Here is a 288,358-nt window from a genome sequence, read left to right on the forward strand (position 1 = left end):
AAGGCTGCGTGATTGTTTCTATGAGTAGTTCTAGTTTTTCAAAGTTTACTGAGCTTAGGAAAGAAAAAGCAGATGTTTCCAGCTGCAGTCACCCAAATTACAATTTGCCTTAATGCCTGAATTCCATGTTCTGGAAATAGCCCATCCTGCCCCAGAATGTTCTCAAAGTAGCCTATGCCTTATCCCAACTTGTTTCTTGTTCTAGAACAGGGTTCCTCAGCCTCAGCAACTTTAAGATGGGTGGACTTCAACTCCCAGAATTCCCCAGCCAGCCATGCTGGCTGGGGAATTCTGGGAGTTGAACTCCACCCATCTTAAAGATGCTGAGGTTGAGGAACCCTGTTCTACAGCATCATTCAGAAAAATTGGAACTCAGTTTTAACTGACAGGATTCTTCCTCTATTATTATCAAAACTTTGTACAGCTCCACATTCCCCAGCAGACCTAAAGAGCTTAGGTAAGTACATTTAAGAAGCCATACATGTAAACAGTCCTGCCCTCTATATAAGTCCCCAGAATTAACTCCTGGGCCTTTTCCTACTCCCTTTTTGTGTCAATGGCCATGTCCTGCTGGCCTTGTTTTTCCTTACTTCATTGCCAAATTTGATTCACACTTTGGTGTGACTATTTATTTCTTACTTTACTATTACTGTGCCACATTCTCAAATGAGTCCTGGGGGTTTACAACATAAAACAACAATATGATATGATATATGATATGATATGATATGATATGATATGATATGATATGATATGATATGATATGATAATAAAACTATAAATACATTGTTATTATTATAGGTCTCCTAAATGACAATGATCTCAAATATTAAAGATCTCTTAAACAGCTATGTTTTCGCTGCTTTCTTAAATGTGGGGAGAGAGAGCATTATGGGATCTCTGTGGGAATACTGTTTCAAGGGGTTGGAGCCATAACCGAAAAACACTTTCTTCCTCCCTCTCCACCCAAAGGCTCGCCAAAAGGACACTCAGCATCTCCACATGGGATGTACAGTACATATCAACAGGCACCTTTTACTTGAAGCAGACAGTCATGCAGTTATCTGAGCACTAAGCCATATATGGCTTTAGAGACCAAAATCAACATTTTGAATTATACCTGGAAGCCAGAGCCTGTGGTGTTATACATGTACAGTGGCTTTCACCAGCAGTGGGTGGGCTACTGCATTTTGTACCAACTATAGCTTCATAGTAGTCCTCAAGGTCAGTCCCATGTACAGTGCATTGCAGTAATGTACATGGGAGGTGACAAGGTCATGAGTTACTGTTGTCAGTTCCTTTTCCAGGAAGGGCCACAACCAGCTGAAGTTGAGCAAAGTTCCCTCTCCAGAGTCTTTACCAACCCACCTAGTAGTAGTCATAAGTCTAGGAGGATCTTAAATCACAGACCTGCTCCTTCAGCAGGAGTACTACTCCATCCAGAGTCACTATTGGAACAGAGAGCCAGTAAGTTTCTGGACAAGCAGTAACTGTTTTCCTGGGATTCAACCATCTAGATCAGTGTTTCTCAATCTCAACAACTTTAAGATATGTGGACTTCCACTCCCAGAGTTCCCCAGCCATTGCATAGGCTGGGGAATTCTGGGAGTTGAAGTCCACACATCTTAAAGTTGCTGAGGTTAAGAAACATTGATCTAGATCTTATAACCTCCAGGCACTGGGTCCAGACTTTAGCCATATCACCAACTCAGACTTCTGCACCAACTTGTTTCCTCTAAAAAGCACTTATGGAAAAGTATTCAGCATAGTACTCTCTGAAATGCCATACAAACACTGTCAAAGAAAGTGTTACCTTTAAATGGTGATTTGAATATATTCTTAGAACATATACAAAAATGTGTGAGAAACAAAACCGTGTAAGTTGTAGTTCTATTCCTACTAACTGCTGAAGTTGTTACGAAGTACAGAATCAAGTGGCTTCTTCAGAGACAATCCCAAGGCCAGAATGCAGTGAAAAGAGGCTGACCTGTGCTAGACAGCTACCCCAAGATCTGCCCATTTGTGAATACAGTACTGACAGAATAGTAGGATTTGGTTGTTTGTTGTCTCTTCTTCCTCCTCATCTTCCTTTCTTTAAGCATACTGCCAAATGCTACAAAATGGACCCTAAGTGGTCTTCGTGATGTGAATTCTGCTCACTCTGTCTGCCCACTCCACTTTATTAGCTGCTACTTATGAAAGTGGGGAGACATGCAATGTGGTAATAGAACGTAATTAATTTTTCAAATTTGGGAGCAAGCCTATAGCTCAGTGGTGAAACCGGCTTTGCATATATGAAGTTGTAGGTCAGTATCTTGCTTCTGCTTTTGAAGGACGTCATCGATCTGTCTGGGGCCTTAGAGAGTCACTGCCAGTAAGAAGGTAGGACTGGATTCATATGTTACACTAAGCTATAATGTGATTTGTGTTGGCTCCATAGGCTGTGTCAGTCTAGCTACAGTGATCTATACACCAGTTTGTATAGGTGCATAAGGTATGGCCTACAGATGTTACAGAATTAAAACTCCCAGCAGGCCCAGCCAGAATAGTCAGTAGGACTGCAGGAAAATATAGTTCAGGTATATCTGGAGGATTACATATTGTACACCTATGGTTAGTGCAATGTGGGAACTTAGCTGCTTGGAGTTTCTTCAGTAACCGTAGCTAAATTAACCAGCTCTGAATTACCTGAGCCATTTTAAGGGAAGCTATAAGAGGAAAGAAAAGGTACAACAACCTTCATTATTAATTACACATGAGGTTTGTATTAAAAAGGAAAGTCCTTCAAAGGAGATAATTTTTAGCAAGGTATCATTTCACATTTTCCAAAAATGGAAGAGTCTCATTTCTTTTCTTTGAATTGGAGCGTCTTGTCAAATCTTTCCTGCATGCAGAACCATAAAGAGCTTGAAGGGAAGGCCAGCTGTGCAGCACAGCAGTCTTTAATGTGGCAATGTGTGTGCTTTTTTGTGCTACCAGACAGAGAAAGCTGGGGTGGGGGGAGAGAACTCGGAAATTAGCAAAAGAAAAATGAGAAGAGAACAATGAAATAGCAGCTGCTTTATAGTTTTCTAACATAAAGTTCCCCAAATGTTATTATGCATATTTATACAAGTTTTACCAGCAGTGAAATTGAACACCTAGTCAAAACACATTTAGAAATATAAATGAGGTGATGTTACCCATAGATATTTAAATAATTCCTCATTTTTAAAAGATAAAGTTGTTTACTACATCCAGGTGCGGTGTAATTAATCTCCTGTCATCTGCAGAAGATGGGTCATTACACAAGTGTTATCATTCATTGTCTAAGGGTTGATTCATTTTTTTTTAACAGAACAGGAATCACTAACTAGAACATTCAGTTTTCCCAAATGCTTTTAGTAGATTCCTATACTAATCTTATTTTTTTTTAAGTCAAGCATCCTGGCAGGCACCAATAAATATGCCCATGGAATTACAGTGCCTTCCTCTCCCATAAATCATGATTTGCAGATTGCAATGGTTGTGTTCACACAACACAGTTATCCCAAAACAGGCAAACCATGGCTTACATGTATGGACTGAAAATTTGTCTCTCAGGCTGAAGCATAACTCCTATTTTTCTCTTGCTGTCAATATGAATCTGTCTCTCTCTGTCTCTTTCTGTTTTTCTGTCTCTCTCTGTCAAATTTGTATGGCCACCCATCTCACAAATGTGACTCTGGGCAGTGTACAATAAAACCAACAATTTAAAACTTTCAAAAACAATTTAAAACTATTAAACATAAATAAAAACAAGATCACAAGAGAAAATGCATCAGAATATTATACATGATACAGCCAGCATGTGGGCTCCCTGTTACCAGGGGATCTACAGGCCTGTTGGGAAAAAACATGTTTTAAGGAATTTCCACATGGTCACTAGGTTTGAGTCTAACTCACTTCAGCAGGGATGATGTCCCAAAGGGCAGGTGCCATGGCAGAAAAGGCTCGTCTCCTAGGACCTGTCCGATGCAACTCCTTAGCAGGCAGGACCCACAACATGCCTCTCCTGCCAAGCGTGATGGGACAGGTAGATGTAATCACGGAATACTCATGAAGCTCAGAGAAGAAGCCTATGTGAAAGAACAATGTTTTTCCGATGCTTAAATCCTCCTCACCAAATAGGTGCCAGTTTTGGAAAGCTGATGGATGACCCTTCTTCCTAATGGAAGCCCAGTGGTAGGATGTAAAACATCTCTTCATGCACATTAAATGCACTGAAATTTAAAAAGAAATGTTTTCCTGTGTATTCTAATGCATATTCATTTATAAATATTTCCCACTGTATTCAAATGAGCTTTACTGGAGAAAGGAGGAAAAAAATGGAGGAAAAAGCACTATGTGTGTAGCTGTATACATAGATTTATGAACTGAAGAATAACTCTGGATTAGGTCAAGGGCCATTTTTGTCAAGCATTTTGTATTTCACAGTGGCCAACCAGATAACTCTGGGATATTCAGAGGAAGGAGGTAGAAATGCTCTTCTACTTCTCTCAATCCATTAAATCTTAAGATCTTGATAGACCTGACCTCCATCAATTTATCCAATCTTCTTTCACTGCTATGCAAGTAATAGCCATCACCACATCTTGTGGTAATAAATTCCAAAGATAAATTATACAGTGTGAAAAAGTGCTTTCTTTTGCCTGTTCTAAATTTTCCTCCAGTCATCTTTACAGGATGACTTCTGATTCTTTTTTTAATATATTTTTATTAAGAATTTTGATTATAACAGAAAAATCTAATACAAACTAAAAGTAAAGAAAGAAAAGAGAATAGAAGGAAGGAGTAAAAAGTATAAGAAAAAAAGAAAGAAGAGAAAGAGCAAAGAAAGAAAAAAGTAAAAATATAATAATGAAAGAGAAAAGAAACATATAAAGAAGTGACTTCCTACCTTCATCACAACAAGTATAAACTTAAGTATAAATTTAGTTACTTCACCCCCTCTAAGTTTACAAATATTTATCTTTTCATCCCATCTTCCATTTCTTATCTATAAACAAATCCATAAAAATCATCTTTTCAGTCCTGGTGTCAGCAGAAAGTCTGTAAAGGTTGCCAGAAGTAACAACATGTCTTGTTTAACCTTGATCAAATAAACCAACTTCATATGCCTTTCTTTTACTTTTAACAGTCTTAATCTTTAGTTCATTCAAATATTGTCATAGGATTTGATTTCTCTTCATTTTTTCTTTGTCCCATCACAAAAAATTCTTCAAGACTTTAACAAGCCTGTTTTGTAAATCCAGTCGGAAAAAATTATCCAGGTCACTCTCTTAGTTTGTCATTTGTAGTTCCATTTTAAATTTTAAAGCCTCAGCCAATATCTTTTGTAGATTCCATAAAATAACCTTTTCTAAGTCATTCTCTTGGCCTGTCAGTTGTAAATCCACTTACGATGCCATCTCTATCTTGTCAGATAAAATTTGTTCTACACGTGTCACATCTTTTGGACATAGTCTATCCATAGAAGCAGACATCATTTCTGACATTGTTGATATTGTGGCTACTATTTCCTTTTTTTAATTGTAATTTTATTACAATTATAACAGTAAAAACTAATACAAACTAATACAAAGAAAAGAATAAAAAGAAAAAATAGAAGGTGCAGAAAAGAAAAAAATAGAAAAAACAGAGAAAATAGTAAAGAAAGAAAAAATAAGAATATAGTAAAGAAAAAGAAAAGAAATATATAAAGAAGTTACTTTACTAGTAACTTATCACCTTCTTTTAAAATACAACAAATGATCTCTTCTTCCCATATCCCATCTCTTATCTATAAACATATCCATAAAGCTTTGTCATTTCAGTCTGATGTCAGCAAAGGAGATAACGACATATCTATTTTAATCTTGGTCAAATAAACCAACTTTATATTCCTTCCTTTTACTTCTAAAAGGAAGTAAATTGATATCTAGTCCCTTCAAATGATGTTCTAGAATTTTTCTTCTCATTTTTTCTTTGTTCCTTCTCACAAAATTATTCAGAACTTTAACAAGCCTCTTTTGTAAATCCAGTATAGGAAAATTATCCAGGTCACTGTCTTGGTTAGTTATTTGTATATCCCTTTTAATGATTAAGACAGGTAGGTCCAGTGTAACATTTTTTTTCCATGTCATTCTTGTTTTGTTGTTGTTGTTCAGTCATTAAGTCATGTCCGACTCTTCGTGACCCCATGAACCATGTTGTGCCAGGCCTTCCTGTCCTTCACTGCCTCCCTGAGTTTGCTCAGTTTCATGCTCATTGCTTCAGTGATGCTATCTAACCATCTCATCCTCTGCCGTCCTCTCCTCCTTTTGCCTTCAATCTTTCCCAGCATCGGGGTCTTTTCCAAAGAGTCCTCTCTTCGCATTAGGTGACCAAAGTATCTGAGCTTGAGCTTCATTATCAATCCTTCCAATGAGCAATCAGGGTTGATTTCCTTTAAGATTGACTGGTTTGACCTCCTAGCAGTCCAGGGGACTCTCAAGAGTCTTCTCCAGCACCACAGTTCAAAGGCATCAATTCTTCGGCGCTCAGCCTTCTTTATGGTCCAGCTCTCACAGCCATACATTACTACTGGAAAAACCATAGCTTTGACTATGCGGATCTTTGTTGGCAAGGTGACGTCTCTGCTTTTTAATATGCTATCTAGGTTTGACATAGCTTTCCTCCCAAGGAGCAAGCGTCTTTTAATTTCATGGCTGCAGTCTCTGTCTGCGGTGATCTTGGAGCCCAAATAAATGAAGTCTGTTACTGCTTCCATTTCTACCCCTTCTATTTGCCAGGAATTGATGGGTTCAGATGCCATGATCTTAGTTTTCTTAATGTTGAGTTTCAAGCCAGCTTTCGCACTCTCCTCTTTCACCCTCATCAAGAGGCTCTTTAGTTCTTCTTCACTTTCTGCCATTAGGGCGGTATCATCTGCATATCTGAGGTTATTGATGTTTCTCCCTGCAATCTTAATTCTGGCTTGTGATTCTTCCAGCCTGGCATTTCTCATGATGTACTCTGCATATAGGTTAAATAAGCAGGGTGACAGTATACAGCCTTGTCGTACTCCTTTCCCTATTTTGAACCAATCGGTTGTTCTGTGACCGGTTCTAACTGTTGCTTCTTGGCCTGCATACAGATTTCTCAGGAGACAGGTAAGATGGTCTGGTACCCCCATCTCTTTAAGAATTTGCCACAGTTTGTTGTGATCCACACAATCAAAGGCTTTTGCATAGTCAATGAAGCAGAAGTAGATGTTTTTCTGGAACTCTCGTGCTTTCTCCATGATCCACCGAATGTTGGCAATTTGATCTCTAGTTCCTCTGCCTCTTCGAAATCCAGCTTGTACATCCGGTAGTTCTTGGTTCGCGTACTGCTGAAGCCTAGCTTGTAGGATTTTGAGCATAACCTTGCTAGCATGTGAAATGAGTGCAATTGTGCGATAGTTTGAGCATTCTTTGGCACTGCCCTTCTTTGGAATTGGAACGTAAACTGACCTTTTCCAATCCCGTGGCCACTGTTGCGTTTTCCTAACTTGCTGGCATATTGAGTGCAGCACTTTAACAGCATCATCTTTTAGTATTTTAAATAAATCAGCTGGAATACTATCATCTCCACTAGCTTTGTTGTTAGCAATGCTTCCTAAGGCCCACTTGACTTCACTCTCTAGGATGTCTGGCTCAAGGTCAGTGACCACACCAGCATGGACATCAGGGACATTAAGATCTTTCTTGTATAGTTCTTCTGTGTATTCTTGCCACCTCTTCTTAATCTCCTCTGCTTCTGTTAGGTCCCTGCCTTTTTTGTCCTTTATCATGCCCATCTTTGCACTAAACGTTCCTTTGATATCTCCAATTTTCTTGAAGAGATCTCTAGTCTTCCCCATTCTATTGTTTTCCTCGATTTCTTTGCATTGTTCATTTAAGAAGGCCTTCTTATCTCTCCTTGCTATTCTCTGGAAATCTGCATTCAGTTGCTTATATCTTTCCCTTTCACCCTTGCTTTTCACATTCCTTCTTTCCACAGCTATTTGTAAAGCCTCATCAGACAGCCATTTTGCTTTCTTGCATTTCTTTTTCCTTGGGATGGTTTTAGTTGCTGCCTCCTGTACAATGTTACAGACCTCCATCCATAGTTCTTCAGGCACTCTGTCTACCAAATCTAATCCTCTAAATCTATTCATCACCTTCACTGTGTACTCACAAGGAATATGACCTAAGTCATACCTGAGTGGTCTAGTGGTTTTCCCTACATTCTTCAATTTAAGCCTAAATTTTGCAGTAAGAAGCTCATGATCTGAGCCACAGTCAGCTCCTGGTCTTGTTTTTGCTGTCTGTATAGAGCTTCTCCATCTTTGGCTGCAAAGTATGTAATCAATCTGGTTTCGGTACTGACCATCTGGTGATGTCCATGTGTAGAGTTGTTTCTTGTGTTGTTGGAAAAGAGTGTTTGTTATGACTAGCTTGTTCTCTTGACAGAACTCTATTAACCTTTGCCCTGCTTCATTTTGTACTCCAAGGCCAAACTTGCCTGTTATTCCGATCACTCCTTGACTTCCTACTTTAGCATTCCAGGCCCCTATGATGAAAAGGACATCTTTTTTGGTGCTAGTTCTAGAAGGTGTTGTAGATCTTCATAGAACCAGTCAACTTCAGCTTCTTCAGCATCAGTGGTTGGGGCATAGACTTGGATTACTGTGATGTTGAATGGTTTGCCTTGGATACGCACTGAGATCATTCTGTCTTTTTTGAGGTTGTACCCCATTACTGCCTTTCCCACTCTCTTATTGATTATGAGTGCAACTCCATTTCTTCTAAGGGTTTCTTGGCCACAGTAGTAGATATAATGGTCACCTGAATTAAATTCACCCATTACCGTCCATTTCAATTCGCTGATTCCCAAGATGTCGATGTTCAATCTTGTCATCTCATGTTTGACCACATCCAGCTTGCCTTGATTCATAGATCTTACATTCCAGGTACCTATACAATATTGTTCTTTACAGCATCGGACCTTCTTTTCACTTCCAGATACATCCACAGCTGAACGTCCTTTTGGCTTTGGCCCAGCCACTTCACTCTTTCTGGAGCTACTTGGAATTGCCCTCCGCTCTTCCCCAGTAGCATATTGGACACCTTCCGACCTGAGGGGCTCATCTTCCGGCGTCATATCTTTTAGCCTTTTAATATTGTCCATGGGGTTTTCTTGGCAAGGATACTGGAGTGGGTTGCCATTTCCTTCTCCAGTGGACCACATTTTGTCAGAACTCTCTGTCATGACCTGTCCGTCTTGGGTGGCCCTGCACGGTATAGCTCATGGCTTCACTGAGTTACGCAAGCCCCTTCGCCACGACAAGGCAGTGATCCATGAAGAGGGTCATTCTTGTAGCCTGTCATTTTTAAATCCACTTTCAAATCAGTCTCGATCTTGTCAGATAGAACTTGTTCCTCTTCTATAACATCTTTTAAGCACAGTCTATCTATAGAGGCAGACACTATTAACTTCTGGGTCCATTGTTCAAAAATATTCTTCAATATGTCCAGTGTTAAAATATTTTGCTTCATTCTGTAATTGTAAGTTGAATATGAGTGTTTTTCATCTTTAATTGTAATCTTTAGTTCCCTCTAGTTCCCTCTAGTGTCCAATTTTTAAAGTCTTATCTTATTATGTTTTTTTAAAAAAAACTCAAAACAAAAGCATTTTCCCATGGGAAGGATTCATTATAATTAATTCCAAAATCTTATTTCAAATTTATCTGGACCCTTAGTCTGCTTGCAACTTTCTAAAATCAAAGTTTTAATCATCCTTTTGCTGTTTATTCCAATTTCTTTTTTCTTAAGTTCTTAAACTTGTAGTTAAAATTTCTTTCACTAAGGATTGAAGGAAACTCACCCAGTATTGTAAAACTGTCAATCCAAATGTTCCTAATAGCTGAAAAACAGTTAACAAGCAATGATTAGAAAAGGAAGTTTGAGAACTTAGTGTCCTTTCAAAGGTGCCGACCATGGTTTGAGCAAGATGGCTATTCCCTTGTCTCCTAGTGCTCTAAACCTACCTGATACCACTGTCTTGCAGTCTCCTTGTGAGGAGCAGCTGTTGGAGCACTTGTGGGCACCATAGTTTAATTTAGTGTATTATTACTGATTAGCCATTAGGCTATATCAGGATGCAGAGTATAACACATATAAAACATAAGACATTATTAAGACCATATATTAAACATAGGATAAGAGAAACAAATTGAAATTGAAATTGAAAAAGTAAGAAAAAATATGTAAATCATATTTCTGTATCACCCCTACAATTTACTCCGATCAGATCCACATATGCAGATCTCAACTGTACCGTTTTATTTAAATAAAGGGATGTAATATATGTAATTTTTGAATTCTGACCACACTTTAAATATGTTGTTTTAGTATAAGGATCCCAAATAGATCATTCGTCTAATGTGCAGTCCAAGATACTGATCCCTCTCTTTTTTATACAGTTGACATTCACATAGTATATGTGTTATGTCTTCTATCTCTGGAGCTCCACAAATACAAGTGCATCCATTATAAGGGACTTGGTTAAATCTTCCATATTTTGCTTGAGTAAATACCACCCTAAGATATTTGGGCATTTCTGTGTTTAAATACTTGGCAATTTGGAAGGTACACTTGTAACGGCTCATCTGTTTCAGCGAGCCAACCTTACTAAGAATGGCTTTATCTTTCTGTGCTTTTATATCCAAGATTCTTTGTGTGGCAATCTTTTTAGCCTGTTCTCCAGAAACAGTTGGACATGAAACAGGGAGACCACAGTTCCTAATATAATTTGTCAATTGTACTATCCAAGAAGTCTGTAATTGAGATTTTGTCTGTTCTAACAGACACAGTTTTGGGAGTCTGTCAGTTTCCATAGCATTGACTTTGCACCAGTAATATAAGCCCTGATTTTAGACAAAGAACAAATTGTATGGATTCCCAATTCGGCTCTAACTGCAGCAGCTGAAGTTCTTTTATCCACACCCAGGATACTTCTCAGATGCTGTGATTGCATTTGTTCTAATAGTAATATGTGTTTTAAGCCCCAAACTTCAGCGCCATATAAGAGCATAGAAGTAGCCTTTGCCTTGTATACTGTGATAATTGGGACTAAGGAGCCTGGATAGCTATGATTATTAGTTTGAGCAGTAAGTTCATATGTGCCCTTGCTCTAAGTGAGCTCCTTTTGTTGAAGAAGCCAAGACCCAGTCTCAGGGAAGACTGCTCCTAGGTAAGGGAAGGTATTAACTTGCTCTATTGTCTCACCATCTAATAGCCATCAATGGTTATGATGTCATTTTCCAAAGATCATAATTTTTGACTTTGATTTATTAATGATTAGAGGATTATTATGACAGTAGGAGCCAAGTCTTCTTAAAAACTTATGCAACCCAACTTGTGAATATGATAGTAAAATCATATCATCAGCATATAGCAAGGTGTTACAATACATGTTTAACACCTTTGGCATATGCACTTCAGGGTCACGGGTCCATTAATCCCAAACCACACTCTCAGACTAGTGTTTCTATAAAAGGCTTTGATCAATGCCAGCAGTCTGGGTTCTATTTTGTGGACAGTTTCCTCCATAATATTTCTCTATTTACTATGTTAAATGCTGCACTAAGATCTTATAAAGGCAGCAAACAGTTGTTTCCCCTTACTGTTATATTTTGTAGCTAGATGGTTCAAGACAAAGCAGTTATCAATAGTAGATCATTTCTGTCTAAAGCCGGCTTGTTCTTCCATGACAATACACTTTTTGTCTACCCAACTCTCAACTCTACTCAGAAAGAACCTAGCATATATTTTAGCCACAATATCTATTAGGCTAATGAACCTGTAATTGCTAGGGTCCTTTTTATTCTTTTTTTTTTTTTTTTGTATATAGGAACTACTATTGCCAACTTCCACCCAGCTGGGATACGGCAGGTATTATTTATATGTGTAAATAAACCTGCCAATTGAGGGCCCCACCAGTCAGGATATTTTTTGAATAGCTCAGCTGGTAGAAAGTCCTCCCCAGGGGGTTTATTTGCTCTTCAAGTCTTTTATGATAGATTTGATCTCGTTTTTTAATACTGGTAGCCAAAGAGGTGAGGCTTCAGTAAGTGATAAATTACTACTTCGAAACTGTTTCTCAGCAGGTTCTGATAGAGCAAACAGATCATGATAGTAGTTTTCCCATTCCTTGGCAGAGATTGGTATACTGAATGCAAATCTCCGTTCTTTCAGGATTCCAGCTACAGAATGCCAAAATATACCTGAGTTATGACTTTTTGCTGACAGCTCAAGTCCAGACCAAATTGAGGCAGCATAGCTTTTTTTCTTTGATTTAATGAGTTTCTTATATTTGCTTCTTAGAGACATCTTAGTTTGTATAAGTACAGAGAGATGCCTTAGTTTGTATATGTACAAACTTAGTTTGTACATGTATAGTTAGGGGAGAAGGAAAAGGAGACATACATGCTGCGTCCTTAAGTTGGAGCAGGTCCTTTATCTTTGGTTGCCTAAAAGTCATTGCTTTTAGTCTTGTTTGGGGTTTCCTCTCGGCTGGATCTCCTGTTTGTGCCTCCTTTTAATCTTTCTTTTCAAATTCTTTTTTGTTCCTGCTTTATCATTTTGCATCCTTGATTACTGTTTGAAGTTAGGATAGCAGTTTAATTACTGAAACTACTTGAAAAAAACTAAATAAAAGCACTAAAATGAGTAAAAATTCAAGAGCTCTTTACAGAGCTGTCACTCTGTCACCATCTTGGATCCACCCAAGCACCATAATTTTGATTGAGCACTTGTGGGCAGTCTCAAGTCCTGTCGTTGTCCAGAGAGGAATTATCAAAGAGCTGGTCCAGTCATTGGCTCTTCATTCCGCCACGGTCATCAGTTCCACTTTTCACAGAGCCATCTTCAGGCTGCCATTTCTTCCCCAGAAGTGGCTACTGTTTTCTGACTCCATTCTTCAAAAGTCTCCTTCAGTATTTTCATTGTTAGAACATTTTGCAACATTTTGCAGGTTTGTAAATCTTTCCTCTACCTAAAAATTTTAGTCTCCTCTAGTGTACAGTCTTTGAAATCATGAAATTGCTTATCTTTGTTTTGTCTTGTAAAAACCAAAACAGAATCTATTTCCCGCAAGAAGCTGTTTGTTCTTTATAATTAATTCCAAAACCTTACTGTAAAAGTTTCAATATTCCAATTTTATCTGGACCCTTAGCCTGTTTTTAACTTTCTAAGATCAAAATCTTATTTAGCTTTTTGCTGTTTATTTCAGATTCTTTAAATTCTTAAGCTTATGATTAAGATATTCTTTCATTCTGAAGGCAGACTCACCCAGAGTTTTCAGACTTCTCGGTCTAAAGGTCTCTAATAGCTTAGAAGTAGTTAATGAGCAATTTCCAAAAGTGATTAGAAAGTGAGGTTTGCGAACTTACTGTCCTTTAAAAGTCTCTGCTGCAGTTGTGAGCAAGATGGCTAATCCCGTCGTCTCCTGGTGCTCAAATGCGTGGAAAACTGCTGTCTTACAGTCGCCTCACAAGAAGCAGCCATCCAGAGCACATATAAACAATCTCCCTTTGTCTCCTTATCTGGAGAGGTTCTAAGGAACTGGTCTACTCACCAGTTCCATGGTCTTTGTCACAGTCATTGGCTCTGCTTTCACAGAACCATCTTCAGTTCTCCATACCTCCCCCAGAAGTCAGGATGACTTCTGATTCTAATGTTTTGTTTGTTTGTTTGTTTGTTTAGGAAATGTATATGGCTGCCCACCTTAAGTAATTAAATTTGATCAGCTATGCTAACATTTTCAAATAGGGAGATGAGTTCCCTGTCCACTTTCTCCACGCCATGCATTAGTTTATACACATTAAATATGTCCTTCCTTAGTCACTTTTTTCCTAAGCTAATGAGTTCCAAACATATCATTCTAGACTTTTCTCATAAGGAAGGCATCCAAATTTCCTGATTTACCTTCTTCTGTACTTTTTTCAGCTGTATTATATCTTTTTTCCAAATATGGTGTCAAAAATGTACACAGCATTCCAGGTGTAGTTGTACCATAGATTTTTATAAGGACATTTACAGTGTTGGTAGTTTTATTTTTCACCTTTTCTAAATAATGAAATCTAGCACTGTATTTGCTTTTACACAGTTGCCACACACTGAGTTGACATCTCTGTTGAGCTACCTGCTACAGTTCCAAGGTCTTGTTTCTGGTTAGGGTATATGTAAAGGGTTGCCACTGCCCATTGCATCACTTTATACCAGGATTTCCCAAACTGTGAGGTGTACCTCCCATGGGGAGTTGCGGACAAAATCCAAGGGAGGTGTGAAGAACTTTTTACTCACATTGTTACAATAAATCCACCTTTCCCAAAGTTTCATTGCACTGTTTTCATTGTTCATTTGTGTTCATTTTGGTGATTGGATTTTTAGGGGAGGTGTGTACATTAAGATTATTCTAAAGGGAGGTGTGATGGCAAAAAAATTAGGAACCCCTGCTTTATACTGTCTGAAATTGAACAGCGTTTGCCACTTGGTTGACCATTCATCCAGACTGAAGGATTTCTTATAAAGGTCTTCACAATAACATTTGGTTGTTAACACCCTGAATAATTTTGCAATATCTACAAACCTGGCCAATCCATTGCTTACTCCTAAGTCAAGGGCATTTATGAATATGCTAAACAGCACTGGACACAGTCCAGATCTTCAAGAACTCTACTTCTTACTTCTCTCCATTGAGAAAAATTGCCTGTTTATTCTTACTTGTTGCTTTCTGGTTTTAGCAGTCCATAAAAGGACAGACAGATCCTTTTATCTCATGATGATTGAGTTTACTCAAGAGACTTTGAGCAAATTTTTGTTAAAAGCTTTTTGAAACGTCAAGTATACAATTGTCAAAGAGTCACCTCCATCAACATACTTGTTGACACTTCCAAAAATCTCTAGAAGATTTATGAAGCAGAGCAATTTACATATTTTTTGGTAGATGTGAGGACTAGAAAGGTGGGAAAGAAGAAGCGGGGAAATAGAATGAACACTTTTGTAAAAAAAAAAAAAAAGCCAGGGCAAAGGACAGTATGACCTCTACGATCAGATGCCAAGAGCGGGAGAAAATGCAGGATTTGAACTTTGACCATGCATATAAATATAGTAATTGGATTCCTAGCTTGTTAGAAAAAAAGTTGTCTTTTCTGGTTGCTTGATTCTAAAGTATCTTGAGTCAAGTTTCCTGTGAGAGTGCCTTGTTCCAGAAAGAGGATTATTGAAAAGGACCAAAAGGCAATTACTTGATAGTAAAAAGTCAGCAGTGTTATATTTGAATTCTTTAAGAACTCTTGGAGGAGTGCCATCTGGATGTCCTCTGTGAAGAGACCTGTGTAACCTCTCAAAGATTCTGAGAATATCTTCTGAGAAAGTCAATACAGGCTCAGATATCAGTCCTTTATCTGTTATAGTAAATACAGATGCCAATAATTCATTCAGTTTCTCTGCAATCTCCAGATCTTCCTTGAATATCCTTTCCTTTTGTTGTCTGATGGCCCAAACACTTCCCTGCCTGGTTTTCTTCATCAAATATATTTAAGGAAGTAAATGTTTCCCTTCATGATTTTTGCAAATCCTGTAGTTTCTTCAGTTTTATTTTTGTTTGCATTCCAATTATCAAGTTACACTTCTGCTAAAGTTTATACTCTGTTTTGTTCTCCTTGTTAGGATTGGCATTCCATTCCTTCCATACCTCTTTAAGTTTTACAGTTTCTTGAACACTGCTAGAAAAACATGCTGGCTCCTTTCCAGACTTGGTTAACCTTTTTTTTTACACTGTGGAATACATTCCAGTTGAGAATCAGTTACTCTAGTTGTAAGTAAATTTCAGGCATTATAGAGAGATATGGCTCTTCTGACTTTTTCCTTCACTTCTCTTTTTCACCAGCTACACAAGAATCTGAATCCAAAGCCTGCTGATCAACAGTCCAAGAATCAATCTGGCAGAATTTTCATTGTATATCACCCTGTAGATAGTGACTAAAACAAATGAATACATGGATGTTGTTTTAACACAGAACTGCCCAAAATGGAGAATTTTAAACACTACAGTATTAAAGCTCTACCCAGATTTAACTAACAATCCTTAGCACTGAGCCAGACGGAAAGCTCATTCATGAGTAAGGACTTCTTGAGTAGACACTTTAATCCTGAGATGATTTTTTTCTGCAGGCAAGTTCATTGTCATTGGCTTTTGTTTTTATATAAAGCTTTGGTACTCTGGAAACTTCAGGGGCTCTTTTTCTGTAGGTTGAAGGAGGTGGGTACTTCATAGGTACTTCATAGGTGTTCCTAACCACAACAATGCCAAAAAGATGAAGTGTGCAATGTGACATCACGACACAAACTCCATCCTTCTGTAATAGCATTGTAAGATGTGGAGTTTGCACTTGCCCCCTTCCCCGCACCCCCCTCCCCCCAATGGATGTATTTGAGCTGTAGTAGAAACAATTCCTGCATCATTTCACAACGATTTGCTGTTTCTGTATCTCACCTACTTCCTGTGTGGATCCAATCTTTTTTGTCATTGCTGTGGAGGTTTTGCTCATGGGAAATTGACACACATTATGTCTTTGTTATATCCGGATACCCTGGTGACAAATATTGATTTTATGTTACATAAATTGACATTGTGTGTTCTAAATAGGATGACTTTAGAGTACTGAATAAAATAAGCAGTCACATAAGAATGCCTTCTTTTTTTAAAAAAAGAAATCTATGCCTCCTTGAGATCATAGATTTTTTTAAGGTCATGCAGAATTTGTACAGAATAGCAAATAACAAAACATAATGAGACCAAAATATCAAAAGGAAAAGTGCATATCTAATTGCCTTTTAACAAGGAGAAAATCTATCAGAACTTAATTATACTTCCAATCTCATAATCATACAGTGATTATGACTGGATAATATTTTGCTACTTTTTTTGAGGTTGATTGACAAATATGTATTTTCTTCCATAGATCAGCTGTAGTAATTGACCAGAAGGTGTGATATTAATTCAGAGTGCACAGTGGACAGCTCAGCAGAATTTGTGATGCTGATTCAATGACATCCTTCCTACGTTGTCATGATATGATTACGCTCATTTTATGTGTGTATATGTGCCTTCGAGTCAGTCTTGACTTCTGGCGACTGCCTAGAGTTGTCTGTGCAATTTTCTTGGCAAAACTTTCAGAAGCGGTTTGCCCCTGCCCTCTTCCTAGGGCTGACTGGCCCAAAGTCACCCAGCTGGCTTTGTGCTTACGGCACTAGAACTCTCAGTCTCTTGATGTCTTGTCTGGTGCCTTAACCTGTACATTAAACTGGCTCTTTAAGCTCATATAGCTGAAACCAATTGTCTTAAGGGCAGGTTTGCATGACACATCAAAACTAGACAGATGCCATCCACTGGTTCTGTGCCAGGTGTCCCCCTCCCCCTAAGAATTAAAAAAAATATCCACAGTGGCCTTTTGAATCCCCATTTCATTTTGGGGTGGTGAGATGAGGGAAGGGGGGAAAACAGAAAAGTGTGGCCAGAAAATCCTCATGTTGTGGCCACTTTGGAATCCCACCTCTGTACTAGATTAATTCAGAATATTCCAGTGCGGAGGCCTGGAATGCAGAGGCCTGGTTAAGGGGGGTAAATTTGTGTTTAACCTTGAGTCTATACTATAGATAAAATCTTCTACCTTAAACCTGTTTTGTCCTGAGATCAAGAACCATATGACACATTAGATCTATTTACAGATCTATCCCTTATGGTACGATGCCATAGAATTGTGGTCTACCAATTAGAAAATGTCTCCAGTTTACTTTTTCCCTACAATAATCAATTATTTATTATCATCTTTAACTAACCCAGCTTTTCTATAGTTGAACTTTCTTCAGAGTTAATCTAAAATATTTTTCCTCCCCATAATGATACTATATTTCCTGTCCTCAGGTGCATAGGATCCAAGAGAAGCTGTTTTATTTGGCACCTGAGGCAGAAATTCCAGCATATAACGCTTTCCTTCCCTGCATAAAACAAGTATATATAAAATAAATAGCAATTGAATGCCTCGTTATGATACAGAAAACCAGCTACCTCATACAGGGACCTTGCTTTGCCTAATTGCAGCACTAGCCCTCAATTTCTTACACTCATATATTGTTTCATTTAATGCATGTAAATATTTTATCTTTAAAATATAAGCACCCTGGTCTACAGCATCCCCTTTATTCATACCTCAGAATGGCAATTATGTTTTTGACAAAACAGGGCTTTTTTGAGCATGTCTTTTAAATTTTCAAACTCACTGTTATGATTGTAATAATCTGTTCAATATCTCCCTTCTCCTCATACATTCTTACATATCTAGCTATGTAACCTTTCTTTCTATTTAGAAGATGGCCTCTTGGGTAGTTCTTGTGGCTCAGTGAAGATTTATTTGCAAATATCCTTTTATCCCAGTGCTTTTCAAAGTTGGCAACTTTAAGAACTGTGGACTTCAACTCCCAGAATTCCCCAGCCAGCATGAAAAACAACAAAATCCATGTCATTTCCCCTATGTGAAAGAATTAAAATGTCATTTTTAGAAAATGACAATTCTCTCTTCCAATTTAGATCTATAATTCTCTGTCTGCTTAAAATCTTACTGAACTCAGCAGGGCTTACTCCCAATTAAGTGGATAGGTATAAATTTGTCCTGACAGGGATTTAGCAATTGGTGCTGGAGAATTCACTAGTCACACAATTAATGCCTGATCCTTTTCTTTCATATTAATATATTCTGGAAACAGAAGCCATGCAAATTAGCAAATGTAGCACATTTACTGAGAACACAATTTCCATACCTAAAATGAAATATATAAATTATATACAGTGGCATATTTTGTAGCTCACTTCATTGCTATATTGTTCCACTTCACAAATTACATTTAATTTATATTAAAACAGCCTTCTCTGGCAGTAATATTCTTGTATGGTTTCATATTCATTTTCATCAGACAACAAAAAATATTTTTTTTCTAGATTAGTCTGATTCAACTGACTTAGCAAAGGCGTAATAAATCTAACTCTTGGTTCTTGATATAATCTGCAATGTAATAAGTAATGAGTCAGATCTTCCACCTGTGAGGTATTACAAATACATAAATGGTGTGTAGTTGGTAACCCTCTATATCTTCCGTCTAAATAGGCTGTTGGCATTGTTTGAAAATGAAGTTCTGTAAAAGCTTGTCTCAGGGACTGGGGACTGCAAATAAACGTATGAAATTGAAAATTCTTGGATGGTTTCACTTAGCAAGTCCTAATCCAAACACCTAATATGGCTCTTAGTTCAAAGATTTAAATTAAATGATTTATCTAATCTTTTGACTGAGCCTAGTCTTTCTTCACATAATACAGACCGGGTTCATATCATGTGCTAAGTCAAAGTGTGTTGTGTTGTGTTGTGTTGTGTGAACCCAGCAAATATGTATAAAAAAGATAAGCCTCTTACATTCAAGGGTAATTTCTATTTATTCTAACAGTGTTTACTTCCTGGAAAAGTGCAAAATTCAATGCAGTTATCTCCAAATGAGGCATGACACATTTACCGGTAGTTAACAATCATGCTGTACTCAATTAACTCATTCTGATTCTCTAAACCAGTATTTGTCAGCTTTAGCAACTTTAAGATATGTGGACTTCAACTCCAGAATTCCCCAGCCAGCATGCTAGCTGGGGAATTCTGGGAGTTGAAGTCCATGCATCTTAAAGTTGCTGAGGTTGAGAAACACTGTCCTAAACTAAACAAAGAACATTGGCTGTGTTCATACAGCATACTACCCTGAAGGGTGGTAGTCTAGTCTGTGGTTCAATACATAGTTCAAACACAACCCTCTCTCTGCAGTTCTAAGCATGATTGGTGAAGAGAGTGGGAATCAAACCATAAAAAACAGCCTCAAAACAAGTGGAGAAGATAGTCTAGTTGATTAAATACAACAGTGGAATGACTCATTATGATTCTGGAGAAAGACACAAGAGCTTATGTTCACCTGAGAATAAGCCCCTGAGGAATGACTCAATGGGACTTTCTTCTAATACATGTAAAGAAAGCTGTGAGATCGTTTTCCACAATTCAGTGACCTCAGGAACCGCTGCCTGCAACCCCTTTCTCCATAGACAAGGGCTGCTGCTTGATGATAGTAGTTGTAGTTCAGCACTTCCTGAGGGTAGCACGATTACTATGACTGCTTTAACAAAACAAAATTAAGCTAGCTGGTTGAAATATCATCCCCAAAGCAAGTACCAACAAATCACTTCTTCATTTGTTAAGAAGATTGTGGGGGTGTAAGTCATCAGGATTCAATCATTAAGGGACTGAAGTGGGGTGTGCTCCAGGAAAGTACTTAGTGCTATAATAAATGTGTTGTCTTTAAAGACCCGTTTTTTTCCCCTTATTGTTGTATTGCAGTAAACCAACAGTTCCTTGTTTTGTGAGAAACATCAAAACAGATCCTCAAGGGTTTGAAAGGTTCTGTTACAGAGAATTGTCCCAGCTTTGCCTCTGAGCAAACTGGCTGCATTCAAATGACCCATTTATCCATGGTTATTTTGGCCAATATTTACTGAACAGAGTTTTCTGAGTTCACACGACAAACTGGGCCAAAAAATCAACCACCCAGTCTGGATTTGCAAAACACTCTAGGCCAATGTTTCTTAAACTTTTTTCTCTCAGGATCCCTCCCCCAAAATTTTTGAAAATTACGGAGGACCCCAAAAAAGCTTTTGTTTGTATGGACTATATTTATTGATATGTTCCATATTAAAAATTAAAAATGACACATTTGCTGTCACTACCTCTTGTAACGATTGTCTGATGGGACTGATTTTAAGGACCTCTGAGAGAGACTTGGGGGACCCTAGGACCACACTTTAAGAAACACTGCTCTAGGCTGGCATGAGGTTAGCCAGTCTAACCCTCCGCATGGCACGCAAGAGGACAATCAAATTCCAACCACAGGACTGCCAACCTAGCACCACAGACACGAAAATCTAACACAGCTGTAGGCCACGCCGTCCTTCCCGCTCCCATTGGAGCGTCTAACAGCGGAGACCAGTGTTTCTCAACTTCAGCAGCTTGGCGGACTTCAAGCCCCAGAATTCCCAGCCAGCATGCTGCTGAGGTTGAGAAACACTGGGGTAGAAGATAAATAAAGGCTGCTCTAATTCCTTTCCCCATCTTCAGAGCGGTCTCTCCTCCGCGCTTGCATTCATTGCCCGCAAGTTTAACTGGGAAGCGGAAGCGAAACTGCAACTTCGTTGAATACGTCGCTCTCCTTAACCGGCAAGCGCCGCTGTCATTCATTCCTCCTCGCCTCCTGTCCTGGACCTTCCTCTGATAGGGCAGTATTTTCGTGACGCAATCCCCCCTCGGCCAATAGAGTAAGACCACGGCGGTGAGGAGCTTTTGTTGCTTTGGCGGCTCCTCCGGCATTGGCTTGTGTTTCCAGGCAGGACGCTTTTATGGGTCGGACTCAGCAAGGCTGGCCAAAGGATCAGCGAATGGTTTGGAAACCCGGTGGAGGAAAAGGAAGTTTTGTGCCGGGGCAGCGGGCGAGCGGAGTCGGCTTCTCGCAGACCGCCGGAAAGAGGCCCATCGCTTCCCAATGCCGAGGGAAGAGAGACGTATCTTTTCGGCCCTCCGCTCCTTTTCGTGGTGAGGGAACCTGCCCACTCGGGCGGCAGAATTAGAGGGAGGCCGAACTCTTTTTCTCCGCCGCAGGGGATCAGCCGGATCGACCTGGGAGCCTCCTGTGATCTGCCGCCAGGCTAGGCTGAAGAGTCTTCTGTGGGGAGGACCACTGGTCCCCTCGCCTTCTGAAGAAAAGCAGCGCTGGATTACGTGTGTGACATGTCTCCAGCCATCTCCTGTAAGGATAATAGTCGGCATCGCCGGCCAGGCAACTACCAGAACGCCCTGGATGTGATGCAGAGTAAGCCTGCTCCCCTGGACTTCTATGAAGATGGCCCTGCTGACACGGTCGGAAAAGAGGACAGGGAGGCACTGCTTCAGGAGCCACATGTCCAGCCTCTGGAGTCTCCCCAAGACTATAGAGCAGAGTTTGGCAATATCTTGCTGCTTCTGTTCCTGTATGTGCTGCAAGGGATTCCTTTGGGGCTTGCTGGCAGCATCCCCCTCATCCTGCAAAGCAAGAATGTCAGCTACAAGGACCAGGCTTTCTTTAGTTTTGTCTTCTGGCCTTTCAGTCTGAAGTTGCTTTGGGCTCCCTTGGTGGATGCTGTGTACTTCAAGAGCTTTGGTCGCCGAAAGTCTTGGCTTGTGCCTACTCAATACATCATAGGTCTTTTTATGATGTACTTGTCTGTGCGGGTGGATTCTCTGCTTGGGGAAGTTGATGGCCAAAGCCCAGATGTGGTGGCCCTTACTGTGACCTTCTTCCTCTTTGAGTTCCTAGCAGCCACTCAGGACATAGCTGTAGATGGCTGGGCATTGACTATGTTGTCGCGTGAAAACGTGGGCTACGCGTCCACTTGTAATTCTGTGGGTCAGACGGCTGGCTACTTCTTGGGAAATGTCTTGTTCCTGGCTCTTGAATCAGCTTCCTTCTGCAACAAGTATTTACGCTTTCAGCCTCAAGCCAAAGGAATTGTTACACTTTCAGGTAAATGTTGGATACAGTGTCTTATGGTTTTTAAGGTGTCTGTGTCCATTCCTAACTGGAAGATTTCATATATACATATGGTGATAGGTTCATTCCAAGCCTATCATTTATTTATTGAACAAATTATATTGCTGCTCATCTCATAGCAGTATCTCTATGGGAGCTGGCTGTTTTGCACAAGACCTTTTTATAGGATGACTTGAACTACAAAGTAGTATTTAGTTTTCAGTGTTTCCATATCTATCCAGCTTTGAAAATAATATTCTCTTGATACAAAGTCAGTGCGCACATGTAACACATGCTCCTATATTAGCATATTCACTAAGAATATTAAGTTACTTTATGAAAGACCTGACATGTGGCACTTCATGCCAGATGGGATCTCTGTATTTGAATATTTTATCTAGATTATTCTGATCGGTTATATCATAGCTGAAGAGTTTTCAGTCATTTATGAAGCTACATCAAGCTAGTTTATCCTTGTCTAAGCTTATAAATTATATCAGTGAAAAAGGCAAAATATTTCCCATGCATACGGCCTAGAAAAACAAAGCAAACCAGCACCTGTAAAATATATTGAGTATGTTTATTCAACAGGTAAAGGCCACCCAAATTTTAGAGCTTTCTTAGAATGTTCTTCAGAAGAGGAGTCTTGTTTTCTTAAAACTAGTAAGTTCAAGTTTGTCCTGGTCAGCCTACTTGGTGTAATGGATGATTAGAAGGTTTTTAATCCAATCAGAATACATTATTTTCCCATTGATATTCTAGAATACAGAAGCATATCTTCTTATCTTTTTGATGCTGATATCTGGATTGAGGAGCAAGTTTTGTTCCTTCACTGTATGAAAGCTGGTATGCATAGAACTGTTATACACAAAGTTAAGGCACAGTTCTGTTTGACTGATCTAACCCCAGACACATAATATAGGCTAGAAAAGTCAAGCCTGTGCTGTAGGTTGTTTGAGAGGGGTACTGAAAACCCAAGCATGATGTTAGCGCAAAAACTTAGTACTACTTAATTTTATTAAAATATTTATTAGTAATAATTCTTATTGATAAATGAGTATCCAGAGAGAGAGAAAACAAGAGTTTGGCTGAAGAAGTCAGAGGAAAGCACTTTTGTTGTTTGTTGTTCATCAAAGTAATATGAAGTTGGAGGGAACTGCTCTCATGACCTGCAGGTGATGTGCCATGTTTGTTTTCCTTTCTGAAGATGACAAGAACTATGCATCCTAGAAGTCCAGGTTGATTGGCCTTAAAAAGGCAAAACTTGCCCACCTACCAGGCAAGGTAGGGAATTTTTGAATTGTACAGAGGAATGAACTGTGGCAGGACAAGGGGCCCAAGAAGCTTCCCAGAAAATAGAGGAATGCCAGGTGGAGGAGAAGGAGATAGAGGAATGTGACACAAAGGCCCAAGCCTCTTGGGAAAATCTTTTATGCTCTGGATTGTTAGAACACTTTCCAGGGCTTCCCTGTGGATGTTTCTGGACCCTTGGAGGAATGGCAGGTGCTATAAGCCTCAGAGACTGAGGAAGAAGACACTTGATTCTGCAAATCAAAGGATTCCTGTCTCTGTCCTGAAGGAAGGGTAACAACCTTTCTGCTGAGAGGGTTTGAAGGAGCAATCTGTCAACTGGGTAGTCTTTGAAGATAAGTGTGCTGCTTTCCCAGGGCACACATTTGGAATGTGATGGAACGACTTTGAAGACACTGATACTTCCAGTAAGAAATATCCCTTTCTCTGATTCATGTGGGAACAACATTGAAGACATATGAGGTATTATGAAGTGCTGGGCAGGAGGATGAAGGAGTTGGGGCACAGGTGATGTTTTCTTTCTCATTTCTGTTGGAGAGTATGGTCTAAGAAGAATAGTAAGAAAAGTAAACAACAGGCTATCCAGATGTGTCAGGTTCAGCCCAAGAAACTCCACGAGACAGTACTGGAACAGTTCAGTTACTTTATTAGCTTGCACCTGCTAGACAGAATCTCACCAGACTAACTCTAACTCCCAAAGCCTGCAACTAAACACTCCAAATTCCTTAGGGTGGTGCCAGTCTCATCCTCTTCGCTTTCCCAGGCTCAGGCTATGGGCTGAGGAAATGCTTCTGTCCTTGAACCTCCTCATCCAAGTCCTCCATCACAAGATGATGCCAATGGAAATGATTTGGATTCTTAAATAATGGGACACTTTTCCAGGTTGAGGGACTCCTGGCAAGAGAAGATTGAAAGTGAAGGTGTTTGGTAGGTTCCCATGGGCAGAAATTGTCAGGTCAAAGGAAGTACACATGGGTTGGGAACAACTTGAAAATAAGATATTGGAAGTACAATAGAGTACTCAGTTTCAATGAGGAAAAAAATAGGGGGCAGCTTAGGAAATCTATGGGTAGCATAGGTAGCTTTTGACTGAGTTAAGATGTATAGGAAAGGGAAGATGGGTGAATCACCAAGGAGTGTACCAGCAAGGAGCTATATCTATAGTTAGAGAGGGTAAAATCTATAGTTAGAGAGGGTAAAGATAGTTAGAGAGGGTAAAACACAAAAATAATTTCAGTTTGCAGGGGAAACTAAAAGCAACAAAATGGGCTTGTTTGGATCTGTCATCAGTAAAAGGAAGAAGGGGGCAGGCCAATGTTAGGATGAGTATTGGACAGTAAGAGATAATGGGGAGAGGTTAGATCTCCTTGACTGACTTGTCTTTAGTCTTCCTGCCAAAGAGGAACTATGTTCAAATTTACCTCAGCAGAACAATTGACAAAAAAAGTAACTCAAGAAAAGAGATGGTTAGTGAGCAGCTGATTACTATGAACACCTCAGTTCTCCAGGACCAGACCCATTACATCCGAGAATTTTCAAGATACTTACAGATGCCATCCCAGAGCCCTTTCATGGTTGATGGGCATAACAAAGAAGGGAAGGGTTGTTTTTGTCTTCAAAAAAGAAAAAAAAAAGAGGCTCCAGCTAACTGGTGTGAGAATTTGTGGGAAACCAGGGGACGAAGCATTTCATTTACCTGAGAAGAGGTAACACAGTTTGGATGGGAAAGATTTGGGAAGAAAGCATTTGAAATATATTTCCTTTTAATTAGCCTACTATAACGGAGGGTGGGAATTTACTCTTAACAGTTTTTAAGATTCTGTACAGTATTTATTCCAGGCTAGCATTAATGATGCCGGCCTGAAATCCATGTTGTTCTTGCTTCCTTAGTTTTGCTAGCTGGGTTTGACAACTGCAGACTGTTGTTGATACTGGGCAAAATTCTGAAACAGATTGCTAAGCAGACTGTGAGCATTTAGAAAAAAATGCATTGCTTCACAGGAGCCAGCATTGGTCTGTCATGAATAAAGCATGCCAAACTAACCCAGTCTTTTTGATAGAGTGATCAGTGATTTGACCATGGGAATACAGTAATTTAGGATTAGGGCTATACTTTTTACAAATGACCATTTTAATTACATGATCTGCCACAGTTATTACAGTGTTCAGTGGTATACAACATACTTGATAGTGGGACAAAATGTAGTGATATATAAAGAGTTCATGGTTATAGAAATAGTTACATAAATACAGAATTACATAAACCTGCATGGGTACTACTGTCAAAGCATCATACTAGATTTGCATATTTTCTTAATCTTATCAAAGCTGTCTACTTTTGATGTATCTGCATCAGTTCATATGCTTCTGCGTTATAGTTACTGTGCAGCTGGCATATGTGTTAAATTATAGCAAACAAAAAACCCATTGTAACCTCAACAGAGTGAAAATTAATCTCTTCCTTTGTAAGGAAAGAAAATATCAAGTATCAAAGAAAATCCAGACAAAGGTAGTGTTGTAATATAGGTGGATCTTGTTACTCATGAGGGTTACATTCCAACATTCAACTGCAGATAATGAAACTGCTGAAATTGGAATGTTAGATTCAAGAGGCCCAGAAAATGTTTAAAAAATCAACCAAAATTCACCATAAATACAAGTAAAAAGCAGGAAAGAGATACGTAGTGTTCTTTGGCCACTTCAGATTTTCTGCTCTCATACACCATTTTATTTTGACTAAAGAATAAGGCAGGGATAAACAAAAAATAAAGGAATGAAGAATTAACATTTCTGAATATTTTAAATACTCTATTTTATTTAAACAAAGAATTACTGTAGAATAAAGAATAAAATAAAGAATAAAAGAATAGTGTTCCTTCATTCCACTGATGAAATTGGCAGTACCCTCTCCAATCCTGTTCTACAACTACAGATATCAAAATTAGGAAGCATGGTACATTCTTCCTCTTTTTCCTTCTCAAAGTTGTGGGAAGTATTGTATTGCATTGTGAGGATGACCCAGTCACATGGTAGCTATAGCTGTGTTTGCAAAGAGGCAGATGATGGTGCTTTACTTAGTCTTCCTTTATAGAGCACAGTATGTACAAGATTGGTGATCCACTCAACTTCATCTGCTGTTGATGGAATGGATGCAGTAGGTTAAGAGGTGACTGCCCAAGCCACATCTTTTTTACACTGGATTCCATCTGTGGGTTATCATTACTGCAGAAAGTGTCGAATCTTCTCAATGCAGTTCATGATGTTGTGTCCTTCAGCAATCACAAACTGATGGAGAATGATAATTTTTCATGGGCTCTAGCATTGTTCTGAAGGTGCAACAACTGTAGTAGGACCTGAAAGTTCTTATCAGACCTTGGACAAAGAGATGGTATTGGGTGACAAAAATGTGATCTCCAGATTTAAATATGCAAACCGTAGAGCCACAGGATGGCCAGGGATGTTATCAAGCAGTAGGAGGGTTCTGAAAGCAAAATATCTCTGCACTTAATACAGAAAAACAATTGACCCACTAAGAGAAGCACTGTGGTCACCCATGTTCTTCTGTTGGGAGACTGATTTTTATTCTTTATTTTTGGGGTACATGGATTCTGCTCAGTACAGGAGCATAGGCATGATCACACAATAACCAATATTCCAAATCTCTCTGGTCTCCCAATCCGGTTAAAACTTTCTTAAATCAAAATAATAATAATCTTCTCCTCCTCCTTCGCTTTTTGCTAATTATATATTATTTTAAATTCTTAAGTCTCTGTTTAAAATTTCTTAAATCGAAAGAAGGTAAAACTTACAAGTTGTATTAATTGTTATGATGCAGTGTTATTAAGTAATTGGATTTCTTGTGGCTGAAAATAAAAATCCTTAAAATGCTGAATCTTTAAATGAAATTTTAAAATGTTCGTTCTTCATCTTTATTTTTTATTGCACATTGTGAAATCAATTCCTGCTGAAATCATTTTGACAGGGTTTTTTTTCTTTGCGAAAATTAAACTATCAGTATACAGTCTTCTTGCTTTGGTATATCAAATTAAGTATAAGTGGATTATTTATTTATTTAGTGCCTTCAAGTCAATTTGACTAGACTAATTCCTGCAGTTTTCTTGCAATGGTTTTAGAAGTGGTTTGCCATTGCTTGTTTCCTAGGGCTGAAAGAAAGTGACTGGCCCAACGTCACTCAGCTGTCTTCGTACCTAAGGCAGGACTAGAACTCTCAGTCTTTTGTTTTTAGCCTGGTGCCTTAACTGGCACATTAAACTGGCTCTCATATAATATCCTTGAATAAAAGAGTTTGTTAGACACAGGGAGCTTCTGTAAAACACATGTCCATATTTGGGTGATATATTAATTATTTTATATGGTTCAAGTCTAATCACAGTATCTGTGTAATTTAATATTTACTCGGTGCTTAGAATAAAGTGGCTTGCCCCAATCTGGTTTCTTTAGATATATTCCACTATAGTTTCATAAGTCTCAAAGAATCTGCAGGAAAGACTGGAATAAAAGGTCATTGATGAAAATTTTGGATTATGAGTGGAATGAATATCTATCGTTTCAGATTTCCTGTTTTTCTGGGGTGCTGTTTTTTTAATAACTACTACCTTGGTTGCACTTTTGAAAAAGGAAAACAAGAAAACACCATCAAAAGAAGAGACAAAAGGAATCATGGATACATACAAGCTGCTTTTCTCAATAGTCAGAATGCCAGCTGTCCTTATGTTTTGTGCTCTAATCTTAACAGCAAAGGTGAGTAAATAATTTGTAGTTTCCAGCTGGGAATTTGACCCATTTTTGCAAAGTGTTGTTTATCTACAGACTTACGTGTCAGTCTTATTAAATCACTATGTACCAGATGACCACTAGACAACAGATAGAACTCGACCTACGATGCCATTTGGGATCAGAATTTCTGTCGCCAAGTGATGCGGTTGTAAAGTGCAACCGCATCACTTACCGACAGCAATCTCTGCAGTCCCAGTTACTGTTCTTAACTGAATCCCACGGTCATTAGGTGGGGCAAATTCCTGCCAGCTTCCCACAAGCAAAGTCAGTGGGGAAGCTGGCAGGGAGTTGCAAGTCCCAGGCTGGCAGGCAGGTAAGTGGCTTCTGCTGGGTGGTAGAGGGAGTGTGGGGGAGGCACAGCGAAGGTTGGAGTGTGCATGAGGATGTGGCGCAGGTTGGACAGGGTGTGAGGGGGTGCATGGGAGGCACAGTAAGGATTGGGGAGGGTGCAAGAAGGTACATGGGAGGTGTGGGGAGGGTGTGTGAGAGGGTCGGGGAGTGTGTGAGGAGGTGTGTGAGAGGTCCTGGGAGGCTCTGTGAGGGGGTGCATGAGAGGTGCGGGGAGGGTGCGTGAAGGGGTGCAGGGGTGCAGGAGTGACTTTCTGGGGAAGCCAGCAGGGAAGGTTGCAAATGGCAGTCACATGATTGCAGAGCACTGCAACTGGTTGTAAGTGCGAACCAGTTGCCAAGTGTCCAGATTGCAATCATGTGACTGTGGGGGTGCTGGGACAGCCGGAACTTCGAGGCCCAGTCGTAATCACCATTTGTTCAGTGCCATCACATTTTTGAACGGTCGCTGAATGAATGGTCGTAGGTCAAGGAGTACCTGTACTCAAATGGCAATCTTACCACTGTGCCAGCAATCTGTGTAAAAACACAGTGTGTAAGATGTAACAGGGATGTTCTAGTGTTTAGGTCATGATTGTATGGGGAGCACTGACTTTTTACAATCCTAAAGACTATTTGGTGATGATTTTTTTTTTTAAATAAGATTTGTGATTATTAGTTTACAGAGCAAGGCATGCATGCTTAATTTTTCTGTGTTACTGCTCATCCCAGGTTTGTACGTGAATAAGAATAGTTTGTAAAGCATGTTTTATGAAAAGGACATAGGTTCAGGCGGGAAAACAAAATGACTTAAAAATCATAATGTTTGCATGCATTTCTTGTTGCATAATGGTAAACAGGATGAATAAGACTTTTTTGGGTCAAATGAATATTTTTATAACTTTCACATTATTGACTTGAACCTGGGTTCAAGTTTCATTTAAATCAAAAGTGGTTTACATCACTATCAGACCAGTAAAAAAGCAATGGCAAGTTATAAAATTAGTTATGAAGACAAATTTGAGAAAAACCTAAAACTAATAATCTTATAGAAAATTAACAAGATTTTATGTTGCAGGTTGGTTTCTCAGCAGCAGATGCTGTAACAGGTCTCAAACTGGTAGAAGAAGGTGTGCCTAAGGAACATTTAGCTCTGCTTGCTGTTCCAATGGTTCCATTGCAAATCATACTGCCCCTGATCATCAGCAAATACACAGCAGGGCCAAAGCCCTTGAATACATTTTATAAGGCTATGCCATTCAGGTAAAATGTTTTGATTGTTAAATTTGCTAATATAGCATTACCTCTTTATGTGGAACTGTATTTTTCTATTTATTAAAAGCAGTCAGGTGTGCACATCAGGAACAGGCAAATCTGGGGCAACAGGTTTCTTTCTGTCTGATTATGAGGCTTATGTTAATTCCGTAAGGGTGTATCATTTCCCTCCATCCTTTACTGACCAAGAAACAACACTATGTTCACACATAGTAGCAAACCTCAATTGTACATAAATCTGGCTTATCTAGGAATAAGCATCATGGATAACCCGGTTCTATGCCGGCTGGGGAGTTCTGGGAGTTGAAGACCACACATCTTACATTTCCCAAGTTTGAGAAACCCTAAGCTAAACAAACCAGGAGGGATCTCACCTTGTTTTTTACAGAACAAGAACCTCTACTTTATTCCTCTCTAAACAATCCAGAGTTAGACAAACCAAAGCTTTTGACTTTGTCTTGCTCTTTCTTTAACAAGCCAGAATCCTTAGTGCACATACAGTCAGGTCCAGAAATATTGGGAGATTGACACAATTCTAACATCTTTGGCTCTATACACCACCACAATGGATGTGGAATGAAACAAACACAATGTGGCGTAACTGCAGACTGTCAGCTGTAATTTGAGGGTATGTACATCCAACTCAGGTGAACGGTGTAGGAATTACAACAGTTTGCATATGTGCCTCCCACTTGTTAAGGGACCAAAAGTAATGGGACAATTGGCTTTTCAGCTGTTCCATGGCCAGGTGTGTGATATTCCCTCAGTACCCCAATTACAATGTGCAGATAAAAGGCCCAGAGTTCATTTCAAGTGCTATTTGCATTTGGAATCTGTTGCTGTCAACTCTCAAGATGAGATCCAAAGAGCTGTCCCTATCAGTGAAGCAAGCCATCATTAGGCTGAAGAAACAAAACAAACCCATCAGAGAGATAGCAAGAACATTAGGCGTGGCCAAAACAACTGTTTGGAACATTCTCAAAAAGAAGGAACGCACCGGTGAGCTCAGCAACACCAAAAGACCCGGGAGACAACGGAAAACAACTGTGGTGGATGACCGAAGAATCCTTTCCCTGGTGAAGAAAACACCCTTCACAACAGTTGGCCAGATCAAGAACACTCTCCAGGAGGTAGGTGTATGTGTGTCAAAGTCAACAATCAAAAGAAGACTTCACCAGAGTGAATACAGAGGGTTCACCACAAGATGTAAACCATTGGTGAGCCTCAAAAACAGGAAGGCCAGATTAGAGTTTGCCAAACGACATCTAAAAAAGCCTTCACAGTTCTGGAACAACATCCTATGGACAGATGAGACCAAGATCAACTTGTACCAGAGTGATGGGAAGAGAAGAGTATGGAGAAGGAAAGGAACTGCTCATGATCCTAAGCATACCACCTCATCAGTGAAGCATGGTGGTGGTGGTGTCATGGCGTGGGCATGTATGGCTGCCAATGGAACTGGTTCTCTTGTATTTATTGATGATGTGACTGCTGACAAAAGCAGCAGGATGAATTCTGCAGTGTTTCGGGCAATATTATCTGCTCACATTCAGCCAAATGCCGCAGAACTCATTGGATGGCACCTCACAGTACAGATGGGCAATGACCCAAAGCATACTGCAAAAGCAACCAAAGAGTTTTTGAAGGGACAGAAGTGGAATGTTATGCAATGGCCAAGTCAATCACCTGACCTGAATCCCATTGAGCATGCATTTCACTTGCTGAAGACAAAACTGAAGGGAAAATGCCCCAAGAACAAGCAGGAACTGAAGACAGTTGCAGTAGAGGCCTGGCAGAGCATCACCAGGGAAGAAACCCAGCGTCTGGTGATGTCTAGGCGTTCCAGGCTTCAGGCTGTGATTGACTGCAACAGATTTGCAACCAAGTATTAAAAAGGGAAAGTTTGATTTATGATTATTATTCTGTCCCATTACTTTTGGTCCCTTAACAACTGGGAGGCACATATGCAAACTGTTGTAATTCCTAGACTGTTCACCTGAGTTGGATGTACATACCCTCAAATTAAAGCTGATAGTCTGCAGTTAAAGCACATTGTGTTTGTTTCATTCCAAATCCATTGTGGTGGTGTATAGAGCCAAAGATGTTAGAATTGTGTCGATGTCCCAATATTTCTGGACCTGACTGTATAACACTCAGCAAACAATGAATAAACCTGTCAAAGCAAGACATGTAAGCAGGATTGTTTCCTGTTAAAACATATGTCATCTCTTCTAAGTGATTTGTTGAATGAACTTTTATTAAGAAATGTTTTACTTGATCTCAGCCAAGTGCATCTGGGTCTTGGTGCTTCTCAATTCACATATACTACATAGCACCCTTTTATCAGTGAATTAAAATTTACTTTACCTCTCACTCATAATGTGGATCTAAAACTTGTAAAAATCAGATCAATCATAGTGGCTTTTGTTTGTATATCACAGGAACAATTACACTATCAATTAAAAACATTCTCACCTTTTTATTGTAGGCTACTGTTTGGATTGGAATTTGCTCTCCTGTTTTGGTGGACTCCCAAAGTAAAGTATGAAGGAGGATTTCCAATCTATTACTATATTATATTATTGCTGAGTTACGCCTTACATCAGGTAAGGTTGCATGTATGTGTGGAATTATTAGTTCAGTTTATGTATGATTGCTTCAAGAGGTACATGAACTTTAATGAATGGATTACTTAAAGTGGAAGCATCTCTTTTTAGGCTCACATAGTAGCCTGAAAAATGTTGGGCTGCTTTAATAAATAGCAGAAGTGCTGCAGATTCAAAACATTTCTCAGAATCACTTTTGAAATGTGCACAGCTTATACACACAGACATATACAGTACATGCATACATACGTGTGTGTGTGTATAAATAAAATACACGGTGCAATTTCATTTTAATTGACTAATTGGGTGGAGATGTGTCCATTAATTACAATTTTTTGTTGAATTGGAGAGTATGTGACCCATAGCAATTGGAACAATCCTGGTGGAGCTTCTCATTAATAACCAGGATCATACAAGGTTGTTTTTGTTTTGTTTTTTTAAATATAGTAGGGTAGGAGTGAGATGCAATGGAATCTCAGTTATATGTACTCTTAGGGGCAAAAAAGGTTCTCATCCCAGTCCTAAAAGAAAGAGCAGGATATTAATGTTTTGAATAAAAATCAAGTATTGTCTTGATGGTTATTTTCCAGGTTACTGTGTACAGCATGTATGTTGCTATAATGGCATTCAATGCCAAAGTTAGTGACCCACTCATTGGAGGAACATACATGACATTGCTTAACACAGTGTCCAATCTGGGAGGAAACTGGCCAGCCACAGTAGCTCTTTGGCTTGTGGATCCACTTACAGTGAAGCAATGTGCTGGAATTCAAGGACACAACTGTGGGACTACAGCTGCTGCAGAAGTAAGTTTGGTACAGAAGAGATTCTCCATTGTAATGGTAGTATGGTAATACTGAATTTCCACACTGGCCAGAAATGGCTGACGCTTCAGCGGTTCGAGTCCAGCCTTTGCGTTAAACAGGGTGAGCTCCTGTTTCCTCCCCAGTTCCTGTCAACCCAACAGGTCGAAAACTCACGTGAGTAGATAAATAGGTACTCTCACTCCAGTGGGAGGAAAAATGCTGGTGGCGCCTTGGAAAAAAGGAATCGGGAGCAGTTGCCGGTAAAACGCGAAACCGCACTCGCCCGAAAAGGGCGCGAAGCAACGGAAACCCCGCCTCCTGCGCGCGCCAGCTGGGCTCTGCTCTAGGAAGGAGGCTCTGGCAAACCACTTCCGAAACACTTGCCTTGAAAACTGCAAGGACTCATCCGAGCAGTCACTGCAGAGTCAGTAATGACTGAGCACAGATAAAAAAAAAAATTAAAAAAATTAGGCCCTTTAGAGGCTTTTTTGTATAATATAAGTATTTAGATTGAATTTGATCCTGCTTACCACTGAGGTACTTTTGCTCTGTCTTACTAGACCCTGTGTTTCCTTGGTACACTTAAAATGTTTTTGCTCTGCTAAGTATCCAATTCAAAATAATAAAATTGTAGGGCTTTTCCAGGATTCTCTTGAAAGAAGTATTAATTCTTCTGCTTTGGCTGCGATCCATTTTTTAAAATTCTTCTTAACTGAGAACATAGTAGCTGCATTTGGGCAATCACAAATTTACCTGATTACATGGGTTTACATGCAAGTGAACACTATGTATAGTCAGTTTGTACGGTGCGTTGCACCTGTATGGTACTGACAAAGCAGGCACCTTGCATTGCTCATAATTCCCTGTTTAATCCAAACTAGAAGATTGTGATTAATGGCTTAAGAAGCTAACATATTAAGCCAAGATTCTGCTAGGTTGGCCTAATATCCATGCTTCTTCAGAATAATATTTTCACAGGTCAGAAAGATCATCCTGGAGAAAGTCTGTTTGTGTGGTTGCTAAGAGTCAACACTTAAGTTGATGGCACATGATCAAAAACAATATAAAAGTATTGTTTGTAGATGACTTCTGTATGACTGCTGAAAACATTCTGCTATTTAATGTGAAGGACAAAATAATAGAACCATAGTGTTGTAATGGTCTAATTTTATTGAACTAATTTGTAATTATAGTATTGTTTTGTTTTTTGCATGTTTTGTATCACACCTTGATGAAGGTTTATGATGATGATGGTCATGTAGGCCATTAAGTCCAAACTCCTGTTCAGTAAAGAAACCCAGATTAAAACATCCCTGGCTGTTCATACTTGTTTAGGTGCATCTCCGCCTTTGGTAGTGTTCTTATAACCTAAGATGGTTATTCCCTGTCCTGCACTCAGAAATGATGAATACATAGACCTTCTATTCTATACCCCTTGAGGTAATTGAAAAATAATTCCATATTCCCAGTCATTTTTTCCTCAAAGCTAAACATGCCCAGTTCCTTCAGACTCACCTTTCAAAACCTAATTTCTAGTATCTTGATCATCCTTGTTGTCCATCTTTGCACACGTTTGTTAATTTCTCTCAAGAGCTCTTAAAATATGGTGCCCTGAACTACACAGAGTACTCAAGGTGTGATCTGACCAATGCAAAATATAATACAGCTATTATTTACCATGATTTAAAAACTATGTCACTCTTTGTGACCCAATGGACAACAATTTGCCAGAAGTATCTGTCAGCAACTGCTTTTTTGAATTTTTGCAGGCTCATGGTCATGATACCAACAATACTATCTAGCCATCTAGCCTTTTGCCAGGCTCTTTTTTTATTGCCTTCAGTTTTTCCAACCATCAGGGTCTTCTCCAAATACTCTTGCATCTGCATTATATTTACACTTTATTTGGTCATCTATTTCTTTATCCCCTTTCTTCCCCATGCAGTAGGTCAAGATATATTTTTACAAATACGTTTGAAATTAGGCCAAAGATTGTGGATTACCAATGTATATTCTCAGCAGCTTAGCCCATTTTTAAAAATAATGTATAAATTTTTTACACACTTTTTAAATAATGCACTTTAAAGGAATGGAAAACCAGTCATGCAGTATTCAGAAAAATGTTTTAATGTATTATATATTTCTGTCAAAAGCAATTTGTTTATCTATAGTTGATATACTTTTCACTTGTTCCCTATACCACCCCGCTTCCCCCATTCTGGTTTCCTCTGTTGCAGCTTTGCTCAAAAGAAGGTGGATCTTGTGTTACTACTCTGGACGGTTATTATGTGGAATCCGTAATATGCATAGTACTGGGATTTGCTTGGTGGCTGTTCCTTGGGCCCAGATTGAAAAGGCTGCAGGATGAGAAACCGGCGTCATGGAAATGCAGAAGAACCAGTTAATGGAAATGAAATACCAGAAAAGACTAGCTAAAATCGCTATAGCTTTGTCATGTAACAAATATACAAGAGAACAAGTATCACATCTAAAAAATGGTCAGTTTACACATGCCAAATGACTTTACAAAAGCTAAAGTCAAGTCCTGTATGGATCAATTACAAAATTTGCCCTCCTTATCAAAAATTACCCTTAAGATTGTTGTTGTTGTTTTTAAATCACTTTAGAAAAACAGCATTTAAAAACTATGTTACTGTTCTCCTAAACTACAGTTGCTGCATTTCTTCCTTTTATTTCCTTAAAGTTACCTTTGAAGAAAAAGCTGTCTTTAAGGGACCTTATAATAATTTTGATTTATATTAAACATGGAATCTACATGGTTAAAATGCCTTAGAAAGAAAAAAATGTTTATATATATATTATTGTTTTATATTGCTTACCATAATTACAAATAGGTCAAAACAATGAGGATAACAGATTCTATCGGGTTTTTTTGTTTTGCCTTGCTTCTATGAAATTTAAAGATTTATAAAAATATTTATAGTAGTGAAAATATTTTTTCTTTTAAAGTACAGATTTTGGTTCTCCACACGTTGATTTGCTAATAGAAATAGTTTCATCATTACAGCACTAATAATTGTGGGCATAAAAAGCCCCAAGCCATAGAGACTTATTGGTACTGAAGTTTTTGAAAATATTAGGAGCAGATACAAAATTGATGAGAACAGTTTGTACATGAAAAACCAAACATGATTTATGAAGAACGGAACATACTTTTGTTTCTTTTAGTGGGGGACCCAAATAGGACCAAGCAGGATATTCAGTGCCTTCTGGAAATAAGTTAATGTAAGATGGTGATCAAATGTCTGTACTGTCAAATTTTAGAACCTAAGTGTCATTCTCGTAAAATATACCCATTTCTGCTGATGTCAGGAATCTAAGTAATTGTTGCAATGAACATTAGAGGAAATCTTTTTTTTAGCACCCTAATGATGTACAATATAATGTATATCATATGGAAAGGGGCACTGTATAGCATTTGATGTATTGTATACATCTTTCATATGAAAATTTCTTCAAAAGTTAAAAGAGTGTCATACTTTTAACACTGAGGTGAAATACTGAAATACTCATATCAGGGATATTTACTGTCTCAGTTTTATTGGTTATTTCAATAAGTCAATTCTTTCTGAAATTGACATTTTTGATTCCATGTGAATCTTTATGATTTACACTGTTCCTTTTGAAGCTCTTTTCAGAGTATAAATAAATTTTAAGCCTCTAAGATTTATGTTAGAAAATGTCTTTTTTAAAACACACAAACACACACATACACAAGGGTGTCTGTTCCAATAAAATGAATAGGAAATATGTCCAAGAAAATAAAAATAGGGTTAGTCTTTGAGTAAGTTTTAACCTTATCAACAGAGGGAAGATAACCTTTTGTGTTTGGTTGAGATTGCCCTTAGAATTTGTGATAAAAATTCTGGCATACTGGTCTGACATAGTGATGACGTATTATTTAAATATTATAATATAGGTCAGATGAACAATCAAACTTGGTAATTTGAATGAAAAATCCATAGTGCTCTCAGTTTCATTTTCATAGTGCTGTCAGAATTCATTTTCATTAATATTTTACAACCTGATTTGGAGTTCCTTAAATTTGATTTATCCTTACTGCACAGATTAGCACAACTACAGTAATTATAAGATGTTAGTTGTTTCTAGGCCTTTTGAGGGGTGGGGAGGGCTTACTTTTAGAAAAAGCTAGGATGCAGAGTATTCACAATAAATGATAAAATTAGTCTTTTTATGTTTTCCTATTCTGTATTACTGTTAATACAATGTGCCAAAATAAATAAAGGTTAGCCATTTAAACAAAACTCTGACAATGTAAAATAAATTCTATAAATGGATAATTTAAACTAGGTAAAACTCAGAATCAGTAGTAAAGTTTAAAAGTTTCTAAGAAGATGAGATCTGGAGCATTACCTGAATTACAAAAGGTGAGATTCAAACAATCATGCTCAAGGAGACTGTGGGTGATGTTTCCCAAACAGCACCCTCCCTTTCATAAGCATCAAACTCACTTTTGAAATGCAGTTTAGTCTAAAATAAACCGGTTCTGAGAAATGGCATGGGTCTCCACTATCCTGTCCTACAGCTCATATATGCTGTATGGTTGGTTTAGATTTTATTACACTAGCAGAGTATGTCCCAAATATGTACCACTGAGACACAGATTAAGCAATTATTTTGAAATACTGTTTCCAAAGCTTTGTACACACACAAAAACATGCATATATGCTTATATTCAAATTCCAAGGGAAACCTAAGATAAGCCTCTCTTTTAAGAATCACATTAAATCTACTTTTAGGAACCAATCACTGATGTGATTTATAACCATGTCCCTGAGGCCTGCAGATATTACCTGAGTAATATTTCTATTTCTATGGTATGAAAATCTCTAAAACCACTATAGACTGTCATAGGTTAAAGGCATTTTTTTCCCCATTTCTGTTTTATTAACCTGAACCAATATTAAATGAGAATTAAATATCTGTAGTCACTGTGGAAAAAAAAGTACTGTGCTAATTAATGTAATTTCTGTGCAGACTCCAAATGAAGTAAATTGGTTGAGAAATATTCTGATGGATTTACACTGAGATTTGATTAAATAAATTGCTCACTTAATTGGAATAAGTGGTAACATCCAACAACCCAGACATGTAATAGCTTCAGTTTTCAGGATGAAAAAATCCTGGTAACAGCTTTGAGAACCGAACATTCAAATACAATTACCTCACTAAAAAGAGAACATATGATATTAAAAGATTCATAAAATAATAACAACCTTGTATCAAAGGAGTAACTTGTAAGGAATGATGTTGAATTTAGATCAGAGTGTTATTTGATAATTGCAGTTTAATTTTTTATTGTTTGAAACTTAACCAGCAGTCTGCCATACTGTCTTCAGTTGCCTTTCATTATTAAGATTTATAAAGCTTGGTTTTGGTTTGTTTGTATTAGTTACCCATGTCACGGTTTTATTCTGCCTCAGTCTTATGGTGAACTATAAACTCTCTTCAAAGTTTAATCAAACATGACTTTAGAAGTAGTGGGTAATATACTATTGCCTTGTTTTGAAGAGCCTAAAGAAACTTGAGGGAAATTGTGTACAATCAAATCTATTTTCATGTAATTTTATAAGCTGTAGATGCTTGTTGAAGAAAGGCATTCTCAAAGAGATCTTTAAAAAAATATTTTAGAGATGACCAGTTTAGTGATGGGTAGTAACTCTGAAAATATATATGTCATAAAATATATGACTGTAATATAGGGTGGAAAGGCAATATAATGTATATTTCGGAATATTGCTAATTGAGCTTTTTGTTTGTTTGTTTGTTTTTTGTTTTTCCTGTGTAATGAACCAGAAAATCAGAAATTACCATTTAAAGAGCACATATTTTTTTAAAAAAAACTTTTGAAGTGACTGTTCACCTTGAAGAAACTGGCCTACTGAGATTAAAAATGGCTCACTTCTAAAATAAATTCATGATAATTTATTTTACCAAAAATGTTTGCTGTATTTTCTAAAGTATTTAAGGCTTTTCATTGCTTTAAATCTTATTAATAAGCATGAAACCACACTACAGTGTTCTTGGTGCAAGCGCTTTTATGAAAATGCTACACTACAAAGCCTGGAAAGCTCTTTTTGCTCATTTCAATACAGCTATGATCCACTTTTAATTTTTGTTTGTGTATTAATAAGCTAAACAGGAAAGCTGTGCTTTGGAACTGAAATGCAGTGTATACTTTGCCCTGTTTCTTGCATCCTGACATTTCTTTCCAAATATTGAACTTCCAAAGTAGTTTATACTTCTGAAGCTCCCACGGTTAAAGAAAAGTTAAATGTATAAAAATGTAAAAGAGAAGCAACAACTAACTGTTCTTCCTAAAACCTCAAAATAAAGAGAGAAACTTGAAAAAACCTGGGGAGAGGGAAGTTCTTGCCTTGAACTAATTTATTTAATACACATATATTGCTATAACTCCAGAGATTCCGAAAACACCATTATGAAACATATTGCAACAGTAGAAGAAACAGGGCAGCAATTGAATACTTAAAATGCCAATTAAAACCAGAAATAAAATTTTATCGGCAGATCTTCTGAAAAAGAATGGTCCATCAACTTTTAAAAGATTGCTAGAGGGAAGCATGATCAGCCTTCCTCCAGAATTTGGAACAGCCTTTGAAATGTTCAAAGTAATCCCTGAAAAGGCTGCATCTTGTCATTTACTGATCTTACCTTCAAAATGATGGAATGCAGTGGAAGATCTCTGAAAAAGAGTATGGATCAATTTCTGTAGGAGATGGTCTTTGACAGACTCAGTCTGAAAGATGACAACCATGTGTTATTTTAGTAACACAGAAAACTGCCTTACACTTGCTCTCTGATCTATATAGTCCTATTTATCTAACAAGCAGCGGTTGTCCAGGGACTCAGGAATTTTTTGTGTCACCTGTTTCCTGTCCTTTTAACTGGAGATGGCAGGGATGGGCTGGGGCTTTCTGTCTTCCTTGTGGTCCAGGGCTGAGCATTAGTTTTACATTTATTGTTCATCTGACTGCAATTCACAAGCTATTCCATGGTTGTCTCAAGCACTTTTCATGTTCCAATGTTTAATGTGTATCAGAAACACTACTGATTGCTTTATGAAATCTTCCAATGTTTCTTTGATGGTAATTTTGGGGTTAAAATCCTAGCAGCAAAGTTGGAATTGTGGCTAAAGCTTAATTTGTTCCATGAATTAAATGCAGTGTCAAGTTCCTAAGTACTCAGCCCTGAAACACCTATCACGGAGCATATGCAGACTTCCTCATCTCAGAAAAAAATATATTCAGATTGCAGAGATGCAGAAAGCCAAGCTTGGGGATAGTACATATTCCTTAAGAATCCTGTCTCTTCCAATAAGAGGATGGCAAGTCTCCACTGGATGGGTGTTGCCAACAGTAGACCGCAATGTATGTACCCAACGGTCAAAGATAGTGAATGAGTTTACATATCATATTTTCCACTTTTTTACTCACCACCCCATTTTTCAATCAAAAGGATTTCTATCAAAAGGTTATATTGAAAGAAATTCCTGCTCACAAGCTTTCAGTCCAAAAGTCATGATGCAGAAGGAATATAAGAAGAGAGGAGGAAAAAAAGTTAGATTAAATACTGGGTCTTAAATAACAAAATATTGCATACAACCATGGAAGAGAAGGAATCTCTTGAAACTGGTTCACCTCCTCTCCCTCTGCGGTTGGTCCACGGATAAAATAATGCAGTGGTTTGGTGCAGCTTTGTTTCTGTTTAAACAAGTTCAAATTGTAGGAGTATTATAATTATGCATTGAGCCTTCACAACAGTTTTCTCAGTCTTGCCTATCTTGAGACCCATGATCATTTTGTCAAGGAGCACAGATCCCATCAGAGAGAAACGAAAGGCAACCCCTCACTTTCCCAGAGGTGTCCACAGAACCAGCACATCAAGCGCTGCCCTTTATATGCCCAGGCAACATCACAATGTATATACAGAAGGGGCAGAGCTTGTGATGACACCACGCTTTCCTCATTTGTCCCCAGCAATGCCTTTTCTTCATTTACAGTCTTCTTCATTATATTTATCATTTATACAAAGTTTTAAAGATTTCATTTCTTTAATGTCTTCACCCCGTTGCCGCAAAGTACCTCCGAGTTCCACCTGCTGAGGAATTAATACATGGGAGCTTGAGAGGTTCTCCTGTATGGCTGGAAGAGGCAAGCCAGCGCCCTCCAGATGTTTTGGACTGCGACATCCACTGTATGTTCTCTCAGGCCCTTCTGGCCGAGATTCATAGGTACAAAGCGTAGCACCTTGTCCTGCTTTGGGAGATATTTAATTACCCTGAGCGTAGCCGCTGGCGCGCTTATGATCGGTGCTATGCAAAACGCAACCCGCCAGGCTTTACTAAAAGCCACAACAGCTGGGTTCAGGCCACACGCAGGACGGCTTCACCAAACGGCGGAAGAGAAGACCGACCCCCAGCTGCGACTTGGCTTCAGTGCGGAGCGTCTCCAAAATGCCTTTCGACGCTTTCGCAGAGACGCAGCTCGCTCCAGCGTCCAGAAAGCGGCGCTGCGGCTAGGCCGGAGGAAGCCGCGCCGAAAGGAAGCGACAGGCCGCGGCGGCTGCTCGGCGAGCATGGCCGGGCAGCGGGGCGGAGAGCCGGCGAATTATGTCGCGCGCCTTTCCGAGTGGGCGGACGCGCACCTCACCCTCGTCCGGGTACGCGCCGGGAATCGTTCTGGGCGAGGCGGGAGGGGGGTCGATCCGGCGTGCTTTGGGCTGTGACGCCGCTTGAGCGGGGAAGCGCGGCTGCTGGAGCCAGCTTTGCTCCGGTTCCAACAAGCGCAGGGCAAAAAGAGGCACTTAACTTATGGCAGCGCCTTTTCGTTTCCAAAGAGAAGGGCAAAGCTTGTTGTAAGGGGCGGGCCGTCTGTACGTCCAGAGTTTCGTGGCGCCCTTCCTTGGTATCAGCCTTGGCCTTAAAATTCTGTAACGTGAGACATGTTGGAATAGCGATTAGTTCTGGGTTAAATAACAGTCATTGTGGGGTCTTAACACCTGGTTAACCGCTCTGGGTCTTGTTCACACACCATATGCTCCAGAGATAGACAGAAGAAAACAGGCGTGTGTATCTTTTGTTTTGAATGAACGGTTTAATTGCATAGGAGCAAACGTCCTGGGTTCCAAAGTTGTTATTTACAAATATATCTTACTTCAATCTGGAAAATGTACCTTGAAATGGCTTCAACTGAATAATGGTTCCTTTGTTGCCTATGTACCCTTTCAAGGAAATTCAGATGATATTTGAAAAAAAAAAAGCACAAGATTTCCTAACGAGGGATCTTGTTAATTGATCAACATTGTTTTATTGTGTACAGTACCATACCAAGTTGAGCTCAATTTCTGATGACTTCAGGGGCATAGGCATGTTCAGGTAGTCCTTAACTTACGACCATTCACTCAGCGACCATTTGAAATTACAATGAAAAAAGTGACAACTGGTCCTTGATGTTATGGCTGTTGCAGTGTTCCCATGGTCACAAGATCAAAATTCGGGCACTTCAGCCAGCCCAGCCGCAGTCGCCCTTACCATCCTGCACTCAGACCCTTGCTCCCCTCTGCTCCACTGCTCCAGCTCACCTTGCCATGGTTTTGCTCCTGTTGCCAACGAGGTGTGCCCGGCCTGGCCCCTCGCGCCAAGAAACCCCTTTGCTCGAAGCCAGCAAAAGCGAGCCCATTTGCAAGCGGTTTCTCCGGCCTACAATTCCTACGCGTGGCTCCCTGAGCCAAACCCCAGCCCTTTCCCATTGGGCAAAATCACTTCCTGCCTTCTCAGGCAGAAATAGTAGTAGTAGTAGTAGTAGTAGTAGTAGTAATAATAATAATAATAATAATAATAATAATAATAATAATAGCCCCTTTGTGCAAAGCCAGCAAAAGCAAGCCCCTTTTCAAAGGCTCATGGAGCCACATGTAGGAAAAATTTTCTGGAGAAGCTGGGTCTGAAAAGAAGACAGCAAAGGCAGCAAGGCGCTTCTGCTTTGGCCGCAGGGACTGGGTGCAAAAGGTGAAAGGTCAGTGCAGGGAATTGGGAGAGAAGGCAGCTGGGTGAACGAATACTTCTTGGGGTGGCTGGGCTGGGGTGGCTGCAGCTTCCTGGGGCAACTTCGTGCAGCTTCATGCAGCTGGGCTGAGGTGGCTGCAGCTTCCTGCTATGCTGTGGCTCAGGGGCTTCTTGCAGGGTGCAGGGCAGCCAAAAGGGCAAAGATGGGTGGGGGGAGTTGGAGGCAGTCCCTTACCTTACTGAGGCACGGAGCTGGGAAGGACCATGCCCTGATGGCTTGGATTGAGGTGGCTCCTTGGCTAACGACTGGTGAAACTCACTTAACGACAGCAAGTGGAATTGCCGGGATTGTGGTCACTAGGTGATGCAGTCATGTGACATCTTGCTTTAAGACTGCATCGCTTAGCGACAGAAATTCCAGTCCCAATTGTGGTCATAAGTAAAGGACTTCCTATAGTTTCCTTTGCAGCAATATAGCAGTAGTTTGTCATCACCATTTTGGGGACTTTTTTCAACTTCCCAGTTTAGCTTATGCTGTAGAATTTCCATGCAGTTACTAAACAAATCCAACCCTAATCCAATCCAACCTTGAGGTCAGCCAAGGCCAGTTAATTAAGTTGCATTTTGGTACCATTGCTGGAAACAGTGAGTATTAATTGCACACCAAAGGAAATATGTTTCAAAGTTCAGAAGTAACACAAAAATGGCACTTTCTGCTTGCTTGAAAAGTAGGCCCTTGCAAGTGTTAGCATCTTCAAAAAGGGCCTTCCTGCAAGATACGCTATCCCTTGGGGAGCCAGGCCTTAAGCCAGAGGATCCAGTCTGAATCCCCAGAACTGCAGACAACTCTTGAAAAGTTTGCTTAAGGCCTCTGAAATCTCAAAAAGTGTTGCCAAATAGTAATTTTTAACAATGAAATATGTGACAGATGAGGAGCTATATTAATTAAATTTAACTTTTAAATAATGAAATCAAACGTTTTTGTTGTGACATCATGCACTAATTTGCAGTTTGCATGCACCTTTCAAAAGCAAGAGTGTCTCTCATCCTGCAACAATTGCATACCCCTGTCCCGGACAACTTAAGGTTTTAAAAATTTCATACTTTGAATGGACCCTGGAAAATGGAAACCAACACAACATGATGTGATGTGAACAACATACCAGTTGCATTTTGCAGAGATTGAAGCTTTTGGGTGGTCCACATATTGCAGTACTGTAATTGTGGTGTATTTTTACAGGCAGTCCCTGGGTTAAGAACGAGTTCTGTTCCTAAGCCTGTCTTTAACTCGAATTTGTATGTAAGTTGGAACTCATACAAACAGGATGCCTGTTACTAAAAATGGCAGACGGCGTTCTCCTTCCTGGAGCCAACTAACTGCTGAAGCTGGGCGATGTTTTCATGACCTGCTGAAAATAGGCTATATATTAAAAACATGCGGCTTTAGCAGTTCATGAAAATATTGCACGGCTTTAGTGGTTTGTCAGCTCCAGGAAGGAAAATGTCATCCACCATTTTTAATAACAGGCAGCCCACTCGTAAGTATGAGTTGTCCATAACTCAGACTTTCTTAACCTGAGGACTGCCTGTATTTAGGACTGTGCAGCACTTTGGATTCAATCTCCAAAATGTTTTAGAGCATGAAATAATACTAAATGTATCAGGTATCCGACACCTGAAAGCTGCTGCATCTTTTCTCAGGATTATGTGGCAGTTAAAGTGGCATTTCCGAATGCTTCGAAGCATCCTTTGGACATCACATCCTAAGTACTCCTCAGCTGTAATTTTTTATACCCAGAATTCTCTGGTTCCAAATTTGCAAAATCATTTTAATTTAATATAGGATTAAAATCATAAACCTATGAAAATTGGAGAGTTTTTGCCTTAACTTTTTAAACCTTAGATACATCTGTGACTGTGATTATATGTTTCTTTTTTTAGGAGGCAACTGATGTTAAAAATGCATTTATTGTATTTGATAGATTGTATTCATAAGGCTGTTTGAGATGAAGTATATGCCTAGGCCTCATGCTGTGAAATAAGAGATGGAGATGTATGGTTTTCTAAATCATTTTTTTTTTTTCAGAACATCAGTACTGGAATGGCAATAGCTGGAGTGATTTTACTTGCCAAGAGTATCAAACTGGTAAGTTACATTTTGAGTTTAAAAAACATATACAGTTGTTATATGCAATAAATTGAAACAATATGTTGAATAATGTGCATACTGCTCATATATAACTTTTAGCCAAATCTTGCTTTAATACAGCTTGTTTGGTTTTAAATAATTAGCAAAAGATTTTTTTATTTATTTAGATCCTGAGCTTGTCTTGGAGGATCAGAGTGGGCAAAATTTTTAAAACAATTATGAATCCATTAAACTCAGACTGAATCTTAATAGATCACCTTCCTTAAAGTATACAGGTAGTCCTTGCTTACAACCACTTGTTCAGTGACTGTTCAAAGTTACAATGGTGCCGAACGAGTGGTATTTATAACCTTGTAGTTGTGGCCGTTGCAGCATCCCTGTGATCGCGTCATCATGATCCTGGCATTTGGTTACCGGCTCACAATTATGACATTGCAGTGTCCTGCGGTCACACGATTGCCATTTGTGACCTTCACTGACATCTTCCAACAAGCAAAGTCAGTGAGGAAGCTGGCAGGAGGTCGCAAATGGCGACCATGTGACATGTGTAATGATGGAGTGCAATAAACTTAATGATGACAACCAGAATTCCCATCAATCACTAAGCGGCACAGTCATGTGATGTCGGGTTTTACAACTGCATCATTTAGCGACAGAAATTCCAGTCCCAATTTCTGTCGTTAAATGAGAAAGACCTGTTCTGTCTTTCCAAAGCTAGTGGAAAGTAGATTTCTATTGCTTTGAGGCTTGTTTGCCTTTTTTGGCAGGATTGTAAAAACTATAAACAATGTTTAGGGTCTTATAGGCTTTAGGGATTTTACTTTATCTGTATCCATATGGGCATGGAGGCCTTCTTGTGGAAGACTTTGCCACTGACTGAAATACGGCACAGAGGCTTTTCAGCAGCGGCCCTATTTGATGAATTCTCCTAAGCAAGGAGCCTGCCAAAGCCTTTCACTACTGAGTATTAGAAAAAGAAGCCATTAAATAAAATATTTGCAGGAGTTTAATTTCATATATGTATTCTACTGATTACAACATTTTAATGGCTTATCTTTATTGGTACTGTACAAATTGAACACAGAACTCAGCTTCAGTGTACTTGGGGTCTTAATTTACAATGAACACTAACAAATGTGTTGCCATAAATATTCCTAAATTTGAATATTGTTTATTTTAAAATATGCTTGTTGCTTTTAAAAAATGTTGTTTTAGACCTTGAAATGCCATACTGAGCACATTTCTTGGAATTATGTTACTTAGTTTATTTACAGACCTTCAAACATTGTTTTCAAGGGTTTTTATGTTCACAAAGAGACCTTGTAAGAGAACAAGAGAGACAGTGTGCAAATAATTTAAATCCTGGTTCTAACATTTATAGAACAGAGGGGAGATGTTATATGAACAGCATATCCCAAGGACCAGTCTGGTAGGAAACCCTACTTGCATATCTACCCCTTTCTCCTTCTTTCTACTTCTTTCAAAGTAGGGTATCAATTGAATATACACTTAGAGGCAATCAAAGTTTATTTCTGTATAAAATATGAAAAGGCTCTAAGTTAAATAAAATTGGGGGTGATAAAATGTTTTTTATTTGGGTATAAATTCTATTTCATCTCAAAGTCTTCATACCAAAATGGTATGCTGAAGGTATCATTCATGAAACCATTGATGTTCAGGCTTCATAACAGTTTATAGAGTGAGAATTAGTCAATAAATAGGCCTTTTTAATGGATAATATATGGGAAACTTTGAGCAAGATAAACTAAGGATCATTTTGCATTTATTATATATATATTCAAATGTTATATAAAATATATATTTTGTATAATTATCTATTTAATCTTATAAAGGAATAAATATATATGTACTATACACACATATATGTACACAAAAACCAAATATATTTATATGTGTGGGTGTCCATGCTTATATTCCTTCTTTCCTATGAATAGACAACCAAATTCACAAATGTTTTGGAAATACCCCCGGAATTTATAAAGAAGAATGTTAAGCTACGGGGACAATTACATCGAATATCTGAGCAAGGATTAGAAATTGAACATGTACCTATTACCCTTCCAATCATTTCATCTCTGCAGAAAAGATGTAAGTAAGATGGGTAACTTTATAGTGGCAAAGTTAAACTTGCATTCATTTTTTGTAGATTTTGAATTTAAGGAATTCTAAACATGATTGAATAACCATCTTTAGAAAATTCATATGAAAAATGAATGCAATCTATATTTGACCACGTGTGTTAAAGTTCTGCAGTATTCAGATCCAAAGTGGGCAAGAATTCTTTGGATCTGGTATGAGAATCCTTACTGTATCTGGTGGTGGCTTCATCTTTTTCCCATGCTGGCACTTTTTCCTGGCCCTGTGGTGTTTAAGTTAAGGAGGTATTAAGTAATGGGGCAGTGGAAACTCTAGTGTTGACTATAAACACAGTATAGTTGATGGAGTGTTGGGCTGGGAATGAAGTTCATGTACTCTTCAGCTGTGTGGATGACTTGAGCCATGTGAGCCAATGTCTTTCAGCCTGAAATCTCACAATGACTTTACAGGTGGTTCTCGTTTAGTGACTGCCTCATTTAGTAACCATTTCACAGTCTCAGTGGTGATGAAAAAGTAACTTTATGACCAGTGCTCGCATTTACGACCTTCCCAATTGTGGTCACTAAATGAGGACTACCTGTATGAGGATAAAATGGGGACATACTTGACTTGAGCTTCTGGAAGAAAAAAAATGAAATGAAATAGCAAGAGAAATAATGTGTTTGCTTATGTTAGAGGGTCTTTTCCCCCTCTAGAAGGAACCATTATTTAGGAGATTTCTGTCCTGCCTTTCCTCTAAGACTCAAGGTGACTTACATGGGGATCTTCTTTCATTTTATCCCCATGACAGCAGCCATGTGAGGTAAGTTGGACTGAGAGACAGCAACTGGTTCAAAATCACATAGTGAATTTCCATGGTTAAGGGCAGACTTCAACCTGGTTCAGTCCTAGTCCAAATACACTACATTACTCTGCACTGCTATACCACGCTGGCTACCCTTGAATGCCACTGAAGCACCATATTGGGCTGGGTAAGGAAAAAGTTAAATACAGACTGTGGGTGCTATTAATAAATCAAAACCTGCAGAGATTAAGGTTCAGACTGTTTTGAATGGAGTAGATTAAAGAGTAGATTTACAGTCTTTGAGTGCTCTGTGTTCCTTAGCTGTCACTGGAACCACTGGTGGTGGCTGTTGTGAGAAGTGCCTTTGTACATTTATATGTGGTATGCCAACTACATCCCCTTCCCAGGCTCATCAATTTTGACTGTGATTATTCATGCTTTGACTACATCCCACATTGACTACTGCAGTATACTTGTATAGAAAGTAAGGATGATGACCTTGATAAAGATAGGACAGATCCGCGACCAAAGCAACAAGGAGAAAAACATGATTTAAGTCCAAAACTTAGCATAGAAAGTATGCATAAGCATCTCAGACAGAATCTCCCTAATTTATCAAACTGTAAGAAGGAGGAAGAGGTACAGGTAGTCCTTGAATTATGAGTGCAGTTGGGACCAGGATTGTGGTCGCTAAGTGATGCGGTCATAAAATACGATGTGGTCATAAAACATTGCATCACTTAGCAGTGGCAATCCAGGCAATCCTAATTGTCGTAACCCAAGACATGTGAGTTATTAAGTGGGAAGTAGAGGGAGTCCCAGGTAAGGAGTGCAGGGGGACCCTGGGAGCCTGGTGTAGGCCACATGTGAGTCGAGGAAAGGGGTGCTTGGTGTGGCGCGAGCTCAGAAAGGCTGGGGAATGACAGCGCAAGGTACATGCAATCACAGGGAGGCCAAGGAAAGAGGGTGCAGGGTATGTGTGTGAGTGTGCAGGGAGGCCAAGGAAAGGGTGCAGGGTACGTGCATGTGTATGTGTGAGTGCAGGGAGGCTGTGGAAAGAGGGCATGGGGTACATGTATGCAATTGCAGGGAGGCCATAGAAAGAGGGCACGGGGTACATGCATGCATGTGTGCATTTGCAAGGAGGCCATGGAAGGAGGGCGCAGGGTATGTGCAAGTGAAGGAGGGTACAGTGCATGCAAGCGAAGAAAGGTGGGAGACTTACCCCAGGGAAGGTCGCAGATGGTGATCACGTGGGATGCTGCAACTGGTCGTAAGTAGAAGCTGGTTGCCAGGCACTGGAATTTTGTTCAGGTGACTGCGGGGATGCTGCAACAGCCAGGACTTCGAGGACCAGTCGTAAGTCCCTTCGTTCAGCACCACTGTAACTTCGAATGAATGGTGGTAACTCGAGGACTACTTGTACTGCACAGACCTGCAAGATTATGTTATTATAGCCACTCAATAAAGTACCCTTAACCTTCCTGGGGAGTGATTCATGGTCTGGTCTACCTGGACTCAAGATGGGACTACCCATGAAAATATCCCATGAGATGGGACTATCAATTAAAATGTCCAGAAGTTGCTGTTGATGTAAACTATATTAGCTAGGCTGCTAAACAGTGCATATTATGTCTGTATTAAAAAATCTCTGTGCTACTTGCCAGATGTTTGCTGGGTACAGTTTAAGATGCTGGTATTGACTTTTAAAGGCTTCAGTGGTTTAGAGTATGAGTTTCAGGACTTCCCTTTTGTTACGCTTGTCCAGTTAAGATTAGCAGGAGAGGCCCTTTTAAGAAGTCTTCACTGTCAGAGGCTCAGATTTCTGGGAAAATCTGGGGAGAGAAGGGAGAGTTGCATTTGCTTCCTGCTTTTTCAGTGTTTAGGAAATAGATAAAGATCTTTTTTTTTGCTAGACTTTTAATTATTAGACAATGTTAGTGTTTATTTTATTGTGAATGTTAAGTTCTGTTTTATGTTAAGTTTCGTTAGCTGTGTCAAGGGCTCACCAGAGCTGAAGGGCAAGTTTTGATAAATAAAATCTCCTCAATGTTTTCTTGCTTCAAGAGACAACAACATAGTACTTTTATTGAGTGATCTAACTATAGATTTGACATTATTTTTAGCCTGCATTTCTACATTAACAGGAATTGAAGCAACAATACAAAATATTTTTTTTAAATGAATAAAAACTAATGTTAAAGATGTAGAGCCTTGTTTCAGGTCTGCTTCATAGATTACCTGAATAGATTTCAGTTTACATAAGTGCACATTACTTACCACTTTCTATATTCACTCATGTAGTCTCACTTGAAGTAGATATTTATAATTATTTTCAGTCGTCATCAACACCATGCAATGAATTCAAGACCAGTAGTGAAGCAGTTCTTGGCCATTTCTGTGTCATTCCATGATTTAGAAAAATGAGAGATGTGCAAAATATTGTTGTTGTAGTTCAGTTGTTAAGTCATGTCCGACTCTTTGTGACCCCATGAACCATATTGCGCCAGGCCTTCCTGTCCTTCACTGCCTCCCTGAGTTTGCTCAGTTTCATGCTCATTGCTTCAGTGATGCTATCTAACCATCTCATCCTCTGCCGTCCTCTTCTCCTTTTGCCTTCAATCTTTCCCAGCATCAGAGTCTTTTCCAAATAAAATATTCAGTATACTAATTGTTCCACACATGGAACAGCCACTTTTGGATAGTTGATTTCTGAAGTAGTTTTTAGCTTTATTCAGCCATAGAAAACATTAACACCTTTAACAATAAGAACATTAACATTGCCTGTAGAATCTTTCAATTAAATCTTGGAGACCAAAATTCTAGTTGTTCTACTTCTCCTTTAATCGTTTAGATCAGTGACCTAAATGAAGTGTTTTTACCAATGTTGTAGTAAAACAACTGTTAATGTGTATATATCATTTTTAGGGCATTCAGATGGTTTGTTGCTTGTCAGGCTGGCTGGTGTGGAGTTAGCACCAGATGGTGTAATCTGGTTAAAAGAAGAAATAAAACCTTCACAAATGATTTGGTTCCAGCTTTTGGGCAGAAAAAATTCAGGACTTGATTGCTTTGTAATAGTAAATAAGGTGAGTAAATGTTCAGAGGAAATAGAAGAATTTCCATGAGGACAAACAGTAAGAATGTTTAGTGTGAAATAATTTATACTGAGTTCAGTGACTCTTACGCCCAAGTAAAAACTTATAGCAAGGTCCTGCATCATTTCTGGATTCAGGGATGCTATGTAATGTTATGCAATGTCCTGGACAAACATTTGGCAAAATATTTTTTATATTGGAGGGAGCGGGGGTTGGTGTGCATGGACACCAACCAACGTAGCCAAAAGTTGGGAATCTAGAAATAGCCGTCCTAGCGCATCCAGAAGTACTCACGTTGGAGAAGGATGGTGTATAGAAATTCAGCTTTAATGTTTATTCATTACTGGAGTTGGCATAATATGTCTTATGCAAAATTTTAATGTCTTTTTTGAACAGGGGAGATTTTCCAGTATTTGTCTAAATGAAGAGATCCTGCAACAAGGGCTTGGCAAGACAGTTCGTATTGAAGGACTAGCTCATGAATCCCGGATATACTGGAAACTTCACAAGAGGCTACTTCGAGCAGAACTGAAAGCTGTGAAAAAAAAGAAAGGAATCTGGGAAGAAGAAACATTTATTGAAAAACTTAAAGGGCACATAAGCAATTATAAATGTATCCAAAAATTAAAACAGTTTGCAACGTGGCTGAGAATCTGGCCATGAAAATAGCAGCCTTTTTTGCTTGGGAGGACCCTGTATGGACCAGGGAGCAGCATTACATTAGTTTCTGTGAGAATGATGTAACTAAGCTCTTAAGAGAAGAAAATGAAAACATGGGATACATATTTCTTAAGAAAATGTGCATGTACAACATGCATAATTATTGTTAAAGTTTTAATCAGCTTTTTAAAGCTGAAGAACCCACTTAAGGCTGCCTAAATATTCAAGGGGAAGAAAACACAAAATTTAATGTGAATTGAGGAAATATGGAAATACTGCTGATACGGCTTACTCGGATTAGAGCAAAAAAAAAAAAAAAAAAGCGAAGAATGTTCTCCCCTATTGTGTGCAGAAATTGAGTCAGTTTTCTCATTATAAGGCAGCCATAATGCTGATGTCTGAACTTTGTCAAGATTGTGTGTGTTGCTTATAGATGCTGAACTTGGCTTCAGTTGGTAATCTGCTTTCTGGGTTCAGTTTAGTACATGACAGCAGCATTATCATAAGCATCATCAGCCACAATAATCTGATTTAGGTTCAAACCGGCACTGGCCGAAACCCATGGCTGATAATTGTGTAAATTTGTCCCACAGACATTGTGGGTTTTGTACTCTGTTCTAGAGGTAGTATCTTAATGGACATAAAGATACTACTCACATTCTATAAATGTTGAAGTCTAGCAATTGCAATTTTTGATTTGTTGTTTCTATAATTATATCAGATCTCTTACAGAAAAGGTAGAAATAATGCCAACCAAACTGTATCTTACCTGTACATGTTCTATGCTTTCTGTGGCTTGTGCCCATGTGGTTTCAATCCTTTGTTCTGTGTGTTTCCCTTTATTTTATGATGCCTACATGGAAGAATTAAATAGAGCTACCTGTATAACAATTTGTTTATCAGATAGAATAGCTAATTTCAGAGAGACCAATGTGTTCAAGAGTCAATATTTCTGCTTATCTTGTTTTACAGACCACTTCTTAAGATTTTAAGGGAGGAAGGAGGATGTTCCATTGAAATTATAGACTTGTGCTCAAGGCAAGTTTGTGTTGGATTTGAATGTAAATTTGTTGTTGTGTAACCCACCTTGCATACACCTGCCAAGATTAATTGACCTGATCATAAGATTTGAGCACATGAATAGATTTACTTTGGTGGAACATTATGTATTGCTGTATGTTCCGAACCATTTATTTATATGCTTAACTAGAACTTGGCAACATTTTGAATAATCTTGCCAATGTAGATAATATATCTACACTGAGAATTAAATTTTACACAAATCATTTTTCTTGCTAGACTATATTATCTTCAGATCATTCCTTTACAAAGCAATATGTATTCCTTAAATGTTAATATGTGAAATACTAGTTCTTCAGTGCCCTTAAAATAGTTATTTTTCCTTGTAACTTTACTCATTTCTAGCATAATTTAGGTATTATATGGGTAAAAAGGCAACACTGCCTGCATTCACATTCCAAGTTAAATAATGTAGGGTTAGGTAGTTTTGTGTAAAACTAGACATTGTGAGTTATGAACTGTGTTTTATGGTTCAGTGCAGCATGTGAAGCTAGCTTGTGGCTTATTCAACAAACTGCTTAAGCAATCTGTGGCTTAGCATGTTATATGTAACAGGTCAGAAATTTCCCCAAAACTGGAAGAGCCCTCTCTGCAGACTTGTATATCAGGTTTGTAGCCCTTGTGTTAAAAGGGTAAATGAAGTATTAGTACTGCATTTCATCTACTCCTATAATTAGTATTTATACCTCATTATAATTAGTATTATAGGAACGAGTGTATTGAAAGAATTATGTAAAAGAAGAGGCATGGAGCAGGATCCTTTGTCAACTAAAAGGTCTAAAACTGATAAAGCCCTGGGTGAGAGGCATTGTTAATTTGCACTGAGCAGTTATTACCCCCTTGCCAGTTTTTGACTCTGTCATAATGCCAGTTTTATAGTTCTGTTTTGTTTTAGGGAAGCTACTACATTGGCATGATTCTATCCCTCCACACCTTTCAGTCAAATCAGAGCTGGGCATTTCATGCAAGTCACAGAATACCTTCATATATACAATACATCAAAACAATTCCTTTGTCATATCTCTGTAGATTCAATTGGGAAGTTAAACTGCCCATTATTAGAAATCAGGCTTACCTAAAAAGCAAAGTTTTTATACATGGATTGCTAGCCATGGCAGGGGAAGTTGGAAACACACTGGAAGCAAAAGCAGGGAGGCTGAACCAGGTATTCATTCCTTTCTTTAGGCCAGTGTTGTCCAAACTTGGCCACTTTAAGATGAGTGGACTTCAACTCCCAGAATGCTGGCTGGGGAATTCTGGGAGTTGAAGTCCACTCATCTTAAAGTGGCCAAGTTTGGACAACACTGCTTTAGGCAGTTATAGCAGACAGTCCTATTTCAAGGGAAATATAGCATTTCTCCATTAAGTCAAAATGTTATTATTTATGTCAGAAATAAAATACCTATTTTTTTCCCCTGTCCTTCAGGTTAAAGCTGTACTTTCATACAAGCTTAGACAAATGCAATTCAGGGAGATACTCTTTTCTGGAGATACTTGATTAGGATTTTAGATGTAGGAGTGATTTTTTTTTTAAACATGGAATGCTATTTTAGATACATTACCTTCTCAAACTCCAGTGAATATAGAAAGCAATCTGAAGAGATGGGCAATTCAATTTGAATGGAAAACTATTGAAAGAAAATGCTACCTATCTTAGCTTTGTTCACATCAAATACCTTTTTCTGTAGTTAGGACAAAAGGGAATTTATTTCCGTTATATTTTTGGATGACATTTTGCTGACTGGTCATTGATGCTTATATGAGGGTGCTTCCATCCTCTGGAAGCATACTAATGAACTGTGGATCTTGTATCTAAAGACTAGCTTTCTCTCTCCTGGTATTCTCCAAATGTACTGGACTATGATTTCCATCACCTGTAGCCACCATAGCCATTGTGGATGATCGGGAGTTCTGTTCTAGAACCTCCAAACAGCACTAAACATGGGTGGGCTGCGACAGTCTAAAGCTTTCCTTGAGTCCATAGTGATTACTGATATATTCAAAAATCATTCTGTCCCCTCCATGGGCTGTAGTGCATTTTAATAGTCTGATAAATGGGCTGTCACTGCTGGCCATAAATCTTTCCCTCCTCTGAACATTTTCAAATTGTATTGTATTTATATATGGTCTTATATCCAACAAATACCAAGGCAAGGACCAACAATGATATGTAATTATCAATAAAACATTTCAGTCTACAGTAACATTTTAAAAGTTGAAGATACACTTGATCTGAGCTCAAGTGTGGTGATTGCCTCCATGCTATTTTCTTGACTGCATTATGGAAATAATTTGCCATTGCCTTTTCTGGGAACAAAATAATGTGGGGCAAGAACATAGATGTACATCTGCCTAAGCTACTGCCCAACTTACAAGGCCTGTGAAATATCTTCAAGCAAAAAGGATTGTAGTGTAGATAAAGGATAAACACCATCTTCAGATCAAGCTTCATTCTTGTTGCCTACGTAGACACAAGCATGCAGTTTTCTTGGCAAAAACAGGAGTGGTTCGTTACCACTTTCTTCTGAAATGTTTTTCATCTTCACAGTCTAACTTTCAGCCCTACTATTCTTTAGTGGTCTCCTATGTTAATCAGGCCTAACCCTGATTGGGTGCTGAATTTGGACCAAGTGTTGCTACCCACTAAAACTTGTTGAAATGTAGCTAATGGATACATTTCTAGGGAGTGCTTGCTGCCTGTTGGATACACTCACCACAAACTCTTGTATGTGGATTAGTAAATTTTACATTTACTATTTTTGCGCTGACATACTTAATATGTCAAAAGCATTTCCTGTGCAATTTTTTCTAAGAAACAAATGATGGGTCTGTTTTGTCCTAAAATTAATTTGGATAAGCATATGTTTTCTTTTTTGCTTCCCTATCAACTGAAAGACAAATGAAAAACAGGGCTGGTCCATATGACACAGTGGCAGTGCCTCCTCTGCCCAACTATTCTGAAGATTGTACTATTTCAGTTGGGCACTATGAATGTATTAAGGATAGAAAGATGTAGCTACATGATGATAGTGCCAAGAATGAGCAGAATAAAGGTGGGATCTTATAGAAATGGTGATGCTAAAAGGATAGCAAGGATTACTTGACCATATGAAGATGTTTTGATCTGGTGACAAATTTTTGGGTTAGAGGATCTAATGAAATGAAGTTTAGAAAAAGAAAAATATGCGAAGCCCTATCTTTCTCATGATAATAATGAGAACCCCCCCCCCCAAAAGGCTAGCTACTTAAGAAAGGAGCCATTGCATTTATTCAATCTACAGTATATTATTTAGTTAATTAGTTTTGAGAACTTTCTATCTTCTTTGGGCAGTTTATGCCATCCATAGAAAGGCCATATCCTCTGTCAGTCTGCATAGTGCTCAAAACTGACAAATTATTTTTTCTTCTGAGACAACAATCTTTTCCTGAGGGTACAGGTAATCCCCAGGTTAAGAATGAGTTCCGTTCCTAAGCCTGTCTTTAAGCTGAATTTGTACATAAGTCGGAACTTGTACATACGAATGGGATGCCTATTATTAAAAATGGCAGATGGCATTCTCCTTTCTCAAGCCAACAAACTGCTGAAACCGTGCAATGCTTTCATGAACCACTGTAAACCACTGAAAACAAGCTGTATATTAAAAACATGCAGCTTCCTGTGGTTCACAAAAACATTGCTTGGCTTAAGTGGTTTATCGGCTTGAGGAATGAAAATGCCATCCGCCATTTTTAGTAATAGGCAGCCTCTTCGTAAGTATGAATTGTCTGTAAGTTGGACATTCTTAACCTGGGGACTGCCTGTAGCCACATAACTGTAATACTTGTCTTCACACAGTAGACTTACCTATAGTTTACTAAGCAAAACTCATTTTCTAGATTCTGACAATACATTTGAATCAAATTCACCACAGGTTAATTACACAGGCTCAACACAACACTCTAGGCTAAAATGTAGTTGAATATTTTGTTATTCAAGTTGTGTGAACACAGCCAATAGGTTAAATAATTTGCTGCTGTTTCATGGTGCCTAAATCAGCTATCTGAGGCAGTGAATTTATTCTGCCTAACAGTAGGGCTGACCTTTCACATTCACTTACAGACATCTCTGTGTATAAATAACTTTTCTGTAGGGCAAAGTTCTTATAAAACTCTTCTTCTGAAATATCAGTTACCTTCTACAAAAAGGCTTTTCTTCAGGGTTTGGAAGACAAAGGTATAGAAAGCTACTAACCATGGTTAAAAAATCACATGGAATGGGACTGAGGAGGTGGAAATACACAATCAGTCACTCTGGTTTAATATATCATTCAGACTTATTAGTATTTATGCAATTCCATCCATTTTATTTATATACCTAGATTTATGGGTTAGTGTGGTTTGTGAAGCCATCCAATTATGACTTATTCAATTGTTGTTTAGTCGTTAAGTCGTGTCCGACTCTTCGTGACCCCATGAACCATATTGCGCCAGGCCTTCCTGTCCTTCACTGCCTCCCTGAGTTTGCTCAGTTTCATGCTCATTGCTTCAGTGATGCTATCTAACCATCTCATCCTCTGCCGTCCTCTTCTCCTTTTGCCTTCAATCTTTCCCAGCATCAGGGTCTTCTCCAAAGAGATCTCTCTTCGCATTAGGTGGCCAAAATATCTGAGCTTGAGCTTCATTATCGATCCTTCCAATGAGCAATCAGGGTTGATTTCCTTTAAGATTGACTGGTTTGACCTCCTAGCAGTCCAGGGGACTCTCAAGAGTCTTCTCCAGCACCACAGTTCAAAGGCATCAATTCTTCGGCGCTCGGCCTTTATTATGGTCCAGCTCTCACAGCCATACATTACTACTGGAAAAACCATAGCTTTGACTATGCGGATCTTTGTCGGCAAGGTGACGTCTCTGCTTTTTAATATGCTATCTAGGCTTGCCATAGCTTTCCTCCCAAGGAGCAAGCGTCTTTTAATTTCATGGCTGCAGTCTCCGTCTGCGGTGATCTTGGAGCCCAAATAAATGAAGTCTGTTACTGCTTCCATTTCTACCCCTTCTATTTGCCAGGAATTGATGGGTCCAGATGCCATGATCTTAGTTTTTTTAATGTTGAGTTTCAAGCCAGCTTTTGCACTCTCCTCTTTCACCCTCATCAAGAGGCTCTTTAGTTCTTCTTCACTTTCTGCCATTAGGGTGGTATCGTCCGCATATCTGAGGTTGTTGATGATTCTCCCTGCAATCTTAATTCCGGCTTGTGATTCTTCCAGCCTGGCATTTCTCATGATGTACTCTGCATATAGGTTAAATAAGCAGGGTGACAGTATACAGCCTTGTCGTACTCCTTTCCCTATTTTGAACCAATCGGTTGTTCCATGACCGGTTCTAACTGTTGCTTCTTGGCCCGCATACAGATTTCTCAGGAGACAGGTAAGGTGGTCTGGTATTCCCATCTCTTTAAGAATTTGCCACAGTTTGTTGTGATCCACACAATCAAAGGCTTTTGCATAGTCAATGAAGCAGAAGTAGATATTTTTCTGGAACTCTCGTGCTTTCTCCATGATCCAGCGAATGTTGGCGATTTGATCTCTAGTTCCTCTGCCTCTTCGAAACCCAGCTTGTACATCCGGTAGTTCTCGGTTCATGTATTGCTGAAGCCTAGCTTGTAGGATTTTGAGCATAACCTTGCTAGCATGTGAAATGAGTGCAATTGTGCGATAGTTTGAGCATTCTTTGGCGTTGCCCTTCTTTGGAATTGGAACGTAAACTGACCTTTTCCAATCCAGTGGCCACTGTTGCGTTTTCCAAACTTGCTGGCATATTGAGTGCAGCACTTTAACACCATCATCTTTTAGTATTTTAAATAACTCAGCTGGAATCCTGTCATCTCCACTAGCTTTGTTGTTAGCAATGCTTCCTAAGGCCCACTTGACTTCACTCTCTAGGATGTCTGGCTCAAGGTCAGTGATCACACCAGCGTGGACATCAGGGACATTAAGATCTTTCTTGTATAGTTCTTCTGTGTATTCTTGCCACCTCTTCTTAATCTCTTCTGCTTCTGTTAGGTCCCTGCCTTTTTTGTCCTTTTTTTTTTGTACTTATTCAATAAACCATGTTTAAATAATGCTTTTGTGCATGTTAACCCAATCTGTGGCATATTTAGATTTGCTATCTATATCAGCTTTCTGAAATTATTAAGTTCAATTCTACTATATGGAGTGTGTTCTAGTTCTAAGAGCAACCAAAATAATAGTACTTTAGAAGAAAACATTGAAAGATCACTGTCTAGATGGCAGAATTCTGTGACTTCCATGTAAACCATTCAGAGATGTCTAAAGAAGATAAAGGTATATGCAAAATGAAATGAAAAATGCATGGTTAAATGATTTTAAAAAAGGAGAGTAAGTGCCTAAATCTATGTCCCAAAGTATAAATTCTGGACTCTCTCTTGAGCTGAAAATATCTCTCAGGTCATCCACAGCTGATGTCTTTTATCTTCAAAACTATCCATTCACAACATGTGAAAAATAGAGATGCTCAGGTCTGCCTGTACCCAAATGATAACTAATCAACATTCTGCTACTGAGTTCTATTTATGATTGAGTTGCCAGTAAATGGGGGGGGGAGGAAGCTTTAGTGATTGACATCATAATCAAATATTAGGAAAGAGTTTTTATTTGCTTTTCAGTAAGAGTAAATTCTTATTTAAAGAATTTAAATAAATCTAAACTAAGCACAGAATTTTAATAAATCTAAAATAAATGCAGGAAAAAATACTCTCTTCAAACTTTAGAGGAATCCTTTTTCCTGTGGGCTGTGCTTTCCAAAACTAATTCTAAAATCATATTGTAATAGCTGAAGAAACGGACATGGAATATAGTGAAAGAATTCCCAATCAGGATTTTCCATGCAATTTTGTAGAAAGCCTAAATCTCACATCAGTAATCTTCCTCTCCCTTCACACTGCTTTTTCTGATTGGTTTTCCCACAATAAAAAGCCCATTAAAGAAGAAAGGATGCACAAATAAATTCTAGGAGTCATCTGCAATGCCCAGCTCACAAGTAATGCTAGCATCTGTGAGTGGCTCACAATATCGTGTATGCAGGATGCATTAGTGCAATAAAAAAAGAACAGGTTGAGAAACTGCTTTCCTGCTTGAATGAGCTTTGCTGAAAGACCAGCTGGTAATGGTGGTACTGTGCACTCAGCTATCAGGCCATGAGCCCTATAGCTGTGTGATGAGCTCCTGGCCACAAGTGATCCTAGCAGCCATGGCAGAGCAAGCTTTAGCAGAAAGAACTCTGGGCTCACTGAAGCTAGTATGTGTGTAGAGAGGAGTCGCATGAGTGGTTGTGTAAATAATACGTACCTGGATAAGAAGTGGGAAGTATTGGCAGGTAGGCTCCCTGGAGTGAGAAGATGGGAGTGACCCTGTCCCCAGAGGATGTTTTCTGAAAGGAGGGGAAACAAGCAGTAGAATGGAAGCGGAGTGGAAGGGAGATTGGAGTTTGGTGAGGGTGGATTGTCGGATACTAGCCTCTAGATTCAGGTTGGCCGAGTGGAAAAGTGGTTACAGGGTGATTGATTGGGGGACTGGATTGTTCATTGGGTCTCATACCTGAGTCCAGGTGGTCAGATAATTTATAACTCTAGCCTCAAGTTTCCGAGGGTGAATACCAGGTCCACTTATAATAAGACTACATAGTGACACACTGGGGGTCTACTTGTATGCCAGCCATCCTGCTGCCTGAGTTCTTTGCCAGTCTGGAGTTCCCTTACCTATTTATGCTGTGAGATTTCAATCTCCATGTCCTAAAGAATGGTTCTATGAAAGCTCAGGAATGTATGTTTTCCATGACAACCATGGGTTTGTTCCAGGTAATATCTGGTCCAACTCACACAGATGGGCACATGCTAGACTTTGCTTTTACTTTGAACCAGGTGATGCATTACCTGGATATGGAGGACCTATGACTGAGTCCTCTGTAATAATCAGATCATTTCCTGGTTTAAATTAGACTTGTTGCTGCCTATTTCCTCTGCAGAGTGGATAGACCTATTAAAATGGTTCACTCCAGGTCCTTAATGGATCCAGGTGGATTCCAAAGGGCACTTGAGTTTCCAAGCAATCTGGCAGGCAGTTATGATAAATGCTTGACTCCCGGAATCAGAAGGTTTATTGATGAACTCTAGGAGATGAAGCAGCAAAAGAGACACCTGGAGTACCAGTAGAGGAAGAAAAGTGAATCTGATCAACCACATGCATGGGATCATATTCATGTCTACACTGTGGCACTGAGTGGTGAAGCAATTCTACTTTGCTGCTCTTATTGCATCATCAGGTTGCTATCCAACAGCCTTGGTTAAGGTTATCCACTCCTGATCAGGAAGGACTGCCATTGTTTGCTTAGTGAGAATTGTTACCAGAATAGTTGGCTGATAATTGCTTAGTTTTGTTTTAATTTTGACTCTGGATGGACAGAATCCAATGTGCCTGGAATGATGTCTTGCAATATTATTTGGAGTTTCATTTGGCCTGTGAACTCTGATAAAGTGGAGAGGGAGGTCCCTAGTATGCCCTCTGCCACCTGTGAGCTTCACCTATGCCTTCTTGGCTTCTTTGAGTTGCCAAAGGAAGTGTGAAGGATTGAAAGGAAAGCCTCTTTGGAAGGAGGTGTTTCTGCTGGCTTAGAAGGAAGTGGTAACATGCCTCCTCAAAAGACACTCCCTGGACCTGGCAATTTTAGATGATTATTGCCCAATCTCCATTCCTCCTTTTTTAGATAAGGGTGTTGAGAAGAAGGTAGAGAGTCAGCAACAGAATGTCCTTGACAAATCAGATTATCTGGACTCCTTTCAGTCTGGATTCAGATGCATTCATGGGACAGAAATAGGATTGGTCACTCTGGTTTATGACTGGGGAATTCTGGGAGTTGAAGTCCACATATGTTCAAGCTGCCAAGGTTGAAAAACTGCGGTCTAAGTAAATGAATGCTAGAATAATACACAGTTGCTCATTCTGCTTGACTCAAGAGTTGGACTACATTTCCATAGTTGTATGGAGAAGTATGGAACTGTAACCCAACACTTCCAATAGATATTATGTTGGGAAGACTGTAATACTATAGCTGTGAAGGCTTCTGCCGTTTAATAGTACCAGGGACCTAGTTTTGTTGGTGAAGAAGAAATGCCTGAAAGCTAGTCAGCTGAGGATTTTGAAACCTAGAGGGGAACATTTGGAAGGGGTTATGGTGTAAAAGCTAATTCTGGCTAGAAAAGAAAAGGGGGCAGTAATACACAGAATTGCATGCCAAAGGAACAGGAAAAGCAAAGCCTTAAAGTAACTCTTCCTTTGGCTGAGAGAGACTGACTGGCCCAAGGTCACCCAGCTGGCTTGGTGCCTAAGGCAGGACTAGAAACTCCCAGTCTCCAGCCTGATGCCTTAACCACTACACCAAGCTAGCTCTCTTGGCTATAATATGTCCAATGCATTTTGCATTGTCTTCAGGGATAAGGTGATCTCCCTCTTCTTGTAATATGCTGTTTAAAGTGTGTTACTTCAATTAAAAAAATATATTCAGATCTAAATGATAACTTAAAGAGATCTTATGAGTATTAAAATCCTTTCTTAAGAATGGGATTGGGTAATAGGATCTGCAGATTTATTTTCCAGACCCACAGTTCCATGAATTGCCAGAGTAACTTCCACCATAAATAAATTGTAGTAAACCTTCCTAATCGTCTTAAATGCAATCCTATTGTTCAACCTGGGTTAAAGCATAGCTTTAAGAAGTGCAGTATATATTACTGAATGACATTAAATCCTGACCTCGGTGTTCAAGATTTTAACCTGGTCACTTCCTCCACCCCTCACAATTCGTTCAGTATGATGCCACTGGTTGGTATCATAGGCTGAAAAATAGTAGCCAAGTTTTTTTCTGGGGAATATAGGAAATTCATCTGGGCATGTTTGCTGTTATATTACAAATCTTTAGTAGAACAATAATGCTGTAACATTCAGTGAGAAATTGCTTTTTTCTCTCTCCCCATTTATGAGGGGTTTGGCTCCCCAACCATGTCACTTCTAATTACCTTTGGATAAAGTTTCTTCAGCTGGAGCCCGTGATGCTTTGCTCTGAAACAGCCGTCTCTTCAGCCGAATTGAATAACATCAATGGGGTGTTTCTATGGTTTCAGCCAGGCCAATACTGGACAGTGATGAAAAGGTGAAACTTAAGCTGGCTGCTCCTAGAGGTCACAGTTCCCCCATTTCAGCCTCCCTTCCTCCAAGCTGTCTCCAAAGCCAATGCATCAGACCGACAATAATTCCTTTTTGAAACCTCTAGGATAAAGAAAAGAGTGCCACTTCCAAAACTTACACTGTTTCTTAGATGCAAGACTGTTTGCATATATTAAACAGAAGAGTTGATGTGATCTGCTGGTAAGAGCTGTTCAAATCTCACTGCAACTGTGAGCTTCCTATGGCTGTAGCCTTAGGCACACATAATGACTGAGTGTACTCATTGTACTAAGACTTAACTGGTTTGTTTAGCTTTGGCTTGGTTTATGTGTCATATGAACCAGCCATTGTGACTGATAAATCATAATCTATGACTTAGCAGTATTGCATTCCAAGCTAAAGGTAGTTCATTTAGTAACCATTGTTAAATCATGGTTTAGGGTGATATGGGAACCCAGCCAATAGAGTAGAGGTAGGCAGTCTTTTTAGCCAGGAGCCACATCTAAAATACAAACAAATACACAATTTTCCAAGGAATACAAAGAGTGACATGGCGATACCCCATTGGAGACATGGCTAATAATGTTGTCCAATACTTTCTGTGATTTAGGATGTGGGAATATTAAGGCAAATCAATGTGTTAGCCTTGTTGGGAAAAAAATGCAAAATACTGCATCTGTGATTTGCCACTAAATTTCATTATGTAATTTTGGGGAACTCCAAGGATCACAAAAATGGGACTGGGACCTTGTGGTTTGTAGGTTTCTCTCCTGAATTACAAACTAAAGCCTACTGTGGGACATCTTCCTGAGAAAATATGTCTAGCTTTGCCCTCCCTGTGGATTTAGGTAAACCAGTTAAGATTACCTTATGGCAGTGCTTCTCAATCTTAGCAACTAGTTGGGGAATTCTGGGAGTTGAAGTCCACACATCTTAAAGTGGCTAAGGTTGAGAAACACCACCTTAGGGCACTGCAAATTAGAATCACTATTAATGTATTTTAAAAGTTTGTTAGAAGGATAAAGCAACATGATATAGGGGAAAATGCTTTGAATGCTAGGTAATACACTCAATGTAAACCAAGAAGACACAGGTATTTTTTCTTAATTTGTCATGCGAAGTAAATTAATAGAGCAGTTGACAAGGGCAGGATGAAGGTAAGTCGCTCTTTTCTAGTGGCAGTTTTGTTTTCTTTTAAAAGAGAGCACTTTCACTCTCCACTAGAGAGATCCCATGCATGTAAAGCAGCAGTTGCATAAACAATACACCCCAAACTTTCTTGCCTCTTTCTCATTGGAGGAGAATTTGAAATAGGTGAATGAAAGCGGATTAGCTCTCCCAGCAGACTTTGAACCAGCAAACAATAGAGGCAGGTTGAATTGAACAGAGGCGAGAATATTCTGGAATTCCTGGTGCTGGATTATACCAATCCTGGACTTCTTAACATGAAAGTACAGAGTGGTGGCTCAGCAGCATTTAAAAAATGCATATGGAAATAGGAATTTGTAGCAAGTGATGTAGGACTAATATCCTAGTGGAACTACACTAAAAAAAAAAAAAAAATAGTGCTGTGCTGTTTATTTCTTCTCCTTTTTAAAATTTTTACCATTGTTTTTCAAACTGATGGGTCAGGAATTGTTTGTTTTCCCAAATGTATATAAAACTTCAGTGACATTTTCATAAGCGGGGTCCAGAGGTTTTGCACTTACTTTAAGGATGAGGTAGCCCAAGAGTGCACACAAAGGGTCCCATCGTCCACTTTACAGTCTTCTCCCCGACTTCCTGCACTTTAATTAAATACTTATTTAAAAGAATGATAAAGCCTTCCCTCTCACCTTTTGGACTGTGGGTGGTCAACAACAACAATAAAAAATGCAGTACAAAAACCCTAATCCAACAAAACCAAAGAAATAACACAACTTCAAGGCAGTAAAGACACACCCCATACCACAGAATGGGCTCGTCTGCTGTCACGGCCCAGAGTGCTGGAGAAAAGCCAGTGGGTGGTTTTTGTGGTTCTGCAGAGGACCAACGGGGTCCAAGGGAATTAGAAGGACTTCATTTAGATTGGGAAGGAGGGCAGCCAGAGAGCCTGCAAAGGGATGAAGAGCTGTATAGCAGTAATATCAGCACCTTTATCCGTTTTTCACTATGACAGGAGATTCAGAAGCACCAGCAAAAGCACTCTGAGAGGGAATGAAGTCGGAAAACAGAAGATTTCTTGGAGAAGACAGCTTGCCAGAAAGTGGAAGATAAATTTTGACACAGCATTACCTTTTAAAGTTGCAGTGTAATAGCAAAGAAGACAGGAACCAAGAGAAAGAAAGATACTGTTTGTGCACTGAGCAGATGGTGCTTGCTTTTTCTTTTGGTTTATTTTCATCCAATTTTTCTCCTGCTTTGTTCAACATGACATTCATGGTCCCTGCACATCTTACGCTTACAACTGAACAAGGCAAATTAAATGGAGGAATTGGCTTGGATTGCACAACGGTGTAAATTATGCATTGTTTGTCAAATAAGCCACAGTTGCTGGCTTCATAGAATTCATTAAGCTGTAAGTTAAAATGTTCAAACCACAATGGATGGATTCATAGAACACGTTCAGCCAAACAAAACAATCCTCAGGATGACTTAGTGAGCTGAATGAATGCAATCCTCCATTGGCTCAAAGTCACCAATAAGCTGTATCCCTAAATAAAGATTTGAAGCTGTCTAATGAGACCCATTTCCTATCTAATATTGAGCCATTATATCAAATTGCTTGGTTTTCAGAATACTGATTTCTGTCTGCATGTTCCCTTGGTCTTCCAAGTATTTGATTGCTTTCTTGCACCTTCAAAACTCTCCACTGTTCTCCTTTCATAGTTCCATATATTCTACTTAATGCTTTTTTCCAGAACAGCTTCATGATGACACTTCTCCTATATCTTTCAAACTGTTACTTAAAATTTTGCACTGTGAAATTCAGATCAACCAGTTTCTCCCAGTATAAACAAATATTTATTTCTGAATGTATAATGTACTTCAGCCTTCAGCATCTGTTCTTCCTTTTAAAGTATTTTATAAGTGAAAATGTGTCCATGTATGTGTGAGAGGGGTGTGTGTGCATGTGAATAAGATGAGACTTCTTGGCCCCTCACTTAAAAATAAGCCCTATTGAGCAGAGGAACATTCTAGTAAAAAACATAGGATTGAAAGTGAATCTCTCCCCTACGTCCCCCCCCCCCCCAGCAAGTAATCCAAAGTTGCCTCTCCTGGTATTTTCAATACAAATGCAAAAAATGCATGTATAAAATAAAGCAGAAACCACAAAGCCCTAAGATAAATTCAGGTGAATTCCAGAATTTTCACATTTAATCAGATGTTCTAGAAGCCTTATGAAGAATTTTGAAATGTTAAACTGTATCACTTATATCCAAGGTCAATGTGATTCTGATAGTATTATTGGCTTATACATTCATGTCAAATAACTTCTAGGAATCTGTGTTAACATTGCTGCAACATACTCATTAACAGAAAGCAGAAGTAGAATTGTTGAAGTCACATAGCCTTTTATGTCTCATTTCTCCCATATGCTTTTTTTTGTTGAAGTCAGTGGCCCAGATAACTGGATGGCTAGTATAGTGTAGTGTATTGGTTAAGGTGTTGGACTAGCAGTGGGGAAATCTAGGCTCTAGTTCCCACTTAGGCATGATAGCCAGCTGGGTGATCCTGGGTCAGTTACTTCCTCTGAGCTCAAATAAGCATCAGACTGTGCAACAAGCTGGCTTGAAAAATTAAAAAAATATGTTAGTGCATCATGTACTGCTACCTTTGCTGTGTGAATTAAGCAAGCACAGTGCAAAACAAGTGAACTTTGCAATCATGTGGGACAGACCTTAAGAAAAGCAACAATAAGAGCCTCCCAATAAACAAGAGTAATTGGGGAAACCCAAAATAGAGAAATAATTACTGGGATTATAGTTTAACCCAGTGTTTCTCAACCTTGACAACTTTAAAATGTGTGGACTTCAAGTCCCAGAATTCCCCAGCCAGCATGGCTGGCTGGGGAATTCTGGGAGTTGAAGTCCACACATCTTTAAGTTGCTAAGGTTGAGAAACACTGGGTTAACCAATTGGTTACATTGCCTTCAATTAAATATATTGATCCATTGGTTCATTTTAAATACTGAATCAACTTGGATGTTGCCCCTTCCTATGTGAGATTTGTGGCAATTGTCTCCACTGCCCACAACAAAGACCTTGGATCAGTATGTTTATTAGATGCAACCTTTCAGGATTTCCAGATATTTTCATTATGCAGTCTGTTATAAAAAAAAGTTGGGAAGGGAGAAAAAAGATTTAATAATGAAGTCATATAGGCATGTTTTCTTCTCCACCTGCGCATATCTTTTATAATGTTTTACCTGATGAAAAGACTAGAGATCTCAAAAACTTGTGTATTTTTGGTGACTTGGTATAACAAGGATGTTCATTTGGGGAATTTTTCTTATGGCCATCACAACCTCGGCTATTCCATTAGAAAGTTATTTATTCATTTTATTTTACTGATGTGCTGCCCATTTCTAAAGGCTTGGGCAGCTAAGAGTTTAATTATAGAATAAAAAATCATGTCCCCAAGGCCCTCCCCCATAAACATGCATAAAGATAATGAACTCCCAAAATATATTGAGCAAAAAATACAGAAGTCATGTGCTTCCAAAACCCATGTTCAGTCATAACACCCCGTCCTCTGGTGGTAGATAGAACAGGTAAGTCTTCTTAGGTCCTAAAGCCTAGGATGGATGGAGCTGACTGAGTCTCCACAGGGAGGGAATTCCAAAGTGTGGGGACAGCTGTCAGAAAAGCCCACTTCTAGTGTCTCATCAGATGGGACATGAAGGAAGTTGGCCCTGTTTGATCTGATTGGATGGCTAGATGAATACAGGAGGTAGTGGTCCTCAATCAACAGAGCTATCCAGTTTACATTCAGATGAGATTTACACATCTTGTTAAGCCATTTTAAGCATGGTTGCATGACACTTAGCCATGATTAAAAATCATGGAATTTATGGAATTCTACTTTTTGTGTTTTCACAACTTACTGAACCATGACTACATGCACTGGGTTTGTGAGAAACAGCTGGCTAAAATCAGGTTTATAGGCCTGTAACTCAAGTGTGTTGTGCAAATAAAGCTAGTCTGGCTTTGAGTTAGTTTGGCTGATTGTGTGAGCCCAGACCTAAAACAGTAATGTACAACTGAATTTCCTGAGTGCATATCTTTTGTGGTTCGCTATGCCACGCGAAAGCAGCTATGGAACATCCGTGACATTTCCAGGTTTTGCGGGGCGGACTGGGGTTTTAATCAGATCCGAGCCCAAACCCGAATCCAAACACCGTGCGCTACTAAGCGATTTAATCCCCAGCAGTTTGCAGGAGCCATTCCCATCTCCAAAAGTGCACTCCGGGTTTTTCTGCCCGCCTCCGCGCCGTTGGGGGTGGCTTGCTGTGTGTTTGAATGAGAAAGCAGGTTGTGGCGGCAGCTGAAGGAGCTGGCTGGGGGCGGCCGGAGTCTCTTCTGCCTAGTGCGCGAAGGGCTTCAAAGTCGTTTCAGGTCCGGCAGGAGGAGGCGAGAGAGAAAAGAAGAAGAAGAAGAAGAAGAAGAAGAAGAAGAAGCGGGGGAAAGCGCAAGCAAGAAACCTGGAAAGGTGGGTGTGAAAAGAGCGGGGGCTGCTGGAGTTATCGGATAACCCGGAAGGGCGCAAGGGAACTTTTAGAAAAGCTTTCCCCAACCGGGCGCCCTCCAGATATGTTTGGCCTTCCAGTCTCCTAATCCCCCAATGCTTGGAAAGTACGAGAGCGGGACTCCAACGCGCTTGGAAGGCGCCCGCTTGGGGAAAGCTGTTTCGGAGGGGGCCGGGTGGGTCGCGGCATCTAGGAAGAAGTCGGACATCCTTTGTGCTCCTGGAAACCTTGGAGGCAAAACCCTCCGAACGGCTTGAAGGCTGTGGCGCGAGTCCCCTCTTCCTTCGCAGCCCCGAGGCTGCTGCCTTGCAAAAGGGGCCGGGCGCGGGGCCCCGGGCGGCTCACCTGCGCGCGTCCCATCGGGATGGCGAGGAAGCCCGCGGAACTTCTGGAGCGCCGCCTGCCTGCGGCGTTGCGCTCCCAATCCCGAGATGCGGTTGCGGAGAAAATCCTTTGCTTCCGTGGGAGACTCGGTTCAAGCTTTCTCCGGCGTCGCATCCTTAAATAAATAAGCCTTCCTTTTATTCCATAGGGTCGCTCTTTCCTTACTCTCCGGCCCTATGCGCGGTCCCTCGGAAATACTGTAAGATCTTTGAGGCCGCTGAGACTGGCTCTCGAGGAAGGGTGCCTCGGATTGCAGTCTGCAAAGCCGTGGAAGTCGGTGGAGGCTTGCATTGCCAGCCGGGAGGTGGACCGTGGGACTGCTATTCTTTTCATCTCATCCTTTCGGAAGACCCGAGAAGAGGCATAAAGCCGGGGGGGGGGAGTGCGGAGGCGTCTTATTATCTTCCATCTGTTTACTGAGATCTCCTCTCTCTTCCTACAATCACTAAAGTGGCCACATGTGAATTCACTCCCCCCCCAAAAAAACCAGCCTCTTTGGCCAACCATTTCCTTCCCTGTCCCCCCCAAACTTGTAGCTGGGAGTAGAAGAAAGGTGACTGAAAGCTCCCTTTGTTCTGTTAAGTAGAGCAGCCTGTGGGGGCATTTATCAAGCAACAAGCAAAAGTAACTGGTGTGTTTAGCTATATTAAAAATTAGGGCACAAAATTCCCTAAAGATGCCTCTTTCTCACTGACTTGATTTTAGCATTCGTTTTAAGTTTTGGATCTTACTGTATTTTTAAATTTTGTTAGCCCCCTTTAGTGCTTGTTTGAGCTGAAGGGAGGGGTGTACATTGAATAAAATAGTGTGCAGGTTTTTGAGTGCTCAGGAATTAATCAGGCAGGATGAACACCTTATCAAGTGGAAGTCAGTTGCTTCCAGCAGTTGATGATGATTTATATCAGTTTGATCCAGTTCTTGAAAGCTAATCTTTGGAATAGTGGACCTTGAGTTGAACTCTGATGGGAGAGACTGAATTCAAATACCCATTTCTGTCACTGTATCATGAATGATTGGAAGAACAGAGCTTTTAGCCTTGGTTGTTCGGTAAAATAGAAATAAAAAGCTGTCTCATAAGGTAGCTGAGAAAGTTTCATATTGTAAAGCATCAAGGACATTTAAAAAAAAAGTTGATATTTAATGTAATACTAAGCTTACTTACTTGGAAATCAAGTCCATTGATCTTTAAGGGAATTAGTTGTAAGTAAGTGGTAATAGATAATATATTCAGAACTCTGATCAGCTGAAAGCTTTGTATAACTGTTAAGTTAGTGTTGGAAATACTTTAAAAAACCATTTTATTTAAGGTGATGTCATGAGCTTAAAGACAGCTTTGATGTAATGAAAAACTTTATGGAATGAATATAAACTATAGATCTCTGCAGCAGTTACATAATTGCTCATGTGCAAGTCCACATTAACTTTACTAGGATTTAAGAATATAATGATCACTTTGCATGTCTTAGATTTCCTAGATAGTAAGTTGGTGTCTGGCCCAGGTTAAATCAGTCTGAAGGTGCAGAAGTTTCAGTGTCCATATTTTTTTTCATCCTGGCATTTTTCCTTTGAAGGAAGGGTCTGCTTTCATGCTATTCCTCTAATAATGCGTTATTGCTAAGATGTGGCATGTCCTAGCAACAGTGATTCATGTCCTTTTCTCCTCATGGTTGGACTACTGCAATGCACTTTATATAGGACTGCCCTTGAGGAAGACTCAGAAGCTTCAAATGCAGTGGCCTGCCTGCTGACAGAAGAAAGTAGATTCAGCAGCATTACACTTACCTTAAGGTAGCTGCATTGATTACATCTAGGCTCCCAACTCCAGGTCAAGATGCTGGTTTTAATTTTTAAAGCCATACATGGCTTGGTACCTCTGTACTTGCAGGATTATCTCTCCCAACCCAGAACCATCCTGCCTTGTACGTTCATCCTGAGACAGGCTGCTCTGGGTCACCACCCAATGTAAGGTTAAAGGTGTGGGAACCTGGAGACAGCTCCCATGACATGGAATGCCTTGTCACCTGAGATGAGGGAAGCCCTCACTTGGCTTGCATTTTGCAGAGCAGCAAAAGCCTTCTTATTCCAATGGGCTTTTGGTACAGGCATTGGACGTGAGCTACACATGCAAGTTTTATTATGTGAATTTTATTTATGTAAACTGCCTTGAGTTGTAGTAGTGCAACTGATTGATTATATGCTATCAAGACGTTTTGGACTCCTAGTGACCACATAGATAGATGCTGCAGTAGATAGTAGACCACACAGATAGTATTGCAATAAATAGACACATAAATACAGCTTCTGGATAGAAAAAAGTTACGTACACCATGTATATTGTGGCTTTTAAAGTGTGTGAGTACAAAAATAGGAATGCATATATTTATGTGGTGTGTTTGCTTCCTGTATAGGAAGCTGATCATAGGCAAAATAGGTGAGCACAACTCTATACAAGCTTATTTCCTAGGAAGTAAACCTGTCTCAGTTCAGTGGGGTTGCTTTTTAGATACGGTATGTGCACATAAGATTATAACTTTTTTTTTTTCCTACTGGCAAGCGTTAATTTTTTACAGTATTGAATATTAAAAAATAAACCCTTACATTTCAGGAATGCTTTTTGCAATGACAGCTCAATCCTAAATGGGCGTAAGAAGTGCTGCTGAATGAAATGGGAGTTGGGGGTAAACATAGTGCAGAAGTAATAGATTGTTACTAGAAGCTCTTTCTTTTCTTGTTATCTTATCACTGACATTGCATGGCAAAAGATGGTGTTTAAGTGGGCCTAACACTTTCTAGTCTGTTCTGTTTTGATATTAGATGAAGTTATATCCAAACAATGCCAGCAGCAATGGGCTTGATTGAGTGCTCTTGTTCCTAAAGGCACCTCAGAGTCTTCTTGGATATTTAGATGTCACTTCCAAGTTCTTATCTCCTGCAACGTGCTTTATATGTGTTAAATAGATGGATTATTGTACAGGGCAGGCAGAGCAAAGGGTTAACCTCTTATGGGTGGCTTGATTGCTTTGCCTCTTCACCTTCTATCCTACTGCTTTACCCTCTTAAAGTGCTGGCAAGCTGACAAAGGCTCTGGGAATCTGCTGGAAAGCCCCGTTTCCTTGTCTTTTCAGAACAGCCTCCTTGCTCCCTGCTAGCCGTCCTTGTTGATTAACAGCATTACATTTGGTGCCTGCCAATACGCTTAACATCCAGGGTCAATCATTTTTACAGTTCTGGGGAGCTTAGCCTGGCTTTGTCTTTCAAGCAGCCAGGCGTGCGGTTATCAAACTAGAGAACGTTTGTTGGTCTCTGCCTCTTCTTCTTGCACCAATTTTCACTAATAAACATAGCAGCCTCCTCATGGGCATTTGGTGCTGGTAAGTGATTTCTTGGCTGTGAAAACGGACAGCACTTTTGATTGTTTGAGCAACTGTGGACACCATAAGGCAATTTTGGCCTGAACACATGCCATTCCAGTTAACTCATTGTCGTCTTTCCACTGTGTCATGTCACTTCATCAGCAACACCTTATGAAGTTATGGGATAAAATTCTATAAGGTTTGTTCCATGCAGTTGCTAACTCTGCTAAGGACTGTTTTTGTATTTTACATCAGTTTTCTTTTTGAAATGGATTTTGTGCCTTGGTCCTGGTTTGATTCTAGTCATAATCCCCTAATTTCCCAAAACGATAGGATTTTGTAGGTTACTAGAAATAAACTGGTTAGGATTGGAGCCAACAGGTGGGTTTACTTTCTAGCCATGTTTGTTTAGGGTTACAGAGTTAAGAATGCAACTCTATGCTTGCCTATTTAGAAATGAATTCATTGAGACTTACTTCCAAGTAAGGTTTTCATCCTTAAAATCCTTTGATCTTAAAAAAAGAAAAAGAAAACAGCTGTGCTTATGGAAACAAAATCCCAAATCCATTGCTGCCTAGTACTTTTATTATAAGGGACCAAAATGCTAGAAAAGAATGCATACATTTTTGAGTTCTGCAGAGTTTTTCATCAGGTTAGCTGAGGACAGATTTTATTTTAATCAAATTGGCTTAAATCACTAGTCTGTACAGGTCACTTTAACTATTTAAATCATAATTTATTCATTGTCCAGAAGATTTTGTAATTTTTAACATACTTGTTTTTGATATAATCTGAACATATGTTCTTCAGTTTTCAGCAAATGGTGTAGATTTCATTTTCAGAACCTGCCCATAATATAAAGCAATTATTTAGCAAGATTTTTTCCCCAGTGCAGTTCTCATAAAAGCTGTGATAAAATGGGGATCCTAGAACCAAGCAAGGAATTGAATACATTGAAATCATTAGTAGCTGTACTAATTAGTTTTCTCTGTTAATATTTGGATGATATTTTTGCCATGATGTGGAAATAATCATCACCAGCTTTAAATTGTCCTCCATTACTTCAGTATTTCTGTTCATTTAACTTCTATGTCTGTATACTTTTAGAGTCATCTTAGCTAGCACAGATGTTAACTGATTTATCATTTGATATCATTGGCAAGTAAAACAGCATGTAGTTAGAAGTTACATTCATGATCTTTCAACCATACATTTTGTAAAACCTTTTAAATAAAAGAATGTATAAACTGATATGATTAAAAGAATTAAAATTGAATTTTATCCATTCTGGGCTAAATGATAAAAAGAAAAACAAGAGTTTGGTGAAGAAGCTTTTTTTAAAAGGCCAGGTGTTGTGGTCATGAGGTCACTGACCTTTAAAAAGCTTTCTGTTTCTTCCCCATTCCCTCCTGTCCATGTCCCATCTTGTGTGATGGGCATGATAATGTGAAAACTTTCACACACTTTGGTGGCATTTGGGTTGGTCCTGATGAAGATTCAACAGTGAATTGGGGACCATTTGCTTTAAATTATGTACAGTAATATAATCATGACCAATATCAACCAGAAAGAACTAATTTTAAATTGCTATAAGTCTTGAAGTAGAAACCTTCTTTATAATATTTATAGGATTTACTTTTCAGGGATGGTAAGGAATCATGCTCATTGTCAAAATAAGGCTTGGTAGGAGAAGAAATATGAACATATTGAAAGTGCTGACTAATACAAAAAACATGGCAATAATACACACAGACACACATTATATTAATTAGTACAATATACAGTTTCTTTGTGAATTAATTGAGAATATCTCAGGACCTCCCCCCCCGCTTTTAATGCAAAAGTTTACTTTCCCATGCAAGCAAGAAACATGCAAGAATTGCAGAAATATGCTTAGAAACTCCAGCTTATCCTAGCAGTTGAGTCTGAATCTGAAATGTTAAAAGTGATCTCTCTGGTTTCAAAGAACAATACATGTTTATGACTTGCTAGGTTCAAATTCCAATGCTTTTAGTTAGAAATTATTCCTATATCTGCTGAATATTAGAATAATTATTTCTGAGATTGAAGGGCATTTCTATTCCCCCCCCCCCATTTTTTGTAGAACTGGCATCAAAACTGGTGATTCTGGGATGTGCAAGATTTACTATATTAAGAATAGTAACTTGGTTTGTGAGGTAGCGTAAGAACTAGGGTAAATGTCTCTGTCCTTTTACCCTGTGAGGCTTGTGAACCAAGCTGATAGCAGTTTGCAAACATCAGGTTTGGAAGTGTGCGTGAGATGGGAAGTGCATCACCTCTTTTGAATTGTACTGTATGTAACCATGCTATTTCACTACATGAATGGGCTTCTGGGAACCCCACCTCTAAAAACTGTAGAATCTTAACAATCTAATGAAATGTAGATTTCAACAAGAGTAAGATGTTTTAACCCTAGTTACATATAAGCCTTCATTAGCTTTATGAAATTCTAATCAGTAGGTGATGCAGTAGTTTCTTTCTTCTATGGAGTAGCCTCATTTTTTATGGTGCTGAGTATTTTGTCTTTTTAATTTACTCATTGCTCAATTGTATATAATTGTATATAAGAGGCAGTGATCTGCCCTTATTAGATATCTGCATTAGTCCTACCAAACTCCCAACTGGGAATTTCATGTTGAACCAACTGGTAGTTTTTACCATAATCATGGTAAAAGAATGTGAATCTCTGCAATTTTTGTCCAGCTCAACTCAAGGGAAATGTTACTTTTACTTTCCTCCAAGAATTGCTCAGAGTGGTTTACATAAAATGGGGAAGGAGGATCTTAAAACTATCATAACAAAACCAACAAAGGTTAAAAAGTACATTGAATATTTTAAAAATTCATAACAACAACAAAAACAGAAAAGGCAAACTTAAAAGCAGCTTGATTTTGGAGTAATTGATTATCTCATGAATGAATGAATGACTCTAACTGGTCCCAACATTGTCTTTCAAAAAACAATTGACCATTTCTCAGAGAGAGGTCCATTGCTAGAACACTGTCATCAGGAAGGCCCTACTCCTGGATCCCTCGCTGTGAACCAACCATAATGGTGAGGCCACAAGCAAGGGTTCTCCAGCTGATCTTAAAATACAAGTTGAATGGTATTGGGAAGGGTAGTTTGTTAACTGGTGAGAACTGCTGTAGCAAAATAACATATAATGGTATGTGGAAAAGACCTTGGGAGACTGGGCCAAGAGATGCTGCCAAGGGAATGGTCAGATAAGAGACAGTATAGCCTGCAGCTGGATAGTGGGCAGGGCAAGAGGGTTACTTTCAGACTTGCAAGATTGATGTTGGCCTCGCGGGGTAAACCACATAGGCATCACAACTAGATGAGCTAATTCTACTTCATGGTAAAGCTACATTGACCAAATCTTGCAAGTCTGAAAGTACAATTCTCCCCCACCCATCTTCTTTACAGCCCAAGAAACTATAGAGAGCCTCTTCTGAGCCTCTTGTCCTGCCCACTATCCAGCTGCAGGCTATGCTGTGTCTATCTGACCATTCCCTTGGCGATGTCTCTTGGGCCAATCTCCCAAGGTCTTTCCCACATACCATTACATAACACCAATATTGTGGGAGCTACGTTGCCTGCAGATGTTCAAGTCTAATTCAAGGTACTGGGTATTATCTGTAAAGCTATTTATGGATGGAACCTTGTTATTTTTACTGCAGGTAGAATCTGCCCATCTGATATGTACCAAATGAGATGGCTTGTTGCAGGTTCCCCAAGAAGTTGTGGAGCCCAGAAGCAGGCATTCTTGGTTGTAGCCAACTTACTCTGGAATGGTCTCTTCTTTATCTAGGAAAGCTGTGCTTTCCTGTAGAGATTTTGGAATGAAGACACCTTTTGAAGATGGATTTTATGAACTGTGGCTGTTGATTTGTTTTGAGACATAAGCTGCTTAGACTTGGTAGGTGAGGTGACATAGCTGTATACACGAAGACACAAATAAGTTTCCAGACCTAATAACCTGTGGATCTTTGTTACTTTTGAGACCCAGCTGATATAACATTAAACTGCAGAATATTTTCTATAATGGAAATGATCTTAGGACTGGACTATCCTGAACGGGGCAACAGTATGACAACTATGGACACGAATAGAAGATACAACACCTTGGTGAAACATTTAACTTAAACAGATTGAGATCAGCCTGTGCTTTATGCATGAAACTGATATGTGTCTCTCCATATTACAGAATAATGGATGGCATGCCAGTACATTTTTGTAAGTGAGAATTTTTTGCCTATATAGTACAATTTTCTAATGCAGTTAATTGGAATCAAAAGTAAAAGAGAACATTTCTTAAAATTAAAGGCCCATTATTCCAGCCAGTGGATCCTTTTGTTTTGGTTTAGAGATTTATTTAGCAAAAAATATAAATATTGATGTATCATTTGTGAAAGCAATGTTTAGGTGACTTTACACAGCCTATTGTAGTATTTCCCTAAAAATATTGTCCCTTTTCTTTTGGATGTGAGAGATCGTTTGATATAGATTAAATATAGATTTCTTTTATTTTGAGCATCAGTTATAATGAGTGAACCCTTCATGTGTCAGTGAGCAATAGTTAACACTGGAGAGATACATGAGGATTCCAATTTATACCCAAGGTCATCTATTGAATACATAGCTTGGCCACATGATCTTTCTCAGGAAAACATTAGCTCTTGATTGATTGACTGTTAATGCATAATGTCATTTTAGTAGCTGTGCCTTTCCCAAATTGGTACCCTCCAGATGTGCTGGATTACAGACCCCAACATTCCCACTCAGCATGGCAGAGTGTAAACTCCTCTGAGCTGCTCTAGACAAGATGTCACATACATTTTGATTGATCCTGGAGTGGAGCAGAAGTTGTCTCCTTCTAATCAGAATAGTATGAAGAAACGAATCAATCATTGATAGGGCACGTTTTGTTTCCCACAGGGGGTTGTTTTCAGGGATCCTTAAGCTAAGAATTTTTGACTTAAGAATTTGTATAAGTCAACCATCATATACTAGAATTGTAGGAGCTCCAGACAACCATTGAAAAATGTCCCCATCCAGTTTACTTATAAAAAACACTAGTAACATACTCTCCCTCTTGTCCCTTGTTACTTTGGTTTTCTCTGTTGTCCGATGTTTTAAACATACAATAAGCAATTACAGGTTATGTCCATCTCTTCCCTTTGATGTGTCTGTCTAGGATAGCAGTGTGAATATGTAAGCTTTCTGCCATGGTTCCCAGTCTTTGTCTTGACTGAACCTTCTAGTGCAAGGGAAGAATTCTACTTGCCTGAAGTGAGAAGAAGTTGCATAGTAGCTAGGAACAAGAAAACATGTTTAGAGCCTGGGTACCCAATGGGCTTGGGAAGGGATATTTCCAAGGGACTATTGATCTGGGTCATGTTGCTGCAGTAAAACTGTGGAGAGAATGAACGCGGCAATGCAGAACTTGTGTAAGTTGGCTGCTGGGGATCATGAAGGCAGTCTATTGCATTAAGCCATTAAATGCTTGGTTTTGGTTTTGGCCAGATCCTAGCCATTATAGTTTATAAACCTTGTTGTGTTGTGTGAATTCATTTGTGGCTGATTCAACAAGCTGTTATTAAGTAATGTTTTAGTCCAAGGTATGAATCTAGTCAATTCCATTTGCTGTGGAGCATAAACAGGAGATTGTTACTGTATCTGTATCCTGTTTGTTCTCTTTCCATTTGCATCTACTTTGCAACTTTATTATTTGGAATTTTATTTTACTTTATTCTTCATTCTACTCTTTATTCTATTTTGCTACTTTATTCTTAGGAATAAAATGTTGGATTAGAGAGACTTTTGGGTTGATCATATAGTACTCTAAAATATTGTCCTTTTGCAATAACAAAGCAATTTGTTGCGGTTGTGACTTGATGTCAAGCCCCATCACGCTGTCAAACACAGGAAACAAGAACCATTTGGATTTCTGGAAAGATGTTTCTTGGTAATAAGGTATGGAAAGCCTGTAAAAGAAATTCTCCTGATAATTTATACCTAGTGTAATTAAAACTGATTTACTCTAAATCTCTTTCTCTTGTTTCTTTTCTCCCCTGGACAAAGGAATCTCTTCCTCCTCCTCCTCTTTCTGATTTGTATGGCCTCCCATCACATCTAAGCAACTCCAGCTAGCTCATTACAAGTAAAAACAATAAAAAACAAGTCAAAAACCAATGTGCAAACATATAAAAACTGTTCATAGCCAATTTAAAATAGTCCAATTCCCTCCTGTAATGGTCTTGCTCCTTCCTGTATATTCCCAGGAGTGCTATGCATTCTGTCATACTGTGTTCACTTGGGCCTAGATTACACATGCAATGGAATAAGGGAGTAGATTAGTTAACATTGGAGAGAGATGTACTATATGTGTGTGGAAGACAATCCCAGTTCTGATGTTCTTCTCTAAAAAGAACTGCAAATAGAAAACAACCAGAGCAAGAAAAAAAGGGGAAAAATGCCTTCCTTACTGATATGATAAAGACATATCATTCTTTTACCTTCATAGTGCTTCTTCTAAAGCTACAGTGGTTTCCCCCCTCCCCCATTTCTGAAATGGCAAATCTTCTCTAGCACTGAGGATCCCACTGTTTCATTCTGCTGCATCTGTAGATCAGGTCACCATATAAGAAGAGTCGTAATGCAATTGATAAAGTTTGTTCTGGTGCGCCTTTTTTTCCTTCCTCCATGCAAAACAGTGATTGAAACTCTGTCCCAGTGTAACTGGAGGGAGAAAAATAAAGCCAGATGGTTTGTTTGGCAGTATTCACTTGTGCCATTACCCTGCTGGCAAGCAATTCAGAGGAAAAAGATGACAGCCTGGTCACCCATTCCTAAAGGAGGGTGGGAGGGACTCCAGGGAGGCAAACACATGGAGAGGGAGGGACATACAGCTGTCATTTCTTTAAAAACCAATAAAGAGGGAAGTCTGTATCTACCGTCTGGTGTGTTCAGGTTGCCCTAAGAGAGATAGGAGAGGAGATTGTATCTCCCCTGGTGACATGAGAAGTGCATGAGAAGTGGCCAGCCTCATATTTAGAAATCTGGTTATTATATAATCGGCACTTTGCAGTTTTTAACCTGGTATCAGAACAATTTTTTCCCCATGGCAAGCAGAACACAATGTGTTTGTACTTTTAAAAAAAGAAAATTAATTTTTGGGATGTAAACAAAGCGCTATTTTCAGCAGTGACTTAGTATGTAAACAAGTACTCTTGGCAGGTAATCTTGTGGATAGAAAAAAGCTGAATAATACATGCAGTCTATATAGATAATGTTTAATCACTTTGCAATTGACTAACATGGTCTAAATATAGATCTGAGAGCTTCTGGGGAGGAACAGTTTCTCCCAGGCCATCTCAAGATGAAACATGTCCTGGCAGTAAACATTTAATATTGTGTATAGAATTCATATCAGTGTCCAGTTCAACTAAAGTCTGGTTTGATGCTCCCTTCTGTCGCTAAGGATAATGGCTTCCTAGGTAAAAGAGACAAACTGAACTGTGACAACTGGCTGTTCTGATCCGAAGGCAGAGCTGTGGAGATGCGTGTGTGGTGCTATGTATGCTTTCTTCACTGAGTTGTCACGGGTATCTCTCAGTGAAGGAATGGGAATGACTGGTAGTAGACAGTGGAGGTAAGTAGCTGCTTAGGAAGTTGGCAAAGGATAAGTGTCCCAGGCAAGCTAAGAAGGACTTACCAGAAAAGACCATTATCTACAGAGGAGACAGGTCATCCTATACTTGTATCTCCATTGCACTTGCTTTGGAAGCAGGGCTTGGAAATGTTCTGTCATTGCAACTTCCAGGTGGAAACATGGCAGACTAGCGTGTTTCTGTGAAACAGTGGAGATGATGAAGAGGCAAAGACCAACAGCCAGGCGATAGGCCCGGGCTATGGAGTTTCTCTGACAAGGAGGAGCCATGAGATCGCCCACATGGCGAGCGGGAGCTCCTCGTGACCTGTGAGTAGAGCGCCGGCAAAGATATGATCACAGCCTCATGCGAAGCCTGTTTAAAGGACACTGGGTCTGCCCAATCCACTTTCTAAAGCATGTTTAGATGAAGCAAATTTGAAGAGTAAAGAGACCTTCAGAGCAGCAGAGCACCTAAAGTCACCTGGGTGAGTGTACCTTTGGTCAAGGAAAGATTAAAGTAAAAAGGAAGGAACCAGTTACAAAGATTTAAAAGGAATCAAATGTTAAGGAGGCTGATTGGCTGACTGCTTTAAACAAAGAGATAAGTAGAAAAAGAAAGGAAGCATGAAGCTCTGAGAAGACTATGTGATCACAGAAAGACGCATTGATGAAAGGGACTAAAGCGTTATGGACATGTAAAGAAAAGTGCTTCTCTTATTTATCTTTTTTCCTTCTTCTTTATTCACTTCTTTAATTATCTTTTTTCCTTCTTTTAACTGTATTGTTTCCTGCATTTTTTTGTTTTGTTTTTCTTTTTCTCCTTTCCTTCTTTTACATATTTCTTATTTTTCTTCTTTTCAAGTAAAAATTCTCAAAAATTATATATAAAAAAGAAATGTTCTGTCGTTGCTTCCATTCTGAAGGGATAACTCTTTCCTCGGTTTTGGAATGAAAAGCTGAAGAAAGGTAGCTCAAAGAAATATTGTTTGAAAGATGTAGGAATAAGGAGAACTATGGGAACGGTGTACAGCTGGCTCTGATACGGATGGGGCTCCAATATGTTTTTTTTCCTCCTTTTCCAATATTGCCTGGGTGGGCTAGATGCCCTGTCTCTGCTATATAAAGTAAATATTCATATGTCCAAAATACCATTTTCCTACAGGAGAGCCAAGGGATCATCTGGCCTGGAGACTGATGAGAATCATGAGATCCAGACAAGTAGTCTGAACAACTTATATGATTAGTTGCTAGATGGTCTCCTTTCTCTCCTTCACATTGGAGATCAGATCTTTTTCTCTTCATAGAATTATGCTGAGATGTTGAAGGATGGTTTTCCCTTTGTTGTTCAAGAATCCTAGGTCCTATCATGGTTGAGACAGCCATCTTTCTTTGATGGAGATTTGAGGAGCAGGTTGTCCAGCAGGGAAATGTGTATTCCCTAGGATCTGAAATGGGTTATGATAATCATAACTTTCATGAATATTCTGGGAGCTGATGAAGGCAGAGTGGATGGGCTTGAACTGGTAGCGTACCCTGGAATCTTAGGAATATCTTGTGAGATGGGTGAATTGGGATGTGAAGATAGACCTCCTGTAGTTTTGACAGGGTCAGGTTATCATTTTTCTGGAGGCATTCTGTGGTGGGTCTGCACGGTTTTGCTATACTTAATGTGGCAGTTAAACCATTTTAGGCCTAGATTGGCATTCTTTATACTTTTTGGAAATAATGAGGAATATGGAGTCTGAAAATCTCTTATGTCCAGTTACCTGCATTATTGATGCAATAATAATTTTTAAAGTAGTTTTTGAGTCACCACTTAATGGCCTTTTGCAAGGTATTAGTCATCAAGACATAAATATGGAGTTTAAATATTAATGGATTATCTAAAGCAAAGTTTCTCAACTTCAGCAACTTTAAGTGTGCTGGCTGGGGGAATTCTGGGAGTTGAAGTCCACATAACTTAACGTTTTGTAAATCGTGGGTTCTGAAAGAACTTGATAAGGTTCATGCGAGATTAAGAGTACCAGAAAAAAAGTTTACATGAATGCAGACTATTTACTTATTTATTTAAACTCTGAGGCTGCCTGACTCCACAGTGACTCTGTATGGCTTACAATTTAACAATTAAAAAGAAAACAACATATATCAAAGAAAAAGAATACAGCAGACTGGAAGGCAGAATCAGAAACCAAAGGGACTCAACCACCATCCTAACCCAAAGCCTGGGAGGACAACCAGATCTTTAACAATTTGCATAAAATCAAAATGGTGGGAGCAGTATAAATCTCGGGGGGGGGGCAGATTTAATACAATATGAATAAAATAGCATTTTTTAAAAAATTTGTCAGAACATTAAAATGAGTGTAGTCTGATCTGTTTTATCTCACTGCTAAAACTTTTTTAAAAAAAGGTAAATAGATTTTTTAAGCATGGGGTTTGCATATTTTCGGTTAATGTATACCATGCAAAATTCATTACTTTGAATTAATGCTCTTTGGAACATTAAATGTGAAGACGGTGGGCAGTGAGTTTAAAAGGGTGAAGGAAATTTCCATTCTGTGTCTCAGAGATGCTGCTAGGAGTCAAACTGTCATGTAGAATTGATGGAATGGATGGCCAGGAGGCCAGCTGTCCAGGCAATGAATATTCACCTAGTGTCGTATCAGCTGCTGAAAGAATAATTGGATCATGTTCCAGGACCAGCTATTAAATTCACTAGGGAAAGATATCATAACCTGAACATCACGTGTCCCCCTTATCTCTGGGGAGTCTATTCACTGCTATTGGTCCCCTTATCTCTGTAAAATATAGAACTATCTCTCCCCATTATCATGGGAGGGAAGCAAAATCATGGAACAAGTGGATGAGAAAGTTATATGTGGGTGTGCATGCTTGATCTGGGTGGATTTTCCCTTTCTCACTGGAGCTAGAAGGATGAACAATTATTCTGGTTGGAAATAAACCATAGACTTGGATATAACAACTGTTCCCCCATACAAAGTGAATGGTAACAACAGTGAATGTAAAAAGCACAAAGGATTTCGTTGGCAAAATTCTGATCAAAAGTTTATGGGTAAAGTTTATGAGTAAAATCTGGGAAGTCCAGTGCATCTTTATGCCAGGGAGGAGTTGCGAAGACCAGATTTTTGCTCTTCTGCAGGTTACTGAGAAATGTATGAAGGTGAGAAAGTTTATTATGGAAAGGTTTACACAAATAGAGTTGAACATTGGTTACTGAATGGTAAGGGTGGTATACAAAGTAAAACATGAGTGGGAATAAATGGAATATTTAGCATGTAATTCAACATTGACCAAGGAGTAAGACAAGGATATGTGATATTCCCTTTGTTATTTAATATATTTATGGATAAGAGTAAAATAAATGGTTGTGGTGGCATCAGAGGATATGGTTGATGACATGAATGTACATGCACTTCTGAATTTGGATAATGCTGTGTGTTTTTTGGCTGAGAAGCCAAGAGATTTTCAGAAAATACTCAATAGATTGAACATGGATCTAAAAATTAATGTAGTTGTGTTTGACAAGGAAAATGAGCAATTTCAAACAAGTTACACATAAATTGTGAAAAACTAGTGCAAATTGATGAATATGTGTATTTTGGGAGAACATTTACTAAATGGTGGAGAAATGGATAGATAAATTTTAAGGCAACCAAATGCTGCTAGAAAAGTAAAGGACAGTCACGTGGTCTTTTACAAGGAACAAGTGTTTGTTGAAACAAATGAGCATTGCTGTGTAAAAGCTACATAGCTTTGGAGAAAAAATATGTTTTCCAATATGTCACAAATATTAATATCTTAGATTTTTTCATCATTATTTATTGATTGGATGTTAGAACATGGAACATATTGCAAAGGGCTACTGTAAAGAAATCACTCTGTAGTGAATGAATATGAATACTTTGCTTTTTTCAGTCTATTGCTGCAATTGGACTGTATGATTTGGGCTTTGACAGTGCTTGAAAGAGCAGTTAATAGCTATCTGTGCTGAACAATAGGATTCCCTGCTGGCCAGCCAATATAATTAATTAACTGGTGAAATTGAAATAAAAGTCAGCAAGTGCAGGAAGAGTTCCTCTGGCAAACCTCACATCTTAATGCAACTAAAGTCTTTAACCTTTAAAAAGATGAGGCAGATTTTAGGCTTTAGGTTTTTCTTTTTAAATTCTTGATGGAATTGTTCTGTCCTGTGCTTCAGCATCCTTTGAGTTTATTTTCTGTTGCAAAGCATGTCTGGAACAGCTTGTCCTTGAAGCAATTAATTTGGCTATTGGGCTACCCCCATCCCTCCTGAATTTGGCCATTACATACCATTTTCCTAAGCATAATGGTTTGAAAGTGTTGTTTGTGGTCTTTGAAAATTAATGAGACAAAAATGGGTAGAGGTAGAAATTGTTTCTGCTGTAGAAGGGTGCAAATCTAGCACAATCTTACATAAACCAGAATTACTATAAGAAAAAGATTGCTTATATTGATGTTATTCTCTTTCAGGGTAAATGTTATGCAAAGCTCAGAGGAGGACTAAGAAAAAGTAAGTCAAAGAAATTAAAATCATGAGTTAACTAAAATAGAGAACAAAATTAAAGCTGTTTCACAACACCATTCACTATGGTTCTCCATACCTTTCTATTCTTGCAACCCATCCTTACATCGACCACATTCATATACCAATTTGTACATTGCCTTTTGTTCTTTAAACATTACTTCTCTCATTTTCATGATCTCTCAACTCCATCCAACCATGACTTTCTTAGTCTTTCTTTTTGGCCCATTCACTCTTTCTTCATATCTTTGTTTTGTGATCTGATCCCCATTCATCCTCTCAGCTTGCTTCTTTTATACCACTCACTGACTTTTGTTCTTCATACCCATACATTCAGCATCCACTCATCCTTATCTTCTTGTTTCACCACCACACTTCTTAAATACTCCATTTCTACTGTATTTGACTTACCTATATGTTTTTCTTGATATACCTGACCCTCACTTCCATATATCAAAGATGTATCATATATATCTGTATATGCACAGTTTTATTTCAACAAACATTCATTCCTTATAAGAGACCACATAACCAGCACTATCTTTCTGTGAGCTGTTGCAAGTCTTAAAATTTCTCCATTTGGTATTCCATCTTTAGTAAGCATTTTATGAAGATGTCCAAACTCTTTCGTGTGTGTGTGTGTATATGTGTATCTTTCTTTCTCTCCCAATAATTTGCTACACTTTACCTGTGAAATGCAACTCCTTGATCATTGACACATTAACTTTCAGAACTATACAATGCGTCTTTTGGTATTTGCAAATAATTTGTGTATTCAGTCAGTGATCCAGCATTTTTCCTCATATTCATACCTTTAATGTTATTCCACATTTGTGGTAGTCTGTAACAATTTTTTTTACACTGTTCCAAGCATCTTCTACATCTTCTTTTATTAGGTCTATTTTCTATTAATTCTTTTGCAACAGGAATCTATTTTCTAATACTTTTTCCATATAGGAATTGTACTTTCTCTTCCTGCATCATTCTGTTTTCACTCTAATTTCTTTCATTTGTCTCCTTTTCTTCCGTGTTCATTTTTCCTCAAGATCCACACTTGGCATTACCAAAAATGATCTGTCCCATATTCAAAACCTATTATTATTTGTGTTTCCTTCTTTGTCTCTTTTATCATAAACAGTCAAGTCATGCTTTTAGGTCATGTGCACATATTAATAGCCTTATATTTAAAGTATGGATTTGAAACAAAATATTTTTTCTAAGCTGATCCCCCCCCCCCCAAAAACCCCCCTCAGCTATGAGTCTCATTCTTGGGACTCTAAGTAGCCCAAATGTTTTTTTATGTCCATCCTACATTTTCATGTATTTTGCACCTTAAAATGCAAATGGCAGGATATTGCCTGCCAGTTTTTTGCAGACATGACTGGAGGTGACTCTGAGGGCCACAAAAGGGGCTTGAGGCCATGTGCCTCTAGGCAATGTGTGAACTCCATCCCTACGCTTCTCTGGAACTCCTTTCCAGTGGAAATTGAGGCATGAACAACATCTTTGTGTGCACTTTGCCTTAAAATGGCAAGACTGGAATTATTGTGAGGAAGCAGATTTCTGATAAGCATTAAGATAAATATTTTAATGGTAAAAGCTCTACTAATGGTACATGTTGCTTTAGCAGATGCTAGGCTCTTCTTTTCTTAAGTATTTAAGCATGAACTTAATTTAAAAAGTGATCCATCAGCAATGCTATTGTTGCATTTTACAGTGCATTGCAGATCCTATATTTAGCAGTAGGTTAGGTTAGGCGACCTCCAAGTTACTTTCCAACATAATGATTCTATATAAAATGAAGTTATTCATCTACATTATTAGAAATCAGTGTCTTACATATTATTCATTCAGAAGCTTTTCTCTCCCTGTTTTCCTTGGGAAAATGTAATAATGTGTAAATTGCCTTAGTAATTACTGACACTAAAATGGCTGAGTCTGAAACAGTAATTGTGGAAACATTTAAAATGAAATTATACTTTTATTTTGTACTGACGTTGGACCCCAAATGCAATTTCTTTATTTGAATTAATGGCACTAGATGGTTGTTCTTAATGATTGTCTTCACATTGCCAACACTTTTTCCTTCCTTTGCAGAATAATTGCCTTTGATATTGAGAAGAAAGTTTTTGATGATGAGTTACTGGCACTTGGACAAAAGAAGTTGTCTTCAGTACTGCAGACATTTTTTAGTGGACAATAGTGTTTTTCATGGTAAGATATATGTTATCACTTCTGTTTTTTGTTGTCTCCATTTACTTACCTCCATTTAAGTACATCTGAAATTACATTGCGGAGCCTCCTGAATCAATGGCTCTTATTTATTCTGTGGAGAGCCAAACAAAAGCTGAATTTAGTTTTGAAAGTGGTTTACTTGCTTGCTCGTTGGCTGCATTTTGTGCAAGTTGTAATGGCAACCAACAAAGCAGAGTGAGGCAAAAAAGTGCAGAAATATATATGGAGTCCTTGAGCTACATACAGTGGTACCTCTACTTACAAACGCCCCTACTTACGAATTTTTCGAGATATGACCAGCTCTGGCCCCAAAAATTTACCTCTACTTACGAACTCGCCTCTACTTACGAACCGGATCCGCAGCCATTTTCCCTGCTGCCACGCGGTCGTGGCTTCCTGTGGGTGAGATCGCGGTAGCAAGGAGACGTTCGGTGAGGCTTGTGGTGTGTTTTGTGGCGTTTGGAAGGTTTTTGTGGTGTTTGGAAGGTTTTTGAGGTTTAAAAATAAAATGCATATGTTTCAGAACTGTTTAGCTGTATTTACATTGAACCTTATGGGGGAAATTTATCTCGGGGTGCGACCAAATTCGGAGGGCGGAACGGATTAACCGTATTTACATTGAACCTTATGGGAAACTTTACCTCGACTTGAGACCAACTCGAGTTGCAACCAGAGTCACGGAACGGATTAAGTTCGTAACTAGAGGTACCACTGTATATTCTCTTCTATTGGTAGAAATATCTATGCATCTTGTTGAAATTGTTCAGCTATTTATTCAGGCCGCAGTGCTTGTGTGTTTGTGTGTTAGTTGTATGTGTATTTGTTGAAGTCTATCTTTGTCAGATCCAAAATGAATTGGCTTGATCTGCACTTCTCAATTAGGGTCCAGGTCAGAACGTGCTGATTCCTATGATTTCACACTACTACAATTTTTTACTATCAGTCTTGGATAAAACAAAACAAAAAAACAAAATGGGATCAAAATGCATTTAAGAATACTTTTTTGAGATAAAGTAAGTTTACAAATGTGTCATTCTACCTCCTTTACATGCTATTTATATTTCTATTTTACTACTGTTCAGTCTGTTATTTTAGAATGCTTCTACTCTTTGATTTTATTTAACCTTTGGATTTTAAATAGACATTTAACAATAGGACATGTTTCTTTAGAAACTTACTGGACATACACATTTGAAGTCAGTAAAATGTGCAATTAACCCATCTAAGTACTCTGATGAAACCCTATGGTTTGATTCATATTCCAGGGCTGCCTACCCAAAATACAAAGGTTCCCAATTTTTATTTTTTATACCATTAATTGCAATATAATGATAGGCTGATCTTGACAGCAAACATGGGGAAGGGAGATTCTTCCCACACTTTTTTTTAATCATACAGACCCCCTTGGTCAACTGAGTAGGAAAGCAAACAACAAGCCTGTTAAGCTGCAGGATTTCTTTTTAAAGAACGGAACAAGAATTAGAATCTTCTCAACCTTGCTTAGGGTGGTCCTGATCAGGAACAGCTCAACATTCTATTGTAATTAAGCAAATATAAATCCAAAGTGGGGCACAGTAATACCCAATTTATGTGAATGTGCTTCTTAAAGCCCATTTATTGCACTTCTCCTTTAAAAACTATAACAATCTTGTACCTTTAAAAAAAAGGCAACATGGGAAGCAGTCCTAACATGGGCAGCCTGTATAATTGTGGTAGTCCTACAGGACCTGCCTGAGTAAAGTCCTGTACCATAAAGCAAGATACATTAATGGATCTGCTGAATGTTTGGGTAAGAATGGTCGGTCAATTTTAAACTGTTCCTGGCAAAAATCAAGGACTTGCAAGCACAAGCAATAACTGAATTTATTGCTTGAACTTAATCTACTGAAATAACTCACTAGAGGGCAGCATATGATTTGGAATTGAACAATCTCATTTCCAAATATTTTCAGTTTACTGCCTAGTAAGAAATCACATACAGTTAGAATTCTCTGGTCTTGGGGTATTACTATCATCATCATCATTTTTTTTAAAAACAAAGATATAATTTCAAAAGATGTAATATTGATAACTGGACAAAGAGAATTACTGAAGCTATACAATTAATGCTCAGTGTAACGTTAAAAAAAGATGGACCATACCTGACAAAGTACATTGAATTATTTTTATGATGTGAAAAAAGAATATACAACTTTGAGCTTAGTGACAAAATCTCCACTGCGTTGTTATTTGTAAATGCTAAAAAAAGAAGAAAAAGAAAAGAAGAAAATAATTAAGTAGAGGAAAAAACCTTACTAAAATAATATAGATAAATATTTGTTTTCTAACTTCCCCCTACTTTGTACTCCAGCTCATTTACAATGTTTATAAACTTAAACTTTAGAAGCCATATCCAAGTGTTTGTATTTGCCTTGCTGTATGATATATTGTATATGTGGAAACCATTCTTGCTTAAATTTAAACTTCTATTATGTATATATATTGTTAATTTCACCACTGCTGCATATTCTCCAAGTTTAAATTCCCAGTCAGATATTGTCAGTACTCTGTCTTTTTTCCAGTGTTGTACAAAGTTTGTCCTCCCAGCTGTGAGCGTATATCTTAGTAAGTTATGGTGTTTTTTATTGATATGTTCTGGGATTATATCTAGTAAAAAGAATTGTGGTTTCATTTTGAATTTGATTTTTAAGAGTCTCTGAATGATGCTGTGTATGTCTTGAGGCATTATTAAACATAACTAATGCTGGTGAGCAGCAGTTAAAAAGGTGAAGCATTGTGTTTGGGCCTTGGATTGAAATGCAAATAATAATAATAATAATAATAATAATTATTATTATTATTATTATTATTATTATAATTTACAATTACTGTTTCAATTGGAGTTTTATCTTCCTATATCAGTTGAATTTACCATGAGATAGGGTGCTGTCTACCAGCTTGGCTGGCTTCAAAGAAGGGTTGGACCAATTCATGGAGGCCATGGGAATCAATGGCTATTAGTCTTGATGGCAGCGTGACTGCCTCTGAAGGCCATCCACTGGGAGACTAGGTGGCTTCCTTGTGCAGTTGGTTGGCCACTGAGGACAGACTAGATAGGACAGGGGGTCTAATCCAGGAGGATACTGCTTACGTTCTTATGGATAAGCTCCAGCTGCTTGCAGGCCTTAACTTTGGCTCTAAATACAGATCTGGGGCTGGAAGTTTCTGTGATGCCAGGAAATGCCTGCTTCTGTTGCAATTTATTCTCGGTGGTTTTCTGCGAGCTGTATAGTAAAACTAGTGATCAAAATTCTGGCCAAAGACTGTGGATTCATTCAGAAATACTGACAAAAATGGCAAGCCTAAATTGCTAAGGCTCAAAGTAACAAGAGAAAAGTTTCATTCCCCCTGCTATCTTACTAGGAATAGGGGTGGTAGTGTTGTTAGTGGAGAATGGATGCAATATACCCTCATTCAGTTATGTCCTGCCATTATTAAAGCTGTGGCTTCAAAGAAAGCTGGTGTAGAGAAGTCAGAAGAATGAAAGACAACAGCGCTGTCAGTCTTTCAAGCTAGTCCAGACAAGAAGCACAAACCATGAGTACTAACACTACCATTATTGTAAGGTTACAATAACAGAATCTTGCAAGTCTGAAAGCACATCTTCCCTCCTTTACTTTTACTTTCCAGTAAACTAGGAAGGGTCCCGTCTGAGATGCTTCCTATGTCTCTTTTCCTTCTGTGGGCATGAAGGTTGTCTTGAAGGTTTTGCATGAAGGTTGTCTAGTTTGCATGTCTTTCTTCTGTCTCCCAAGGTCATACTCACAGACTGTTACAAGCACTTTGATGCTGTTCTTCCTTTCTATCTCATAATTGCTACAGGATGTGGCTTCATTCTGTTTTCCTGTGCAGGAGATATGCCGATGGCTTTTGGTAGTGATAGTTGAAACTTACGCCAATTGGCATTGTAGGTCATGGTTTCTGAATAAATCATAATTGAATAGGTTCACACAATGTACTGAAATTTAACTCATGGGTTTGGCTTGGTGTGTTATGTGAATCCAGCCAATTGTGATTTATTTAGCTAAGCAAACTATGGTTTAGAGCATTTGTAGAGATTGGCTTCAGTTTGAAGTTGTTTGTGTCTCATTTTGATGTCCAGAAATGTCCTTGGAAAATAGTGTATATCTTTGTCATAGAACTTTATTCAAGTCAGCTGAATGTTCCATCTGCATATCTTCTATGCTGACATGGTCCAATGATGTGACCAAGAGAAATTTGGATCAGTATTCCCCAAGCTTGTGCTCTCCAGAAGTTGGGTATTCAATTTCCAGGTAGAACTGTAGCCCCAACACAGGTGGAAGATACCACATTGAAAAAATCTGCTTCAAACATTTTTGTACATGGATGTAAGAACTTGTTTTCTTGCTGTTAATAATAATAGTTCCTTAATTCCTTTGGGGTAAAAGGGACAGGTTTTTTTTTTTTTTTAATTTCTGCCTGCCTTTCTCTGTTTCATTTTTTTCAGCAGAAACCTGATTTAATGTTAATTTTGATGTGAATATGAAAAGGACTGAAAATCTAATATCCATGGCTGAAGCTAGAATTACAATTAGCAAGTATTAATTCAAATTCTTATCATCCTGGAAACATAATATTCACCAGGTTGATGGCAAAAGTTGAGAAGACTGCAGATATTAAGGATTAGCATCTTGTTTTTGTTTGATTGCATGAGAGTAAAATATGGAATGTTTCTGAAGTAACTAGGGTGGATTAAAGCGATTTTTAATTTTGAATGGCCTGCTGGCTAGCTGGAATACTTTAGAGCAGTGTTTCTCAACCTTGGCAACTTGAAGATGTGTGGACTTCAACTCCCAGGATTCCCCAGCCAGCCATGCTGGCTGGGGAATTCTGGGAGTTGAAGTCCACACATCTTCAAGTTGCCAAGGTTGAGAAACACTGCTTTAGAGTATTTTCAGAACATAGTTGCTGCTCTCCCATGAGAGGTTGGTGTGTGTGTGTGGGGGGGGGAATTCAGGGGAGAAAAGTTAGAAGTTTTGTTTTTTTCTTGGAGTGAATCCTGGCTGAGGGCCTTGCTAAAAGCAAGGACCTTAATAATACAGATGTCATGCATCTGGTCCAAGGCAGAGGGAGAATTGGAGCCAGTAAGGTAAAGCTGGCAGGGATTGTTGCTTTAGTCATGTGAGGAATTATTTATTTCTGGCCAGTGCTGCTTGTTCAATTTTGGGCAAATTATATTTGCTGTCATTCTGTGTCTGTCTATTTTTTGTCTGTGTGCTCAGACATTAGTGAGCATTAGTTTTGGTTTGCCGATCTGAGCCTCATGTAACTTGCAGCAGTTAAACTGTGATCTTTGGGGCTTTCATTAAATAAAAGTTCTTCTGTTCTTGATTACTCTTGTCTTGAGTTTGAAATGTAGCAATATGCCCTCCAAATTGGCTTTGTCCTGGGACATAGGAGAAAAATACAGCCATTTATTTTAAAACTTATTTCTGAGGAAGGGGGATTTTGTATTCTGCCCCATCCAGATTCCATGAAAGTGTCAGGTTTCAAAGAAGGCCAGGTTAGGAAACAGACTCCATAAAGAAGATTGGAACTCTACAATGTTGTTGTAGGGTCTAATAACAGAATCCTGAATCCCTGACAAGAGTTTTTTTCTTCCTACTCATACCAAGGAGGATCAAGGTGGGGTAATGTTGAATTTCTCTCCCACCACCTGCTCTCTTTCAGAGCTAAGCTGATGTTTGCATAACTGCCTTTTATTTGCCAGTTAGGGGCATTTTTGTGTACAAAAATGGAAGAATACTTTAGCAGTTGCATACTCAAATAGAAAGGGCAATACTACGTATATGTATCGCTCATCTTGTTTTGTAAGTGCTTTCCAAGTACTGACAGGTGGCCTGAAATTGTAGAGCTGACATCAGGAAAGTAAAAGCTAAGTATGAGCTGAGGTTAGTGAAGGATGGTAAGAATAATGAAGGAGGTTTCTTTGGATATGCTCAGAATAAAAAAGAGAAAATAAATCAGTATATCAGCTACTCATTGAAGAGGGCAAAATACCAACAAGTAATGAGGCAGAACTACTTCTATTTTGGTTCAGACTTATCCAACAAAAAACTATGTGTTCTGCCAGGAAATTCAGAAGAGCAACATGAAGGGGTAGGATTGAAGCTTGAGATAAACAGAAAATATCTTCAGGGAATACTTCTTATTTTGAATATATTAAAATCTCCAGAACCAGACAAATTGCATTCTAAGGTATTGAAGGAACTTGAAAAACTTGTGAAGTGTCAAATGAGTGGAGGACAGCAGATATTGAGAGCAATGCCTGGGAAGATTTTAGAGCAGATTATAAAGATGAGTGAGGTGCAAGAATCTTGAAAATAATGTAATAATTACAAGATCAGCATGGATTTATCATTTTTGATTGCATAATTTCCTTAATAAATTGTGGGAATGCTGCTGACATAATATATCTTGAGTTAAGAAAAGCATTTGACAAGCTCCCCATGACATGTTAATTAGCAAGCTAATTAAGTGTGGGCTGCATGGCAAAACAAGTAGATTCATAGCTGGCTTGAAAATTGTACTCAGAGAATGCTCATCAGTAGTTCCTCATAAATTGGAAAGACATTCAAATGGAGTACCTCAAGGATCAGTCCTAGGACCTCTGTTCAGTGGTTGATACTTTTCTCTGGAGAAGTGCCATAGAAAGATGTCTGGAACCTCTGCTCTTCAATATTTTCATTAATGATTTGGATGAAGAGGCAAAGGGTATGCTTATCAAAATTGCAAATGATACAAATTAGGTAGAATAGATAATATTCTAGAAGGTAGAAATAAAATCCAAATTGGCTTGATTGAGTAGAAAATAGGCTGAAGATCATAGAATGACATTTAATAAGATAGGTGCACAGTTCCTTACTTAGGAATCAGAAATCTAAAGGATGTGGGGGGGGGGGATAAATGGCTTGGTAATGATACTTGTGAGAAAAGTCTTGTAGTAGTTAATTGCAAATGGGGTATGAGCCAACAGGGCACTGTGCTTAAAAAAAAAAGGCAAATGCAGCGTCAGGCTTCATCAACAGAGGTATAGTTTCCAACCATGGGAAGTAATTGTTTGAATCTATTCTGCACTGGGAAAGCCCTCCTTGAGTTCTGTGTCTAGTTATGGGCACCACATTTTGAGAAAGAATCAGAGAAATTGGCACAGTTTCAAAAATGGGTAACAAAGATGATTAGGGACTAGAAACTAAGTCTTATGAAGAGAGATTAAAGTAGTTGGATACATTTAGCCATAAGAAAAGACAACTGAGGAAGGCTATGATAGGACCTTTCAAATACCTGAAAGAATGCCATGTAGAAGATTAAGGACCTGTTCTCTCCTTACAGATTAAAGGTGGATTTAAGCAATAGGAAGGCAGATTCCAACTGAGGGTTAGAAAAAAAAAATCCTAATGTTAAGAGCAGTTTGAGAGTAGAAGCAATAACCCAGAGAAGAAACAGGTTCCCCTTCATTGAATACATTCACGTAGAGGCTAGACACCCATCTTTAATGGGTGATTTAATTTGGATTCCTTAGCAGAAAGATGGAGACAATGGCCTAATGCCTGAGCACTATGATTCTTTAATTCTACTAAGAATGACTTCTGAATTATACAATTAGAGACTCTTGAAAACTGTTATCATCAGGATTACTTCTAACAATGCCTTTCTCCAGAAATAAATTTTGTAGTCCACAATCTTTCAAAGCAGTGCTTCCCAAACCTGAGTAAATTACTCAAAATTGGGTAAAAGTAGTTTTTCTTTGGGTAACGACACACAAACCCATTACCCAATCCCAACAGGGACATTTAAATTAACTTAAAGATTGCTACGTGTACTAAAATACATTCAAACATTTCCCAGAGTATTCCTATTAAGATGAAAATCAATGAAATTACCAATGGTAATTTGTTGAAATGACATAAAGATCATTCAAGGTTATTGTTTTTATAATATAGGTAGTCCTCAAGTTATGGCCATTAGTTCAGTGACTGTTCATAGTTAGCATTTTGGGTAACGAAAGAAAAATTTTGGGAAGCACTGTTTTAAAGAGATGGTCTGACATAGAGTTCTATAGGGACTTAGAATATATATGAACAGCTTAAAATAAGTATGAACTCACACTTATCTTTTTGGTTTTCTGCTGACGGTTATCTAAGTGGCAAATCCCCCCCATACCAGAGTATGTTAATAATTTTTAAATCTGCTAACTGGCCACAGAGAACTGGTCCACTCTGGTAATACTATTCTTAATCATATAACAGGAATATCCACTCCCTGCTGTGAACACAGTTCTGGGCAACAAACTTACAAGTCCAGAATGCCTGGAGAAGCTAAGTTACAGATGGCTGATCTATTTGTCTGAGTATTAATTTATTTGGAATAATACATTTAGAACCTAATCAATTTATAACATATTGAATTGCAACTTTACTTGTTTTTATATGAGGCTAATAACACACAGTTAATTTATTTTTTCAGTCTTAGGAAAGTGAGATCTATCTTAATCATTAAGTGGAAAGAGGACATGATTAGGCTTTCTGAACAGCTCATTTTGTTTTATTGGTTGTGGGATTTTTTTAGGGGGTTTGGAAAGATAATTCTTTACCATTTCTTTGATGCCTTCCCCAGGGGTGAGCTTTTTTTGTTGAAAAATAGATTTTACAAAATAGTCCTGAATTAACTTTGCTGAAGATGATTTTCCTCTTTTGATCCCTTCCTTGGATGCATCAGTATTGAGTGAATTGAGCACTACTGGGATTCTGTCATGTTAAATCAATCATGCTTGGACCATGCTACCTTCTGTTTTCTGGTTACTAGAATTAACTATATCACTGTAGTTAATTCAAATTATTATTAGAATCTGTTGTAGATCCTGTTGTTTTATGACAGATGATCCACAAATGATGAGTCACAATCCCTTGCCCCCTTTAGGTAGCCTGAGCTTTGTCCTTCTTCTACTTCTTGCAGGAAGACGATACACTGAGTCTGGTTGGGGCAGTGCCACCCATCCAGCACCAAAGATGGCATAGTCCTAGAACTGGCAGGCCCCAAAACCCAGAGCCACTCAGTCTTGCCAGGGTTCAGCTGAGGCCTGTTGTTCCCCATCCAGACCCTCACAGCCTCCAGGCAGTGGGGTAAGATGTCCACAGCATCGCTTAATTCGGCAGAGATGAATAATTAGGTATCATCAGTGTACTGATGATACCTCACCCCATGGTAACGAATGAACTCATCAGTGGCCTCATGTTGATGTTGAATAGGAGTGGAGGGAGTACCAAACCCTGTGGCACCCCACATAGTAGGGGCCAAGGGTGGGATCTCTCCCCCCCAATTATCACCAACTGGAATCAACTCCAGAGAAAGGAGGCGAACCAGCACAACACAGTGGTGCCCACCTCCAATCCCCTGAGTTGAACCAGAAGGATACCATGGTCGATGGTATCGAAAGCCACAGAGAAGATAAATAAGGCAAGGATGGATGCACAACCCCCTCTTGCCCTTGCTAGAGATCACCCAAAAGCATGACCAATGCCATTTCCATCCCATACCCAGGTCTGAATCCTGACTGTAAAGGATCCAGATAATCTGATTCATCCAAAGTCCTCTGTAACTGTTGCACAACCACTTTCTTAACCAAAAAGGAAGGTTAGATATTAGACAAAAATTGTCCAGTATTGTGGGGTCCAGTGGCTTCCTGAGGAGAGAGCAAGCCAAGTCCTTCTTAAGAGGTAAAGGAACAACCCCCTCACTCAAAGAAGAATTCACCACCATGAGAACCCACTCACACAACATACCCCAGGTTGATTTAACAAGCCAGGAGAGGCATGTATCTAAAGAGCAGTGGCTAAGCTCGCAGTCCTAAGGACCCTATCCACTTCCTCAGGCCCAACATGTTCAAACTGTTCTCAGATAACCAGGCAAAACTCCTCCCCAGGCATCTCCTCCAGACCTGCAACAAGGCCAGTGTCCAACTGCGAGCAAATTTGAGTGTCTGACAGATGCTGAACAAATTCTTCTGCACATCCCTGCAAGGGGTTCTCTGAGCCTCCTTTACCCAAGAGAGCTTGTGTCACCTGAAGCAGGGCTGCAGGACAGCTATCCGCAGATGCAATAAAGGCAGAGAAGTACTGATGCTTCGCTGCTCTTACTGCCATGAGGTACACCTTAATAGCAGCTCTAACCTGTGTTCAGTCGAGTTCGTCCCTTGTTGAACACCAGCTCTAGACATCTCTTCTCCTGTTTCATCTCCCTTAACTCTTCCGTGAACCATGGGGAATGATGGGATCAATGAGAGGGGAGAGGTTGCACTGGTATGATCCTATCCAAAGCCTCAGCCACCCTCCTATTCCAAGTGGTGACCAAGGCTTCAGATGGACTGTGCAGCAGACCAGCAGGAACAGCCCCCCAACTACCTCTGAAACCCATCAGGGTGCATCAGTCACTGTGGGTGGACTGATCCAATGCAGTGAATAGCAGTGCTAGAGAATCCCATGCTAATCAGGGTGTGATCTGGCCATGACAAGGGAGACACCAAGAGCTCCCCCAATTTTAGATCACATAGCCACTGCTTTTACAGGAATACCAGATCCAGTGTGTGACCACTGTCCCAAGTTGGGCTCTGGATGACCTGGGATAGACCCATGGCTGTCCTGGTGGCCATGAACTCCTGAGCTGCCTGAGACCCCATTCCTAGAGAAGTCTGGGGAACTCCACTGTCAACCCAGAAATGGAGTCAGGGAGCTCAGGCAGGGAGGTTGCTACGCAGCAGGGAGCCTGGTACAACAGGCAGGATTGTTGTGGAACTAATGACAGTAATATATTGAGCATATATGAAAAAGGTTTACTTCCAGTAGGGTTCAACACAATTCGACAGAGAAGTGAGGCAGCTGGTGAAAAAGAGATGCAAAAGAAAAATGTAGGAATGCCAGATCACTTCATAGTGCCTGGAGGTTATTTAAAGCCACAATAATTGAGTCTCAACTGGACTGTGTTCCACAATGTAAACAACAACAACCAAAACAACCAAATCCAGGAAGAGATTATGGGTTTATAGTAATGTCCAGGAAATTATCAGACATCCTTCAGGAAATAGAAACCATGTCCTAATGAGAAGAACATAAATAAGTACAAACTCTGGCAGAAAAAGTATAAACTGATAATAAGGAACATGGAATAAGGAGATGGAGGGAGTTTGAGGAGTGCATGGCAAAAATATATGTGGGGATAATAAGAGCTTCTTTAAATATAGTCAAAACTGAAAATAAGCCAGATAAGTGAGTCAGCATTGTAATGTGCCAAAAGAAAAGAAAGAAAGAAAGAAAGAAAGAAAGAAAGAAAGAAAGGAAGGAAAGGAAGGAAGAAAGGAAGAAAGGAAGAAAGGAAGAAAGGAAGAAAGGAAGAAAGGAAGAAAGGAAGAAAGGAGGGGAGAGGGAGCGGGGGAGGAACATGTGATTTTGGGTTGCAGCAACAGAAATATATTTTCCAAGGCATGAGAAGGAATTGGCCCATTTTATTCTGTTTTAGTCAGTCTTTGCCTCAAGTAGTGTCCAGTTTTTGGCCTCTCCCTAAGAAGAATTCAGATGAACCAGAACAGGTTCAAAAAAGGGCAAAAAGAATAATCAGGGACTAGATACTAAGTCCTGTGAAGACTGATTGAAGGAAAAGGCATGCTTACCTTTGGGAAGAGAAGGCTGGGGCTCAGGGGGATGTATGACAGCAGGTTTGAAATACCACAAAGAATGTCACGCAGAAGAAGGTCAAATCTTGTTCTCTCTCAGGTCATGGTACAACGCCCTTAATTCACATGAAGGCAGATCCTGATTGAAAGCTAGACGAATCTTCGTAACAGGAAGTGAAACCAACTACCCCAAGATGAGGTGGGGTTCCTTTGATCAGTTGTGTTCAAGTAGGGGCTGGACAGCCTTTAGTTGTGGATGATTTAATTTGGATTCCTGCATGAAGCAGCTTGATGTCCAAATCTCCCTTTCTAAAACTATGATTCCAGAAAAGTAGTTGAAAAATAATTTCTGGTACAAGGGAAAACAAACAAAATAGAAATAGCGTGAACCATCCTCCATTTACTTACAATGCAACAATTATTTATCATATTTATTTATCATATTTATATAGCCACCCATCTCACATAAAAGTGAGTGGGAAACATTTGGAGGTCACTACAAGAACCCTATTTGTTACCCCTATTTTTTGACACAGCCCTGAATCATCTTCACATTCTCAAGGAAAGGTCTGTCTTGTTACTTGCTACTTAGTCTTGTTAACAAGAAATGGCCAAGACAGAGCTCAAGACTGTAACTGTCTGCAATTCAGAGTGGCACCCCTCTCCTGCATCTGCAGATTGGAGGGAAAAATAAATACTGCTGGATACATGCCTGCCAGAGCAGATTTACTGACAGGATAACACATTCTTCACTGGAATGAGAGAATGTTTCTGAATATTACCGGCAGAGGCCAGCAAATATCTCAGGAAGAGGATAGTGTTACGGTACACAAAAACCTGTTTGAGCACTAAATAAATACACAGTCTGTGCTTGTAAAACTCAAACGTTTTATGAGTTAAAAATTGCCTGAAGGTTCCTTGTTATTCTCTAATGTTATCAGAAAAAATGTTAATTTCACTCTTTGCATGATATGAATATTCCAATCTGCTTAGGTTAACAAATTTCTAGTCACAGAAATTCAGGCTGCCATAGCAGTTATCTGTTCCTCCAGGGAGATTCTGCCTGCAGTGAAGGAAAAATTGCTATACATATCAACCAGAGAGAGAAAGCATGCCAGGTTCTGATCAAATAATTTTGTCATTATTTTCCTATCGGGGCTCTTCAGAAGGGAAGGATAAATACAGTGTATTCCATATGCTCCACACGTTGCAGTGCATGGATTAGATAAATTTGGGTGTGCGTCACTCCTTCCTGTGTGGAAGTTGTCCTATGGAAGGTCCTTCTCAGCTGAAACATGTAGTACTTGATATTAACAACTAGAATTTTCCATAGATCATCTATACTTTAGTTTTTATGTCTCTTTGTTTGCATCCTAGGCCTTCTGCTGTGAGGTTTTATTTTGTGTACATTTATATTTTATTATTTCCAGTCATCCAGCTTGATAACATTCCTGCATTGATTCACCTATAGTAAATATTTAGATTAAAAAAAACAAAACAAAACAGGGAAAATAGGAAGAATATGGCTTCTGGAATTCTTTTCAACCCTTTAATATCTCTGCTCTGGGTCACATGACTGGGAAGGGGGAGAAAGGCACATTCTCCATGTTCTCCTCACTTCCAGCACAGAAGTCATGGACATCAGTGCAGTTATCTCTGCTTTTATGGGCACCACGGAGCTAACTTATTGGTGGTGTAATGGACAACGTTGGTTTAAGTACACAGATTCAGTACAGAGAAAGTTGCCCACCCAAATCTGGATCTCTTTGCTGCCCACTGAAGTGTTATGAGCTCTGTCCTCTTGCATGCTATAATAGGTTGGCTTCTGGGCTTCTTGTATATCCAGTTGCGAAGTCATTGGTGCAATTTAAGATGAGAGAGTTTGTATTTCTTTCCTTCCCCAACTTAGAGAGTAGTTTCTCTCCCACCTCTGCTTCAGTCTCTTCTATTTCCTCTACTTTGTTATGCAGCAGTCATTGTAAACTCTTGAGTGGAGTGCAATAGCCAGTTCTTCCTTGCAGTCTTGTAGATTCACAATACAGTGAGTTAGGATTGCAAACTTTCCTTGCATGTCTTTTTCTATGAAGAAAAATGAGAATTTAACAAACCCCATGCCATTATAAATTTATGATTAATCTTCAGAGTTATAGAAAATGAATCCCACTAAAACACTTGCATTTAAAAAATCCAAGCTAAAACCAGAAATGATAGCTATGTTTCATTTGTTTTTTCTAAAATTCAAACTCTCCTAAGAAATTCTCCACATCTAAATTCGCAATGATAAAACAAATTTTGTCATTTTTAGAGGTGTAGGATGTTAATGCTTTGTAATGACAGAATATTGAACAGCCAATCTTTACTCAAACTTAGCTTTACTAAGTTGAAAGCCCTCTTACTTAAGCAGTAAATCATGATTTATAAGTCACAGTACTTAGTTCACCCAATGCTAGGCCCAATCCAGACCAATCTTATTGCTGCTTCACATGATTTCTGAACCAGGCTCTAACTACTAAGTAAAACGACTTTTTACTTATTTTTACTAAACTACTTTTTACTTTGCATTGTAGTTTTAATTTTACCTTTTGTAGTTTTTAACTTACCGTATTTTTCCGACAATAAGACAAGATGTACAAGATGTACAAGATGTACAACATGTACAAGATGACCCCCACTTTTCCAACCCAAAATTAAGAAATCAATATTTTAAAGATAGTGCAGAACACATTTTTATTTAGTAATTAGTTAACATTTACCTGATACACTTGGTGGGAGGAGGTCCAAACCGTCTCTCTGCAGCTCTATTTCCAGGCTCTTTGGCATAACTGATTACATTCAAGCACGAGTGAAACTGCTGATAGCTTGTCTCTGCAAACAGCCTTCCTCTAATTGGTTTGTTCAGCATCAGCTGACGCCAGTTACATCAGGCTCGTGATTGGAGGAAGTCTGTTTGGGAGACAAGCTATTTCACTTGTGATTGGAGGCTAGCAATAGGAGGAAGCCTCTCTGCAGAAACAAAGTATGGGCAGTTTTGCAACCACGCGATTCTCAGCTGACTTCCTTGAATAAGACGCCCTTCAATTTTTAGGGTAAGGATTTTAGAAAAAAGTATCGTCTTATAGTCGGAAAAATACGGTATATATTTTTTCTAGGATTTTCTAGTTTTTTATCTGTAACACCACCTAGAGTCACTGAATAGTGAGATGGGTGGGATATATAAATTTGAAAAATACATAAATAAATAAAAGGCCATCAAATCCAATTGTGGAGGGGATGGAGTAGAGATTTTCTGTCCATCCATATATGAAGAATTGGCAGGTACATCTAGGGGTGCTATTGTAGCAGGATCTAGACTTGACCTTTACAGATGCTGCTATCTGGAGCAAGTCAATGGTTTTGCACTCACTATAACTATATCCCATAATATAGATTTTTCCTCCCTTCCATAGAATTAAGTGAAAACTACAAGGAACTAAGCTGGTCTTTATTTCCTCTAGGTTTTGTTAAAGTACTCTGCATATATTAATCTGTCAGTTTATGGTGTTCATACTTGTCTCTCTCTGTTCTATTGTAAATATGTCTCTGCATGTTGTTAATTCTTGGGCTTAGTTTTGTCAGGAACACCATGTGGACAGATGCACATTTCAAACCTATACTTCATATTTATTTTTAGTAACATATCTCTCCATATGCATTAGTGAAAAGGAACCCAACTTCGTGGCTTATTATTCCTCTTAACAGCTGCCATTTTCTCTTTATGCATCTTTCTTTTTGACACTGATGATGGATAAAGCCATATCTTCTGGACTGAATAAAACAGCAACTGTCCTGTCTTGGTTTCTCTTTCCTATCCCTGAGTTTTCCTAAAATATTTGGAATGTTCCAAAATTTATCTTAACTTAGTGTTTATTTTATAGTATATATTTAATATATTATAGAATCTAGTGTAGCATATTGCATGCTCCATTTTTCCTAATTCTTTCCAATTGTTATTTGTAGATAGGAAAGAGTTTTGGTGCTATGCTCATAGTTATATGACCGTTTGTTTTAAATTGTATGTATTCAGTTGTCCAGTTTAGATGTCAAGTGCTTAAACAGTGTTGTCCCTCATTTATTGTAGAAGTTCTGCTCTCTGCTGATCACCCTCTTTGTCAAAAATTAACCATCGATTGAAGCATTGCCGGGGGGGGGGGGGTTATGATTTTTTACATTAAATAAGCGGAAATTAAAATTATTTAACTAGGACTACCCTCATTCTCATTCTCTCTCTCTTGGATAAATGGGGTATATGTAAAGGAAAGGAAAAGGGTATATTCTGATATTTTGTACATTCAGATAACAGTATTGAATTCAAGACATTCTTGGGACTCCTTGGGTGGCCATTTTGGCAATGGATTCACCAGCCATCTCAGGGTGGGCAGAACAATAAGTCCTCTGCCCAGTGCTGGACAGAGGAGGAGGAAGAAATGGCAGTGGAGGTATCACCTCTGACCCCTATGTAGAAGAAGGTTGTCTATGAGGAAGAAGGAATCTGCAAGGGGCTCAGAAATTTAGATGGAGCAGCTTCAAGAAAAAATCATGTATCTTTGGTCTGTATGCTAATAGGTATATGGCCCTTGCTCTGAATATTTTTATTGCTAGTGAGGCATAATTCTTGCCATAAACAGAGAGAAAATCTTACTCCATTCTAACACTGAACATGTTACCTAGCCAGGTAATGAAATGTTTGCAAGAAAACAACCAAGCTCAGAGAACCCCAAGGACTCCATAGTCTTGCCATTATGATTGGTAAAGTGCAGAATAGCATTTGTGGATTTCAAGCCCATGCGATGATAATCGTTTGCTTTCTTTCAAGTTCTCTGAGACTTGAACACCCTGGCAACAGATGACAGGAGAAAACATTTAATTTTATTATAGTTGTGCACTAGTTTTTTCCTCCCTACAATAGAAGTCAAGACTCAGAGGCTCCATCTTAAGCCCGTTCACATTGTAGAGAAGATAACTGCATCATCAGCATACAGTATACTGAAATAAGTTTACTGGTCAGCACTGGGGAATGAAACTCCGATTTTGCCAGGGTTGCACCAGATAATTAATACAGAAGTTAAAAAATGATAGGAACCAAGATGCGTCCTTGCTTGACCCGTTTGTGAATAGAACTGAGAGTGTTAAATATCTTAAGGAGCTATAATGGCCCTGTGGAATTACTTTCATGGTGTCATCAATGAATAGAAGCAGCTGTTAATTTTTTTCCCATAGTCTCTTTGCGGGAAGGAGGGGGGATGTTTGTTTAAGTCAACAAAAGCAGCCTAAAAATAGTCCTAAGTTAATTGATATATTTTTCTACTTGGTGAAGTTGGACAAGATATTGGCCGAGCATTGGTGCCCTATTCCTAAATCTGGGTTGCTTTTCTGCCACAATGCTGTCCTGCACCAATATTCAACTCTTTTTCCATGAAGCTTCTTGACATATAATCTTCTGGACATACTTAACAGGTTATTTAAGATGAAGATTTGGTGAGCTCCTCTTACTTCTTTTTTTATGTATTGGAACTATAATGGTGTTGCCTCGATCCTCTGAAATTTGGAAAAAGTTGTATATCTGGGTAAATGAGAGTGCCAGAATTGGGTCCACCAGTTCACATTTGCCTTTAGTAATTTGGTGAAGATCATGTCTTCCTGGATCACTTGTTTTTTAGCTGTAAACTTTGTTCAGGACTGTTAGGAGGAAACACAAGGAGGGTATGTCCATGGCAGTCTCAGTGTAACAATATCAGAGTAATTGGATTTAATCCCCACTGGCTGCAAATGTACAAGTAGGTGACCACAAACTCTTAGCTTCCATCACAGCACCCGAAGTGCCAAGCTGAGGACATCTTGGATAATTCAGAGGAATTTATTTCAGAGTTAACTTTACCGTATTCATAATGGCTGGGGGACCTTAAGCTTGGTGTGAATTATGAAAAATTATTTATATACTTTTACAGTGTTTCTCCTCCATGCAGTGGTCTACTTCCCCCTCCAACCCCATTGCTTCAGAGATATGAGAATTAATCACTGGAGATGGAGGTTGTCCCAAATGACCAATTTGATTTGATTTAAATGGATCCACTAAGGGAGCCTGTGAAGGAAGGATGCTAGTATGAACATTATTTTCTACAAATTCAGCTTATAACATCATCTTTTTATGAACTGATAGTTAATCTCACTTAGAGAATTAAGTGGAATTAGCTATTAAAGAACAAGTTCACCAGCAAGATTCAAAATGCTCAGTGAACACTTGCATTGAAAGAGATTCAAATAGCAGGTGATTAAAGGATGTGGCCATTTCATGTTTTCTTGGCTCAGCCACAGCCCTGCAGCTGCCTCATTTTATTTGGGCAGAGTCCTCCATTATGGAAATTTTGTATAATTTCAAGCTCCTTATTAATGACTATCTAGGAGGTCCTTATGGGCCAAATTCCACCCAAGAAGTATAGAGCCAAGCGTAGTTCTCAGCCTTGGTTTGAAGGAGTGTTAACGATTTTATTTGGGGGTGGAGAAGCAAAGAGCTATTAACAGGCCTTTGTAAAATGACTATGTTTTTTGTGTTTCTAAGTTTATACATGCTTTGTCAGTTTTCACTTAACATATAATACATGTGAATGATTCAAGACTGTCAAGGTCATTTATGAAATACTCTGGATCTTTTAGCATGTCTTTTAGTCATTTTCAGGCTGTTTAATGCTTGCTCTCATTTCTTATCGCATTAATGATTGGCTCTTATGTACACACTCTTTTTCTTGAGGGGAGGCTTATTTTTCAGATCAGAAGGCTTGGGCAAGTTAGGAAACATTCCGAAGTAAATTGAGTTGCCAAGGAAGAAGAGAGGCTGGACTCCAAGACCTCTTCCAACCCAGTGTTTCTATGCATTTCCTTAACTGTGAAGCCCTTAGGTCAGTCTCCCTAAGGTGCTGCTGACTAGGTACGTTGACTACAGCAGCCATAATTTATTGTACTGTCAACATAGATGTAACTGTGGAGGACGATGGGTATTGCTATCCCAAGACTTTGCTGGTGGGGGGGCATTATGTATCAGTGCAGAGTACCTTGTAGTTTATTGTTCTCCACAAGGTAGTTGGCAAGATTCTGAATAGAAAGGAAGAAAACCAGAAAGTTGAGAAAGCTTAAACTCGAAGTAGGCACAAGTCAATCTGTGTGTGTTTGAACAAATATTGCCTGCCTCAAAAGACCATCGTTTCCCTCTCTTTCTAAACAACCTTGTTATAATATTAGAAGCTTTCTTCATAGATCCAGTTGCTTCACAATGATTTTGATTGACGGTCCCAGGGATTTGTCATAAATCTTCTATGTTGACTCTTAGCTATAATGTTGAGGTTTTATTCTTTTCCCATCTTTTCCATCTGCAGCCACCCTTCCTCTTAAAAATAGATTTGTAGTTGCATCTCCAACATCCTTGGGGTACCGTGTGGGCACTGCCGATTTGCATGGGATGGACAAACAGCCTAGGGATTGCTTAGCCACCCTTTTTCTTATCTGCCCAACATAGGTTCAGCTGAAAGTCCATTCTGTTTCATTTCCATATTATTCTGTGATTTTTTTTAAAATCTAAATTATTTTTTTATACATTTCATATAGGTTTAATGTATTAAATGGTTAGTGAGCAGGTTAGTTGCAGAAGTACCAGGAACAGTATTAGGCATCACCACATAAAATTCACACACCATGCTGAACCATTGTTAGTTACATGTGCTATAATGGCCTGGCTCATTAGCTGTAAACACAAAATCACTATGGGTGGGTTTACATAACACATTAAATCACAGCTACACAGACTGCATTATGGCTCAATGTGATATATAGACCAAAGGATGAAGATTCTAGCGGACTTGCCTGGTGTCAACCAAATACTTCAAGACTGACTTGTAATTAAAACTAGATACTGCAGTGACCTTAACAAAAGTTAAGTATCTTTCTTATTTATTTATTTATTTATTTATTTATTTATTTATTTGACTTGTCCCCGCCCATCTCCCCACAACGGGGGATTCTGGGCAGCTTACAACAAACTAAAATCGGCAATACATAATTAAAAGATTATAAAACCAAAGTACAAAGAGAAAGATACAAAGGCTAAAAAATCCAAGAGGCCGATAGAGGCCACACCAGGTTGCTAAGGGGCCAGCCAACCCCATTTTTGATATCCTCCCTCCCCGCCCCAGGCCAGATGGCAGAGCCAGGTCTTCAAATCCCTCTGAAAGGCCTGGAGTGAGGGGGCCTGTCTCACTCCCGGGGGCAAGATGTTCCAAAGGGTGGGGGCTACAGCAGAGAAGGCCTGCCTTCTGGATTCCGCTAATCGAAGTTCTTTTACCGCAGGGATCCGGAGCATGCCCTCTCTGTGAGATCGGGTGGGACGGGTTGAAATCATGGGGGCGAGGCGGTCCTTCAGGTAACCTGGCCCCATGCCATGTAGGGCTTTAAAGGTGATAACCAACACCTTGAATTGGACCCGGAAGCAAACTGGTACACAATGCAGCTCACAGAGCAAAGGTGTTATATGGGTCCTTCGGGCCCCAAAAATTGCTCGCGTGGCCGCACTCTGGAGCAGCTGAAGCTTCCGGATACTCTTCAAGGGTAGCCCCATGTAGAGCGCATTGCAGTAGTCTATCTGGGAGATAACAAGGGCATGAGTGACTGTTCGCAGGGCATCCCGATCCAGGAAAGGGTGTAACTGGTGCACAACCCGAAGCTGTGCAAAAGCCCTCCTGGCCACGGCTGCCACCTGCTCTTCGAGCAGGAGCTGTGAGTCCAGGAGGACCCCCAAATTACGCACTGGGTCTGTCTGGGGCAGTGCTACCCCATCCAAGACCAACGATGACAACGTCCCGGATACAGGGGAGCCATTAACCCACAGCCACTCCGTCTTGCCAGGGTTCAGCTGGAGCCTGTTGTTCCCCATCCAGACCCTCACAGCCTCCAGGCACCGCGAGAGGGCGGTCACGGCATCACTTACCTCACCAGGGATGGAGATACTGTATATAGTTGAGTATCATCAGCATACTGATGATACCTCATCCCATGATGACGGATAATCTCGCCCAGCGGTTTCATATAGATGTTGAAAAGGAGCAGAGAGAGAACCGAACCCTGCGGCACCCCATAATGGAGGGACCGAGGATGGGACCTCTCGCTCCCTATCACCACCAATTCGGATCGGCCCTGGAGAAAGGAGGTGAACCAGCACAAAACTGTGCCACCCACCCCCATATCCCTGAGCTGTCCCAATAGGATACTGTGGTCGACGGTATCGAACGCTGCTGAGAGATCAAGGAGAGCAAGGATGGTCGCACTTCCACCATCCTGCTCCCGCCAGAGATCATCCATAAGTGCGACCAATGCTGTTTCCATTCCATAGCCGGGCCTGAAACCTGACTGATAAGGGTCTAGATAATCTGTTTCCTCCAGGACCCTTTGGAGCTGCGAAGCCACCACTTTCTCAACCACCTTCCCCAAGAAGGGGAGGTGGGAGACTGGACGAAAGTTGTCCAGCACAGTAGGATCCAGGGAGGGCTTCTTGAGGAGGGGGTACAACAACGCCTCTTTAAAGGGCACTGGAAACACTCCCTCCTGCAAGGATGCATTAACCAGCCTGGATCCAACCACATGTCACCTCCTGAGCTGCTTTCACCAGCCAGGAGGGGCATGGGTCCAGATGACAAGTGGTGGTCCTCGCAGTCCGGAGGATCATGTCCAGTTCCTCAGGAACCACAGGATCAAACTGTTCCCAGATAACTAGGCAAGAACAATCCCCTGGTATCTCCTCAGACCCTGCACCACGCTCGGAGTCCAACTTGGAATGAATCTGAGCGATTTTATCCTGCAGGTGCTCTGCAAATTCCTCCATGCGGCCCTGCAAATGAACCACCACATCCCCCTTACGAAGGAGGGACCTGGTGATCCCAAACAGGACTGCCGGGTGGCACTCTGCAGACGCAATAAGGGCGGAGAAGTATTGGCGCTTCGCTGCCCTTATCGCCATGATGTAGGCCTTAATAGCGGCTCTAACATGTGTTCAGTCGGATTCAGTCCGTGTCTTCCTCCAGTGGCGCTCTAGACGTCTCTTAACCCTCTTCAGCACCCTCAACTCCTCCAGTAAACCATGGGGAGTGTTGCGGCTGATGTGGCAAGAGAGACCGCAAAGGTGCAATCCTGTCCAAGACCCTGGCCGCTTCTCTATTCCAAGCAGCAGCCAGGGCCTCCGCTGGACCGTGCAGCAGGGCCACGGGAATATCCCCCAGCTCCCTCTGAAACCCTGACGGGTCCGTCAGGCGCTGGGGGCAGACCAGTCGCATGGGTCCTGCCTCCCTGTGGAGGGGGGTGGCATAGGAGAAACTCAGGGTCACCAGGACATGATCTGACCATGACAGTGGGGAAAGCTGTACATCTCCCCTCAGATCACTTTGCCATTGCTCAGACAAGAAAACTAAATCCGGCATGTGGCCACTATCTCGGGTTGGGTCCTGCACAATTTGAGACAGGCCCATGGCTGCCATGGTAGCCATGAACTCCCGAGCTGCTGCCGAGGACCGTCCCAGAGATGGCAGGTTGAAGTCCCCCAGAACCATAAGCCTGGGGAACTCCACCGCCAGCCCCGAGATGGCCTCCAGCAGCTCAGGCAGGGAGGCTGCCACGCAGCAGGGAGGGTGGTACAGTAGTAGGACTCCCAACTGTTTGCGGGCGCCTAACCTAAGAAACAGTGTCTCACAGCCAAAAACCTGTGGAGCAATGCCCCTGAAGGCCACTAGAGAGTCTCGAATGACAACAGCCACCCCTCCTCCCCTGCCCTGGTATCTCGGCTGGTGCCACACTGTAAACCCAGCTGGCCATATTTCTGAGAGGGCCACCCCCCCCTCGGGCCCCAGCCAGGTCTCGGTGATACATGCCAGGTCTGCCCCCTCCTCAGTGATCAAGTCACCTATGATGGGGGCCTTGTTTTTAACTGACCTGGCATTAAGCAGCAGCAGCCGGAGGCCAGGGCCCCTATGAACCTGCCGGCCAGGACCTGGGAGTGAGCAAGGGGGGCCGGAACACGCCACCGGTAGCACACACCGGGGGCATCTTCCCCAAAGATGGCCCGCCCCCCTGCTCCCACCATATCGTCTCCTACCCATCACCACCTCGATAATGTAGCCCCCCACATCATCCCCAGGGATGCCAGGCCCAAGTACCTCCAATCCCAGGCCCTCGGAGTCCCCGGTCTGGGGCAAAGATCCCTCCATCCAGTCAGACATCTGCATTCAAAACCAAACACTCCCAGGTGAGGGGAGATCTCGCCCACACACCAGCTCACGCTCTCGGCGCTGGCTGGGACCCACCCCCTCACCAACCCCACAATCACACTCTGCCCCCCTGCACGACCTCTCTCACTAGTCGGCAGGGCGGGCATCCCATTCACACACCCCCACCTCCTGGCTCTCACCCAGCAAGTGGAGCCTCACATCCCCATACGCTCCTAGACTCCCCCCCAGACTCTCACTACCAGGAGGGAGTCCCAAATACCCACTGGAGGGACCCCACGGCTCTGCACTGGAGCTGGGCGGGATTGCGTAGGGGTGGCTAGATCCTGGAGCCCCAATTTGCCCCTCTTGAAACAAAAGTCAATTGGGATGCCGTCCGGCATCCCCCCGCTGCCCCACTGTTCCTCCAAACCGAGGGATCTTCCTCCACAGTTGGGCAGCTGCGTTGCATCGGGGCTTGCTGGAATTTGCCGCACCGTCCGAGGCTCGTTGGGGCTTGCCGATCCTACTAGGCCTGGAGTCCATTGGGTCGTTGGGCCCACTGGGCCTGGGGTTGGAAATGCCGTGTCGGGCCCCACCAGAGTTCGTCTGCTGATTGCTGGAGCTTGCCATGTTGCACTGCGGTTCATCTGGGCTCCCTGCCGCTCGCTGCGCCCCACAGGGGGCGAATAGTCTAAAGGCTTGCTGCTGGTCGCCGCCCGGCCAAACTCTCTGCACCGCTCCAGAACCCAATGGGCTTGCCACGACACACCGGCGCTTCCCAGGTCCCACCGCATCGACCCCACCCTGCTCTGGGGATCGATGGGGCCTGTCGCCCCACACCTACACCACACCGGAGATACCCAGGTCTGTCGCCCGTTGTTTGCCCGGTGTTGCCGCTCTCCGCCGCGCTTGCTCTCCACCGCGCTCCGCTGCTCCACTACCCGTCCCAGGGCTTGCACCTGGGGGACCCATCCGAGGGGAAAACCCCCTCCCAGGTCTCCCCCCGCACCCAATTCAGCCCTAGGAGATGGAAAGAATCCCGGGGGGGGGGGAGTAATCTCACAATCTTCCCCCTTAATTCAGCGGCCATGTCAAGAATTATGGCAGGGCTGGATGATTTAATATGAAGAGGAATATTGACTAGTCATTTAAGAATGGGAGATCCTAATGCATATACAGCTACTGATTTGTATTAAAAATCAATTATATTTATACAAGTTGTGCTTTACCTTATGCTATTCTTTGATTCCCAAAGTTATTCTAGTGTACTTTAAAACTACTGAAAAAGATAACCACAACTGTTACTCCCTTTTGGCTTATGGAAATGTTTCCACTATTAACTCTGGTTTCTCCTGTTGATTTTTAATTTAAGCAGATAGAAGAAAAGGAAATACCAACAATTTATTATAGCAACATTCTTGAATGAAGTATCCTCCCATTGTATTGGAACGACAACTCCCAGAATTACTAGTTAGGATGAACGTCTTCCATTAGGAAGGTTGTTTTATAATGTTAGGTGAGGAAAGAGAATTGCTGTCCATTATTATGTTAATAGAACCAGTTTGGCACCAGGTTAGACACTGGGAGACCAGGAGTTCTAGTCCCGCCTAGGCACAAAACCAGCTGAGTGACTGTGGGCCAGTCATTTTCTCTCAGCCCTAGGAAGGAAGCAATGGCAAACCATGTAATTGTTTTAATGGTTTTAATGATTGAAATTGTTCGCCTCCCAGAGTCACTTGGATTCAGATGGGTGGCTATAGAAATTGCATAAATAAATAAATAAGAATACAACCACTTCTGAAAAACTTTGCCAAGAAAATTGCAGGAACTTGTCCAGGCAGTCCCCGAGAATCAGACATGATTGAACAGATTAAAAAAAATGATGTTAATACTTGTTTTGAAGACTCTAGAGAAGCAATTGTGTCAATTTCTGGTGCCCTAATAGCCAAAGAAGAACACACATGAGAGATGCATACATAGTTTGTATGCCAGGTGGTTTTTTGGGGGGGGCTGCTGAGTGTGCCCACGTGTTCTGTGTTTCAGAGCATAATTGTATTGGAAGTTGTCGTCCTCTCTCTACTTAGAGTTAAATCCAGTTTCAGGAAAAAATAAATGATAAGAAAGGAAGCCATTGCAGGTAGCAGCACCTTGGCTGATCCCAAAGAAGCTAAACAGACCTAATTCGCAATTGGGTGAAATACCACCAAGAAGTCCCAGGGCTGTAAATTAGATTGGGAAGTCCCAAAAATATCCCAGAAGACAATGGGTATTAGGTTCATGTTGCTGCCAAGAAAACTGTCTATGTAGTCATCAGAAATAGAGCTTGATTTGCAGGGCTCTTTGTCTTTTATAAAGGAAGAGTGTAATCTTTGGAATTGCCCGTTTATTGTTAACACCATGATAGGAAGCTGGGCAGTCACAAGGCCACCTAGTCAGATTTCTCTGTTCTGATATGTTAATATTTAAAATATCAACATACTTTCTCACCATATTTTTTATAAGTAATTTAGCATATGTAAGGCTTTTATTTTTTTTTCCTTCCCAGTTTTTGGTAATGTATTTTTTTTTTTCTGATTTTACAGTGGCTAAGGGGTGCCCCTCACTTTTCTGATAGTATCTGAAGCTCTGATAGATGTGTAGATGCCCATTTCCCTTGTGGAAAGTGGTTAATAAAGGGGCAATCAGCTATGGAGTGTGTTGTCTAGTATCTGGCAGTGCAAATGCAGTCCTTCCAATTGTATGCTTGAATCCCATAATTAATATAAAATATCCATCATATTGTCAACTTTTATCTGTTTAGTCCTGAATCTGGGTTCAATACATCATTTGTTAGTGGTTTATGGAATACCCTCCATAGTGTTTCAACCATGCTGGTGTTTCATAAACAAGCCAAAACAATTTTGTTTCAGCATAAGTTAGGAGTTTAAGCTTAGCTTTGCTTAAAGGGAGACTATGATGTTTGTTGATGATTTTTTTATATTAATTGTTTATTTTTAATTTCCATTTTTGTTTTGACTTCGCTGTACCCCAGCCTGAGTCAATTAAGGATTGGGGCAAGTTATGAATATTGTAAACTAATTTAGACATGTCCAGAATGTTTTAAAACTTCTTTTAATGTTTATATGTCCTAATGTAAAGATCTGTATCAATTTGTCTGCAAAATGGCTCTGTTTATTTTTAAAATTGGCTGCCATACGCTTCTGAAGTTCCCAGTATTTTAAAAAAAATGTTGATATAAGAATAGAAAGTAATTTCTCTGAGTACATTAGTTAATCTGTACTGTGCATATATTAATGGAGTTTGTAGCCAATTAAGCAACTATTGGTGGGGTGGGGTTGGAAGTATGGAGTTAATTATTCTGAAGAGTTCATCTGCTGTTTTTAACATTCTAGATATATTTTTGCAAATTCAGGATTATTCTTTGTGATACTCATTACTCTTAATAAAGTGAGGCAGTCTTGAGTGCTAGCTCTCTTCTAAGGGAGAGATTAAGTTAAACTGAAAATTGCACAGAGCACATTGTGTCTTTATGTAACAAATGAAAGGTAGCATTTTCCTGAGATTTGGTTTTGAATGCTAAATATTAAAAGGCTGTGTGAAGTAATAGATGTCTCATAATGTGTAATTGAGTGGAATTTGATTATCTCTAGATCGTAAAAGTGAATGAATTCATCTAATCATTCATTCTAGCTCTTCCAGCATCAGATGCATGAAAGAGCAAAAAGACTGAATAAAAACCTGAATGTTACCTTGTTTATTTGTGTTTCAGATTACAAGTTGACTATCTGCTCCATTTCTATCCAGGGTAGAAATGGACGTGTCTCAGAGCTACTTTTTTCAACCATAGACTCCATTTATTGGGGCCCAATTTCCATCATCCCCAAATGGTGTGATCAGTGGACAGGAATGATGGGAGTTGTAATCCTGCCTTAGGTGGGGGCCCATGCTGGGAAAGGCTGCTGCATAATCTGAGAAAATCATGTCAAAAGAAAAAGTTATTGCTTTATTTTTGCTGATTTATGTAAACTTCAAAAAGATGTGGGCCAGCTCATTGTACCTGCTGGTTCCACCCTAGCTCAAATGGAATCCCTGGGATTCCAAGGATTTCCTGGAATCATGTGACCATTGCACACATGAGCCCTGGAAATGTTGTGGTTTCTGTAGGAAAGCACCAAGATGTGCTGCAACAGCCTCCAGGCCTTTCTGGTGGCATTCTCAAAAAATAGTTGCCGTGGAGATGGGAGGCTTCCTTTCTCATAAAATATCTGCCATGGTGAGCATGACCAGTCACATACAATTCATATACCAGAAGGCAAAGTAAGGAGGCTATTCCCCCTTAATCTCTCCAGCTCTCCAGTTTGTTGCAACTCTAGCCTGTTTTTTTGTGGGGGGTTGGAGGGGGTGATGGATAAACTTTAAACAAAGCTCTGGGTTGCATCCACCTACCATTCTTGTCTTGTAAGATTGCTTATGAGGCTCACATGGGACCCAGATGCAATAAAGTACAATGAAGTTGGTGTTAGAGCTTGATGCTTTGTTTTCTAGCTTGCCACTGTCTATGTATATATTTTTTTCTAATTAAGAAAAATTCTCCCCCACAAATAACTAAATAAATAAACTGAAGTTGGATCAGAAAGGGATTTGAAATCAAAGATTCCATGTTGCCCTTTCTTAACATAGTTTTTGATAGACCATCGGATTCATGGAGAAATACTCTGAGATAGGAGCGTATGCGCTCCCATGGTCAGATGGGTGGAGGTAAGAACTGTACAGAGTCAGGCCCAAAAGTAATCAACTGTGTAAAACATGTACAGACAAGACTGGAAAGGAATGGACAAAAATCATATAGGATACCACCCTCTATAAAATCATTGTATAGAAAACTATAAAGCAGTTAAGGTAAATACAATACATGGGAAGAATTTCACTATTCTGGTTTGTATAGGGAATGACCAAAGGACCATCTATTAAAACCTGCTTTGACAAACAGTAACTTTTACGTAGAACTGTGAGTGATTTTCTATAATCAGAGATATGGAGAAGCTTGTGGTTAAACCTAGGTCCTTCTATCTGTGTAGCATTTTTTATTCCACCAAGCTATAACTTTATCTTTTTTGGTTTAATGAAGCTCTAGTCCTACAAAATCATGGTTATAGTATGATTTAGTATATCCTTCTATGGATAAATAAGATTATGGTCACAATTGGTGGCTTATACTAAAGAAAAAGGACTGTATGAAGTGTCAGGATGAGTTCTACTCAGATTAAGTTGAATAGATCTCTGTAATTAAGATGGCCAAACAACTGAAGAAGAAGACATCATCTTACTATAAGTAAGTAGAAAAGAAATGAAGCAGCGGTGAGAAGTTAAGGAACAAAGAGCCATGAGGAGAGGGTTATTGTGTCTGTGTTTTAAGGCAAGATGGTTTGGAAGCACTTCTGATTGATCAGGATCATGAATAGGTTATATGTGTAAGAGGATAAGAAAAATTGAGAAGCTCAATATAAATTAGACATCAGAAATGACTAGCACAAAATGTCATGCAGTGGCAAAAAAGATGTTCATCAGTGCAAAGTTTTCTAGTTCAAGGTGCTGTCCAGTAAATTTAGCGCTGTCCAGAATAAATAACTGAAAGAAATTATCTGAATTGGGATGGAGGTCCTCTTCTATTCGCTTCCAAGTATAGAAGTGTCTGTTGAAAACAAAATAAGTAGTATTTGATGCAAATGGGTGCAGAGACTGCTGTTGATAGATAGATGCCTCTGAAGATTTTCTTGAAAATCAGATGCGGCTAGGGAAGGCTGTTTGCTTAGTCAATTTAACCTTTTTGATAATGCCAACCAGGGTACATTTTCCTTTTACCTCTTCCCTTCACCATCCATTTACCTCTTCCCATCATCTCCATCTTCTCCCTGCTTCTTTTTTCTTCCTTATATTGTGTGAGTCCCCATCTGCATCCTTTTTTTCTCTTTCTTTTTTGATGCTTCTTCTGGAAGGAGGGAAAAAGTGCCCATGTGCTTCTGTATGTATTTTCTTGTTCTGTCTCTGAATTTTTGGGTCTGTGTGTGTGTGTGTGTGGTTTCTAGCAGGTGTGTATGTGTGTATATATATACACATACATACATATACAGATGCATATATATGCATTCATACATAGGGGTGTCATATGCATTTATTTATAGAGCAAGACTGATGGGATCACTAGGATTGGCTTAATTGAAATTGGGAATGTTGGGCTGAAAAAATGAGGAAGATGACCATTTTCCAGGATTATTGTCTGTGCTCAGATTTTTCCCCCCTGTCTGCTCTTTCTTGGGGGGGAAGAGGTCATTTGAAATTCAGGTCATCTTCCTTTCAGATAAATAGAGAATCTATCAGCCTGGTAAAACTGGATACTTCAGAGATAATGATAATGTTACTAATCTTTGCCTCCATTATTTTAAGGAATTAGAACAGCGTAAGGACGCAGGAGGGTAGATTTCCCAAGAATGGCAGTCTTCAAATTTATCTAACATTACCCACTAACCACTGGCTTCTTCACTCACCATGGCTATGGAAGATGGGGTGAGGGAGGGTTCGTTAATACATCTAATCCTTATAGTGTTGCAAACACCTTGAAATAGCAGAGGCAAGGACTAGAAATATCTTGAATCAGTGAAGTATCTTGATCTGGCCAGAGTCTAGCACCAGTGTTCAGGTGCTAGACTCTGATCTAACATGATCTGTTTATTGTTTTTGAAAGAATTTGACATTTGTATTCTGAACTGTGCATAGGTTGATATCCTGTTTAAATGCAAGCAATTATGAACTGTTAGGTAATAGAATGTCTTATGCTGCTGCTTTCACACAGCAGCTTTCTCCAAATCCAGAAATGAAAGAAACACCCAGGGATGGCAGGTTATGCCCTTCAAAATTTTGCATTTATGGAGGACAATGTACTCCACATATACCTTTGGGGAGTCAAAGAGCTGAATCAGTGCAATTCTCTGTCAAGATGCTGCCTGTACAGTGGGCAAAAATTCAACACGTTCACATTTCTCTAATATGGATAATGAAACCTGTTGAATTTTTGCCGCCTTCATTCAGGGATCGTATACTCCGACAAAAAGATGGTGAACTTAATGATGCCTTTGCAATTCCAATTCATTTAGAGTTCAAAGCAGCACGATGTGCTGCCTAATTACAAACAGTAATCAAATTATTTGTTACTCATCATATATTCCCAGTATGGCTCTCAGTGCATTCAGTGCTCACCTCTTTGTTGTAAATAAAACTCTTGGAGTGACAGTCTCTATTTCCTTCCACTTTATGAATTCCCTCATCCAGAGATGCTGAGATTGATGGGGGTAGGAAATGGATTCGCCTTTTTTTCCATCTTCAGCAATCATCCTGCGTCACTCTCCCCCCCGAGCCCCTTTGAATAACCAGAAGGTGATGGTGGTTTATTCTTTCTGGTGTACCGTGGATTTGCTCTTGACATTTAAAGACCAGCTTCCCCACAATGTTTCCAGCACATTTGGTGCCTTGAGGATTTTAATCACTGCACTGTGCATGCATGTCTCATACCAGAAGTGGTCCTGCATTTCCACAATAGCAGCTGCAGAAAGCAGAGCCTTCCAGGTTTCTGATCAGACTGGGAATTCTTTCTCTTTTTTTCCACTGTGGGTTGGAGCAAAGTTGTTCAGGATCACCTGGTGGATTTCTCTAATCATCCTGAATCCATTCTGTGGATAACATGATTATATTATGTTTCATAATGGGGAGAATTGTCAAAGTTCTTCAGTACTTGTAAGGATTGCATTGCAAATGTATTAATCCTGGAGATGTGAGTGAATCTGGGCTTTGCTTCAGGAATAATTTTGATTCTATTTATCCATAATGACTATCAGTAAAAAAATTAATGGCAGACCTTGAAGTATATAAAAACCTAAGCCCAGAAAAAGGTAAGGATTCTAAAAATCTTGTAAAGGGTATGACGAAAGATATTACACATATCTATAAATCTTTGGAATAGAGAGCATACATGTTTGCTTAAACTTGATCTTCATTATGTGTTTTTAAGTTGCAGTCTAACATTTGTCATCTTAATGAGTGTTGTGTTCCAACGTATGTACATCTGACCATGGCAGTGAACTGTGAAATTATTGTCAGTATGGTTTAATACTTTAATACTGGGTATCTTTGGATATTTCTTTTTGTTTGATTTAGGAATAAATCTAAAGATCTCCACGTGCAGATAACAGACGCTTCTGTTCATGCATAAAGGAGTCACCAGTTCTTTTTTCCTTTCCCTGCAAGATGCGACATTCCCTTCCTCTTAGCAAACCTCTTTAGAGGATCAAGGGAGTCTCTGGTGTGCTGTAGAGAGTGGCATTTAAGCTGTAGTCTTAGGTAAAGGCAGTGAATCTTCCCAAAAGCCAGAGAAAAGTGTCTTTCAAGCTCCACTAAATGTAGTGGTACCTACTCTTAGATAAGTGTGTATAAGGTTCCAGCCTCACTTATGCTGTACCTTATTTGTTCATTCTTATTTATCTTCAACTTTCTGTAAGTGGTAGTATACCAATCTACAGTAAAGGTTATTTCTTTCCCAAAAATGCACTTTAGGGTGAATTAATTAACTAGACACTTTTAGCATTGTTTTATGGTGGAAAAAGGGGTAACTTAATTTTAAAAGTACGTTGTGATAAGCTGCTAATATTTATTATATCTGATCCTATTTATTATCCATAATATAGAGTCCATTACTGTTTCTTGGTAAAGACAAGGAGTGGAATTTTGGGCTATAGGAAATCACACTTTCACAGGTGGAATCTGAGATAATCCCCCCCCCCCAATTAAAGGTACCTACAAGTCTCTTGAGCTGTAAGGGGGACAGAAGCTGACTTTTGGTGTCAAATGAACATGGTACTGCTGAGACTTGTTGAAAACACAACTTTTCAAATGTTCTACTTCTCTTTCTGTTCCATCTTCCATTGCGCTGTTTTTTCTTAAAAACAAAACCAAACCCAAAGTTCTGTCCAAATACAAAGAGTGGATAATATATCATGTGCTATGGGTAAAATGGTTCATTTTTTTGTAGTGTGGCCACAATCAGCTTGCACAAGGATGTTGTTGTTGGGAAAATAGGTTGTGGAAACATTTAGTATTTATGTTGCCTTGAACTGACGAAAAAAAGGTAGGAATAATAATGATGATGATGATGATGACGACGATTAGTGGGTCAGGCTCATTTTACTATTCACTGGAGGAAAACTACTCCCTTTGTAATGTGTGAGTAATCCATGTAGTTGGATGTTACTACTGTGCAGTAGTACGCAGAGTCTTTTGCATAACAGCTTCGGTTACAGACTTCTTTAGATACAGGTCATTGGGTGTCAGAGAGTAAGAATTGCTGTCTGCTGAATGAGAAAGGACCAGGTAGAATGGCCACTTATTCCTCAACCCCCACTCCCCAAAAAAAGATGAAGAAAGATCTGTGGTCACATTAAACTCACATGTGCTACTTATTATTCATAAGACACCAGTTTAGAAATAAGGGCAAACATAATGCATTTTACACTTACGGAGAAAACAATGTGATCTCTTTATCTGCTCATCCTATCATCCAGGTGCTAATGGTTGATGAGAACAACTTTAAGACTCCTTTGTTTCCTTCTTCTCTTTCTTTACCTTTACTTTATTACCGACTGAGTGACTTTTATGCTACTCCAATCATTCAGCATACTCTGAATGACTTACATTCCCTTCTAAACTTGAACAGGGTTATTCCTCAAATAGATAGGGCCAGCAAATTGCAAAATGATGCTACAGATTTGTTGATAACCATGTATTTGGTCATTACAGGTGAGTAATCATTGTTTCTAGGAACCAGGAAAGAGCATTTGACCAACACTGGCTTGCTTTCCTTACCACATTATGCCTTAATGTGGTCTGGTTTTGACTTAGTGTGATATATGCAAATCCCCCCCCCCCCATTTTATTTTATTTTTTTTATTTCCCATTTTTCTCCAGGAACTCAAGGCAGCTGACAGGGGTATCTCTATTCATTTTATCTCCATAATAACAACCAAGTGAGGTAGACTGGACTGAGAGACAGTGATTGATCCAAGTCATAAAGGGGGTCTCTGTAGCTGAGGGTGGACTTGAATCCAGTTTTCCCCTATTCTAATCCATAATTTTAGCAGTTATACCATATTCCACATTACGTGTGTGGACCAAGATAGCACAGTTTGTTCAACCAAGTATTATTAAAAGTATTCCCCTATGAATGTTACGTGTATATTCAACACAAAGTGTTTTCTTTTTGCTAAACAGCTAACATTGGTATACAGTTTTTTAGTATTATTATTAGCTAATGACTTTAAAGGACTTCTATTTTTTAGATTATGCAGTAGCTTTTAGTTATCCAAGATGAAAAGGACAATTAAAAAAAAGAGAGCCTTTGAAAGAAAAAGTTAGTTGGACTGAATTACTACAGTATATGAAAATACTTTCAGATTTCAGAAAAATCTGAGAAAGTGCTTCCAGAAATTATATTCCCTCCATGGCATGTAGAGAATAGGGCATATCCATAAAAGTGCTGCACTTCATTGGATAATGGTTATAGAAGTAAAAGTTTAATAAACGGACAGGGTTAAGCTTTGTAATGATCAGTTTTGTTGAAGTTTTTAAAGGAGTAGAGAATGAGGGGATTACGTAGTCCAGACATAGGCATTACGATATAACAGATTTTTTAAAGAACTTCAAAATGTATACTTTCTAATAAGGAAGAATACATATTGGGTAACCCCATGTTGTAAAAAAATTGTGTAAGTTCCTTGGTTTGAACTTACAATGCTACTAGGAATTGTAAAACTATGATTTCCAGCCAACTGTGGCTTACTCAAACTGTGGTTAAGCAAAGTGTGGCTTTGTGTGAACATGTCTTTACTATAGCTGTTTTTCACCTGACAATATAATTTCAAATGCCTGACTGTACTTGCTCTAGTACCTATAACTTCTTTAAGATAGAGATGTATTAACAATCAGAAGACATTTCTCTCTTTACTAGTGAAAGAGCACGGGAATGTTTGATATACCCTATGTTGTGGCCTGCCAGACACCAATCCCGTGGTAGTTTCCTTCCTTCCTTCCTTCCTTCCTTCCTTCCTTCCTTCCTTCCTTCCTTCCTTCCTTCCTTCCTTCCTTCCTGCCTGCCTGCCTGCCTGCCTGCCTGCCTGCCTGCCTGCCTGCCTTCCTTCCTCTACATTACAGTTTAAATGAGATGAAAAGAAAAGGGTTCTTTGCTCAACTGCCTTGCTGTCCTGAAAATATGTAGAATCTGGAAACTGCAGAGCTCTTGATCATGTCATAAATTATAGAGCAGAAATGTCTTAGTTGGATGAAAACAACGGAATCAATCATCCATTTGTCTCATTTGATTTTTCATTTTTTAAAATAAATGAACTCTCTAGTCCTCATGATTGAAAGAAAATCTTTAAAAAGGAATAGAGTGCTGGTTCCTTGAGTAGTGAACTGCACAAGTCAGGTTGAAAGACAGCAATTTTAGAATTAAGTAATTCCTTGTTTCTCTCTGTGACACTTTAACAGTTGACCCACTGTTAAAGTTGATAAAAATGTTCCACACTTTACCTTCTCGTTTTCTCTGCAAATCTAATAATGCTTCAGAAGCTCACTCATGACATTTGGTGGATGGGAAGTCTTTAGGTGCTATGCAAATACATTTTCACTATGAGCATTTTGATAACATTTAACTTCAGCTGGGTGGGTACTGTCATTCCCAGCCATTTCTTCACAGCCTGCAGTGTGTTTTCATCTTATTGTCTCTCCTAAGATTGTTTTTCACTTTATAATCTCTTTGGGAACAAAGATATGTTTCTTTTTGCCTTATGAAATTGGCCAAACCAATGGCCAAAGTTGCCAAGCTGGTGAATATTTACGACTGAATTTTTCTTACCTCTAAAAGGCATTTTAAAAAGAGGACCAAAGGAAGCTTCAGTTAGTTTTCCCAGTGAAAAACACACCAGTCTGATTGGCTTAAGCTTCTCCTTAATGAGTGAAGTAAGTTGGGGACAGGAAGGAGAGGATTGAGTTTAGAGCAGTGTTGTCCAAACTTGGCCACTTTAAGATGAGTGGACTTCAGCTCCCAGAATTAGCCAGCCAGCATGGCTGGCTGGGGAATTCTGGGAATTGAAGTCCACTCATCTTAAAGTGGCCAAGTTTGGACAACACTGGTTTAGAGTCAGGGGCCAAAGAATATTCTATAGATTGATGGATTATGTGCCCTCAAATCATTTTCGACTCCTAATGACCACATAGATAAATTTTCTTCATGCCAATCTATCCTAATCTGTTATTTCAAATCTCCCAACAGTGCACCTATCACCACTGTAACTGAGTCCATCCACCTTGCTTGCTGGTCATCCTCTTCTTTTTCCTTCTACTTTTCCCAGCATTAGAGCAAAGCAAAATCAAGGCCAAGGAGAAGGACCCAACCCAGTATAAATGCAGTCAGAGTTCTCTTGGTCTAAAGGCATATAATCTTGTTTCCAAAGCTTTGCTTAAGCCTGTAGATGTCATCCATGTTTCAAGAAGGTTACTACTGATGTTGGGCTGAAAATTGTTCTGCATTTTTCTCTAACTATTCTAATTCAGTTTGATAGAACAAAGATGGCTTTTCTCTTCTCTTCTCTTCTCTTCTCTTCTCTTCTCTTCTCTTCTCTTCTCTTCTCTTCTCTTCTCTTCTCTTCTCTTCTCTTCTCTTCTCTTCTCTTCTCTTCTCTTCTCTTCTCTTCTCTTCTCTTCTCTTCTCTTCTCTTCTCTTTCCCAAGAAATTAACATTCTGATGAAATTCTTGGGTGGGGAGTGTTTTTTTCTTTATGTAACTAAGCTATAAGGAGGCCAAGGGATATGTAAAATATCCCACCCTGAATGTAAAATCAAAGTCTGCCACTCTGCAGCCTTCCTAGCTTCCCACATTTTAAATAAACCCAAGGGTCAATAACGGGGCAGACTGTTCCTGCAGTACTTTTTCAGATCAGGAAGCAAGATCAGCTAGGGTGGCTATAGAAGAATGGTAGTTGTGTGCTGGAGAACCCACCAGCATTGTCTTTACCTTGCAGTAATATCATCTCAAAACTTCAAACAAAAGACATTCTAAAGAGCCCTAAGAATAAAGTAGAAAAACAGAAGCCCATGGCCCTTTTATTTGCTTTCTGTAAGTTTTTCTGTAAGGAAAAATGGGAGGGAAATAAATATGATTCCAGTGTTCTGCATGAATACTGCTTCGAGCTATTCCCTCCTACTCAGACAATCAGTTCTTTACAGGTGTAGAACATATTCCAGCAATTCTTTACTTATGGTAATAAACAGATATTAGAGGGAAACATTTGGGGATGAGATTATTTAGTCATATTCCTGTACTGTTGCTGTTAATAAAAGTTTAGAGAAAGCATTATTTAATTTTAAAAGGCACAAGTGAGCAATATATGAAGGAGCAGTCCAAAAATGAATCCTGCTAACTTTAGAGAGAGAGGTTAAAATATAATTTTACTTATAACTGCTGTGAAGAATATCGGAAGCTACTTCTTTACGTCTTTATATTTTTCTTATATTTTCTTTTTCTATTGCACTTTTAGCTGTTTCTGTTATTTCTTTCTCTCTTTTTCATTTTTTTCTGTTCCAGTTTAGTTCATTGTAGTTTTTCTTCTTTTTAAAAAACTTTTAATACAAATTTTATAAAAACACAAAAGTGAATCCTGCTGAAATTGAAGGGACTTAATTTCATTTAGCAGTGATTAAGAACAAGATGCAAGGGCATCAAACATTCTATCTTCAACTTTACCTTACTTTATCATCAGGCATTTGTACATGGTTATTTCAGTACATTATTGTAAAAGTTGGTAGAGATAATAGTTTAAGCACAAAGGTTTGATGCATTTTCTGAAAGAGAAGTAATACTCATTTTAACATGATGAAAGATACTTTTAGACTGTTCAGGACTAAGCTGGTCCTAGGCAACCATAAAATCAAAAAGTTAATTTTGTATTAATTAATTTGAAACTTCTTATGGTTGAGTTTTAGGTTTTAATTATAATTGTGCTACATAACAGGCATATGTATTCCTATTTTAAAAAATCCCCTCTCACCCCTCTGGGTGGTACGTGTCTTTCTCAATCTTGGATCCTCTACCAGAGGCCTGGGAGTTTGAGGGTTCTGTGCAGTATCTTAGCTGTTCCTAGCACTGCACTCTTCTGGACACAGAGCTCTGATGTTGTTCCTGGGATCTGTTGGAGCCATTCTCTCATTTTAGGAGTCACAGCCCCACCACTGGGATCACTTTGGCCTTTACTTTCCACATCCTCTCTAGTTCCTCCTTCCGGCCCTGGTACTTCTCCAGCTTCTCATGCTCCTTCTTCCTGACATTGCTGTCACTTGGCACTGCTACATCTATCACCACAGCTATCTTCTGGACCCTGTCATCAACCACAATGTCAGCTTGATTGACCAGTACCTGCCTGTCCATCTGGATCTGGAAGTCCCACAGGAACTTAGCCCTGTTATTCTTCATGACCTTCTCGGGAATCTCCCATCTGGACTTGGGAGGGTCTAGCCCATACACTGTGCAGATGTTCCTGTACACAATGCCAGCTATTTGGTTGTGCCATTCAGTGTATGCTGTTCCTGCCTGCATCTTATATCCTGCCACTATATGTTGGACTGTCTCTGAGGCCTCTCTACACAGTCTGGAACTTGGGTCCTTTGTATGTATGTATGTGTGTATGAATGTGTATGTATATTTGTGTGTGTGTGTGTGTATTCCTGCCTTTATTATTTTTATAAATAACTCAAGGTGGGAAACATACCTAATACTCCCTCCTCCTATTTTCCCCATAAGAACAACCCTATGAGGTGAGCTGAGAGAGAGTGACTGCCCCAAAGTCACCCAGCTAGCTTTCATGCCTAAAGCGGAATTAGAACTCATAGTCTTCTTTTTTCTAGCCTGGTGTCTTATCCACTAGACCAAACTGGCTCTCATATTATTAATATTAATATTATTATTAATATTATCAGTATTAGCTTCATTTACCTTTCTTGGGTAGAAAGGTGGAATATGAGTTTAATTTAAAAATCATGAGAGGACAATTGTAGAAGCTAGGCTAAAGTGCAATGAGTCTGGGAACATTCAGCTATGTAACAGAAAGAAAAGCTGATTTTTTTTTTTACCTCCAGAGATGGATAATGGAAAAAGCCCAGCTGTCGTTAGTCTAACAGAATGAATAATATTAATTCTACAAATAAGGATATTATGTATACACTGATATATGGATATTATTTCCTTGCTATTTTTATTTTCATATAGGTCATTTGTATGACCTAGCTTTTATCATAACTGGGGAATTCATGTTGGAATTATACTAGTATGCTTGGGTTGTCAGCTGTAAAATCTGTTAGTTCCTTTTGTGTGAACTGCCTTTTAATAGAGTTTTCAGCTGGTCCAAAACAAGGCAGTTACGCTGTTGTCAGAGATTATGTCAGTGCCTTGTAATTTTCACGAATTTTTAATTCATTTCCAGAGCCAATTCAAGAGATGGTAAACCTTTAAAAACCTGAAATGATTTGAGATCGGGTAATCTGAATTGTCTTGCCCCTTCACATCTGCCTGGACACTAAACTCATCTCTAGAGGTCCTTCTCTGTGAATATGTGCCAAAGGAGACGAGACAGGGACTATTCACAGGAAGAACATTTACAGTGCGAACATCTGTATTTTGGGCTGTGCTTTCCAGATATCCAATTTATTTTCACTTGGTGTTTGAAAAAAAAAAAAAAGGTAGTGGGAAGGTTTAGTTTTTTTGATCCCAAACATATTATCTTTAAGGCCAAGGATTGGCAACACTATGCTTGTGGATGTCCTCACACTGGCATGACCATTAGATGCAGCTGACTGGCATCTTTTGTTTTAAAAAAAAAATAATAAAAGTTCTTGTGGCTGAAATCTTGTGAATTCTCTGTATTCTCTCATGGTACTTTCAGAAGTGTAACTGTGGGGTGGGGCGGGGGTCAAAATCTGCAAGATGGCAGTCATGCCATTGTGACCTAAGCCCTTTGGTATGTGGTTGTGCCAGGATTTTGAAGATTTTGTCACCCCCACGCTTGACATATCGAAATTTCTCGAAGGAGTGGAGGCAGCAGCATAGTTTTAATGTCTCTTCCCTTCCCCTTTCATGTCCCATCCCATTGTAAGGCTGGGGCTGTACAGGTCTGATACAATAATCATTTACTAATGTGCAGATTGTTTTGTATGGGTAACTGTTTGTTCCAGGCTGCTATGAGATAGCTGGTTTTTAATGTCAGAATACAAACAAAGGTCAGAGCTTAAATGAGGCTAATAACTGCCTGCTTGAGCAATCAGTTGCACTGAATAAAACCCAGAAAGCACAATAGCCATAAGAGCTTTGAAGCATGGTTACTTTTACTGAATATAAATGGGGTTGTGACTGTGAATATAGTGCTCTGAATAGTTCTATGACTTTCCTCACTTCAAAAATTTGGAAGCTTGTGTCCCTCATTCCTACTGTTCAAAATTAGTGAATTCACAACTTAAAAAAAAGCGTGGATGTTAAGAAAAAATGCCTACAAACCTATTATACATGATAGAAAAATGGATTGATACTAAAAATTGTTATGCAAAACTGCATTTCCTAGGAGAAAACTGCTGAAAAAAGTGTGAATTTGTTCAGTTTATAAACTGACGAGGCAAAATCCTGTGAAAGAAATACTGGTACAAAGGAATATGGAAGTAAAATAAAATGAATATGATTGATAATGCTGTATCTGGGAACAGCTCCTTCACTAATTAATTTTTTGGGGTCATTTCAAGGTATGTGAGTTTCAAAAATATCAATTTCTGATCATTGCCTTCCATGCCTATAAATGCCTGCTGTTTTCATTCAGTATTCTTCCTGCCCTTTTCCATTTAAGGAGAAAGAATGCAGTCCATAACAATTAAAACTAAGCATGTACATACTATATGTGGGATGTGTTGTGCTTTGGATAGGAAGCCAACAGTGTGCGATAAGTGCATTGTACAAGGTGTGGCTGTGTTGCTAGCACCTCCTTACCTCAAATATACGTGTTCCTTGGATGCAAGCCCAGGAAAAGATTCAGCTTCTTTCAGGAGGTACCAACAAGCATGGTGTGGGTTCTTACACCCATTCCATAGCATTTTTGTGGCTTCAGACTGAAAACGCAATTCATTCCTAATATGTATATAAATACATAGTCATCTCTATGCTGACATAATCTGAAGTACCTTCTAATACTTTTTCATACAGGATTCATCTTTTCTCTTCAGAAGTCATTCTACTTTCACTCTATAGTAGTTTCTTTTACTTTTTTTCTCCCCACTCTCCAGATATATGCTTGAGACTATTAAACAGTGGTCTGTCCCCCTTTCAGAACATCTCATTACCCTTGTATCTTTCATAACTCGCTCAATCTTTCATTATAATCTATAAAATCAATCATGCTTTCAGGTTAGATTCATTCCTTTGCCACATGTGTATGAATAGTTTTATGCTTAAGCCACAAATTCAAAAGAAACAGACCTTTTTCTCACCAGTCATCACTCTTGTCATTCTTGAGTCTCCTGATGAGACAGTCCCTTTTTCTGTACTCTCTCATCTCAATCCCACCCATCCATTCATGTCACCTTGCAGAATAATTTATTCCTTTGGATTGCATTTTTCAGAATGCTACACAATATTCCCCAAACTTATCAAAGTGTAGCATGCCATCTGCACCAGATCTATGGATTCCTACTTGTGAATGCACCCACAACAATATAGACTTTTTAAATTTTATATTTTTGTATGAAATTGTCACACTGCCACAGTTGTAAGACTAGATAACACCATGGATGAAACTGTTGAACTGTACATCAGGACATACTTGCTGACATACAGTTCAATAGTTTCATCCATAATAAACTTATATCTTCACTTCCCTGCATATAGTCATTCCATAAGATCAGAGCACCTTCATTCAGTTCTGTTACATCTCTTCCCTTTCCCTTAATGTCCCAGGCACAGAATATACTTTTCTCTTCCTTTAATTTCATTCATGTCATTCAGTTCTCTACCATTTATTCTTACTACATTCCAATACATAAATTTCCATTTGCCATAGTTGTCACCAAACGGGCCTAAATATATTGATCTCCACTGCTCAGCACTGCTCTGGCCAAACAAAATTTTCCCATAACACTTTTTAGTAACATAGAGAAAGAGTAGAATAGGTTACCTGCCTTAGTCACACACATACTGTACCAAGTGCAGCATTCTCTGCAAACAGAAGGATAATACCAGTCAGATTTGGCACATTTTGGCCAATATCTCAATCCAAGCATGCTCATGTTATTCTATGCAAGCTGGGATATTCTAATTTGAAAATTAGCTTGCAAGTCAACATATTTCTGTCCGCATTCCACCAACTAGGAGGTATAAGAGTCAAATGACAAGTACACACCCATTTTTTGTTTGATGCTAAAGAGTCTTCCTTTCAAACTGCAAATCAAATTGTTTTGTTTGCTAGTAACATTCGCCCATCTCCTGGAAAACCCAGGTTGTCCCAACGCTGTGATTAACCATTTTTTTCTATAAGCATAGAAGAGGGAGAATTGTAGTATTTTTTCTGTACATGGAAACAGATGTAATGATTGCGGAGTTGGTTTTAAACTCTTTGGAGCAAGTGTTGCAGTACAATGTGCTTTTCATCTTTCTTCCTTTGCTTGAAAAGAGGTGGGGAAGTTAACCTGGCATTTAAATTTCAAATATTTGAGAGGAACCATTGTATAGTGGCCAAATACATGTGCATGGTAGAGTGATTCTGCATGCAGTGGTCCAGCCTATCTTGAAGAAGTTCCCTGGATCTGAGAATTTTCCCAATTGCTGACCAGTAACAATCCTTTTGGGGTAAAGTGATTGAGAGTGTGGTATCTACTGGACACCTCACAGAGAACAGTGAATATTCTATCAACTCCTTACTACAATGCCTCCAGAAAATCAAAGACATACACATAGATGAAGATGAAATTATGGTCTCATTTGATGTCACAGCACTCTTTACGTCCATAAACCCAGAACTAGCAAAAGAATCCATATCAGCAGTACTACACAACACAACCGACCTAACCAAATACACCCAGATCGAAATACCCAGAATCATGGACCTCATCAACCTTTGCCTCACCACCTATTTTCAGTTTGATGGACAAATATACCAACAAATCAGAGGCACACCCATGGGATCACCACTGTCAGGACTCATAGCAGAGATTGTAATGCAACGCCTAGAAGCTATAGCACTTCCCCACATACAACCTAAATTATGGATCAGGTATGTAGATGACACATTTGTTATAATAAAAAAGAAACAACTAGAGAAGACACATAAAACCATTAACAACATCTTCAAAGGAATAAAATTCACCAGAGAGGAAGAAAACAACACACTACCCTTCCTGGATATCCTCATCAGCAGAGGAAAGAACAGGAAATTAGAAATCCAAGTTCATTGGAAGACAACCCACACCAATCAAGTACTCCATTACCAAAGCAACAACCCGACCTCCCACAAAAGGAGCTGTGTAAGAACATTATTCAAGCGAACACAAACGCATTGCAGCAACCCAGAACAGCAGAAAAAGGAAAAAGACCACCTATACAACATCTTCCAACAAAATGGATATCCACATAGTTTTATCAAAAAGTGCCTGACCACTCAACCTACTACCACACAACCTACACAATCTATGAAAAGGATCACACTGCCATACATCAGAAACGTCTCAGAAACCACCAACAGACTATTAGAACCATATGGCATCTCCGTACCACACAAACCAACAAAATCACTCCAAAATATCCTAAGTAAACCAAAAGACCCAGTAGCCCAAGAAGAAACAGGAGTCATCTACAACATACAGTGTAAGGACTGTAACAAACACTATGTAGGGCAGACAGGCAGAAGACTAGCAGAGCGCATCCACGAGCACCAGCTAGCAATCAGAAGACATGATGAAAATTCCTCAATCTCACAACACATGGACAGACTCAACCATAGTTTTAACTGGGAAACTGTCAGCATTTTAGACCAAGCTAAATCCAAATATGCAAGAGAATTAATGGAAGCCTGGTATTCAGACAAGGTAGCAATTAACAGACACATAGAGATAAACAGCATCTACATACTATTCAAAAGAAACAAAAGACCAGAAGATCATCTCACCAGCAATCAATCACCAGCAATCATCACTAGCAGTCATCACCCAGAGAAGCAGAGATTACCACCAGGCACACAATCAAGCAGTAAACATACGCTAATCAAGGAACTACTAGAAGAGCAAAAAAAAACACCCACCCTCACCAGCACTGGCAAGGCAGGCCACAGCATATAAATAGAGAGCAAACCCCATCCCATTTTAGCACTGAAGATGTTACCTAGCTGGGTAATGAAACGTTTGTGAGAAAAGAACCAAGCTCAGAGAACCCCAAGGACTCCACAGTGAAGTATCTATGAAGCTGCAGATGCTCTTGGAGGACATTGATTATCTTGGCTGTTTTCACTCTGGATTTAGGCCTGTTTTTTGACACAGAATCACCTATAATTGTTTAATAGTTGACATCCTCTTTCAGGCAGGAAAAGCATGAGTCTTGATCCTGCTTGTTCTCTAAATGGCTTTTAATATTGCCCACCATAGTAACCTTGATGGATCAGTTGGTGACTTGGTTCTTTCTTGGAGTGATGGTCCCAGTGACTTTTTTAACCAGGTTACTAAATTAACTCATTTTCTAGGATTATATGATAAGACGAGATAAACTATCTAAATTGACTGAGTCAATAAGCTAAGCCTGAAAACAGAACCCAAACGAAAATCAAACCAAGATGAAAAGCGATCAAGCTTAACAGGCTGGGCAAATGCAATCACCAAATCTGTAATGGATTCAGTCAAACATGTTGTGTGAGCACAGCCAGAGAGAAGTACTGGGTGACATGTCTCTGTAACCTAGAACCTATGCTACTTGGTGTGCAATACCATTTAATATCTATACGAAGCTGTAGGGAGATGTCATCAGAAATGTTCATGCTAAATATTTACTCCAAACATTGTTTTATAATGGAAAGAAGGAAACATTTGATAATAAACACAATACAATTTTCATCAATATAATGATGATATTCAGCTCCACTTCTCCATAGGATTTGAATAAGAAAAGGCAGTGCATATTTTGAACCAAAGGCTAGATTCAGTGTGGGGTTGGATGGGAGCCAATAAACTGGGATTGAATCCTGATAACACTGACTATTGATGGTTGGGTGGTTTCCAAAGATGGAAATAGTGTGTGTGCAGTGGGAGGTGCTTTTTCTAAATGAGATTACAGTCTCTCCAAATAATAGGTATTCAGTGCTTCTGAACTCTTTTCTAAGTAACCCTGTGATTATGAGTGCCTATTATCCACCCTTTTATGGTATGGTCAACTATTGTGGTTCATACACTGATTGCCTCCCATTCAGACTACCATGATGTGTTTTATGTAGGGCTGCTCTTGCGCTGCTACTAATGCAGAATATGGCAGCCAGGGTGGTTGAGTGGGGCTCCTAAACTAGAGCTGAAGTAACAGCCAGAATCACTACTGAGCCAGGTTATGGGTTATGCTTTCGATATATAAGATCCATAATGACATAGGACCAGGATACCTGAGAGTTGCCAAGAACCACAAATACCTTCTTGGTAGAGATGCCTTCACTCTGGAATGCTCTAGGAGTTTAGAATGCTCTTCTCCCTGAATTTGTAGGGAGTTATTGAAGTCTTGCATCTTTACACAAACCTTCCCAGTATGAATGCAATATGAAACAGTTTTTATTTGTTCTTTTCCTTCATTCTATCACTTTTTAAATCAAACGTGTACTTTCATACTGCTTTAATCGGTTGTTTAAATTTTGTATTTTAATTTTTAATTATACACCAGTTTAAGATTTGCAATCATTGGAATTGGCAGCGAGACATAAGAAAGAATTAAAAAACAAAACAAAAACAAAACACGGTAGTAACACAAGGATGAGTGAGAAAGAACTAAAAACCAGCAGAAACTGGATGATGAAATGATACTTGGGTTTCTTTCTAATGTAACTCCATTCTTTATGCCTTGATCTTCCATTTCTTATTAGCAAAATGATACGTGAAGGACTGCATTGCTGTACTGAAGTGTAACTTGAATCAGAAAATATAACAGGTGGAAGTAACTTAATCCATGGTTATAACAAGTTGAAGTATAATTATCAACTGTCAGCAGAGATTTAATAATGCATGAATCAATATGTTGAATTTGCTTAGGGGTATTGAAGTAAGTGAAGTAGTTTACTCGGAGGTAAGCTTGACTATAAACACATAAGGTTTTTGTTCTTAGAATATATGGCAACATTTTCATATTTATATAGCTAACTGAATGGGTGAGGGGAAATGTGGACATAATATATGCAAAGATCTGCAGCTTTCCCCTATAACTTGCTGCACTCTGGCTGGGTTTCCTGCTTACATAGTACTCTCTCAGAGCCTGCGTAAATGGGAAGTAAACCTTATGCGAATTGATTTAATTCCTGATTTAGTGGCCAGCATGGAACCTCTTAATTAGGCAAGTAGATACATTTCTCTTTTTTTGTTTCTACTCTTTAGGGAGCCTCAGTGAGAATTCTGTGTTTGACAAATCAAGAAAAGCCTTTAATAGTTCAAGATCCTTGCACTCTTGAATTAATCTGCATGAATGATAGAGACTAATTGAAAATAAGACAATCTTTATTTTCTTGTTTTTGGATCTAAATCTTTGGGGAAAGGTGGAAGGGAAATTGTTTCTGAGAGGGAAAGGAGGAAAGAAGGAAAAATGATTTCTGTTATAAAACTGGGTCTTTTCATAGGATCATTCCAGAGATCAGAGATGTTTTCTATCCTTATGCAGCATACTCACCATACAAAGTAGCTGGTTGTAAATGATGCCAACCCTTGTGGCTTCATTGGTTCTGAAAGATACAGAATGATTTTTACTTAGCAAAACTCATGAGAGGATCCTGATTGCTTAATAACAAATTATTCTGCTTCCCTTGGTCTGTGGAGAGTATTTCAGTTGAGTTAGATCCAGCTGATAGTTTTGTTCTATGTTTTCCACTTGATAGCATGCACAGTCTATTTTGCTGCATCATATACCACAGTTGGAGGAATGCAGGGATGAGTTACTACTCTCAAATCGTTGTGGTATATGTGGGACTTACTGGAACCTATGGACTATTGCATGGGGCTTTCCTACTACATTATTACTATGAGAGGGAACAATAATCAGGTGGGGAGTATCCATTTAGTTCCCTCTCTGTTTGGTTTTGTACACTGTACAATATCATGGAAACAAACTACAGTGCCATAGCTCAGTAGTAAATGAAGGATTTGATGCATGTAATACCCACCCCCCAATACCTATCTTCTTGGAAAATGTCCAAATATTGAACTGCTATAGTGTCTAATATATGCTGTATGAAATGCTTTGTTCTGTAAACCGTACCCAGAACCCTGTTAGATATTTCATCAGTTTCAGTCTGCTTTTGATATGAGGAGGTATGTTTAATTTCTTCCTCTGCGTTCCCTGTAGGGATGAGCACAAAACTGGTAAAGGAATGTTTTGTTCTAAGCTCAGAGCAAACAACTCCACTTGGAATGTTCGGTCTAAAATATTTTAGGATTCTGCATTTCAGCAAAGATAAATGCTAAACTGTTGCCTGTTCTGCAATAACGATGCTTGAAAGATTTTGAGTATTCTTCCATAAGAATAATAGGTACATAAGAACAGCCCCTTGCTCCCATGTTTTTCTTCCCAGTGGCTGAAAAATAATGTTGAATGTTTCTTATTCCCCAAGCTACAGAAACATTGGTTTGGGGAATTTTAAAAATACCCATAGAGGAGAAGCAACAGTTTGGCATACTTTTGGCAGCCTGGCCTGCCCACACAAACAGCAAGCGATCCCAGCAAGCAAGAGCCAATGAACCATAAAATAGCTGCAAAATTCCTTTCTCTGGTTATTTGAGTCATCTTCCTAATATGTGCACAGAACACCATTTGCATTTGGCAACCTGCCTGCAAAGCTAAACAAATACGCCTGCAAAGCTAAATAAATATTTTTTAAATTTAGCAGCCTGAGTGAAAAGAAAAACCAGGTATGCACAGAATACATAGGGAGAACTACATAAATTTTCAATCTAATACTCTTAATTTCTCCATAGCAAAGAATTTGTTCCATAATATAGGTTAGGCAGATAGCAGGTGACTTCTCATGTCCTTAATGGTTCTTCTCAATTTCTAACATGTCCTTAAGCAACTCTCCTTCATCTCTTTAACATTTCTTCCCCACTAGCTCCAGTAAATAATACCAGGGATTGAACCTGTCATATTACTGGCTAATATACTCTTCATATACCTAACTAGCTCGAGGAATTAAATAGAACGATTAGCCAATCATGGGATGTCAGAACATTGAAACAGCAGATAAAACTCTTGAGCACAGGACAAAGCTCCAACAGATAGGACATTCCGTTTCCAGATCAGAACACTATGGTTGTTTTACAAATGCACTTGCAGTCTCCTTTAATAATCATCATATCCAAGTCTGAATGTTTTGCACTGAGGATACAGGAATTGTTTTATTTTAGATAAAACTAAATGATTGTAAATCTCTAGTTGAGTTGCCATGAGACCTAGATTGGTTAGTTTAGGTCTAGATTGCTAGGCACACTAGAGAGATTTCTTTTGAATATTATTAGTTGTCCTGGTTTCTTAATATGTTTTTGTAAAAGATATGTATCTCTAGTTCTTGTATTTCTGGAAATATTAAGAAAAATATAAAGCAAAAATTCTACACAATAGTTCTGTAAGAAGTCTGCTCCTGCCTCCAGCATTCTACCGAAAAAGAGGAAATCACTTTTATGATAGGTGTATACTGTAAGTGAACAATAAAAAAGAAAACTTGCTTGTTTTCAGCTGGCCAGAATTGTGGAGAGAAATTATGTGCTGTGAGATAACAGCTCTCTAGGCTAATACATTATTAAAGATAACCCCTTCCTAAGGTACTAGTTACTAGTTGCTTATGAGTTGTCTTGTATTCATTTTAATTGCAAATGTATCTTTCTGGTGTGTTTTCTGTCTTTATGGCACATGTGTCCTTGATTTTGGATTTGGGGGGCAGAGAGCAAAGCTACCTTGCAGTCAATTTTGTACACAAGGATTGGTATTGTTAGCATTTTTCATTTGGATTTAAAAAATAATAGTTACCAATATTGCTAAAGTACAAAATTGATTTCTGTAGTCCTAAACACTACAATTTATAATATTCACTTTTTAAATTTCCAACTCTGCAGCTAGGAAAAAATGTGAGCATGATCTTTCCATATATATAAAAATGCTTTTAAAAAAATTATACGAGACTAAGATTGCAAGTTCTGGTAGAGATGAAAATCTGATCCTGTTTGTAGTTTGTGTCTCTGAATAGGGATGACTGAATCCACCTGCTTCTGTAATATGTTTTCACTGTTAGCAAAAATTGAGAGTTTCTGACTCTCCCCAATTAGGATTCAGTCCGGCAGAAGATCAGACACGAAAGTACCAGCTGAGGTTTTAAAGTTTTATTGAAAGTAAGCTAATAGAGTCAGCTGGGGTCTCCCCTTAAGGCAGAGGAGTACCCTGATCACACTCAAAGAAGATTTTCAGTCCCCCCTTTTTAAATTCTTAACATTTTAAAATGAGAATTTAAACCCTGTCAGAAAGGGCTCTCTACCAAAACAAGGTACTTCTTTTTCTGTAAAGAATTGGGCTGTGTACAGCTGCCACATGCGGAAGTAAATATGGGAAGGCAATACAGACATGCACAGATTAATAAACCACAAACAACAGCAACTACTAAACCAATAAAAAGATAGCGTAGCCATGAAAAATCAGGTAACCCGGAAGTTAACCAAGACCAGTCCCACCTAGAATTGTTCCAGTCTTCAACATATCCTTCTCTATCTTTGTGGAGTTCTGTTACAATTTGAGCAATTTTTTTGTGGTCCATCAGGAGACCTTTTGTCTGGTCATGGAACATACATGACTGATTAATATGCACACAAACACCACCCTGACTATTCAAAATCATGTCCAGGGCTATCCTATTCTGGAGGACCACTTCTTTCAGGGAGATAACTTTATCTTGCAAGTGTTCCTCCAGATTCAATGTAATATTTTCTAATTTTTCCAGCACCATAGAAGTGTTGTAAACAAAGGAGGCGAGTTTGTGTATGTCCTTGTAATTTTTGGCAACTCCCACATCAGGGAAAAGACTCCTGCCAATTAAGGTCCCTGTAGACCATTCTAGGTATTCTGCTCTCCTTTTCTGGTGGAAAGTATGCCTAGTAGAGTATCGAATGGCCTCTACTGGCACCATATGAATGCGCCCGGGCCATAACCATCCTATAGTGCAAGTGCTGGACCAGGCAGGTGGCAGGACTTTAAATCCTTCATGGCCACACAACCACCAGACTCCTGAACCTAGACGGATTGGTCGTTTAGATGTTAAGACTTGTAAAATAATTTTGAGAGTAGGAAGAAAGGTGTCTGATTTAAAGGTGTACTGGGGAAAAAGGTTTTCCAACCATTGAGTAAAAGAACCATCAAATATAGGAACAGATAGGAACATTGAATAGCATCCATCCAGTAATATTCCATGTAAACTTATACACACACCCACTCCAATCCCCCACAAAGTCATTTTCCCCTTTTTTCTGAAAACAAAAGGGGGCACCGGGTATGGGGTGGGGAAACTGGAAAAGATTAACATCCCAAGAGCCGGAGTTAAAAATCTGAACAGAATAATTATACCATCTATCCAAGCCTAAAGGTATTGGCAAAATGACTAACCCTTGGTGGCTATGTGTAGGGAAATAACTACAAATCCAGCAAGTAGGAGGGTTAGTCTCATTGATAACCAAATTATGAAGCTGTATCAAAGTATTATGCGTCCAATCGGCCACCACTACATTAACAAGTAAGAAAGGACATGAAAAACAAAAAAGAGCAACATGTTGAAGTTCAAAATACCTCCCCTGTTTGTCTTCAATTCCAGCCAACGGATCCTTTGGAAATCAGGACGAGGGGCGAGGAATTCCCCCAGAAATGAAACACCCGGCAAAAAAATATCCATACTGCGAATCATTAATCCCACCTAAACCAATCCAGTATCGTTAGTGTTCCTTCGAAAAAACAAGCTTGAGTCTGTCCAATCCTTTAACCTTCCACTGGTCTTTTGGCTTCCGCCCCTGATTGTGAGTGTGTGATGGGACAACACTGCCACCTGGTGGAGAGGCAGCTTTTGCCCGCTGGTAATGCACCCACGCCTGAATACCCTCAACTTTCAGGCTGGATGGGGTTGTCAGGAGCATCTGAAGGGGCCCTTTCCATTGTTCAGACAGAGGGTCGGAGCCTTTGGTCCACACCTTTACATATACCCAATCTCCAGGCTGAAATGGATGCAGAGGTTCAGACAAGGACTGGAGTTGTTTCTCCAAGAGCACCCGTTTATTTTCCTGCAACAAAACAGACATCCCCATTAAATACCCCTTCAAATCAGCCCCTCCCCCTTTTCAGATCTTCCTTCCCCTTGTGCCCTGGTAGGGAAGTGACTATATAGGGGCGCCCATAAAGAGCTTCAGGGGGGCTGATTGCCAATTTTCCTCTGGGCAGAATTCAAATTGATAACAAAGCTTGGGGAAGTAAATCAACCCAGCCCAGTCCAGTCTCCTGTGACAACTTCCTAAGGTGTGCCTTTATTGTTTGGTTCAGTCTCTCTATCTGGCCTGACGCCTGTGGGCGATAAGAGGCGTGCAGCTTCCAGGGCACATCAAGAAATCGTGCCTGAACGATGGTAGCAACGAAGTGTGGCCCATTATCTGAATTTAACCCTTCCCAAGGGATTCCATGTTGTGGTATAATTTCCCTTAAAAGAGTCTTAAGTACCTTCCTAGCCTGGTTGATTTTACAAGGGAATGCTCCAGGCCACCCAGTTAGAGAGTCCACAAACACCAGGCAATACCGATATCCTTTATGCCTGGGCAATTCAGTGAAGTCCACCTGCCATCTGGAACCGGGAAGGTGGCCCCTGGGTTGAGTGCCCATGGGTCCCTTCCTGATTCCCGTATTTGCATTATTCTTGCAGCAGGTCACACACAATTCACAAATCCTGAGCCAATGTAGTAATCCCCTCAATGGAAGCCCAGGGTTGTACACACGGAGAGAATGCAGATGGGCTGGCATGTGTTCACTTATGCATTGCTGCAACAGCGATCTGGACAAGGCATGCGGTATCACCAGTTTACCTTCTTTAGTTTTTAGCCAGCCAGAGTCTCCCCAGGTCGCCCCAGCCCCCAGTGCTCTCTGTTTCTCCTTTTTGGAATATCTAGGATTCAAAGGCAGCTCCGCAGATGGAGCTGGCACACCATTAACCACCATGATCACCTCTGCATGAGATTCTGTCACTTTCCCAGCAGTTTCATCAGCTAGTTGGTTCCCATTCCTTTCAGTCTGCTCAAGCGCTTTTCCATGTCCTTTTACATGCATCAGAGCCACCTTAAGTGGCAGTGCACAGCCTCTAAGAGGGCCTGAACTTCCTTTAGGTTTTTAATCTCTTCTCCTTCCACTGTTCTAAACCCTCTATTCTTCCACATCCCTCCAAAGGCATGAAGTAGTCCAAAGGCATACCTGGAGTCAATAAAAATGTTGGTCTTCTTTCTGTTCCCCAACTCCAAAGCTCTCGTGAGGGCAATTAGTTCGGCTTCCTGAGCTGAGGTGCCGGGAGGGAGGGGTTTAGCCTCCACTACCTCCCGTTCTGTTACTACTGCATAACCAGCTCACCTAACCCCATCCTTAATTATGCTGCTCCCATCAACGAAGAATTCACAGTCAGTGTGGCTAATGGGGACATCCCTCAAGTCCTGCCTACTAGAGTATTCCTGATCTATAGTCTGAATGTAATCGTGTAAAATCGGATCACCATCTGGCTGTGGTTTTGGGAGTAAGGTAGCCGGGTTGAGACAAGTACTGGTTACCAAACGCAACTCTGGGCTGTCCAATAAGGCTTGAAATCCACAGACCCCCTTTTTGCTCTAACACTCTTGCCACAGCGTGAGGCACATGAACTGTAATTGGAGCACCAAGGGTAAATTTCCCTGCCTCCTTAGAGAGCAGTACAGTAGCTGCCACCACTCGAAGGCACGTCGGCCAGCCTTTTGCAACCTGGTCCACTTGCTTCGAGAGATAGGCAACCGGCCTCCACCAGCTCCCAATCCGCTGAGTGAGGACCCCCAGTGCAATACCGTCCCTCTCATGCACAAACAGTTCATATGGTTTTTCCGGGCCAGGTAAAGCCTAAGGCAGGCGCTGAAAGAAGCTTTTCTTTCAATACTTTGAAAGCCCGTTTCATTTCAGGAGCTGCCAGAGTCTACAAAACCCCATCATTCCCAAGAAGGTTCTCCACTGCCTTTTTGTCTCTTGTTGGCCCACCTGGCAAACTGTTTTCTTTCATTCCTGGCTTAATTGTCGTTGTCCTTTGTTTATTTGGGATTTGTACTTTCCAATCTCAGTAAGCGCAATCTGCGCCTTGTCCTTTGAAACTTTGAATCCTTCACATCCCAAGAAGTTTAAGAGACTTACCATGGCCAGTTTACACGAATCCCTGTCCAAAGTAGACACCAGAATATCATCAACATATTGGATCACTCTGCACTCTGTCGGTGGAGTCCAGTCCCGAAGGATGGCACTTAAAGCTTCTCCAAAGAGGGTGGGTGAATTCTTCCACCCCTGTGGAAGGCATCGCCAGGAATACCTTCCAGAGGGGATTTCCTTACAGCCGGGAATTACTTCCCATGTAAAAGCAAAAATTTTCCAGGATGCCTCATCAAGTGGAATAGTAAAGAATGCATCCTTAAGATCCAGGCATGAAAAATATTCATGAGTCCCTGGGATAAGGGTCACCAAGGTGTATGGGTTAGGAACTACAGGGGTGATGTCTTGTGTTAACTCATTAATGATCCAGAGGTCCTGAACCAAACGGTATTCCCCCTCCCCTTTTGGAACACCCATGATTGGTGTATTGAACTCAGATTCACAGGGTGCCACTAAATTGGTTGCAATAAGGGACTTCAACACCTCCTGGAGACCTTTTCTTGTTTCCAATTTCAAGGGATATTGTTTTATTCTCACAGGGCCCCTCCCAGGTTTCAACAGTACTTTTACTGGGACGGCTCTCTTCGCCCGTCCTGGAAACCCCTCTGCCCATACCCAGGGGACAACTTGATCTATAATTTCATCTAATCCAGTTGAACACGGTGGGGTCTTAAGTGTTAAAATAAAGTTGTGTGCCTCTGGATTACCAAATTGGATGGTACAGCCATCCTCAGAGAACTCAATTTTAGCTTGTAATTTCATCAATAAGTCTCGCCCCAAAAGACCAGCAGGGCATTTGTCCATATAAAGGAACTGATGCTCCAGCCTCTTTCTGTTTACTTCTATGGGCACAGACTCCATCAGGGCCGCCTTTTCCATTTTCCATGAGGGATCAACCACAGTTTTCCCTTCAGCCATTGACAAAGTGGGTTTTGTTCGGGGGATGTCAGTCAAAACGGAATACGTGGCACCAGTATCTATTAACAATTGAGTTGGCTGTTCCCCCACCATCAATTCCACCATGGGGTCCCCAGGGGGTAAAGCAAAGACCCCGGGACCCCGTCAGGCGCTATTCTCGGTTCGAAGAGCTAGTTGGGTGCCTCTCTGTTTTTCTGGGCAGTCTTTACCCCAGTGCCCCGTCCTTCTGCAGATCCTGCACTGGTCTCTTCTCAGGGAAGGCTTGCTTCCCCCGCCTCTGCCCCTCCCTCTCCCCCTTCCTGCCTCTTCATCAATGCCCTGTAAGGCAGCAATGAGGGACCTCTTATCCTTTGTCCATTTCTTTTGTTCCTCCTGAAGTCTGTGGTTAAAGTCTTTAAAAGCCACTTCAACTAAAGTGCGTATAGGGGCAGTTAAAGCCCCATCCATCTTATTCAGCTTTCTGTTAATATCAGGAGTTGAATTTTGAATAAATACAGAATTAAGCATGGTTTTCGCGCCCTCGCTTTCCGGGTCTAAGTTTGTATACTGCCGGTAGGCTCGCATAAGGCGTTCAAGGTAGTCAGCTGGATTCTCATCTGCCTTTTGAAAGATCTCATACACTTTGTGGTTCGCCAGCTGTTTCGGGAAGCCCTTTCGGAGCCCCTCCCACTCACGGAAGTGGGACAAAAACCTTTGGTGTTCTTCGGTCTGGCCCTGATCCCATACTGGCTTGGCATCTTTTATTATTTCTTCCACTGGAATATAAGTCTAATTGTCAAATTTCCATCTATTTTTGGCATAATTTCTGGCCGCCTGCCAAATTAGGGTTCTCTCCGCCTCCGTCAAGAGAACATTCAATAGGTGCATTACATCTCCCCACGTTGGCTGGTGAGAGAGCATAATCCCCTCAAATAATTGGGTCATCCGTTCTGGGTCATTAAAGTATGAGGGAGTATGAGTTTTCCAATTTAAGAGGTTTGCCGTGGAAAAGGATACATATACATAGGCTTTAGTGGTTTCACCATTAGGTCTCACCACCACTTGTTCTCTCAAAGGGAGCATCCTGGCCCCCCTCTCATCCCCCTCCTCCTCCTCCTGTCCCTTCTTCCCCTTAAGGGCCATTTCACTTATGATGACTGCAGGAGAACTAGCCCCTGGTCCTTGCTTTCCTTTTCCTCCCTCCTTCATAGCTGTTTCCTCCCTGGAGAAAGCAAAATCTTCTGGGGGAGGCGGAAAATTTTCCTTGTCCATACGACTGGAAGAAACACGCCCCCCCCCCCCCCGCTCTCCCTGACTGGTAACTGTGTCACTTTGGGGAGGAGGAGGGGGAGAAGACTGTTGAACCCCCCTGCCTGAGGTACTCGGCTCTACTCTTGCCCCGGCTCTGTCCCATGGTTGGGCCATTAAAGCAGCCTGAGCTGGGGGTGCAGTCGGGATTGTGGTGTATGCTAGCGGAATGCTTTCAAGAGACCCACAAAGGATCTTTTTCGGCTCCTCAGAGCTTACATCCCCATATGGATTATGGAGTTTCAGAGGTTTTTGCTGAACTATTAGCATAGTCCCATCACTGGGGTAGTGTTTTGGGTTCATCATTATTGAAGCAAAGCATCCTGCATATGCCAAATCTCCTCTTTCTATTTTGCCTGGAGTTAGTCTGCACCAATCAATCAGCGCCCCAATGTTTTCTGCCTCTAAACTTCTCTCCTCCGGCCATGGAGGGAGAATTTCCTTTTGAGATGGCCAATCTTTGTTACAAAGATAAATTAATCTTTCTTTCGTCATTCTGGACTGGGAATCTCCCAGAGCTCGCCAATTTTTCATTACACATCCAAGAGGCGTCCCCCTGTGAGGGTGTGGCTTACTGGCACAGCTGCCCATGCCAGAAGTCTTCCATATACCTAATGCTAGGATTTTCTTCCCTGGTTGCTTTCACTCACACACACACACCGTCACTCGCAGCGAGGCGGGACATGCTACTGGCGAACGGAGCACACTGGCTTTCAACTCTGGCAGTCATTGGTCTCAGACCTCGTGCCAAAATTGGGGCGTCTATACCCCGTTCACTGAGCAGTCCTGGTCACCCCCGGGAGACAAAACAATAGACACACACACACTGTTCCTTTCAACCGGACCAGTGGTTTTTCCTTCCCCCTTTTGGGGATCCCTTAGGGGTCACTGGGCCCAAAGGGCCTCCCCCCTCTCAGGATAACTGGAAAAACCTGCTCAGAGTACCCGAATGTACTCACCTGTTCTCGTGCAGCTCAAGGGAAATTCCCAGGCAGGAATTGTCAGATCTTCCCTTTGTGGATCCCTTAGGGGTCACCAAAGAGCCTCCCCGCCTTTCAGGATCACTGGACATTTAAACAGATCCCGGATGAGCCCCCATTTCTGTTAGCAAAAATTGAGAGTTTCTGACTCTCCCCAATTAGGATTCAGTCCGGCAGAAGATCAGACACGAAAGTACCAGCTGAGGTTTTAAAGTTTTATTGAAAGTAAGCCAATAGAGTCAGCTGGGGTCTCCCCTTAAGGCAGAGGAGTACCCCGATCACACTCAACGAAGAAGATTTTATACACATTTCTTACACAGAGATACAGCAATTAACAAATTGGTTGGCTACACTTGGCATAAATTTGGGGTCCTCCTTATTATTGGAGGAAACTTATCTCCCCAATGACCCATTGGTTGCCAGTCCACGTTTTGGGGCACCCCCTTTGGTTTTCTGATATTTATTGTTTCCTGGAGTGTAGAGGCATCTCCAGAGCAGCTGAAGGGTGTTCTGGAGGCTGTCAATTGGGGTCAGTTCCTCCCATATCTTTATGGCCTCGACACTTAAGGAGACAGGATGTCTGCCCAATGTCTTTCAGCAATAACAGAAATGAGAGGAATGTGTGGAGGTCCATGAACATTAGTTTCCTTGTCATCCCTTGACTCCCCAAATATAAGGAAAAAGATGAGAGAAACTGAGAGCCCTTTTTCATAAGGTTTCATCACAACAAGGTTATTCTCCCCAATTTCTACATGACAAATGTTTTCATATAGGTGCATAGTAAGTACCCCAAATAGGAATTTTTTTTGCATATACTTTTCCTAAGTGTACCCGTTTTGGGATCAGGGAACAGTGCCTGACGAAATTTATTGTAAGAAAACTTAAACATAATTGCATTTCAGATGGTGTGTTAGATCAGAAGTTTGGCCAGTTCATAACAAGATGCAAATCAAATGAATTTTTTCCCCTCCCAAGTTGTAACTGAATTTTTTTGAGATTGCATCTGAGTGGAATCTTGGACAGTAGCGTGGCCAACTGATGTCTCCTCCTTCCTCCTCTTGCTTCACTAGCAAGTGGGGGTCAATAAAGAGTGGGTCAATATAGGAAAATAGGGCCTATTCTCTTGCCATGCCTTTAGCGTAGCAGTTTTTAAAAAAAATATCCCAGTATTCAGTAGAAATCTGTACCATGAAGGTTAAAAGTGGAGAAGTAATGTTCTGTTTCAGATTATTTCTAAATTCCTAGGAAATCAGTTTGATTTATACATCTAGATGAGAGTATAAGATTGCTTCTGAGGGTTGCCGTCATTAATATCAGCCACTCTCCATCTTTAGCTGCATTTCCCCTCCCCAAGCCTACACACACACACACACACTTTTGTATGGAAAACTGAATTTATGAAGTCAATTATAACTGCAATAAATATAATGCACAGAGTAAATAAGCTAAATATGATTTCTTTTCATCATGCCGGCAATCCGTCATGTTGTCTTGAGGCATGATTAAGCCATACAAGAACTGAGAGTAAAACAAAGATGTTTATTTTCTTACAGGTGGAGAGCCACCTATCACTGAAACAACAGAAGCTGATCTAATCCAAGTTAGAACAAGGGCCACTAGATCTTTTTCTTAAAGCTGAACTCCTGCATACTGGCAGTATACTCCCATTTTATAATTTACATATAACTGAAAACATCCCTATTATTAGCAACAGTATGCACTTTTAGTGTAATTGCCTTTTAAACACCAGAAACTGAAATACTGGAAAACAATTTCAGACAAGGAGACATAGTAACCAATTAGAAATAATTTTGAGGGAATATAAGAAATGTCCCCAAATGCTATTTTTTCCACAGTTCATTTGCTTTTCAGATCTTCTCATAAGTGAAACTATCCACTTCTCTGCTCGCCCCCCCCTTTTTTTGTATCCTGACTTGATTAAAAACTCTCTTTCATGCACATTCAACCAAGAGACTTCATGGATGTCTCTTCACTTTTCTTAACAAATTTATAGAAGTTGTTTGCTGCAGGACAGTATTGTCGTCTTCTGGTTTTGTTTTGTTTTTAACTTCTTGAACTACCCTGCAACCCGTATGAGCTAGGTTCTACTGCTCCTTAGTTTTTTTTTTGAGATCAGGCAAAATTACCTAGATGTATTGCTGTATGCCCCCAATCAGTCTGGCGTTCTCCATTCTCTTTGGCTTCAGATTTGTCTCCAGAGAATTAATTGTCAATGTTTATATGAGCGGGTGTGATGTGTAGGAAATTGGTGTGGCAGCATTACTTTCTCTAGACATGGAATATTTTTTATTATTTCAGAAATTTGGGAGACCCCGTTCTTTATTTCTAGAAGTCAGGTAAAAACATTCAGTGATGTGTTTTTATGAATTTTACTCATTATAGTGGCTGCTGGGTTGTTTTAAAATAATGCCGGTGAAGTTGTTTATTGGTTTTATTAATCTTCTTTGTCGGTTTGGTAGATTTGGGATGCGACTATTTTAATTAATATCTTCCAGCACTTTGTAACACTGATTAACTGCATTTTCTGCTTGTACAGCATTCAGATTTTTCAGTTTTTTGTGCTCCATGCTGATGGTTGTTCACCCCATTTTAGGAATGTAGGAGTATCATTTTATCTTCCCTACTTTTTGTAATGATGCTTCCTGTTTTGGGAAGTGCTTTTTAAAATGAGTTGTTTAATCTTCCCTCCAATAACATGAAGGTAACATTAACAGTTCTATGCTGTAAAAGCCAGCGTCTGTAAGCCTCTATTTTCCTCCTGGCTTGTACATGCAAAGGTTATTTTAAAAGACTTGGAGAAGGTAAGGAACGTTTTACCAAAACAATTGTATTATCCTAAACCTGGGGACTTGTTATTTAGCAAAAATTGGAGGTAAGTTCAAACCTTTGGCTAAGTCGCTCACTGGTATCTTGGGGTAATCATTCTGTCTCAGCCAAAACTTCCTAGCTGCCTCACTGACTACAGAACAAGGTTTTTCACTGCACGTTTCCATTTGACCCCAGATTCTGTTTAATGAATATGAAACCATTGAGCAGGGAGTATTCCATTCAAACCTTTATTGGCATTGCAAACATTAAAATACAAGGAATTAGCATATCATAAGGATGACAGCAGGAAAACAATACTCAGAGAACAGTTTGGTTACATTTCCTTTTGAACACTTCCTCCAGGAACTTAGCAACAATTTGGGTAATCTCAGGTATAGCATCACAGAGCAAATACCGGCAGGATGACACAGGATCCACATTGTTCAGAGGATATTTGCCCTGCAAAGGTCTTAGAAGCAAATCATGTCGAAGAGACACAAATAAGTAACAATAAAAAATGATATGATAGATTGTATCTGGGCTGCCACAAAGACAGAGCCTGTCATGGATGGGAATGCGTTTATACCTTCCAAGGAGCACCTTAGAAGGAAAAGCATTCACTCTAGCCAAGAAAAAGGCTCTTCGCTGGGAAGGTAACACAAGATCGTTGAAATAATGCGCCATCTTGCCCAATTGATTTTCTATACCAAGCATGGCAGGGGAGCATACACGAGGTTGGGCTGGTCCGAATTTGTGGTATTCTAAGTCCAAAAGTCTCTGTTTAATAGTGCTAAATACAAAGCTTTCATCTGAAAAGCATAGGTCCTCAATTGCAATCCCAATCTGTTTAAGCTTGGATATAATATGTCGCGACCACAGCGAGATGTATTTGTCTTTTTTGAGATATGATAGCAGACTTCGAGGAGCTGCTCTATATAAGATTCTGAGCCAATATTTAATTGTTAAAATCCAGGCTTTAGTTTCGACTAAACTTTGACCCATTTCTGGCAGATTATGGGATAAGAGATGCAATTAGGAGCCCCTAAGAGCTGCCTCAGAAAGGAAGCCTGTATACCTTCCACTTTAGTGTTAAAAGCTCTCAACCAAAGAGGAATACCATAAAGTATTTGAGAGAGAGATTTGGCTTTAAATATCCTAATTGCTGCTGGTACAAATTGATTGCCTCTTGTAAAATAGAACTGTTTGATCTGGGCGGCGGAACAATTGGCTAAGTGAATTGACTTATTACGATGAGTTATCCAAGAAAGATTATAACTAAAAGTAATGCCAAGGTATTTAAAAGTTTTGACTTGTTCAATTTCTATACTGCCCATAGACCATCTCGCCAGATGCCATCTTTTAGCAAATATTATTACCTTTGATTTGGAAAAATTGACAGTAAGTGAGTTACTTTGACAATAATTATAAAATGCCTCCAAATATCTTCGTAAGCCCACCCTCAAGCAGGAAAGAACTGTAGTATCATCGGCGTAAAGTAACAATGGAGTAGGAAGATCACCAAGACTGGGGGGGGTGACCATTAACTGAACTAAGGGAGTGGGCCAAGTCATTCAAGAAAAGATTAAAAAGGTGAGGAGCAAGGACACAGCCCTGCTTAACTCCCTTTTGTGTAGGTATTCTCTCTGTTAAATGACCCTTAGTTGAATATTTAACTTGACAAGAGGTGTCTATATGTAATTTCTTTAGTAGGAACAGCAACCTCAAGTCTATTCCTTGTTTCTTCAGTTTAGACCATAGTACATCCCTCGGAATTGAGTCAAAAGCACTTTTAAGATCTATAAATGCTACAAAAAGCTTTTTCCTTCCTAAGTTCAGGTATTTTTCAGTTAGGAAGTTCAATGTGAGACAGTGGTCAGTCGCAGAATTTCCTTTGCAGAAGTCTATCTGTTCAGGCCCGATTACGTCATTTGTATACATCCAATGTAGTAGACAGCGTTCAAGATGTTTAGCGTAAAGCTTGCCTAAAATAGATAAAAGGATTGGACGAAAATTACTAGGCTGGTCAAACCCACCTTTTTTGTAAATTGGAATTATTATTGAATTGAAGTGTTCGGAATTTTGCCGTAATGATCAATGAGCGTAAATAAGGAAGCCAATGGCTGGGCCCACCAATCAACATGATTTTTAAGTAGTTTGCCGGCATTTCTATTGTATAATCTCAATATGGCACATTTAACATAATTATTTTTAAAATCCACGTTAACCTTAACTTTATTGTACCACAAATATCCACGCCACCCAAATCTCAGGTCTAGTTCTTCTAACTCCAAGAGTCTTCTATTTCTCAGCAGCACCCACTCTTTCATCCAAACCAAACAGCAAGCTGCAAAATACAATTTCAAATTGGATAAACCCAGTCCTCCTCTTTCCTTTGCATCTTGTAACACCTTATATTTAACTTATGGTTTTTTCCCCTGCCACACAAATTTAGATATATCCTTCTGCCACTATTTAAATGGTGCATCAGTTGTCAAAACAGGTATGGTCTGAAACAAAAGCATTATTCTAGGCAAGACATTCATTTTTATCACAGAAATTCTCCCCAAGAATGACAGTTGTAGTTTCTCCAATCTTAACATATATTTTAAAACTTCATTTTATGTCTTAACATGGTTATTTTGAGGATAATTTTTTACAACTTTTACAAAACATGATGAACTCTATCCTACAGCGAGGAAAGATGCCAGAGAGTTGGAAAGAGGCCAATATAGCATTAATACTTAAAGAGGGACAAGATCTGACTAACAAGAAACCATAGGCCAATATCATTATTGAATAATGACTACAACTTGTTTACAATGATTCTAGCTGATAGACTGAAAATAATTTTGCAAGAATTTATTCATGAGGATCAATGTGGTTTTTATCTAAAAGACAGCTAAAGGACAATGTTAGAAATGTGCTGGACATTTTGGAATATTTGGAGCAACATAATGAAAAACAAGCTGCATTGGTCTTCTTAGATGCAGAGAAGGCCTTTGACAACTTGAACTGGGCTTTCTTGTTCAAGGTTTTGGAAGCTATGAATTTTGGAGAGAACTTTATAAAGTGGGTAAGATTGATTTACACTTCAGAGAAAGCACAAATAATTGTTAACAGAGATCTAACAAAACCCTGTGAGATACAAAAAGGTACAAGACAGAGATGCCCATGTTCTCCTCTCTTATTTACTTTGGTTCTTGAAATATTGAATAGAGTTATAAGACGAGAGGATTGTAGGAGTAAGGATTACAAAAGAAACTTATAAGTTAAGGGCTTTTGCAGAGAATCTGATTTAAGAAAGTTATCAATGAATTAAGTAACCAGACAAGCTTGTAATAATGGAATATTAGGACTTTTGCTATAAGATTGTGGAAATAATTATATAAATAAACAGCACTTTTGTAGGAACCAATCTGTTTCGTCTATCCTAAGTCAAAACAGAAATTTGAGATTTTATGATTTCATAAATTGAACACTAGATTCCAAGCAGAAAGGGAAAAGGGAAAAAAACGTAAAAAGCCTGTCTCTTATCTTTGGTTAGCATTGGAACTTTGTTTAGCAAAATGACAGAAAATGTTATGACATTTGAAATACTTCAGCAGATTTTTGAAGAATGGGATCAAAAAATAGCAGCTTCATTCTCATGGAATTCTCATTCCATGAATAGATTATGTCCAAAAGATATTACTGGTGTGAAAGAGAACGTCTTGGAAAATTTACAAGATAAAAAGATGAAACAAATTTTGCCTAACACAGAAATATCAGAACATAAAGAATTTGAAGAAGTAGTGGGAATTAAAAAAATTATGGACTGTAAGGCAGAGAAAACAACTGAAGTGGAACTAGAAATGACAAGCCAAGAAATTGACCTGGATAAGGACTTTGTACTGGACTAAAAAAAGAAGTTGGTTAAAACCTTGAAGAAATCTTCGAGATGGAAAAAAACAAAAATTGAAGAGATCAAGTCTTGCGACAGCATCTGAATGAACTAAAGATTAGGATTTCTAGAAGTGAAAGAAAGGAGTACAAAATTAATTTGTTTGATCAAGGTTAAAATAAGACATGTTTGTATAATTCTGGGATCCCTTTATGGATTTTTTGCTGACACTAGGACTGAAATGTTAATGATTTATGGATTTGTGTATAGAGAAGGGATGGGTTATGGGAAAAAGAGATACTTGCATGTAATGTTATAGGGGGTGATGAATTATTAAGTTTGTACTCATGATGAAGATTGGAAGCTACTTCTTTAAATATTTCTTTTTTTTTCTTTCTTATTCTTTTCTTTCTTTTTCTTTTCTTTTTTTTCTATACACCTTTTATTCTCCTTTTTCTTTATTTTCCCTTCTTTCTGAGTTTAGTTTGTATTTTCTTTTAACCATTGTTATTAAAACTTTCAATAATTTTTTTTTTAAGAATGTTGTTGAAATAGCCTTTAAGAATGTTGTTGAAATCCTCAGAGTAAACACAACTGGCAGATGAACTCACAAGACGTTATCCCAGTTATCTGCTCTGGTACTGACACTGTAATACCAGTATAAAGTCCCTTGCAAACTTCTCACACCATTCCAAAGGAAGATCTGCTGACCTGACCTGGCCCAAAAGGATGTGAGTCACTTTATAAAAGGATTTTGAATGGCTTTCCATTGATGCTATAGGAGCATAGAACTCATGGTCTCCTAGTTTCTAGCCTGGTACCTTAACCACTACACAAACCTGGCTTTTACATCCTCCTTATTCTAGAGCTAACTCGGCTCATGGACAAACTGCTCACCCTATCACTGGAAAACTCCCAAAGTGCCTTTTGGAATCCAAGTGGATATATAAGTATCTGGAGATAAGATTAATATTTAACTGAAACCAGAACTTTTCTTGCTGGAACTAATGGATAGACAACTAGAAAAGACTTAAGGACAATTGTTTTTGTACATGGTAACTGCAGTGAGATTATTATATGAAAGATGGAAAGGCTCTGATATACCCACAATGAAGAAGGAATTAATTTAGAAAAAATAAAGTGTCTTGAGATTACTGTCTTAATTGGTCTTGATGAGGTTCAACCTATAAACATAGCTGTCTAGCATTTAAGGAAAACAACTTTGAAGATTTATATCTCCCTCTTTCTCTCTATCTATCTCAAAGTGCAGCTTCTGAAATTATTAAATTGCTTGAGCGCATACCATCAGAGGCTAAATTTGCTCTGGATTCAACCTCTGATGCTTTCAGAAACATAGTATAGTAGTACCACACTGAAGTCAACCTACATATTGTAATAATAATGAATATACATAACTGGGTCTACAAGTGATTCTGGAGAATAGATATAGAGGTAGTCCCTAGTTTAAGAATGAGTTCTGTTCCCAAGATCTGTCCTTAAGTCGAATTTGTATGTAAGCCGGAACAGTATTATTATATAATACTGTACAAGCAGTATTGTGTAATGAACTTGAACCATTGAGTATCTTACTTGAATCATTGTGTACTTAACTTGAATTTTGCTACAATAGGCTCCGTTCTTAACTATGGGTCATCTGTAACCTGGGTGTTCTTAACCCAGGGACTACCTGTACAGTAGCAGTATCTGGGGTGGTAATGACGCTGTAGATGACATCTGTTGAGACTCGGTGGGATTGTACTTTAAAAATACTGTGTTTGAAAGTGGATTTTCTGGGCTGTAGAGTTTGTGTACTTTTTGATCATTGCTTACATCTTCATCAAAGTACATGGAGTTGATCTTTGAAGGGATCGTAATAGTAGTACAGTGTTTCCCTGGTACAATTAAATAAAATGCATGTGTACCTATTTTTAAATGCTTTTGGCTAGGCATGATTCAGAGAGAAGCATAAACTGCTTAAAAGCAAGCTTTATGCTTGAAACGGTCAATGCAATTCATAATACCAAGTGCCTTACCAAGGCAATGGCAGTAGGTTAAAGACTTCGTTTTACACAGGGATAAATGACAAATGGAAGATGGCATTAGCACAGATTAGGGTGCTTTTTGAAAATATGCCATGCGTGTCCTGCTGCTCAGGCTTGCAGTTTAGCAATCCCAGTCCAACAGCTTTTGATTTTCTCTGTACTAAAGCTTTGCTTATCAGGTGGGATAAAGGTTGCCTGCCTCTTACAAAGCTTTCAAGCATCATCTGGACTCTTCTTCTTCCAATGGCTTCCATTCTAGCCTCGGAAATGTATCATGTAGTGGGAAGTGTAGCTACTTCACAAGGGTGTCGCTTGACCCAAATGGGTTGGTATCTTTTTTAGAGTTTCAGTCTGAAGGTGGTGGATTCTGAACAGAGATACCCAAAGTGCCTTGGGGGGACATTTGGGAATAAGGGCTGCAACATTGATTCTAAACTAGATATTTCTGCTGGTGTTGCTGACATTCAAATCTGTTTTGTTTTTAAGAAATTATTTGAAATACTTTTTTGATTAACTCAGGCATGTTGTCAAAGTGATATCATTTAAATGGCAAATAATGTTTTATTCCAGTTATTTTAGTGATTTGTGTTTAGACAGTGAAATTTAACTATTGTTCAAAATGTTTTCTGATGGCAAGGGCTGTGTAGAGACTTTGAATAAAGTTCTTTGTGATGTGCAATGATGTGTACAAACCAGCGCTATTCAAATCATGTCATCCAGATGCTTCAGAAATGCTTCTGGATGACTCTGCGTGTGAGTCTGTGCACTGTGAAAAATTGTTGCAAAGCATGTTTTTTAAAGGGTTTATACAGTCATACTTAATCTTATGTATGATTGCTTGAAGATAAGTCACAGTTAGCATAGGTATGAAGTCCAGTGCCTGTTTGTTTGGAAGTAAGGCTTACCATGTTCAGTGAGGTTTAGTAAAAATGTGCATACAATCACCTAAACGCCTCGCTTTCTTTGCTACTTAAAAGTCTGTTGTCCCCAAGAAGATACCAATTTTCTATGATTTTGGGTTGTTTCAAGAATGTATAGCCAGACGTTTGATGGGTGGCTTTTGATAATGCTTTGCTTTAGCAGAAATGTAACTAGAATAGGGTATCGGTAGGGTTTTTTTTAGTTCAATTTAGAATTTTTGTGACTAGGATGTGTACTTAATGCTCTACAAAAGCAATGGTTCTTTCCATTTTTTGTGTGCCTGATAGAAAAAACTTCATCAATCCAAAAATATCCATTTGTGTTCTGTTGTGTTTGCAAAGCATGTTGAATGACAGCAGAAGTGAGCTCACCGAGTTCTGAAGTCTTGTGAAGTACAAAGGTTTAATTCCTTCCTGCTGATGGAATGGTAGAATGACATAATTTTTTAGGAAATGCAGGGAAAAATGGAGGGGGAAGTCCTGTTGCATAAGCAGAAGTTGTGAAGTTTTGAGTCTTCTGGAATCTGGCAACTCTCTATATGTTAGTATATGTTAGTGCTGTTTAAAAGTATGCATAATTGTTTGCTTGTGTAATGTTTGGGTTAGTGATTAAAATATAAAGGTGCTTGATATAATATGCATATATGTTATATATGTCCATATGCTGAGCTCATATATGGAGTCTCATCTTGGACTGTATTGCTTTGAATAAGTGACCTTTTGCAGAATTTATATACTTATTTAGAAGCTATTTTTATAGGTACAAATATACACATTTTATGTCCTCATGAGTGTGCAAGAGAATGATGGAATTAGATGGCTTATAAATATTGGTAATAACAACAATAATACAAATATTAAATGTTATGTCAGTCTCTGAAATATTAATTGAGAGTACCAGTTGATCCCTTTGACTCAGGTTATTTATTCATTAAGATAGTATATTCCAAGACTGTACATTCCCTGGTTTATTCTTGAACCTTAGAATCACTGAACAACAGTGATACATAATTTCCAACTGTTTGAATCAAACAGTAAAGCAAACCCATCTGATCAATACACCACTGAGTTTATCACAGAATGCATGTATTTTCCTTTCTGCTTCTGATTACTCCCTCATGATTTGATCTGTTTTTTTCCTGTATCCTGTTATAGTCTTTGATTTATTCATATTTGTGAATATGTACTCTTTGCCAATGAAAGGATGTATGAATAAGCTTCTCTGCTGTTAACATGCCTTTGAGTGAATCAAAGAGAAGTTCTAAATAAACGCTGATGATTTCTTTTATGGACTATCACTGTTCTCTTATAAGATCTTATGAAATCTCAACAGTGAAATTGTGGAACTCCTGTGTGTTTTAGTATCTATTTTTGGTCATTTGAAAATTTTAAGGCTTTTTTTTTTCTGCCCATGATGGTGCTGACCTCCTGAAAATGTTACTGACTTGTTTACCATACAAGAAGGCATGAAAGAATGCTGCTCAGTTCTGATTAAATCACTGATCAGTGAAACCATGAAAACTGGACAAAAGGAACTGGGCAATGAGAGAGACTGAAGTACATAGATAGAAGCAAGGGAAAGAATGTCTCCACTCTTACCTTGGATTTCATGTATGTTCATGTACTCTTCATGTGTGTGTGCAAATTTCATTTGTGAATTGAAAATGATGCACTGTAAGGTTTCTTTCCAGATTCTTCTTCTGATCTCATCTTGAAGCCTAGGAAAAATGTTATACCCTGAATTGTATGATGATCAGATGCTTATGAGAATGAAAGATGTATTAGAAAAAAGATACTTACAAACTGTCTTGTCTTCTGTGCTCAGTTAAAAAAGATCCACAAAAATCTAGTCATTCCAGAATTACATGTGTTTATAATCATTTAATCGTTTTTTATTTCATGTAAGGTAAAAATTAAAAGATTTATGTAGTTGTTGTATAGATAATTATTGTAGTAATTATCCATCAGAGTAAATTAGGGATGCTAGTTAAAATTATTGCAATCTTTCATTCTTTAGTTGAAAGATGTATGAGTGTAATGCAGTCTGGGACTCAGATGATTAAACTGAAGAATGGAGCCAAAGGTCTTGTGCGTCTTTTTTATCTTGATGAGCACAGAACATGCATCAGATGGAGGCCATCCAGGAAAAGTGAAAAGGCAAAAAGTAAGTTCCTTTGAAGATATTATTTAGTTTGTATATCTTTTGATGTTCCTTGCTTTTAATTTCCAAGTGCATGTGTAACCTTCCCAGTTTATTAAAAATGGGTGTCAGTTCTTTCCCTCAGCTTAAGTCCTTCACTAGGAATAATTATGACTAAGCTTGGTGCCAATATTAACTTTGCCTCAGATTAAGACTGGCAGGCCCAGGAAAGGGAACACTTGATCCCCAGTCCTCTTCTGATTCTTTATTCATAAGTTAAGAAAGTGAACAGATAAGATGTACATGAGATTATAATGGAAAATACATTCTATATTTTCATCTGTATGTCAAAGGGAGTCATGCCTTACTCATCTCTTTTTTACATAGTTTTGGTGAATAAAGCAGAGTTCCTTTTGTGTGTGGGTATGTGTCCCCCGTTAGTTCTCATGTCTTTGGAGTCATTTAATAAGAAGTCTTCTATAATTCTTGCTGCAATTTTATTACAGCTTGTCTCTTCCATAGATTTTTTTTTTTTAATCTAGGGCACAAAAAGTGTAGACCTCTTACATGGGTCAAATATTTCATTTTTATTTTTTGGATTTTTGGGAGTTATTTTTGGTAGATTTTGTGGGACAAGAATGGGTTCAGGCTTAAAGCCACTTTTGGAATGCAACCCTTGACATGACATGCCAAGCCACATATGGTTCTTAAATTGACAGAAGTTGTGCATTTCTGGATTAATTCATTAACATGGATAAATTAATTCCCAAATTAATTCATTAACATAAAACAGAATATTGCAATAAATTATATGATAAACTGAAGCATACAGTTTTATTATTGTTTTTACAGTCATAATTGATTCTATCTACAAAGTCACTGAAGGTCGGCAATCGGAAATATTCCATCGCCATGCAGAGGGCAACTTTGATCCAAGTTGCTGCTTTACAATTTATCATGGCAACCATATGGAATCACTGGATCTGATAACTTCTAACTCAGAGGAAGCACGTACCTGGATCACTGGGCTGAAATATTTGATGGCTGGGATAAGTGATGAGGACTCTCTTGCTAAAAGACAGAGAACACATGATCAATATCCTTTCAAAGCATCTATTCTAGGAATATAGTGATTCTGGTTGATTTGTCTTTAGTGCATATACAAGGTCTACTATCAATGGTGATTCTCATTATAGACATTTGTAGAGTGACAATGTGGTGCAACCCTTTCAGGTCCATCAACCATTACAAAATAGCCAAATGGACCTCAATGATCAGTTCTGCGCAAAAGAATACTACTGTATATTTTTTTCTAAGGGCTGTGCAATCTTCAAAAATGATGTAGAAGAATTGCTTTAGATCTTTCATGAGCACAACACTTCTCTGCTGTATATTAAATAAATATTTAATTTGTATTTATTTGTTTGTTTTCAAGCTTTTGTGTAAATCTAAAAATTGATCTAGCTACTTTCAAGAGTTGACTCGTTAATACGGCTCATAAAGCAATCGTCAGGGTTTTTTTCCCCCTAGACTGAAGCAGAAACCTGGAAACAATGGAGTACTTTAATGAATAACAGAGAGGCGCTGATCAATTGTCCTAATTGGCTATCATCTGCTTGTAATCAAATGTAGTCTTTAATGATTCTTTAGAAAAAAGCAGCAATTGAGTTCCTAAACTGGTGAGCCTGATAATCTGTGTTCATATGAAAGTATGACCTGTCTTTTAATTTGTATTGATTGACCGCTTTGGAGGAAACCTGTAATTCTTATCCCTTCATATCATTTCTATTTATTTATTTGGCTGGCTTTATTTGCCTTCACAGCATGCAGAATGAGGCCAATCAGCTTGGTGATTCTGCTTTGTTTTTTCTGTTAATCATGGCAAGAATATAAAACAGAAACATGGAGAGATAGTGAATACACAGTTCTTCTCAAGGTCCTCCTCAGCCAATTGACTTTGTATTTTAATCACATCACATCTTTAGGCATTATGTAGCATCTATTCAGGTGGCTTTACAAGATACTAAATGCCCATTTGTGTTGGGTTATTATTCACGGAGTATTTTGCATTTTCCTCAGATATTACAATGTATTTGTCCATTTCCACAAATAACCATACACTGAAAACAAAAACAAGAACAAGAACATGCAATTCATTTTAGAACAAAGGGGCAGCAATCATTAACTCAAATTTACACATATTAGAGTTTCTCTCAGAGACAAAGCACTGTATGTATGATAGAGAGAGAGAATACAAGGTAACTTTGGACACCCTGTTTAATTAAAGACCACATAAATGCTAAACTAAGGAGAAATCTAAAAAGTACAACAATTAGAGGCAAAGATATTTCATTTCAAAAGATTATACTCTGGGAAAGCACATTATTTTTCAGTGAGGATATTGGATCATGAAGTGGTCTGCTTTGTCCCAAGTTGCCAAGCTAAAGTAAAAAATGCCAGATATTCTCATTTTTGAATTTCAGCTCTTGTTATCATAAGGCAGAGAAACACTTGCCATCATTTTATGGCAAATTACTCCATAAATTACTTGTGTAATTTCTATATTTCTTTCTGACTTTTGGAGGCTTCACATGGCTGCCATGCATTTGGTTATGCAGAAATATTTCTTCAAGTCTTGTTTGCATGATCAGTTCTGGCAGATGAATGACTGCAGGGAGAAATGACCCGTATAACAGCTCCAGCTGGAGTAGAACATAATAGAAGTCACTAAAGGGTATGGATTCATAAGGAAGATGCCTCTGTTCCCCTTTGTCAGAAATAAACAGGGACCAACTGAAGAAAAATTCACTGGAATTAATCGGTTATTAAATTGTGGAGAAAGAACCAAACCAGATGCAACATTTGTCATAGAATTGGCCCATGGAGAGCTGTTTGTTTAAAATAAACAAACAGGGTAAAAAGCTAAACTGGGTCAATGATATGAGAGAGGAAGTTTAAGCACTCCATCTTATGGTCCAGATCAGAATAATTCCCTGTGTGTTTATTTGCAATAGAAAGAGTATCCCCATTAGTCATAGGAATATTCCCAGTGTAATTTCCTTTTATTTTGAACAGAAAAGCTCTGTGTAAGGGGAGGGGAATTCTGATTTGGACAGTAGTGAAGCCAAAGGATTTCTTCCAGCATTGTGAAAAGATGGTAGTGGGAGAAACAATTGCATAAAGGTTGAGCATGGCAATGTTGTTCTAACAGCACTGTTTCCATTAGTGGAATTAAGAAAAGTATCATCCTTGTAGTCCCTCATCTGTCTTCAATGTCTGCATCCAGAAGAGGATGAAAAATCCCTTTGCTTGGCCAATTTCTGTTTACATGTTGCTGAACTTAACATGTGCTTTGTCATTTTATAGACAACAAGCAACACATTAGACTAGGCTAAAAGGGATTTGTAGTAATTTGTTTTGGTACAACATGTTATGCCAACATAGTAATTGTGCTTTGTGAACTTCAGTCGAGTATTTTCTGCCAACATAGTAATTGTGCTTTGTGACCTTCAGTCGAGTATTTTCTGTGAACCCAGCCACTTAGGAAGAAATCCACCTGCCCTGTTCAGAAGACGCTGGAAACTGAAGTATCTTCCATGTGTTATAGCTAAAGTGGCTGCAGTTTTTTAGTTTAGAAAGAACAATAAGTGAAGCAAGTTGATAATGGTATGCACGAATAAATGAGTTGAAGAATTAGCTGGCTAATCAAATGTGACACAAAGGGAAATCACCAGTGATGAGTTCAGTGTATATTAGCAGATTATATTATGTCTTTCTAATCAAATATCCAGATCTGGGGAGCTTCTATGGACCTGTGGTTGATACCTGATGGGGTCTGAATGTTAATCTAGGAAGGTAGTTTTTATGAATTGATGAGGCCATTATAACAAAGGTAGTATCTCTATAGAATATAGACTTGTTAGTGTTATATCATTAGAGGTATTGTATCTCTAGGGGGTTATTTTGAATGGGCATCATTTTACGTTTATCTTAAGATAATGGATACCTTATTTCCAAAACTGGATTACCACAAGGAGAGGTCCAACCAATTTGTAGGTTTAACTTTGATTTTCATTGTTGTTTAGTAAGTTAGTGCAGACGTTTCCCCAACTTGCCCAGATCCTGGGTAGGAATTCTGAAAACTCTAGTTTTAAAATGTTTGTAGAATACTCAGTTGGAAACTGGTTCAGTAATACTGTACGTACATTCCATTGCATAATTTTGGAAAATAACACTAGTAGTGGCTTCATACCTTTCTTGTTTCCCATTCATGTGTATTTGTGCATATTGTCCCCTATTTAAAAAACAAATTGATGCCTTCTGTGCTTTGTGCTCTTATCATTATGCACTGGATTTGCATAGCCTTTCACTTTTTTTTCAATAATGTAAAAATGTATCCCAGAGATTTTAATTTAGGCAGTTTACCCTTTCCTTAATTTATCTTCACTTGGGTGAAGCAGACTTTTCAGGAAGCTGATAAGAATGGTGATGGTTTGCTGAATATTGAAGAGATTCACCAGTTGATGCATAAACTGAATGTCAACCTGCCCAGAAGAAAAGTAAGACAAATGTTTCAGGTGAGTTTTCTTCCTCTGTTTATAGATATAAATATTAGTCTTTCTAAAGAGAAATCTAAAGTTATCAATGAAGGTAAATGGACAGTTAGTTCAATGTAATTGTTCATGGAGGAAAGACCACGGGAAAAGGCTTATCAAGGCATGTCCTGTTGGCATCTGGCTCTTGCTGGATTGGTGACACATCTCAAAGTAGCCCACCCTCAAGGACCTTAAAACTGATATAATTGCAGACTGTACACTTATTTATTTAGCATATTAAGAGGCTAGTGATTAATCATGGTCCCAATTTTGCTAGCTTGTATTAAGTGACACCTTTATTCATTAGTCTCCCTCTAACTGCTTCATTGGGTCACCTCAAATTCTGGGATTATGAAAGGACAAGAAAAAAACTTCTCACATTTTATCTCCATATACATTTTTTCAAGTTTTCTATATTTTCTTTCCACCCTAAATTAAATTTCCAAGTGTCATAATGTTTCTTTGCAGGAGTGTTGCTCCATCTGCTTAAGCATTGTACTATAGTTTCTTTTTTTAATGAATTTTACAGCTTTTACAATATCCATTTGGGGGGGATGCTAATCTGAATGTACACAAAATTCCAAGTTTTGTCGCAGAACAGATTTGTGGAAAGGCATTAAGATATTGGAAATGTAATTTTGCTGATGCCCTTCCTGATGATTTCCAACATGGAGTTTACCTTTTTTCAGAATAGCTGCACACAGAGTAAACTTTGATTATCCATTATAATCCCAACTAGTCAGTCATTACTAGCTTTAAACCATCACTTTAAGTGAAGTCAGAATTTCACATTCATGATTGGAGGCCTGTCTCCTGAAAAAGATGCTGTGGTATTTTGGTCCTGTTTCTTGGCAACTGCAATATGGGTACTACAGAGTTCAAATTCATCCAATGTATTGACATTTATATGTGACCAGGAGGGTAAATTCTCTGGAAATAAAGCATGAGGTGTCATAGTGTATTAATGACATGAAACTTTACCTCTCCTTTTAAGCCATTCATGTGAAACGCTAGGTGTCCCAGAAGATCAGGGCAATGGACTGAGTCAGAGCAAATACATTGAAGTTGAGTCCAGATAATACAGAAGTATGGTTAGTTTCTGCATTCCTGCCCAGCTGAAAGTTGTCTAATCTGTTATATGAGGAATGCACCATATGTAAGACATCCTGGTATGCAGTACTAAAATATCCATCATTGTTACTGGATGCACAAATAACTTCAGCATATTAGAGCACCTTTTATTAGTTCAGAATGATGTACAAGCTTCAGCCCTATTTGGGCAGGAATTGTGAGGCATCTCCTAGCCATGTCCTAGTAGTCCCCCAACTGCAGTGATGCAATGCATTTTGTATAGTGCTACCTTTGAAGGGAGCTCAAAAGCTTCAGCCAATCTGAAACAAAGCTGAGAGCTCTGACCATTCTTGCTGATGTGATCATGTGATTCCAGTACTTTGGCATTTGCACTGACTGCCAACCCATTTCTGGAACCATTTCAAAGTGTTGATAATTTTCATCTTCAAAGCTTGGAGCCAGCATATAGAAACAGCTGAAAGATACACTTGACTTTTGTGTGTTGTGCCAAGGGTAGTAAACAGAAACAAATGATTTAATTAAGTTTAAATTAAAATCAATATTATGCATGATCACATTAAAATTGGCAGTGCTTGTGTGGACTGTGGGAATCACATGACAGGCACATATGGTTGTGGGACTGGAGGTTGGGCATCGCAGATCTAAAGGGACCTCTCTTCCTCTTCCTCTTCCCTAACTCTCCAGAACAGATTAAATGTTACTTGACTGAGCAGATAAATGAAGTTAAAATTGGGAAGGTGGCTTAAAATGTATTTGTTTATTTTATTAAACTTGCCTCTTCAATCACAGTGACTCTTAGTGTCTCGTGTAGAAAAAAAAAAGCATATAAAACACATTCAGTGAGGGAGCCTTCTCAGTTGTGACCAATAATATTCTTTTCCCAATAATTTTTAGGAAAAAGCAACTTGTATATTTTGCTCTCTTCTCTTCTCTTCTCTTCTCTTCTCTTCTCTTCTCTTCTCTTCTCTTCTCTTCTCTTCTCTTCTCTTCTCTTCTCTTCTCTTCTCTTCTTTCTTTTTCCTATAGCTAACTTTTGTTGTGTTCTTTTGAAAGTACACATTTATGTCTGGTTTGGTCCTGATTATACAGAGGATATGTACTCCTGCCAAAAAAAAAAAAATGGCGCAATTTAGTTTTTGTAGATTAATAGTACAGGTTGTCCTTATTTAATGACATAATTGGGGCCAGCAACTCCTTTGCTAAGTGATGCGGTAGTTAAGCAAGACATCGCATGACTGTGATGGACTTATGACCTCACTTCCGCCTTAGTCGCTGAGTGAATCACCTGCGGTCATTAAGTGAGACATCACATGACTGTGACTTATGATTTTACTGCTGGCTTCTCCATTGACTCTGCTTATTGGAGGCTGGCTGTGAAGCATGCAAATGGAGGTCACGTGACCATGGGATGCTGCAACAGTTGTAAACACCTGTCGGCTGCAAAGTGCCTGAATTTTGTTCATGTGACCATGGGGGCACTGCGATGGTCATAAGTGCGAGGACAAGTTACTTTTTCAGTGCTGTCATTAACTTTGAACAGTCGCTAAACAGGGCAGTCATTAAGCGAGGACTATTTATAATGAGGCTATAGCTGTATTTAACTGTTGTGCTAAACTTTTTAAAAATTTTATTTATTTATTTATATGTCAGATTTGTCACTGCCCATCTCATTAGAAAACAACTCTGGGCAGTTTACAGAAAAGATAAATATTAATTTATTATATTTAAAAATACAATATAACAGTCCTAAATAAATAATAAATATCTTCCAAGAAGTGATGGTAGCTAGAAATTATTAGGTTATAATAATATACCTAATGGTACCTTGGTTCATGAACTTAATTTGTTCCACGATTCTGGTTGTGAGCCGAATTGGTCGTGAACCGAATCAAATTTCCCCATAAGGTTCAATGTAAATAAGGTTAATCCGTTGTGAACCATATGTATTTTTTTTTAACCACAAAAATATGAAACAAAGTACAGTACAGTACAGTATGAAGAGAGAGAACACTAACCTTGCTTGAGGTGACACCAAAAAGCTTCACAGCAAGTGTCTGTCTGCGACCGTGATCTCACCTAGAGGAAGCCACGACCACGTGTCAGAGCAGGGAAGATGGCCGTGGGTCATGTTCGTCACCCAATGTGGAGTTTGCGAACAGAAGCAAAATTTTGCAAACGCTGCTGTTCGCGAACCGAATTGTTCGTGAACAGAAGCGTTCGTGAACGGAGGTATTATTGTAGTTATTATTATTAATAATTATTATTTTAAAAGAACCATTGTGAATATTGTGTAAATCCGAAGCAAATCCTCTTAAGCATTTACTAAACTTTTTAGTGTGATATGAAGGCAATGAGGCAAACCTTAGGCTAATCCACCCCACTTTTGACTTTTCCCTCTCTGAAGCTCTCATTTCAAGTTCTAATTAACTACTGGTTAATGTGTAATCAAAACCCTAAACTCAGGATCTAGTGAACAATGGTTTGTTGGAACAAGGTAGCTTCATAATCTATTATGAATTTGGCTTGTTTCAAACCATCATTAATATTGGTTGGACTGACAAACTAAAGCTAACACGAGAAGATTGAATTCATCAAGAGATGGTCACATAAGTCTATCTTCAACATAACTGCAATGTAATGAAGAGTTGAAACATATGTAGAGAATTTCTTAAAGACTTTCCCACACGTTCCTGAAAGCAATCCCAGTTGTCCCTTTCTGTACAGTCCTTCTGTAGTCCGATTAGCGCTACCACTCAATTGATCCAACAATAGCCCAAATAAATTCTATGGTTGTAGTCTGAGCAACAATAGCTTCTGTAACACAAATGATGTCCATCTGCTTTGTATCTGTATTTGCCTTACTGGCTTTGTGTGACTTCAGACTGAGTTAGCAAATGTAGAAATGCATGTAATCTAGTTTATGTGTAATCTGATTAGAATAGCTCTAATTTAACGTAAAAGCACTTCATTAGAAGGAATAAAAGATACTGTTACCGAAAGGATGCTACAAAGATCCTCTTTCGCACCTCCTTGAAAGCTTATAACTAGCTGAGTAATATTTAGCAGTGAAAGTTTGTAGTGAGGATCTACTTTTAACTGAAGGTGCTTAACATTGCAATACAAATAGAACTGGATAATTTACTGTTAGTTTCTGGAACTGTCTTCTCTTGTAGGAGATCATAATTGAAACCTGGAAACTGCAACTGAGCTAGTAGATTTATACAGTGGCAGCTATTACACACTGCAGCAATGTCAACCTAACGGCAAGTGAAGAATGAGGCCCTCATGCAAATATTACAATTATGCACTTGCTGATGTCCATAGTTTTATACTTGTCCCTATACCAAGAATCATTTTAACATGTAGTATTCAATGCTAACATGCATTGAGTTGCACAATAACACACTCATGCTCTGTTCTAGTTAAAATGCATAAGGAATTGACAACTAATGTAAAATTCCTTGAAGTCAAATGGCACATACAATCTCAAACTATCTTCTGGTATGCCCTGTGTTTGGACTTTAGTTTTGTAATTGCTGCAGGCAAAGTGAAGAAGTGAATGGCTATGAATTATAGAATTTTAGTGAAAAAAAGTATGGGGTATATTTTAAGTCATTCTGTTCCTCACTTAGTGCTGGTACACTAGGACTGCTTAGGTCTGGTGAGACGTGCTGCTTCCTTGCAAACATTTAATGCAACTAGGCTGAAACATTGAAACATTCTTCCCTATTGAATTACACATGGAATGGCTGTTTGCCAAGGTAGAATATAATTTGGGAGTGGCAGAGATCATGAAGAGTGATACTTTGAGGTAGTAGGTTGAACTGGACATCTTACTATAAACCAAGGCTGTAGTTATTGTTTCTAACTTGATGAGCCATGCTTAGGGTTATGATGAGGGCCAGGGGTACAGTTAGGGTTTTCTGTGCTGAGAAGCGGTATAACTTGACTGATTTGAACTGAGTGTTGATACGATAGCCATAAAAATGAAGCCTTTTGACTATTGTATGCTTCGAAAGGAAACTCAAATCACAGCCAAAGCAAATTCAGTCCGGTGCCTAAAAGAGAAGTTGGAATGCAATTTTCCAAGTTCCTAGGCAGTGTGGGCAAAAATGGATATTCTAGGGATTACAGTTCCAGACTTCAGGGGGTGAATCTAAATTGAGCAATCTGGGATTTCACAAGTATATTTTTCCTCTATGAATATTGTATCTAGTGATCACACATACTTGGTTATGCTTTTTCCTTAGGAAGCTGACACAGATGAGAACCAGGGAACTTTAAACTTTGAAGAGTTTTCTGTGTTTTACAAGATGATGTCATTACGGCGTGACCTGTACTTGCTGCTTTTGAGCTATAGTGATAAGAAAGACCATCTCACTGTTGAAGATTTTGCTCAGTTTTTGAAGGTAGAACAGAAGGTAAGAAGGAAAACAAAAATGATTAACACACTAATCCATTACAAAATGTCCCCATTTTCTTTTTACATCCAAGTACCCTGTTGCTTTTATCTTGAAAACATTTATCAAAAATAATTATCTAATATTTGGTTCCTTGAAAATATTGATATCTATATTTATGAACAGTGAGAGCAGAAAATGTTTATGAGTCAGAGCTGTGTATGTCTTATTTCATTTATTTTGGGCACTATTTTATTTTCCCCATTTTCTATAGACACTTATGTCAGTATCATATCAACACACATTTCCAAAATGGAAAGATCTTGTTTGAGACTGGGAGTATAAACAATTCAATTACTTCTTATTTCCAGAGAACTTTTACTTGCTGGAACTCATCATCTACCCATTCAGGCATATATGTTGGCAAATCCCTTCTGTTTGTCTGTCTCTGTTTGATGTGTTGATTGCCTCATACTTTGATGTGTTGCCCAGAATGAGAGAATGCCTTAGTTCCTAATGTTTTATAGCAGAAGCAATCTAGGTTTGATTCCCAGTGGTCCTTTGCCTACCAAGAACAGGAAGTTTCTGCTTCTATTGAGCTAGGGGTGTAGCTCAAGCTGTTTATAATATATCCTCAAACTGTCTATAACTCATGAAAATCAGAATATGATTTACAAAGCAACTACTGCTTCAGGCCCCCTAATGCCATATATTCATTGTACTATATTCATCTGTCTGATAACTTCACTTGGAGACCTTGCTCTGAATCCTCTATCATCTGCAGTTAGGGTGGGTGTTGACTAGAATGACAGTTCTTGGGCACAGTATAGGAATACTCTGCCAGAAACACACACCTTGTCTCAGTGCTTTTTGTCACTAGGGGAAGCCTTTTTAATTTATCTGAGCATTTAAAATGTTTTTATAGCTGCTTTGTTGTGTATTTATGGCTTCCACTGAGTTTGACAGATTGATCAGCTTTGGCTGTCACTTCTATGATATCTATTAAGGTAGTGTAGGTAGTGTTTTAATGTATTCCTTTTTAATTGAAGCCTCCTTTGCTTTATATATTTACTAAATAAGTAAATGAAGTTTATTTTCCTATTATGTTAGCAGCTGGGATCACCATACGATCTGAGAAGATAATCTGTACTAGATTCATAATATGGATTTAGAGGAAACCACATGCATTTGAATTTTTCTTTCTTCTTTTTTGCATTTGCATCATATCATTAGTTTCATGTTCATAGTGTAGAGGGGGAAAAAAACTTTAAAATATTATAAATTTTGAAGGAGTCCAATAAGACAGATTATAGGCTTTGGGCATAACTCAAGGCCGAAGCCAATATTGACACCTGTTATAAATAATTGGTATTTTGTTTCATTGGTGTGTCAGCTTTGGCTGGTCACCTGTTATTCATTACCAGTTCATTTGTCAGCTGCAATATGCCTAGCTTCTCTATCCCTGTCACTATTCATAGGGCTTATCGAGTATATTCGTGCAAGACAGTTATATTGTGTCCATTACTTCACCCTGGATCAATGACTTTGAGAAACACCTGCTGTCCATTCAAAAGATTGCAAACATGCTCAGCATTATGATTTCCATTCAGGAGACAAGTTGAGCTTTGAAGTTCAAATGCGTAATAAAAATATATATGAGACACATGGAAGGGCAATGAACTTAAGCTCTTCAGTAATAGAAAGTCAGTGGTACACACTGACCCACACAAGTTAGTCCTATAAGGTTGCTGTATAAGGCCAGTGTAGATGAACTTCAGGTTTGAACGATGTGCTTAATTTTTTTTGTCTCTGTTCTAGACTCTACCTGCTGTTCCCAGTCATACTTTGGCAGCTTAGAATCACAAGCAACTATCTGTTCATTTTGCAGTATGCCTTTTTTTTGCACGTGCTTACAAGTCATTTGTTGGTGAACAACACTACCCACCCATTATCATATCAGTGCAGATCAAGCTAACATAATCTATACTGTGCCTGTGTCACAAGACATGAACTTAATGTACACGGAGTACAGATGTATTGGATGAAAGCGAATTCCACTGTTGATATTAGATTGAGGCTGGAAATAAATTCTGTGTTTTGTGCTGAAGATAGACTCCTAAAAGACACTGTATTCTGGAATCTAGAGTCCATCATTCTTATTTTGCTCTGTAATAAGTTGGCATCATTTCTAGGATTTCAGACAAACTAGGAAGGTTAAATATAGTTCATTATTCATGAAATGATAGAGGGGAAGGAGGAAAAAGTTGTTACCTCTAGTGCCCCAGGAAATCACCATTCCTTAAACAAGCTTCTCAGATTGGCTTGGGAAATGAATGAACTTAGACTAGAAAACTCCTTACAGAGAACAAAGATGCATGTTTTGAGTACATTACCGTTTCAGTAGAGGCAAATATTACAGTTTCTAGCCCAACAACAAGCCCATCGATCACGCTGATTTCATGAAGAATGGAGAAATAATAAGAGTTATTGAATCTGTGGAGTTCTTCACAAGTGTTTGCTAGGAATAACATTACAGTTCAACAGAAGCCTTTCACTTAAGCTGAAATAATCTGTTTTCACTGGTGACGAGTCCTATTTCTATCATTTTCAATGATGCCAAAAGATGTTTTCACTTTACTCAAAGTTATTTTTAAAAACATAGTAAACTGCAAATTGAAACTGAGTTTCCTGTTCTGTACTCTTCATTGAATTTATGAATGATAGAAATGATACTTCAGTGAATGATTATAGAATTCATTAACACAAAGTTTTAAATCAGGAAGCAGAGAAACACAGTCATTTTCTTTTCCCATATTGCTAAATTCACTCCCAGAATTTGTCAAGTAGAATGTGATTTTTCTTTCATCTTCAACATTCCACTTCAGTAATACCACTTTTTTTTGGCACATAAACTGACCTGTAGCAATCTCACTTTGGGTCTTCTGAGAATTACTAAAGAATAATAAATTTGAGGCATATTTTGCACAGTTATTGTTGATTTTGCACAATGCATAGGGCATCCATGTTTGTTTGTTTGTTTGTTTAACTCAATGTTTTTCAACTCATTTGGGAAAACCTAAGGAAAACTTGTAATACCTATGGGAAAAGGGAGACATTTAGGAACTGACCTGTTAGATGAGAAGAACTTTTATTTGTTGCTTTTTTTCTTGGTCTCTTGTTCAGTCAGTCACTAGTCTGATTGCCTTACCATTTTACTATCTGGTCTGATGGTGCTGAAACTAAATGCTAGATAAGTTCATAATAAAATCTCATCCATGACTTAATTGTAGATGAGGACTGAGGAAACTGAAATCTTGGATGGGGAATTGGAGGGAATTAGATTCTCCTTGCTATTTCCTCCTAGTGGTGTTTTTTTTTTTTTTTTTTGGCTCATTTTTTTATTGTATTTTATTGCAATTCTGAATTTTAATTTTGATTTGTTTTATTTTGTATACTGCCCAAGGAGCCACTGCTATAAGGTGGCTTATAAACTGAATGAATTAATAGATAATTCTGAGAGTTGGCATGCCTGCTGGGCTTAAATAATATTCTTTGTGAAGTTTCCCAGTTTAGTCATTTCATAACTTCATAACTTCTGTCTCTACATGAATAATGATAAACCTTCCAGAAATCCTGAGTGTTTTGCATTTTTGGCATGAATAAGACTCCTGATAAACAGTTTTATTTTATTCTTGGAGGTCTCACACTTTGCTCGTTCATCTAAGAGAATTCAGTTTAGCATTAATACCTATGTAGTGCAAACATTATTTCACAGTGATTGCATTATGAGTGTGTAATTTGTAATGTACTGGAAAGGAGTAATTGATATTAATCTCATGAGTTGAGACAAGAAGTGATAAGCACAGAGTCACTAAGCTGGGACAATTGTGTCTAGATAAATGGCTCTAATGTCAACTATGATCTAGCCAAAGTGAGTAAATCTGGGTTTCCCTAATTTCCACAGGAGAATGTTAAATTTACACTTGACTTTCCATCGCTGTCAGTAGAATTAATTGAATAATTTTTCGTAAACACTCTGATATGTAAAATTAACCTTCTTTATTTGAATATTCACTTGTTTATCAAAGAATGCAATGAATAATTGCATTATTAAACCAATCTTTATATTTGCATAGTGTGGATATAAGATCACTTTGGTCAATGAAGTTAATTGTATGATTTCATAACTTAGTAGTAAATCCCAAGTTACCCTTCCACTATTGGTCTCAGTACAGTGCATATACTAAATGGCCCATTTCAAAGAGCATTTTTATTCTCTATTGAAAAGTACAACCATTCACTGCACATTCTGATAGCTGTGAAGTGTAACGTATTGCAGTTAAGCCATGGTCAGATATGTTAAAAGTTGAATCCTAAAATGTTGAAGGGGAGGGGTCAGGAGGAGGATGATCTACGAAGCGTTAAAGGAAGATGGAAGGTTGGAGATAAGTACTTTGTTGTTGTTTTCATAGATTTCAGTGAAAAGGTGTCCATGAAAAACTGATTGTGTCTATACTGTCTGACAGAGCTACATAGTTCTTCCCCTTGCTATTATATATTATATATACATGTGGAAACTGTTGCAGAGCTACAATTCTTTGTGCATTTTTCTTTTTTGCTTGTAGATTTTTCTCTACCATAAATCCTGTGGAAAGAAGTATGATTTGGACCAGAGAGATGTGTAGTTTAGCTGTGATCACTATTTATCTGTAATGTTTAAAAGATAGATGTGATGCTTACAAAAACAAACCAAAACAAGTTTTAACATATACAATCTTCAACTCACTAAAAGGTCATTGAAAAAATGCTGACAGTTGTAGTCACAGTTGACTGCACACCAAATATGACCATGGGCTTTTAAACAAGAGGTTGGATCTGAACTAAACTTTGACATATTGGTCACATTCTCTAAGAAGAAAAATGTATCAATTTTGTCTTTGGCGCAGATGAATAATGTGACAACAGAGTATTGCTTAGACATCATAAGAAAATTCGAGGTTTCAGAAGAAAACAAGAATCAGAATGTTTTGGGCATAGAAGGTAATACATTTTAGCATTTCAGTTTCTTTAGATGCCATTTTACATTGCTGTTATGGAACAGATATTTTAGCATTTTCTTAATCATGGTTTAATACAGCCTTCTGCAATACTGACATTCTCTGGATCAGTTGGATTTCAGCTCCCATCATGCTGAGCAAGCTTGTCCATGACAGCTGGTGATTGCAGAGATCGTAGTCCCAAAACGTATGAAGGGTGCTGCCTTGGGAAAGTTTACTTTAGTATGTCAATATGTAAATGTGAGGACAGTCAATTAGCATTTTAATTAATGGTGGAAAACATAAATGAGAATATTAATAATGCAGAGTGTTATGCTGTTATGAGAAAGAGTTTGTTTCTCCATTGAAATTCATTTCTAGTCTTATTCTGTAGAACGATATTTTAGATTTAATTAGAAACAAGGAGAGAAAACAATGTTGAATGCTAGTTGAAGTAGTATTTAAGAAGAACAAAAAGGGTTATAATTAATTTTCTCCGTTTCAAGACTAACATAAAAAAAAAAAAAGATTGAACAGTGCCACTGTCTGTCAGATGGTGAGAATAGGCTTTAATTTATATAGTATCAATTCTCTTAGCTCATTATCTATAGCCTTGCAAAAGTCACTTTCTGTCAACTTCCACTTCCTAGCTGTTAAATGGGAATTATGGCATCCAAGTGCTATAAAGGTTATTTTAGTCTGGAAGCTGCAAAGCAGTCTACAAATTACAGATGCTACTCTATATAATTTCACCTTGTTTAAATAAATGGCAAATAACAGTAGTGATAGTTGTTATATTATTTGATGAATGGGCTCAGGAATTATACAGGAAATATGGCCATTATGAATCTAGAAATGGAAAAGTAGCTCAAGTATAGCTCAAAATTGTTTAAAGCAGCATTAGGAAGCAGTGAAACAAGTGTTTAAACTCCTAGATAAAAGATGAAAACTAATTTTAAGGAGGGTGGTTGAGTAAGTTGTCATAATAAGGATGATTAACTATTTCTGTGGAATGAATGGATGGATGGATGGATAGATGGATGGATGAATGAATAGAACTAGACAGCATGGGCCATCTTGTCTGATTCTGCACATCAAAATTGACAAAGCAAAGCTCTCCAGGGTCTCTGTGAGGCTTTCTTTTTTTCTTTTTGTCACAGATATCCTTTCTGGTAGCTTGGAGAGAACAGACAGTCTGAAAACAAGGTTAATAAACAAGCTTAAGCATTCTGGGACCTCCATTGCCTTACCAAACTTTTCTTTTATTGCTTTGCTTGAATCTGTCTTCTTGTACCCTTCTTGCTTTTCATTAAAAAAAAAGTTAAGATTCCATTTGGTTAGAATCATTTCTATATACCCTTTTTGGTTTGAACTGGGAAACCTTTTTTTAACCTGCCCAGACTTCGTTGTTGTTTTTTTAAAGTCAGTTTTGTATGCCATCTGGGTGACAATACTGTGTTCATGACGAGCCAGGTTATATTCCTGTGTTAAGGGACAAGGAAATTTGAAGAAAGAAATGTATTTATATCTGTTGGTTTGAAATGTCTAATTAAAATTTATTTCTTCCAAGAGCTTCACTACTCCTTGCAGTTGAAGGGGGAATTCCATTATGTGACTTTGTGCATGGAGCGCTATTCCACTTTGCTGAAACAAATAGGATGTGAATGGGAATAGAACAGAAGTGAGCAGTATTCAGATCTGAAGTGGACTCCCTTTCTATATCTCCTGAAAGGAACTGTGCCTTTTCTTGAGCTTGCCTGGAAGCCATGAGGGCTCCGGAAAAGATGGATTTGATTACAGGAGATGTTACCATGTTGGTGCTGGTGCAGCTGTGTAACACTACCCTGTCACCACCTCAATGGCTGCTTAATTCAAATGTGTTATGTTTCTGAGCCTGCACAGCTACTATGTGAGCCCAGAAAAAGGCATATCTCCTTTAAAGAATCACCAGCAGGTCCGGAGAGCATGCCCACTCGGGACCCAAAGCATTTTCGCCTGCTTTGGATCTAAATATTTCCTGCTTTTAGGATGGAGCAACCAACATGCGTATCAAAAGAATGGTCAGAATGTGTGACTCTTGGAACAATTCTGCTGGGTTTTCTGAATCCTTGAAAAGCTTTTGCCTTGAAAGATTCAGGTCTGAACAGACCACAGACCAGAGAAGGAAAGTATTTCAGCGGCGAATGTGCTTTGGTCTCAGATCAGTTGCTCAAACTGAGTTCAGCTTTGGATGAATTTGGATGCCTAGCTAAAATCTCAGTTTCTGCTTAGTGATGGAATGGAAGGGATTAGTGACCTATGATTATTCATAAAGATGTATGAAGCATTAGAACAGGTGATGTGTTGTCCCGATAGCAACCATTTTGGGAATGCTAGAAAGACAGGGAAAAACATGAGTATCTGACTGATGAAGCTTGAATACAGTTTCTATTTTATATGATTACTTCTTCATGAAAGGCCTACATTTGTGTGCTTAATATCCAACTTTACCATATTTTGCTATTTTCTCTCATGTATACAGGCTTTACCAATTTTATGTGCAGTCCAGCCTGTGATGTGTTCAATCCACTGCACAGTGAGGTATACCAGGATATGGATCAACCTCTTTGCAACTATTTTATTGCTTCTTCCCACAACACATATCTCACTGGAGACCAGCTTCTGTCTCAGTCTAAAGTAGAGATGTATGCCCGAGTCCTACAAGATGGCTGCCGATGTCTGGAAGGTGTATTTTTTACTTAATTTGATGGTACATTGCTGTGGAGTTTCCACTGCTACACTGAATATGTAAAAGTAAATGCCTCCAGTCAGGAATTCTATATGTGTGCGCACAAGTCCGCTCACTCTGTCCTATGCCTGCTCTTATAGCATACAAAACATTTAATACAGTATGTCAGGGAGCATAGCCAAATACTAGTAATTCATATTTTTGTATAAATAAATATTTGAAAACGATATTTATTTCATCAGAGTCTAAGGTGACTCTGAAGGCAACAACATTCCTGTCTTTTTCAAAACAGCTCATATTGAAGCTGCTGAAACAGAATACTGTATTTACCCAAATTTACTGAATTAAAGCCATACTCCTAGATGGTCAGATTCCCAAAAAAAAAAAAAAAAAAAATCAAGAGCAGAACAGACTGACTCCATCTGTCATTTTATATCTCATACACCTGTGATGCTACAATTATTTGGGAAGCATGTGATTGCATTTCTGAAAACTGGATTTGAAAAAAAACAAAGTCATAGACCTGAATTCACTTACGTAACACATCTGGAAATATCAGTGCTAAAATTGATTTTGGCCTCTAGTCATAAGGACATCATAAGTGTTACGCTTTAGTCTATTGTAAGTAATTATGTCTACTATTGAGGAGTAACTGAGTTCTGAGAGCCAGTTTAGGCCTGAAGGAAGGTCTTACTTAAATGCATTTGGGAAGTAGTTGATGATTATTAAGACCATCTTTATTGATGGACCTTTTCCCTGCCTTAAAATATACTGCTTTAAAGTATTTAAATATGGTTGAGAATTGCTTGAGTTAGCTCATCATATGTTCCAGGGAGGCAGTGTGATTCAGCAACTATTGACCAAGATATCTCCCAGCTGCTGTGCAAATGATGAAATATACATCACAAAAATTAATTTTTTAATACACACAGCTCTAAGTAAAAGATTGGTTAGTATTCTTGCTTGTACTTCCGATACAGTTTTCTTTCCAGCAAAACTGTTGCCATTATTGTGTGATGATAATAATAGCTTGTCAGCTTTAATCATTTGCCAGCATGAGCTTTATAGATTGTGAAAGATGAGACTTGATGCATGTAATAAGAGAATGTCCACTTGTTGAACAGCATTTTCAAATGCCAAATATATGCTTTGGACATTGATCTCCTCTCAGCTTGCTTACTAGAAATGGGGGGAAATCAGCAAAATATTTAATATATAATGTCTTTGTCTTGATAGTTGATTGCTGGGATGGTCCGGATGGAGAACCAGTTGTGCATCATGGTTACACCCTTACTTCCAAAATATTTTTTAAAGATGTAGTAGATGTAATAAACAAAAATGCCTTTGCTAAGAATGAGTAAGTACAGTACATTCTGTAAGTAAACAATACCTTCTGGTTTATGTGGTTTGTGCAGTCTTGTAATCAACTAAAAGAGAGTTGTGCAAATCTCTTTTCATTACTGTATTTGTAGATAATATTTTAAAATACATAAATGTTTAATTGCTAACACATTTTTTTCAAAACTACCACAAATTTTATTTCACAATCATATTTCTTTTCATTTTAATAACATAAGTATCCAGCCTACTGTGTTGTAAGGCTTGTAAAGCAATCCTGTGTATATTTGCAGGAAATGTCTTTGTATTCAAAGGGATATATTCTACTATAATAAATGTCTTGAAGATTGCCTCTGTAGGGTAGCATTTCTCAAACTTAGGGTCTCTTAATGTTTTGATTGGAGTTCCCAGAATTCTAGATAAAAGGGCAGAGTATGTGGATTATTGGGGGGGGGGGGTTCCTCCAGCATCTCGTAACTATTCTCTGCCATAGATTTCTTTCAAGCTGAAAGTAAAGAACCATCAAGTTTATCTTGGCTCCTGCTGACTGTGTGAACACAACCATGCCATTTTCTTGATAACCTTATAGAAGTGGCTTGCCATGCTTTCTTCCAAGAAGTTTTTCAGCTTTCTAATCTAGTCTATAGCTCTGATATTCCTGGATGGTCTCTCATCCAGATACTAAACAGGCATGATCCTGCTTAGATTTCAAGTTCAAACATTATCAACCACCTGCTGAAACAGTTCTGCTATTTAAGGCATTTTTTGACTATACTACCCTCAGTGTCACTTCAACAATAATAGAAAAGAAGGTAGATGGGAAAGAATATGGAGCTATGTACTATCTCCTCTCTTCCTACATTATCCATGATTATCAAAACATGATTTTATACAAACATAAAATGGTTGAAGCCAAACCTTTACTCAATGCAAGAATCCAAATTCAAGTATCTCAGACAGATTATGGTCTAGCCATTATCAAGCCTATTCAGTCAAAGGGAACTAACTAGCTGTGATGGTAATTGGTTGCACTCTTGCAGTTAGAGGGTTTTTTTTTTAATCAAATTGGAATCTGCATTAGTGAAATCTATTATTCCTTGTTCTGCACTACAGAATGCAAAAAGAAGAAATCTTGACCTTCTGTGGAACATTCTTTTAGAAATTTGACAACTCTGTAGTTCCCTGGATCCTCCACATCTCCCTTTTTGAAGATGGGAATTTGTCTTCCTCTAGTCCTCTGGCACCATCAGTTCTCCAGGATTTCTCAGGGATAATACATAAAAGTTTTGCCAGGCCATTAGTAAAATTCCTTCAGTATCTTAGGATGCAACTAATCTGCCCCCTGAAATTTAAATTAATTCTAAATGAATATTATTTATTTATTTAATTAAACCAATTTATACAGTATAGCTGCCCATTTTACCACAGGTGACTCTGGGCGGTGTACAACATTATTTGACCATATGTCAGTTATTCTCAACTTTTAACCCTTCTCCTTCGTCCTGCTCCTCATAATCATTTGTTGCAACATATACCTTCTTGTTGAAGGAGACTGAGCCAAAATAGGAGTTGAATAATTCTGTCTTTTCTTTTTTACCCATTAGTATTTTTCTGTCTTCACTGAGCAACTGGTAGATTGATTGTTTTCTTTGGGAATTCCCAGGAGATGAACCTAGTCATAAAAAATTGAAAAAACAGTATTGCACTGCAATGGTTTTGATATTTTCAAAACAAATACGTGTGATTTTCCCCTCCATTTTTAGGTTTCCAATTATACTGTCTATTGAAAATCACTGTAGTATTCAACAGCAAAAGAAAATTGCTCAGTACCTCAAGGAGATTTTCCGTGACAAGCTAGATTTGACCTCTGTGAACACTGGCGATCCCAAGCAGCTTCCAAGTCCTCAGAGTCTGAAAGGCAAAATCCTAGTCAAGGTAAATGATAATAAAAAGTGGCCTGCTGGAAAGCTGTTATTTTTGTCTTATGTTCTAGTCTTTTTTTTTTTTCAGATTCCATCTACAGATGAGGTTTCTCCTCCATAATTATGTTGAGTATGTAGGGGTGTGTGTGTGTGTGTGTTTATGTAATTATAATAGCAAAATAACTGAATGTTAGAATGGAAGGGATCATGGGAATCTTTTGTTAACCTGAAGACCAAACTAGTCTCTGTGGAGTCTCAAGGGCCACATTCCAAAAGTGGGCAATGCCATGGTCTACTTTGGAGGGACTTTTAAGGAGCAAAATGGTTGCCCTAAGCATATGCAAGTCCCCTAGTTATTCATTTAGAAGGCTCCTAAATCTCCAGTTCCCAAAATACAAAAGAAAGAAACGATTGATATTTTTTAATCTATTCTCTATTGGGAGAGCTCTGAGGGGGCCACAGAAATGATGCTGAAGGGCTATGTGTGGCCCCAGGCTGTACTTTTTACATCCATGATCAACTTCAACATTCTTTTTATACTGTGTGTAGGAAAGAGGTATCCATATTCTGCTGAATATTTCCACTGAAGGAGAGACCATCACCACATAAAGCAGTATGTCTCCTTGCTGAAGAAGTTGTATGACAAAAAATTTCCCTAAAATTTAGTAACAAACTACTTCCATACAATTTCCTATTTCTATTCTATTTCTGCCCTTCAAAACAGGTCTCTACTTTCTTTTATGTAGACAGAAGATTTAAGTGGATAGAAGACTTTCATATATTTGGAGCTAGCTGTTAATACTTGATTACTTCATTCTTAACACTTCATTAAGTTCTGTCATCTCCAAAACAATACCTTTATTTAGGTAAAGTCAAATTGCCAGTGCATCATATCCCCAGCATGAATGTTTTGGCAACATTAATTTCAGCGTTGACTCAAAGCAAGAGAAAATTCTCCTCCTCCTCCTCCTCCTCCTCCTCCTCTCCAGAGTTTGGGATGCACAGAATGTATTGGTTATTATTTCCACCTGAATATATCTAAGTCATATACAATATGAAATCATGATTGACAATGATGGTTGTCAGTGCGCATACACACTGTAAAGAACCTGTAAACACTTCTCCACTTCATTAGGTCACCGGTAGTTTCTTGTTTGGCTCTTAGATTAGCCAGTATCAATAACCTCTGTAGTGGCCTTCTCCAACCCTGCAGATGTGTAGGTTTCAACTCCCAGAATTTTCAACAATGGACAAACTCCTTTTAAAATTCTGGGCAAAAACCATCATTCCTTTTTCAGGGTACCCAAACTGGGGAAAACTGCTCTGATAGAAGGCAGAATCAGCAAACTGTGTCAACCTTTTTGTGGAACAGAGTTTGTGGAAGCTACTGCATATCTGCATTGAATTCTGTCTCTCAGGGGTGTGCCATCTCTATCTGGTGACTTCTTACACTAGAGATCTTTCCCCATCCTGCTGCCCTTTGATACATCTAAAGAAGAGGCTTCATTAGAATGAAATGGAGTACCATAGACTCAACTGAATCTCAAGCCAGATCTGTGCTTCCTGAATGTGACTTTCACTTGACTAGGTGCCTTTTCATTTCATGCAATTCTACTTAGTTCAAGTGTTGTTGCAGTTGTGATAAAAACATTACAAAAAATGAGAGGACAGCTATTTTTATTGGAGTTTGGAACTAATCAAAATTGGGCGAGTCAGGCCAGCACACCTTGTAACAAGCACGTTTAATTTCCTGATGATCAATCTCAGTCGGACTTTTTATTAATAAAATGCTCTTCCAAATATCAGTTAATCTGCTCCTGCAAGTAAGACCCTGCCACCCTAAATAACAGCACTGAGTTTGCAAGTGACATCTACCAGCTGCTTTTTAAAGTATCCATAACTGTTTCTCTGAGAGAAAAGGATACTTAAGCCCATCGTCGGGCAATTATGAAGACAAAAGTTTGATACGCAAAGAATGAAATAACTAAGAGTTCTGCTACATAATTTTCAAGTAGCCATTTATTTGTCTGAAACCATCCTGTGATGCAAATTACATTATGCATATGAAGATGCATAGGGCAATTCATTGTTTTTCCCTCGCTGTTTTGTTTTATGTGATTGATTGATTTGTGACATTTTTGTGTAGTGTAATCCTTGTTAGACTTTCTAATTAGGGTTCTTGGGGTAGCATATAAAAAGAACAATAAAAATACAGTGCAACATGAGAAAACATAGCTGAGATCGTAGCTGGATGGGGCCAGTTAGGCTATCAAATTCAACTCCCTGCTCAATATAGGCATTGAGAATAAAGTATTCCCAGTGAGTATAATTTGAACTCACACCATACAGATACGGCTTAAAACTTTTAGTATTCCAGCATGTCACAAAGCTCTCACAGTGACTGCTCCTGGATAAATTGGAGTCTGAGGAGCCATTTGAAAATCTGGGAAAATAATAACCTTTTCTTCTCGCCTTGAAAAGATTATAAACTAGGTGAGTGTTTCTAGGAGGCCATTCCACAAATGGTAGCCATCGGTGAAAATGCTACTCTTTCTATAATCACCTGACCAATCTCTCTCTGAAGAAGTACTCAGAAAATGACTTTTCATAGTAATCTGAAGATCCAGATAAATATCTATAGGGGCCTTTGAGGCCATGTTACAATGTTAATCACTTGTCCCAGGAACGGATTGAAATTGTTGATAATTAGCCATTCAGTTCCAATAAACAGCTTTGGGGCTTTCTTTTGATGTAGAATTTTCTGCTGATTATATAATTCTTCTGCTCTGTGTTTGAACTGTCTCAGTAGGTGGCAGTATCTGGCCTACCTTATCTAGCCTTGGCTGTTAAGCAGGGTCTTGGATAGGGGATCAGTTCCACTGTTGCAGGAAAGTTGAACCATGCCAGCAGAAGGCATCGGCAGAAAACTGCACGGTTGGATTCATGTAATCACCAGGAACTGAGCACAAGGGAACCTTTGCCTTTTATATCTAAATTGGGTAGAATTGGATTGTTCACATTCAGGCAAAGGTTCTGGAGAAGCTGCTTATTACTCACCCTGAGATGTTACTTGCTTTGTGCTTCCTATACCAATTTTGAATGAAGGAGGCCAAAGCTCATATCTGTGAGACCTGGTTTCTGAAAGGATACTGTGTGACTAATGTACCATTTGGCGCCATTTGGATGGAAAGGCAGAATACACTTATTGCGAGCAGTAAGCCAAGTAGACACTGATTGGAGCACACATCTCTAATGGGTAATGATCCTGCTCATTCGTGCTGTTAAAAGGGAATCATTTTCATCCGATTTTTAATTCAGACAAGCATGTCCCTTCAGTTTCTAATCCTGATAAATATATTTCCTGGATCATATGTTTGGGAAGTTCTGAATTAGAAATTTTGAATGAAGGAGGCCAAGCTCATATCTGTGAGACCTGGTTTCTGAAAGGATACTGTGTGACTAATGTACCATTTGGCGCCATTTGGATGGAAGGGCAGAATACACTTTTTGCTAATAATGATTTCTTAGGTCACCTTTAAATCTCATAGTAAAATATGGTGCCAATCAGCAGTCCATTACAGGGAGCTGCATGGTCTGTGCACCTTCCTGATGGACCTCTTTTTTCCTTACCTGTATGGGCTGTCAGCAGTCACCATTTGTTCTTGTCTCTTCAATGGTTCTAATACGAAGACTACAGGAGAATGTTAGCCTTAATCTTCTCATAGCACAGAAGAGAAGATGAGTAGGAAACAGCCACCAATCCTTTTATCAAAAGACAAGCTGATACAAAGTCCTGCTCAGGCAGGATCAAGTTGTTTGGGTGGAAGAGGGTTTTCTGAATAGCCAAGCTCTCCATGAATTTGTCGTCTTAAAGGCTTTTTTTACTTTGTGGGCTGTTAAATCCTGATATCTTTTTCTTTTTTTCAATAACTCTGTCATACTCTGCATGAGAAATATGAGGACTCTGGAACTTTAAACGAAGGCTGTATTATAGTTTTATCATTATGCCCTTCAGATGTCCCCAGTATATGTGCCTTGATGTAGCCTCATCAAGTCCAGTTTTCATCACCTTATCAAGCCAGTTTTCATTTTCCAGTCTTTTATTAAATTACTGAGTTCTAAAATGAGATACAACCATCTGATGGAGACTTAATGCCTAACAATTTTTGTTGCCTTAACTAACAAGCATTAAGAAACCATGAATGAGCTAGCCCCTGTTAAGAGGTGCTCATGGAGAGAGACCTACTTGTTGCAGAGATAGGCGAGAGGTGTAGAAACAGTCTGAGTTGCATTTTTTTAAGCCACTTCAATCACAGAGCAGTTTAGAGCCCCTGGAAATTCCCTTTTATTGACTTAGCTCCCAGCCCAAGATTGATTATGCTTTCCCAGGTTTTTAGACAGTTGTGTTTTGTTTTGTTTATTTATGGGATTGATTTATCACAGTTGAGTAGGACTCTAGGCGGTGTAGCATATTCAAATTAATAAGTGCTACTAAATTAATAAAACAATATAATGAAGTGTATAAAGTATAATATGTGCCTAGAGGTGTATAAAACTATGTGCCTGAGTAATGAGAGAGTTATGTTTTTGTCTCTTTTTCAAATGTGTCAGCCTATTCTTTAGTAAAAGAACAAGACCGTGGCCATTAATTGGAAAGTTTTAAAAATGGATTAGATAAATTCATGGAAGATAAAAGGTTATTTGCCATTAATGGCTGTATATTGAATTCAGACTATGAATACTAGTTACTGGGGAACATGTTATGTTCATCTTTTGTTTGTGAACTTCCCAAGAGGCATCTGGTTGGAATACCCATCACTGGATCTGTTTTATTTTTGGTCTTTTGGTCTCCTGTTATAGTATACTATTAAGCGTGCCAATATGTGATTTCCCATGCACAGTTACAGACCTAGAAACAGCTGTTTTGCATGCTAGGGAGAATATGTAGCTTGGCTTTAGATTGGAAGAGATTCTGAAAAAGTGATTTAGAAACTAGCATGAACAAAAGATGGAATCTTCAGTCATTTCAAGTGATGCTTTGATACAAATAAGGTATTTTGAATTTACAGGTCATCCATTCCCAAGCAGAGGATTACCTGGAATGAATATCAGAAAAGGCAAAGGGCCTGGTTATTTTCATCTAGATAACAGAGAGTGTAGGAGAACACTGACAGCTTCATTATTTAAAAGCTACTGGAATAAAAATTGGACATTCATACCTACAGTACTGTTCTATCATGATTTTCTAAGAAAGAATTTCTGGAATCTTCATAGGATGCTACTCTATTGTATCATATACAATATCATACATATCATTGGATTTACTTAGATTCCTTAGATACATTTATTGTCAACAGTTATTTTTGGCTAAACATAAGATTGACTTGAGTTGAGTTTCGTACCAGAATAGCAGTTTCAAAAAATGTATTGTCATTTTCACTTTCAGGGTAAAAAGCTCCCATATAGTCTTGATGCAGATGCTGAAGAAGGAGAGGTTTCTGATGAAGACAGTGCTGATGAAATTGAAGATGACTGCAAGTTAAATTTTTCTTATGTAAGTGCATAGCGTACCTCTAGTATGTTTTCTGATGGTGGCATACATCTATATTTTCCCACACTGTCTAAATAGTGATATAATGGTCCTATTCCCCCTTAAGGTAAGACTAAATGCACTCCTGGGTTATAATTCTGTATATTAAGGGTGCAAAATGTTTTTCAAGTTGATACCAGACGTTAGTCTTTGGCAGGTATGCCATAAACCATCTTCCAAAAAGTAGGTGGGCCCAGGACCAAAGTGTAACTTAGTGAAGTGACCTTGAGGTTAGTGACTTCCTGGATAAGTCTGAGTAGTTTTCTTGGTAGAAGTAGCTTATCATTCCTTTTCTGGAATGCTTTTTCAATTTCCCAATCTCGACTACAGCTCTAGGATTCCACGTTGGTCTTTTATCCAAGTGGCTAGGTTTGACTCTGCTTAGTTCTTGTCAAGACTTTACACCAGCTACAGTGATTAAGTTCTCTTTCCATTCCACAAACCTCAAGCAGACTTATGAAGGTTAGTTAAGCAAATTTATTTCAGAAAAATAGAAAGCCATACATTCAAAAAATCCTCTGTCTAGCAACACCAAGAAATCTTGCCATTTTATAGGATAACTCCAAGATTACAATCCTAGATGTGTTCTTCCTGCCTTTTTGAATCAGCAGTTATATCGCTACATCTGCCCTGTGTCCTTTGTTTATAAAATAGTTTTCTCTGCTGTAAGAATCAGAGATGCCCACATCATCAGCTTCTGAACCCAGATAAGAATAGCCGAGTGTTGCCACCTTTTGAAACTTTAATTTAGTGCAATTTTAATATAATTAAATTCAAAATTACAGGAATTAAATGCCATTAGTGTTATTGCTTTCCATGTGTGTAATAATGAAAAATATGATTTATGAAAAATATGATTCAGCAGCAGCATCTTTTTGAAGGAGCTCCAGAGATGTGTGAAACTCTTATTTGAGAGCCAGAGAAATAATAATAATAATCCCAAAACATCTAGAGCACCACTTGAAGACCATTGGCATTGACAAAATCACCATCAGTCAATTGCAAAAGGGAGCTTTATTTGGAACAGCTTACATCCTGTGATGATACCTGCGACGATACCATCAAACAACAACATCTGCCTATGCCAGGTCCTTGGGAAGGACTCGATAAATGGACAAAAATGCCAAATCCAGTCTAAACATCTGGCTGACTGTGTGACCAACAATAATAATTCCATGAACTATCTATCATAAATATTATCAGAATGCTGAATAATAAATATAAGCATAAATTACACCACTGGGTAACTTATATTTTTCAGCAACCTGCATTGACTTCCCCATCAAAATTTAAATTGTAAACCTCTTGAAGGAGGGGCATACCTTTGATAGAGCTATGTAAAATGTGGGTATTTGATTATGATCTTGTATACAGAATTTTATATAGTACTGGAAGAAATGGGTATAAAGCAATATTCATTTATTCTTCCTTCCCTCTCTGGGGCCTCCAAAAATTTGCTCTGGCTGGTTGAGAGGCTAAGCAAGCTGAGCTCCTTTGTGAGATCCCACAAAGATCTCAGTTCTTCTCACAAAAGAGGGAGCAAACTGTTCATCAAGCTCAATAATAACAGAAGACCCATTTTTTTCATTTATTTGTTTTTTTTCTAATTTTCTATTAAGTTCTGTATTTGCTTCTGTGCTGGTAGTTGCCATGTGGCTTCCATGTCCACTTCTCCATCTATTTTCTTCTCTTCTTTTTTGCTGTTTTCATTGGTCAATGCAATGCAGCATGTCTGCTCCATTTTGAATAGATGCTCTAATTTTAGACCAAAGGAAGTTATGCTTGACTGGTTTGAAATATTTCTATATATTTCTGTAAGAGTATATGTTTGTCTGTGTGCACACACACATGTGCACGCGTGCATATTTGTGGAAGAAAATTTATTGTTGATTATCTCAGGAGTTGTCAAGGGCAGAGATGAGTCCAGTGAATGTAAGCCAATATGGGGATGGGTGCCTTTGGTTTTTAAGTGTTTTACATTTCTCATCAGGGTGGTTGTGTTGTTTGTGGTATATTATCAAAATGACTCCTGTGGTTTCCTGCGTCTTCATTTGCATCAGTTACTTGCACAAAAATATCTTGCAGGTAAGCTTGGGAATTGCTGTGATGCTTTAGATATTACAAGGTCCCCTTGGGTTTAGTTTTGAGAAAGCAGATGCTCATACAATTTTCTGTGAAAAGTCTCTTATTGCAGTGTTCCTCCCACCTTCAGGCACTTCTTGTAGTAATCTGGCATTTATGCATAAAAGAGCCAAACTCCTCAAGATGAATAAGGACATCAATATTTACAAGAATAAAGGAACCTTGATTCATTTGTATTTTGGAAATTTAAGAACTTTCTTTTTCAAATGATTAACAAAACTACTATTCTAGATTTTCTCTGGGAACTCAAGATGGCATATATGAGGGTCTTCCCACACGTTGCAAAACTGATTAATACTTTGCAAATGTCATACGGAAAGGGATCAATTGGCTGTTGATACTCAACGCTCAAATTAAAAATATATATTCACAGATCCAAGAGATTAAATTCTCCCTCAGAGCTCCACCTGCATGAAGACATTTTACTTTCTGTGGTGAAATGTCCTTGGGTCAGTGAACTCTAGATTAGATTAAGATGGAAGCAGGTATGGACATATAAACTCATACTTAATTTATCTGCATTTGCATTTGCATCTGAATCCTATCCCAATTTCATAGTCCAGTGTGAAAATGACTCTGTTTCTTGGACAGGGGACTGAAAAGATTTCTAATTTATACTCCCAGATAAAATGCTACTGAATACTATACAAGTGTAAACACATTGCTATATGCATTTATTTCTTATGTCTTTACTGTAACTTTTTAGTTGAGCAATGTATTTTCCATAAGTGGTTCTCAGATGTCCTGTGCAGGTAAAGAGAGGCTTTAGTGGAGACAGGAGCACTGCTTCTGGGAAAGCCCAATGGGAAGTGTCCTCTCATGAAGGCCCTTGATAGGGATGGTGCAGACCACTGGAGAGGCATTTGTACAGAGAAAGGCAAAACAATTCATATTCACCCGTTGGCTACCTTATAACTAAAGAAGTGCAAAAATACCACATTCCACCCTAAGAATTTCTCCAAAATTCTCTTTTCTTTGAAAGAATTTCAAATTCTCTTTCATCAGATTGAATGATAATTGAAGAGACATTTGTTTTTACTTGGCACTCCTAAAAATCCCGTTCTAATACGCTGCAGCATATTTCATTGTCTTAGATTATACCCAAAGGAAATAAAGGAATGGTCAAGAAGTTTTTCTGTCCGTTATATCATAAGTTGCTATCTCAGATATTCTCTTTATGGAATGAAAAATCTTAAAGAAATTATTTTCTGGCTGTAACTTACTTTTACTTCAAAAGTAAGGCAATGGAATACCTAAGAAAGAATCTATTTAGATGGGTGGAAACATCTCCCAACTTTATTTGCCTTAAAAAAACAAACAGTTAACAATTTTTATTGCTGCTTATTGATCTCTTTCAGAGTAATGGCACAACACAGCATCAAATGGAGTCTTTTATAAGAAAAAAACTTGAATCCATATTAAAAGAGTCTCAAATCAGAGACAAAGAAGATCCTGATAGCTTCACTGTGAGGGCTCTTTTAAAAGCAACACATGAGGGCTTAAATGTAAACTTTAAACAGGTAAGAATTTTTTCTTAGTCTTCTGGGAATGTCTATTGCTGACATTATCATGTGTATTTATCATTTATTGCAGAAGTCCCATAAAAAAATAACTCTTCTTTTGTTCATACAAGAAGGATGACATTTACTTTAAAAAGGGAGAACTGGTCACTATTTCCTCTGTTCCTCCCCAATAAAGAGTTTTTGCTGCAAAAGAAAAAAAATCAAAAGAGGTTGGACATTATCTTGTTCATTTATTTTAACTTGGACTGTTTGAGCAGAGGGTCAGAGTTGATCACTTAATGGCTCTTTCCAAATCTATGATTCTATTTTTTTTTTTCCTGGAAACTAGAGCTTACTTTAAAAAAAAAAAAGCCTTATTCTTTTGAATATCATAATAGTGTACAATGAATATGATCAAAAGTAATCATGCAATAATAAAATATAAAATAAAGCTAAGCAAGATAATTGTTACAACAGTTACAATTATCTGTTGAAAGACATCTATACAACAAGTCAGTGCATTTTGCTATTGCACATTCAGTATTAGTTGTCCCTGTTTCGCAGCTTTCTTCAACCAGGTATTCTCTAAGTCACTGTTTCCCAACCTTGGCAACTTGGCAACCTTGGCAACTTAAAGATGCATGGACTTCAACTCCCAGAATTCCATGCTGGCTGGGGAATTCTGGGAGTTGAATTCCATGCATCTTAAAGTTGCCAAGGTTAAGAAACACTGACCTAGGTGGTGATCAAATAAAAAGTGTTGAGTCTGTTGTCCTCATGCCCAACTTGTGTGTTTTCTATAGGCATATTGGAAAGACTCCCCACAAATAGCTGGTTGTGAGACTAGTGAGATTAGGCTGTAGGGATCAAATGGCATTGCTGTTACTCTACTAACTTCCTTGCTGCATAGTGGCCTCCCTACCCAAGTTCCTTGAAGCCATGTCTGGAATGATGATAAAGTTACTCAAACTCAGAGTATTGGAGGGGGGGGGGTCCAGAGTCCCCCATTGCAGGGAGATGGGTGGGGATAAGTCTACCAAATAAATAAATAAATAAATAAATAAATAAATAAATAAAATATCATATCATATCATATCATATCATATCATATCATATCATATCATATCATAGTAATCTCCTGTGTAGACTACTGCCCAGAATGCAGTGGCATGAGTCCAGTTATAGATGGACCTCAGCATACCCATTTCATGCCACTGCTCCCTAAAGGCTTGTGGGTGCAATCAATTCAAGGTGTGTTATTTACGACCTATAAAGCCCTTCATAGCACAGGGCTGGTTTATTTGCAGGACCACCTGTCTCCAATTGTCTCTGGTCATCCTATGAAATCTGGCAGAGTAGGCATGATTTGGGTCCCTTCCGCAAAAAAATTCACCTAGTGGGCTGGGGGAAATAATTCCTTGTTCTTCGCAAAAAAGTGAATGGATAATACATTTCTGTCTCAGGCCGCATGTTATATAATGGAACCAACTTGCACTGTGAATAGTTGAGGGAATTTATTTCAGCACCTTTTTCAGCAATCTCTCTCTTCAGTTTCTGTCATATTCTGACAGAAACACTGGATCCTGTCACATATCATCAAGCTGATGACCCAAGGGAATCTCTTTTGTGTGAATCTCAGGTGTCCTAGAACTATGACTCCTCCTCCTCCTCCTCCTCCTCCTCCTCCTCCTCCTCCTCCTCCTCCTCCTCCCCCTCCCCCTCCCCCTCCCCCTCTTCTTCTTCTTCTTCTTCTTCTTCTTCTTCTTCTTCTTCTTCTTCTTCTTCTTCTTCTTCTTCTTCTTCTTCTTCTTCTTCTTCTTCTTCTTCTTCTTCTTCTTCTTCTTCTTCTTCTTTGCCTCTCCTGTTTATCTGAGAATGTCAAAGCACAGGGTTGGTTGATTTGTCCATCTGGATAATGTTTAGTTTGATTTCATTTAAGCATCTGAGTCCAAAACAATGCTTTGGGAGCACTAGATTTCTAATTGGTATTTTATTTGTTGAATGTATCTATGATACGCAAATATCATAGCAAATTAAATAACACACACAATCTTTATTTCTGTGCATGGTAATATGGCATATACTTGTTTATGCAATAAAAATGAATATGTAATTGTACCAGTTATGACTACTCCCATTGCTATGCTCAACCTGTTTTGTTACACTGTTATTTCTTGGGACTGAAAAGTTTAAGAATTCACAGATTTTGAACAGTTGAAATCCTAAGGTAATCTAATATCTGCTAAAACTTTACCTTAAAATTATCAGAAAACACTGCTGTAGATGACAATTTTGGGGGGTTCTACCAACCAACCTCTTGGAGTAGAATCTGGATTTACTAATCAATTTACTTGACGGTCAAATTCATGCAGGAGCAAATGTGCTAATCAATTAAACTAGAAAATGATTTTTGTGAATTCATTGCTTATTTCGTTTTTCACAGAATTCGGGTTTGAAGGACACTAGCAGAAAATCCCACAGTAAACTCATGGGCAGCTTCGGTAAACATAAGGTAAGCATTAATAAGACTATGAATCCTTTCTTCCCAACCCCCACCCTGCACTAACCATCTAAATAGAGGGTGAGCCTAAAGAAAAGCTGCAGCTTTCAAGAATATTTGCTTATGTTTGGGGAGTTAGCTCACTGATAGGATCCAAATCTGTCTGATAATTCAAAATGTGAACTAGATGAAATTATTAGATTTGTAATTGTTACTCCGTAGTGGCTCTATGGTGTGACAGTTAGATTCAGCTCTGTCCCTTCCATTGGGACAGAGTAAGCCCAGAATCTCGTAAACTAACCTATCTTGCAGAGTTGCTGAGAGAATAAAATAGGGGTGAGAGAGGCAAAAAATATATAGGTTCTTGAATTCCTTTTTGGGAAAGTTGGGACTCAAAGTAAGTAAATTAAGAAAGGTCCTTTCAGAATTTAATAAATACCTGATTTCTCATCCCTAATGAGGAAAAAAAAAGATGTGTTGCAGATAAGACATAAATCTGCCTATTGTAGAAAAGTATTATGGTACAACTGAAATAAAGTGATACTATCCTGATTTTTCCATCAATGACAATTGTGTTTTGAATAGAGGGGGTGAAAATAGGTTTGCAGTACATAATGGCAATTCAGATCTAATCTGTAAGAGCAGTATATTTGCTTCTGCATTTCAGTAGAAGTGAGGTCAGCATACAGGAGGTTGGAGAGATCCATTGCAAACTTTTGCAAGAAAAAGTTTCTGGAAAAAAACTTTTCTAACATTGCTGATACGTACATGGGTCCAGAATATTTTTGTACTCAAGACTTGGTTGGAATATTTGTTGCTTTTTAAAGCAATGATACCTACTACTGGAGGCATTTGCATTTTTATATCCCCCTCATCCCAGCATGATTGCTAATTGTACATTTCTTGAAATTGGATGGAGAATTTGCCCAAATAACACTTGTAAAATACACACAGACATGGTTAGTATGGAGACTATTGAGAATCCTCTGTCAGCTTACCTGAGATTTGTAAATTAATATTAGTATATGTATATGTGGGATTACTCTTTAGTAAATGATTGATGAATGAATGAATGAATGGGTAGATAGATAGATAGATAATAGTTGATTGATATTCTTTATTGCAGTCATTGAACAACAAACATAAAAGAGTAAAGGCACATGGGGTAGACAATAAAACAATGAGGTGGAGTGGAGTGCCAGTCCGATAATTGTGAAAAAGTTGCACATTAATCTTTCCTTCATGTATGAAAAGAGTTGAGTTCTATGTGCATAGTAATATTCCATTTACCTGCTTATCAAATATGATTCATGCAGTTTAAAACCATGACCAAGAATCTGTAGCTTTGAGAGCTATATTCTGGGCATCATTATAAATTTAACAAAGAGCTCCATGGAATTGTAGGTGTTCTTGTGTTGTATGGAATTTGCTAAATTAGGACTGCAGAACAAGGAATATTTACCATTGTGGTTTCTATATTCCTTTTGCATATAATAAAGCTACTCTAAAACAGATTTTAATTCTTTTAGCTTTAGCTTACAGGCAAATGCTCCACGCACTGATTGTGCATGTAATATTCTTTCATTTCTGTTAGCTATGAAGGAAAATTAATAAGTTTTGTTGTTCATTCAACCCATAGATGAATTTTGTAAATATGTCTGATATTTGCAAATGGGCACCTTCAACAATTGAAATTCCCAGCACGCTGTGAGAAAACAAATGCAGTAGAATGCTTATCAGAAAAATGTACCTCTGAAAACTGATTCAATTCTTTGAAAATGATAAAATATTTCAATAATGTAATAATATCAGCTAATTAGATTTGCCTCATTTTCTTCATGCCTTTTTGAAAAATGGAACATTTTCTTTAATGACTTTAGAGGAAATGAAACAGTTTTAATGACAAGTTAAGACTTAAATATTTAGATTTTACTACCTTCTAACAAGGAACCTTCTTCAGTGATGTTGCACTGGAATTTATGAGTGTACCTAGCTCTCCACTTCATTTTTTAAAAATGTTGGTTTGAATTATTTTTCACAACGTGGTAAAAGAATCGCTTTAGCCTGAAGGTGTTTCTTATAAAAATATCTGTCCTCCAGATTGATTTTCAGCAGATGCCCTTTCAAAGTTAGCAGAGTAAAATGTTTGTTGATTGTTGCATGCCGCCCAGAATTGGCTATATAAATTTGATAAATAAATAAATAAATTAATGAGTAAAATGTTACATTTTTTCAGACTTTGCTAGTGGAAGTCATTCTTACATCACAGCTTTCTTAATCCATATAGCTCCAATCACCAAAATATTGAAGCTGGAGAATACACAAATAATTTATCCAGGCTGCTGATAGGGGATACACAGTGATTGGACAGAGGGAGAAGGAGAAGAAGCATATACTGTAGCTAGTTAAAGTCTGGACTACAAGATATTTTGGGTTTTTTTCTTTTTTTTGTTTAGATTCTGTCTGGTTCTTTCTTCCTCTTAAAGTAGCTTGTAGCACCAATATCACAAAACTGCTGACAAAAGTGTGTCAGCAATCTCTCACAAAAATTAAAGGTCATGGAAAGTTGCCTAGGATTTACTGTATAGTAATAGTCCAGGGTTATATTAAGATAAATGGATCAACTCATTTTGTATAATTGAGGATACTGTTAAATCAGACTTTGACTTCTCAAACAGAAGGCAGCTAAATCAAAGTCCAAATCTCACAGCACATCTGATGATGAAGATTCTCAGCAAAATGCTTCTGGGAAAGAACCTGGACAATTATACAGGTTAGTAATGATCATCACATCCAGCTTTCTTATGCTAAATAAAGCCGTCGGTTAAAGTGCATTTCTCCTGCAATATATGTAGCAATTGCCTTTTAAGAAATGAAGAAATGCAGCTATGTACTGCAGGGACAGAATGTGGACACATTCAGTTGTAAAGGAAACAGAACCCACAAATAATGCTTCATGTCTTAACTCATTATGTTTATGGATTTAATAAAGTATAATTTGTTCCAAGGGTACCGTTGTTTTGAAAAGCTTCTTATCTATCTTGCCTTCACAAAATAATGTAACTGATATATGTCCAGCTTTTTAAAATTAATTTTGGATACTGGTAAAGAGAAGGCATGTATATGTAAAGGTCCAGGGCTGAAATGAAGGGTTAAAAAATGAACTGGAATCCTTGAAAACTGTTTCATCTCTTAATAAGCCCCTTCTTTCTTAATCTTCCCCTTCCCTTTTTCTTCTTCCTCCCTTTTTGTCTTCCTCTTTGCATTCCTGCTGATCAAATGATAATTGTTTGTTGTTTAAACAAAGAATAATATGCTTGTCAGATTAATTTTTTGGACATGGTGGCAAGAAAAAAAAAAGTATGATACAGCAACTTACAATTCCATTTACCTTTTGAAAAATCCTTTCTCTTGTCTTTCCAATAATTTTCAGCCGGTTGGCTCGGCGGAGAAAAACGATGAAGCTGTGCCGTGACCTTTCTGATTTAGTGGTGTACACAAATTCTGTGGCAGCTCAAGACATAGTTGATGATGGTAAGGTTGTGTGTAAATTATATTTAGACACATATAAGTATTATGTGCTTAACTGTGTGTGTATGTGCGTGTTTGAGCTTGTTTATTACTGTATAAGGAAACCTGTGGAAGTGTTTCCTTACATGATGTGATGGCATTTAATGATTCTATCACATCAATACCTTCATTCATGCAAACAGAGGATGAACAGAGGTTTTCAGTGGTGGTTGCCTAAAGGATGCAGTCCAAAAAGCATTTTGTATAATGCAACATTTCTATAGTCCTGTAGATATACTGGCAACATCTGGCTGATCATGTTTGGTCTTGGAAAAATTGGACCTTGTTAGTACTTGAATAGGATTCCTCCAGAGAATATGAGAGTTGTAGGCTAGATAGGAGGTTGGAAAAAAAGAAGACATTGGTGTGCCCATTTCAGAATGGTTCAGAAGATTGTACAACTTACCTCCAGCCTTATAAAAATGTGAATAAAGATCATTGGATTGAAATATAAGATAATCTCAGTTTATAAGACCTCCCAGAACAATGGCTAACTAATGGGGGAAGCTTTTTAAAGAATCATGCAGTATTCATGAGAAAATTAAGAAAAAAAAAATGGGGTGCCTTTATTGGCCAAAGATAACATAGAAGCTACATTATAATGCTATAATGTAGCAACCGGTATAGATTGAGAATATTCATGACTTCTGCAATAAATTAGTTTCAGATGTGTTGTACTTCAATTCCCATATATCCTGACAGGTGTGGCTGATGGGAATTTTAATACAAGGCATTCTGAGGACCACATTTTGAGAAATGTTGATCTTAATTAATAAGAATGACTAAGAAATTGTGACTCTTATTCTCAAGGAGATGGCAGTGAGGCAAGTAGGTTCTCAATTGTATTGTGGTTTGGATACATTATGGCTGATCTGAGCCTCCTCATCCATCAGTGACCATCATTTCTCATGCATTGTTGGCCTATAAATATGTTAAATAAATAGTTTTAGAAAACATTGTAGTTTGCTACATGTTCTGTGACTTATCATTCCTGCAATGTGGCATATCCTACTAGTATAACAGTAACAGAAGAATTTATAATCCCAGGGTTGGCATGTAAGAGGTGGAAAACAGAACAAGATACCACTGAAGTACATAAAACTTCCCCCAAACCAAAGGCAAGTTGGCCTTAAAAAGAGGGTTAAATGGGTTGATTTATATGTTGGCATCTACTGCTTGTGACAAAACTGTCTTTGACTCAGTTTATATTTTCTGATTCTTGTCTATTGGTAATTCATCCCTGAGAATCTTTTCACAGTGCTTGTTTCAAAATTATTTGTTTTCCTTCCAGTATCCTCCTGCCTGCTTTTCTTTGACTTTTCTCACTTGCAGTCCCTCCAGGCTTCTACCTAGGCCCTCTGCTCAACTTTTCTTACTATATGTGGATTAAATATTTGATGAGCAATGTCACGGCATAGCTCTCATCATGTACAGAAATGACATCTTCATTCAGCAGCCTTCAGACCATCCAAGAGTCTGTTTTGGGTAGCTTTTTAAATTAGAATATCTATCCCTATGTAAGAGTGATAGATGCATAAGTAATGATACTTTAGCAATCTTCTGCAAAGAGTTTGCCATCTGGATTCAGGTCTGCTGGGATATCAGATGATGACTTGGGTGAGATCATCATATTGTCCTTGATGAGCATCATTAGAGCAGTAGTCAAAACTCAGATGAAAAAGTGCTAGCAGCCTATCTTGTAGAACAGAGGTGGGTGGAATCTTGTAATGACATTTCTTATTCTGTCATGAATTGCAGAAGACACATGCAGTGTGTCTTCTGCAATTTCTGCACAACCATGACAAAATTGTCAAATCTGGACATTGCTAAAAAAAGTCAGCATTCAGGATTTTCATTCCCCTCAAACACTACCAGAGGGATATACAGTATTTGGATTCTTGTTACATCCCAATTTTGGGGAGAACTTTTAAACTATGCTTACTTATCTCTGTTGGAATAATGGCCCAAGTTTCAAGTACTTATGACTGCAAAGACAAAATTGAAATTCTGTGTGTAGCACTTAGTACAGCCTCAAAAGTATAGAAGTAAGGTTTCATTACTCTAGTCTGTCCCCTCTGACTTAAACTTCAGCCAATCTACTTTATTACTTAAACCATTCAGAGGAGCCACAACTGTTGGGTGTGAAAAATTAGTTACCCTGGTTTAAATTATGAAGCTTTTTAAAGTGCAGACTTTCCATACCTTTGGGATTAGAACCATCTGTCTTGCTGAATTTTCTCGAGTTATTTGATCACATACCTTTTGAACATTCTTCACAGACTTACGCTGAAAGCCAGAGAGCCCTTTTAAATGTAATGATCTGCAAAGAATAACTCCTCATCTGAAATTCTTCATTTTGATAAATTGATTAGTATTCAAAAATTTAAGGGAAGAAGTAGTAATTATGTCATGGTTTGAAAATGTCCACATAAATGTCTATGTGTATGAAACTAAACTTATTTTGTAGCTTTGTTGTTCTTAGGAACAGCCATACAACAGTCCTGATAGATTAGCATGGAATACTGAAGTAGGAAATGTTTCTTGTTGCATTGGTGAATGGGTTGAGGCATTCATTTCCCTCCCAAATTTAGGGAAGGTAAACAGTGCATTACCTTCATTTGCCCTAAATGGTGGCATTGGCTACCCAATCTAATTGGTTGTCTGGCATCATGTTGCCATCGTATCAACAATGGGATTCCTGAGATGACATCATAAAGAATCACACAGCCGTTGTAAGTTAAACATATGGCCCTAAGCGACAGATAGGAAGAAATGTAGCAAATAGATAAATGTACAACACGCAGCCCTTTGGTTGCACAGTCCAGTCCTATATCTGTATGAAGGCTTTCCTGAGCTTGAAAATCTGTACTACCAGAAGCAACATGGCACGGCTTGTATGTTAAAGTTACACAATCCATATATTGCTAGAATAGGGCTATAGTTATAGAATCATAGGGTTGGAAGGGATCTTGGAGGTCTTCTACTCCAACCCCCTGCCCAGGGCAGGAGTCCTCAGACCATTCTGGACAAATGGCTGTCCAGTCTTTTCTTGAAAACCTCCAGTGTTGGAGCACCCACAACTTCAGGAGGCAGGATGTTCATTGCTTAATAGCTCTCACAGTTATGAAATTCCTCCTCAGTTAAAGTTTGAATCTCTTGCTATAAAGCTTCCACCCATTGGTTCTTGTTTTACCCTCAGGTGCCCTGGAGAATAAATCTACTCCCTCTTCCCTGTGATACCTCTTCATGTATCAGAAGATTGCTATCATGTCTCCCCTTATCTTCTTTAAACTAAACATACCAAATTCCTTTAACCACTCTTTGTAGGATTTAGCCTCCAAGCCCCTTACCACCTTTGTTGCTCTTCTCTGAACTCTTTCCAGTCCCTCAGGGTCCTTTATGTATTGTGGCAATCAGAATTGGACACAGTATTCCAGGCATGGTCTGACCAGTACAACACTGTGCTGGTACTATCACTTTCCATGATCTTGACACTATCTCTCTATTGATGCAGCCTAAAATTGCATTGGCTTTTTAAATTATATGTATACATATCAAATTGGTAGTTAGACTTTGGGGATTATTTGTGTGTGGGTGTGTGTTTGAAAGCCTATTTTCATTTCCTTGGTGAGAATTCAGTTCACTGCTAAATTTTAAGATCATTTTACATTTTTCTGTTTTGAACCAGAACAATTTTCGTGACCTATTTAACATGTTTGTATTTCAGTGGAACAATGGCTTTTCTTTGAAACCCTACAAATGCAAACTAAAGCTGTCTCATCTATGCTTTTCCTATTAATTATTTTCTCTTATTATGCAGGATCAGTGGGGAATGTATTATCCTTCAGTGAGACAAGAGCTCACCAGGTGGTCCAGCAGAAACCAGAGCAGTTCATCCTTTATAATCAGAAGCAGCTCACCAGAATTTATCCATCTGCCTACCGGATTGACTCGAGCAACTTTAACCCTTTACCATATTGGAATGTTGGCTGCCAGCTTGGTGAGTGGTGCATGGTGTTGACTGTTATATAGGTGGTCAATCTTTTCTTTACCCCATGGACAAGTGTTTTTTAATTATCTATCTACATTCATTTCATGTACAGTAGGGTAAAGGTGGTTCACATAATACAAAAGGTGCAGACCTACGTATGGAGATGCATGTAGAAGATGGCTAGCTCCACCCCATAAAGAAGATGGCTAGCTCCACCCCATAAAGTGGGCTGTGGATTAACAGAGCATCAAATCTGTTACTGATCTGCTATCTCCTTGGAACCATGGCACTTCCGAAATTCTGCAGTGGGCTGGATCAGCAGTGGGGAGTTCTTTGATAAAATCTCTACCTAACTGCATGCAATAAAGGGGTTTGTTAGGTGAAGCTGATACAGTTTGCCCAATGCCCATCCCTGTTCTTGGATCAAGTCAGGCTGCCCTAGCCTGATCTCCTCTGCTTCGTTTGGGCTTCAATTCCCAGAATGGCCAATCAGCTTGGCAAAAGGAATTCAATCCTGTCTGAAAGTTCTAGAAGGTGCCAAGTTGAAGAAAGCTGTAAGCCATTGACGAGCATATGCTTATTACCTTCAACTGCTTGGAAGATCTCTGGCAATTTGACATTAGTAAACATGTGCTCACATGCTAGGGAAGAGAGATTAGATGGCTCCACTTTCATTTTTACCTAAGCATAAACCTTTTACTATGGGAAGGACAAAAATTCTTCCCAACATGCATAACCATGTACTCTTGTCCATAACCTGGGAGGATGGACAACAGAAAATATATGCTTCTTTAAGATATGTACCCCTGGCCCCAGTATCTTGATTCCTTAATGACTAATTCAACTACTCCCTCTTTTCATAATATCTGTACTAAGCATTCAGGTTCCTTCTCTTCCTTATCCATACAAAGACAATTATTGGCAGTGCTCTTTGGGCTTCTGCTATGTCCTTTATCCATTTCTTTGTTTAGACTCAAGGGTCTTCAAAAAGGAGAGAAAGTGCGTAAGTATGAATTGGATCAAGGCTAAATGTATGTAATATCCAAAAATCACAGTGACTAGGGCCAAAGGACCATCCATTCAAGCATTTCTGCTGCTCCCATAGTGGAGGTAACAATCATTAGCTGAGTGAAAGATCACCTCCTCATTATTTTCCCATCACTGGAACTGTTACTGGAGATGATATGTAATTGACTGAATTTTATCTAAGATGTTTGTTTGAACTTCTTCAAGTAAATGGACTTAATCATGCTTTAAATCTCATTGATAAAATTTCTGTAGGTACTAAATGAAACTAATTTAGTCTGGATAACCCTATGAGTATAAAGCCATATAACAGTATGATTCTGGCAATCATAAATAATACAAAGATCTGGTTATTCCACAGTGGCATTAAATTACCAGTCTCATGGGCGGGTGATGCAGTTAAACCAAGCCAAGTTCAGGATGAATGGCAACTGTGGATACATCCTGAAACCTCAACAGATGTGCAAAGGTAATACAAGGCAATGCACTGAATACCTTAGTGTTTCTATACATCCATTTGTTAAAGACATATTGGTTAATATTAAAATGTGACAACTATTTGGAGAAAGCTGATAACATCAAATATATTAGTTTGGAAACTTGGTCAGGGCCAGGATATAATGAAATATTCAGATTTCAGTGCAAGAGAGAGATAAATGAAACATGTAACTAAGCTAGGCTCTTACAAACAAGTGAAACATTTGATACAGTTGTTTGTCTAGGAATAAATATGATTATTTACTTGAATTCTAATGTTAGCTCAGCTGTATTCTTTCTTTTATTATTCACTATAGGCTTTTCTCAAAGGTGCATAAAACAAGTTGTATTTCTTACTTTAAGATTATAAATTTCCGCATTGCTTATATCCTGTAGGCACTTTTAATCCATATTCTGGAGATCCTCTTCCTGCTCTCCCTAAGAAGCAACTTATACTCAAAATCATCAGTGGCCAACAACTACCAAAACCTCCAGATTCCATGTTGGGAGACAGAGGGGAGGTAAAATATATTGGTGATAGGGTTAAGAGTAAATTCACTTATGGCAGAAGGGATTCATTGATGACCTGAACAAGGATATATGTATGTTTCTAATCGGCATATGAAAGATAGATAGGCAGGCAGGCAGACAGACAGACAGAAAACAGACAGATTCTTTATTATGGTCAATGATCAGTCCATAAAGCTCATTGCATGCCTAAAACTAATATTATTAATATTAATTAATTAGATAAGCATGTCAATTTATGTATTTTAATAATACGAATGACACACATCTGAATTTATGTCATTTAAAGCTGTTATCTTAGTTTAGAATAAATTTCTTATTAATGTATTCTTGCAACTTGAATTCTAAAATACACTTTGCATTCCATATTAGTAATCTAGGTGCACACACAGCATGAAAAATTTCTGGTTTGGGAGTTTCCAAGATTTAATTTGTGATTTTTATGGTTGAATAATTTCTGAATGCAAAGGTAAATGATTTGGTTTAAGTACAAGATGTACCATTCCTCTACAGAATTATTGAAACTTGAACATTACTTTGGTTTTTAAGGTGTTCTTGGGCTTGTAACTATGTTTCTTTTTATTCTTCCTGCTGGTTTAAATAGCAGTAACTTGAAGAAATGGAAATCTTAATTAATAAGATGTGCTCTCTTGACAGCAATTGTTTATTCAGAAATATATGTGAGACACATATAGGATTTAAGTAAAAAATGTAAAAACATTGTGGTAATAAAAATACACTGTCTGACAATCAGAAAAAAAGTTACCACAGAAGATATCTGGCAGAGCTTTTTTAAAAACCAAAGCTTCAAGAAACCTTTTCTGCTTCCATTCCTTACTGTAAAATACATCTAGTTAGCAAAATGGTCCTCATTTCATCATCTAATTAAATTCAAATCTCAACATTTAGTTTGAATGTCAAAGCTGTGATATAATTGTAATATAGCTATAATCTAATGCAATAGTTTACTCGGTCTATAAAATCTTTATGTGCAATATAAGAAAGATGGAATGTTTACTTCAGATATTTCCAAACATGTCTCAAGTAAATTTTGTATTTCTAAAATGTCTCAAGCAGATAATTGATCCATTTGTTGAAGTTGAAATTATTGGGTTACCAGCTGATTGTTGCAAAGACCAGACCAGAGTTGTAGATGATAATGGTAAGTAATACACCTTGCAGCAAGAATATGTTAGTATATGACTAAAGATATAGAAAATCATTTACAATTTGAATCTGTGGTCTGCTAATACATTTCTGGTGTCTTCCAGACTCGATTGACAGTGAGATAGAAGCTCAAAATGAGAGCAGCCTATACAAGATGGTTAATATCTCTTTGCCAAGCAAAGTGAAGCTATATATAGATATATTTTGGGGCAGAAAACTCAATACAAAATGATTTCATCTAGTGTCCTGAATGATGTGTTTATGCAGTCAGCTACAACTTGTAGGCTCTGTGGTCATCAGATAAAGCTGTAGGCTTCTACTCAAGATTTCAATGATGCCAATCACCAAGTAATGGACGGAATCTGTATATAGAAGCTTCCCAGATTATGCACATCAATTTTTGTGCAAATCATTTTCTGGGGACAGGATTATATGAAGTTGTCTTCAAATACATGAATTTGATAAAATAGTATTAAAATCAGCGGATCTAATATATTACTGGCAGAAGTGAAATAACTGAACAGTATTTTGAATTTTTTAAGTTTACAAGAAAAGGCTTCTATTGCTGTCTGACTTTTTGCAGGGGAGGGACTACCTTCAAGTCAACCTTGACTCCTGGCGATTGCCTGGAGTAGTCCCTAGTCCTTGCCAGTTCTCTTGGCAAAATTTTCAGAAGTGGTTTGCCATTGCTTTCTTCCTAGGGCTGAGAAAGAGTGACCGGCCCAAAGTCGCCCAGCTGGCTTTGTGCCTAAGGCAGAACTAGAACTCCCAGTCTTTTACCCTGGTGTCATAACCATTATACCAAACTGGCTCTTTTGTGTTTATACAGTTGCCTAAAATTCATTAGGATTTCATATTATAGCCAAACTTCCTGATTAGGTGGTTCTGTTTGGATCCAGAAGCTTCTGCATCTTTCTTCCCAGTTTTGTGGAATTATTTTTCAGTTGAAGTTCTGGACATATTTATGATTATCATCTTCATCAAGCGGCATTATATTGTATGGCTGTTCATTAATACTGAACAATGGAATGTGATACTTGGTAGAGATTCCACAAGGCCCTATGCAGAAGTGGCTCAACTGTAAGTCCCTGTAAGCATGCCACCAGAGAAGACCATGGTTATTCATTGGTCCAACCTACTCCTCAATCCAAGATCTGCAGCAGAATGTAACAACATCATCCATGACAATATAAAATAAATAAGTTTCTTATTTAGATCCCTCCATTGAAGGAGGGCTTATTATCAACCAGAGTTGTTTATTTCATTAATGAAATTGTCATTAAGATTATTATTTTATAATAAGGTAAGATTATTATTATTATTAAAGAAGTTTCTCCTAAAGCTTAGCTGAAATATTTTTCTTGCTCCAATAAACATAACTTGCTTCATGTTTAAAATGAGAGCCCTTCAGATACTGTATTTGAAAGGATTACTGTAAGTAATTGAGATGGAACCTGACTATCTAAGCAGATAAGGTCAATGCAATTGACTTAAATCACAGTCGTTGCAAAAGAAATGCATATTCTATAAATAGAGAAGAGCAGGTATTGATGCCAGCAGTTTGTCCTTAAAAATTATAAAAACAACTCTTGTTAGCTTCTGTTATAAGAGTTACAAAATGAAGTCATATAACATTTTGATTAGGTATTAAGGTATTCAGAAGTATGACCAACAACCTGGAAAGGCTAAGAAAAAATATTATTTGTCAAAGGCTATTGACTTTCCACCATCACCAATGTCAGGTTAAAAAAATTATTGCTTGTCCTGCTTTATTCAGCTTCAGCAATATTTTCTGATAGATAACATTGTTTTTACTCTTGACTTTAATATTCTGCTTTCTGGATAAGGCATTTTGGAATTACACGCTTCAAAATGCCTTACTTTGTCCTTTTTTATTCATTTAGGCAATGTGCAACAAACAGGACAGGGAAGAAGTATAGAGTATATTGTTTATATAAAGTATTTAAATAAAGATTCCCAGAATGGAATCTATGATATTTTAAAATGCATCGGCAACATTTTTCAGCCTAAGACTGCTATCCTCTGGAGAGTCAGTAGGTCATGGGAAGTATTGTCACTTCAAAGGGTGGAACCAATAATTTGTGGCTCATTCTGGGGTACTTGTGAGTTTGGGAAAACTCAAGGGGAGAATATTTCATCTTCCAGAGCCCTTGCTCTTACATTCCTACTCTTATTTTTCAGTTGTTCACCCAAAACTGTGCCGCCAAAATTTAGCCATTTTGGTTCTCAATTTTGATGTCATGATCTCTTGGCACATTGAGGTCTGTAAATGGGAGGCTAGGGGCTGCATGAGGGCCATAAGCTGAGCATCCATGTTTAAAACAAAAGGTAGAATAGGAAGAGGAGAGAAGAGGGAGCATTTCAATATTAATTCTTCAAGCAGGATACAGTTCACAGAGAAGTGACACTGGATAAAAATGGTCTTTCAGCTGGGATGATGGAATGGACTTGTTTCCCAGCCTAGCTCCCTCTTCTGTTGCCATCTGTTTTGGGACTGGAGCTCCAGAGATCCTGACTTGGAAGTCTCAGATTCTGGAAACCTTGATCTTGGTGGATTAGGCTATAGCGTAGGCTTGGCTATAATGTGGGTGATGTTAGACAAACGGATGGGGCAGTCGGTCAGTCAAAATTCAGCCTGTGGGGTCAATGGAATGCTCAGATAATGCACTTGACCTGCTACTTCTTCTTGGAATCAGAATCAAGGCAGGACTGTATTTGGTTACACACATAGCCAAGGATCCTGCTTAGGATTTTTTAATGTTGAGATGAAGTTATGATATACAATGATATATAAGCTTAGTTTTCATGGAACTTTGCAAGTGATTGAAATTAATTTAAAATAACCCAAGGCACGAATATTTTTATTGGATGCCGTAATGTTTATCCATTTGTATAACTAGTTCTTCATTAAAAAAAATTCGTCTTAGATTTGACATGTAGGTGGTCACGGGTCTGTTAATCTCATATGCAGTTCTCTCTTATTAATGCTACCCTAACATTTGCTGTATATTTTGCTTCTCACAGGATTCAATCCTGTTTGGGAAGAAACTCTGACTTTCACTATCCATATGCCTGAAATAGCATTGGTTCGATTTCTAGTTTGGGATCATGACCCCATTGGCCGAGATTTTGTGGGACAAAGAACTGTGGCTTTTAGCAGCCTGATGCCTGGTGAGTACATTTGCTTTTCTCTCTTTTCTTTATCTGCTTCAATAGCAGGTGGAACAAATAACTCTCTCTCTCTCTCTCTCTCTCTCTCTCTCTCTCTCTCTCTTCACTCTTCAAAATCTGTGGGGTGGGAGAGGCTGCGTTATGTTCTTCATAGCTCGTAAGTACTTGAGAGGAAGAAATATATGTAGAGCAAACAAAGGGAAACCACTACCCTTGCTGAGATTGAAAACTAAATGTAAGAAGGACTGAAGAACTGACTCTGTCAGCTGGTTGGAGTGGAGATAGTTGTCACTAATATGGTACAATCTCTTGCAGTTACTTAAGGTTGGGATTGCAGATCTATTGCTATTGTTCTTTAGTCAAGTCCACTCCTTGGAAGAGTGTTGCACAATATATTTCTTTATTAATAAAAATAATCTTAACTGTCTTTTTTGGCATATTTGTAAAATCAGCACAGAAGTCCTTCCAACCAGAATTCCTATTTCCAGTTGTACAGTCCAGTTCAGGCTATTGTGGTGTGGCAATTAGAGTACTGAACTAGAAGCAAAGAGATCTAGTCTGCTGTCAGGCACAGAAGCTCACTAGATAACTTCCAGGCAGTTACTCTCAAGTGAGCCTACCTCACGGGGTTGTTGTGGGGAAAAAGTAGGAAAGAGCTCCATGTATGCTGCCCTGTGCGCCTGTACAAAAGGCAGGGTATAAATCTAAGTAAATAAAACAAATGTTTAAGCTTAACTTCTGGCTTTTGCATTTATTCCCTTGCCTTGTACTATTAGATATTCTGTCTGGTGTCCCTGGAGGTTGTTGTGCAGAAACATCTAGAAAATACCAGAATCACATACCAGTTTACAGGAATAAGCTATATCAAACTGCAGCTTTTCAAACACTTACCCTTCCATTCTCTGCAAGCGATTGAGAATGACAACATTTATTTATTTATTTACTTACTTATTTATTTATTTATTTAGTAAACTTGTCCCCACCCATCTCCCCACAATGGGGGACTCTGGGCGGCTTACATCAAATTAAAATCATCAATACATGATTAAAAGTTATAAAAAGAACCACACAGGGATAAAAAGAGATTAAAAGATCCAAGAGGCCAATAGAGGCCATACCAGGCCGCTAAGGGGATAGCCAACCCCATTTCTGACATCCTCCCTCCCTGCCCCAGGCCAGATGGCAGAGCCAAGTCTTCAAATCCCTCCGAAAGGCCTGGAGTGAGGGGGCCTGTCTCACCTCCGGGGGCAAGATGTTCCAAAGGGCGGGGGCTACAGCACAGAAGGCCCACCTTCTGGACCCCGCTAATCAGAGTTCTTTTACTGAGGGGGTCCGGAGCATGCCCTCTCTGTGAGATTGGGTGGGACAGGTTGAAATCATGGGGGCGAGGCGGTCCTTCAGGTAACATGGCCCCATGCCATGTAGGGCTTAAAGGTGATAACCAACACCTTGAATTGGACCCGGAAGCAAACCGGTACCCAATGCAGCTCACGGAGCAAAGGTGTTATATGGGTCCTTCGGGCCCCAAAAATTGCTCGTGCGGCTGCATTCTGGACCAGCTGAAGCCTCTGGATACTCTTCAAGGGTAGCCCCATGTAGAGTGCATTGCAGTAGTCTATCTGGAAGATAACAGCATGAGTGACCGTTCGAAGGGCATCCCGATCCAGGAAAGGGCGTAACTGGTGCACAACCCGAAGCTGTGCAAAAGCCTTCCTGGCCACGGCTGCCACCTGCTCTTTGAGCAGGAGCCGTGAGTCCAGGAGGACCCACAGATTATGCACTGGGTCTGTCTGGGGCAGTGCTACCCCATCCAGTTCCAACGATGACAACGTCCCAGATGCAGAGGAGCCATTAACCCACAGCCACTCTGTCTTGCCAGGGTTCAGCTGGAGCCTGTTGTTCCCCATCCAGACCCTCACAGGCTCCAGGCACCGCGAGAGGGCAGTCATGGCATCACTTACCTCACCAGGGATAGAGATATATAGTTGAGTATCATCAGCATACTGATGATATCTCATCCCATGATGACGGATGATCTCACCCAGCGGTTTCATATAGATGTTGAAAAGGAGCAGAGAGAGAACCGAACCCTGTGGCACCCCACAGAGGAGGGGCCGAGGATGGGACCTCTCTCTCCCTATCACCACCGATTGGGATCGGCCCCGGAGAAAGGAGGTGAACCAGTACAAAACTCTGCCGCCCACCCCCATATCCCTGAGCCGTCCCAGTAGGATACCGTGGTCGACGGTATCGAACACCACTGAGAGATCAAGGAGAGCAAGGATGGTCCCACTTCCACCATCCTGCTCCCGCCAGAGATCATCCATAAGTGCGACCAATGCCGTTTCCATTCCATAACCAGGCCTGGAACCCTGACTGAAGGGTCCAGATAATCCGTTTCCTCCAGGACCCTTTGGAGCTGCGAAGCCACCACTTTCTCAACCACCTTCCCCAAGAAGGGGAGGTGGGAGACTGGACGAAAGTTATTCAGTACGGTAGGATCCAGGGAGGGCTTCTTGAGGTGGGGGTGCACCAATGCCTCTTTAAAGGGCGCTGGAAACACTCCCTCCTGCAAGGATGTAGTAACCATCACCTGGATCTAACCATATGTCACCTTTTGAGCTGCTTTCACTAGCCAGGAGGGGCATGGGTCCAGATGACAAGTGGTGGCCCTCACAGTCCGGAGGATCCTGTCCACTTCCTCAGGAACAACAGGATCAAACCATTCCCAAATAACTAGGCAAGAGCGATCCCCCGGTATCTCCCCAGACCCTGCACCATGCTCGGAGTCCAACTTGGAACGATTTACTTCCTCTATAGAACAAATAGTTCCGCACTGTATCCAAATTTAGAGAGCTAAGGCTCATGAACTCAGATGAAGCTAACCAGAATCAAATAGTGGTTTAAACTCCTGATTGTTAACCAACTTCAGCTAGAACAAACATACTTTTCCAAATATCAGAATTGTATACTTGTTCTAAAAAAAAAAAAAAAAAGCAGAAGCTTTCATACTCTTCTCACACGAGGGGTGAATCTGAAGCTTTTCCTGGTTCATTTTCTTTCATCACCTGATCATCCTTTTGTGTCCTGTATTTGTTTGTCACAGCTGGATTCCCATACCATACTAAATCCAAAACATATATGCTCTGTTCATGTAACATATGATCCCAAAACCAACTAAATCACATTATGGCTTTATGCACTGGGTTCGTACCATGTGCCAGGACAGTGGCTGAACTCCCACAGCAGCCCCAAAGTACACAATCTTCTTTTAATCTAGTCTGGTATCTTGTGTGAACCCATTCCATGTACTGCATTGTGGGATAGCATCTTAATGTATTAAACATGATGTTTAATGATGTTGATGATATTCACTTTCACCAGGCTATCGTCATGTTTATTTAGAAGGACTGACTGAAGCTTCAATTTTTGTTCATATAACCATCAATGAAATTTATGGAAAGGTAAGAGATGAGCATTTCATTCCACACCCTGAACCGTTAGGACTGGCATTAGCATTTGTTAATGAAAGAGCAGCTGTTGGTTAACCACAGATTTAAGCTACAAGTTCAGCTTTCTGGTTTCAAAGTGCAAATGTCTGAAGTATGTTCAAGTCTTGGTTGAGTTGTTCATATTTATAATACAATAGCTTTCTCCAGTACCATACCTTCAGACATTCTGGAGCTCCCAATATTTCTGGAGGGCACCAGGCTTAGTTTCAAAACCACGAATTGTGATTTGTGCTTATAAGAATAGCATGGACATAAGTGACATTAATTATACCTTAAAACCCATCTCTTTATTTAAAAACTGATCCCCCCCCCCATTTTGGAAATAATGTGCAAAATGGGGCAGTTTTGGGCAATTCCTGGGGTTATTTAGCATTCATTTCTCATTGAACTGTAGAACTACTTCACTAGGATTTGTGTTTGTTTCTTTATGCTTAGTTTGAATCTATTTTAAAGCAAAGCTGTTGCTGTTTCTCTTGTGAACATGGAACATTTTTAAAGTTAGTTTAAGTTTTAAAATTGGCAAAGAAGTTATTTTTGCAAAACTGTTTTTTTTTTAATTTCTGTTTAGAAAGAATATTTTACTTGTTAAGGGGCTGTAGCATAACAGGCAAGCTCACGTTGTATGCAGACAGTCCTATTTTCAATCTCTGGTGTTTCTAAGTGGGCTACAAAAGATTCCCATCTGAAACACTGGTCAATTGATGGTATTAGCTTGCAAATAAGGAACTGAAATGGCTTTGACATTTTCCTGTGTCCCCCAGCAACAATATTTAAGGTACTTGAGTCACTACCATTGTAAAGCAGTTGCTAGGAAGTCCATATATGTAAGAGAGTATAAACCATTGTCTGTCTTTGCCAGCTACATTCAGCTGTAATAATGAACTCTGGTTTATTGTTAGAGATACAAGCCTGGGTAAATCTCAGGGTAGAAGTTCACAGGCTGTAACAGTAAATCACAGTGAACTTCAGGATTGCATGTCACATTTCCTTTGGTGCAGCCACTAGAAAATTGAATCTTTTGGTTTATTATTTATTAAATGCATCAGCTGATCCTAATTATGCCTAACTAAGGGTTATCCTTGCATCTGAATTCAGCCTGTGAGTTGGGAATAACTGACTTCTTCTATGATCTGGACTCTAAATATTGTTCCAAGCAGATTTATTTTTAGTGATTCAAAAGGGAAGAAGAACCAGAGGTTCTCTAGTCTATTGTGGCAATAATTGTACCATTTTTCAGCCAAACAGTTTCACAAATCAACAGAAAATACTTTCCAGTGCTGCAGTGTGCAAAATAGGCGCTCTCCAATTTGATGAAACCAGATTTTGCACAGTACATTTTCTACGATGCACTCATTTATCCATTTTACATCATAGGAATTCTTGCTTCATTGAACAGCATGGTTTACTGAATTAACTCAGTGCTGATGTTAGTAATCATTACCTTCCTTCCCCTTGTTTCTCCCTTGTCTGCTTTAAAATTGGAGTTATAGCTTTTGGTTTCGTTTTGAGGAGCTTCCCTTCCTCTTGCTTGGTGCACCTCCCTCTATTATTGCTCCATGGATCTAGAACTCTATTCTTGACTTGGATCATTATTAAAAGAAGTACAAAATAGATGGGTATTTCAAAGCCCAAGGGAGAGTCATGAAATCTTCTCCCCTGAAGTCTCTCATTCTCTGTTCTTTAGAATGTTCTGGATACAGAGGTTAGCCAGATGGCTTTGGGACCCTTTTAATTGCTCCATCACATTAACCATCCTGAACATTGCTAAGAGTAGCCACTTGGCAAAGGAATGTCTGACGTGGTCCTTCATTAGTTGCTGTCTCCACCTTCTGGCAGTGATTGACAGATGTTAGAGAGAAAGAGAGTGATTGTATTTCTCATCTGTTGCTTTAAAGCAAATTTCCACCAAGAAGTGGACATCTTAACAGGAAGGCTGTATTAGGTTAGATATTACTTTCTGCTTAGCATCCCTGGACTTCTCCACATGAAAGAAGCAGTGGAATGTCAAAAGCAGCCCTGTGTTTTATCTATAATAATAATTTACTATAACATATGTATTTTCCTGTGATCCAGTTGAAGAAATTGAGTTCGACATTTCTGCTTTTCTTTGCCTTTCAGTGGAGTCCTTTAATCCTCAATCCCAGTTATACTATCATGCATTTTCTAGGAGCCACAAAGGTAGTCTTTATTTAGCATGCACTTCTGCACTGGCTGGGTGCCTATTTTTTCTTTTTTGGAGCCTTTCTGAATCGCATGATCTCTTACTGCTGTGCCACTTTATTTCTCATCAAGCGTTTGAAACTTTGTGCTGCTGCTTTGAAGTTCCCATGTGATAAAGATACAAGCTTTTGGGCCAGGCTGGCTTTCACCTGAGGACATGCCTCACAAGCTTGTCATGTGCAATTAGGAAGTGTCTTATAAAACCCCTTTTGCCTCAAGGCAGGCTGCCTATCTGATGAATTCTTTTTTTGTTATACATGCATGAACTCATGGTGAGCTCCACCTGTTTTGATCAGCTAGGTGTGGACTTGCTTCATTTGATGCCTTTTCTTATTTGCTTGGGATTTACTTACCCATTATCATTGCTCAGATAATGTATGCAAATTCAGCAATTTAGAAGTGTCTTTATGGAAAACAGGCTACATTTTCAAAAATCTGTAGTATCTTTTTTCCTCTCCTATTTTCTCTTTTTTCAGAACAAGCAACTAATCGGACTCCGAGGGCTTTTTAATAAGAACCCCAAACATAATTCAGTGGAAAACAGCACTCATTATATTAGAAAAAGGTCCCTTGGGGATCGAATTCTCCGACGCACAGCCAGCGCTCCAGCGAAGGGTAGGAAAAAAAGCAAAATGGGCTTTCAGGAAACCACTGACCTTAAGGAAAGTGTATCAGAGACATTGGACTTGAAAGAGAAGGAAGGAGTTTTCAGGCAAACCAGCAGAAGTTTACAGTTCCGACCCATCTCCATGCCAGTTGATAAATATCTTCTGGTGGGCTTGCCTCCATCAGATCAGGATGCTACCAGAGTTGTTGAAGTTTCCAAAAGTGAAAGTACATCTGGTGAGTTCTTACTAAGAGGCTTTCAAGATACTGTAATAATTTTGAAAAAATTTTGAATTTTTGATCAGGTCAGTTCTGTGCATATTGCTTGGAAATTAGTCCAGGAGGATGTACAAACATATGTAGGTACATACTATACATACTTTTATACCCACCTACTGTATCATGCTATTTCCCTTTGAAATAAGAAACATGGTGCAAAGCATGGAAAAGTGGTGAGTAATGAGCAAAATAAATTAAATTCAAGATAAGAGAATAGGAATGGAAATCTCACTAAATCTAATTTACAACTTTGTTCACTGTATCTCTCCATACTTTTCTATCCTTGCAAACCATCTTTGTTTGCACCATGTCCATACATTGCTTTTTGTTCTGTAAACTTCTTACTTCTCTCTCTTTTTGAGAGTACTTCTCTCTCTCTCTTCATCAACTCCATGGAACTACTGCCATCTTAATCTTCTCTTCCCTCTTACTATTCACTCTTTCATATAATTGTTTTGCAATGTGGCCCTCATTCATTCTCTCTATATCAGGGTTCCTCAACCTTAGCAACTTTAAGATGGGTGGACTTCAACTCCCAGAATTCCTCAGCCAGCATGGCTGGCTAGGGAATTCTGGGAGTTGAAGTCCACCCATCTTAAAGTTGCTGAAGTTGAGGAACCCTGCTGTATATGACCAAACCACCTCATTGCACTTCTTTCATACTAGTCCCTCACTTTTCTATTCAATCCACATTCATTCACCACCTATTCATTCTTGACCCTATCTCTTCTTGTTTTACCTTCCACTTCTTAAGAATGCCATTCCCACACATTCAACTTGTTTTTATATCACTCCTGATATATCTAACTCTTATTTCCATAAAAAATAATGAAGTATGTTCTTATACACAGCCATTATTGCTTCTTTTCTTTTTGCAACAGACCATACAACACCCATTACCTTTTTACCAGTATTTGCATGTCTTAAAATGTTTCCATCTATTTCCCCATCTTTAGTAAAGATTCTCCCAAAGTATACAAATTCATCTACTTGCTCTGTTTTTTTCTCTTTCATGTATAACTTGCAATTGTTACTCCATTTTACCTATCAAACGTAGCTATGTTGGTCTACATTAATTTTCAGATCCATATTTCTTGTTCTATTATATAGTCTAGCTAATATTCACTGCAAATTATTCAAAGTGTCAGCCAGTAACATGACATCATCTGCATATACATTTGCAGCTCCATGCAACACCCCTCCATTTTCACCACAAGCACCAGGTTTCCCATGTGTTAAGGTCAGACTTCCAGTAGAAGAAGCAGCTTGGATTACCATAAGTCTTCATTATGAATCCATCAATACTTTAAACAGCCAAGGAACATCATAAATTCTTGTCTTATTCTCTGCTCAGTGTTGAACCATTTGCTAAGTGTTCCTTTTATTCTCATACATGTTTTACTTCCATCATATACTACTCTTATCACAGTCACAACTTTCCACTCCATATTGATGCAAAGTATTTGGTAATTCCAGGCTATGCACTGAATCATGTTTTTTTTCTAAACTGGGAAATACATAATACACTTCCTTTTTCACATTCAATCAGACATTTGAAGACTTTGTTGGACAGGTGGTGGTGGGTGAGATGGAAAGAGAATGAAATGAAAGAGAAATGCAATGAATTCCATATATATTTGCTAAACAGTCCAGTTCTACTAACAAGATTTACTCTACTGAGAAATATGCATGGGCACAGCAGATAATTGGCTGCCCATTTATATTTCTAAGATTCTGATATTAAGAAATTAAAAGAATAAAAAGAATACAGTGGTTATAAGGAGCGGTCTACTTCATAGCCTTGAAAATCTAGAATACATTTTAATTCCTAGAATTGTAGATATGCAGGTATAAAAGGATTCAAATTGTAGCAACACCAATATGTGTATACATGGATGGATGGATGGATGGATGGATGGATGGATGGATGGATGGATAAAGAGAAAAGAGTATTTTGTGTGTTATTAGAAATACAGAAACCTGTGATGGAATGGTGTTATGAAGGCCACACTTAGGGAGGTAAGTGTTTCCTTAGCCCTCAACAGGAGCGTGGGAAGTTTAAGAAGATGAGACTGGCACCACCCTAAGGAATTCATGGTGTTGTGGCTTGATGGCTTGGGAACTTAGGTTGAGTCTGGAGAGATTGATGTCAGGTTCCGCCCAAAGAACTCCAAGAAACAATGCAAATACAGTTCTGTTGCATTTATTAGCTTCCACCTCAAGACAGAAATCTCTCCAGACTGAACCTAAGTTCCCAAGCCAGCAAGCCACAACACCTTGAATTCCTTAGGGTGGTGCCAGTCTCATCTTCTTAAACTTCCCACGCTCTCCCTGAGCGTGGCCTTCATAACACCATTCCATCACAGAACCTGAGTTCATGATGCACGGAGTACAAGTGTTGGGTGTATAATTCAAGAGTTCTGATAAGTATGCCTCATGTTTGCAGATGGTGTTTTAACAGAGCTATTTTGTTCTTTGTTTGTCATGCTCCTTTATAGTACAAATCTGAATAGGAATACATCTGAAGGTAATTCCACATGTCTAGACTACGATACCTCATTGATTTTCTTTATACAAATATTACATCATGACTGCAATGATGTAATCAAGCATTGAAGAAAAGCTTCAGTAAAATGCCTCCCACTGTATATTTTCTCATTTCTTCACATCACATGGGTAATTTGTAGTAAATACACAATCACATAATTATTTTTTTTCCACAACTGTGATTGGTTTTACATTCTCCATTTATCTGTGGATAAAATAATCATAAGCAGGTAAGATAATATTTATAACCAAATTTTTGTTTTTGTTTTCTGTTTGAATTGATTTAGCAGAAAGTAGAAATAATACAAGCGAGGACTGTACAAATGTGAAGAAAACCATCTCCTCTTCTGAGAAAAATTCATCTTTTACAGAGTTTTCATACCTGCTTAAGAAAGATGTACCCAAGTCTGGTAAATGTGATACATTTTCCCCATGTGAAAAAGGAGAAAGCCTAAACTTTGCAATTGGGATAGCTGAAACCTATTTCTCCACTGAGTATTGGAAAAGCAATTTTTCCAATGAGTTTGTTCATGTAAAGGAGGACCTTGAAAGAAAAAAGCATGAAGATATAGGTTGCATTGATCAAAAGACACTGGAGATAACTGCACTTTGCAAAGAAAAGAAGAAAATAGCAGGAAATTCTCTTCCTCCAGGAGATGAAAAAGCTAATATCGAATCTCCCCCAATTTTAAATACAACTATAACCAATTTGTCATCAACTGAACCATCATCTCCTATTTGTTACGATGGGTGTGGTTTTAATTGTACACCAGCCATCTCTGATAGTGACATTTCTCATCTGATTAGTGAAGTCTCTGTAGCTGATGAGAGAGATAGGAATAATTCTGTCTCAGTGTTGATAGAACAAGTTGATGTCACAAGTGACCAAACTAATTTAACTCTTGTTTCAAGTCCTCCTGTAATTAATAAACAGAATAATAATCTGAAGCCCACACATCTACCATCTACATCACTGCATGATCAAAAGATCATTTTGGATCGTAAGTCTCTAAACTTAAAACCAGCTGGATCAGCAACTTGTTCAACAGCAGAAAATACTATGATATCCACCCCTAAGACAACAGGGTGTTCTCTGTACACAATTATCCATGAGGCCTCTCTTTCTCCAGTTTCTCAACCTGAATCAATGGATACATTCATTTGCAAAGATACAACCCAGGATGCAAAAGACAGTTGCATAAATGAGAGTGCCAAAGATACTTGCTGCATTTCACCTGTCACCATGCAGAAATCAAACCCTAAAAGAAAGTGTGGAACAAGCTGGGAATTTCTCAGCAATAACAACTCCTATACTTCTGACAGCTCAGACATACAGAATACAATAGTTGTCCCAGTCACTTGTGCAAATTCTACTGGTAGCAGCCTAATGGAAGCTGATGGGGAGCTACAAGACCTCTTGATAACTGCTTTTGAATATAAGATGCAAGATATGAGCCAAGTTGCTTCTCCTTTGAAACTTAAGCAGGGTCAGGATACACTATACTATAACAAAACCATATGTGAACACCTAAAGAGCACGGACCTTCACAGTGAAAACCTAGTTGAAGATTTTAAGTTTAAGAATGATAAGAATCAGTATCTTCCATACCCATGTCATCAGAACTTTGATCTTTTGTACAATAATTGTTTGCAAATTTCAGATATGCAAAATGAATTGTTAAACATTCCTCAAACAGCCAGTATAGATGCTGCTCTTAAGCCTAAGAATGCTCTGCCTTCACCTTTTCCTGGAGCTCAAAAACAACAGAGCCCTTGTAAATCAAAAAGTCTTGGGGACTTAACCTCGGAAGATATCTCATGCAATTTTGAGAGCAAGTACAAATATATTAGTAGAGGTTTTATTACATCTGGTATGAGAGACAACATGGTGGCCGCTCTGAAGGCCAAGAAACCACCGACTACAGACACGCTGACCGAACAGCTGCGAAAACTTGTGTCTTTTGATCAGGAAGAGAGTTGCCAATCATTTTGTTCTAAGCAAAATGATGATTGCCCAAAAATGCTGGTCAGAAAACTGTCATCCAGAAGTCAGAGCAGAGTGAGAAATATTGCTAGCCGTGCCAAGGAGCGACAAGAAGCCAACAGACAAAAACTTTCTACTGTTAGCAGTAATGTAACAGGCATAGTCCTTCGAAATAAGCCACCAGTACTGCCTCATATCATCAATAGGCATTCCACTGGATCTTATATAGCCAGCTATCTAGATAACTTCAACCCAGATAACCTAGAACGCAGAGGGGTCCCAGAAGGTGCATGCTCATCTTTGCGTTTGGGGTACAGTGACCGATTTTGTACAGATGACTCTCTTTTAGAGACCAAGTCAAGTGAAGATGACAAACCAGAAATCTATTTTCTCCTAAGACTATAAATTGTATAAATGTATATCTTCATTGTTTACAAGCTCCACTGAATGAAGGATTATCAGTAAGCAGTGCATCCATTAGCATTTAAATTGCTGATTTTTTGTTTTGCTACTGCTTGAATCTGGTAATTAATTAGTGTGTCCATTTTGATAAAAGTTTATGTAAATAGGTGTGGTGAAACGTCATGTATGTTTTTCTTATTTTAAGAATCTCTACACATTTGTTGCTTTCTGCATGAAGTGAATCGTTCTGTCATGTCTTTGCAAACCACATACAACAGAATTTGGTACATCTATTGGTCAGCATGAAATGCTATGTTTACTACATTTTTTTTAACTTCTAAAGATTTTTAGAGTAATTATCATCCATCATATGATTCTCTCCCTGAAGAAGTAATTACATTATTTTTAATTTAATGCCTTTTCCAGATAAAAAAATAAGATGTCCTAAATTTAAATTTCATACCTCCATCTATATTTATTAGATAATAAATTCCCTACACTGAGGGAAACAAACATTCATTCACAAATTGCAGAAACATTCATTATTTGCAAAAAGTTCTGTAGTCCCTATTAATTTGTTGGCTTATATATCCCATTTCTTCTTCTGTTGCTGCTGCTCTATTTATTTCAACTAGACTCCCAAAAAATCCAGTTCTTCCCCTAACTGTTGCTTTGCAGCAATACCAGTGTGATTCAGTGTGATTAAATCATGTGAATTTGTTTTCTGTATCTCCATTTCATTGTAGATATTTGATTGTTTTGACACCGACATGTTGGAGCACAGTAACTTGTGGATATTCCCCCAAAGAATACCCTCTGAAGTGATGTAAAGATTTGTGATTCTTTCATTGGCTGCTTGGCTGTTTAAATTAAGTAGCACTGTGATGTCAAAGAGCTCAAGAGTTCAATAGTTTTCTGTTGCTGATAATGAGATAAAGACAAGATCAGGCAAAGCAGTTGGCAAAGTTGCTTTGCAAAGCTATGTTCATGCAAGCAAAGCGCCCCTGCTCAAAGCATTAAAGCATCCGCCTCCTCTAGCAGGCTCACACAGTTATTTTGAAGATAGTTTCCAGCTGCCTGCACACAGCAGCCTGACTTGAATGTTGTCCCAGCTGCATTTGCACCTTCAGACAACTGGATAGTGAGCGTTCCAGAGGATGTAGTTGCTTTAATCCTTTAAACAGGAATACCTTATTCATATTAATACACTTTGCACGGCTCTATTAAAGACTAGTGGTTTTTTAGAAGTATCTCCTTGTTCTTAAAGGACATGTGTATACTTTACAACTATATAAAAGTATGGCTACACAGAAACCCACCACTGCAATTTCAGTTTAAGGAAGAAAAGCAACAAACTCTTGGCATATGCTTTCTCATCTACAGGAGAACCTCATTTTTAAAACTCTTTTTAAAAAGAGTTCAAAGTTTTTCTTAAAAAACTTCATCTCATTTTTAAGTAATCTGTTCACAGAGGTCAGTGCAGATGCAACACTACTTAATTTCCTAGTGACGGCATGTTGCAAACTTCTTCCTACATAGTGTCTTTACTTCTGGCCATGATATAGTTTTCCATCTGAGATAGCTGTGTTTAACATGAACCAGGATTATTTACACCCCCTAAAGCCAATTGCTGAAATTGGAATTTGATAATGGGTTTTTTAGTCCAAAACGTCTGGCTGCTTTTAGTCATTTCTTAATGGTGATGCATATATGTATATGTACATGTGTATGTCTGTGTGTATGCATCAACATATGCATCAGCATGCATATATATATAGATATATATATATATGGATATGGATATGGATATGGATATGGATATGGATATGGATATGGAAGGGACTGGAATGTTACGTCTTCCCAACATTTTCTGTCAACTGTTTTTATTTCCTTGACACCTGCCTTTAATGGACATAAAGGAAGAAAAGTTGCTTTTCATGCATTTGTTTTCTGTATTTGGCTATGAATGTAATTGAAATGCAGTAGCAAAGTGGTATGCAATAAAGAACATAACTCCACACATAACAGGAGAAACAAAAAAGCTTTATCATGCTGTGGGTTTGAGACAAGGGCTTTTTCTAGTTCATGCTAAGAGTGGAAGGAGAGTCGTAGTGAAATCACTCCAATATGATGTAGTAACAATGTAGCAATATCCTAGGAGCTTCATCTGCATTGTGTAATGACAGATCTTGTTCTATGTAAAAGGTATGTACTAAAAATACACACCTCTTTTATAATATAGGATATTATTTGTATTCATGAAAGGGAAACCTTAAATAAATTTGTAATACCCAAATACATGTTTCTGAGATATGAAGTAGAGTAATGCTGTCAAGTAAATAGAAGTTTGTAATTTTTTTTTCTTTTTGTCATTTACAATCATTTATCTTCAAGGAAAAGACAGTTTCCAATTCACAAATGGGCAGTCATTTAATGTAACTCTTTGGAGCCCAATCAACTAATTTTCTTTGTGTGTGTGTGTGAATTGAAGCTTGGGAAGTCTCCAGCATTGCAATAAACCTGCATAAGATTTATATTTCTTAGCATGTAGCAAAATTCATTTGTCAAACTTAGTTTTAAACATTGCTGTGTGGGTGATTTATATCTAATACTAGTTACTTGAACAACAACTAGTATTAACTTATTTTGCACCAGCACACACAGACTTTTCTTTCTTGCAGAATAGTTGTAAAGATGGAAAACAAATGGCACGTATTTCTCTTCTGGTCATTCAAGGTTTTCTATCAAAACATCATCCAATCTTTGCACTAGAATAGTAAGCTGCGTTGCCTGCCTATACTGTGTGGTGTGTGTGAGAGAGAAAGAGAGAGGAGAGAGAGAATGTATAAAAACTTGGCTCTTTCCCACCAAACAAAGAGAAATGGGTACATGAATTAGTTTCATTATTGGATGGAATCATTTATAAGAATCATCTCCACTGGGATAACCAGAGGAAACATACCCAAAATCGGAAAATGAATTGTGACTAGACCCATGGGAAATGGCATGAACACCCTAATTTCATTTTATATAATGTCTGGAGGTGGCTTTGGGCATTGCTTGATAAAACTGATAGCTGTTTATTGTCCTGAATAAGATCCATGTGATAAGAACCATCATCATATGACATTGTTTAATATCTTAATTTTGAAAGGATGATGCCTTCAAACACTTACTCTTGTTCACGTATACCATCTTCTGATTATAATACAGAAAAGAAGATAGCTGGAAATACTTTTAAGACCTCAACCCTGGAGCTACTTATGATGTTAGAAAGTAACCTTTCCCATTCTGCTGTCCTCTAAATGTGTTCAATTTCAGAACCCCAATCAGGGATTATACAGGTATCCGAAGGATGCTAAGTTCAGAAAGCTCATTTACTTCAGTGTATTCTCCGTTATAATTAAACCTGGAAAAATAAAGCTATTCTATTTTTATTTAGTTAAAAATCACTGGGCTACCTTGTCAATAGAACTAGTACTTGTCATATCCAAAAAGAATATTTTCACTGAGGTGGCAGGTCTGTGACTAAGTCAGAGTCTGGGAAAACTGGTATGATAGGCAACTGCTCAATTTACAGAAAGTAAACCTGTAACAGAAAGGCCAATTCTGAAACATTTGATTTTTATGAGGGGGTAATTAATTTTGATGGAAGAATATTCGGGGCTTTTTGTGACCATCTACAATTTAAAATGGAACATTCAGACCTGCGAGACTGTAATTGAGCAGGTGGGATATCATTTTAATGTAGTTATTAACTTGCTTCCATCTTTTTGCTTTAATAGATTCTTACTTTAAAACAAATCACTTCCACCATCCTAGGGTAAATGCAATTTTGTTTTAGAGAATTGCAATGCATCATTCTTGATTGCTATTTGTTTATTTTCTGCATAACTTTACTGTACCATTTTTATCATTAAAAAAAAAATACAGTGGTGGGGTTCAGTTCATGAAAAACCCATTGCAATGAGTTAAAAGCAAAACTATTCAATAAGACTTCAGAAACATGGGGCAAGAAGACCAGACCGGATCAAGGAAGGCACGGCAACATTGATTTAAGTACAATTGTTAGGGTAAAATGTCTAACAGAACTTAAAGAGCAGCTGCATTTTGGCTTTACAATCAAAAAGGTAAAAGATTTACACTTCGGGAAGAAAGAGAAAATAGAGAGTAAATGCGAAAGAGCATCCGCTGGGGACATATATAGTATGAATAATATATAAATCTGTCAAAATAGGCCAGTGAAGGTTTTCTTCCTTTGTCCAACACAGAGAATGGATTGCTTACAACTGAAAAGACCAAAAGAGAGAAGACCAGAACAGCTGATGAAAATGCTTTTTTTCCACCACCTGTCTGGAGATAAAAAGGGACATAAAGTTTGAAAGCAAAGCTAATTTTGAGAGGAGCATAGTGCAAAAAAAAAGCAATCCTAAGTAGAACATGGAATAATGTTCTGGAAGCATGAAATAAAATCTGGAGGCAAGGTAATTGGCCCTAGTGAAACCAGGATAAGAAACAATACTAGCAATTAAAGAGAAACACTGTACAGAAAACATGTATTTTAGAGCATACCGTATACTAAAGAAATTATGCAGGTAACGATGCTAAACAGAACCACAAGCAAAACCCAGGTAAGCAGTTGATTAACTGTTTGGTCTGATTTTTACCTATATTCGTCTTCTGCAACTTGGGGCAAAAAGAATTGTATAGTATTTATTTTATCAATTGTAGATACTTTTTGAAAAATATCATTAAAATGGTAGCACTTACACTCTTTATTATCTGGGGAAAGGGCACAGAGCTTTTTCTCTTTTCTCTCTTGATGGGGATAAAGCACATGCAGCTAGAATTATCTGACAGTAATAGATTATGACAAAAGCAATCAAAATTATACAACTGCAGACTAAATTATATCTCAGAGCATGGCAATGCATTTGCCTGTAACAAGACCAGGATATGAAACTGAGTCACTGTTTAGGGGAAAAATTATTAGAAAGCCAGTATAGAAAACATGTGCATCGTTGAACCTCTTATCACAGACTGAAAATAAAGATGTGATGCACATCCCAATTAACTCCTAAATACCCTATTTTGATGGGATACAGTACACATCCAGAAAAGAAGACTGGAAGGAGAGACTTTATTTGAAATAGAATGACAGGTTCGGTTACCGCTTGAGTTCTTGCTACCTGCAGGCCTAATTCAAGTAGAATCTGCCTTTCTTTTTGTGGTGGTCAAGAGGGTAGGCTGAGGATCCCCCCCCCTCCCCCGCCATGTTATTTGGAAACTATCCTCAATAGCAGCTCCCTCACTCTGGAATAGCTTCCCCCAAGTTTAGGCTGCCCCCTTTTCTGCTAATGTCCCAGAACAACTATCCTTTTCCAATTTTCTAACAAGCCTTCAGAACAGAAGGTTCAACTTAATCGTTCTTATCGACTTTTTGCATGAAATGGAAAAAAATGCACTTATAACCTGTGGCTTCGATGATTAAAAAAAAATTGGGTAATAGAAAAAAGTGAGCTTTTTTTTTGGTAATTGTAGAATCAGAGAGAACTTTGTAATCATACTTATATTTGCTTCAGAGGAAATCAGAAGCTTCTTTCTATTTCTTTTTACTCTTTCTTTCTGCACTTTTGTTCTTTTTTCTTTCTCTCTTTATTCTGCATTAGTTTGTGTAAGTGTTTATGTTTTCCTTAAAACTTTTAATAACATTTATTTTTTAAAAATGAGAAGGTCCAATTTAATTGGAAGCAACTGCTTAGAGGGGATTTGGATTTAGTTTGGCTATAGGACGCTATCAATTTTTGTTTTTATTTTACTTGTGTTTATGGGTTGTTTTGTTCTATGAGCCACCTAGACTTTTTAGAATAGGCAACACATAAATTCATATCTAATTTTTTTTCTATTTCTAAAACAAATACAAAAATTGGAAGCATCCTATAGCCAAACTAAATCCAAATCCCCTCTCAGCAGTTGCTTCCAATTAAATTGGACCTTCTCATTTTTTTAAAAAATAAATGTTATTAAAGGTTTTAGCTTTCCTGTGGAGTTGGTTTCCTGGTCTGCTCTACTTAGTGGGACCAACATCAATCTTGGAAGTCTGATTGCACTGTACCTCCTCTTCCTTCTTATGCTCCAGTGATTCAGGGTGGCATCTGAGCTGCTTCTGAATATTATCTCATTTCTCTGGACTTAAAAGAATGGTTCAGCCTCTTTTGCCTAAGTCATTATTCTTGCCTATTCCATTAATGTCATCTTCATTACTTTCTACAGTTCTTTAGCAGATTGGCAATGGGAACTGGCAGGTGAAAGGTGGTGCTGTTAAAACAGTTTATTTCTAGGGAAGTCTACACAAATTTAATTCATCTGGGCGTTTCCATGTTTGTTCATGCTAAGCTTGTGTAATAAAATAAAATATGTAATGTTTCCAGTAGCGTCCGTTTGTCTTATAAAGGGTTAGGTTTAGAACTTAATGAATTTTTTAAAAGATTATATTTACCTGTTACTGTAAAAGAATGAAACACATTGTGAGATCAAGAAGCAAACAGACTGAATGTGATACAGCAGATTTTGTGCCTTCTGGATTCTTCTCTGTACCTTTCAGAGTCTAGCTACCCTGCTGAAGCAAACAAGACCAGACCAAAATGCAATTCCCTTAAGGGTCTTTCTATCCTGAAAGAAAAACAGTGTGTTGCCGAAGCTTCCCATCTTATTTTTGACAATACCCATAGATTGAGAAAGTCATGTATTGAATGTTCTTCTAACAGCAATAAAATAGGAGCTTATTCCTCCATGGTGATTATTCACACTTCAGTTACTTTTCTTCCTAAGGCTACATTGACAACAACAACAGCAACAACAAAAAGCTGTGGCTCTCCAGACGTCACTGAACTTCAATTCCCAAGAGTCTCAGCTAATACAGTCAAGGGTAAGGAATTCTGAAAGATGTTGAACAACTTCTGAATGTCCATGGCTTCCATTCCATGCTGTAAGAAAGACCTTGCTGGAAGGCCTCTGGTTTTGTCACTAATTTTGCAAGGAACATTTGCAAGACAGATTGATAAAGAATGCCCCAAAATGTGTTTGTCCTGTTTCTCATTTAATGTGTACATTTGCTGAAATCAAAGTGTAGAATAATCAATTAACAACTTCAAGAATAGCAGTGCCAGATAAAATTCTCCAAGTTAATTTTTACTTTTTGAAGGAATTCATTCTAGGGCTGTATAGAAATCTGAATTTGAAGAGCAATGTATGATTTTCAGCATACATGGATACATACATAGCACTTGCCGGGAACACTGTAAGCCAAATATAATTTTAGCCATCTTGTTTTTGTGTCTTGTTTATTCTTTTTGTTCTTTTAGTGTTCTTATGTTTCTGTGTGGTCATTGTCATGATTTTGTTTGTTTGTTTATTTGATCATAGTAGGGTAGAAGTATAATAAGTAAATAAATATTTTCCTGAGATCACCTTGCTATAGGTTGTCGTATCTCAGTCCTGGGAAAAGACATGGCTGCTTTAAGGAGTTTCCAACAGGTACTATGTGCACAGCAATATATATGCCTAATCACATTTTGCCCTTTGCATCAGGATCTCTCTACAGCCCTCATATAATACATTTGTGACAGGGGAAGCACCACCCACACAATTAAATTCGAATATTACAGTAATAGTGAATTAAATATATAATATCTCTGCATAAACTCTCTTGGTCATGCAGAATGAACGAATTGTAGAAAGAATTTCTGGGAAAAGAGCAACATGCACATTTACTAGGGTGTGAAAATAATAAAATATTTTGTATATAAAAAGTGATGGAAAATTCTAAAAGAAGAATCTGCAGAGACATTTCAGATATGGAAGTATGATTTTATCTATATAAATCTACTCCAGGAATGTATACATTGATAAAGATGGTTGCCACAAGAATATGATTTTGGAGAATATAAGGTTTTCTCTCAAATTATTTACTCATAAAAGCTGTCATTCCCAGGAACCAGCATAGGTTTCTCGTGAACAAAATGTTGGCCTAATCTTGGCTCTCTTTAATGATAAGAGTAACTAGTTTGGTAGAGAAACAGAATGTGTTGGATTTAGCATATCTTGATCTCAGTAAAGTGACAAACCAATCATGAGTAGTCTGGTTAGTAGACTACTCATACTCATACTCATACTGGCAGCATACTTTTGTTTTAATGAATCAACAATCTCCTTGGGGACATGATGGATGAATGTAGGCTAGAGAATACTCCATTCACATGGATTTGCAATTGTTAAAACACCCACACTCCACTGGTGTTTTTAAAGGGTGCTGCATTGACCCAGAAGGAAGTATCGAGTGGGATCTCTCAGGTCTCTTTCTTTAGCTCTGGGGTATTAAATGTCATAAATAACATAGAGAATGGAATGGAAGGGATGCTTATTTGATTTCAGATGTCACCAAGCTTTGGGGACTGGCCAGCATCTTAGAAGACCAAAATATAAATCAAAATAACCTTGGTAGACTTAACACTGGGTCAAATTCAACTACTGTATGACAATAGTGATGAACAATGATGCATGTAATGTTCTGCATCTGGATAGGAAAAAATCAGATCCATAGGTAGAGGATTGGGCAGACTTGGCAATGGCAGCAGCGCACGTGAGAAGGACCTAGGCATCCTGGCATGCTACCAACTGAACTAAAGCAAGCAGTGTTAAAAGGCCAATTTAATATTGAGCTGTGTTGCATTGCACCCAGATCATGAGAAACAATAGTTTCATTATACTGGGTGCTGGTAATTGCCTGTAGAATCATGCAGTTGGAAGGGGCCATTTAGACCACTGAATCCAACTCCGTACTCATGGTAAGAATCCAAATTAAACCATCCTAGACAAATGGCTGTTTGGCCATGGTTGAACAAATCCAGTTAAGGGAAGCCAACTAGCCTCTTAGAAACCAGTTCCGCTGTCAAACTACTTTGGCTATTAGTTTTTTAAAAACACATTCAATTGGAATCTGTCTGTCTTCAGCTTATACTGTATAATGGTGGATGCATTCCTAGTGCTTCACTGATGATCTCAGAAAATAGCTGGACCAAGTAGGTTGAACCTAACTATTTCTCAGAATTTATATGCAACACAAATCATAGACTCTGGGCATCTCACAGTCATAAAATGGGGGGAGAGGATATAAAAACTTAAAACTCAAGCATAGATAATAAATCTTACAAAACAAATGGCTAAATAAAAATACATAGCATCCCCCATGTCTTATGCCCTAAAAGCCCATTGGAAGAGGGTTGTCTTAACCTCTTTCCTGAAAATTAATAGAGAGGACTAGTCTGACTGTTAAGGGCAAACTATTCTATAGGGCTCAGCCAGCCACCAGAAAGGCTATTTTTGGATGGGTGGAAATCTAGCATATCTTTCTGAATTGCACACAAGGGACAGACTCTTGATTCCATAGACAGCAATGGCCTAAGCCAAAAAGGGCTTTCTAAATCACCACCCAGAGTTTGAAATATACTCAGAAAGCTATTGACAGCCAACACGGCACCTACAAAACAAATGGCTCTCAGCCTCAAACTGAACTGATGATTTTATATAGATGTTAAATACGATGGAGAAGAGAGCTAACCCTTCATCCTCACTAAGCCTAAATGGAACTGCCCATTCCAAAAGGAGTGGACCCATTGCAGCACATTGCCCCCAATCCCACCTGTCTCAGGCAGTCTGAAAATATACCATAATTGATAGTATGGAATGTTGCTGGAAGGCTGAGGCTTGATTTAGCTTGTTAACCTCTCATCACCTTCCAAACCATAGAGTGATTTAAACACAAAATACTGTATTGTCTCAGCAGGTGGTGGCACCTAATATACTTGGTCTAAGTGCCTAAGCAGGGTCAGTCCTAGTTAATAGGAGGCTGGGAAATTGTTGGGTAGTGTAGGCTGGAAAATGAACCAAAGATCCCAGAAGAACACAAAGGAAAACCATTTCCATAACACTGCCAAGAAAATTGATGAATGCAGGAATTCAGCCTCTGATGCATCTCTCATTCATTCCTTTCCTCCATCCTTTTCTTTTTCTCCCCTTACATTGGGAGGCCTCTCAATATTTCTTATCCTACAGTTGCAGATGTGTACATCTCTTAAACTTCCACTAGAAAACATTAGTGCACTACTGTTTATGAAGAATAGCATCTTTGGTTTTGTGTGCAATTTAAATGTGGATTTTTGTGTCCACTTTTTTAAAATTAAGCTTGATATACTGATGACAAACATGCTAGGAAATGCTTCTTGGTTTTCATTATGATTATGTATAAGGCAACTGATTTTACTGATTACTATTATGCTCCAATATGAAAAAGCTAGAAGCAAGGAAAAATAAAAAACATTTCTTTATGGGATTATCCTTTATGTCCTTATGTTCTTTCTAATGAAGAAATAAATTAGGAAACTCAGTGACTCAATAACTTATTGAGCAAGAAGGATTTTCTCTCTCTCAGTGTTTCAGAACAACTCTCATCAAGTTTTACTCATATGCCCATGATCAGAGTGTATCTGTGCTGAGGCCAAAAAGCACTGAAAATTGGAAACATTAATGACTTTGAACTGAACACAGACATAATCTTATTTGGAACAGAATCACAGAAATCAATAGAACTTAAGAATAATGAAATATGATTTGGGGGGCTTTTTTTGACATATTTGTAAGGTTTGCCCCGTTCGACAGAGAAACTCTCGTGACACGTGTGGTTCACAAAGAAGGTTTACCCATGCGTAACGTAGTAGTCACAAGCAAAGCCAGGACTGGCTTGGTACAATTGCATCACTTGTTATATTCCCCCCTTCCCGCGCTTTTTTCCCACCCCGCGATCACGTTGCAGCTGCGGATTATGGGCCCCCAATAATCCCCCTTGATTGTTCATGATGGCAGGATCGGTCAGGGTCTATTGTCCTTGATTGCCCGTCCCCCTCCGGCTGGGTTGGTTCCTCCCCGTTACGTGCAAGCCCGCGGGTTCTGTGCTGCGTTGCGATCTTGTTTCGCTGCCTGCGGCCCCGTTCATTGCTGGCTCGCGCCGTTATCAGTTTATAGTTAAAAGCTTCCGCTGCGGTTTTCCGGTCTGGCTGGGCGCAGGTGGCCCGTTAATTAGCGGCGCTTTCAGTTCCTCTTTTCCCCGCTAGCTACCGTCGGTGGATTCCGCGTGGTCTGGCTGCGAGCTTCCCTGAAGCCCCGTGCTTCCCTGAAGCCCCGTGCTGACCGAACCTGACATACCGCCCCCCTGAAGACAATTCCCCCCCCGGCTCTATTTCGGCTTCCCGGGGTATTTCTTGTAAAAGTCCCGCACTAGGTCCGGTGCCCTTATGTGGGTTTTACTCACCCATTCGCTGTGGGACTTGGGAAAATGTTTCCATTGCACTAGGAGCTGGGTCTGCCCCTTGTGCCTCCGGGCGTCCAGTATCTGGTTGATCTCGAAATGCTGCTCCCCCCCGACCATGATGGGTGGTGGCACTCCCTCTGTCTTGTGCCAGGCGTTCCCCGGCTGGTGCAGCTTTAGCAGGCTGCAATGAAACACCGGGTGGATCTTCCCGAGGCTTTTCGGGAGCGTCAGCCTGACGGTTACTGGATTGATGACCTCTGCAATGGGGAACGGCCCCACAAACCTCGGGCTGAGTTTTTTCGATGCCTGGTGCGTTTTTAGGTTTTTGGTTGACAGATACACCTGGTCCCCCACTTTCCACTGCTCCTCGGGGAGCCTCTTGTGGTCCGCGTGTTTCTTGTAGTCGGCTTTGGCTCTTTGCAATGCCGCGTGCGCCGCTCGCCGGGTCACGTCGATTTGGGCGAACCGGGTGTCCAGGGAGTTGATCTGGGATTCCGGCTGAGGCAACTCCGGCATGGGGACGAAGTCTCTCCCGGTGGCTACTTTGAACGGAGAGAACCCGGTACTCTTGTGGACGGCGTTGTTGTATGCCACTTCCGTGAATGGTAGTAGCTCTGCCCAATCGTCCTGTTGGTGCCCCACGTAGCAGCGCAGGTACTGTTTGAGCCCCCCGTTCAGGCGTTCCGTGGCTCCGTCCGTCTGCGGATGCGCCGCGGAAGAAAGGGCTTGTTTCGTCCCCACCCGCTTCAGGAACTCCCTCCAGAACCGCGCGATGAAGTTGCCGCCCCGATCGCTGACGACCCGTCGGGGCGCGCCGTGGAGCCGGTAAACATGTTGCACGAACAGTCTCGCCAACCCCTCTGCCGTGGGGACTCGCCGGCACGCTACAAAGTGCGCTTGTTTAGAGAATAAGTCCGTAACCACCCAAATGGCGGTCTTCCCCTTACTCTCCGGGAGCTCTACTATGAAGTCCATGGCGACCTCTTGCCATGGGCCGTCGGGTTCCGCTACCGACTAGAGTAGCCCTCTAGGTTTGCCTTTGGCCCCTTTCGCCGTCGCGCACACCGGGCAACCCCCCGAGTACGCCTCCACGTCCTTACAGAGCGTGGGCCACCAAAATTGCCGCCGGATTAAGTGGAGCGTCTTTACGAAGCCGTAATGCCCCGCGCTCCAGCTGTCGTGGGCTCTTTCCATGACCTCCCGTCGGCAACCCTCGGGCACGTACAGCTTTCCTTCGTGCCACCACAACCCCTCTTGGCTGGTTAGCGCCTCTCGGTTCTGCTTGAGCCAAGCGTCCCGCTCCGCCGCCTCCGCGAACCCTTGCCTTACTTCAGGCGCCGCGTCCCGTCGCTCCCCCTTGGTCTGGCTTCGGGTCACCGCCTTTGCAGCCAGTCTGCTGGCAGGGATGATGGAGTCCATGATCTCCTCCCATAGGCTGGCGTGCTGGGGCATGCGAGACAGTCCATCTGCTAGGAAGTTGCGCTTCCCGGGGATGTGTTTTAGTGTGAACCTGAACCTCCCGAAGTACTGGGACCACCGCGCCTGTTTGGGGGATAGCTTACGCGGGGTCTTCAGGGCCTCGAGGTTCTTATGGTCCGTCCACACCTCGAACGGTTCAGCTGCCCCCTCCAGTAGATGCCTCCACGTGGCCAGTGCCCACTTGACTGCGTACGCCTCTTTCTCCCACACCATCCACCTTCTCTCTGTCTCGGTGAATTTGCGGGAGGCGTAGGCGCATGGGTGGATGGCCCCCTCCGGGCTGGGCTGGGGCAGGACTGCCCCCGTTGCCACGTCTGACGCATCTACTTGGATTATAAACCGCCGATCTGGGTCAGGATGGCGCAGGATCGGCTCCGCTGTGAACCGCCGTTTTAGCTCCTCAAACGCCCCCTGGCATTCTGCAGTCCACGCAAGTGCCATGCTGGGCTTGGGGGGTTTCCCAGTGCCCTTGGTCTTCAGCAGGTCGGTTAAGGGAAGGGCGATTTGGGCGAAGTTCGGGATAAACTGTCTATAGAAGTTCGCAAACCCTAGGAAGCTTTGGAGTTGCCTCTGGGTTCGCGGCGCTTCCCAGCCCAGGACATCCTTCACTTTCGCCGGGTCCATCTCAATTCCCCGGCTAGATATTCGGTAGCCGAGGTAGTCTAGTTGCTCTCGATGGAACTCGCATTTCGATAGCTTCGCGTACAGCTGTGCCTTCAGCAGTCTCTGGAGCACCGTGCGCACCAGGCTCACGTGCTCCGCCAGGGTTTCGGTGTAGATGAGGATGTCGTCCAGGTAGACCAGGACGCCCCGATAGAGTAGGTCGTGCAGCACCTCATTTATTAGCTGCATAAATACCCCCGGGGCCCCTTTTAATCCGAACGGCATCACGGAAAACTGGTAGCTTCCGAGCGGCGTGTTGAACGCCGTCTTCCACTCATCTTTTGCGCGGATCCTGACTCTGAAGTAAGCTTCGCGCAAGTCCAGTTTTGTGAACACCCTCCCCTTAGACAGATGCGACATCAAGTCCTTCATCAGGGGGAGGGGGTATTTGTACTCCGTGCTGATTGCGTTCAGCCCCCGGTAGTCCACGCACATTCGAAGCGAGCCATCCTTCTTCTCCCGGAATAGTACCGGGGCCGCTAATGGTGACTTCGCGGGTTGGATGAATCCCCGCGCCAGGTTCTTGTCTATGAACTCCCACAGAGCCCCCATTTCTCTCCTTGACAGGGAGTACATTTTCGGCTTAGGCAGGGTCGCCCCTGGCTCTAACTCGATGGCGCAATCACTGGGCCGGTGTGGTGGGAGCTGGTCGGACTCCTTCTCCCCGAACGCTGCCGCCAGGTCTCGATACTGCCTCGGGATTCCGCCGCCTGTTGTGGGTTCCCCGGGCCCGGCCTCTCTCTTTGCGGTTGTCTCGCCAGTCGCCGCTGCCTCCCCACGCCTCGGGATCGTTGCGGGTCTCCGGGGTCCCGGCACTGCTGCTGCTGCTGCTGCCGGCCGGGTCTCAGGCTCCGTCTGCTCTCGCCCCGTCTCCCGGTGTCCCGGACCCTCCACTTGCCCGTCTGTGGTTGCGGCCGCACCCGTCTCCACGGCTCGGTCCCCTCGGCTCCGGCACTTCGCCGGCCTGTTGACCCCGAACTGCACTGCCTCCACCGTCCAGTCGACCCGTGGGTTCCATCGTCGCAGCCACGCCAAGCCGAGTACCACCGCGTAGTCGGCCACCGGGACCACCACAAATCTCAGTTCTTCCCGGTGACTCCCGATCGTCATCTGGACCAGCTCGGTGTAATACTGAGCTGGCCCCGCCCCTGCCAGCGTGCCGTCTAGCTGGCTGAATGCAATGGGCTCCCGGAGGCGCCTCAGCTGTAGTCCGAGCCCCAAGACCACAGCTGGGTGCATCAAGCAGTGGGTGCAGCCTGAATCCAGTAGCGCCCGCAGCTGTGCCTCCCCTCCGGATCTCACCCCCCGGATGTGTATTCTCACCCGGAACGGAGGGCAGTCCTCATCTCCTATTGGGTCCGCGCGCCTCGACTCCTCTGCTCACACTGGGACGCCGTTCAGTGCGAGCGCGCCTCGTTTCCCGCCGGCTCCGAGTCCTCTCCGGAGGACGCCGTCTCCGGGGTCGACCACCCCCCGCGTCCTTTCTCGGTCACCGCCGCCACTGCCCCCTTCCGCGGTCGGTCGCCGGCCCTTTTCCCGGTCGCACGCGGGGGCTGGACTTCAGGCCGTGGTGGGGCTCCTTCCCGCTCCGTCGGGCACTGCGCCACTCAGTGGCCTCTGCCCCCGCACCGGAAGCACAGGTTCGGGGCTATGGTCGCCTCTCGCACCCCGGTGGACTGCCGCCGACTGCTCCGCCTTTCCTCGGGGGTTCTCTCCCTCGGCTGGTCCCTCGTCTGGTCCCGTCGCCTCGCGCTCTGTTGGATCTGCCGCCATGCCGATTCCGCCGTTCCGGCCAGCCAGATCCAATCTTTCACTGTGGATGGGTCGTCCCGCCCCAGTGCCCGCTCCAGGATCTCTGGATTGAGCCCCCTCTTAAAATACTTCACCCTCAGGGACTCCGGCCAGTCCGTGAGCTTCTCTGCCAATCTCCGGAACTCCAGGGTGTACTCTGATACCGACTTGCCCCGCTGTCTGAACTGCAGGATGTCGTCCTCCACCCGCTTGGCGCTCAATGTGTCCTCGAATCTGTCCCGGAGCGCCTGCATGAAGTCCGGGAAACTCCATAGTTCCGCCGCGTTGGCATCGTATAGTCCGATCACCCAGCTAGCTGCTTGACCATCTAGCAGCTCGGCCACGTAGGATACTCTATCCTCGTCCCTAGCGAATAGGTGACCACCCCTCTGCATGAACCCCCTAACGTGCGTCAAAAAGTGCGGCAGCTGTTTAGGGTCCCCTGAGAACTTCCCAGTGATACCTCGAAGTCTCAGGGTGTCTGCCGCCCGTCGGTCCACCGACCGGGGCGTCATGGGCGGTGCCGGCTGAGGTGCCGCACCGCCACCCCTGTTGCTCGCCCCCTCGCTCACCGCAGGTGGTCCCACTCTCTGTAGCAGGGTCTGGAGCATCGCCTCCATGGCGTCTAGGCGCCGCTCGACTCTCTCCTCTAGTCGGGCGAACTTCTCGTCCCACTCGCAGTTCCGGGACCCTGAACCTCGGGTCATCGTGACGCCTGAACCGTCTGGCCCTTGGTTCACGCCCATCGACCACCGCTCGGCTGGAGGGCGCCCGGTCCTGGCCGCTGTCCCGTCGCTCCCGGGTGGCTCCGACCGTCCCTCCTCGGGCCTGGGTTCCTCGTGCTCCAGCTGACCCACGGATTCCTCGTCGCTGGTCATGCCTGTATTGGAAAAGGAAACGCTCCTCGGTGGTACCGGGTAGCGCTAACGGTGAGTCCTGGCTTTATGTAAGGTTTGCCCCGTTCGACAGAGAAACTCTCGTGACACGTGTGGTTCACAAAGAAGGTTTACTCATGCGTAACGTAGTAGTCACAAGCAAAGCCAGGACTGGCGTGGTACAATTGCATCACTTGTTATATTCCCCCCTTCCCGCGCTTTTTTCCCGCCCCGCGATCACGTTGCAGCTGCGGATTATGGGCCCCCAATAATCCCCCTTGATTGTTCATGATGGCAGGATCGGTCAGGGTCTATTGTCCTTGATTGCCCGTCCCCCTCCGGCTGGGTTGGTTCCTCCCCGTTACGTGCAAGCCCGCAGGTTCTGTGCTGCGTTGCGATCTTGTTTCGCTGCCTGCGGCCCTGTTCATTGCTGGCTCGCGCCGTTATCAGTTTATAGTTAAAAGCTTCCGCTGCGGTTTTCCGGTCTGGCTGGGCGCAGGTGGCCCGTTAATTAGCGGCGCTTTCAGTTCCTCTTTTCCCCGCTAGCTACCGTCGGTGGATTCCGCGTGGTCTGGCTGCGAGCTTCCCTGAAGCCCCGTGCTTCCCTGAAGCCCCGTGCTGACCGAACCTGACAATATTCACATATCTACTGAAAGGAATGAAGAGGGTATTTGTTTATTCCATTTATTTTATCCACTTTTTTCTCTTTAAAGGAAGAGAAAAGCAGCTAGTATAATACAGAAAATAGATGAACCAAAGATAAATAAGTTAGAAGATAACATTATTAATAAACAAACCAAAAGACCCAGTAGCCCAAGAAATAAAAACAGGAGTCATCTACAACATACAGGGTAAGGACGATAACAACCACTATGTAGGACAAACAGGCAGAAGACTTGCAGAGCACATCCACGAACACCAACTAGCAGTCAGAAGACATGATGAAAACTTCTTAATCTCACAACATGTGGACAGACTTAACCATAGTTTCAACAGGGAAACTGTCAGCATCTTAGATCAAGCTAAATCCAAAAATGTGAGGAAATTCTTGGAAGCTTGGTATTCAGACAAGGCAGCCATCAACAGGCACATAGAGATAAACAACATCTACACACTATTCAAAAGAGATACAGTGGTACCTTGGGATACGAACTTAATCCGTTCTGTGACTCTGGGCGTATCCCGAGTTGGTCGTAACCCGAAGGAAATTTCCCCATAAGGTTCAATGTAAATACGGTTAATCCATTCCGCCCTCCGCCCGAATTTGGTCTCACCCCGAAGCAAATTTTCCCATAAGGTTCAATGTAATTACCGTTAATCCGTTCTGGCATCCGCAGACCACATGTCAGGGGCAGGAAAACGGCCGGGCGTGGCGCAGCGGGAAAACGGCCGGGTGCCGCGCGGTGGGAAAACGGCCGGGCACGGGCGGCGCGAAAACGGCCGGGTGCCGCACAGCGCGGTGGAAAAATGGCCGCGGACCATGTGTCAGGGGCGGAAAAATGGCCGCGGACCACGTGTCAGGGCGGAAAAATGACCGTACTCCGAGGCGGAGTTCGCACATCGAGGTAAATTTTTGCGGCCGGAGCTGGTCGTAACCTGAAAAGTTCGTTAGTAGAGGCGTTCGTATCCTGAGGTACCACTGTAATAGAAAGGAAATCAAAAGACCAGAACATCTCCTCACCAGCAATCATCACCTGGATAAGCAGAGATTATCACCAAGATTATCACCAGACATACAATCAAGCAGTAAACAATACCTTAAGGAACTACCAGAGGGAAAAAATAAAACCCACACCCCCACCAACACTGGCAGGACATGCCACAGTATATAAACAGAGAAACTCCATTCCATTCTAGCACTGAAGATGTTACCTAGCCAGGAAACGAAACATTTGCAAGAAAACAACCAAGCTCAGAGAACCCCAAGGGCTCCACAATATATTAATGATTTGGAGATAGATGTTTATACATTGTTCCATGCTGTGGTTTGTTTTAATTATTGTTCTGGAACAAGCCATACTGGTGTGGTTCACACACAAATAGCTACAATCCACTGTAAAATGCAATGCCTAGTTCACACTTCATACTAAGTGAAGCCAAACAAACCACAATATGATTTATAGAAAATAAGGCCACAAGATACAAAAGCAGCTGAAAAAAATACAATAACCATGTCAAACTTGCTCTCATGCCACATATTACACTAAAGATGCAGAAAACAGCAACATGTTGAAGTCTGGAGATTCTCAAAATCTCTGACTAGCACATTTTAAATGTCTTTGCATAATTCCTTTGTTGAGCATTTCTTTCTTTCTGTAGGAAGTGGTGGAAGAACATGAAGAAAATGTAATAGTGTATAATGTTAATACTATTATTTCTTTTTCTAGTCTGCTTGAATTGACAAGAAGCTTAGGAATTTTAACAGCAATCTTACCAGCCTGTTAAGCCAGCAGATTCTGAGATTTCCTTGAGGCTTTTGTAAGAAATGATTTTTCTCTTTTTTAAACAATCTCCCGCACACATAAACAGACATACCAACAAATATAAATATATATGCTGTATCAAATCTGGATAAATATGCTTTTTGAGCAGAAGGCATGAAAGGATTCTCTTAAATTCAGATCAGCTAGTCTTCTTGTATATTGTATGGTCACATATGAAATTATTCATGCTTGCACCTCTTCTGCCGGGTTTTAATGTTTTATTTTATAAAGGGTTTGAACAGTAATTTTGTTAAACTCTTTACTGTTTAATGAAACTTATAAATGGAGTTCTTGGTTCTCTAAAGGCAGAAGTTGGAGCAAGAACTAGTCTTGCTAATCAGCAACTTTTAGGAGTTGTACTCTACTTGGTTGGTTTTTATTTTAAGGAAGCATCAGGAAAGGAACACAAGTTATATCTCAGAATGTGTAATTTAAAAAGGAATCAAAGGGGGAACTAATGGGAAAATGAATTGTGAAGGGGTAATACATAAAGAAGGTGAGACAAATAAGCTAGCTTTATTCTCAGCCTTGTGATTTGACTGGCTTTAAAATCCTTCTTTTCCACTCTACCTACCAAATACAAAAAGGGCAATTAAATTCGGTGACCCATTTGCTTTTGGTGGGTAGCACAAATGAAACTGAATGTAAAAGAGGTTTGGTTCCACAAACAGATATCCATGCAAAGCTGTTAAAACTGAATATCCATTTCTCCTCCAACCAATGAGAAACCACTTCCATTTAACTCTTCTCTCACAGGAATCCATATGTGCCTCTATCTTTTTAAAGCGGATATCTATACACATTCTTCCTAGGAGGAAATTAATCAGGTTATCGAAATAAAACACACAGAAAAGTGTTTATGAAACCTGCAAGGAAATAAAAATTGGGGGCTTCCAGAAGGGAGGGTGTTTGTTCCAAACAATAAAGATGGAAGAAACAAAATTCTGAGTTTGGGAAAGGTATAAAAGCTGTGGAGCCAAGGTACAAGACTCAGATACAGGCAGATGTGTGATCGTGGGGGAGAAGAGGCTTAGCTGGAGGGGATGGCTAGTATAAGAAAGAAGGAAAGGAAATGGTTAGTGTAGTAGGAGGCAGCTGAGTGAAATAAAGGGGATATGGAAGAGTATTTTTCAATTAAGAGAAAGATAGAAAGGCTACTCATGAATAAGTGGTAAAAAGGAAAAGCATGAGGCTTTTCTACCTGTACCACATGTACCCAGTTGGTATTCCACTCCTTGCAGTTAACAAGAGGGTTGGACAGCTTGCAAGGTGCAAGGGAGCTGAATCAGTTGGTCACCCGGCCACGAGGGATAGGAAAGCTGTCTAGGTTCACCAACTAGGAGTGCCTAGTAGGCTTGGCTGGGGAAAGGGAACCAGAATGGATTTAGACAAGCCAGGAGGAGGGAGGTCCAAGAGGGGTTAAGAAGTAACCAAAGGGAGAGTGAAACAAAGGCAGCTGTGACTCTAAGCATCTTGAGCAAAGGAGCAGGCAGAGTTGGTTGGTTTTACCTCGTACTGTGCTTTTGACATGCACAGTCCCTTTAAGGAGGCTGCTCAGTCTTTATGCAGGAACTGCTATCTCTGAATAAGCTTCTCAGGACATGCTGAGGGGGTTCATTCCCGTTCAACTACTATTGTTGAAAGTTATTATTGAGTCCATGTAATACTGTCTATATATCTGTGTGGTTATTGTTTTTATAATTCAAGCAATAAAGTTGTTATCTGTTTAAAACTCTCTGTGTTGTATTACATACAACACAAAAACAGACAGACACACACATATATCTATCCCTGGTGGCAGGGTGGAAATTGTTTAAGAAGTGTATCTGTTTATTGCTGTAAATATAAGATCGTGGTTGGGTAAATACAGTGAGCAATGTACAGCATAATAATGGGTAATTTAAGCCTCTGATTGAGATGGCTTTAGTACTGAGTAAATCCATCCAGGCAATCTTTCCCAATTTTGTATCATCCAAATGTACTAGACTGATTTCAAGAATGTAAGACCAAAGTATCTGGAAGCCATCAGGTTTTTCATATAGGCTTCATATATAGTTTATTTATTTACTTAAAATACTTATACAGCCACCCATCTGAAAACTAAAACTGTAGGCAGCTTGCAACCAAAGGATAAAGAAATATCACGTAAAAGGTAAAAACAGAAAACAATGAAACCAGAAACAGAAAAACCTGGCACCACAACCAAACTTCCCTGATGCAAGCCACTCTCCTCCAACTCCAACCCCACTCTATCCCAACACTTTGGGGAAAAGCCAGCTCTTCAGCGTTTTTCAGAAGGTTAAAAAGGTAGGGGCCTTGGACCTTTGGTTGGCTTGGACCTCAGCTAGTTGAAGTTTGCTGTTTGCCAAAGAAGTTAATATCCTTCCTGAGTGTATGGTTTACAGCTACCAGAAGATCTTCTGAAATGTAACAGTACAACTTCCAAATTGATCCAGTACACTCAGAATTCAACTGAGTTTATTAGATCATGCCTGTAAGTAGATAAGTAAAAGATTTCAAACTTGGCATATCTGACGATCTGTAAGGCCCAGACAGTGGGAATCCAGACACTTCTTTTTAAGTGCTAAAATTTCAGAAAAGGAACTGACAAATATCTTGGAGGGACTGCTTCCAACCCCCAGACCTGATAACTATCACATTGTGATGTCCTGATCACTAGTGAAGGTTCTTCCTATATTGCCTATTCTGGTCTTCCTCTAGACCTCCCTACGCATTTTTGATGCAAAAGAAAAATTTTTAGGTATCCTTCTGGGATGTTTATTTCTTCACAATATGCTTAGAGGATCTCCATTTTTCTCAGAACGGTGATCTTTTGGATATACAAGCCACCCCCTAATGAATATCATGCAGTTCTGATAAATGAGCTCCCGTTTTCCTCACAAAGCTAATCTCCTGAGTATGTAATCAGCCCTAGACAAGCTGCCAAAATTACTAAACAAGTGGCTAGGATAACAGTAGCCAGGTTTACAAGATTTCCACTAATAATTCTGCCATTTGGTGTGAAATAATATGCTCTAGCTGTCAAATCCATCTGTTCAGTCATACAACTCTTGCATACAAATCAGTCAGTCTCACACATACACAAAGGTTGCTTTCAGACAAAGATCTGACAGCTTAAATGCAATTGAGGTGGTACAGTAACAGTTACACAGAAGTTTTTGTTTTTTAAAATACTTCTTGCAACTGAATTGAGGAAGGAAAGCCTGAGTAAGGGGAAGAGATTTGCACCCTAGCTATCATTTTTGGAAATTTGACCATACACAAAAACAAAGTGGGCCTTGGGTCCTGTTTGACAGAAAACAAAGAACCTTCTGTAGGAAGGCCTTCTCTTCTATTTTCAGGGTAGTCCAGTCCAAATTTACTTTAAATTTAAGAAGAAGAGAGTGCCACTGCACACCAACAGTTAAAATATCTGGAAAGGAGATAGTCGCAAAGATGTATTATCTTTTTATTTCGGTTATATCTATTTAAACAAATTAACAGGATGAAAGTGAACAGAAATGTGGGCAAAAGATTCTGGGTGGTATTTTCTCTCTCTCCCTCTCTCAATTTGTATGTGGTAAATATAATACCACCTGGCTACAAATCTGCTACCCCAAAGGTATCTTTCCAAATCAGCAAGTGGCAAACTTATTTTAAATTGTTGCTGCACTTTTGTTACTGTGGGTTACCCTGGAATCTCTAAGGCTCAATAGTGGGCTAGATTTTTTTTAAAAAAATAAGTAAACGAACACATTTCAAAACACAGAGGTAAACATTAGCATCTGAAAACTCATATAATTTTTAAAGAGGTAAAGATCGGTGTGACATTTGCTCCTCTTTTAAATGTAGCCCTTTGTTTATTTGGTATGAATTAATTAGCTTAATCCATTTTTTCAATACCGTTCTTTTCAGGTTTAAAAACATTTTGCATGTGCAGATAAGCCATACAGCAATTTACTAAGGTTCATCAGTATTATTTCACCACATTGTAGAAGCTGAAGGAAGTTGTTTAATGTTGTTCAGTGACTATATTCTTACACTGCACTCACCCATGCTTTTATTAATAAATCACAATAGACGGGTTTACAAATACTGAGCCAAAACTGAAGAAGCCACAATATGGCTTTGCAGGGTGTTTAAGTCCAACCAGTAGCAGATACAGGATTCAGACCAAGCTTTACACAGTAATCACTATAGCATACCAGGAAATTACTTGCTGGAAAATGTGATCTCTTTTCTCAGTGTAGTCCATATACACGGGGAGAAAGACTCATCATCTGTGTGTCAGAATCCATTGTTCTTATCATCCTGTTGGAACCCACTCTAGGCTTACTCTACGCTTGTAGGATTCTTTCAAAAAGCATGATGTCACATGGATTCTGTGGACAGAATGCAGAGAAAGCATGCTTTATGGAATAGAGAAAGAGGAAGATGAGACCCTTCTTGGTCATCATCATCTGCTTAGGCTGGATTGGGGAGATGTGCTTGGTATGAGATTGTGCTTTCCATTGCAACCCATTGTACAGAAAACTAAACGGCCAATGACAACATGTTTATTGCACAAATGATTTTCAAATTTCTTTTTCAACAAGTAAAGAAACCATGACCCAGACAGTATTTTTCCTCCCACTCTTCCATACTGCAGACATGCTTGACTTTTGAGATACTTCGGATGCCAGGATTTTAGGCAATGAGCCGTTTTATAGTTAATGGGCCATTTAATCAACTTTAATTGTCTAGCACTGGACACTCTGAGCTCTATTCATGCCTTCACTGTATATCAACAGTGAAATGCTAAAGATTTGATGCTTTCTTCCTTACTTCCAAGTATCTGATCCCTTTTTCCTTGCAGTGTTTACGCAGATAATAGTACCTATTATCATCTTGGATTGTTTTAGAACTTCCATTAAAGAACGTTTCTATGATTTTTGAAGCTGTCTTCCTCTATGTACAATAAACATTTGAAAGAAGTGGCTGGTCCCTCTGATCATTTAACATTCTTGCTCAGAAGGTCAGATGTTCTCCTTTTAAAATTCAGTACATATTTTATTTTTTATAGGGATGATAGGTTTCATTACAGCCTGATGTTCTGATGTATGAGCTTCAGGCATTAAGGATCTTATAGGAATGAGGAAGCCAAAAGATTGGTCAGGGATTAAACAGCATGATGAGAAATAGTGATCTTCCCAGAACTTTCCTTAATTCTTTTACCAACCAGAGCACGTACTTTGTATTCAGCAGATCATAGATACAGGTTGGGCCAATTGAATCCTCAATTCCTGTTTTTATCGGAATAATGAAAGCAGTGTTGCCAAGCAAACTCTATTCCATCTGGGTGGGCATGCATACAAAGTCATGGCACTGAAGAAAAGGGACAGGACTTGGCTGTGAGGATACAATATTGCTTGCATCACTCTGACTTCCCTTGCTCCTTTGGTAGATGCCACTGACAAGCATCTCCACTTAGAAATGATCACTAACCATCTTTGCAATGTCAAAACAGGTTAGTGTAGCCTTTACTGACTCAAACTAAGCCAAACCTTAATTAAAAATTTGAACCTAGAAAATGTGTCTTCTTATGTGTCACGTCCGTTCTTGGGCAAGGTTGTTTAAAGAAGAAAAGAGAGCTTAACTTCAAGTAGCTTCAAAGGAAGTTAATTATTCCAATCCAGTTTCAGCTTCAGGTTCACAACTGAAACAGCCTTGGGGGTTAGCTTGTTCCTAGAGGTGGATGGTGGAAAGGTAATTTTCATGTATCTCAGAGATATTTGTGACCACTTAATATAATATCATTCCATTCTACTTAGAAAGCATGAGTTTTCTAAGGAAACTTAAAAAGGGAGGCACAGCACTTCATTGGTTCTGATTCCTGGAAGTCATAAGTGGAACCAGTCATGTTCCTCTGATTCCATGTCCTCTGGCTAGTGAAGTGTCATAGAGTTTGATTGTATTATCTATACTTGTATGAAGGTAGTGAGAAACATCATCAAGAAGTTTGGACTGTTGTGCACCCAATACATTGATTGCATACTTTTGCCAATGAAAAGTCCCAGGTATATAATGGAGCTTCTAATTGTATATCTGGTTGTGATATTGAAATGGATGAGGAGAACAAGATGAAATCCAGGCTAGATATAATTTTTGCCAATGGGATGTCAACTCATCTGAATAGTGGCAAAGAACCTAACTTAGATGGGTTTGTCCTTCCCTGGTAGATTGGAGAGCAGATTGACTGCTTCTGATTTTATAATAATCAGAAGAACCCCACATTGTGTCAATGGCAAGTATTTAATCATTTCAAGTTGGCTCACCAGCTGTGGCCTAACTAGAAAGAACCAAATTTATTTATGTGCCAGTCACCTCCAGGATAATGGGCTTTATGGATCTACATACTTCAGAGTAATGGCATTATAGTAATTGGCATCTGCCTGCAAAAATAGTTCAGAAACTGGTAAGCACCAAGAAATGTGAATATTGTACCAGAATTCATGCCCAATTGAAATGGCTAATCCTAAAAGGTTTGGGACAAGGTTGTATTATATTCACCCATATAATCCTATTTGTAATGTGAGACATTCTTTGTAGAGCCTATTGGGGTGATCACATGTAATATTAGGTGAATACTAATAGAATAGGGACCATGCATATTCTACAGTGGCTTTATCCTTAGCTTCTGAATACTCTCCTGCTATGGTGAATTCCTCTGGTGCTATTCACTTACATAAATGAGCATTAAAATCCTTTATATTTAGGGCTGCTTTTAAATAATCTGCAAATGGAATATTGGCCTAGATACTAAGAATTATCTATATAAGCTTATTGTATATATAGTGTACCACTGAGTGGGCATAGTCCTAAAAGTGGCTAACAGAACCTTCAAATAAATAGGAAGAAAGGAAGATCATTCTACCGATCTAGCCATTAGCTGCCTTACTGAACTAAGGCTGTTCTCAAAATGTTTTTCCTATTGTTCAGCCAAAGCTACCCTCCTAGAATTTGAGATTTAGTCCTTTTCCCTAGAGCAGCTGAGAAGAGAACTTCACTTGTCTCTACGTGAAAGGCTCCCAAGTATTTGAAGAGTATTATCGCGGTACCTTGTGGACATTTTTTTTGCCTGCAAACATGCCTGGTTTGTTTTACCTTTTCTTGTAGCATTTATTCTTCATATCCTCAACAGCTTTTGGTTCCTTCTTCTGAACCTATTTCTGTTTGGCCACATTAGTCTTCCCCAGACAAGTGCCCTCCAGATATGTTGCATTTCATTGCCCATAATTCCAAGTCAGGATCTCTTTTGTTAGTTGGGAATGTTGGCAGTTGAAGACCAACTGGAGGGTTTCTGAAACTTCTCAGTATTTTTCCTAAAGAGCAGTACCCATACTAGATCTTGTATTCCCAGAGAGGTTGACTGCTGTAGAATAAAGAGGAACCCTTACTTCCTTTGACATGAAAACAATGGATTACTGCATCTAAAACTGCATTAGCTTTTCTTTCTTTGCTGACACATCATATTGCTGCTTCACATTGTGCCTGGACTCAATTATCTTTTTTTTATATATATATATTTTAATCCCGCCTTTATTGTTTTTATAAATAACTCAAGGCAGCAAATATACCCAATACTCCTTCCTCCTCCTATTTTCCCCACAACCACCATGCTGTGAGGTGAGTTGGGCTGAGAGAGAGTGACTGGCTCAAAGTCACCCAGCCGGCTTTCATGCCTAAGGTGGGACTAGAACTTCCAGTCCCCTGGTTTCTATCCTGGAGCCTTAAACACTAGACCAAACTGGCTAACCTTGCTTTTAAACAAACTTGCTTTTGGAAGTAGCCTGGTGAGTCCCACTTGATCATATGTGCTTCTCCCTTTTGAAATTACCCTTGAGTTTTTTTTTTTGTTTTGTTTTGTTTTTTGCCTCTGAAAGTTTCTGGCTCACTCACCAGTTTCTGAAAAAAATAAAATCCTGGCCAGCTTTCTGCCCAACTGTGACTGAACAGCTTTGCTTAATAACATGTAACCACTTGGAATCAGTGAGGGGGATATAAATATATCCAGAGGCCTTTTGAAATCAGGATTAGTCCAAAGCCAGAAATCCATTCTGAAAGGCCAGTCTTGCTAAATTTAGATAAGTGCACATGTAATTTATTTCATTTCTGTGTATGAGAGAGTGTTTAGAAAAGCACACTGCCTGTGCTTATATGCAGCCCACCAGCGCATCAGAAGCAGCCTCTTATTCTGTACCCCACTAAAACTGAGACCCCATCCTGCCATCATCACCTCTCTTGGCCTCTCCCCACCATCTTCTCCATCTCTAACATTTGTGTGTGTGTGTGTGTGTGTGTGTGTGTGTTTGAGAGAGAGAGAGAGAGAGAGAGAGAGACTATGAGTAGGAGAGACTTGAGGTGGTTCATTATATTGCTTGCTTTGCAAACTGGGAAATCAAATTTGGGGGCAAAGGAAGATAATTACAAATGTATGTCCTAAACCGAATAAAGAATTGCATTTATTAAGGTTGTAATATTGATATTTAAGTAACAATTTTTATTGTCCATCTTTTGAAACTTCTTAAGGTGGTCTTGCCTGCCCAACCCTTTTGTGATCGGCATCCAAACGCAGATGCCCTCGAGAAGGCTGTCTAGCTTTGTTAAGCGATGAAAATTAAATTTTATGGTATGATTAATTGAATATATTTTGATTTAATGCACTTTTGTATTCCTACAATATATTTTAAATAAGATAAAAGAAATAATCATCTTTTCCCTTTACATAACTAATTCTTTGAAAGATTAAAGTTGGCATTTTTGCTCTAAAGTGAAGACTTTATTGTGGGATATATTATCTTACTCAGCAAATCTTAAAGTATCCATTTCAAACCCATTTGAGTGGGCTATAAAAAAAATCCAGGAAAAAACTGACCTGCTCAAGATTTCCCAGGATAAGAAAGCCTTATACATTTCTCAGAACAATGCATGTGACCAGAAATATGGATGATGCAAGATTTGTCTTTCTCCTGGCAAAAAAAAACCATACTATGGAATGAGGTCTCTTTCATCTATTTAATTTGATAGATTTCTCTCCAGCCCTTTCTTTCTTGATTAAAATTGCTCAAAGTGTAAAACTCCTTGGAAGGAGCCTACCATGTAGGCAAGCACTGATTAGGCTCAGGTCTGCTTAGCTTCTCGAAAGGAGTTGCATCATTGTTGGACTTTAGCTGTGGGCAGCAGGGTGGGAAGATCCAGAGAAATCCAGCCAGGAATTGGTATGAGGATGAAATTAGAACTGCGGGATGAACTCAAAGAAGGGATAGACCAGGGATAGACAGAACTGGGGACCCCAAAATAAGCTAAAATGTAGGGCTGCAAGATGTTGTGGTTCAGGTGAGATATAGGGTGGTCCAATATGGGGCCTAACTTGATGGTCAGATTAGGCAAGCAAGCAAGCAAGGAAACACACACACACACACACACACACTTCTTCATCATCATCATCATCATCATCATCATCATCATCATCATCATTATTATTATTATTACTATTTATAATATCCCCATCAGGATGTAGTCCAACCACAATAAAAATGAACAAATAATAACTATTCAGCATTTAAAATTATACAGGAGGAATACATTCAACATATGCCATAATATACGTATGATCACAATGCAAATAATACTGCACAATTATAAAAGCTGAAGTTAACTACCATCTAATTTTACTAATAAGATTTATAGTAAAAAAAAGGTCTACTACCATAATTAGCATATGCTCACAACCGCTTCCTCCAATCAGTCTCCTTCGCTGAATAAAAGGTTCTCCAATCCATCTTAAATGAATTTGTGGATGTGTGTCCCAGAATGAAGTGGGAGGAAAGAGGACTTCATGATTGAGGACCCTGATCCTGAATTGCACACAAATGAAATGGAGCCACATGTGGGGAGGGAATGGAAAGAACCCCCTGTCCTGTTGATCATGTTCTACAAACAAAAACATACCAAGAAAGGAACTGGAATTGTCCACAATGAGCAGCTAACCACAGGGTTTTAAACACAAGCTCTGCAAATATCAGCTCTGTAAGGACCTCAAGACAAGCTGCCAGTATGGGGAGTTCGCACTGATTGCAGTTAAATCCTGCTGCTCTTTGGCACTGACCACATACAGTTCTATTGATGCAGCCTAACCAAGCAGGAGAAATCAATATATATTTTTTTCTTTTTACAAAGTTCATTTATTTCCCACTACGGAGTGGCAAAATCACTTGGAATGCAAAATACCAATGGATTTCATAAATGTTTGCTACACATGTATCTAGACAACCTTCTGAGGCAGTACACAAAACAACCCAGAAAAAGTTAGATTCATGAAGCTAGTGGGCATTTATGAATAAATGAGTATAGAACAGGCCTTAAATGACATAAAGATGAATGTGTTGAGAAGTTCTTCTCATCTAGAACCAGTGGATATTTGTTAGGAGAGAAGGAGGGGTTCTGAGGTTCTTCCAGTGGGGTCCTTCACTGGGTGTGTGGCTACAGCCAGCTATGGAGCCCCACACATCCTTCCTGAATCCCCTGAATTTGTGGAGCCGTGTGATGATCCCTTGTGTTTTCTGTGGGTGCTATCCCAAGCTATCCCACAGGCTTTGTAATTTAAGGCACCTGTGCTAAAGAAAGGGAAGAGGTAAGCAGGAGAGGTAGGAAAGACCATTTATTGGCGACTAGCAAAGTCTTACACGGCAGACTTTACACCGTTTTATGAATGGATTATTCTTCTTCAACAGCTATTTTGCCTCTTAAGCATGTTCTCAAAATTCCAGAGGTGATTACCAGCCCCAAAAGCTGTTGTCTCTGGTTTAGCATGTTCTGCAAGCATAGTCAATGAAATATCTAAGCTTTTGATCTCACCATCAAATCACTCAGAAAACTTGTTTTAATGAATAGAATGCTTCCACAACTTTGCTTGTAAACTGTCATTATCCATTTATTTTTCTGCATACATAGATGATTTTCTATTTTTCCTTGTTGAATTGTACATGACAGAAAATCTGTCTTGCTTCCAATTTTGAGTCATTATTACCTCTCCTGCTTGTGCATGATGAACTATTTCATTTTTTAAAAAACTAAGAATCAGTACTGTACTAGTAGTTTCATTTCCAGCTGAACTTAATTATTTCCCCAAAGTTTAGAAGAGGCAGTGCCACCGCTAAGAAGGCCTGACTCTGGAGACCCACAAGATGACATTTTTTAATAGAAAGGACCTGGAGCATGCCCTCTCTTCTAGGTCTGGTGGAGTGGGCAAAAACAATAGGAGAAAGGCGGTCCCATAAGTGGCCTGGCCCAATGCCATCGAGGTCTTTATAGGTGATCACCAGCACCTTGAATTATGCCCAGAAGCCTTCCAGGAGCCAGGGCAGCTTGTGGAGCAGTGGTGTTACAACACCAAAAACTACCTGCATTACAATAATCCAAACAGAAGGTGCTAAGTTATGAGGTACCATGAGCAAGGCCTCCTCATCCAGGAATGGGTGCAATTGGTACACAAGATGTGCAAAGGCCCCCCTGAGCACAGCTGCTACCTGCTCATTGAGCAGGAGCCAAGAGTCCAGGAGTACGTCCAGATTGTGTCCCATTTTTAATCTAAAGAAGAGAAGGCTAACGGGTGGTGTGATAGCAGTCTTCCAATATTTGAGGGACTGTTACAGAAAGGAGGATGTGGGTTATTATCCTGAAGACAATGGGTAGAAGCTTTATAGAGAGTGATCCAAACTCAAAATGAGGAAGAATTTCATCCAGGTGAGAGCTATTAAGGAGAGGACCAGCCTGCCTCCTGGAATCGTAAGTGCTGCATCACTGCAGGTTTTCAAACCAAGGTTGGACAGTCATTTGTCTGGGCAGGGTGTTGGACTAGAAGGTTACTCCCAGGTACCTTCCAACCCAATGAGTCTATGATTCTGTAAAGCAGTTTAACAGTTTTTTCACTCATATGATTTTGTCTTGCTCAGCCACAGTTTGGTTTAGGTGTCAAATCTTAGCATATATTAATACAACTTTGGAAAGAAATGTGATATTAAACTATATTCCTTAAATATGGAATTTGTCATTTTAGCTCTATCAAGCTCTATCAAAGGCTCAGCAAAAAGAAGACATTTAGCAGCCAGATACTAAGGAATAGATTTGAGATATGAATCCATCATCTATTTTTGAAAAGTCTTTATGTTCAAAAAAATTACTCAGTCCAGAGAACCTTTATTATTGTTGATGCTATATATACAGCAATACTATTTAGTCTTGGTCACCAAATTAATAAAGAAAAAAGTCAAATGTTGATATGAAATTGACAGAGGATGAAAAGCAATGTCTCTCTCAAGCAACAGCTTTTAACATTTCCAAGAAGATGGTTAAATATTTAGGATTTTTGACAAAAAATAATAAAGTTTTGTTTAAGAATAATTATTTACCAACTTGGAAAAATGTATCAACACACATTTCTAGTTGGAAAAGGTTAAATCTGTCTTGGTTATGGAGGTTTGCAGCTGTCAAAATGAGTATCCTAAAATTAAGCTTTCTTTTTCAAATGTGTCTAGTATTTATAGAGAATGAGGTCTTAGATGTTTGGCCCAATTGTCTGTGGTCCAACAGAAAGCCAGGGATGAAATTCAAAAATTTGCAGCACTCAAGAGGTGGCTTCATGACTCCAAATTTTAGACTGTATTGTTATGCTAGAAGTTTAACATGGATTTCATAATGGATGATATCTTCTTATGGTTCTGTCCCTTATGTACAGGGGGACTGTACAGATATATCTGGACTGACATAAATAGAAATAAACACCCTATAAGAGATCATACAGTACTCAGTAACATACTGAATGTTTGGGATAAATACAGGAAAATAATAACTCTTGGGCTTTTCCCTTCTTGCTACATTAAATGTTTATTTTTATAAAGGTGAAGGATCCAAGAAATTTGTTTAGAACAGACATAATTTGTTCAGATTACAAGATATCATTGATAGCAGGACAAAAATAAAATCCCTCATGTCTCAGTGCTCTTCTAATTTGATTTGTTTCAGTATCTTCAGATAAGCCATTTGACAGTAAAAGAATTGCTGAAACAAAGGGGAGTATTGAGATATTTGATTGAATTTGACAATTTTATAGCATGTACTACTGACCATTTGCTAGGCATAATTTATAAATTATTAGTGAAGTATGACTCAGAATCCTTCTCAGACTCAGAAGTTAAAGACTGTACAGTTGAATGGGTGCAGAATATGAATATAGTTATAGAGATGCAACTGTGGGAATTTCAGTGGAAAAAATATTAAATTTACTTTGAACATTATGCTCAATGAGAATTGGTATGATATGTTTTATCATTGGTATATCACTCTAGCCTTGATTGCTAAAATGAATAATTTTTCTCCTAAAAAACCTTTGAAATGCAGTGAGAAGATTGGATCCTTCCTTTTATATGCAGATTGGATCCTTCCTTTTATATAGCCCAACAATATTGGAAAATGGTTCACTGTAGAATAGAACACATTTTGAAAATTGCAAACTCAGTGCATCCTGGGATGTTTCATTAAACGTTACCAAACCATACATCTCTTCAAAATATACTGAATTGGCACTGTATATGTTAATGGATGCAAGGCGTTTATATACCTTTCATAGGAAAATACCTTTAATTCCCTCTTTGGAAGAATAACTAACTGAATTGTGGGAGTATGTCTTGATGTCTAAAATAACTTTGATTTTAAAAAGTAAATCTGCCACAGAACTTAATTCAAATTGTAAACCATTCTTGGATTACAATCCCATACATGAAATTGTGCTATACGCAAAATTTCATTTCTAGAGCTCATATTTTAACTTATTGTATAATTTATAGTATTAGTCGAATGCATTATTTATTATTTAGACTGTAGTAAGATAATGCAATATGTTTCCATATGGTTTAGATTTAATGATAAATTTAAGGATTGAATTAATTCTATATTAATATAGATAGATATTATATGTATTTTTTTCTTTTTCTTTAGTTTTCCCCCCTGTTTAGTTTATTTTAATCACCAGCAACGAGGTAAGTTCTTTTCTCATTGCATAACCAATGCCATTTTTTTTCCTATTGGTGTTTTAGTTGTTTGTACTCCACTATTAAAAATAATTTTAACAATAGATTAAATACCAACAAGAAAACAGTCCTCAAAAACCAGGTGCATTAAAAAAAATGGTAAGAGGCAAACAAAGTGAGAGGCGGTTCTGGAACTTATGTGATCCTTTAAATACTTGGATTAAGAGACATACATTTACCTGTTGTATAAAGAAGGTAGCATCTAGGCCAACCATACTTCATTTGGGAGAAATGTATATATGTTGAATGCTGACAACTTGAAAAATTATTAAAGGTTGCATTTCCTCAAAACATAAGATTATAGTTTCAAGACACATTTGCATAATAGGTCTCCTCCCTTTTAACAAATGTATAATTTCCTGATGCAACCAGAAGATTAAGGAGTGCATTTTAAGAGGTTGCAAACCTCCTTTTAAAAAAGCTAAAATCTCATTTGAATTGAGCTCAACTCCTAGTCAGTTTAGAAGTCTTGAGCCATTGCCTTCTTCTGACTTCCCACTTTTAGCTAATGAAAAAAGAAGTATCCTGACTCGATGGTAAGATTATTGACGATGTGAACATATCATTGCTATCTTTGCACAATTCCTGAAGTGTTTTGTAACTGCAAGGAATTTATACTTTTGGAACTTACATGCTCAACAAGTGTTTTTAATATTTGTGTCCATATAATTTTAGGATTTAACAAACTCTTTTCTCTATGTGTCTGTCTATAGGTTTGGGGAAATGAATTCAAAACTGATTTATTCTCTCCTAGCAATATGCATCACCATCATTGTCATCTTAGTCTTGGTTTTCGAAACTAGAGGGAAAAAACCCATGGATTGTGGGAGATCTTCTGAGAAAATGGGGGAAGAGGAAGGTGGTCAGGATGCTGGCAGCCAGATATTTCAAGATTTAACTCCAAGAGAGATAATGCAAGTAAAGACATATTTACAATTCAACCTGGGAGTGCTACTGATAGAGACACTTCTAGCCAGACCATCAGACAACTGCATCTATTCCATCACCTTGCAGCTTCCTCCCAAAGCAGAAGTATTACAATTCCTAGACCATCAAGGGACCAAACCTGTACGGGAAGCTTTGGCTGTGGTCCATTTTGGAAATCAGCCACACCCGAATGTCACTGAGTTTGTAGTAGGTCCTCTTCCAAAGCCAAAGTATCATAAAGACATTACACTGCAGAAGTATGGAAGGATGTTGCCTTACTCCCAAAGGTTTCCTTTGACAAGTGATGTCATTGTATTATATAAAGCATTGCTGTTGAAGGAATATCCCAAGGCTCCAAATTTCATGAGAAAGGTGCTTGATTATCCAGGAAAACTTTTCATGTTCAGTTTTGCATTTCCACCAGGGCTAAAATCAGGAGATCGTGCAGTCTGGCTGAATCACTTACAGTTAGTTTCTGGCAGCCATCTGCATCCAACTGGATTTGAGATTCAAATGAATTTTAGCAGCCTGGATCGTTCTCAGTGGACGGTGTCAAAAGCATTTTATAATGGACAATATTTTGAAGGCATGAAAGATATCGAAAAGCAATTCAATATGGGAAATGTTAAAATAAACAAGATTAAACAAGCCCCTCTTAATGGGGGCTACTCATCGCTAAAAAAAAGGGTACCACCAAAAGCTCCAGGCCCTTTGCATTATGAACCTCGTGGACCACGCTATAGAATTCAGAATAACCATGTTACCTTCATGGGCTGGAGTTTGGCTTTTGGAATTGATATAAACAGGGGGCCACGTTTATTTGATGTCAGATTTAGAGGAGAGAGGATAATCTATGAGTTAAGCTTACAAGATGCAAGTGTTCTCTATGGCTCCAATAGTCCTACAATGATGTCAGCCAGATCCATGGACATGAGCTTTGGATTTGGGTCTAGAATGTACACACTCACACAGGGGGTAGATTGTCCCTATTTAGCTACTTACTTGGATGTGTATACTTTTCTTGATACTTCATTCCCTACTAGACGTAAAAAGGCCATTTGCATCTTTGAACAGAATGCCGAGTTGCCTCTGAGACGTCATTATGAAAGCATCCAGTCTCCATTTTATGGAGGGTTGGAAGACTCAAGTCTGGTTATCAGATTCATATCTGTACTTAGTAATTATAACTATATCTGGAACTTCGCTTTTCATCAAAATGGAGCTGTTGGTGTCCATGTTCTTGCCAGTGGATATATTCAAACTTCTTTTTACTTTGGTGATGCCACAGACTTTGGCAACAGAGTCCAAGAGTGGGTGTTGGGAACAATTCACACCCACAATATTCAATTCAAAGTGGATATGGACATTCATGGTGAGTAGCAACCTCATTTGTGACATTTTAAGAACTCCAGGGACTTCTATGCCTGACATGACTTACTGTACAGTTGTTCTTTGGAAGTGTTTGCATCCCTTATTCTGGATGGATGTAGTTTTGATTTTAAGGATGTGACAAAAGTCTAATGCTTTACTTTGAATTGACAACACTCTCTGTATCTAGCCCTCTTTTAAGACTTGGAGAGCTAGTGAGGCAGAATGTTCCATGTATTTTTCTGTCTCTCTGGGGGTTATGTTTTAATTAATTAACTTTATTTCCTTGAATGAAAAGAATCTGCCTAGATGGTAATTTAAGTATTAAACTATACATAGAATCCAGAATAATTGCTTCTACTGCCCCTAAGAAGGGAAAGAAGAATGTACATTCTGGCTGGCATCTATTAAACTTTGAGCCTGTTTGGCTTTTAGGTCCTTGCTCCAAGGAGATACTATCCTCTCACTTTTTGGTTAGTTTATTTGAAGAACTATATGGAAACAACTTTTATTCCTTTTCATATACAGCCCTGCCACTCTAACACAAGCATGGTTGATTTGAGCTTGTGTTACAAGCTGCTTCTTTATTGTGGCTGATACCAGAATTGCAAAAAATCCAGTTTTTTTCCTGCAAATATTCTGCATTTATATTTCAAGAAAACCAATAAATGTTTTCTTCCACAGTCACGAAGCTTCTTCTGATGTCTAGCCTGAACCTCCTTCCTTGTGATGTTAACTCACTAATTCTGGTTTAACCTTTGGGGCAATAGATATTAAGTCTACTGCTTCTTTTGTGTGACAACTTTTCAGATTTTTGAAGGCTGATATATCTCCCATTAGTTGTCTTTTCTGTAGACTAAACATACCCAGATATTTTAACTGTTCCTCATAGGGCTTAATTTCCAGATCTTTCACTGTCTTAGTAATCTTCCTCTGAATTTGTCACTCCAATTTGTTACTCTCTTTTTTGAATCATGGTGGCACAAACTGGTAGTGTCTGATCAAAGCAGAGTTGAACAATTACTTCCCATGTTATGGAGCCTATGCTCCTGTTCATGCATTTCAAGATAGCATTTCCCTTTGTAACATCTGCATCACAGTGCTGGCTCATGGCTAACTTGTGGTTGGCAAGGACTCCCAGATCCCTTTCACTTGTACTAATGCCAAGCCTGATCTTCTCCATCCTACAATTGTATCATACAATTGTCCTACCTAGATGCAGAACTTTACATTTTCTCTGTTAAATTTCATCCTATTCACTTCTTCCTACTGCTTGAGACAGTCTAGAGCTCTTTGAATCTTCTTTCATCTAAAATGTTATATCCATGGAGTAATAATAAAGTAATAAAGAGCACAGAATTTCCATGAATACTTTTCTCTAATAAACAGTTACCTGAAATTAGATGGCAAAAATTCAGGACTCTGATAGCACTTCTTCTGATTAACACATTTTATTAAAACGTATAAGCATTTAGGATTAACAAGGTTAACAGTGCTTTCACATACACTTCCTCCAATGCAATAAATGCCATCATCTACCAGAAATGTCTCTCTGGATTCTACATAGGACAAATAGGACAAACTTTGCACAAAATAATTAATGGACATGACATCAAGACTCAAAACAAGGACAAAGTAATATCAGAGCATTTCAACCTCTTGGAACACTCAACGGTAGACTTAAAAGTGACAGTTTTGGAAAAATGAAACTAATAGCACCATTGAGCAAGAGATTACTGTACTCACATACATTAAAATGTTTCAGGCAATCTCAGAAGGTCTCAACAAACACAATGAGGATTTATTTATTGACTTATTTATTTAATAAATTTATATGGCTGCCCATCTCAAATACACGACTCTGACACATTGATTGATTATGTGCCATCAAGTCATTGTTGACTTTTAGCGATCACACAGATAGATTTTCTCCATGACAATCTGTCCTTCGTCTGGTCTTTCAGGTCTTCCAATAGTGCAGCTGCAGTCCATCCACCTTGCTGCTGGTCATCCTCTTCTCTTTCCTTCTATCTTTGCCAGCATTAAAACCTTCTCCAGAGAGTTAGATCTTTGCATAATGTGTCCAAAGTAGGATAATTCGAGCCTGGTTGTTGGTACTTTGAGTGAGAACTCTGGGTTGCTCAAAAATCCATCCATTTGTTTTCTTCGCTATCCATGGTATTCTCAGTTTTCTCCAACACCAAAGTTCAAAAGCATTAATACTCTTCCTATCCTGCTTCTTCACCTTTCACTTCCCTAGAGTGCCACAGGGAATACAATTACTTGTCCTATTCTGAACTTTGTAAGTATTTTAACACATTGTAGTTGTTAACTGATAAGGTACTTATAATCTGTCTCATGTATAATCTAAAATTGCATAACTCATCTGTCTTCCCCAACTTTCCCCCCACTACCTCATCCCAATTTAAATCTTCCATCAGTCTAGCCAAATCTGATAAAGTGATCTGCAGCTTACAAAAGCTTGAACCTTTTAAACAGAAATTCTTAGTCTCCTTCTGATTTTTTATTACCATAGACTAACATGGCTCTCCTCCTACATATCTGAAATAAACTGGTAATTAAATTATGCGAAACTTCTAACTTCACTTTTATTAATCTTTTATTTTTATGGTATTTTGAGAACCTGTTATTTAATGTCTGTGCAGCTTCTAATTAGCATCTGCAGTTTCCCATAATGACTTTAAATTTGTTCATATTCATTTTGAAAATCCAACTGTGTACAGTATATAATCTTTGTTATAATTCCATCTCTGTGTCACTCTGCAGACAACTTTAAGAAGCTGAAAAATGCAACAGGAGCAGTCTGATCTGTACTGTTAGTCAAGAATTAATGAGTATATTTGCTTTCCTTCTGAGGTGTGAAAAATACCCTGGTTGGCAATGACATGGCTTTTGAGACAATGCAGGCCCCTTGGAGCCCAGAACATAAAATCCATCGAATGAAGATGGTGAGGAAGGTTTTGGATACCGAGAACAAAGCTGCATTCCGCCTCCGTGATAACATGCCCAGATACATTTATTTTGCTGCCAATAACAGTGACAATAAGTGGGGCCATGAAAAAGGCTACCGGATTCAGATAGTCAGCTTTGCTGGAGACCATCTATCAGAATCTGATCCATTGGAACCAGGCTTCAGTTGGGGCAGGTATGTCATTAATTCCTATGAGTCAAAATTCCTCAAACTGATGGGTAGTGACTTGGAATAGTATAGAGTTAATATTTCTGGATTCCTCTGGGTTCTGCTGAAGGTGTTATCTAACATAGATAATGGCTTAATCTTCACCAAGATATCTATCTGGGTTCTGCTGAAGGTGTTATCTAACATAGATAATGGCTTAATCTTCACCAAGAAATGTAGCTATGGAACACGTAAAGAAATACAGGCAGTCCTTGGTTAGCAACAGTAATTGGGACCAGAATTACCGTCCCTAAGAATGCAGTCATAAAGTGCAATCTCACAGGACTGCATTGCTTAACAATAGCAATCCTGGCAGTCTCTGCTGCTGTTGTTAAGGGAGGATTGCAGGTTGTTAAGTGAGGAATTCCGCACAACCCTGCCAACTTCCAACAACCAAAGTCAGTGGGGAAGCCAGCAGGAAGTTGCAAGTCCCAGGTGGCTTGCAAGCAGGCTGGCAGGCAGGTAAGTGGCCGCTGCCAGGTGTAGGAGGGCACATGAGGGTGTGCAGGTGGCAAGTTTGGTGCTATGAGAGCACAATGGGGTTGAGGGTGGCAGCTGCCTGGTGGGGTAGGACATGTGAGGGTGTGCGGGTGGCTGATGTGGCATGAGTGTGATGGGGCCAGGGGTGGCTGCTGCCAGGTGGGGGAGGCTTAGCAGAGCAACTTGCAACCTTCCATGCCATCTTCCACATTGACTTTGCTTGTGGGAAGCCAACAGGAAAGGTTGCAAATGGTGAGCATGTGACCATGAGATGCTGCAACCGTTGTAAATGCGGGCCAGTTGCCAAGCACCCAGATCGCGATCACATGATTGTGGGGGTGCTGGGACAGCCAGAACTTTGAGGGCCGGTTGTAAGTACTACTCGTTCAATGCCATCATAACTTTGAATAGTTGCTGAATGAATGATCATTAACTGAGGACTACTAGTAAAGTTCCACTCAGTCCAGAAAATCTTTCATTTGGTTTCCTCAAAATTTGTAATCCCTACACATCTCTCAGACTACCTGTACTTCTTTTTAATTAACCTCTGGGATGGAACAGGCATCCTTTGCCAAACCTGGGATATCTGAGTTGGGACCTTAACAATTGTGTAGCTATGTGAAAAGAGGAATTAGAAGGCTGTGGTCCAGTTTTTGAACCTGGCTTGAGAGTTCCTATTGTCTATAGCTTAAGTCACTATTTTAAATAACAAGCTGCCTAGGAAAGGTTCCCTAGGGCTTGGAATCAATTCTCAGAGGTGAGAAAAGAAGCCTTAGTAAAGGTAACATGGAGGTACTAAGGGTTCATAAAGAGATCTAAATAAAAATCTCAAGCTAGTCCTTGAATAGATTGCATTGTCCTGGAAAAGTTACAGTTGGAGCAGGGATATGATCCTGAATTCATGGCTATCATTAAGAGCGTAGGTATTGTGGATGGCCTGGAGCAGCTTTTCCAGTTTTCCCTAGTATGCCAACCTGGACCACATCTGGAACATCACAACATGGTCTACTGCAAGCAGTTAGGCATTGTGATGGAATGGAATTATGAAGGCCGAGCTCAGGGAGACAAACATTTTCTTAGCTCGTCAGAACTGAGTGGGATGATCAAGAGGATGAGACTGGCACCTCCCTGAGGAATTCACACTGTTGTGGCTGGAGGACTTTGGGAACTGGGGTTTTAATCTGGAAAGATTCTTGCTAGAGGTTGTAGCTAATAAACATCGGTGAACTGAATTAGCATTGTCTCTTGGAGTTCCTTGGGCTAGGCCCGACAGGCATGCACTAATTATTCCCAAATTTGCTTTCTGTAATACGTTATACATGGGGCTACTTTTAACACAAATTGGTTTTATTTGCAGACAACATTCTTTTGTTTATTTCTAAACCTCACACTACTATTCCAGTGTTGATGCAGATGATAGAAGCCTTTAGTAAAATAGCAGGATACTCTATTAACTGGGCCACACCGGAATTGATGCCAATAGGTGAAAATTTGGTTATCCATCCATTTAAAGAATATCAATTCTGTATTTGTACTGAATTCATTAAATATTTAAATATGCGTATACCAAAGGATAGGGGGACGTGGTGGTGCAGCGGCTTAATGACGCTGAAAGTTGCCGGCCAGAAATGGTCGACGCTTCAGCAGTTCGAGTCCAGCCTTCGTGTTAGCAGGGTGAGCTCCTGTTTCCTCCCTAGTTCCTGTAAACCCAACAGTTCGAAAACTCACGTGAGTAGATAAATGGGTACTCTCACTCCGGTGGGAGGAAAAATGCTGGCGGCACCTTGCAAAAAAGGAGTCAGGAGCAGTTGCTGGTAAGCGCGAAAAACCACGCGTGCCCAAAAAGGGCGCGAAGCAACGGAAACCTCACCTCCTGCGCTCGCCAGCTGGGCTCTGCTCTAGGAAGGAGGCTCTGGCAAACCACTTACGAAACACCTTGCCTTGAAAACTGCAAGGACTCGTCCAAGCAGTCACTGCAGAGTCGGTAATGACTGAGCGCAGATAAAAAAAAAAAAATACCAAAGGATATAACTCAGTTAGTAGCATGTACTATAAATAAAGTATATACAGAGATTCATTCAGATATTAATAGATGGGAGTCATTAAATCTCACCCTTTGGGGAAAGGTGAATGCTCTCAAAATGAATATTATTCCCAGATTAATTTATATTCTGAGAGGAATTCCAGTTCATATATCTGGAAAATATTTTCAGAAAATAAATTCCTTGTTTAGAAATTTTTTATGGGGTTCTTCGATTCCGAGAACATCTTTACAGAGAATGCAACTAAAAGTTAATGGGGGAGGATTCAGTTTTCCAGATCTGGAGCTGTATCATCAAGTTTACCTATTGCCAAGTATCAAGTACTGGAAGCCAACAATTGGTGTTAATTTTCTAATTTGAGCAACTTTGGAATATACATATGTAGTGCCTTTGGTTGGATGGACAGTATTACGAACTAAATACAATAGAAGTCTAGTTTCTCTGGAACCAATTACGTCAGGTAGAAAGCTATAGAATATAGTGTTTAATAAAAAGAAGATTCGACTCTGCTAAACTGACTTTATGGGGAAACCCAACATTAAAAATTGGGGAAAAGATGGTGATGTGGAAAAATTGGATGGAAGCAGGGGCATTGACTTTGGACCAATTGATAGATGATGAGGATGAATTTTTAACATGTTCTGTGTTAAGAGATAAATATCATCTATCTATCATGTAACCCAATGGCAATATTTACAGCTACAATATTTGTTAACAACATTGTCTGGACCAGCAGCATTTTCAGGTTCTGAGACACCTGAGATACTAGAAAAACTTGTTAAATCCTTTAAAATTAAAAAACCTACTATTAGTTTTTATAGATATTTGTTATCAATAAATCAATTTAATATGCAGATGCAGAGAGATGAGTGGAATAAATAGAGATCCCTATATTGCCTAGGCAATGAGAGAGTGTCTTAATTTCTATAGCAAGAGTGTCAATGGACCTTAAATTATGACTTATACAAGAAAAAATAATATTTAGAATTTATTGGACTCCTACATTAGTACAGAAAAAGACTGTCGAAGACAGCATTTTGTTGGAGATGTAATAAGGACAATGTTTCTTTAAAACACACGTTTTACAGTGTCCTATACTTACTAAATTTTGGGAGAAAGTAGTGGACTATATAAATGTGACTGTGCAACAAAAGCTAAAATTTTCAGAGGATAATATTCTCTTGAGTTACATACCTAGTACATGGAATCTGACAACTGGACAACATAAATGATTTTCTGTGCCCTTATTATTGCTAAAAGACTGATATTGCGGGATTGGAAAGATAAATGTTTGGCCCCTTTCACTCAATGGATTGAAGACCTGATTACACTTGCCACCTATGAGCAGATTGCCAATAGACATAGACTTTGTATGGACAAATATAATGAAATATGGGACTCATTTATGCAAAAGACAGTAGGTTGAAAAAAGCATGATAGTTGTATCAGTGTATTAGAAATAAATATATACATACTTGCATAATATTTGCATTAGATAAGTATATATAGAATTGTAACTGTTTACTGTTATAACAATATACTTGATTTCTTATTTCTTTTATCTGTTGTATTTTTTCACTTTTTTAAAGCACTTGTTATGCATTTTTTTGTTTGACAATGTATGTACCTTTGTGTTTTATTTCCTTTTGTTTTTCTCTTTTTCTGTTATTATTTTAAAAGTAATAAAAATAAAATTTAAAAATACATGGGTACAAAGGTAGAAAAAAATACCTTTGAGATGGTTTAGAAAAAAAATAATCAATTAGAAACCTTGGTGGAACCCAAGGTTTATTTCCCTACATTGCACAGTTGTACTGGTTATTATTATTATTTGTCTGCGCTCAGTCATTGCTGACCCTGCAGTGACTGCTTGGACGAGTCCTTGCAGTTTTCAAGGCAATTGTTTTTCGGAAGTGGTTTGCCAGAGCCTCCTTCCTAGAGCAGAGCCCAGCTGGCGAGCGCAAGAGGCAGGGTTTCCGTTGCTTCGCACCCTTTTCGGGCGCGCACGGTTTTTCGCAACTGTTCCCAACTCCTTTTTGGAAGGCGCCGCCAGCATTTTTCCTCCCACCGGAGTGAGAGTACCCATTTATCTACTCACGTAAGTTTTCAAACTGTTGGGTTGACAGGAACTGGGGAGGAAACAGGAGCTCACCCTGCTAACGTGAAGGCTGGACTCGAACCGCTGAAGCGTTGACCATTTCTGGCTGGCAACTTTCAGCATCATTAAGCCGCTGCGCCACCGCGTCCCCCTTTGTATTGGTTACTAGAGTCTTTCCAGGTCCAATACAAGGGTGCTCATGTTAACTTTTACAATCCTAAAAGATTTAGGGTCAGTATATCTAAATGTTTACCTTTGCCAGGATGAATCCAGACCAATTGTTAAGACATAAGACCAGCTGATAAGCCTTATAATTAAATAAATTAAGTTGATAGGCACAAGAGAACTTTTCAATAGTGGGCCCCATGCTTCTGAAGCCTCCTTGTAGAGTTATACATGATCCTTCAGTTCAGACCTTCAAGCATTCCTTGAAAACTCACTTGTCTCTGTTTACTTTGATAGTATTTTGTTTCACTGATTATAACTGTACTGTATGTCTTTAGTTTGATGCTTTAAATTTATCTTACAAGAATTTTGTCCTGTCATTCCATACTGCCTTCCAACAGCTATGCCTGAAATAGCAATCAATGCATTTTTAAAAGCAAATAAATAATAAGTCCAATTCCACACAATGCTGCTCTTGGTTTGCTTTTCAGGTACAAGCTAGCTGTCACAAAGCGGAAGGAGAAGGAGCCGTGCAGTAACAGCGTCTATAGCCAAATTGATCCATGGGATCCTCCTGTTGCCTTTGCTGACTTCATCAACAATGAGACCATTGTCAATGAGGTGAGTTGTGATGATCCCAACAGAGCAAGGAAAATTTTGTTTTCCCGCTTTCTGTTCAGCTAAATTTTCTCTCTCAGAGTGCAGAGGAATTAAAAATGGAAGTCCAATATATCTGGAGGAGAGGACATCAGGCTGGGGAAGAAAACTAAAGTCACTCAGACATTGGGCAAATGTTGTGAATTGGTGTTTTTATTTAATTAAAGCATTTGTATGTAGCTTCCCCTCAAACATTTTCAAAGCTGTTTACAATTAAACATAGTACAAACAATTAAAACAGTAAGTTTAAAAAAATTGTCAGCAGTATTCATCCTTGTGAGGAGATCATACATAAGCCGTAAATACTGAAAAAAAAACCCCTCTATTTAGCTTCCATTAGACACGAATAAGAGATTAAAAAACAGCTTTTATTTTTTAAAAATATAATTTTTAAAATTATGGTTTTATTTAGAAAAAGAGATGGGTCAAAAGTTTAAAATTTGCCCTCTTTTAAATTATGTAGTTATATTTTCCCGTTGTTTATAAAACACACTGTGATTAACCCTTTTCATGCTGGATAATAATTATGCTGGATAATAATTATCTGCTGGTATTCCTCCAATAAAGGATAGGATATAGTCCCTATAAGTGAAATACAAATAGGACAAATAAATAAATAAATATAGAGCCCAATCTGAAATCTGATTTGGAAAAAAATGTTTTGTTACTCTTTTTAATGTGGCAATCAATCTGAAGGGTTAAGACTATCACTGAAGGCAGAATGGGCAAAAAAATGCATTTTGAGATAAACCTATTTTTAAACTGTGTTTCTTGGAATTCTAAACACAAATGCAAAGAGAGCATTTTCAGTGAAAAATCAGTGGCAAAGAGCACCAAAAACTTTTCTCACTGCCAATTTTACTCTGTAAAAATCAGCGATTTTTTTTTCTGTACCCCACCCTATAAATTAAATTTCAGTAGTAGAAATAGCACTTACAGAAAGAGGATAATGATCTTTGGGAGATTTGCTCAGAGAAGAACTGGCACTTTCTGATTTTCCAACATAGACACTAGCCTTCCTGCCCGCATTCATATCATCTCAAGCAATGTGCCCTTGAAACCATACTAAGATTATTATAAGCTTGCTTGCTTATATATATATATATATATATATATATATATATATATATATATCTGGATTCATATTTGTCATTAAGCAAAATTGCTTTTTAGTACCATATCTTCTGTGGATGAAAATAGGAAGACTGTCTTCAGATTTCCACTGATCACTACAGCCTTACCTCTGAGAAGAAAATTGTGCTATCACATTATCCCTTTTGATCTATCAGATTATACTAACCCATCTTTCAGCAACCACTGTGCCTTATCGAGGCAGTTCTTCATTCCTGTATCATCTCTGCACTTAATAGGTTTTTTTTCCCCCATTTCCTTTTTATCAGGATCTAGTTGCCTGGATCAATACTGGCTTTCTGCATATTCCACATGCTGAGGACATACCTAATACTGTAACCGTTGGGAATCTGGTTGGTTTCTTCTTGAGACCATACAATTATTTTGATGATGACCCTTCCATGTATTCTCCAGACAGCATCTTCTTCACCAGCCTGCAGAACCCCGCTTCCTGTGAGGTCAACCAACTTGCATGTCTGCCTAAAGTAGCTACATGTTTACCTCATTTCCCTCCTTTCTCTTATGAGGGTTTTCAAAACATGACAACTTTCTAAATTCTTCTACTTTTTGACAGGTAGATTGGGTGCAGGAAAGGTGGATTGGAAACTACTGAGTCATATATAACACAGGCAGGTTCTAATCCTGAAGGGTATCTTACAGTATCCTTGAAACCTGAATCTTATACTGTACTTGCAATGTTGTATGCCTTTGTGATTTTTCTGTATATAATTTTGTAAAAAATACCTGTGAACTGTTAAAAAAAGTATATACAACTTTCAGAAGCTTTGAGAACCAGACCAGAACCGTCAGACATAAGGAAAAAATAGCTTTAAGTCAAATCAGACTTCTGGCAACTGCTTCCCTGCAGTTTTCTTAACATGTTGATGAAAATGATTTCCCATTGCCACTTCCTGGAATGTCCTCTTCTTCTTCCCAGTCTACAATCCTACAATCCAGGAATCCCCAGACTGTTTCCCCTTACATTATTAATCAGGGCCAACCTTGTTTAGCTTCAGAGATCAACCAGGTACTGATTTTGTCAGAATTAATATATTGTCACAACTAATATATAACTCAAATATAAGCATGCCATATGAAGATTCTTGGTTGTTCTCTCTGGGTGTGCTCATGAAGCGAAAACTGAAGTTTAACATTGAAAGAGAAGAGTCACAGCATTTTTTTCACCATGGGGTAAACCTGGTTCCTTCCTTGCTTTACCTTTTCTGTGACTGATGTTCCTTCTGTCAGGCTGAATTCTGGACCAGGCTCTGTGCATGTTCTTCCACATAGGTGCAGAAATTCTTCTCATGGTATATCTGTATAAAGTTCACTTTATAGAGAGTTTACTTGCTGCATTGTAAGCTTCCTACTATGCAGAGACCCTAATTTTTAAGCCCAGAGATGTGAAGCTGGCATAGAAATCAAGTGTCTTAAAAGAATAAGAGCAAACTGAATCTTTATATTGGGGCATTCCCAGCCCTGTTTATATGAAGGAAGAACTGTGAACAAGGGCATAGTGCAGCGAACACAACTTTGTCCAACTGAACATTCACCCATTATAGTTCAGCAAAACAACATGGTAATTAAATGGTAAAATACATGTTTAAAGGTACAGCAAAAGCCAGTATAATATGGTATAATGACTGAAGTGGTCAGTAACTCTGGAGGAATATAATTAAATCTGTCTCTAGGAAAAGCATATTTAAATTTGAACAATTCCATTAATTGGCATACTCTTTATTGACCTCATAGGATAAAGCACAAATAAAATGGACAGAGGTGCTATAAAATGCTGAGTAAGAATATTTAGTACTGGTACCCCCAGTCTGAAAATCAAGGATGGATTTTGCCTGGCAATAATTTGATGGCACATAATCAATCAAACAAAAATAAATACTGAAATGCTTAGTAAGTGGTATTTTCAGGTAAAAGCTGTAGCATGAGAGCTGACAAAATTATATTCTTTAAGTTGTTGAAACAGACCAGAACAGAAACTAAAATGTATGTTTTTTAGCTTGTACTGAAAGGCTATGGAACAGGCTCTATATTCAGCAGAGGAAAACCAGTGATTAAACGTAGCACTCAATGTTTAGTCGTTGGTTTTCCTCCACTGAATATAAGGCCTGTCATCTTTGTGTAAGGAACAGCCATAAAACAAACACAGAGTAGAAGATACCTGTTTAGGCAATCCAAGAACAAATGATAACACAATAGAAGGAACCTGTCCTACAGCAGAGCCAAAACCTAAGGTCCACATGGATTCACAGAACAACAGAGATAGAACTTTGACTTTGAACTCCATTAGAGCAGAAGGGACAAATTGCCCACTCTCACTGAAAAGTTGAGAAATGGCAGAGAATTAGGTTCTCTGGACATGCCCAGAAAGGGAAGGCTTAAAAATAATTCCTGAGTATTTAAATTCTTGAGTTTGTTTTATGGGCTGATCCTTACGCAAAGATGACTTAGCTATGCTAATACTGGAGTGGGAAAATCCTTGGAACACCAATCTAGAAATACAGGTAATGGATGTAATAAGTAGTTTAAAAATACCTTTATTAAGGATAGGATTGTTTTGTCAGCTGCATATAATTAGAGTCTAGTGCTGCCAGTTTTGCTGGATGGTAATTGGACAAAGTACAACTGTCAGATAAATCATTCTGATGCAAATTAATTTTTGGAAAATTGAAGTGATGTTAATTAAAACATCACCTTAGTCACATCTCACTTGGATAAGTCTTTTATTTATGGAAGAAAATTTTAATGTAAACCAAAGTATTTTCCTTGGAATGGAATCAAAGCAACCTTCAGCTCTAAAAAGCATCATATATGCTTTTACCAGCAACGACTGTATGTCTTTCTACCAAGTGATTTGGGATGAGAAATAATCAGCTGGTGATTGCTTCTCTAAAACTAGCCTGCTCTGTGCCAAACACATTCTTGACCTCCAACCTTTTATTGAGATCATTGACATATCATTTGCCCACTACAAACAGCAAATTAATTGACTATAATTATAAGAATCCATTCTATCTCATTTTAATGGTAGTCTGAGTCCTGGCGAAGGGCAATTAGCAATTATTAATTTTGGAAAATAGAGTTGCCAGGATGGGAGTTTGCCCAGTGACAATAGCTTTAAAAATGCAGGCAAATTTAAAATCAGTTCATTGTGCCTTCCCAAAATTCATCTGGGATGTCAATGATGTTATTTCTTATGGCACAATAGGAGACTGATCTAGAAGCCCCAAGGCATTTAGTAAAGATAAAACGAAATGTTTAATGGGTGACTCTAGCATTTTCAAATAGCAAAGAGAAAGGAGATTCTTGTCCTTTTGAGGGGATTTTATACAGAGCAGAACCAGAAAAACCACCCAGATTCCAAATAACATGTTATGCCAAAAAAAAATAATTTTTTTTTAATTTAAGAATTCTACAGGATCACTGAATAGTAGTATTTTAATAAGGGATACTTTCCAAGGTATTAATAGTCCACTTTATGTAATTTGTTCATTTTACCCCTTTATAACACAGACTGCCCCATTAACATTGGGGAAGCTCCTGGAACAGCATCATTGCGTCCAAAATTCCTCTTGGGGAGAAATCCCTCTTCAGTGTAGTTTAATGGAACTAGAAATCAACAGTGTCAGAAATTGGAGTTTGATGTAGATATGGTGGCATTACATTTCTTTAAGTATTTCCTGGGGATTTAAGCAATGACATTGATGCTACCGAGAGAATAGTATCTCTCTCCTTATTGACTTCCTTCTTTATCAGTTTGCTCAGAAGGAAACAAAGGAAACTTTTTTGATTAGGGTAAAACACTGAAGAATCCTCTTCCAGAAACACCCTAAATTCAGCTGGTGGTATCTAAGGCAGTGTTTCTCAATCTTGGCAATTTTAAGATGTGTGGACTTCAACTCCCAGAATTCCCCAGCCAGCAAGCTGGCTAGGGAATTCTGGGAGTTGACATCCACACATCTTAAAGTTGCTAAGGTTGAGAAACACTGATCTAAGGGAATTGATTTCAGGTTACTAGATGGCTAAAAATAATGTGGAGCTGTTGATAGTTTTAGAGATTTAACAGGACCCTTGAGCTTAACTGTGGATCTTCTTTGCTGCCAAAGTCTGGGTCGGCAGTTCTGTAGTTTTCTTTCCAAAATTAAGAATAGGAATGGGAGAAGAGGTAAACTGCTGGCATTCTCTGACTTAAACCTTTCCTGTCCTCCACCCCCACCCCCACTGATTGCATTTTGGGAACAGATTTTGGCCTATAAGTTCTTTTTGAAATTTTGGGGGGAGATTTGCAGAGGGAACATTATGATTTCAGCTGATTTTGCAGGATTTTGCAGAGGGAGGAATAAGAATGAGGATGGGAATGATATACCATCCAGCGGATGAATCTAGGATTAATTTCCTATGGGATAAACAACTTTTTCTTTCAGAAGCTTTGAAAAAGAATACAAGCATATTCAAAACAAATAAGAAATCTATCTCATACCTCTATCTCTAACAGAACTTTGATATAGCCAAATTTTTAAAAAAATTGATTGTTCCACCAGCTGCCTCTGAAAATCAAGCAGCTATTCTATTTTAGTAAAATGACATTAAAATTGATACCTTAGTAGCATACAGAATTAACTTTTGTAAAATATTTCTACCTCCAGCCTTATAATCCAAATTGTATGAATCTGACCACCTGTTTTAGGGTGCATTGTATAACTCTAAATTTTAATAAGAGAAACTTTAACATCATCCTAAGTAGATCAATAAATGTTTAGCAGAATCTCAGGCAGGAGATTTAGCTTGTCTTGAATAATTTTACCTTTGTTGTCCCACTTTGCAAACCTCTTTGATACCTAAAAAAAGGATAATCCAAGATGATTGATGGGCAGGTTCAGCAGCAAATAGTCACATTCTCTTATTTGGCAAACTCTACCATTATCTAGCCTCAACCATTGCAACTCCTAACACAAACTCTCTCAGGAAGCCTGTTGAAATAAGGGCGAGTTGTTGCCAGTATTAATAAAGACCCACTCTCTCACCAGCTGCTATATAATCTCTATAAAACATTTGTGTTCCCAAGGAAAATAAGCAGCCTGCTCTAGGCTTTATTACACTATACCCCTGCTATCAAATCCCTATAGATGAATATGAAGCAGTATTTTTAAATTATAAATAAGTAACATATTCACAGTTCTGTATCAGGTAAGGTCATAAATACTTTTGCAACCTAACACTGTTAGCATACAACAGCTTTTCCAACCTGGAGTTGGACTGACTCCCACAGTTCTAAGTTAACCAAGCCACTGGAGTCCAACCCATCTGAAATTCCTGAATACAGAGGATTGACAAAGGATAATCTCATTATGAAGTCATCTGATAGAATCACATCACAGGTTCAGATTCTTCTTCATGATTGCTTTTCAGGAACAGGATTTCAGAAGAAATCCTGCTGACACCTTTGCTGGAAGGCCGCCTCATTTGCTGCTTATAGTCTTCATAACTTTTCTCCTTGTAATTATGTCCAAGAAGAGCTGTCTTAATATCCAGTCAAATCCTGAACACAAGTTGAGGTATAACGAAGCTACTGAGATATATTGCCCCCAAAGTAAGCAAATTGAAAGCCAGCTGGGTGACTTTGGGCCAGTCCCTCTCTCTCAGCCCAACCCACCTCACAGGGTTGTTGTGGGGAAAATAGGAGGAGGAAGTAATATTAGGTATGTTCACTGCCTTGGCTTATTTATAAAAATAAGAAAGATGGGATAAAAAAATCTTAAACAATTTTTTTACAGTGACATTTATTTTCTAATATGCTCAGGCTTATTAACTGAAGTGATGTAACTCTTCATAGATTGCCTGGCAGGACTATGAGATAATCCTTGTGCCACTCCAAATACAGATTCATTGAACAAAAACTTAGCAGTTTGGGGAGATAAAGGGAAATAAAGTGAAAGACTGGTAACTTATTGGAAGAAGAAGAAGAGCAGCAGCAGCTGGTTTATATGTAAATGTGTAATTTGCTATTTCTCCAAGCAGCAATAGTCATTATTGGACTAATGGATACATGTCACTAAAGCAGATATCTTTGTTACTATTTTATTGAAAACCAAATTGTCATTTTAGAAAAAGCCAGACAAGATTGAAATACTTAGGTCAATGAGATTTCATAATTTATTATTTCATAGGTGTCAGGATAAGTCAACCATCAGACTTCATGTCAAGTCCCAAAGGTAATCCTAGTTGTTTTTTTAAAAGCAAACATTCTGACATCTTTGTAATCCCCAGGCTGTCACATTGCAAGATTTTGTTCAAGCCTAATTAAGAATCTTGTACAGTATTTATTCTACAAACATGTCCATATCTCTTGCACATTCTGAATGGGAAAAAAATTAGAAAGTCTGCATAAATGTATATTCTACTGATTTGATTAAACTGGAATGGAACTTCATTAGGCATTTGCAAATTTTGAGGAACACGGATTTAAAAAAGCAAAGAGAAAAAAGTTCTGATTAATTTACAGAGTGATGAATTAATATTGTTCTCAAAGTGCAGAAGATCTTATCTTAGCTGGCTAGCTTTGGTTACTGAGGTCCTATTAGAATGAAGGGAAATAACATGTAATTACGTGGTACATTCTGTATAATTATTTGGATGTTAGGATTTGAAATTAAACATTTAGAGAGAGAGAGTCTTAAAGTGAATTTCTGACAGTACGGTAAAGTATGATGAGTGGGAAACTTAAAGTTTTCAAAAATTAGTGGGCCAAAGAAACAGCTTTGGGAAGGAAAAGCTGTTTCTTCTTCTCAAGTGATATACTGCCCCATGTTGGGATTTGGCCTCACACCTTATGCTCCAACTCTACCTTTGGGGACAGTTATTTTCAATCCCTGCTTACATATGTATCTATACTGAGAAGGGAGTGTTTTCCTTCATGTAGAGGTTCAGAGTGTCAGAATTTCAGAGAAGGGCAGGATTATCGTATCTGGACAGCAGAAATCTAGAATAAGATTGTTCTGATTTCTTTGCTTCCATCTAGTGGCCATTGCATTTCTGTGTAGTAGAACTGGTATGTTAGCCAGTCTTATCCTAAAGAGAACTAGGGAGGGTCAAGACTGAGATGCTTTCTCGAATTCCATTCCTGCTTTGGGCTGACATTTCTCTTACCTGATCATTGCCTTGGCTATTGTGATGGAATGGAATTATGAAGGCCAGGCTCAGGGAGATAAACATTTTCTTAGCGCCCCAGAAGAGCATGGGAGGAACAAGAGGATGAGACTGGCACCTCCCTCAGGAATTCACACTGTTGTGGCTGGCTGACTTTGGGAGATGGGGTTTCAGTCTGGGAAGATTCTTGCTAGAGGTTGTAGCTAATAAACATAGCTGGACTGAATTTGCATTGTCTCTTGGAGTTCCTTGGGCTAGGCCTGACAGCTATGGCTCTTCCTCCTGCTTCTCAATGTTTTAGGTATTTTTGTAAATCTCAGTGTAGACTGGTTTTGTTGGCCTTTGAAGTTAAGCAGGGCTGGATCTAGTTAGCATTTGGATGGGAGGCTGTCAAGAAATACTAGGACTGACGCTAGACCTGCAAGTCAGAAAGCATCCCAAAGGAATGCAATGGGAAATGTTTTCCATATTGTGGCCAAGAAAATTGCATTGACAGGTCCATCACAAGGATTCTAGCCCAGCTCAAGCAGATTTTACCTTTCAAACAAAACAAAGCAAAACATTTTTGTTGGTGTCCCTTGGTAGAAACCTACTAATATTGGTCTTTTAATAGATTGTTTTTAATCTGGCTTTTATTATGCTTTTACTGGAGTTGTAAACTGCTTCAAGATATTTTAATAAGAAGTAGTATGCATACTTAGTTATAACAGTAACTAAGATGTGGCCAGGAGCTGACTATGGAACAGAACATGAACTGCTCACGTGCAAGTTCCAATCAAGCTGAAGCAGACGAAGAAACTGAACCAGTTTCCACAATATGCTTTTGTGCATACTGTGTACCCACCATTTTCAAAGAGAACTTCAAGAATCTCTTTGAAATCCTGAATCTCATTGATAGGGAACCAGAGCAACTGTGGAATGAAATTAAAGAAGTTGTTAAGGATGAATGTGAAAACTGGTTGCCAACAATCAAGAAATAGATGAAAACAAATGGGATGTCAGAACAGATGATGGAAATTGCCATGAGAAGAGAAGCCAAAGTCAAGAAAGACAAAGATCTCAGGAAGGAGCTTAACAAAGAATTTCAGAGAGTCATTAGCAAAGACAAGAAACAGTATTGCAACAACCTCAATAAAGACACTGAAAATGGAAGCAAACATGGAAAAACAAGGAAAGTCTTCCAAAAGATCTCCTTCCAACCTTGGATTGATATGCTGAAGGATGCCAATGCACAGATAGTAGCTGATTCAAACAAGATCAAAGATGGAAGGATTATACTGTAATTCTTCACAGTAGATATGTCAATATCCAAGATACCTTAGAAGATACTCCTTATTTACAAGAACCTCTAGTACTAGAAGGTGATGTTATATCAGCATTCTAATCCTTATAAAGTCTGAAGTCCACAGAAACATGGCAAGCAACAGATGAAGAATCTGTAAAGTTTCTAACCAAACAATGCCAGCAAATCTGGAGAATGACGTAGTGGCCAACAGATTGGAAAAGGACAGTATATGTACCAATACCAAAGAAAAGAGACTTAACAGAGTGTGCAAACTATTGCACAATAGCTTTAATTTCAAGTAATGCAGTAAAATAATGTTTAGGATCATCCAATGCAGATTAGAGCTATACATGGAAAACGAGATGCCAGATGTTCAAGCTGGCTTTAGAAAAGGCTGAAGAACAAGAGATGCTATTGCTGATGCAAACTGGATAATTGAGAAAGCCAATGAATACCAAAAAAAGTCAATATGTGTTTGATTAATTACAGAAAGGCCTTTGATTACATCAACCCTGTCAACCTGTGGAATCTTCTTAGGAAATTGAGAATCCCAGAATATCTCATCACCCTCATGCAAAGCCTATACACCTGTCAGGAAGCCATAGTCTGAACAGAATGTGGTGAAACAGACTGGCTCCAAGTCGGCAAAGGAGTGAGACAAGGCTGTATTTATTTATTTAGACAATTTATAAGGCTGCCCACCTGGGCAGATGGCAAATATATATTTATTTAAGTAGATAGATAGATAGATAGATAGATAGATAGATAGATAGATAGATAGATAAAAACACAAATACAGAGTTTAAAATAACTATAATACAATAATACCACAATGAGTTCACAACACAGCTACACTTATATTGAGCTCAACTAATATCCTGGCCCAGAGCCTGGGGGAAGAGCCAGGAGGGTTGGATCTCCAAATCTCAGGGGAGAGGCTATTCCATAGAGTAGATGTCATGACAGAGAAAGAATGTATCTTAGGTCCCACCTGATGACATTATTTAATAAAGGGGACCTGGAGTGTACCTGCACTGTTGGATCTGGTGGGACAGGCATAAAGCCCTGGGGAGAGGCAACCCCATAAATAACCTGGTCCTGTGCCATGCAGGGCTTAAAAGATGATAACCAGCACCTTGAACTGCATCCAGAAGCATACTGGGAACCAGTGCAGCTCACGCAATAGCAATGTAGCATAAATGAATCTGGTGCTCCCAGAACTGTGCCAGCCCCATGTAGAGCACATTGCAATAGCCTAATCAGGAAGTGACTAAAGCATGAGTGACCATGAGCAGAGCCTCTTGGCCCAGGAATGGGCACAACTGGCACACAAGGTGGATTTGTGCAAAAGTCCCCCCATAGTCTAGCAGCCATGAGACTCGGAGGACTCCCAAGTTGTGCACCAGCTCTGCCTGGGGAGTGCTATCCCCTCAAGAGTGAACAATGAAAAAGCTCTAATTCCATCTTGCAAAGGTTGAGTCACAGCCTGTTCTTCCCCATCCAGGCCCTCACAGCCTCCAGGCACTGGATAAGCACCTCACCGGCATCACGTGTTTGGCCACAGGTAGGGATATATAACTGAGTATCACCAGCACACTGATACTATTTCACCCTGGGCCAGCAGACAACCTCACTCAGCAGTTTCTTGTAGATGTTAAATAGGAGTGGAGAGACCGCCGAGCCCTGAGGCACGCACATGAAATGATGCTCACCAAACCAACTGGAGGAAGAAAGATAAACCATTGCAGAACAGTGTCCTCTACCCCTAACCGCCTAAGCTGGTCCAGAAGGATACCATGATTGATGGCACATAATCACAATACAAAACTCTAACTCTCTCTTGCTCTCTGTATGTGTTTGTGTGTGTGTTTTAATTTATTCTAATTGTCCCCCCACAGATTTCGGTTTTTCAATTTAACAGGTTGACTAAAAAAAAAAATCAAAAAATCCAAGAAATAAAAACACACCTGTATGCTACTGACTTAATCAGGTCTTTTATTGCCCTCTGCTGGTAGCAATTTCAGTATACTTACCAAGTTACCTTTCAGTCTGATAATAAAACTGTGCTCTTTCACCAGCACATTTCTGGAATCTCCTCTCCCCCCTCCCAGCAAATGACATATACTGATTCACATTAATCATGGTGATGGTGAATAATGAAACTTAGTTCCTATGGTTTTTTAAAATAAAACAACTCCATTCAGGGTAACAGATTTGGGTCAGGTGATGGGTCATGCACATATATAATTAACCAGTCACAGATAGTATTATGAAAAGAAAAAAAATTAGCATATTAACTCAAATGTTAATTTCATACATTATCTATTTAGTACGGTCCCCCTATGCCCCTCCTGGCTCTTCAAAAAGAACAAGAGTGGAAGGTCTTAACTCTAAATGGTTGATACCTTATAAATAATAGTTTGTGTCCCAAAAACTTATAATGTTAATACTATAAGTATAATATTCTAGCCAGTACTGATGGCATCATAACTATTCTAATATGTGGAGTGAGCGATGGACAGAAACCAACCAAATAAACGTCAACAAGGATAAAAGATCTTCATCCAAGTAGGAAAAATCAAAGGAATGCATATAGGATGGAGATGGGGGCAACCATATGGGGTAGTAATACATCTGAGAAAGATCTAGTGATCTTGGTGGATCACAAACTGAACATGAGCTAGAACTGTGATACATTGAAAAAAAAAAGCAAATGTAATCCTAGGCTGCATCAACAGAAGCATAATATAAATATCAAGAGAAGTCATCATTCTTCTTTATTCTGCATTGGTTAGATCACTTCTGGAATACTGCATCCACTTCTGGGCACATTTTAAGGAAAACAGACAAATTAGAGCATGACCTGAGGAAAGCAACCAGTGATAAGAAGCGTCAAAAGAAAAAGAAAAAAAAAACACTCTATAAGGAATGGTTAGAGACATTGGGAATGAAAAGATGCCATGGAGAAGATGGGACAAACTTGTTCAATGCTGTTCCTAAAAATGAGACAAAGAAAAATGACATCCTTAAGAACACCTGGTTTAAGGATGACCCATAGTTAAGAACGGAGTCTATCATAGCAAAATTCTAGTTAAATACACAATGATTTGAGTTAAATACATAATGGTTCAAGTTAATTACACAATGCTAATTATGCATTATTATACAATAATACTGTTCTGGCTTACATACAATTTCGAGTTAAGGACAGATCTTGGGAATGAAACTAATTCTTAAACTGGGGACTACCTGTACAAAGATGCAGATCTGGGTTGGAAAACAGGAATGTTTTCTAACAGTCGTATATGTTGAATAATGTGACAGACTTCCTTGAGAGATGGTGAATTCTTCTTCGCTGGAGATTTTTAAACATCTGTATCTGGGCAGCCTTCAGTTAGGGATGCTGTGTTAGTGGATTCCTGCATTGGGCATAAGATAAGACTTTATTATCCCCAAGGTCCCTTTCAAACTTTTCATTCTATCATTTTTTGACTCTTTAGAACAATGTTTCCCAACCTTAGCAACTTTAGGCTGTGTGGTCTTCAACTTCCAGAATTTCCCAGCCAGCAGGAAGGCTGAAGTTGAAGTCCACACAGCTTAAAGTTGCTAAGGTTGAGGAACATTGCTCTAGAATATTCTATGAATTAGGTAGATTTTTGATGCTGTGTATAAAAGAAGGAGGATGAGGGACAGCTCCTCTCCTCCTATTGTTTTGGTATAACAATATTGTAAGTAATATAATAGTATAAACCTTTTTTTCTGTGGTGGAGAAATTAGGTTTATTGTTAAGGGGAAGGAGAAATTCTCCAATCGTTTCTCAAGGGTAACACTTCTCATTAGCAGGGGTGACTGAAAAAATACTATCTGTGTAGTGTCTTAGCAACTTTCAGGGATCTGAATAAAAAGCATACAAGAAATTTATGGCCAAATGCCTCTCAGGTTACAGTCTTTCAAGCCTCTGAGTTTCATTGATATGGTATTACCAGATAACAGCATCAGAGATAGGGTAAGGAATGTAGCTTGTATTTTATCACAATAACTATTCGCTTCTCTTTCCCAGATTTTCATTTTATTGGTTTGTGACCAAATGCTTTTTCTTGGAGTTGTCCAATATTTGCATTACAGCTATTATCATCCCAATCAAACTGTGCAGATGGCATTTTGCTGTTGTTTTATATTTTATTTTATTTTTTTCCCTATTGGGGTTAAACAAGTTGGCTCATTTTGTGACTTTACTGTCAAGTTCTGCTTTTGCATTCAGTGTTTCCTTTCTGCACTTAAAAATCAGAACTCATTAAGCATTTGGAAATAAATGAAAAATACGCAGCCAATGAAACTCAGACTACAAACCTCTTCTAGATTGTCAGACAATTAAGAATCAACACCCTGTTAACTTCAAAGGCTCCAGTAAATGCCATAAGTGGTTTAAGCACCTGTTTTTTCCATCAACAATCATCATTCCTATTTTGGCATGAAACAGGCATTTAAGCTCTCAACTTCTCTTTCAACTTGAGAAGCCCCAAACTTCCCAGAAGGCTGAACATACTCAAATAGGTTTGACAACTCAACAAATTGCCAGCAGCCATTGGTGAGACTACCCATAACATCTTCTCAACATTCTGAAGGTACTTACCAGCACTTAAAAATAGGGAAGATGTCATGAACAAAGCCATGAATTATCAACATGTAATAACGTGTATGTTTTTCAGCTTGACAAGAAGTCCCTCACAGATCTTATTTAGAAATGAAATCAGAGAGGTATGGGAATATTAAAAGTAGAAGCTAAGGGCAGATGTTGGTTAGGAAATTTCAGGGATTAAATGGTGTTTTGGATCCAAATTCCATAAGTAAATGGGATTATCCTTTTATTAATCATTCAGTTCTCTTCCTATCTTATCATAAATCTTCCTAGGATCTTCCCCTTCATCCATCTATAGGAACTGTCAGATTTCTTTCGATTCTGTGAGCCTATAATTTGGCTTTATTTCACCTTCATCATGTCCTGCCCCAGGCCAAGCACAAACACACAGAGAAGCGGTTGCAAACTTTACTGATAAGTTTTGTGAAGTAAATAAACAAGTGGCAAAGGAAATGTGAGTGCAAATGCACAGGCACACATGGTAAAGAAAGAAGTTCCCCCAAAGTTCAGCAAGCTTGCCTTAAAGAGTTTCAATCCAAAAAGCAGGCAGTAGAGTGGTTAAGCAAGGTCCAAGGGTCCAAACGTTGTAGAAGCTTCGTCAGCCAGTCCAGGTCGAGTCAGAGTCACGAGGGTTCAAGTCAGGAGTCAAGGCACACAGAGTCTGGGTAAATGAATGATTGTTGCCAACAGAAAGGCTTGAAGTTGCTGCTCTTCTTAAATAGAAGCAACTCTGATGTTGCTCATTTGGGAGGGCGAGGCTCCTTTCTTGCAAACAGCCTTGCAGAGTGCCTTTGCTCTGCTCGGCAAGCCCTTGCACTGGGGGTGGAGGGTGGTAGCTCAGACTCCTCATCTTCAGAGGCCGATGGCAGCTGTGCCTGCTGGTTACCGGACAGCCCCACCTCCTCTGCCTGCAGCTCCTCAGGCAGCAATTCATCCAGCAACTCTGGCTGCTCATTATTGTCTGCTTGGAAGAGTCCAAGGGGGGCATGAGATATGTAACTGAACACTTAATTAAAAAGAGTTGTTCCGACTTGTCTGAAAAGGTTTCTAAAGCTGTGAAAGTATCATAATTAGCCTTGTATAACTAGTGTACAGTACAAAGTTTCAGAACCACTTCAGTTTCACCTTTAAGGCTAAAAAGATAAATCTCTCCCCCCGCCCCGCTTTTTAACAATGGCCTCTGTCATTCCTAACATATCATATTCTGATTCCAAAAGCAGGTTACTGATTGTGTTGCAAGACATCCAAAACTATTTCAAGAATTTTGATGAAAATGAACTTGAAACCGATTTAATCTTTCCTAATGATATCCATCACCATCACCGTCATCTTCATCTTGGTTGGGGTTTTCCAAAATAGACAACTATGCACAGTTTGTGAGGATCAGTTTCAAAAAATGGGAAGGCAGAAGAGTGACCAAGATGTTCACAGTGAGGTATTTCAAGATTTAGCTCCAGAAGAGATAATGCAAGTAAAGAGATATTTACAATCCAACCTGGGAGTCCCACTGGTAAAGACGCTGGTAAATACAGAGATACTGGTACAGACACCAGATCTGTAAATACAGGCTGTGTAAGAACTTCAAGACAAGCTGCCAGTATGAGGAGTTTGCACTGATTGCAATTAAATCCTGCTGCTCTTTGGCACTGACTACATACAATTTTACTGATGCAGCCCAACTAAGCAGATCAATATAGAGTTTTTTTTTCTTTTTACAAAGTTCATTTATTCCCCACTATGGAGTGGCAAAGTCACTTGCAATTCAAAATACCAATGGATTTCATAAATGTTTGCTACACATGTATCTAGATAACCTTCTGAAGCAGTAAACAAAACAACCCAGAAAAAGTTAGATTCATGAAGCTAATGGGCATTTATGAGTAAATGAGGATAAAACTGGCCTTAAATGACATAAAAATGAATGTATTGAGAAGTTCTTCTCATCTATAACCAGTGGATATTTGTTAGGAGAGAAGGAGGGGACATGAGGTTCTTCCAGTGGGGGTGTGGCTACTGCTAGCTATGGAGCCCCACACATCCTTCCTGAATGCCCTGAAGTTATGGAGTCATGTGATGATCCCTTGTGTTTCTATGGGTCATCTCCCAAGCTATCCTACAGCATTTGTAATTTAAGGCACTTGTGCAAAAGAAAGGGGAGAGGTAAGCAGCAGAGGGAAGAGGTAAGCTTTTTCTTGGAGATTTTAATATTTGATTTACAACTATTATCATCTAAATCAAACTGTGCAGATGATATTTCACTGTTGTTTAATTTTATTTTATTTTTCCTTATTGGGGTTAAACAACTTGGCTCATTTAGTGAGTTTACTGTCAAGTTCTGCTTTTGCATTCAGTTTTTCCTTTCTGCATTGAAAAATCAAAACCCATTGAGCATTTGGAAATAAATGGAAAATCTGTAGCCAATGAAACTCAGACTACAAGGTCTTCTAGATTGTCAGTCAATTAAGAATCAACAGCTTGATAACTTCAAATGCTCCTGTAAATGCCATAAGTGATTTAAGTGGATGTTTCTTCCACCACCAAACTGCTTTTAATGTTTGAAAATCAATCAATCAGTCATAGAAATCCTGAAACAAATCCTAGTGAAGCATCATTCCTATTTTGGCATGAAACAGGCATTTAAGCTCTCAACTTCTCTTCCAATGTGAGAAGCCCCAAACTTCCCAGAAGGCTGAACATACTCAAATAGGTTTGACAACTCAACAAATTGCCAGCAGCCATTGGTGAGACTACCCATAACATCTTCTCAACATTCTGAAGGTACTTACTGGCCCCTAAAAGCAGGGAAGATATCACAAACAAAGCCAGTGAATTGTTAAAATGTAATAATGTGTATGTTTTTAGTGGAGTACTTGGAGTTTTTTGAGCTAGGTTATTTTTTTGCAGACGTTTCATTTCCCAACTAGGTAACATCTTCAGTGCTAGAAGGGAGTGGGGTTTGCTCTCTGTTTATATACAGTAGCTGGCCCTTCAGTGTTGGTGGGGGAGTTGTTTTTTCTTTGGTAGTTCCTAGATTAGGCTGTTGTTTAGTGCTTGATTGTTTGTCTGAGTTGGTAGTTCCTTGATTAGGGTATTGTTTACTGCTTCGTTGTTTGTCTGGTGTTAATCCTGGTGTTAAATCCTGCTTATCTGGGTGTTGATTGCTGGCGAGGAGGTGTTCTAGTCTTTTTGTTTCCTTTTTATTGTCTCTTTTGAATGGTGTGTAAATGTTATTCATCTCTATGTGCTGTTGATGGCTGACTTGTCTGAATACCAAGCTTCTAGGAATTCCCTCACATTTTTGGATTTAGCTTGGTCTAAGTTGCTGACAGTTTCAGAAAATGGGAAAGCAGAAGAGCGATCAAGATGTTCATAGTGAGGTATTTTATTATACTTCATCCTTTCTGAATGCCCTGTATTTATGGAGTCAGGTGTTGATCCCTTGTGTTTTCTATGGGTCATATCACAAACTATCCTACACCATTTGTAATTTAAGGCACTTATGTAAAAGAAAGGGAAGAGATAAGCAGCACAGATAGGAAAGACCATTTATTGGTAATTTGTAACTAATGAAGTTGTATGTGGCAGAAGAATGAATGGGCTATTCTTCTCTAACAGCTATTTTGCCTCTTAAGCATGTTCTCAAAGGTGAACAAGCAGAATGAGTAAGTCCCCACCTGGAGCTCAGCTGTCACCTGTGGTTCCAAGTTGCTGTGATATGTGCAGCAGCCACACCCTGGTAAACCATCTCAGCAGATGGGCCAGACCAGGTGAGGATAGCTGATGGATCTTCAACTCTTGATGAGATAGGGGATTTGTCTATCCCAGTGTGTGAAGTCTAGTCCTGGCAGATTGAGTGGAGGAGACTGATCAATGGTTCATTGGTCAAGAAGGTAGGCCCATCAAGAATTGTGGAGCACTAAGAGCATGACAAGACACTAGATGTCCTGGTCATCCACTTCAGCAGGACAGGTCTCCAGCTGTAATGGTTCTCCATGCCACTGGATTAAGGTCTTTTATGCTGAGAGAGTGGGACTGCCCCTGTGCAATAGCTGTTCCACTTAAAACTCCACCATGCACAGGTTTCTGTTGCGCAATTCATCTTCATCTACAACCCATCTGCAAATCATCTCAGTCTAAACCTAATTCATTGAGCCCTGCAGTGATGGGGGAATGGTGAAGCAACAGGTGGAGATGACCACTGGCAGCTGTAGTCACAAACCTAATGTGGGTGGCCCTTGGACCAGTGGTCATTCATCTCAGTATCCAGGGCAGCAGAGATGTCCGGCAGCATCCAGGGTGACTGGGCAGCCCTTCTAGGATAGCACTGCCCACCCTCGCATGAGAAGAAATACCCTAAACATTGCCTGCCCCACAACATCTGGCTAGCTAACCTTAGCGGTTGAGCATCAAGAAAAATGAATCAAAGAAAACTTATTTTTGGAGCCTGGAATGTCTGCACCTTGCTGGATAGAGACAAAGTGCGAAGGCCTGAAAGATGAACAGTGCTCATAGCAGCCGAACTATCGTTTTTTAAAATAATAAGAATCAGTACTGTAAACTTTCATTTCCAGCTGAATGGAAAGACCTGACTCTGGAGACCCACAAGATGACATAGATTAATAGGAGGGACCCAAAGCATACCCTCTCTTGCTTTATCCTGTAAATGCTTGGATGAAGAGACATACAGTACATTTAGCTGTTGTATAAAGAAGGTAGCATTTAGGCCAGCTATACTTCAGTTAGGAGAAATGTATATATGTTGAATGCTGACAACTTGAAAAATTATTCAAGGTTGGCAGAAGAGCTTTCAGAAGCTTCCTGGATTGCATTTTCCTCAAAAGAGTTTCGAGACACATTTGCATAATAGGTCTCCTCCCTTTTAACAATGTATAATTTTCTGATACAGCAAGCGGATTATGGAGTGCATCATAAGAGGTTGCAAAGCTCCTTTTAAAAAAGGTAAAATCTCATTTGAATTGAGCTCAACTCCTAGTCAGTTTAGAAGCCATTGCCTTCTTCTGACCTTCCCACTTTTAGCTAATGAAGAAAGAAGTATCCTGACTAGATGATTACTGAATCACTAAGATTACTGAAGACTAGTCAACCTGTTACCTGTTGGGCCCTAGAAATAATTCCTTACCTAAACAGAGAAACAGAATGACCAAGAGGAAAATAGCAGTGGGAGTGTGAATGACTTATGACTTGCTGCTGGCTTCCCCATTGACTTTGCTTATGGGAAGCTTGCAGGTAGCATCAAAAATCTTCCTTCCCATCTGCTAGAGAATTACATTTAGTGGGTCCCAGGAGGTGGGCCTTCTCTGCTGTGGCATCTGCCTTGTGGAATCTTCTCCCCCTTGAAGTAAGATTAGCTCCATCCCTCTAAACATTCTGTAAGTCCCTCAAGACCTGGCTATGTGATAAGGCCTGAGGTTCCCAGGGGACTGGGGAGATTTTATGATGGCTCCCTTGTTAATTTTATCCCCTCCTGTTTTGTGTGTTTTTACTGTTTTTTTGTATGTAGCTGTTTTTATGTATTTACTTTTTTAATTGTTGTACACCGCCCAGAGTTACCTTGTGTGAGATGGGCGGATATATAAATATGATAAATAAATAAATTATATTATAGGCTTGAACCATTTGCTCTCCCCTCACAACCCTGAGGAGAGCCCTGGTGAAGCCTTCTGCTCCTCCTTGGCTGACCCGTGGAACTCCCTGCCACTTTGCTGGGGGAGGTAGAACAAAGGGAGCTGCAGAATGTGAGGAAAACTGCACCCTTGCTCCTCATTCTGGCATGTCCCCAACGGTTCCTCACTCAGGGGAGGAAGAGGGCTCACCCATTGACCACGAGCACCTCCCATCCAGCCCTATCTCACTAGGAGGCATCCAAGTTGCTCCCTCATCCTTCCCTTAATGGCCACTGCTATTAAGAGATTTCAAATTGCTGGAGGGCGGAGCTGGCGTCGCGGCGGTACGGCGGGCGATCCTGGGCTCCCAGGATCGCAGCCGATATCTCCCCCCCCGGACGGTCCCGATGGACCTAAGCCGTCCTGTAGAGATGGCGATCGCAAAGGGCGTGTCCCGCGGATCTCAGGGACGCCGCAAGTCCCAGATTGATCCCGGGAGAAGCTCTTGAAGCCGGCGGAGGAGAGGCAGCCAAAAATGGCTGCGAAAGCCGGGACAGCTCCAAAGGAAGAAGAAAGAGAGGGGTGTCAACCGGGTGAGATGGACCTTTACTATTCAACTATTCTTAGAGAACACCTTAAGTAACTTAAAGAGATTTTTAAAAGTGAAGAAAAGTGGATCAAGCGGTGAGATTGAGCCTTATAAAAAAAAAAAAAAAGGGGGAAAAAATCTTTTTTTTTTTAACTTTCCCTTTTTAGTGGAATTGGCAAGATGTTTTTTCTTTTAAAAAAAAATATTTTTAACTGGACTGGCTTTTTCTTTTTAATACTCAACTCTTTATCTTAAGCCTCTTTTTTGACTAAGATTTCTTTATTGTTATAAGAAATTTATATTTTTTGATTTTGAAATGGGGAAAGTGGAGTTAAGAGAAAGTAAATGAAAGAAAGTTGCACTGCCATCTAGAGGCTCGACATAGTGCCTTTTTTCTTCCATTGTGACGCATGCTCAAGGATCCTGGGCTTTCTAAAAAGATAGTGGGATGTGCATGTTTATACAGGTGCCATCCGAATAACTATAAACAAGAAAGTGGAGTTGAAAGCAACTTTGAAAATATCAAGATGGAAAGTTTGAGTTAGTCACAAGAGCCTTGATTAGTGGCAGTAGCTCTTCTTTCTGCTAGAAGCTCTGCTTTGCTCTCTATTCCCCCCCCCCACCCCAGTTGGATTTTTAAAGAGATCCAGCCTTTCCCCTCCTCTTCTTTTTTTTTCTTTTGCTTTTTTTTCTCTTTCTCTTGGCAAGAACAAAGATAAAGAATCCTTTGACTCAATGAAGGTTTATACAAGATAATAGACTATACGAGAAACACAATGCAGAAAAAGATTTTTAAACTATCGAGGATGACTATAAAAAACTGGAAGAAGAGCTGCAGAAATTCCTGCAAAAGAAAGAAAAACAAGATATTAAAGTTAAAATGGACTTAATTAAACATAAAATGGGATCAATGGAAAAGGAAGAAATAGCACAAGAAATCAGAAACATCAAACAGAATTATTTTGAGGCTTATAAACTGAGAATTAAAAGGGTTAATCAACTGATAAATGAAGAGGGACAGACTTGTTCTTGGTACTGAGGGTGAGAAAAAGATTATACAAGATTATAATGGAAAATCGTACTAAGAGAATGTATAAAAAGAAGAAGTAAAACAATATTGAAAGAAACTACTTCAGATGCTTAAAGAAAAAATGAGGGGAATACAACAATGATGGAACTGACAGAAGCTTCAAAAAGCAGAATGTTTGAAAGGATATTTATTATTGCTTTCTCTTATCCAATAATATAGAAAAAGGAATAAACAGCTAGATGTTTTGGGATATTGAATGAAAAGAGTGAACTTAAAATTATGCAAGCGCTGGAATAAAGTATAAAACTGAGATATATAGTTAAAAATTGTATTTGATTATAAATGTTTTAAGAGATTAGACTAAAATTTATACATGGTTGGATATAGTAACATATAGATTTTAAACTAGAGACATTTTTGTTGAAACATGTAGTGAAGAATTAAGTATGTTTTGATAGTGGTTAGAACTGTAACTTTTAAGAATTGGAAGAATGAAAAAGTACCTATGCAGGAGGAAGTTATTGAAAATTATGGAATGTGCAGAGATGAGTTAAATTGAGATTTGAAATTAGAATAAGAAGAAAAGTAATTTTATATGACACGGGATTTGTTCTATTAATGATTGGATGAGAAAATATAGTAATGTAATGGATTAGGAAATTTTACAATAGAAATTTGATATCAATTATTATATATATACACATATAATCGATAGATGAAAATGTACTACTAATCCTATTGAAAGTTAAAATTTCTTGTAATAAATGATTCTATAGACTAGCTATGAATGATTAATAATTGTTAATTGATAAGTACACAAGTATATTTTGAATAGATATGAGAATTTAAGATTATGAAAGGGGCACCAACGAGTTGGTAACTGGTTGACACACGGTATAAAATGGAAGATGTTTTTTTTTATGCTTTTCTATGTTCTTGTTTGTTTATGTATGTTTTGTGTTTGTTGTAAAAAATAAAAAATTTTATTAAAAAAAAAAAGATTTCAAATTGCTGCCTCGTTTCCAAAGCAGCCAATTGCCACTCACCCATGGGGCCTTGCCGCCAGCTGATTGGGTATAGGGGACAGAGGGAGGCAGGAAAGAGGTTGGGGATATGCCCATGGAAATAACTTGACCTGGACTGACTGTGGTGGCATGACAGTGCAGCAGTGCTGAAGCTACCACAAATTTCCCAAATTTCAACCCCTTGGTTGGAATTGTTGCCCTATGATGCACCGTTTCACCCAGTTGAAGGTTACAAACATCAGAGTTTAGTAGTATATAGATGTGAATATACAATTGTTATCTCTGCATAGTTTTTGGAGTGTTTTGTAATTGGAAGGAATTTATACTTGTGAAACTTACAGGATCAACGAGTGTTTTTAATATTTGTGTCCAGGACTAAAACATATAATTTTAGGATTTAACAAAGTCTTTTCTCTATGTGTTTGTCTATAGGTTTGGGAAAATGAATTCGAAACTGATTTATTCTCTCCTAGCAATATGCATCACCATCATTGTCATCTTAGTCTTGGTTTTCCAAACTAGAGGAAAAAAACCCATGGATTGTGGGAGCTCTTCCCAGAAAATGGGGCAAGAGGAAGGTGGTCAGGATGCTGGCAGCCAGGTATTTCAAGATTTAACTCCAGAAGAGATAATGCAAGTAAAGATGTATTTGCAATCCAACCTGGGAGTGCCACTGGTAGAGACACCTCAAGCCAAGCCATCAGACAACTGCATCTATTTCATTACCTTGCAGCTTCCTCCCAAAGCAGAAGTATTACAATTCCTAGACCATCAGGAATATAGGCCACCACGAGAAGCTCTGGCTGTGGTCCATTTTGGAAATCAGCTGGACCCCAATGTGACAGAATTTGTGGTGGGTCCACTTCCAGAACCAACATATCATCAAGATATCACGGTAGAAAAATATGGAAGAAAACTGCCTTACTCTAAAAGGTTTGTTTTGACAAATGAGTTTAATGAAATCAATGATTTCTTAAAGAGGAATGAATATCCTAAGGCTCCAAATTTCATGCAAAAGGTTCTAAATTACAATGGAAGCAGTTTTGAGTATATTCATCAAATGCCACCAGGGCTAAAATCCGGAGATCGCAAAATGTGGGTGAGTCTTTTCCAGAATGTGATTGGCTACTATTTGCATCCAGTTGGGTTTGAGGTCCAAGTGGATCATAGTAGCCTGGATGTTTCTCAGTGGACGGTAATAAAAGTATTCTATAATGGACAATACTTTGAAGACATGGAAGACATTGAGAGACAATTCAGTATGGGAAAGGTTATAGTAGACAAGGTTAAAGAAGCCTCTCCTGATGGGGGATACTCATCACTCAAGCAGAGGGTACCACCAAAACATCCAGGCCCTTTGCAATATGAACCTCGTGGATCACGCTATAGAATTCAGAATAATCAAGTCACCTTCATGAGGTGGAGTTTTGCCTTTGGAATTGATGCAAGCATGGGGCCCCGCATCTTTGATGTCAGGTTTAATGGAGAAAGAATAATCTATGAGTTAAGTTTGCAAGATGCAAGCAATATCTATGGCTCCAACAGTCCCACATCCATGTCGATCAGATACATGCATGCCAGCTTTGGACTTGGATCATTTATCTTCCCACTTACCCAGGGACTAGATTGTCCTTATTTATCAAATTATTTGGACTGGCACTTTTTCCGTGATACTTCATTACCTGTTAACCGTAAAAAGGCGATCTGCATCTTTGAGCAGAATGCTGAGTTGCCCCTACGACGACATTATGAAAGTATCCAGTTCCCTTTTTATGGAGGCTTGGCAGATTCACATCTGGTGTTCCGGACTATATCTTCAGTTGGCAACTATGACTTTGTCTGGGATTTTATTTTCCACCAAAATGGAGCTGTTGCTGTTAAGGCCCATACCAGTGGGTACATTCAATCTGCTTTTTACTTTGGTGATGCCAGAGACTTTGGCAATAGAGTTCAAGAATGGGTGCTGGGAGTAATTCACACCCACAATATTCACTTCAAAGTGGATCTGGATATCGGTGGTAAGTAGGAATACTGTTTGTAACTTTCAAGGAAACCTATGGGTTCTTTGCCCCAATTTGGCTTGCTCACAATCATTCTAGAGACTGTAAAAACTATAATGAAGACTCAAGAGCATGCTTGAAATAGGTAGGGAACAGAACTAATCTCTTAGTAATGTTATTTAACAATTTAGGAGAAAGCTTTTTTTTTTTTTAATTAGCGATATTTATTTCATTACCGGGCTACTAACAAAACAAGTACAATACGCACTGTCCTGATGACAAGAAAATAAAATCATTGGCCACTCAGCAAAATATCATGGCATCAAACTCATAGTAATTATGCCTTCATGCATTTCTGGGGCTTGAAAATGTGAAATGATTCCAGAATCAGCACTTTTGAAATCCTTGCTGATGTCAACCAACTTGAACTGTTGGTTAAAGGTGAATCTGGAAATGGGTTGCTTTTCAGATGGGTATGGAACTGGAGGCTGGTTTCAGGGAACAGGAAGAAAACTAAAAGACTGTTACAGATTATTTTCCCACCCACGCCCCACCCTTGAGCCTTGAAGTTTTTAAAAAAATGGTGCCATAAAGTGGTCATTGGTTATTCCTGTCCAGCAGTTCAGTTTTAAGGAATCATTACAAGTGCTTGAACTGGTCGAGCAGAATAGTTATTGATCATTCCTCCCAAAGTAAACTTGGCTATGATTTATTCTGTAAATCAAGCAGGTCCAGATGTCATGGACCAGGTCCCCTCAGCTTTAGTGTCTTTCATATGGGCTGTTGTTCAACTCTCATAATCCCAAAGTTAGCAGGGCCTGATATGGAGAGCTATGTTTTCAAAAGTCTCCACTGAAATTTGTCATCAGGAAACATAGTGCATGATTTCTCTGAACTTCTTGAGGGGTAGAAGAAATTCTCCATCAAAGATCATGCAGTTCAAACAATGGTCACCTGGGTCAGGAGGTTCTCTTGACCTTGTTTCTGATCCAGCAAGATCCAATGGGTAGCTGGAATTGATTTGAAGATTTAGTTGAAGGCCTGAAAATAGTTCAGAAAATCTGTCATATATTATTGATATATTTGCCACAGGGTGGAGCTGCATACAAATCTACCATTTCCCAACAAACATACTGTTTAATAATATTTTTTGGGTTCATTTCCATTTCCATTTCCATTTCTATTTCTATTTCTTCCTTCCTTTCTCTCTCTCTCTCTCTCTCTCTCTCTCTGTGTCATGCAGAGACATTCTCTCTGCCATATTTTTTTAGCATTGAATCATTTTAAATGCTGCTGCTTTCTGGACCAGGATCCCATACAACTCCTCTGCCTCTGCTAAGTACAACAAAGTGGAAGGTGTCATAGTGTATATAAACATTCCTTTTATGAAGTTCATGTATTTCCTGATAGGGTACGGCACACACTGTGTGTCCCTTTTTCGCCCCCTCCATCCCCACTGATCTTCATTGCTGAGAACTGGTAGTGAGGTTTTCCTGCATGCTGAGGCTGCAAATGCATGAAAATTGTAGCCTAATCCCTAAAGTAGGGCTACCATAGCTTTAAGGAACAACAAATGTCCTCAAAACTCTTTGTACAAAGCAGGAAAACTCTCCTCATGTCTGGCCTCACCCATTTGCCTTAACCCCCCAACCATCGTGATCCTCAATTACTCCAAAATATTCTGGAGGATCCTCCAGAAGAAGTGAATGCACTAAGATTACAATCTGGAGGTAGCCAAATCCTTGGACCAAGCCAGCATATAAGCTATACATGGATATAATGGTCCTGAAATTAAAAAATTCTAGGCAAGGCCTCTTCTCAAGTAGAGGAGATGAATGTGCAGAAAACCTCACTTTGCCTAAAATCCAAAGGGCATTGTCAGGGAAAGGCGTGAGATTGTGTCACCTGTCCATTTATATTGTTTACACACACAAACACACACAAACACATAGATATATTATATAGATATTTAAAAGATGGGAAGCTGATGAGCTGCAAAACAAAGTTCCCACCTTGTTTCAGCTACACATTAATGAGTAAATAAAGGAGAATGCAGAATCTCCCTAAATGATTTGTTCTAAGAATACCTGAAATGTGAGTTACGCCAAATCTCTAATCCAGTTTTCTCGTTTTTGCTTTGTGTCATTTTCAGATGGTGTCATTTAATGAATGAGCTGCTGTTCGCTCATCTTTGCAGAGTTTGTTTTTTCACTCTGACTCAGTTTGTCCATTTTCAGTCTGGAAAACTAATTATGCTTACTCTTATCATAATTTCATCTCTGTGTCAGGCAGGGCTTTATTTCAGAAACAACTTTGATTTTAAGAAGCTGAAAATGCAACAAGAGTGGTCTGATCTCTCTATATCACAATTACTGCAGAATTGTACAAAAGTACAGTTACTGTGCTTGTTTTCTTTCTGAGGTGTGAACAATACCCTGGTTGGCAATGACATGGCTTTTGAGACAGTGCAGGCCCCTTGGAGCCCAGAACATAAGATCCATCGAATGAAGATGGTGAGGAAAGTTTTGGATACCGAGGACAAAGCTGCATTCCGCCTCCGTGACAACGTGCCCAGATACATGTACTTTGCTGCCAACCGCACCAATAAGTGGGGCCATGAGCGAGGCTATCGGATCCAGATAGTCAGCTTCTCTGGAGACCATCTGCCAGAATCAGATCCCATGGAGCCAGGCCTCAGCTGGGGTCGGTAAGTGCCTGATTTCTAGCTGCAGAAAGAAAATATATTTACCTATGTCTTTGGGTTTCAGGACCTTGAATAATATAGGCAGGAAATCTACAGTATATAACCATCTCTCTGCTTTCTTTCGGCTCCATTCTGGATGACGGAAGGGTTTAAAAAGTCTGGATAATGATCAAACATTTGCTAAGCAAAACCTTAGCCTCAATTGCTGTGGAACATATAAAGGAACAAAGCGCTATTCAAACTGTGATGACTTTCTTCTAGTTCACATTCCTCACTACCAGTCATAACAGATCTTTCAAGACCTGTTTCAAGGCCTCTCCTGACCTGTTTCCAAGACTTCTTTTTATTAAAAGTTAACTAGAGGAGTCTGGAGATAGTCTTTGTGGCCTGGAATACATTTTTTAGCTTGTTCTGTTATGTCAGCTATAACCATGTCTGTGGTAGACAGACCTAGCTACTGGTGGCCATGCATAAGTTGCATAAGTGGTCTTGTGGTTCTGCAAGTCATCTATGGACATACACATGGCAGCTTTTGAGCGTTCTTTGTTTCCCAAGGACTGGACTGACCCCAGTGTAGCAAATCTGTACAAAATACCTTATTGCAGCACATACCCTCCCCAACAACAGACTACTGCCCTCCACCTATCCTAGGACTTGCGAGGTGATGCTGGCATGGAAATATGTCTTTAATACTCAGTCCTTTGATACTTAGTTCAAGCAAAGGTCTATAAGTCTGTAAAGTGGCATACGAACTTTGCCTCCTTCCAAACGTTCTTACATAGTTGGACTGAAATGCTGTTTCAGGGTGGTTGTTCCTCTTCCAGTTGGCTGCTCCTGTGCTCCTGGCAAAGCTCCAAGCTCCAGGCAGGACTCTCACCAGCATGTGCTCCTCACCATACCTTGTGGTCCTTGCAGCTGAATGATAGTGCTGTTGCCTGCTTGTAAAAGCCCCCAATCTTCAGGCGTCACCTCCTCTTCCCCCTCTGTATGCCATTTGCTTCTCACCTTCCCTCTTACATAAACATTCCTCACTCTGTCTTAGCATTTGCTTTTGTAAGTTAAGAGCCTGGTGGCTGAGGCAGTCCTTGGACATCGGCACGTCCTTGGAAACACCAGGGTGTGGCTCAATTTCCACCAGCAGCTGGATCACCAGGTTGGATGCTTGTGAGTAAGGTTTGAGTTAATGAATGAAGGTATGAGGGAAATGGGGCGAGAAGCATTCCTGTGTGGCTGCAGCTACTTTTCCCAACCACAGACAGCAACCCCAACTTCACTCCCTCACACAGTTCAAAGCTAAAATCATCTCACATCTCATATCTTCTTTAACAATGAGTTACAACAATGATTGTTCCTATATTTTTTATAGTTGGGCTGTTCAAATTTATCTAAACGGAATAGCATTCTGTCTTTACATTACCTTTGCCTCCTTCCAAAAGTTCTTACATAGTTGGCTTACATAGCTTTTCAAGGCCTTTGCCTGGAAAAATAACCTCTGAAGATCTTTAAGAAGAAAAATAATAATTAATAAATCTCAATCTCTGCAACTCCTCTTGTTTTGCTTTTCAGTTATAAGCTAGCTGTTACAAAGAGGAAGGAAAATGAACCAGTCAGCACCACTGCCTACAATCAGGTTGACCCATGGAAACCTCCCGTGGTCTTTGCTGACTTCATAAACAATGAGACTATTGTCAATGAGGTAAGTGAAGACGAACCCAACATAGCACTGAAGCACCTTGGAGGTTATTATTCCACAGTCTGGTGCTGTCCAAATGCATTGGAGTTTACGTCAAACATATTTGGAAGACATCAGAATAGGAAGGTATCCTGTTGGACTGTCACCCAAAGCTTTTTCTGGAAATAGGCAAATGCTGCTAAGAGTTTTAGCAGCACTTTCCCTTAGGGAGGAAAAACAAAAACAAAAAACCCAGATATAGTGATCTTCAGGATGCTTGCTCAGAGGAAAACTGGAAAATATAAATTCTCCTGCAACCAATGTTAGTTTTCCTGTTTGCATTCTTGTTAGCTGAGGTAATGTGACCTTGGAAATTACACTGAGGCAAACATGTATGCATGAGATTTATGCCTTACACATTGCATTTGTTTTTAAGAAAAATGGCTTTTTACTACCACATCTGATAAAATTCTGGAGATGGATATAGTCTCTGTGCTAATAAGTTTCTATTCCCAGTTTTCCATTTCTACACATCCCTACTTCTGAGTAGACAAGCATAAAATTATACTGTCAGATTATGCCCCCCCCCCATTTTTTCCAAACCATTTTTCATCTGCTGCTTTAATTAGGAAGCTTAGCTTCTCTGAATCCACGCCTGTATCATGTTTTTAATTAACAGGTCTTTTTCCTAAGTTAACAAAATAATATTGTCCATTTCCCTTTCACAGGATCTGGTTGCCTGGATCAATGCCGGTTTTCTGCATATTCCACATGCTGAGGACATACCCAATACAGCAACCCTTGGGAGTGTGGTTGGTTTCTTTTTGAGACCATACAATTATTTTGATGATGACCCTTCCATGTATTCTCCAGACAGCGTCTTCTTCACTGGCCTGCAGAACCCCACTTCCTGCGATGTCAACCAACTTGCATGTCTGCCTAAACTAGCTACATGTTTACCTCATTTCCCTCCTTTCTCTTTTGAGGGTTTTCAAAACATGACAACTTTGTAATATCTTCTACTTTTTGACAGGTGAATAAGAAATTGGTAACAAAAGAGGTGAATATGTGTAGCGCAGGGTTGAACTGTGGGGTCCTTGGGGTTCTCTGAGCTTGGTTCTTATCTTGCAAATGTTTCATTACCCGGCTAGGTAATATCTTCAGTGCTAAAATGGGATGGGGTTTGCTCTCTATTTATGTGCTGTGACCTGCCTTGCCAGTGCTGGTGGGGGTGGGGGTTTTGTTTTGTTCCTCTGTTAGTTGCTTGATTAGGGTATTGTTTACTGCTTGCTTGTGTGCCTGGTGGTAATCTCTGCTTATCTGGGTGATGGTTGCGGCTGAGGAGGTGTTCTGGTCTTTTGTTTTCTTTTCTATTGTCTCTTTTGAATAGTGTGTAGATGCTGTTTATCTCTATGTGTCTGTTAATTGCTGCCTTGTCTGAATACTGAGCTTCCAAGAATTCCCTTGCATTTTTGGATTTAGCTTGGTCTAAAATGCTGACAGTTTCCCAGTTAAAACAATGGTTAAGTCTGTCCATGTGTTGCGAGATTAAGGAATTTTCATCATGTCTTCTGACTGCTAGTTGGTGTTCATGGATGCACTCTACCAGCCTTCTGCCTGTCTGTCCTACATAGCGTTTGTTACAGTCCTTACACTGAATGTTGTAGATGACTCCTGTTTTTTCTTCTTGTGTTACTAGGTCTTTTGAT

The 288,358-nt window shown here is 39.2% G+C and overlaps 5 protein-coding genes and 1 long non-coding RNA gene across 6 annotated transcripts; 5 read left to right on the top strand and 1 right to left on the bottom strand.

Annotated features, from left to right (window-relative positions):
• The first annotated feature begins 21,481 nt into the window (after positions 1-21,481).
• On the top strand, positions 21,482-40,539 carry SLC33A1 (solute carrier family 33 member 1). Its single transcript, XM_007439269.4, has 6 exons — positions 21,482-22,703; positions 28,594-28,781; positions 30,223-30,407; positions 32,908-33,025; positions 33,616-33,831; positions 36,069-40,539. Exons 1-6 carry the CDS (start codon positions 21,932-21,934, stop codon positions 36,234-36,236), a joined length of 1,647 nt encoding a protein of 548 aa, XP_007439331.1. The 5' UTR covers positions 21,482-21,931; the 3' UTR covers positions 36,237-40,539.
• LOC107326415 (uncharacterized) lies at positions 36,058-42,367 on the bottom strand. The gene is made up of 3 exons (XR_015794351.1): positions 41,494-42,367; positions 40,546-40,630; positions 36,058-36,188 (listed from the first exon to the last, which is right to left on the bottom strand). It is a non-coding gene; the product is annotated as an uncharacterized LOC107326415 (long non-coding RNA).
• A 51-nt stretch (positions 42,368-42,418) lies between these two features.
• Positions 42,419-54,993, top strand: MISO1 (mitochondrial inner membrane subdomain organizer 1). Its single transcript, XM_007439268.4, has 5 exons — positions 42,419-42,552; positions 45,984-46,043; positions 48,002-48,155; positions 51,877-52,037; positions 52,443-54,993. The coding sequence occupies exons 1-5, from the start codon at positions 42,469-42,471 to the stop codon at positions 52,707-52,709; spliced, it is 726 nt and encodes a 241-aa protein (XP_007439330.2). The 5' UTR covers positions 42,419-42,468; the 3' UTR covers positions 52,710-54,993.
• Positions 54,994-69,523: 14,530 nt separating this feature from the next.
• On the top strand, positions 69,524-216,582 carry PLCH1 (phospholipase C eta 1). The gene is made up of 24 exons (XM_088132148.1): positions 69,524-69,692; positions 85,654-85,693; positions 87,803-87,919; positions 155,603-155,749; positions 156,578-156,821; positions 160,173-160,302; positions 165,663-165,833; positions 170,759-170,852; positions 173,370-173,573; positions 174,813-174,933; positions 176,678-176,849; positions 182,283-182,390; positions 185,927-186,088; positions 188,514-188,582; positions 191,249-191,343; positions 192,004-192,104; positions 195,961-196,140; positions 197,519-197,626; positions 198,031-198,155; positions 199,240-199,324; positions 202,375-202,521; positions 205,906-205,985; positions 208,730-209,096; positions 211,976-216,582. The coding sequence occupies exons 3-24, from the start codon at positions 87,838-87,840 to the stop codon at positions 214,072-214,074; spliced, it is 5,091 nt and encodes a 1,696-aa protein (XP_087988274.1). The 5' UTR covers positions 69,524-69,692; positions 85,654-85,693; positions 87,803-87,837; the 3' UTR covers positions 214,075-216,582.
• A 30,994-nt stretch (positions 216,583-247,576) lies between these two features.
• On the top strand, positions 247,577-259,474 carry LOC103061474 (amine oxidase [copper-containing] 3-like). Its single transcript, XM_007442671.4, has 4 exons — positions 247,577-249,152; positions 252,026-252,314; positions 257,624-257,753; positions 259,190-259,474. Exons 1-4 carry the CDS (start codon positions 247,577-247,579, stop codon positions 259,472-259,474), a joined length of 2,280 nt encoding a protein of 759 aa, XP_007442733.4.
• Positions 259,475-280,715: 21,241 nt separating this feature from the next.
• On the top strand, positions 280,716-287,662 carry LOC103064670 (primary amine oxidase, lung isozyme-like). The gene is made up of 4 exons (XM_088131972.1): positions 280,716-282,291; positions 284,695-284,980; positions 286,544-286,673; positions 287,378-287,662. The coding sequence occupies exons 1-4, from the start codon at positions 280,716-280,718 to the stop codon at positions 287,660-287,662; spliced, it is 2,277 nt and encodes a 758-aa protein (XP_087988098.1).
• The last annotated feature ends 696 nt before the right edge of the window (positions 287,663-288,358 follow it).

The sequence above is a fragment of the Python bivittatus genome, unplaced genomic scaffold (assembly GCF_059951505.1).
Source record: "Python bivittatus isolate LINGU-HERP-01145 unplaced genomic scaffold, Pbiv_v1 ctg000980_np1212, whole genome shotgun sequence".
In the NCBI taxonomy this organism is placed as follows: Eukaryota; Metazoa; Chordata; class Lepidosauria; order Squamata; family Pythonidae; genus Python; species Python bivittatus.

What these genes read in the sequence shown, in the direction of transcription:
- SLC33A1 (XM_007439269.4), top strand. Translation starts at nt 21,932, where the DNA reads ATGTCTCCAGCCATCTCCTGTAAGGATAATAGTCGGCATCGCCGGCCA. An exon ending in TATAAGGCTATGCCATTCAG is followed by an intron (nt 30,408 to 32,907) that starts GTAAAATGTTTT and finishes TTTTTATTGTAG; the next exon opens with GCTACTGTTTGGATTGGAAT. An exon ending in GGACTACAGCTGCTGCAGAA is followed by an intron (nt 33,832 to 36,068) that starts GTAAGTTTGGTA and finishes CCTCTGTTGCAG; the next exon opens with CTTTGCTCAAAAGAAGGTGG.
- MISO1 (XM_007439268.4), top strand. Translation starts at nt 42,469, where the DNA reads ATGGCCGGGCAGCGGGGCGGAGAGCCGGCGAATTATGTCGCGCGCCTT. An exon ending in CGCACCTCACCCTCGTCCGG is followed by an intron (nt 42,553 to 45,983) that starts GTACGCGCCGGG and finishes TTTTTTTTTCAG; the next exon opens with AACATCAGTACTGGAATGGC. An exon ending in GCTTTGTAATAGTAAATAAG is followed by an intron (nt 52,038 to 52,442) that starts GTGAGTAAATGT and finishes TTTTTTGAACAG; the next exon opens with GGGAGATTTTCCAGTATTTG.
- PLCH1 (XM_088132148.1), top strand. Translation starts at nt 87,838, where the DNA reads ATGATGAGTTACTGGCACTTGGACAAAAGAAGTTGTCTTCAGTACTGC. An exon ending in TGGCTGCCGATGTCTGGAAG is followed by an intron (nt 173,574 to 174,812) that starts GTGTATTTTTTA and finishes TTGTCTTGATAG; the next exon opens with TTGATTGCTGGGATGGTCCG. An exon ending in TAAATGTAAACTTTAAACAG is followed by an intron (nt 186,089 to 188,513) that starts GTAAGAATTTTT and finishes CGTTTTTCACAG; the next exon opens with AATTCGGGTTTGAAGGACAC.
- LOC103061474 (XM_007442671.4), top strand. Translation starts at nt 247,577, where the DNA reads ATGAATTCAAAACTGATTTATTCTCTCCTAGCAATATGCATCACCATC. An exon ending in AGTGGATATGGACATTCATG is followed by an intron (nt 249,153 to 252,025) that starts GTGAGTAGCAAC and finishes TTTCCTTCTGAG; the next exon opens with GTGTGAAAAATACCCTGGTT. An exon ending in ATGAGACCATTGTCAATGAG is followed by an intron (nt 257,754 to 259,189) that starts GTGAGTTGTGAT and finishes CCTTTTTATCAG; the next exon opens with GATCTAGTTGCCTGGATCAA.
- LOC103064670 (XM_088131972.1), top strand. Translation starts at nt 280,716, where the DNA reads ATGAATTCGAAACTGATTTATTCTCTCCTAGCAATATGCATCACCATC. An exon ending in AGTGGATCTGGATATCGGTG is followed by an intron (nt 282,292 to 284,694) that starts GTAAGTAGGAAT and finishes TTTCTTTCTGAG; the next exon opens with GTGTGAACAATACCCTGGTT. An exon ending in ATGAGACTATTGTCAATGAG is followed by an intron (nt 286,674 to 287,377) that starts GTAAGTGAAGAC and finishes TCCCTTTCACAG; the next exon opens with GATCTGGTTGCCTGGATCAA.